Genomic DNA, 238666 nt, shown 5'->3' with positions numbered 1-238666 from the left:
TTTACCCCTCAATTTTCATGTTTGTCCTTATATTTTTGTAGATGCGTGCATAAACTATCAAATTTGTAGTAGATCGCCAAAAAAAACAATGCTAACCAATAAAAAAAATGACACATGATATAGTCTTTTTGGGTGTTGTACACTTTTTAGCCAAAACGAGACAAAAATTGATAGTTTAAATACGACATTTAACTAAAAAAAGATAGAAGGACTAATTTGAAAACCAGGGATACTTTTCTGATAAATTTACTAATAGACCTGTATATGTAATTAGAACCAACATAAACATTGAACTCTTTGGACTTAACCATTCAGCTATTTTAAGAGGAGGGTAGTTTAAGCTATTTAAGTAAAAAATAAAATTATTGGAAGATATAAATATGCTTATAATAAATTTATAATTGATTGATGTTCGATTAACTCATAATATAAACTCTATCAGATTATTAAATATAAGATTAGCTATATACAAGAGCAAAGAGAGAAAAAAGAAAAACTTTAAAAAGGCCAAAATGAATGATGAATTTTTGGAAGAAGGCAAAATTTTTCAAGGAAATTAAAAACAAATTTACTATTTTGAGGTCCAAAATGGTTACTTGCTTGCGTTCTCTCCTGGATATATATAGATTTTTAAATATAAATTTGAGTTTTTTTTTTCAAAACATATGAGTAATTAAATTTGTTTCAATCCATCCAATCCAAATTGAATCAGACTTGGAATATATTTGAGTAATTTGATCTAAATTATTATTTAATGAATAAAATATTTAAAATTAAATACTATAAATAAATTTTAAAAGGATAGTAAATAAAGTTTTTAACCTACCAAAAAAAAGTAAAAAAATGTAAGGGAGCATTCTTTAAAACCACTTGTTAGACATCTAAGATCTGAGAGTTCAACATTATTAAATAGGCATTCCCTTTTCCAATTTGTAATTTGATTTTATAATAATAATAATAATAATAAAGCACCGACCAAACTAATGGTCAGTTTTGTGTTTCTTATATATGGAGAAAATTTGTAGTTGTAAGAAGAGAATTCGAGAAAATGATTGAAGTAGGAACAAAGAGAATCTGTCAAAGAGTACCAAACAATCAAAGAAGCGTTAGAGGTTGGAATCGTAACGTATTAAGATTTAGTCACTTTTGCTTACTTCATATTATATTTTAGTCACTTATGTTTAAAATGTTGCGTTTTAGTCACTTACGTATGTTGTAACATTTTAGTCACTAAGCCGTTAACAATGTAACGGTAAGCTGACATAGTACGTTAAATAATCATTTCAAACAAAAATTTTAAGTTAAATTATACAATTAGTCTCAATAGTTTTTTATTTTGAATTTTTTTTCTTTTATGTTCTTTTAACTTATTCTTTTTTATTCTTTTTTGTAGCGACCTAAAAATTTTAGCACGGGCGCTAGTCAAAGTAATTATTGAAAATTTGAAAACAGAATCTCGATTTTATTTCAAAAGGAGTCGCCACTGATCTTTTTTTCTAGGTGTGATCGGACACCTAATAAATTTTCTTTTTAGAAGAAAAATTTATTTTTAAATTTTTCTAAAAAAGAAGTAATTTTAGGTCTACGTGAAAATCCAGAGAAAATTAGAGTTTGGGAATCAGTTATGCGCGAGGAAGGTATTAGCACCCTCGCGACGCCCAAAATTGGTATCTCGTTAAACGCACGTTGTCTTAATTTTCAAAAATACAAGTTCAATTTAATATTTAATCGTGATCCGATTGAAACACAAGAATTTTTTTTGAAAACACGAAAATTTTTTTTAGAAATACAAGAATCTTAGAAATACGAAATTTTTTTAAAACACGAAAATCTATAAAATACGATAAATTTTTTTTGAAAACACGAAAATTGTTTTTTGAAAACATTAAAATTTTTGAAACACGAGAATTTTTATTTTTTTAAACACAAAGATTTTTGAAACAATTATTAATTTTTTTGAAAACACGAAAAAAAATTTAAAACATGAGAATTTTTAAGTTTTTCAATTTTTTAAAAGGGCGTCCCTAATTTAACACGAGCCAAATATATTCACCCAACATAGCGATGAAAATATACGGCTTAATGTTAAATTCGTTCGTCGCCTTATTTGTGAAAATTAAAATTAATGAAATTAAATAAAATTAAATACGACTATAAAAAAATGCTTTAAAAAACCTAATACAAAATAAAAAAATGCTTAAAAACAAAACAAGAATATTAAATATGAAATGTCATAAAAATGTGTAAATTAAATTAAAAGTGCGTAAAAAAGAAATTACCGAAAAGCCCGAAAATACGAGCTTTATTGACCGGGTTACATAATTCGGACTTCTTTTTTCTTTTTTTCCTTTTCTTTTTTCTCTTTTTTCTTTTTTCTCTTTTTTTCCTAGACTGGGCTGGGTGGGCTGGCCTGACTGCTGTTGGGCCTGGGGCTGCTGTTTGTTGGGCATAATCTGTAGGCCTGCTGCTGTGATGGGCCTGCTGGCCTGCCAAGCTGTTGGGCTGTTGGCCTGCTAGGCTGTTGGGCCTGTTGGTTTTTTTTCCTGCTTTCCTTCCTTTTTTTTTGTTTGTTTTTTTTTTCTTTTTTTCGGCCTGGGGGCTGCTGGTGGGCTGCTAAGCTGCTCGGGTCGGGTTGGTCAGTCGGGCCGGGTCGGGTCGGGTCGGCCCGACCATTAAAAATTTATTTTTCTTTTTTCTTTTTTTTTTCTTTTTCTTCTTCCTTCTTTTTTTTTTTCTCTTTTTTTCTTCTTTTTTTCCTCTTCTTCTCTCGGATCTAGCCTCCTTCGTTGCCGTCGACGCCGCTGCTGCTGCCCGGTGATGTGCTCCCGACGCTTCCCTTCTCTTACTCTCCTTTCTCTCTCCTTTTCTCTTATTATCAAAGCTTTTTTTCTCTCTTTTTTTTTTGAGATTTTTTTGTCATCCCCCCTTGATTTTAGGGTTTAAACCCCTTTTTATAGCTGATTTCTTGCTTCTTTTTTGCAGGGATTAGGTGGCTAGGGGGAGGGAGGCCATGCCTTAGGCGGGTGGCCGGAAATCACGGGGGTAGATGTGCAAGTTGCTGCCAGAAGGACCATATTGCAAATGCAGCAAAACTTCTGGGGCCAAAGTGTAATTTTGAGAAAATTTAAGGATTAAAATATAATTTTAGGAATTTTAGGGGTCAAAACATAATTTTAGGAAACTTTAGGGTTAAGATGCAATTTCAAAAAACTTAGGGGCCAAAATGTAATTTAAAAAAAATGCAAATTCATCTCGGACAATATTCAGTGATTACATTTTTTGTTTCTCCCTTTGTTTTCCTCCCTTCATATCTTTTAACGTAATTTTTTTTATATTTTCTATTTGTTAAAACTAGTCCTTGTGCTTTTATTTTTTTAAACAATTTTATTTTTTTTATTTTTTTTCTTCTTCCCCTTTAGTTTTAACAAATGGAACACATAGAAGGAAAAAATATGGAGAATGAAGGAAAATAGAGGGAGAAGCAAAAGAGAATGAAAAAATAAAGTTAAAAGAACATAAAAGGAAAAAATTAAATTGCTCAAAACGAAAAAATATGGGAACCAATTGTATAATATAACCTAAAATTTTTGTTTAAAATGATGATTTAACATGCTACGTCAGCTTACCGTTACACTATTAAGAACAATTAATGGCTCAATGACTAAAATGTTATAACATGTTAATGTAAGTGACTAAAACGTACTATTTTAAACATAAGGGACTAATGTATAAACTGTTTGCTTACGTTAATATTTTAAGTAGAAGGAAGAAATTATCCTAGATTTTATTTCAAAAATATCTAAATTTACAAATCCTTTAGAAAGCTGTTAAAGAAAGACCCTCCTCCATGGAGTACAGCTCAAAAAGTTGAAAAGAGCTGCAGGAAGAGGATTAATAATAGAGATGATAGCAAGTATGCTATGCCAAAACGAGGTCTTCCCGGGCCATAAACGGGCACTGCCTCTTAGCTACCAAATCTCTACTCAAAATACTTCCTGAGTCTTTTAACATTTAATATCATTTTATCTAAGCTTAATTTTTGATGTGCAGGATCCGTAGTTTGACAAGCACAGAGTATACTCATAAACTCATGAGAGATTCATTCTCAAATTGCCTTAAGGCTTTGCTCAGAAAAGAAAGAAGGAAAGAGTTTCAGTGAGATATGAGTCTTAGGAAAATACTCTGAAATTTTTATTGATAGATTTCGATCTACCTACAACTAAGTATATTTCTCTCTTTTATAGGAAAACTTGGATAAGATTTTTCTACAACTGATAAGAGAGAAATCAACTTTCTAACTACTATGGAGATAAGGAGGAATATCCTTTTACAACCTTTTTATAAAAGATAAAGTAAAATGATACAAACTTTTAATAATGACCATTACTTTATAGATAGACGAAATCTACTTTTAATCACTGTATTCAGTACTGACATCTGATGTGAGGTTTTACTCTTCAATCCTTATTTCTTTTTCTAGCTTTGCCTTGTAGAGTTTTTCTACTCATTTGCTATCATTTGGTGAGCTGTCAAGGTCCATTAGTGTTGATTTGTCCTTATCCCAGGTTGGTGTGTCTTTCCATGCATTGCTACAAAACCATAGGTAATATTGTAACCACTTTTTTAGATCTGGAATATTTTTTTAATATTCTTTGAGTGCCTTTTTTAACTCTATTTGATAGGGTGTCGGTAGCTCTGTATTAAAGTCCCAATGTGCTAGTACATCTCCTGGTGGTCATATCTCTGTGGGAATGGTTCTGTTAAGTTGGCAGAGATATTTTTGCAGTGCTTTGTAGTTATAAGTAGGGGTGTTCATTCGGTTAACCGACTTGAAATTGTTATAATCGAATTAATCGACCTTCTAAAATTTTTAACCGTTGATCGAACCGAATTTTTTAAAAAAAAATTAACCGAACCGAATTTTTTTCGGTTAATAAGGTCGATTAACCGAATTAACCGAAAATTATGTGTTTTTTATTTTTGGTTAAAAATTACCCGAATTACCCGATTAACCGAATTACCCGAAAATTACCCGAAAATTACCCAAAAAGTTCGGTGTTGAGCTTGAGAAAAAATTGGGCCGAGTTTAATTTGACCTATTTTAGGCCCTACACTGCAAAATTCGGTTTACCTGATTTTTTTCAGTTAACCGACCGGTTTCGAACCGATTTAACCGTTAACCGAAAAAATCAAAAAAATTAACAGACCCCCGACCGAATTTTTTCGGTTAACCGACCGATTAACCGAACTCGGTCGGTTAACCAAAAAAAATCGGGTTAACCGAATTATGCACGGCCCTAGTTATAAGGATTTGTATCAACCTCTGAGCTGTATGTCTTGTGAATCCAAGCCGTTGGAAATGCTCCTAATTGGGTTGATGCACCATGTTGCATAAAATATTGTGGTTCATAAAAAATAATTACTACACTTGAATGAGGTGTTCTTTTGGGTTGTTCAAGTGTCAAGGTAATCATATCCAACCACTGATTTAAAAGATAAAACCATTTAAGAAAGGTAGCCCAATTGTGGAGTTCTGGGTTCTCTTGTCCTTGATAAGCAACAGTTAGAAAATATTGGAGATCCAATATATCAAACTGTATCCCAATGTGATATAAGTGGGTAAGATACCATAACATCCATTTTAATTCATCAGGGAATTCGGTAAATTGAAGTTTAATCGGATGAATAAATGGATATTCTAAATGTAGTCCTAAAGGTTTTAGGTATAACCCCCCACAGTTTTTGAAAACATCAAGTTGATGAGAAAACATCATGTTCAGAGCTTCTTTGTGAAATCTTTTTTCAAGGATTAGACTCAATACTTCAAGTGAGTGTTCAGGATGTGAATTAGGTGGCACATATTGAGTACTGAAAGGAAGTGGGGGGTTTGATAAGATGGCTTTTTTCGTTTGAGAAGATGAGGATGAATGTGCTATCACTAAGATTTTTTCAGGTGGTTTGGTTAAGAAGTTAGCTAAAACATTGATTTTTCCCCTAATGTGTTTAACATCAAATGAGTATTTAAAAAACCATTCTGACCATCTTAACAGCTGAGGATGAGGGCCATCCTTTTGTTTGAACATTAGTATTTTTGGGAAGGAAGACATGTCCATCTCTATAAGGAAATGATATCCTATGAGATGAAAATCAAACTTTGAAATACTTTTTTTTACTGCAAGGACTTCTTTGAAGGTTGAATGGTAATGCATTTCTGCATTAGAGAACCTTCCACTCTTATATCCGTAAATATATATTTTTCCTTCTTTTTCTTCAATGAGTATGGCCCCCCAAATATTTGTCACTGGCATCTGTCTTGAGAATTCTTTTTCCTTCTGATGGAATATGTAATGGTGGCAGTTGCTAAAGTTATTCTTTAAGTATTTTTACTTGGTTTGAGCTGTACTCTATGGAGGAGGGTCTTTCTTTAACATCATTCTCAAAGGATTTGTAAATTTAGAGAGAGATTTTTAAGAATTCCTAAGAATTGTTAAACTTGTTTTTTTGATAAATTACTTTCTGGAAATTAGAGCAATACTTATGCAATATGCTTGTCTGGCTGGTACTTTCCATCTTTGAGCTGCATGCCTAGGAACTCAATTAAATCTTTATTGATCTGCATTTTTCTTTCATCAACATAATCCCATATTTCAGTGTGAACTATTTGAATTATTATAATAGTTCTGCATGAGCTTTTTGGTTTGTACTATAAAAAAGTATATCATCAATATAGACCTAAGCATGGTCAATAATGGGCTAGAAAATCTTTATCATAGCCTTCTGAAATAATGATAGAGTAGTCTTGAGCCCAAAGGGCATTACTGTCCATTGGAAATACTTATTTGGGATACAAAATCTTGTCTTAGGCCTGTCTTCTGAGTTAATTTCTAATTGCCAAAATTCTGCCTTCAAGTCAAACTTAGAGAAAACCTTTGCTTGGGCAAGACTTGAGAATAATGAATTCCAATTTGGCAAATGAAATTTATCATCTTGGAGAAAATGGTTTAAAAGCTGGTAATTGATAAACAACCTCAATTTTCCCTAGCTTCTTCAGCTCTTTTATTGACATAAAAGGCTTCATAAGCCCATTGAAAATTTAAACCTTCTATCAACCCTTGTTGCTGTAGCTGTCGACATTCTTCTTCAGCTAACTTCTGAATGTGAATCAGCACATGCTTTGCTCTTTAATTCTTCAATTATCTTCTGAATCTTTCCTTTATGAATCATAAATAATCTGGGAATCCGGACAAAAGGTTTGAACATTTTTTGTAACAGACTCCATCTGGCAGTATCCTCATATGTCGGGCCTTAGTGTATAAGTCAAATCCAACCACAAGGTCTTTTCTAGGGAGGTCAGATCCCAATACTGTAGTATTTACAAAACATCCTGAGAAAAATTGGATGTTAATGGGCTTACTAATCCAGTGGGTCGCAAAGACTTGATCTGCTGCTGAATTGAAATAACAGACCTGCGGCCTCTAGAATTCTATGGGCAGTATCTTTGGATTCATGATAGTCTCAACTGCTCCAGTATCTATAAAGGCGATAAGAGTTATGGGCTTACTGTATTTATCCAAATAGATTGAAACTGGAATATGAATAACAGAAACTTTTGTGGTAGTAGAGAGGATTTGGGCTTTTTGGGCTTTGATCATATAGATTTGACGACAAATATGACTCTAAGGCCATTCCTTGAATAGTGGTTGTTCTGTTGTTTCATCATCAATGGAAATGAAGGATTCGAGGTCATCTTCTTCTCTGATCCTAATTCCTGATTCTTGCTGGATTTGTTGGATTATTTTAAACCCCTTTTTGTTATTTGGGCAATTTTTTTGCAAAATGATCCTTTTGATTAAAAATGTAACACCTATTTGATTTCGTTCCCCTTTGGAGATCTTTTTTTCTTCAAATATCTCCAATTTGTTTTCCTTCTGAAGGATCTTGGAAGACTAGGGTTTTTTAATTTCCTGAAATTTCTTTTCTTCTTTGTCCTGCAATAGCAATATTTTTCATGTCCACACTTCATTCGTAGGTAAGAATCATCACAGGCTTTGTCCAACCGTTTTTCACCATGGAGATAGTCTTTGAAAACTTTTTTCTATTGCATAAGTCTTCAAGAGCAACATAAATTTCTTGTTGGATTTCTCCAATTGTCAGGTTGATGATGTTTCTATTTTACCTGTGGAGACTTTGATTGATAGCAACTTGAAGAGGCTCTAGTATGGATACGAGAACTGCAAGTTTAAGACTTTGCTCTAGACCGAGTGAACAAAAAAGTTTGGTCATAGCATGAAAATGCCTGGATAAGTCTTTTTTATTGTAAGAGTAACATTTTCGTTTGAAGAATTTTCTTCTTTTCAAGGTTAGGAGATCTTCAAGATTTCCAATAAAATGATTATGGATAATCCTAATGGCTTGGGATAAATCTGTTAAGACCAAAAATTGTATCTGATCTACTTGACTGATCGAATTCCACAAATCTCTTAACATTCCTGTAAATTTGGAAACAAATTCTAACAGGATACTGTAATGACTTTCTTCTGTCAATTTTCTGGTGTCAAGCCATGAGTGAAACTTCTGAAGTCTTCCTGGCCATTTGGAAGTTGGAATATTATCGAGGGTGAAAGTTGTTTTTCCTCTTGATATAGATTTTGGAGGTCTAACATATGATGTTTCATCGATATTTCCCATTTCTTCATCTGACATTTCCACTGTAACTTCTGGTTGGGTGGTTGCTATCACTTGACTTTTTTCTCTTTCTGAGATATCATCAGAAGATTCTGAGACATCTTCACTGGATTCTTCAGAGGAGTTGGATTTCTCTGTGGCTTCTTATAAAGCAGTTATTTTGGGAAGTATTTGCTGGTTATAATCCTTTAAGAATGTTGACAAAGGATTTGAATGATATTTATTCTCCTAATTATCAGGGACTTAGACACTTGCTTTGGTGTAGGAGAATCCTCTTATTCTTCATTTATAGGCGTTTCCCCAAGGATTTATCTTCTTTTTGCTCTTCGCTTCCTCTTGTTTCTTCTTTTTTTTTTGCTCCTCTTTTTTCGTTTTCTTTTGAGCTTTGATTTGTAAAAACAAATAAAATGTGTTAGGTTTCTTCTTTTTATTTGGTGGCGGAAAAGTTAATCTCAATTCTTTTGGAGGTGGTAGAGCGTCTATCTGCCTTATTGAAAGGAACAATTCAATTCCATTCCATTCCATTCCTAGACGGTTTAGGAGGTGGAATTTGTCCTATTTCTTTTAGCATCTTGATCTGCTCCTTGAGATTTTGGATTTCTTTCTCTCTTTGAGCAAGATGAGAGAAGAAATATTGTCCTGGTGCTGCTGGCTCTCTGGCTAGTCCTTCCAAACTATTCTGCATTAACCGGATAAGATCATTGTCGAAACCATTTTTATTTTTGGAAAAAACAAAAATTAGTTGTCGATGAAAAATTGGGAGTCGCCACCAATCTTTTATTAAGGTGTGATTGGATCACCTAAAAAATGGCTTTGGTCTACGAGTTTTAAAAAATGGGTTCGGGAGTAAATTACGTACGAAGAAGGATTAGCACCCTCGTAACGCCCAAAATTGGTACCAAATTGATTAATTAATGTCTTGAAGTCGAGAGTTTGAAAATATATAATCCTTAGCAAAAAAACTTTAAAAAACGTTACGTATTAAGACCCTTATCATTTCAGAGAAGGAAAATGTCACACCCAATGCGTTAGGGCACAACATTCTAATTTCCCTAAAAATGAATTAGGCCAGAATACATGCAATAAAAATTTAAAAGAATATCCATTTATTCAAGATTTCAGAAATTGCGGCCCAATACGTTAGGGCACAATTCCTTCAAAGTCTTCATTTCAAGAAATCAATGCGTCACATCCAATGCGTTAGGACACAACGTGTTGAATTCCCAATAATGATTTCTTATTTTTTTTTGATTAAAGAGAAATGCACGATTGTTAGATTTAACGAAGAAAATCGGAACCCAATACGTTAGGGCTCAATTTCCTTGAAAATCCTAAATACAAGCATTCGCTCAATTTTGAAAAGTTTGAAATCGAGTAAAAAAAATGATGTGATATTAGGTTGAATGCATGTATAAATGTCCCAATAACAAATACAACAATAATTATAACAATGAGGTAATAACATGAAGTTTAAACAAACTAAATTAAGACAAAAGGAAAAATAACGAATGACATGTAAAATATCAAATAAATGAGCAAAATAAGTAAAATAAATGAAATCATGAAGAATTAGAGGCATACAAATGAATTTTCATGTAAAACTTTGATTTATAAAATTTATAATGTATTTATGAAAACATAAAATATATTAATAATGTCAACATTATCAAAATTCAAAAAAATATGTATACATGAAAAAAACGTTAGTTTAAAAATATAAATGCGCATAAAAAATAAATAAATATATTTTGAAAAATAATTACAAAAATAAAAAAATAACAATTACATTATTAAAATTAATTAGGAAAATATTAAAAAAACTAAATTGAACAGTAATTGAAAAATTTTGGGGCAAATCCACAAATAAATGAAACCCAAAGGACTAATTTGAACACGCGAATTACATAGAGGGGCTAGAAGGGAAATTTTCCCCTCTCCTCTAAAACGGCGCTGTTCGAAGAGGACTAAATTGAAATTAAATACAAATTAAAGGCGAATTTTTTTTTAAAAAAACTTAATTGTAAAAGTATTAAAAGGCGAAGGGGCTAAAAACGTAATTTTCCCCTCCGCATCAAAACGCGCGGATCTTGGGTCCGGATCGGGTCGACGCGCGGATCCCACCTCCTTCAAAACGGCGTCGTTTTGATGGGCTTATTTAAGCCAAATTTAAACCAAAAAAATTTCATTTCCCATTCTTTTTCAAAAAAAAAAAAACTTTTTAAGAAACTCTCCCCCCTCTTCAGTCATCCGGCCTAAGTCCGGCGTCGGCCGGTCATCGGCCACCGCACCGGCCACCGGTGGCGCCGCCGCCATATGCGGTGGTCGGAGAGCCGAAAATTTTAGATCTGACCCTTCTAAAGCCTTTAAACTCGAATCTAACCCCGAAATTGCCAAAATATTGATGGAGAGGGCCCAAATCTCGAGAAAACCTTTCGGTTTTCGGCCGTCAATCCTCGGTGACGACTTCCTCGGCTATCCGCGGCGGTTAGGACTCGAATACAGGTTATTTCCTTCCTTTTGTATTTATATTATTTATATAAATGATAAAAATAAATAGACATAATGAAAATAAAATAAAATAGAAATACAAGTATCAACCTTTAATAGACTATGATCTCTGTATTGCGAAAGTAAAAGCCTCCGTTTTTATTTAATTTTTCGACCACTATTACAGTATGTTTAATGGCTTTTTATAGCCATTCTCAAAATATATAAAGAAACTAATCTACTTATATTGATTTGATTTGCAAATCTTCGATCTTGTTTTCCATATACTGTTTATTTCCTTTTTTGTGCACAGATGAAGATTCGGGGGCTGAAATTCGGAGGGCGAGGCTAGGTGGCTGCGGCGTGAGACTCATCACAGAAACCCTAAGATTTCTGATATTGTGTTGGGCCATTGTTTAGGGCCTCTGCTTATTTTAGGTTTTGGGCTATATAGGCCCGTTGTAATTTGGGCCCTTTTAAGCCCGGGCAAAATCTGTTATTACAATCATTTATCATTTTTGAATTCTAATTAGCTTTAGCTTCAACTCTAGAAACTTTAGAGTCAATCTGATCAACTTTTGAATTGATGCTTTTGAGAATCGAGTTTTGGGCTAAAGCATTCTCTATCTGCCAGTTGATAGTTGCTTCTGCAGCAGTAATTTTGGTTGTCCTCCCTTCTTGGTTAGCTTGCATTTTTGTCGGGATTTTAGGAACATGAGTATATCCCTGAGTGGAAAATTCTTCAAGATGAGAAAAATCCTTGTCAAATGATGTAGTAGACTGGAACATGCATACAGCTGGTACTGGTGGCTGTACAACTTTTGAGGTAGTCTTTCTGGCTCCTGGAAAACATCCTTGCTTTTGTACTCATTTATTGATCCTACACATCAGAAATTAACCTTAGATCAAATGATATTAAATAAAAGACTCAGTAAGTATTTTGAGTAGAGATTTGGTAGCTAAAAGGCAGTGTCCGTTTATGGCCATGGAAGGCTTCGTTTTGACATAGCATACTTGCTATCATCTCTATTCTTAATTTTTTTCCTGCAACTTTTTTCAACTTTTGCTATCAGAGTTAGCTAATTTATATGGCGCCATTTTTTGGTCGCTAAATAATCAATTCAATCTCAAGTACAAATAACAACAAAAATAATAATATATATTTCAAATCCATAGCGAAATTTTTCAACAAATTCAAGACATAGTTAATACTGCAAAAAGAGAAATCAACAGAAAAATCGAGAAAAGAGAGTAGAGAAATGGTAGGATAATTTAAAAACTAATTAAAGACTCAAGCTGCAAATAAAGAGAGGGAAATTGGAAAGGTCAAGCAAATCTAGATTCTATTTCGAAATCAATCACTGGACATTGCGACAACAGAAAATACAATAAGGAAGTTTAAAGTTTTGAAAGGGGAGATTTAAAGGAAAACCTGATCAGAGGAGGTTGAAAAGAAAGAAACATTGTGGAATTCGGGGGAAGAAGATGATAAGAAAGCCACCATGGAAGCAGCGAGCACAGTCGCTAGAAGCGGTCCAGATCAATTCATGTTCCCGATTCCTTTCTATTTCCACAATCCAAATCAGGGAACTGAGTGTGGATACTTTCGAAGCTCCGATGAAAAACAAGGACGACCTGCTTTCCCCTTTTTCTCCCTCGCTTTCGCCAAATTGATTTTTTCTTCCCTTGTGTCTGGACCTTTTTTTATATTTTCTGGATCTACCTCTTAATTAACGAGATATTAATTTTCGTTTAGCCAGTAGGACAATGCCACGTGTATACAAGCAGGCCAGTTTCTATTAAAAATCAATAGAAAATATTTTATTAATTGCAATTAAATTTCAAACCAAAAAAATTTCAATTTATAAGACCATAAAATTTTTAAAAATATTAAATCCGTACAGTAAATGATAATTATATTTCAATTTAACCTTATTGGCTCAGGACTAAATTAAATAATAGCTTCCTCTTAAGTTGTATGAACAGGTATGCAAAGTTCATTATCAAGCAGCAATTCACCTTTGTATTCCATGCTTTTTCCAGAAAATATTTATGAGGACTACAATCAAGCAAGAAAAATAAATAAATTTAAGATGGATTAGCAATTGAACAGAGGCTTTTATAATCCAACTATCTGATCTTTATCTCCCCGGTTCCAAACTTCGCAGCCCGGAAGTTCAAAAAGAGTTTACGATCTTTGATCCTTTAAAAAAAGCAGGCAAGCAAAAAGATTTCGGCCCTTGGTGGTAACATCTCTCACTTTCATTTGCAGCAGCAATTAGCTCCGCTGGCATTCTCGGAATCACGACAGTAAATATACCCGAGTTACAATCTCTTTCCGATGTTTGCAAACCTTCGAGCTACTCCAAATATAACAGCTTTGGTCAAGAGGCCTCGATCAAAACTACAAGCAAGGGCGATAGCCCCACCAACGACTAAAAGTTTGGGAATGTTTTTCCCTGACGGTTTCTCAGATGAATTATGTGTTTCGAGCTCTGATGAATCGTTACTTTTGCTTTCAAAGGATCTCAGATAGTCTGCACTTATTTTACTGTTTATCTGAGCCATGAAAGCGCAATGGGATAGCGTATTTCCGGATGTTCTTTCCTTTTGATATGCACGTAGGCCGGGGTCGATCTTCTTGACGGTTCCCCACATGCCTTGCCGGACTCCAACCTTTGCAATTTTCCATGGTATACCCATATCTTCGTGATGGAAAAGTAACACCTCGCATGCAGTTAGCTGACCGTCTCCTTTCCTTGATTCAACTGTTTGAAACGAATAACAAACAGATTACGGGCCAAGAATTTATATTATGGTATATGTATTCGGTACTTAAATGGACATAGCAGGCAGGGAAAAAATGATGTCGAGTCCAATACCTGCACGGATTAACCAACTCGAATAGTATAAATCGACACGCCTGGGTTTGTTTTTCCTCGGTACAGAACCATATGGTACTCCCTGAAATGTGAAGTAAACATGCTATGAGTAGAGAGTTGGTTAACATGATGATGCCTACTACTATCTGATAACCATCTTGAGATATCGAATTCGTAAAAGAATGTCCATTCACTCAAGTAGTTATCGGATTACTGCAACTCAAAAGCCTACGAAACAGTAAACATACCAAAGCTGAAAATTACCTTAGTAACACAATAATATGCACGCCCGGACTCCCAAATCCGACGACCGAACACGTATTCTCTATCACTGCAGAAGAAAGGAAACTGCAAAACACAAGACATATTAGAACATAATACTCCGATACAACGAAAATGAACCGAAAAAGAAAAGTTCTACAAACCTTGCGAACCCAATGAACCACCATGGTCCCAGTGGTGGGACACTCCTCCATAGTTGCAGCACTAACAAGCATGTTATCCCACTTGGGTCGAAACTCATCGTCCCAAAAGAAATCCCTCACCATCTCGGGAGTGGTGTCTTCGAAAACGGTTCGGCTACGATATTCCGTAGGACCAGCCTGATTGAACAGCCAAGACATAAACATAATTCAATAATCAACCAAATGAAATTATAAGAGGACATAAATTGAATATATATATATATATATACCTCAAGATCTCTTTGCCAAGCTTGATAAAACATAGTTGGAGTAGAACAATCCATCATATGAATCCAAGCAGGTCCTCCATCTTTTTCTTCAACTAAATTAACAAAATGCTCTAAATCCTCATTTGTCACAAAACTAGTTTTCCCCTTTGGAATCTGTGATGAACTGTACCCAAATTACAAGAAAATATTAGGGATTAGCAAAATCAAAGATAAATCCAATTTTCATTGCACTTCAAACCCCAAACTAACATTAAAAGGAGAAATCAAATGATGAAATTGCGAACCTGCAATTGGAATCAACTGTGGGTGGCAAAGAAAAAGGATCGCTTTGAGCTTCATCATCTGTAATCCAAGAGATGCAACTAGGCAATAAAAATTTGATCGAATTCAAGCTTGAAATGAGATTGAAACTTGTAGATGAAGAATCTGAAGATGAAGGTGTTGAATCTTTAGAGACTGAGCAATCAATCATCATTTCTCTGCCTATATTTGCCCACTTCGGCTTCCAAGCCCATCCGACTAAAACACCAACAATTACAGCAATCCATAAAGGAGCTATGAAAATCATTAGCTCCTTCAAAACATCTCCAATTGTGGGTTTCCTTAAAATCTCCAAAAAAACCGACACCAAAACCATCCTTTAGAACAACCCCCCTTCGATGAAATCCAAAGAGTTAGCTTCAGACACAGCGATTCCTCAAGGGTTTGTTTTTCTATAATAATAATAAAAAACTCTAAACCCAGACCAAAAAAACAAACACCCAATCTTTTTTTAATCTGGAAAGGGGATTAAAAGAAGAAAAAGGAGAAGGAGCTGGGGTAAATAAAAAGAGAAGAAGAAACGACCTCGAATAAAAAGAAAAGATAAACAAAGACGATAAGTGCTGAATAGATTATGGATAAGGATTCCCAGAATATCAGAAGAAGAAAAAAAAGATTTTTTTCTTAAAAACCTTAATAAAACGTTTTATCTATTTTTCTACCATTATTAATAATTTTTCTAGCAGAAAAAGGGCTTCTAAAATTTAGATAAAGTCTGGAATAAATGCCAAATGTTGGATCTTAAATGGGCAAAAATGGATAAAAAGTCGATTAAAAATAGGCTTTTATTTCGTTATTTTAATCGAAAATGGCTTCTGGTTGGTAAAATGGGTAGGTTGGGAAGAGTATTTAGTTGCCGCCTGGTGCTGATGCTCTGTTGGTGAAGACGCTGGCACATGCTCCGCTTTCTTTGTCTATATGTAAACTGAGAGGCATTTCTCTTATTTATATAGCGACGAAATTTATTTTTCATTTTCGTCGCCGCGTTTCCTCGTTTTTCACGTTTACTGACTTTTTTTTTAAACTTATTTTAATTTTGAACATTTTTTAAAGAGGTCCATACTCGTTTTTTACTTTACTTTTTCAACATTATAATACTACATTTGTATTATTATAGGTTTATTGATAAATTTAACACTCAATGTTTATATTTTTTATCAATTTAATCCTTATTCTTTTTTGAGCTAAATTTGACCTAAAACTTTTAAAAAGAATCAATTTATTTTTTTAACGTAAATGCTTACTAAAACTTTAAACTTTTGACAATGTTAGTGTGACAACCTATACAGCAGTTTACGTGCACTTCATACTAAAATGGCATCATTTATTATATACGCCACATCCACAATAATTTAAATTTTATAAAACATTCAAATATTAAAAAATAATATATATATACATATAGTCATAAAAAAAGCATGATGCACATGTAAGTAAAAAAATGCACCTCACATCTACACTTTTTTTTGTTAAATTAGTTGGTGTTGACATTTTGAAATTAAAAAAGTATTTATTTAATACAATGTAACTAAAAATGACATTATAATAAATATGAATTTAATAAAAAAAATCATAATATTAATAGGCCCTAAATTTTGAAACCTTAAAAATACAGAGACTAAATTTTTAAAAATTAAATTTATGAAAATATACATTATTGAAAACATTTGTTTAAGTCTCAATCATAAAAATTTTAGCATATTATAAAATATATTCAAAAAAATATTTAAATGGGATATTTGGTAGAAAGTTATAAATTAAATTATTATAATTTTATTTTAACTGTGGTATGAACTGAATTAACTTTCATCAATCTGTCAATAATGGTGAGCAATTAATGGGAATTTGTTGTGGGTTTCGCCTTTGAAATTTAATTGTCAAAAATTTATTTATTTTAAAACTTATTTATTTATAAATAAATAATATTATAATTTTCTTGTTCAATTTAAAGATTTGACAATGAGTTTGGACGAGGTTATTAGGATATTTTAAAATTAATGGCAACATAACATTCTTTGACCACATAAAATCTTAAACATAAATATTAATTCAAATAAAAAAATTTCATCTCGAATCATTTGGTTATTTGTGATATTTAATTCGAGTTTTTATTTTATTTTAAAATATTTCTTAATTATATTCTTTTTAATAGGGACTCTTATTAATTTCAATACCATGTTGGTGTTATTTTTCGTTGATTATAAAAATATGAAATAGATTATGTTGTATTTTTTATATTATAATGTTTTTATTTAAATAGAAAAATAAATACATGATGTTGTATTTTTTTATATTATAATGTTTTTAATTAAATAGAAAATATTTTTAAAAAAAGAAAATAAAATTAATGCTTGAACTACCCAGAAGGACGCAAAATAATGTTTAGCTTGGTCAGTATGACTTTATTTTTGGTCAATTAATTTAGTGTTGAAAGCTAAATGAAAGTTTGAACTTTCAACAAAATTGACTTCAAACTTTCTAATAAATTAATTAGGTTAAATTGTTTGAGAGGTCTTTGTATTATAAAGACTAATTCAAATTAGTCATTCTATTCTTAAATTAATCAATTTAGTCCCTATACTATTAAAAATAATCAAATAAATCAAAGTTGTAACAAAGTTAGCATTTACCACGTTACTGGAGGCTAAAAGAAAAGCAATTAGAAGAGCTGAGAATGGTAGTTCCCATTGTTCAGCTCAACAAACTCGAAAGGCCTAGTTCGTCGCTACCACCAGAGTTTGAGATGGCTACAAAAAAAGTCAATAATAAAGATGTCATGGAAGAGACGGTATCGGATCATTAGATGGAAGATGTTGCCAAGCCGGGGAAGGTCTCCTTTAAGGAGATGCTAATGAAGGATAGCAATGTTAATAATGGGAAGGATGTTAGTTTAGATGATATTGAGATATCTCTCCTTAAGGGTGACGTTTATGTGTCCATGGAAGGCCTTTATCTTGAAACGGGTACATAAGATGATAGACTAAAGCATGAAGCAAACGATCATTGCAAGGTTGCTTGCTCGATCCATTGGGTACAAGGCTCTAGTCAACAGGATAAAAATCATGTGGGAGTTAGTGGGTGACTTTTGTTGACCTTGATAATAATTATTTTTTAGTTAAGTTTGCATGTTTGGAGGATTATGAATGGGTGTTGTCAAGAAGGCCATGGATGATATATGGCCACTACTTGGTTGTTCAACCATGAAGCCGTGATTTCACCATCAAGGAAACTTTGTCATCGAAGATTGTGGCATGGATTCGGTTTTTAGGGTTGCTCTATCAGTGTTATACGAAATAACTAACGAGGGTTATCACAACAGTTGTGGGTAGTCATAAAGGTCTATTACAATAATACGATTAGAAATAGGGGACGATTTGCTCGGGTAGCGGTGGTTGTTGGTTTGAAAAAGCCATTAATACCCTATGTTAGCATTGATGGTTTGCTACAACAAATTAAGTGTGAAAGGCTACCAATGATTTGTTATGGTTGTGGGTGTTTTGGCCATGCTTAGGGAAGATGTTCCATTGCCAAAACAAGTAAGCAAGCCGTGGTTCATAATGGTCAAAAGCAAAAGGAGTCGAGTGTAAAAGATGGTAGTAACGTGCAATTGGTGCACAAGCCTGTTGGATCTGCTGCCCTAAGTGTAGTATATTCATTTGCATACTTGTATTTTTTGAACATATTAGTTTAATAAAATTATTCATTAATTGCATTAATACATTTTGTATGTTGTCCTCAATGGTGTTTACACACAACAAAATGAAAGAAAATACTAGTTCACTGGTTATCTAATATTAACTAATACAAACGAGTATTACGTGGTTGGATCGTAATACAAAAATACAACTTGTATTAGTAGATGAACCTGAATATGTCATTAGTCTAGTAAAAAAAGAGCAAACTGATTGAAAGACAAAAATAACGTCTATCAAGTCCAATTGGGGAGATGCTTTGTCTTAAAGATCAGAACAGATGATACCTAAAAGATAGAGACATAGATGTGACAAATTGGACTAACAGTACATCGGACAAGATCCAAGTAGAATAGATCCTAAATCCTTTTATGAATTTATTCACTTGTGATCTTCATAGTGTGTCACACCTTAATCTTGAATGGATGATGGACTATGTATACGTGACTCTTATACTTTGATACAAGTAAAAGCCTGAGTTGAAATAGATTGGGAATCGAAAGCTAGTGTATTGGGTATACAGTTTTTGTAGTATGTAGCATCATTCCCAATAATGAAATTTATAGCCTAAGGAATGGGTAAATGATATCCTCTCATCGACATTACATAATAAATGAAAAGTAAACATGGTCACGTGTCATTTGTCTTTGTGATGGATGACTTAATTTTGTAGTAATTGACTTATCATGAAGTAAAATATAATAGTTATCATGAGATAAAATAGGAACATATTGAGAAAATAGATTTATCCCAATAAGAATAAGGATATCTTACGAGGGCAACACACCTATGACAAGGTCATTGCACAAGCACTGATCGAGTAGAGAATAAAGATAAAGGGATTCGTATGTCGGATTGTAATTCTAATTTTTTTAAAATTGTGCATTTAAACGAGAGATAAGTACACAATTTTTTATAAAATATTTCGTATGTTTAAAAAATTATATTTTATATAATAAAATTTACCAAATAATAAATTAATCATAAGAAATCCGAAAGTCGCGTCATTATTGGGAGACAAGACCTTGGTCTGAAAATAACAAATATTGTATTTAGATTTATTTAAAAAAATGAAATTACAAATTAATATAATAATAAAATTAAATTTCATTTTCTAAAAATTCATAATTTAGTTTTGACTTAAGTATTTTAATAAGACTGTCTATCTTTTGAGTGACAAGTCAGCGTTCCTTATGCAAAACTTGTTCACACTTTAAGCAAACAATCTCGAAAATAATAATTAAATAAAGATCTCCAAAAACACTAATTTAGATTAGGTATTTGTGTCAATTCCAATTTCCAAACGTTCAAAACCATGTAATATATATGGTTAATGTTGCAATTTTCGAAAATTTAGAATTTAATCTATTTATTTTATTTTTAAAAATTATTTTTTCTGTTTTTTATATTTTAAAATTCAATTCGACCCTTAATATTGTTAAATTCTTAAATTTTAACAAATTTAATAATACTAACAATTGCCCTGGATTTAAAATAAAAATTTAAGAAATAACTTCTAAAATTTTGAAGATTCTTTTAACATATATATATATATACCGACCACCACGCATCTACCTAATTAGCATAATAGCATTGCTTGGCAAATGCCAATTCACCAAATGCATTTGCATGTGATTTATGCTTTTATGTTAGGCGTTGGTTTGGCCTAGAACGTGGGAATCTTCTCTTTGATTTTACCATTCATTATCCTATTATATTATTACTCGAATATGTATCAAATATAAATGTAAAAAAAAAAATTGATAAGAAAATATGAGAAAAAGATTATTTTTATTACTAGCGATGTTAAAAGTAGTAGATGATAGATTCTTTTCGAGCAACAATTAATGTTTGATTTATTGAGTAGGTTATATATCCGATTAACAAATCCAATTTAATTGATAGAATCCAATGTTACGCAAATAGAGAATCATGCTCCATGGCATCTATGAGAACCATGGGTAAGCTGCCGGTCACAAGCGATAATCACTTTGAGGTAATCTACGGCATTGTAAGATAGGCTCAACAATGTTTGCTCCTTTTGTGTTTGCTCAATCCTCTTAATTTCATCTGTTTTTATTAACATTGATTTCTACCCTTTGTTTAGGCTTTAAATATTATACAACATTTAGACCTGGTTTGCATTGTTAAAAGTATCGTAGAGACTTTTGTATCGGGAATCATGTTGCATTTTGTTTATTTATTTTAAAAATAAATAAATTAATCCTTTTACGTTGGATAAATAATAATTAATCATTCTGTTAAAAATTTCATCGTTTTTTATTGTTAAAATTCAATCTTTTTTTTCAATTAGTCATGTCAATTTTTATTTCCTTAAACAAATATAATGTTAACCCACTTTACTTATGGGACTTTTGATGACACTATTCCTTTTGTAACATAATGTGACGTTGGGTATGAACAGCCGCAAAGCCTCAATTTAGAAGTTTGACCCACCAACGTTATTTTTATTTCCCCCACAAATAATTTTTTGTTTTCTTTTTTAGACTTTGTGGAAGTACAATTTTAGCTTTAGGACGGAGAAAAAGGTTGTCCGAGCGTGACTACATAAAATTGGAAACGTGAAAATAATGGTATTATTAAAAGATGATGGCCCATTAGGTTTAAAATTTCAATGGGAGAAGTTAGTTGAATTTTTAGGGAAGATGGTATGTGTCGCTATTTCTTCAAATTCAAAATAATATAATGCTAAACTTAATATTGAATGGTTATTGTTGACACCATTTTTTTGACAAAACGGGGTCGACTTGGATTTTAAAAACAAAAACGAAAAAATCGGGAGCCCCCACCAATCTTTTTTTTGATAAGGTGTGATCGGGTCACCGAAAAGTGGTTGTTTTTAATAAACGATTTAATTTTTATTAAAACAACGATTTTGGTCTACGAAATTCAGAAAAAATGGGTCCGGGAGTCGGTTTCGCATGAGGAAGGATTAGCACCCTCGATACGCCCAAAATTGGTACCTAGTTGATTACTTAATGTCTTGGTGTCGAAAATTGAGAACTTTAAAGAATTTAAAAAAACGATCCTTCTTTACGTGTGTTATTTTAAAATTACTCGAATAAATCAAAATGGAAAAATGCCTTCTTATCTCGAAGTAACAAGATGTCACACCCAGTTAGTTAGGACCCAACATCTCATATTTTGAGAGTAAGTTTGCATTTCACTTTTTATTTAAACTTCATTTATTTTAATTTTAAAAGGATATTCAATTACTTAGAAACAACGAGACAAATCGAAGCTCAGTAAGTTAGGACACGATTTCTCGAATTTCTAAAATACAAAATATTGCCTTATTTATTGAGATTTGTTACGAATTTAAGTAAAAGAATAGTTTTTTAGTTTTTTAGAAATCATTTTAAAAAATGCATTTAATTTATTAGTTTTTTAGAGAAATCATTGAATACGCAAAAGGAATTGTACATAGCTATTAATAATAATACAACATGCATTTGAAACAAAGGCCTAACATACATCGTAAAATACAAATGTTTTAATATTTAAAAGTTCTAGTATAACGTGCATGAATAATAATAATAATGCAAATAACAACCTAACAATAGCAAGAATAGCAGCAAAAGTGAACTAATGTATCCACATTTTAGAAACATTTTAAAATTAAAAAATATAATATTAGTGAGATGACAATAATAATAGCGAAAGCAAAACAAATAATCATAAGTATACATAAAAAGGGATAATAAATAAAACAAATAAAAGTATGAAATTAATCAAAATTAAGAAAAGTATGAGTAAGCAAACAGTAATTGAAAACTTTATTGAAGCCTTCTCTCTTTTTTTTTAATATAAATAGAAATAATAAAAAAAATAACAAAATGAAAAGAGATAAAAATAAAAAATAAAAACAGGTCATGGACCGAATTGAAATCAGACCAAAAATTAGAGTTTAAATTGCAAACAAATAAAACAGGTTACTAGGGGACTGAAACGAAATGCGCTGAAAGCATGGGGGACCGACTGCGCAAAATGCCCATTCACCGCAAAAACACACGGATCCTGTGGGCTGCTGGGTCGGGCCACGGTTCTTAAGGCAAAACGACGCCGTTTTGCCACTGGTGACTTTGGCTCAAAATGACATCGTTTGATGTTCCTATAAAGCCCAATTTTTTTTATTTTTTTTTAATTTTTCCTTCTTTCTCAAAAAAATAAAAAGTTGAGATTCTCTCAAACTCTCAACCCCCTCCGCACTTCTAGGCAAATATCCGGCCGTTGGCCACCGTCGTGGCCGCCGGTCACCGCCGTTGGCACTGCTGTACACGGTGGCCGGAGAATCAAATTTTTTATTTTTAGCCCGTTTTAAGCCTAGGTTTTAGATCTACAAGGCAAATGCCTGAAAAGTAAAAAAAAATTGAAAAAGATTCGACCTTTGCCTCCTTTTTTGCCGATTCCAACTCCGGGAAAAAACCACTGAAGGCGGGGCTACAGGCCGATTCTGGTTTGTTTCTTTCTATTTTTCTTTTTATTCGTTTTTAAAAAAATAATAACAATAATAATAGAAATAAAAGAAACAGAGAGATCGAAATAAAAAAAAAGAAATAGCCTTGAATATTTTTTCTGTTTCTATTTTCTCAAATATTCGTAAAAAAGGAAAAATTACAAGTATCAGATCCAGGCTTTTATAGCCTATTTACACCACTTTTGATATCTATTTTTTTTTGTTTTTTTGTGATTTATTTTTCTGCTTCTTTTTGTTGCGTGTGATGCTTTCTTCTGCAGGTGTCAGAGCATGCGGATGAGGCGATAGGCGAGCGAGTAGGCGGGCGTGCGCTGGAGGCGTGGCAGACGGCGGCAGAGGCTAGGGGCAGGCATGCGGCGCATGGAGGCTTAGGGGCTAGGGTTTGGTACTGCTGAATGGGGTTAATTTTTGGGCTAAGGTTTCTTAATTTGGGCCTGTTGGGTATTTTGGGCTACTGTTTATTTTGGACTGTGTATTTTTTTGCTGGTATTGGGCTTTAGTGTTTTGGGCCCCGGGCAAAATTTGGGTCCTATAGTTATTATATTATCATTTAGTTTTAACTTTCTTTTATTATTTTGGTTTTGTTTTTAATGGTACTAATTTCATGAGCAATAGAGCACAAGTGGGTTGCTACATTTTGTTATATTAATGTCGTTAAAATTTTAACAATTCAATCAATTTTTTATTAAAAAATAATTTTACTGAATTTTAAATTTGGAGGATCAAAATGATAAAAGAATAAATATTAACAATTAAATTTTGGTTTTAGTGGTGGAGTCAGGGAGGCTGGCAGGGGCCCCGAGCCTCTTAAAATAGAAAAATTTTCATTTAGGCCATTTATAATTTATAAAATTTTAAATTTGTAATGGTAAAATTGCACTTTGGTTCACAACAATGATAAAAATTTGATTCAATCCTTTAAAAATTATAAATATATAGGCTATTAAAATGATGAAATTATATTTTTACTATCATAAAAATATACAATTTAATTTTACCCCCTAAAATTTTTTCTCTAACATCAGCATTGTTTGGTCTAATGTGTAATATTATATTTAAATAAATTATGTCTAGATTTTAGTTGGAGTAATTTTATTGCAAACAATATCTTTTAAAGAAAATCAAATTTTCTTTTCAAAATTTTCTACAAATATATTTATAAATATTTTATATTTATTAAAAAATTAATTATAATATGTCATATTATTATTCCACATATAAAACGTTATTTAAGAAAAATCATTTGAATCTAACAACATCGGCCACAAAAATCACACTTCACTTTCACGTGTGCAAGACACGAGCTGCACGTTTAATGGGTTTTTCAGACTTAATACCCGTGCACTTTACAAATCAATATTTAGGACATGGCTTTTTTCCAGCCCAAGTTTTTTAAAATAAATATATAAGAATAATTATTGAGTGTAATTATAATTAGAACCGTCATTATAATTGTAATGGGTCAAATTTGCCCGGTCTTCGTGAAGAAAAACAGTCCAAATACAACAGTTTTTTGGGCCCAAAATCCAAACCAAAACACAACAACGATTGGCCCAAAATTAACCCCCAGGCCCAAGAACAATTTCAGAAACTTTAGAGTTCTAGGGTAAACTTTGGCCGCCGCAACCATGCCCCCGAATCTCCGTAGATCTTCACCTGCGCATCAAGGAAAAACAAAAATGGAAAGTGAATCAAAAGATTTGTAAATTAAATAAAGAAACAGATTTGTTTCTTCTTTAGATTGATTACATACGGCTATAAAATAGCCATTGTAATGCTGTAAAACAAGGAGGGAATTCGCAATCAATAAAAACATCCATATTCCACAGTCGAAAACAACAAACACCAAGAGCAATACAATCGATTCAAAGGTTGATATTTACTATTTTTATATTTTTTTATTTACTTTTATACGAATAAGAAGACAAATAAAAGGAAAGAAATAACCTGGATCTGCATTTGAGGGCTTCGGAGGGACCAGATCCGAGATTTTTTTCTTTTACGGCCACCGCATACGACGGTGCCGGCGCTGGAGATCGGCGGCCGGCGCGGTGGCCGATGACTGGACCGGAGGCCGGATATCGGGGGAGGGGAGAGCTTTTCAGAGCTTTTTTTTTGTTAAAAAAAAATGGTTTTAAAATGATTTTTGAAGGATAATTTGGCTTAAATAGCCTTTTCAAAACGACGACGTTTTGAACCTGGGTTGACCCGAATCCGACCCGACCAGGCCTAGGATCCGCGTGTTTTAAGTGGAGGACGCGTGTTTTTAAGTGGAGGGATAAATTGCGCTTTTAGCCCTTCCAGCCCCTCTATGTAATTCGCGTATTCAATTTCGTCCCCAGGCTTCAATTATTTGCAGATTGGCCTCATAATTTTTTACTTACAGTTCAAATGGGTCCCTTTTTCTTTATTTTTTTATTAATTTTATTATTATTATTTATATATTTTTCGTATTTATTTATTTTTTAAATATATGTATATCTTTTATTTTTTGTACATATATACATACGCGCATTTATTTATTTATTTTTTAAATAATGTTTTTATTTATATGTAATGAAATATTTTATAATTTATATGTATTTTTGTATATATATGTATACATATTAATATTTTAACCAATTTTTTTCTTTTTTGGTATTTATATGTATATATGAATATATTTATTTTAAAAAAAATGCAAACGTATGTATTTTTTTCATATACTTTATAATCCTTTTTTTCCTTTTATTTTCATAAACGCATCATGTATTATATATGTATAAGTTTCATAGTCAAAAAATTCATATGTAAATTATGTGTATGTCTTTAAATTTTAATGTATATATTATGTGCCCTTTATTCTTTATATTTTGTTTTTTTTCATTTGATTATTAATTCATGTTTTCGTTCATATGTTAAAAAAGAATGTTTTTATTTGTTTGATATGTTGCATGAGATTATTTTTATTATGTATATTACTTTCGCTTATTGATTTATTTATATTATTGTTATGCCATTGTAATATTTATTATTGCATTGTATATTTAATGTAGCATCACATCATTTTTTTTACTCGATTTCAAATTTTTCAAAATTGAGATAATGCTTGTATTTAGGATTTCCAAGGAAATTGAGCCCTAACGTGTTAGGTTCCGATTTTCTTCGTTAAATCTAACAATCGAGCATTTCTCTTTAATCAAAAAGTAAGAACTCATTATTGGGAATTCAACACGTTGTGTCCTAACATATTGGATGTGACGCATTGATTTCTCGAAATGAATATTTTAAAATATATATATAATAAAGGAAATATTCCGAGTTTGGGATTTTGGAGGAATTGTGCCCTAACGTATTGGGCCGCGATTTATTAAATATTGAATAAATGGATATTCTTTTAAATTTTTATTATACGAGTATTTTGGCTTAATTTATTTTTTAGGAAATTAGAATGTCGTGCCCTAACGCATTTGGTGTAGCATTTTCTTTCTCTGAAATGATAAGAGTCTTAATACGTAACGTTTTTTTTAAGTTTTTGCTAAGGATTATATTTTTCAAATTTTCGACATTAAGACATTAATTAATTAACTAGGTACCAATTTTTGGGCGTAATGAGGGTGCTAATCCTTCCTCATACGTAACCGACCCCCGGACCTGTTTTTCTAAAATTCGTAGACCAAAGTCGTTTTTAGGTGACCAAATTACAGCTTAATAAAAGATTGGTGGCGACTCTCAATTTTTCTAATTTTTATCGAAAACTAATTTTTATTTAAAAAAATAATTTCGACAATAATATAGAATCAGATTATAATGGAAATATACTTAAATAATTATAATCAAAATCAATTGCAATACATGATCAGAACGATAATCAAAACATATTTGAAATAAAATCAAAATAAATCTATAAAGGTCACACAAATGATGTAGAATAATAAATCTGTTGATGATAGAAATCAACAAAGGAGGAAGGACGGTAAGAGAAGTGACAGTTCACCTTTGTGGGGGCGGAAAGCCGTGTTATTATGATGGATGAATGGTAAAGAATGAAGAGTGAATTTTCAAGAAAAATGCGTAGTTAGAGAAGCGAGAAGACTTATGTGCATGAGGTGGAGGGGATGGCAGGTGTTGAAATTTCACTATATTTTCTCATTGTAGAGACGATGATGTGACAATATAGGGCAGTTTTGTAATTATGGATTTGAGGTTCCATGTGCTCTTGACGAGGGTGGTTTGCGTCGAAGATTCGCTCAAAGATGACAACCAATCAAAAATTTACTTAGCATAAAGTTCATTCAATAATGATATGTACAAAATCTAAAAATAACTTGTGCATAATAAAATTCAAACTTAAACATCAACTTTACAATTAAACAAAAGGAGGGTATCTTTACCAATTTAGGCAATATTTTGGAGGTGTAAAGTTTGCATTAAATTTTCTACTGAAAAATAAAAAATTCATCACCATGTTAGTACAATATTATTTATTTTCTACTAAAAAATCAATATACTATTAATTGAAAATTTCACTAAATTAATGTAACAAATTAATCTAACATCAACAAATATATATATATATATAAATAAGATATAAAAAAGTGTATATTACTATAGATATGTAAGTAATTTATTTTAAAAAAAATCCTTCCTATTTTTTTTATCTTCACATGCAATTTTTAATATATATTTTTAAATATTTATATCTTGATATAAATTATTAATTTATTATATTTTAATTACTCTTTCATTGTAAGTTTATATTTTTAATTATATATATTTTTCATATTAATATGTGTTATTGTTGGCATAAAAATGATATACCTTTTAAGGGTTTATATAAAATTAATTGATTAGATATACTTGATTTTCAAATAATATGTAAAAGGCAAAAGTTAAAAATATCTCAAATGTGGATTTTAATATATACTTAATCTAAAAATCTAATACCCCTCGTCCAACTCAATCGCTAGATCCGAGCTCTAATATGTTACATTCGTAGTCAGAGAAACTACAATCAATTCACGGTAAAATAATCATTCGCGCATGTAATTCAATGCCAAACACATTCATTTGTGGATAAACAATCAAAATCGAGTATTAATCGAGCTTGCAAAAGTTTTTTTATAAATCCAAACTCGAAATATGACCAAATTACAAAATTTTAAAAAATCAGGATCGACGTTGTGACATGACATGCCAGATGATGTCACGACGTCAAGCCACCTGACGTCGCGATGTCACATACTGTCGGCCGACGTTGTGACTAGAAAAAATGATCATTGGGATGAAAACCCTGTTTTTAGTAAACATGAACCATTTGATGTCTGTTTCAAAATTCGAATTAAACCATCCAACATAATCACTTAAAAACATACCCAAACACAACATTTCATATCAAAATAAATCATTTAATCATTTCCAATAAACTAATTCAATATAAGTTGAACGTATTACAAAACTATCCATTCTATAAATTTCATTGAATACCGTTCAAACAAACCAACCAAACCATTAAAATGTGAATATTTTACTCTAAGCCAACTCATATAAAATCATGTCATTTTATTTTCATTTCAAGCACTTAAGATGCAAAAAGAATAGGGAAATGAGCCCAAAAAGAGAATTGTTTGCAGAGTGAAACCCAGCTCCAATTGAAAAATGGAAGCCCAATCGAAAATTAGGATGAAAATTTTGAAGATAGAAATTCTGGGTTTTATCCAAAAAGATTTAGTAGCTCTTCTTGTTCATTTTCTGAAACTTTTGCTCTCTTTCATTTAGCCTCATCAATGGCATCTTCTTTATCCACTTTCCATCACCTCAGCTCTTCATTTTCACCCCGAACTATCGACAATGCCAAACTTTCATCTTCTCTTTGTCCTTCACCCACCACCTTATCTTCAAACCCCAACATTTCTATCCAATTCCTCAACAGAAAACAACCCCCATTCGTCTCTTCAACTCCAAGGTTCTTAACTGTTATCGCCATGGCTCCTCCTAAACCGGGTGGCAAAGCCAAGAAAGGTTTTTAGATTTGTTCATGTCTTTCCTTATTATTCGATACCCAATTTTGAATTTCCTTAAATTTATTGTAATTTTGTGTGTTTTTGCAGTGGTTGGGCTGATAAAATTAGCTCTGGAGGCAGGCAAGGCGACACCGGCGCCGCCTGTCGGACCGGCGCTTGGGGCAAAGGGTGTAAATATAATGGCCTTTTGTAAGGATTACAATGCTAGAACTGCTGATAAAGCTGGTTATGTTATCCCTGTCGAAATTACTGTCTACGATGTGGGTTTTCTTTATTTATTTATAATCATTTCTTCAGTTTTTGAACCTTTTTTTTGCTAAAATCAATAATGGTGATGATTTCCTTTCGTTTAATTACTTTCCAGGACCGAAGCTTTACTTTCATTTTGAAGACACCCCCTGCTTCTGTTTTGTTACTGAAGGCAGCAGGTATATTTCTTTGTTAAGTCACTCATCAATGAACATTCAAAGTTGTTAGCATCTTTCTTTAAACATGGTGCGATTTTATGTTTGGTGTAAGGGATAATTCAGTGTTTTCTTCCATATGTTACTGCTTGTATTTATGTTTGTTGAGGGGAGGTCGCTCTCTGGGCCGGTCTTGGACCCTCAACGGAGGAATTGTTTCTGAGGTGTCTATACTTGGTATTAGCCCCAGGTTTTGTCTCCCTACTCCGAGGAGAGCCCATAGGGGTTCATGGAATTGTGCCTAGTCCACCAAGGAAATGTTTAGCATTTGGTCTTGGTGGGGTTCGCTTGGGCTCTCCCCGGAGTAGGGAGACAAAATCCGGGGCTAAAACTGAGCATAGACAACTCGGAAGTAATATCTCCGTTGAGGGTCCGAGACCGGACCATAGAGCGACCTCCCCTCAACAATGTTCTTGTTCAAGGTAAACAAAAATGGCTTCTATGTTTATGACATGCAATTGAAATCTCTAGCTTCAGACAAAATGGTTTCTTTTAAGTACCTGTGTTGGATACTTATGTTCGATATATTGGGACATGAGTAGGGAGATATGCTCCCTCCAAGGACTCTCGAAACACATGAAGAAACTTAGAAAATTGAACTTGCCTACCTATGTTAGGCATATACCCGTATACAACATTCCCACTTGAGTCCGAGTAAGATGGTTGTTTATGTGAAGCTAGATTTATTTGCATGTTGGTATAAAGATTTTCACAGTGTGACTGATGCTTCGATATCACCGATCTTTTCTCTTTACATAAACCTTGTTCCCTTTCTCATTGTATATGGATTAACCAATGTCGGTCTAATGGATACATCTTCTACGGGCCATTAATTAATGACTAATTTACTAGTTATTAGTCATATGAACATGGTAGGTTGTGGTTGATCTTCTTAGGCATGCAGCATTTGATCAAGATGATTGAAAGTTTTAACCATCTTGTCCCGGAATAGTCACCGTAGTAGCAGATTCCTTGCATGAGTAACTTGCGCATAAGAGAACAATTTTTGGCTATCGTTTCTTACTTTCTTCGAATTATAATGCAAATTGGTTATTATTACATTTTATGGTGTTTTAGGAGTGGAGAAAGGTGCCAAGGACCCGAAACAAGAGAAAGTGGGGAAGATCACGATCGATCAATTACGTGCAATTGCTACTGAAAAGCTACCTGATCTGAATTGTACAACCATTGAATCGGCTATGAGAATTATAGCCGGGACAGCTGCTAATATGGGAATTGACATTGATCCACCGGTTCTCGAACCGAAAAAGAAAGAATTGGTTCTGTAGTTGCTTACTTTTTGTCATTTGTATCAATATTTGCTAGTACTATGTTTGCCCCATATTGCCATTTTACAATATAAGTGTAAGTTCATTAGAAAATCCTCTAGATTTTGATACATGTTTGTATTGTATTTTAATTATTTTTTCGTATAGTCTCTTGATCGATTAGTATGCTTTGTCGGTAAATCTCTTCCCTTTCTTCGAGCTCGATGTTGCAGGCGAGTGAGTTAGGATTCCATCTAGAGGTTTGGTTTGAAACTGTTTGATGTTCTAACCTTAGCCATTGCCGGCCGTCGTAAATGGGTTAATTGTATCCTTATTCTAACTTGATCTTGAACCTAAAAATGTTTTAATTTTAATTAGGCATTAAAGTACCTTTATTATATCAACTAAGTTCATTTTGAATTGCTCGGATATTAGATAAGGAATTTGTGTGTACAAATCATAGAGCAACATTGGCGTTTATAATTTGATTCTTGTAAATTTAAACATGCTCCATGTTTAATTGCAGTGTATTTGAGGTTTTAACATGCTCCACAAATTTCAAATTTGAATCAAATTGGTTGGTGGATTGAGAATCAGTTGGTTTGAAATAAGGGTTTAGTGGTTGGATTGGTCGAACTAGTTGAATCGGTTTTCTCTATTTTTAATAATTTATTTCTCGAGGTTCTTTCTTGTTCTCTTTTCTTAGGAGCATCCTTTTTCATATTTATAAGGCACGGTTCCTCAATGTCACGTATTAGAGGACCGTGAGGTGCCATGCGCAAGACACGTTCACCCCCTCAGGCTGGATACGTACCTTGAAACGTGTCGTCTCCCACGAGGAGGTGAGATGACACTTCACATGGTGTTAGTCACAGTCGGTTTGTGACCTTGTGAGATGGTGAGGCAAGGTGATCATCTGCGAAGTGGCGAGATGGTGGTGGAGAAATGATCGTTTGCGAGAGCTTTCATTTTCATGTGATCAGGTCGAATTTCGGGTTTTTAAAATGTTCAATAACATTATTCAATCAAATTGGAAAATTTTGTTGCTTCGAAAATTGATTGTGTGACTAGTTTGATCACAGGTTTAGCTTTGAAAACTTTGTAATTTTCATTATCTAATTGATTTGACCAGTGATGTAAGATTATTTATAGATCAAATTATTTATAAATCGATAAAAATTGAAAATCAAATTATTTATAAATTATAATTATTTATAAATTTATTTAATCGAATCATGGATCAATTTAACAAATTTATTTTTAGACATAGTAACAGCCAAGTAAATATTACGACCCAACAAAGCCGAAAAACGCTACGCTGCGAAATGAAAAACTATCCATCCGGACTTAAAAACAACGCTACGTGAATCACCCGACCCTACGAACCCCCTCCCCTTCGTCGCTCTATTCGGGGTTCTTCTTCTCTCTCGTTCTCTCGCCCCACCCTTTCTATTCCGGGGCTCTTTATCTCTCCGACACAATAATCTTCTAATCTCCCCCGATTTAGATCGGTCCCAATATAGCCCTTCCCTTCCTTTCTCTGCAAAACCTAATTTTCCTTCTTTCACCTTTTTCTCTCCCACTCCCCACTGTTTCACTGCTCATTCCCACGCGCTACCTATCACATTCCCCCCCCTTTTTTTATTAATCATACGCACATAATAGGTCTCGCAATTGCAAAGTACATTCTATAGCTAAGCCTTTTTCGTTGAAGCATTGATCACATTGGTATATTCTTCTCTCTCTAATGCTTCGATGGATCCGAAGTTTGGTTTCATTGCTTAATGTTTTACTGCGTTTTGATTTATTTTTATCGCAATGTTGATTCAAATTTCGCATGGAGTTTATTGATTTATTACTTATTATATAGTTTTTTCGTGTTTGTTTGACTTTGATGTGATCAAGGACGAGCTATGAAGTGAAGAGCTATATATAAACGAAGATGTTTGGTTCAACTAGCCGTAAGTGTTTATTGTAGTTTTATTTATTAAATCCGGTAGAAAATGTACTGGAGATCTTATTTTGATTTGATTCGTTGAGCTGATTTTTTCGATGGATGTATGATTTAGCTTCTGTTCTTTATTAAAACTTGGAGCTTGTGGCTAGTTAGTAATTTTGGAATTCCGAGTCTAGGATTCTTTGTTGCATTTTGCTTGCGGTGATATCCATAAATTATTGTTACCTTTTGCTTTTACGTGTTTACAAGTATCTTGCGGGTTAACTATTGAGTAGGGTGTTTAGCTTCTTGATCTGTTGTTAGTCATAATATTTTAATGATTAGTCGAATCATTGTGCTTGTTATTTGCCAACTATTTGTGCTTTGTTTGTGATATTTATGCTTGTAATTTTCCGTTTGTGTTTAAATTTTGTTGTTATCTTTTATCTATATGTTACATGTTATCCTTTTTGAGAATGAATTTGTTTTTACTTGTGAACTTTCTGTTTTTGGGAAATTAATTAATTGTTAGAAACATATTAAACAGCTTTTGGGCAATCATCAAGTAGCCCATTTGCTTCCCAATCTGTTTTTGGCCAGACCAACAATGCAAATAGCAATCCATTTGCTCCAAAACCTTCCTTTGGTAGCATTACCCCTTTTGGATCACAAACAGGTGGTTCAATATTTGGGGGTACTTCTACTGGAGTGTTTGGCTCCGCCCAATCTTCTTCTCCCTTTTCCTCAACAACTGCCTTTGGTGCTTCATCATCTCCAGCTTTTGGAAGTTCCATGCCTGCTTTTGGATCTTCTTCTACTCCTGCATTTGGCAGTTCATCATCATCTTTTGGTGGTAAGTGTTTCTGTATTTTTCTTTTCTTTTCTGGTGTTATAATTCAGTTCATCTTCATTTCATATTCCTTCTGTTGTAGATAAATATGTTAAGAGAATATGATTTGAAAGTTTAATGCCTTTTAGTCTTTTGATTTTCTGTGATGCTTTATTCCTAGTGTTCCAACGCCACACATGCATAGATCATTGAGTTGTTATACTTATGTTTAAGCATGTGTACATGCATAAATATATTCATGTTACCATTTAGTTACACTTTTTATTTTTCAGAGATGGAAGAATTTGCTGTTTCATCTATGGGAGACTTGCTTGTTTGTTTCATTCTTCATTTTGCACCTAAATATGATCTTGAATGAGATCATCCTTTTAATTGGGGGCTCTTGTTGTTTCTAATATACATTTAATTTGCTAGATTTTTGTAATTTGCCTTTAGTTATTCGTATATGATGACTTTTTATTCTTTAGCTCTTGGGTGAGTTGGTTAATTTTCCTCAGTTTTGAAATGATGACCTTTCTTGTGGATAGGGTCTTCTGTTTTCGGTCAGAAGCCTGCATTTGGCTTTGGGTCTACTACTACTCAATCAAGTCCTTTTGGAAGCACAATGCAACAATCACAACCTGCATTTGGTAGTGGTATATTTGGTTCCTCTGTACCTTTTGGTTCCAGTACTCCTGCCTTCGGTGCCACAAGCACCTCTGCTTTTGGTGCCACAAGTACCCCTGCCTTTGGTGCCACGAGTGCCCTTGCTTTTGGTGCCACGAGTGCCCCTGCTTTTGGTGGCACAAGTACCCCTGCCTTTGGTTCCATGAGTACTCCAGCCTTTGGTGCCACAAGCACCCCTGCCTTTGGTTCAACTGGAAGTCCAGCATTTGGGAGCACTGGAACTGCATTTGGTGTGTCCAATGCCCCAGTCTTTGGAACAGGTGGCACATTTGGAGCATCAAGCACACCTGCTTTTGGCACTTCCAGCACTCCTGCATTTGGGGGTTCGAGCACTCCTGCTTTTGGAGCATCTTCAAGTCCATCATTCAGCTTTGGGTCAGCATTTGGGCAGTCAACACCAGCATTTGGTAGCTTTGGTGCCACGAGCACTCCTGCCTTTGGTTCCACAAGCACCCCTGCCTTTGGTGCTACCAGCACTCCGGCCTTTGGTTCAACTGGAAGTCCAGCATTCGGGAGCAGTGGAACTACATTTGGCATGTCTAATGCCTCTGTCTTTGGCACAGAAGGCACATTTGGAGCATCAAGCACACCTGCTTTTGGCACTTCAAGCAGTCCTGCTTTTGGAGCATCTTCTACTCCTTCCTTCAGCTTTGGGTCTAGCCCAACTTTTGGCCAGTCCACACCAGCATTCGGTAGTAGTCCATTTGGAACCACTGCATTTGGAGCCCAGAGTTCTCCTTTTGGTGAGTAGCAAGGTCTGAATGATCAGTTATGAACTTCAAAAACAGTTTGGGTGAAGTATATATTTTCACTGGCCTTCCATATTTTGAGCACTGTGAAGTTCATGTATATAATTAAAATTCTTTTAAACTCTCATGTAGGAAGTCAATCTTCTACACCAGCATTTGGAAGCACTAGCTTTGGCCAGTCACCTTTTGGGGGTCAACGTGGGGGAAGTAGAGTAGCTCCGTACTCTTCTACTACTGAAGCAGATGGAGGGAGTGGTACACAGCCAGCTGGAAAATTGGAGTCAATATCAGCAATGCCTGTTTACAAAGATAAAAGTCACGAGGAGTTGAGATGGGAGGATTATCAGTTAGGAGATAAAGGTATCTTTGTAAAACTTGTCCAGTTAAAATTTCTTCTTTTCTTTGCTTGACATTGAGTACCTTGATGTATGAATTTGAAATTTCAGGTGGACCGAATCCAGCTTCTCAGCCTTCTGCAGGGATTGGCTTTGGTGTGTCAACTTCACCTTCAAATCCTTTCAGCACCTCTTCAACATTTGGTCAGACATCTGCAAATCCTTTTTCCAGCACAAGTACCAATCCATTTAGTCTAAAACCTCCATCCTTTAATAGTACAGGTTTTACAACCTCAGCAACTACATCAAATCCTTTTCAATCGACTTCATCAAGCCTTTTTGGGCAAACTTCATCAATGACAACTTCAATATTTAGTTCATCTTCCACTCCTACATTTGGAACTGGGTCTTCTCTTTTTAGTTCATCTGTCACTCCTTCCTTTTCAACTTCGTTATCCATTTTTGGCACTAGTGTAACTCCGGCAACAACGCCTACATTTGCTACTGGTTTAAATTTTAGCAGCAGTCAGACATCCCCCCTGTTCAGTTCTACCCCTGCAATTGGGCAGACAGGCAATGCTTTTGGGCAGGTGACCTCTACATTTGGACAGAATACTACTAATTTTGGTCAAACAAGCATTTTCAACACACCTTCCGCTGGGTTTGGTGGGAATATGTTTTCAAGCTCACTATCTTTCGCTCCTTCTAGCAGCCCAGCTGCCTTTGGCTCAACAACTGTAAGTAGCTTGTGAAATCTTTACAATCATTCTTCTTTTCATCATATTTATGTTCCTTTGTTCTTGTGATTTGGTTTATAGAATGAGGCTTTAATTTTGGTTGTTTTAGTCTTCCTAGATGTCTGATTTAGTTGGCAGTAGGACCCAGTTTTTTGCTTTTGTATTGCGTAAATTATATAGAACCAAATAAGAGTTTCTCTGTTCTTGCCAGATTTAGATGCCTTTGTTTTGTTGAATGAAGAAGCACAATTGCTAATTCCTGAGGATAGTTTCTATATGCATCTAAAGATCAGGGTTCATGGGGACTGATTTGATTAAATGTCATGACTATTTGTTGAAATGTGTTTTAACCATTTTATGAAAAAAATGCTTAGCTATATGTTTGAGCAGTTTTGCTATGTTTAATTTGTTTTAATACTCTTAAGTTTATGCTTAAGTCTTTTCGTAAAACATGCTTCCTTCTCCACTGTTTGTGCAGCCCCCTTTTTCTTCTCCTTTTCAGCCAGCTCAGACTAGTGGTGCTTTCAGTTTCAGCAATTTTGGTCAGTCACAACCAGGTAGTAGATGTCTTATCATTCAATGTTTAAGCTTTCTTTGATAGTGCTGACTTTAATGATGTTGCCGGCTTTATAGGTGGTGGTTCAAGCATTTTTGGTCAGAGTAACATTGGCTTGTCGTATGTGTAATTTCCTTTGGGTTTTTCTTTCTACTTTCAGTTGCTCTTATACATATCCTTATATATGCCTACAAACATATGCATATTCGTTACTGGTATATAATTTTTCTTGTACCTTTGTACTCGTAAATGCAAAAGTATGCCAGAATACGTTGTCCTTGGTTAACCAAATAATTGAATGATTACATTTTGGAGCTTATCCTGCGTGCTCTTCTGTTTGACAGGTCTTCTACACAGAGTGCAGCTGTAGCACAACCCTCGACTATTGCAAACCCCTATGGAACACTCCCTGCTATGCCACAAATCTCAATTGGTCGGACTGGGGCTGCCCCATCTGTTCAATATGGAATTTCTAGCATGCCTGTAACTTGACTTTGCTTTAGTTATCGAGGCTTCAAGTTTGAGTCTGCTGTTTTTTTACTTTTAGATGTTTCTCTGATTTTTTCTGTCTTCATGCTAGTAATTACTATTGGCATTGATTTTTGTGTGAAATAAAATATAATGGTATTAATTGGTTGACTGGTAATGAATTTATCAGGTTGTGGACAAACCTGCTCCTGTTAGAATATTGCCCTTATTGACTTCTCGATACTTGTCGCAAAGGCGGATTAGGTTGCCTACAAGGAAATATCATCCTAATAATGATAGTCCAAAGGTGAGGATGCTGCATCTCATGAAAGTAGTAACTCTGATCTGATTTAAAATGCTATTACATTGCTCGTGATATGAGGTTAGAGTTCTAACATGTGATTATTTCATTTGTTAATCAATATCTGCAGATTCCATTTTTCAGTGATGATGAAGAGACACCCTGCGTGCCTAAGGCCGGTGCTGTTTTTATTCCTAGGGAAAACCCAAGGTCTCTGGTCATTCGCCCCACAAAAAGTTGGCCGTCCAGAGCTTCTGCAGAGAAGGCATCACCATTGAAGGATGCATCCACTCCGCCGCATGAGAATGGTAAGGTGCTTTGAAGCTCATCTGCGATCCTTTTTTCATACCATGTGAGATTAGAAGAAAGGCTTATAGATAGGGACAAAAGTTTATTGCTTTGAATCTTATTATTGCTTTGAATCATATAAGATTCTTAGTGATATTCTTAAAATGCTATTGCTAAAGTCCTTTTGAATAATATATAATCTTTGGGAAGTCGGTAGCGAGAGTTCATTTTTATGCTACCCGTATCTCTCTCAAACGCACCCACATACGAACACCCATGGATTTCAGTCAATTAATGAAGATAATCATGCGATACAAATTGGCCTACGGAGAAAATTGTATTGTCATCTGTTGCAAGAAGTCGTTTCTAGTACCATACAGTATTCTCATTGCACTGAGAAAATGCAGTATAATTTGTATGTGATTCTTTTTTATGGTTTGATTACATTAATTTTTGAGTCCTTGTGGCTGACTCTTCGGAGCAACATTTTAATTTAGGCAAATTTTCTAATGATGGCTCCAACGCTGAGGATAAAGACGGTAAGTAGTGTCTTTTACCTGGAATTATAATCACCTTTAATTTCCTATTGTGCCATTTTATCTTTTACCTGAAATTGCAATGGTATGATCATTGTAGAAAATCCTGCTGAAAATGGCCTTGTGAAGGAGCGAATTCATATCATCAGAAGTAACCAAAAGGCTAATGGAGTCCATGATGATTATTCTACTGAGAAAGAGGACTTGTACATGACGATCAGTGGTCACAGAGCTGGTGAAGCAGCTATTGTCTATGAGCATGGGGCTGACATCGAGGCTCTAATGCCAAAGCTCCGCCGTTTTGACTACTTTACAGAACCTCGAATCCAAGAACTAGCAGCGAAGGAAAGGGCTGAACCAGGGTACTGTCGCCGTGTAAAGGATTTTGTGGTTGGGCGGCATGGTTACGGAAGCATCAAATTCTCGGGTGAGACCGATGTGAGACGTCTTGATCTGGAGTCCCTTGTCCAATTCAACAACCGTGAGGTGATTGTTTACTTGGATGACAGCAAGAAACCTCCTGTCGGACAAGGTCTTAATAAACCTGCTGAGGTAACACTTCTCAACATTAAATGCTTCGATAAAAAGACCAGGCAGCAGTATACAGAAGGGCCACGAGTCGAGAAATACAAGAACATGCTTAAGAGGAAGGCAGAGGAGCAAGGAGCTGAGTTTCTCTCCTATGATCCCATCAAAGGAGAATGGAGGTTCAAGGTCAATCACTTCAGTACATACAAGTTGGAAGATGGAGACGATGATGGTGAAGATAAAAAGCACTTGTAAATGTAGGCTGTTCCGGATTAAGAAGATGGGATCACTTGTATTTGAAGGAAGAGCTTTACAGAAAGCCATGGCCACCGTGAAGGGTTGATTTGAATTGTACAGGAATTGCCAAATCGTTCAGAGTAATACCTGAACCGTGTTGTGTTTCGAGTATTGGTTTTTGTATGCGTGTTTGTATTTGTATTGTTGTAATTTTCTTTCTCGTTTTAAACTTTCAATATGTTACTTCTGGATTGGCATTTTATCATTTTGTAATGGGGAAGTGTTGGTCAGGAGGGAGATCCGATTTTTGTGTCTTAATAATTGTTTTCTTGGCTTTGAATTTTTAATTAACAAAGTTGACGTGTATTAGAATTTAGAAAGAACAAAAAAAAATAGGCTATGGTTTTGAGCACGAAATGAAATATATATATGTATAAGCTTTACTTTTTCAAGAAAACTAATATATTAATTCATCTTATTTTTTTTTAAAATAATATATAATAAATTGCATATTGATCGAAAATTTCAAATTTATTGTTAAATTGTATTTAAACTTTTTTACTTGTATGTTCATTAAAATTTTGGATTAATATACCATTTAATATCTATATTTGGTTTTAATGTTGAATTTGATATCTAAGCTTTTTTGTCTTTATTTAGTACTTAAATTTGGCTTCAATGTTCAATTTAGTGCCCAAATTGAACAACATTGTGTGATCCAATAAATATTTGACCTCTACTCTAGTGAAAAGAAACATGGGTACTTAATTGGGACAAAAGAAAAACTCATGTATCAAATTAAACATTAAAGTCACACTTAGGTACTTGTATGAGGCAAATAAAAACTTAAGTATCAATTTAAAAAAACTTAGGTATCAAACTAAACATTGAAGACAAACTCAGGTATTAAATTGGACAAAATAAAACCTCAAGTTCAAATTGAACATTCAAGCCAAATATTGTACCAAATAGTATATTAACCCTAAAATGTATACTATATCAATTAAAAATCTATATTATTATTTGAACTCCTTACTGAGTTAGTGGCACGAGTCAACCAGACATAAACTCGATTAGGAAATTACGGAATGCTCATTCGTAATTAAAATAGGTGATATTATTCGAGGATATTTTAGTTTTTTTTACTTTAAAAATCATTAAAATATATACATAGTGAGATTTTAATCCACACTAATTGCATTAGTAAACCTTTAATTTACCACTCAACTAAAAATTTAATTTAATATTTTCATACGATTTAATTTCATTATGCACACTCTATTATCTCCGTTAATTGTACATCTATATTATTACTTAAACTCCTTACTGAGTTAGTGTTATGAGTCAACTGGGCACCAAATTAGTTAGAAAATTATGAGAATGTCCTTCTGTAATTAAAATAAATAATATTATTTGAGGGTATTTTAGTCTTTTCACTTTAAAATCATTTAAAATATGTATATGGTGGGATTCAAGCCCATCTCAATTGCATTGGTAAAAACCTTTAATTTACTGTTCGACTAAAATTTTATTTTGATATTTTTTAATTTTATTATATACATTCTATTACCTCCATTAGTTGTATATCTTAATAATGTATTTGATTGAGTTGATATTAAAAGTTAATTCAACACCAGCTCAATATTGATTATAACATCATGATAAACAATTTAATCTAATTTTTTTTCATTCTAATAACATACATATTTCATGTGTTATTATTAGTTAGTTCAAACCATAATTTTTATTTATTTATTATATGTTATTTATAAACATGTATTTATGTTCTAAATTTATGATTTTTACACAAATACACTTGTAATAAATTTTCTAATATATTATAATTTTATTTTAAATATATATTTGAAAATGTTGTTCACATTTTTACTCGAAGGTCTGTTTAGATGATTATGTAACCTACCCTAAAAACATGAGTATAATTTTTGAATGAAGCTAAAAAAAAACTTGATCTACAGACCATTATACCAATAAAGGCCCATTTCCAACTTTATTTACGAAATGGCCCAATTTTTTCATTATTTATCAGAAAGGGCCAATTTTAGCAAAACATATCCACGTAGGAGTCTTTTTGGGGGAATTTTCAGCAAAACATGTCCCTGGGGAGCGATTTTGCCATGTCAGCACAAAACGCGCCCACATGGACGTGCTTTGCTGACATGGCAAAATCGCTCTCCCAGGGACGTGTTTTAGCTCGTGTTTTTCTAGAGTTAGGGCTTTCTGCATGTTGGAGCCATCATTAGAAAATGGTGTCAAAAACGCTTCAAGCAGGATGCACTGTCAGTAAAATTGATGAAAAAAGTTCCCACGTGGATGCTCTTTTTCTACAGTAGTTCCTGTTTGGCCTTAGACTATAAATGAGCCAAATTTCATTCTCAGGTTGCATAAGTTACAGCAAGAAAATTTAAGGAGGCTAAGTATAATAGAAATTAAAGATGAGTGAACGTATTAGTGTTGTTATTTACTATGATGGTGAGGTTCGTGACACCGAGAACGGCGTTGTTTTTTTATCGGAGAACATAACGCGACTAGTTTTTAACCAGAACTTCGTAAAAGAATTAGGCGTAAAATCTTCAGAACGACGCCAACGAGAGTTTCGTCTATTAAGTATCAATTTTGTGCTTCGGTTGATCCCGTGACATATGAATCATTTGATATCAAAGGTGGTCGTAGCTTAGAGGCGATGGTGCAGACTCATCTCGCTAGTGGATCACCCTATCTTGAGTTATATTTACAATTTTCATCGCCAAATAAAGCATTTGCGACTTCAACATCTACTGCTGTTCGAGAGGTATACACGACCCCTGCTCGACACTCCGTCAGTGGGAGGTAGAACACGAAAGCGCCTGTGTTTGGTAGCAGTATGGAATACACAACCCCTGCACGACACTCGATTAGTGGATGGGACATGCACCTCGGTGGGTCGATGTTCGATGCTAGAAATATGTACTGGAGAATGACATCAACCTCTAGTGGTTGGCAATCCACATCTGATTGGGGACGTTAAGAAACGTCCACAAGAAGGGATGATGTACTCATTACGACGTCCACCAGCAAGGGGACCTCATACATTGCAGATGATGGTGGGTTGGATGATGAGTCTGATATGGATCCACCTCGAGAGCTTCGCCCCGATGGTGCAGAAGTTGTATTATTTTCTGAACCGAAGCCTGTTCCAACCGAACCTGAAGATGTTGAAGGAGGTTCAGATGAAGAATAAGAAGATCTGCGATCTAGGGCGTACTCGCCTCCAGCCTACATGCATAATGTCGATTTATCAGAAGATGATGCGTTGGAGTTTCTAGATCTACCACACAGAAGGCATGACCGTACAAGTTCATCATTGGATTCGAGTGAATTGGAAGTTGGTAAGGAGTTTTCCAGTAAGAATAGTTTTCTTGGTACATTGAAACAACATAGCATCGTGAACGGGGTTAACTACAACGTGGTTAAATCCAAATCCGATAAATTCGAGGCTAAGTGTGCAGTGCAAGACGGTACATATTCATAGAAAATTATGGCTTCGGTTAGGAAAAAGACAGACTCGTGGGAGATAAAAAAGTACAAATGTCCACATACATGTGTTGTCGATACAATATCACTGGGTGTTTAGGGTTTTTGAATAATACTATTATTACGTAATGTTGTATTATTTAACGTACTTCGTTGAAAAGTGTTTCACTAAATCATCCCAAAATGGATTCAAATATGTTAGCTAGCATAATACTACCGATTTTTCTACATTTCGATATATTTCGACCAGAATATCGGCCAATTCGTATTCGATTGCTGTAAGTTAATTTTGTGCTCATCATCGAGCACCTCAGGTGCCACGAGAACCGGTTGTTGAAATCCAAATTGCCGCAACACTCTATCCGTCTGATGCATCTCCACGGTAGCATAGTTGATCAATGAGACATTCACATGCCAAATGTTTGGATTTTGAAAGAATTCATCCGAAATTACTGCCCGAATTTCCGAATCCTTGTATGGTGTCCATTGAAACTATATGAACGTGATAAAAATATTAGTTATATACATTATACTAAATGCTAAATATGAAACGACTATTTTATGTATATATATTATTTAATACTTACTTGCGCTTTCGACCGTCGGTCTAATAGAAGCCGTATATCTTTAAGAGCGGTAGATATTCCAGCATAACTCGCCAAATGGTTCCACCTAATTAAATAAATTTTTAGCATACAATTATATTTTAAATCTATGTAATCATTGTAAAATCTAATATAAATTTTAATTCGTTATGAGTGGGAATGTATATGGGTGGTCCACTCGAAGACGTAAAAATAGAAAGTGAAATTGAGCCAATGATTGTAGTAGTGATAGGCAACCTCCGATTTTGGCTTTAGTTGGTGGCATCGCCCCGCACATCTCCCGGTACAATGTTATCAACGCGACAAACCCCCAACTAAATTTGCCAGTTGCTTTAAAATCAATGAGTTTCAGCAACCACCTCAGATGTGTGAGGTTTTGTGACAAGTCCGGCATCAAATAATCTCCAATTATCTCAAGAATGTATGCCCGAGCATATCGTATTCTTTCTAATTCAGTAGATATTATTCAGAATCGCACCCAAAAGATCGTAGCATACAACTCCCCAATCAGCAGATTGAACGAACATGGTGAGTGCAGACCCATCCACCGGTAATCCCAATTGTAACTGCACGTCCTCCAAAGTGATGGTACACTCTCCGCATGGAAGATGGAGTGTGTGCGTCTCGGGGCTCCACCTCTCTATCAACGCGCTAATGAGTTTCGGGTCTAACTTGTACCCCTGGCTTATAGTGGCCACGTGCCAAAAACCCGCTTCCCGCAAGTAATTCTCTATCAACGGTGATGGAGAACCAGGCATATTACGAATATAACATTGTAACACCTGATCTACAGACTGTTATAAAAAATTATAAAATAAAATTTAATTAAAATTACGTAAATGAAAAAAATATTAAATAATATTAAAAAATTAAAATTAACCCTTACCATTCTCATTTGTTCGACGAAGATATGTTTATGATCGAGACGAATTAATTCCCCGGCCATTTCTAACACGATCAAATATTTTTGAAATTATAAAAAAAACTAATTCAGAAAAAAAAATTAAACAGAGCTTCTTTGCCAAAATTAAAGAGAGCTTTGAGAAAATTAAAAAAAAATTGAAGAAATAATGTGTGAAAAAATAGGAGGGGGTTTTATAGGGTTTTTTTTGCCGTTAGACCTCCAACGGTCAAAAAATCAAATAGCCATTGGGGGAAAAAACACGGACTAAAACGTGTCCCTAGGGGAGCGATTTTGCCACATCAGCAAAGCACGTCCACGTGGGTGTGTTTTGTGTTGACATGGCAAAATTACTCCCTCAGGGATGCGTTTTGCTAAAATTTCCCCTAAAAATGTTCCTACGTGGACGCGTTTTATTAAAATCGGCTCTTTCCGGTAAATAATAAAAACATTGAGCCATTTCCGTAAATAAAGTTGGAAATGAGATTTTAATGGTAAAATGGTCTGCTCTACATATTAACTCGTAAATAATTATTTAATTAAAAATTTCTTAAAACGTGAAATAATTATACCTTGTATATAAAAGGGCGCTAGGGTTAGGGTTTTTCCAACCATTTCTCGAAGCCGCCTAAAAGAGAGCCGGGAAAGGAAGCTAGAAGAGCAAAGCGAAAATGAAGACTATACTTTCCTCCGAGACAATGGACATCCCCGATGGGGTTAGCATTAAGGTCAAGGCTAAGGTGATCGAGGTTGAAGGTCCAAGGGGTAAGCTTACCCGCAACTTCAAGCACCTCAACCTTGATTTCCATCTCATCAAGGACGAAGAGACCGGCAAGCGTAAGCTCAGGATCGAGGCTTGGTTTGGCTCCAGGAAGACCAGCGCCGCCATCCGTACAGCTCTTAGCCACGTTGAGAACCTCATCACCGGTGTCACTAAAGGATACCGTTACAAGATGAGGTTCGTCTACGCTCACTTTCCGATTAACGCCTCCATCACTAATGGCAACAAGTCGATCGAGATCCGTAACTTCCTTGGCGAGAAGAAGGTCTACTCTCGCATTCCTTCCTTTTTTATGCTTGAATTTATGTGGAACTGGAATCTGCTTAAGTTTATGCTTTAGCTTGTTTATGGATTTTGATTTCAGATAATTTTATGTTGAATGTTTGGCCATTTAAGTATACAAAAATGGTGAAATCATGTATTCGTATCAATTTTATGTTGGTACTCTTTGGATGATTCTTCATTTTGCTTTTGATTTCAAATAATTTTATGCTGAATGTTTGCCTGTTCTCATGTTCAAGTACGTCGAAATCATACATTCCTATCAATTTCAGTAAGAGTTTGTGATTTTTTATGCCTAATGATTTAACTGAACTTCTTTATGCAGTCTTTTCTATTCACAACTCTAAATTTGCTAAGAATTATTTTCTGTTAATCCATTATAATATCAACCAGTAAACCCTAAATCCTAAAGCCTTTTTTCCGTTGTTAAGCAAGATTGGTTGGATTAGCTTATTTTCTGTAGGTTATATATTTACATATGCGCCTTTATGTTTTACTTTAAGTTGGTTAGTTCCAATAATGTTTGAACTGGGAAGTAGCCAGCGTACCGGTCTGGAGAATGGCTTTGAACTGGTTAGACCGGGAATTGGTATGGACTGGTTGAACCGGTGGTTGAATTGGGTTTTTAAATATTTTTTAATTTTAATGATTTTTTAATCAAACTGGTCAGACTGGTTCAACCACCCCTGAGTTGTCATGCTCTTGTTGTTTAAAGAGTTACAGATGTTCTTTTTTAAATTTTATATGTTGTTGTATTAGTATGGCTCATTCTCTGTTGGTAAACGTCAGGTCCGTAAGGTGGATATGTTGGAAGGTGTTTCCATTGTTCGATCCGAGAAGGTTAAGGATGAGATTGTTTTGGATGGTAATGACATCGAACTTGTATCCCGATCTGCAGCTTTGATAAACCAGGTACTTTCTCATTGAGTGCTTGCCTTATGCAAGTGTTTCAAATTTATGTTTCATTTATAGATTTCAACTTTGCTTTAACAATCTTATCATCTGTTCCTTTTTGAACAGAAATGCCATGTGAAGAACAAGGATATTAGAAAGTTCCTTGATGGTATCTATGTTAGTGAGAAGGGACGGGTCGCTGAAGAAGAATGATTACCATCTCCTTGAATCATAGTTATAGTGCTGCTTTATTTTTTTGTCGTGGTAATATCTTGGGACTCCGTTTTTTGTCTCGTCTTTCCTGTTTCCCTGGATTGCAACTGTTACAGAGGACAAGGATGTTATCTTTATTTGTTTGCAGAATTTTGGATATCTGTTTAATCTTTAGTACTCTAATTATTCCCCCATTTTAAGCTGTGTGTTGATTTATAGAACTGTTCCTTAATGAATCTCATTTTTCTGCAATTTGCTTACGTGCTGAGTATGTTACTGGAAATCCGGACTTGGATATTTTGAAGTTTAATCAGTAAGTTGATCTTATTCTTACTAATGATCTATGATGGTTTATTTTTCGTAATTTGTTCAATGTATATCTATATCCATGTTGACACTTGATTCCGTTGATTTGATATTTCTGCCATGCCTTAGTGTTAACTGTGTGATGACATGGTTGTTCTAGCTACCTTTTTTGCTCTGTTGTTGATTGGACATATATATAGCCCTTGGATGGCACGGTTGTTCTCAGTACTTGTTTGCTTTGTTGTTGGCCGGCTATGTATTTGTACCTATGTGGACATTAGATTCCATTGATTTGATATTTCTGCCATGCCTTAGCGTATACTCTGTGATGACACGGTTGTTCTCCATACTTGTTTGCTCACATCCATTAATCTTGGATCCCATCCCATTCCTGTCAAAATTCAATAATGAATCAAAGCTTACAAATGATGAATGAATTATTGAAAATTATGTATTGGAATCCCCTTCTTACACTCTCATTTCTTCTGGATTCCATTTTCATTGTCACTTCCATTTTTTCCCAGTTTTGACCGGTTGGATTTGGTGCAGTGAGGGGTTAGATTGGTTGAATTTTTTGGAATCGGTTGTGGATTAGTTTAAAAAATCAATTGAATTGTCTTTTTAATATTTTTATGAATTTTTAATTAATTGTTTAATTTAATTATACAAAATTAACTGAATTAATGATTTGATCATCATCTGATTTTAAAAATTTTATTTTTATTGGCTTGTATTAATTTCCAACCGAACCACGGCTCAATTAACTCCTTCCTCTCTCCCACTTGCTCTACAAAGTTAATTCATGAAAATCAGATATTTTTGTTCATTTTTGTAATTACATTGAATTAAATGATATGGACTAGGTGTAGAGACATATGGCATACATGCAATGTTGGCTAATATGCTTGTCATGTCACCATTTGTCTAGAGAATATCATCAAAAACTAAAATGTATAACGAAGCTGATACCGGTCTAAACAAAAAGCCGAATTTAAACGCCAGAAAGATAAAATTCATAACAGTAAGGAAAAGCTTCTGATACATACTTGTTCTATGTAATCTTATCGTAAGCATGAACTCGAAATTTTGATATTGTTGGTAAAATTGGAAAATTAATGAATAAACAACAATGAAAATGATCTTATCTCCGTTGTCCAGCACATTCATTTAATCATCATCATCTTCTCTCTCGAGCTTTCAGTTTCAGAGTCCATCAACTTCGTATCCTCCCCGATTGCAAGTATAATATTTTCAAACTGTTTAGCATGTATAATCTGTTGTGTTCCATTATATTTATCTTCTGCTATTGCCTGTGTGTTTTTCACTCTAAGATTGTGGAACCAACCCTCACTTCGTTATCCTCAAACAGGCTGGTTTTACCGGTGAAGGAACTCCTAGGACTGTCTTCCCATGCGTCGTTGCACGGCCACCGCACGCCGGAATGGAACACAAAGCTGTCTTTTTCGGTGTGAAGCTCTGGCTTGGAGTGGTATTTGCACATTGAATTACCTTGTTGATCAACATGATTTCATTACCAATTGGGATGACATCGAACAAATCTGGTATCACACTTGCCATAACGAGTTTCATGTCGATCCCCAAAAACATCCCGTGCTCCTCACCGAAGCACCGCACAATTCCAAGTCCAAAAGGCAGAAAATGGCCGAGATAATGTTCGAAGATTCCGGCCATGTATATTCCCGTTCCGGCGGTGATATCGCTTCATGCTGCCAAGCGTACTACAGGTTAGTAGTAGCAACAAGATATAATTAATTCACCCACGGATAAAAAGTATATTTATTCACGAGTTAGTTAGGTTATTCATTCAAGCTCGTTTCTTCAATTTTTAAGAGAATTTAATAAAAATATTAAATTTGAAAAATAGACTTAATTAAAAATTAGACTCAGTTTAAAATATAGGTTAAGCATAGACTTCAACATTCAAGGTCAAGTCCGTCTGATCTTTTTTTTAATTTGTAATATTTTATCTCATATAATTTATAACATATAAAAATCAATTTTATAGTTATAGATTATAGATTAAAAATTAAGATGAATATATATAAAAGGTTAAAACATGATGTTTAATCTAAAAAGGACTTGTTTGGTAACATAATCCTTTCCAGTGACTCCACCATACTTGCCCCCGGCGTGGGTGATGGAATCATTAAGGAACTTTCAGCTCTTATGCCGAGTGATATTGAGATTAAGGTTGTCCCACCACCGGAAAAACATTATCGGTGCATCAGTTTTGGCTTCTCATAAAACATTACCTCAGGTATTATATATATAGTTTAAGGGTAAATTCTTCAAAGGTCACTAAATTATTAGGAAGTTTACGTTTTAGTCACTCAATTTTAAAAAGTTACAAAATGATCATCGGATTATTCAAAAATTTTTATTTAAGTTACCGGATTGTTAAAATTGCTACTATATGTCATATGACCTTCTATGTTCGCATTGCTTATACCAATCAAAAGCTTTTCTTCTACAACCCAAAATCCAAAACAATTTTCTTCTTTAATCTTTGACACTGATCATCTAATCGACTTGGTTTTTTTACTCATCGGTGATTGCTTGGAGCTCGCCAGGCGGGCTTTTTTTATAAAAAAAACTTAACAGTCTAATGACTTAAATAAAAGCTTACAAAATGTCACTAGTTGTTAAGGTTTTTTTTTTTTACTAATGAGCTCCAAGTAACAATTCAACAATCAATACAGTGGATTAGTACCCATCAATGAGTAAAAAAAACATACCTTAGATCCAAGTTGATTTGATGGTCAATGTCGGAGATTGGAGAAGAAAACTGTTTGGATTTTTATTTCGTAGATTCGTGATGTTTAAAGCTATTTTATGAAGAAAAAAATTGAATTGCAAAAGAGTAGGGAAAAAAAGCTTTCAATTGGTGGTGCGAATAGAGAAAGCCATACAACAATGATTTTAACAGTCTAGTGACTTAAATGAAAATTTTCAAATAAATTAGTGACCATTTTTCTAACGTTTTGAAGTTAAGTGACTAACATATAAACTTACTAATAATTTAGTAACTTTAGGTACAATTTACCCTTATTTTTTTAATACTAGTTTTGGCTTTGGAATAGTGAAAATTTCACTTTGGTCATACGGTAGCCCCTTCATTTTTGTTAAAACAATTGACTTAATACTTATTTTGGTCCTTTTAGTACAGTGAAATTTTCACTTCAACCTTTTTATTATTATCTACGTGGGGAATTTTTTTTAACGGAAATGGTCAAGGAATTAACGCAATAGACGAAATTAAAAAAAAAGGATAAATTAATCTAAAAAATAGTAAAATTACTGAAGTGAAAATTTTATTATAATACAAGGGCCAAAACAAGTATTAAACCATATATATTATATTGCTTTCATCATGCTTTTCTTTCTTTTTTTTAGTAAATCATGCTTTTCTTAATCCATTTGAGAATCTACTCTAAACATGATAATTATGTTAGCATTGAATGTAGATGTGCATATCCAAGGTAGAATATGATGAATCAACTTCGATCGTTGTTAAAAATTGAGTCTTAATTTAATTGATATCAAGTATAAAGTTACGTGTTTTCGAATACACTAAAACGTATTTATTCTTTTATTTAAAAGTTGATAACAAATTTATCACGTTTGAAATAATTAATATAGAAAATAAAATTTATGTTAAAAAAATGTAAATTTTAAAATAATGGAGGAAAGATTGAAGTTATTATATCAAAGTATTTGATTGTTGATATTGTAATATATTTTACTTTTCTTATTTTATATTTACTATGAATTAAAACATAAATGTTATTTACTAATAACCTACCATCCTAGATATTTCATACTTTTCCCTAAATATGATTTAAAAATTAAAAATTATCATAAATATATATTTAATATTTTTATATTTTAAAAATAAATATTATAATATTAAAGTAATAAATATAATCAAAAAAATTTAGAAAGACACATAATTAAATCAATCTAAACGTATTGCATCTAATTAAGACGGTGCAAAATAGGAGTGTTGCGTCATTCTATATTTTTCAATTATTTAATAATATTTTAATAAATTTTTTTATGTCATTAATATATAATTTTGATTATTTTTTTAACTTGAATCTCGAATCTTAAATCTAAAACCCAGAACGATATTGCTACTACAGGATTATCTAGTATGTTTTGAGTATTCTGTTTTTTGTTCTAAATTTCACATATTTTTGTTTAACATAAACCATTTTAATTTTATTATTATGTTTATTCAATAAAAATTAATAGAATATGTTAATTGATTGCACTCTTATCATAATCGTTGAGGGGACTTTCTCAAAAAGATTTGCAAGTGTAGTATGTCTAAAGTCAACAAATCTCGTAACAGTCAAGTATTATTGTTGAGTCAAGCCGAGGTTCAACCTGTTGAGAGAGAACATCCTATGAGATCGGACCGTGAATTCCTACCAAAAGACGTGAGTACTGCTTGACCAAGTGGGTAGTATAAACAAAATAATTGAAGTTAATTTTTAAGTCTTACTATTTTATTTTAAGATTCATATAATTTGGTGTTAATCAATCATGATACTGGGTAATTTACGACATGATTGCAACAGTTTATGTTCTTCAATTCTTAAAGTAAAGTTTTGAATATGTTAAATACAGAGAAATAATCTTTGAAAGAAAAAACAAATTAACCAAAAAAAAGAAGAAGAAAAGGTTAAAGCTTTTGAACATGTTAAATACATACAGTATAAAGAAGAGCAACCAAAGCTGCTACGGTTCCGGGTCCGGCACCACCGGTTGGGAACCGTCTCCAACGCATTCGCGGGTAGTTTCTTCCGGTGACGGCGACGGAGGAAGACAAATAGAACGGCAAGTGGGACAAGAAGAGTGTGAAGCCAACCACCGTTGAATACATTGTACATGGAAACCATGTTTACACTTAGCCAACACTTGAATTCCGTCGCCTTCCACGAATTCCGACAAGCAAATAGCACATTCCGGTACACCCTCCGCTCCAGCAAGCTTCATCCCATGCGAATAAACCACCGTGGGAGCCACCGACATGCGTGCTACACCCGCCTCCGTTACAGGCTTCCTCTGCTCAAGCTCTTGTTGGGTTTGAGGAAGGTGACTGCCATTGTTTGAACGCCGAGAGCGGCGGCTTCCACTGTAATTCCCGCGTAAGAAGCAGCGGATGACGGCGTTAAGAACCACAGAGCAGATTAAAGCGCAAAAAAGAATGATTAAGACCATGGCAACGTTATCTTGAAAATCACTCGAGTCCGAGTATGGTTGCCACCTGCAAATGTTGGGACTACAGGTTGAGTTTGAAGTGGAAGACATTCGCGGCGGTTCGCCGGAAGAAACTGGTGGCGCCGGCGGTTGTCGCATTTGGTAATTTAGAGAGAATATTGGGTGGGAGAAGTAAGGAGGGATGTTTTTTATAGGCATATATTATTAAGCAAGCAAGCATCAAGAAATGCATACTTGCTTTTAAGGGTTAACAATTTCTTGTCACCGTTATTAATTGATGTAAGTACATGAAGAATCACATAATTGTTCTAATTATTTATTTATTGATTTTATTTAATTTTTTTAAAAAAATAAAGAAGGACAATTTAACCCATTCAATATTATTTCTCGGATTAATATTTTATTTAATTCAAGTATTATTATTTAAAAGTGTGAATAAAGTTTTCAAAAAATTAATGTTGTTTGTCAATTGAGTCTTAACACGATTGGTATGTAGGAGGACACGCGTTAAACAGTATTATCTCCATATTTATAGGTTGAAAAGTGTATTTATTCTAATTTAAATATGATCATATATAGTCTTTATATTTAGGTTAAATGTGGTTTAAATCATTGTATTCTTTATACATTTAAAATTTAGTCCTTCTAATTTCAACTTTATTACAACATCATCCTTTTAATTACATAGCTATCAAATACATTTTAAAATTTTAAAACACCATGTTAATAAATTTAACAAAAAACAGTAATGATAATAAGTAATTAAATCTAAATTTTAAAATATAAAAATAAAGAAAAAACTAAAATTTTAAATTTTTTAAAAAATACAACTACTTATAATATATTTTAACATTACATTTTATTAACACATTTTGGTTTCACATATCCCAAAAATGTTTAAAACTACAAAGTAAATAGATGATTCTACGAGTTTCGAGAAATTACTAACATTCATCAATTGGGCTCCATTAATTAATGCATTTATGCATGAATCTCTTCTCTCTCTCTTAATCATACGAGCATTGATGGCATTGAAACAAAAATGTCGCTTTTGCAAAATTACCCACATATTTTTGCTTCTTTCATAGCCACTGCCAAATATGAAATCAATTCTAATTTTCAATACCCAAAAGTACGAGGTTGACATACAAATTATGTTATATAATTCTAATTTCATGTACCAAGTATGGCCTTTGCCCAAATAAGGAGAAACCCATTGCTGCTAAGGTACCAATTATGGTTTGAAGCAACTCGGTAATGGCAGACTCATTGGTTTAACTCATTGGCCATTGTTGTTTCTCACTTTTTGCTTTTGACCAAATGACGACGATGTTTGAGATAAGCTACGTAAAAAAAAAAGTTGATAGGATAAGTTTGCATTTGCAATCATGCACCTTTTAGAAAGAGGTAGACCCCATGAAATAAACACCCCAGTCACCTTTAAAAAAGATTATTTTGATTATTGAACACCACCAAGCTTGTTTTTAGATTTTTTTTCATGGGTTTATATAATTTTTAGTCATGTAGTTACGTTTATTTTGATACTTTAATATTTTTGATTTATTTTGTTATTTAAATTTGATAACTAGAGTCATTTGGTCTCTGAAATTAATATATGTAAAAGTTTAATCATGTGTCACTCTAAGATTGTACCATGTCATCATTTTAAAATAAAAAAATATTTTTTTTAAATTTCAAGCATGTACCAAATTCAGAATCAAAATAGACTTAGAGTGAGTTTGAACGGGCGGTGCGTTTATCTGTGGTTAGTGTAACAACAACAATGGCGATAAGATTAGATATTATAGCGATACTGTAGCGTGAGACAAAAAGTAAGCTAAACGCATCGCACCGCACCCAATCATCCATCTAAACCCACCCTTAGTTAGCGTATCAAAAGGGGCCTAATTACTAAAATTCAGGACTAAAAGTTATATTAACCCTTTTTTCATTATCACAATTAACTATAGGGTTAATATACAGTTTGCTCTTGAACTTGTTCAAAAATATTTAGTTAGTATTTGAATTTGTATTCTGTCACTTAAGTTGGTATATTCACTCTACTACTATTAATTTGTGCTAACATGACACTAATGATCATAACAAAATATCAATTAAATACTTTTAAACAAATTTAAGAGCAAAATACATATTAACCCCTAAATATACACTAGCATAACATAAAAAGATGAGGTTTTTTACGAGTAAAACCAAAGGGAAGGAAAAGGGTGATTGGGTTGTATTTTGGAGTTATTGGGGAACAGTGAGAGATGTGTTTACTTAAGGACACGTAGATAGTAATATATTATGCTACTTCCAAAAAAAAAAAAAAGACACGCAGACAGGGTTTATGGTTTTTGTGGGAGAGAGGGTAATGGTCGGCACTCAACCTGGTCCACTCAAATATCTAATAATAATAATAATTTAGATGAAGCAATTTTATATATTTTGAATAATTTTACGTAAAAAAATATAAAGATCACGGAACTTGATTAAATTATATGTTTTACAAAATTATTAAAAAATTTAAGTTTTGATCATTAAATTTTAAAAAATTATAAAATAATTATTGAATTATTCAAATTTTTTTATCTAAGTTATTAAATTGTTAAAATCACGGTTGCTTTGTTGTGGTACCTATACTAATCAAAAGCTATCATTCTCGATCTCTTTCACAATTCATTTTTTTCCCATAAAACAACTTTAAACGTCACGAATCTGCAAACTAAAATTCAAACAATTTTCTTCCTTGATATCAGACATAAACCGTTAGATCAACTTGGATTTAAAGTATGTTCTTTTACATAAATACTGATCTGTCTTACTAATCGTCGAATCATTGTTTGGAGCTCGCTAATTCAGTAACTTAAATGAAAACTTTTACATAGTTTAATAACTAAAATATAAACTTACTAATAGTTTAAAAAAATATTAATTTTATGCCCGGATCACCGGATATTTTATATTATAGTTTAGGGGATATTATGGTTTAGTTAAGCATATTCGTTGACTGCAGGTGGAGGAAGAAACATTGAGAATATACGTTTCTTTTTCGCATTAACCGTAATGGATTCCATCACCGCGCTTTTCTTGGATTTTTTTTTAATATCAGAATGCATTGAATTAAATAAATATTTAGAAAAGTATATAGATGTTTTTGTGATATTATCGTGTCAAATGAATATTTTATTATATGTTTGTCGTGCCCTCTACCTATATATTTTAAAAATGGGTTAAATGAATTTTAGTTTGATTGATGTTGATATTGTTATCAGTGTAGAAAGACACGGGTTTGGGAGTATTCAAATGTGTTTTTATCATTTTTTAAGGGAAGAGTTACGAATAATTTTAGGCATTATATAAAAAAAGAACTATCTATTTACTTTTTTTGAATGCGAGACATCTTTTTTTAGAAAAAAATTAAGTGTGTTATGTGTCACACTTGGGGGCAAATTTAGGAATTCCTTTTAAGGGGATTGAAATTGAATTGTAGTTTTTTAATAGGTTAAAACATAATTTTATCATGTATTAATTTATGCTTTCATCGTTTTTAAGAGACTAAACAAATACTTTATACATTTTAGGGGCTAAAGTACAAATTTATTATATATTAACTTATAATTTCATCACTTATAATGAAACTAAACTACAATTTTTCCATGATTTTCTATCTGCTTGTTTAGATTCACATCTAATCACGTGCATGATAAACCCACCATATAATATAGCAAGATCACTCTTGAAGAGAGAAAAACGAACATTTCTTTTCTAAATAATTATTTAACTTATAAGGCTTAATAGAATAAGCAACGCTCAAACTATATCATAATTCCGTAATCATTATGATATTGTTATCTTCGGTTATAAAAAACTTCAATCAACAAAAACTTGTCATGTGCCATTTTTATCTATATTATTATTTACATGAAATTAAATATATGTGTATTTAAATTATTATTTAATATTAACTAAAAATTTTATATTATTTAAAAATGACACGTGTTAAATCTGGATTGAATGAAGGTTTTTTTTAACCGAAATAATGGTAGGAATCCATAACAATTATGGAATTATAATTTAATTACATGATTTAAGTTGTAAGTGCTTATTGCATTAAGCTTATCAACATGGAACCTGTTTGAAATGGCCTCTAAAGCCTGGTGTGGTGTAATTATGGGGTTCTCATTGCTTCCATTCAGCAATAGAATCAGAATCTGGGAAAGGACACATAAATGAAGACTTAAAACAACAACTACATGCCAATTCCATTGAAGATATTGCCGAATGACTATGCTTTTAAGAAAGTGATTCAACATAAATGATCTATCAATTCGGGGGGAAAAGTAGGACCTTTTAAAACAACCACATATGTGCATGTCAAATGATCCATATGCTGTATCCCTCCCTATTCTAAATCTCACCTCGACAAACTTTGAAATTTAAAACCTGGAATCTTTTAAAATTAATTAGAATTTCATAATCTCGAGTTGAGTGCGAGTCACTATTAGATTTTTTTAGATAGTTTTATCATCGAGTGTATTGGGGATCGATCGATATAAACAACAAAAGAGAAAAGATAGAGAAAATCGAACACAACTCCTCCGAATAAGAGGATAAAAACCATGGGCAAAGGCAAGGGTGAAGTCAGAAATTTTTTTAGGGGAGCCGAAATTAAATTGTAATTTTTACAATAGTAAAAATACAATTTTTAAAGGATTAAATCAAAATTTTATTATTTTTAGGGGGGCCAAAGTATAATTTTTATCGTTACTAATTTAAAATTATAAAAGTTTTAAAGGGCCAAAATGGAAAATTTTCCATTTTTAGGAGGGGTCGGGGCCCCTGCCAGCCCCTAGGCAAATGAGACTTCGACTTTTCACTAAATGAGTAAACAAACGAAAATACAAGATGGAGAAAATAAATCTAAATGTATTAAACATACAAGGCCAAAACCCATAAAACAAAACCTTAACTCTCACAGAGTTCTCTCGAAATTAGTACAAAATTCTCTCCATAATTACTATAAAAATTCTCACCAAAACTTATTTGCAACTACATCTTATCGTCCTTAAAAGAAAAGTCTTGTAGTATTACATCTTTAATTGACTTATCAAAACAAGGATACAAAGCCCTTTAAATAAGCTAAGTTTAAAAGGTTAAAACAACTAAAATATCCCTAAAGTAATTAGAATTCGACTGGAAAAAAGATAGCAGAGTTTAACTAGGTGAAGAAACTTGATTTTTGTGGGAAACACGTCGTTCATGGTTGCAACGTCGGGAAATTTCTTATCATAACATCGCCGGTTGACTTTGCTATTGCGATACTGAAATTTTTGTGTCACGATACAAGTTGTATTAAATATCTACAAACTATCTGATAAATACACACCCACGGAGTGCATGTAGTATAAATCTTCATTCTTAAAGTTATAATGGTGGTAGAAGTTAGTTTCCACTTACCCATTTTGGATATGAAATGTTGAACTATTCATTAAATGATTGAAAACTTATGTTAGTTTTCCAATTGCAAATAAGTCATCCTCACAAGTCAAAAGCAAGCCAACAACCCTTTTCACTTTACCCTTCAACTAACCTAAACCCAAAAATTTGGTCTCATTATTTCCAAACAGATTCAACTCAAACCCGAATTAATTCCAACTTAAAATTAAGTATACTTTTTAGAAAAATAAAATAAATAAGTTGTTACAATATTTTGATTCTGTTTTATTTAAAAATTCTAAAAATATTTTCCGCTCATTTTTATTTTTATTTTTTCATTATTTTAAATCCTAAAAATCTAACTAATTTCTAGTTATCCCACAAATTTTAAATTAGATAAGGTTATTTTAACAATAAAAAATTTATAATGACAATTTAAAAATAAACTAAATAATAATTTTTTTTCAACTTTTTTAATGGTTTTTATATATTGGATTATAGGTTAATTAATTTAAATTTATTATATTTTTATAATTATTAATTTTATAATAAATTTAAACCAATTAATAATTCATGTACTTCTATTTTTAAAATATAAATACAAATAACTTGAATTTAAAATAATCGGATTCAAAATAATCCGAGTATTAAATTAAACCCAAATTACCAAACATTAAATGACAATAATTTGAAATGGTTTGAACCCAAAGTGACCAGAACTTGAGATGACCCAAACTCAAAATGATCCGATTTCAAAACTAATTTTACTAGGAAGAACTCTCGAATTAACCATATCCAGATTCATCCAACCTACCCAACTCGGAGGTCTAGCATAGTCTATATTTCGTATTGGTTCAACTGTTCCTAAGTACTGAAGACAAGTTTAGTAAAGATATCCAACAAAGTGGTAGGAATAACAGCGAGCAACCATGTATTGACTAAGAGATTCAGGTTATTTGACTAAGCTATCCACGCTATTGTTTAGTTGGATTACTTTGAATAGAGGAAAGGTTTTAAAAATCTTGAAATTTGTTGTATTAGAATAGTAATTACGACTACTATGTTAACCAAACATGGGGTTTTTTTTCCCTTCATACGTATTTATTTATTAATAAATAAAGTATTCGAAGTAATGGGCTAATTAGTAGCTTACTCTCGTACTTACACTATGGATTCAAGTCGCAAGAATTACATGTTAAAAGTGTTTGTGTGCGAGACATTAATTTGCTCCTAATGGTGTGTGAGTCATAAAAAAAAATTAGGGTAAACCATACCCAAGGTTACTAAACTATTAATAAGTTTATGTTTTGGTCACACTTAACTTCAAAAGTTATAAAATTGTCACCGAACATTTCAAAAGCTTTCATTTAAGTCACTAGGCCATTAAAATCGTTGTTGTATGACCTTCTCCATTCACACAGCTTACACCAATGGAAAACTCTTCTTCCCATTCTCTTCTACAGTTCATTTATTTTCATGAACCAATTTTGAACATCACGAATATGTAAACCAAAATCCGAACAACTTCTTCGTTCTCTAACACTAATCGTTAGATCGAATTGAATCTAAAGTATGTTATTCTACTCGTTGATGGTATTGATCCACCACACCGATCATCACTTGGAGCTTGATGACTAGACTTTAAAGAAAAATTAACAACATATGACTTAAATAAAAACTTTTGAATAGTTTGGTGATCATTTTGTAACTTTTTGAAGTTAAATGATCAAAATATAAATTTACTAATAATTTTATAATCTTAAATGAGGGTGAGGTTTTTGACTTAGTGGGATACATGGGCTTGGGTTGTTGGATTATATAGATTCAACCAATGTAGAGCTTGGCCAAACTCCACTAAACAATTCATTTTTCTATATTAGGGGGCGCTCTAGGTTTCAAGACTTGTACGGCGCCGTGCTTGCTTGGACAAACGGATGAAACAAAGCTTATCACCACCAATTTATTTTTATTATTATAAGGATAAACTTCGATTTTCTTTTTCCAATTGAGTCTTAGCTCGATCAGTACGAGTATTGTTGTCAATGTAGGATAATATGAGTTCGAATACGATATTGTGTCAAAAAGAGCAGATATGATCAGGACTTATAATAAGATTGTTAAAAAAAATACTTAAACATTTTTTTTAACTTTGATTTCTAGTTTTTTTTTTAATCCATGGCAGTTTTAGAATTAGGTGGTTTTTTAAATTTGGTCCTTGAATTTAAATTTTATTAAAATATGATGATATGATATTTCAAAATTGTGTCATGTTATTATGAGAAAAAAAATTATTTTATGTATATTTAGTTTTTTTAGATTTTATATAAATTTGGAATTTTTAAGTGATGAAGTAATATAATTTCTAATCAAGAAAAGTTGTCAAGTTCCAGACTAATTTGAGCAAAAAGTTTCAAGGATCAAATTATTTTTTTACCAAATTTAAAAACTAAATATTACTTTATCTTTTTTATATTACTATTTTATAAATGCAATTAATCTTTTAGTGATAAATGTTTTATAATTATATCGAACATATTTATTCACTTAGATAAGGTATGCCAAGTGCGGAGTAAATTAATAAATTTTAGCTATTTATTGTAGGTAAAATACAACTTTAATATTATATTAGAGTAAATAGATCATTTCTCTATAATATCTATGATATTCCAACAGAAGCTTGTAAGAGCTTAACAGAAGCTTGAAAGCTGAACAATTAATACCCTTTTATTTTTTAAATTTGCCCAATTACCCTAAATTTTACAATTTTTGTAATTTAATCCCTTAATTAGTTAATATATTAAATTAACTAATTTTCTCAATCAGTAATCTATCCAAATATTCTAGGCCTTCATACAGCCCCTAATAAACCCAAAATTTACTATCAAACCCTAATATTTGAACCTTTTCACAATTTAATCCTAAAATCAATATTTAACAAAATCACTTTATAAAATCATCATACAACAAAATCAAGGCTCTAAATCCATGTTATTCATCAAAAAAATCCAATATTCATCAATGGAAACTTTCAAAATTTTTAATAAAATAAAAAAATAAGGTAAGGTTTAGTTGGACCTAATTGTAACAATCTCAAAAACATAAAAATTACAAAAAAAAGAGAGTAAGAATTGAAGTCACATGAAGCCAAAATATGAATAATCAACTTAAAATCTTTCTCCCATGGCTATTTTGGCCGAATTTGAAGAGGAATTGTCTAGAAAACTATCCAAATTTAATTTGTTTTATTTTTAATTTAACCAAAATTACAATTTTACCATTGAATGGCTTTATTTTTTTTCTCTTATGTCGCCTCATCCATTTAATTTAGGTTTATTTATTTCTTAAGATATTCCCTATTTATTAATTAAACCATTTAATCACTTAATTCTTATAATTAGCAAGTTTTACACTTTTTTAATTTAGTCCTTTTTAATTAATTAGCTATCGAAACGTTAAAATTTTTTAACGAAACTTTATTACTACCTTAATGATATTCTATAAATATTTATAAAAATATTTATGACTCGTTTATAGAAACGAGGTCTCGATACCTCACTTCTTAAAACCACTTGACCTAATAAATCATTATAAAACACAAACTACCAATTCAAAGACCCCTTTTTTTTAAAAACCATATTTAATTCGTAAATGTTAGATAATAATATTTACGAACTTACTCGTTGGATTTGATAGCCTCGAAATCACTGTTTCCTACACTACTGAAGAATTAAGTTGTTATAAAATACATTTTTTTAATATTTTTAAAACCAATAAAATTTTAAACACGATAAACTAACTTAGATATGTCTTAATATGTGAATTAACAATAATCTAACTTTACATGTAATATTTTGAGAAAAAAAATAAAAGGATTTTTTTAACTTGTTTTAAAGAGATGTTATTTTTTACTAAAATTTCTAATTTTAAGTCTAATTTATAACCATTATTCTTTATATTGTGACCAGATATTTTAATAATTATGTAATAATTTTTTTTTCTTACACACTTTATACAACCAAACGGGCTTTTATTTTGAAAAGGTATAAAGATAAAATTAACATTTAATGTTTATATTTTTGTCAATTTGGTCATTATCTTTTTTTTTTTAAGTTAAAAAGGTCAAATTTGACTATTAACCATTCAAAACGAGTCGAATTGTTTTTCTAATGAGAATATTGACTAAAATATTAAATTTTTAAACATGATAAACTGCACGGCAATTCATGTATACTTCATACTAGTTTTGTTTTTGAAATTTTATTAAATTTTTAAATATTTTTTGAATGTCATTTTTTATTTTTAAATTATTTGCTGACATGGTATATAAGAAAAATAATATCATGTTATCATGAAGTATATGTGGATTGCCACATAGGTTTCCACATTAACATCATTAAAAAAGTTAATGTTTTAGCCAACATTTAGTTAAAAAATAATTTGACACTTTTTTGAGAAATTAATGACCAAATTTAACTAAAAAAAATGACTAAATTAGCAAAAGGTATAAAAGTTGAGAGCTAAATTCATTAGTATGCCTTTCCAAAATTAATACTAATTTAAAAGCTAATTTTTAATTTCAAAATTAAAAAAAAGTTGCATTTAAAATGTTGGTTGAGAAAGTTTGCTAGTGTAGTTTTTTAATTCTTCAAGCAGGTTTGAATAAATAACAAATATTTATTTTAATTTATTTTAATATTTTTTAAGGATAGATGATATCATTTCATCCTTGATTATGTAGTTTTTAATTTCATTAGCAATATTTAAAATAAAATCTAAAATATAATTATTTAATTGTAAAAATAATTACACTCAAAAACATGATTTATCAATACCAAAAACATGTTTTTTTTTAGCAGCTTGTGTTGTTTTTTATTTTTTAAGATTGTTTTGGCCACTAAAAATTAACTATTTTGGCGGCCGGAAGCAACCCTACACATAATCTATTTTATTTAGCCTTAATAAGAAGAATGTAATAGAGGGAAGAAGCAGCCGTCAAGTCAACAACATAAGCTGTTCAGCTATTTTGCCGTGCGGTGCGGTTATGAAGTTTAGGTCCGGTCCCGGCTGCCCTCGTGTTTATAATTAATTGGGCAGACATTTTTTGTAAGGGGGGATTGCGGCTATTTGCCTATGTTGTTTACCAATGTGGAAATCAATCTTTTCATATAGGTGGTTGAATGGATCCGATAAATTTAATTTAGCATTTTATTAATTTTTTTATAAAAATAAAAAATATTAAATTAATTTTTATTCAATTTAATTGGTTCGTATCAGTTCTCGAGTCAATAAGTTTAATATCCTTCTCCAAATCGATATTTCGATCGATTCTCAATTCAGTTGATTCGACCAAATAGTCTAGTTCGATTTAAACAACATTAGTGAAAATTACACTTTGATACTCGCAAGCTATTTTAGGTCGATTTAAAAAAAAATCGAATCTAGTTCAGTAAATATTGAATAGAGCTCGAGCTAAATTCAAAATAAGTAATCTCAACTCAAATTGCTTGTTAAAAATTTTTATTTCTAATATATATTTAAAATATTATTATTAAATTGTATTGTTGTCTTTAAAATATATTATTAATTTTAAACTTAATTATCGAATTAAACTTAAATTTAAAAACATTCAAGTTTAACTGAAATTTTGTTCCAACTTAATTATGAAAATCGATAAAAACGAGTTAAATAAATATTAAACTTTAAATCAATTGTACCCTAACTTTTTGTACTAATCCACCAGATGTGATTTTTCTATTTAGGTCATTTGTGGCATCTTGTTTTAGGTTGGATGTGGCTTTGTTTATGATCAATTCAACCGTCCTATTAGCCTCATCTCACTAGATATAAATTTTTAATAAAATAATTAAGGTTTTGTTTGTTTTCTGAAAAATATTTTTTTATTTCCTAATTTTTTGAAATTTGAAAATTATGTATAGTAAGTAAAAAAACAATTTTTTTCATCCACTGCCTAAAAAATGGTAAAAAAAACATCTTCAATCCTTCTCAAATTTGAAATTGAGCAAATTAGTCCTTCTAAAAAATTTGAAGCAATGTAATCTTTTTCAATTTCGAAAGTGAGCAACTAAAGATAATTAATCATAATATTAATGTATTCCGTCAATTGTTCATAATTTTGATTGGTATAGCAACAAATTTAGCCTACAATGTTTACATATTTGGTATTATTTCTAAAAAAATTAACAAATTCAGCCTTAATATTTACATATTTACACAATGTTGCGGGATAACTTTACTAAATTAGAATCAAATTGATAGAACGTGTAAACTTTAGGAGCTAAATTTATTATACCAATCAAATAATGTACAAATGACGAAAAACATTAACGTTATGATTATTCGTCCTTTGCTCACATTCGAAATTGACAGAGATTAAATTCCTTTGATTTTTTTAAAGAAATTAATTTACTTAATTTTGAAATCGAGAGACAGTAGAGAAGTTTTTTACCAAAAAAATTACTTTTTAAATAGTTGATGTATTTTCATTTTTATTTCTAAAAAATCAATTTTAAAATAATCAACCAAACATGTTTTGTAATGATTTCTTTTTTTAAGAAATAGCGTTAAGGGATCATTTTAGTTATAAATTTAAGAAAAAAATTATTTTTACAAAACAACAAATATTATTTTGAAAGTATTTTTATTTTTTATATAATATTATATTTATAATATTTTTATTTATTATATTTTATATTGATAAAATTCAAACTCAAAAGATGAATATTTTTAAATTTTAATTTTACCAATTTAGTCAAAATCACATTTAATTTTCATATTTTTTTTACAATTTTTTTTCATCTAATGTTGTAATACAAATTATTAAATTGTTATTTTTTTTTGACAAAAAAGAGAGAGAGTACATTATGTATAAACTAGAGATGCTATTTTTTCATTTTATTCATGCAAGCATATACGAAGAAAAGAAGCATTTTCCGATCCCCTTTGCCTTTCCTAAAAGGTTACGTTTTCCAATTGAACAACGAAAACGAACCCTCTCTTCATTTAAATGCAACCTTTGACCTTACACTATAAATAAACATTATACTATATAATTCCAAGAATACTAAACCATACCCATTCATTGTTTGATTTTATTGGGAACCAAAAGAAACAAATTTTACTTAAAAAATCTAAAGACGAGAGAAAATGGAGAGGGTAAAGGAATCGGAATCGGAGCCGGCGTCGTCGTCGTCGTCGTCGGCGGGTAAATTGGAAGAAGAAGTAGGGAGGGTGATGGATCAAGCCAGGGAGTTGCACGAATCTGGAGCTTCGCTTTTATGGAAGATTTCAAACGAGGAGCAATCTCTTCGCCAAAAAGCCATTTCTCTTGAATCTTCTATTCGCCGTGTTCGTTCTTCAATCAATTCGCTTATATCTAAAAAGCTTTTGGATCCTGAGTTCGCTCGCAAGGTAAAACTCCTTAACCTGTTTTGCATGTTCCTTTTTCTTATCATTTCTGTCTTTTAATTGTTTCTTTATTTCTTTATTTTTTTGGATCTGAGAAACAGCTCGAAGAGGATTTACAGAGAGCCAGCTCCATCCTAACTGATGGAGAAGCCGCTGCTTTTCTTCCTGCCGAAGCTCAGGGTATACTTTGATACTTGCTTGTTCTCTGTCTCTTTCTTTTTAAGTGATTTGATTTCCTGTAGTTAGGTGTAGCGATTAATTATTTGTAATTGGTATGGCAGGAAGGTTTCTGAGGATGTTTCTGGGACCAATCAATGTGCGAGCATCTCGTAAAGAAGTCCAGTTGAAAGTTAAGGAGGAATATAACAGCTACAGAGTAAGCATCACTTCTCTTTTACTCTTTTCTAATTTTTATTCGTTGATTGTCTTTTGGTTTGCATATGAATATATTCTTTAATTTAACGGTAGCATGCCATTTCCCTCGTATAGAAATTCACCAAATTAATAGTAGGATTTATCAAATTCATGAGCTGTTTGTGAATTTTTATTAGACAGAAAATTGGGAATTTTTGAAAATTGAAGTATTTATGTATGCTTACTCTGTACTATCTTCCTTCAACAGGATAGGACTGCCTTTCTGTTTCTTCTTTTCCCGTTAACTTTGCTTATTTTAAAATCTTGGATTTGGGAAGGATGCTTACCTGCATTTCCAGTTCAATTGTACGAGGTATTATAAAGGTTACTTAGATTTGGTTTATTTGTTTCTGATTTAAGGCAGAGTTATATTTCTGTGAATTAATGCTGAGTGTATGATATGTAATTGTCAGGCATGGTTGTTGTTCCTTTACACTGGTTTGGCTATGCGAGAGAACATATTGCGAGCAAATGGAAGTGATATTCGTCCATGGTAATTCGCATCCTTTTTTTTTCTCAAATGTTTTCTGAAAGCAAACTTGTACGTGTTTATTTTGTTGTGTTGTTCCCTGAAAGCAGACGTGTAACTGGAGAGTTAGTTAGAGGGAGGTAGATTTTCAGTATGGTAATGTGATAATGTGAAGTTGATGTTTCTTTAAGTTTTGATGGGTGGAATCGATCCTTTTGGTTGTTTCTCAGAGGACATTGAAAGGAAATGGTGCCTATGTTAAATTCTCCTTTGGTTACCCCATCATCACAACTGAGTTTATGTATTGCTTGTAACTTGTAACCATTTTCTTATGTTGTAGATGGCTTATCTGTATGTTATCCCTAACTTAGTTGAAAATAAAAGAACACTCTCTTATTGCACATTTCTTATGTTGGCTATGTTGCCGGATTTGCATGAGAGACCATGGAGATTTGGCTTGCTTGTGATTACATGCTAGCATTTTACTGCAATGGCATCTTATTTATCCATGAAAGCTTTATGTGGATCATCTGAAATTGTTCAAATCCATTTAATCTTGTGGATCTCCTTTTGCGGCTTACAACAGCCTGTGAGAACAATTATTGCCCAGGTTATGGAATGTGTATATGTTAGTTGATTATCAATTCTAGAACGTATAGATTTTCATTCTTGATGTTCGTCTGTAATTTGTTTTTGTGCATAGTATTTTCCTGGTATTGATGACCACTATACTTTCGCAGGTGGATATACCATCACTATTGCGCTATGCTTATGGCCCTAGTTAGTCTCACTTGGGAGATCAAAAGACAGCCTAATTGTGCTCAGAAGCAGGTCACTGCTGTGCCATTGTACACTAATTAATTTTATTATTTTTTTATAACTTATTGCTGATTAACCATGTGTTAAATCCCTGTGCAGAGAGGTGTAGAACTTTTCCTTCAATGGGCTATGATGCAAGGAGTTGCCATGCTTCTTCAAAATAGATATCAGCGTCAGAGACTTTATACTCGTATTGCCCTTGGAAAGGTGCTATCTTCTTCCCGCATAAGCAATGGCTATTATGCCTCCATGTCAGATCCTTAAAATTATAGAGAATCAGTTCTAAATGCAAATCTTTTATTGTTGTTTCCAGGCTAATAGAATGGATGTTGTGTGGGGAGAAACGTCTGGTGTAGACGGCCAACTGTGGGTTTTATGTCCAATTCTTTTTGCTATGCAGGTAATGCAAGCTAACTTTTGATTAATTGCTGAGAATATGTAGACGGGACGAAATGCGTTTTATGATATTCTTTTTACCACTAAAAGGGTGTAAAACCTTCAGTTGTTGTGAACATGGTTATAGGGGTTTGAGGCATATGTTGGACTCCTATTGCTCAAGACAGCATTCGTTGGAGTTGTTACCGAATGGCAGGTAGGTTTTCTCTTAGTAAACAACATATGGTTGTATGTGAACTTGAAAAATGGTACCAATAATGTAAAACTGGGTTTTGGCAGGTAATTTGTTGTGGGATACTTTTGGTTTTGATGGCTGTTGGGAACTTTATAAACACAATACAGACACTCATGACAAAATCAAGGTTTAAAGCAAAGATGAAAAGATCAAAGAGCAAGCCGGAGTTGGATTAGAATGTCCTTGATTGTTAGGTAAATCTTACATAAGCAACGCCTAGATATTCTTTCTCCATTTTGAACTCTTTAAGAAAATGGCAAGTCCAAGACTAGGCTTCTTTTTTTTTTTCTTTGAAATGTATTTTTGTAAGGTATTTTTATTTATATAAATTTTGATTTGTTAACGAGTCTGAGATATTAAATTCGTGTTATTGTTCGCATTGCTTTATTGTCAAGTACATTTAGTTGTAATCTTACTGAAAGTTGGTCCCCTAGTTTTCTGATATTCAAATTTATGGCCATCTCCAGGCCACTGTGGACAGTCCACAGCTCGGCCACAACACTGATTGCTTTTGGGATATGCTGATGGCCTAGTTTCAATCGTGATCGCTAATAACAGCTTTAGCTTTTGCAATAACTTTAAGATTTAAGGGTTAAGGATTCGTAGAACCATCCCTCGCAATGTCCTGAACTTTTTGTCCAGAAATTGCCGAGGAATGTCAAAATGCCTGTCTTATCCCTAAAATCACATTCAAGACTTGATACGGATACTACGAGTGACTTTTTTATTTTTATTTTCAGTTTCGTAACTGTATTTATTGATATATCTTTGTATATTTCAAAACTGAGGATGATCACGATGCACACCTTCGAATCATGTTGCAGATTTTAAGAGAATGAGAAGCAAATTAATTCGAAATTGAACAAGTGTGAGTTTTGAGAGAACATTTCGTTATATTTAAGTGACTTTTACTTGGATGAGACTTTAATATCAAGAAGAGGATTAAGCAATTTTAAGAAAATTTACTTAAAGACTTTTTATAATTATTTTTTTATAAAAAAATAAATTACATTATAAAGAATTAAATTATAAAAAAGATATAAAGAGTAATTATGGAAATTAACTTTAAAAATTTATCTAAAATAATGATATAATGTGTTATGTTAACTTGACGTTAGCAGTCCTAAAATATTACAAATCGACCATGTGACCATGTTACCTATACTATATATCCAGGGAATGCTAAATCGTACCCATTCATTGTTCGATTTTATTAGGATAACCCCCCCCCCCAAAAAACGATTTTACTCGAAAATTCTAAAGACGAGGAAATGCAGAGGGCGAATGAATCGGCGTCTGCGTCTGCGTCTGCGTCTGCGGATAAATTTGAAGAAGAAGTAGGGAGGGTGATGGAGCAAGCCAGGGAGTTGCACGAATCTGGAGCTTCGCTTTTATGGAAGATTTCAAACGAGGAGCAGTCTCTTCGCCAAAAAGCCATTTCTCTTGAATCCTCTATTCGCCGTGTTCGTTCTTCGATCAACTCGCTTGTATCTAAAAAGCTTTTGGATCCTAAGTTCGCAAGCAAGGCAAAACTCCTTAACCTTTGCATGTTCCTTTTTCTTATCATTTCTCTCTTCTAATTATTTTATTTTGTTTTGGATCTGAGAAACAGCTCGAAGAGGATTTACAGAGAGCCAGCTCCATCTTAACAGATGGAGAAGCCGCTGCTTTTCTTCCTGCCAAAGCTCAGGGTATACTTTGATACTTACATGTTCTCTGTTTGTCTCTTTTTTTAAGTGATCTGATTTCTTGTAATTAGAGGTAGCGATTAATTATTTGTAATTGGTATGCAGGAAGGTTTCTGAGGATGTTTCTGGGACCAATCAATGTGCGGGCATCTCGTAAAGAAGTCCAGTTGAAAGTTAAGGAGGAATATAACAGCTATAGAGTAAGCATCACTTCTCTTTTACCCTTTTCTAATTTTTATTCGTTGATTGTCTTTTGATTTGCATATGAATAAATTCTTTAATTCAACAGTTGCATGTCATTTCCCTCGTATAGAAATTCACCAAATTAATAGTAGGATTTATCAAATTCATGAGTTGTTTGTGAATTTTTATTAGATAGAAAATTGGGAATTTTTGAAATTTTAAGTATTTATGCTTACTCTGAACTGGTTTTCCTTCAACAGGATAGGACTGCCTTTCTGTTTCTTCTTTTCCCGTTAACCTTGCTTATTTTAAAATCTTGGATTTGGGAAGGCTGCTTGCCTGCATTTCCAGTTCAATTGTACGAGGTATTATAAAGGTTACTCCTTAGGGTTTTTGTTTAGATTTGGTTCACTTGTTGCTGATTTAAGGCGGAGTTATATTTCTGTGAATTGATGCTGAGTGTATGATATGTAATTGTCAGGCATGGTTGTTGTTCCTTTACACTGGTTTGGCTATGCGAGAGAACATATTGCGAGCAAATGGAAGTGACATCCGTCCATGGTAACTGTATCCCTTTTTCTTTTCCTCAAATGTTTTCTGAAAGCAAACATGTACATGTTTATCTTGTTGTGTTATTCCCTGAAAGCAGGCATGTAACTGGAGAGTTAGTGTTAGAGGGATGTAGATTTTTTACCAGTATGATAATGTGAAGTTGATGTTTCTTTAAGCTTTGAAGGGTGGAATCATCCTTTTGGCTGTTTCTCTGAGGACATTGAAAGGAAATAGTGTCTATGTTAAATTCTCCTTTGGTTACCCCATCATCACAACTGAGTTTATGTACTGTTTGTAACTTGTAACCATTTCTTAGGTTGTAGATGGCTTATATGTATTTGAAGAAGACAAATATTGGATAACTTTTGTATACATATTAATGCCTAGAACAGTCTCTTATTGCACTTTGATTAATTGTCTTGATTGCTTATGTTGGCTATGCTGTCGGATTTGCATGAGAGACCATAGAGATTTGCTTGCTTGTATTGAAGACCATTATACTTCTGCAGGTGGATATACCATCACTATTGTGCTATGCTTATGGCCCTAGTTAGTCTCACTTGGGAGATCAAAAGACAGCCTAATTGTGCTCAAAGCAGGTCACTGTTGTGCCATTGTATGCTAATTATTTATAACTTATTGCTGATTAACAATCTGTTAAATCCTGTGCAGAGAGGTGTAGAACTTTTCCTTCAATGGGCTATGATGCAAGGAGTTGCCATGCTTCTTCAAAATAGATATCAGCGTCAGAGACTTTATACTCGTATTGCCCTTGGAAAGGTGTTGTCTTCTTCCTGCAACCTGCATAAAAAAAAGTTGTTTCCTTTAAACGTTAATTATTTTTGCATAGTAGCTATAAGCAGTGGCTATTATGCCTCCTTTTCAGATTCTTAAAATTATAGAGAATCAGTTCTAAATGCAAATCTTTTATTGTTGTTTCCAGGCTAATAGAATGGATGTTGTGTGGGGTGAAACGTCTGGTGTAGATGGCCAACTGTGGGTTTTATGTCCAATACTTTTCGTTATGCAGGTAATGCAAAGCTAACTTTTGATTAATTGCTGAGAATATGTAGACGGGTCGAAATTGGTTTTATGATGTTTTTCTTAACCACTAAAAGGGACTAAAACCTTCAGTTGTTTTGAACATTGTTATAGGGTTTTGAGGCATATGTTGGACTGCTATTGCTCAAGACAGCATTTGTTGGAGTTGTTACTGAATGGCAGGTAGGTTTTCACATCTCATGATTTCTCTCTTTGATCATATATGCCTGAAAGTATAAAGAATTAGTAAACAACATATGGTTGTATGTAAACTTGAAAATTTTGGATTTTGGCAGGTAATTTGTTGTGGGATACTCTTGGTTTTGATGGCTGTTGGAAACTTTATAAACACAATACAGACACTCATGACGAAATCAAGGTTTAAAGCAAAGATGAAAAGATCAAAGAGCAAGGCGGAGTTGGATTAGAATGTCCTTAATTGTTAGGTAAATCTTACATCTAGTTTTTTAGTGTCATGTTTTTTTAATGTTTCCAGTGTCTCATATATGTTTGTTTTAGATGAGGCAATGTGTGTGTTTTTGAAGTATTTTCATTTTTACAGGCAGTTTTACTTTATATGAAAATACACTCTTTTTTTGGTGTGTGTTTAACCAAAATGTAAAGTTGAGTGGAATCAAGCAACGCCTGGACGTTCTTTCACCATTTTGTAAACTCTTTAAGAAAATGGCAAGCCCAATACTAGGCTTTTTTGTTTTTCTTTTTAATTTATGTAATTTTGTAAGATAGTTCTATATTTATATAAATTTTGATGATTCTGAGATATTTGTTTATTAATTCATGTTGTTTTTCGCATTTTTGTCTAGTGTTATATTCCAAACATACATTTAGTTGTAAGCTTACTGGAAATTGGTTCCCTAGTGTATCGGCATACATCTGCTTGAGAGTCCTATGCGAGAAAGCTTACTGATTGCTTCGATGACCGAGTTTCCATTGTGATCGCAGATAACAGCTTCACCACCTGCATTTGTCACAGGCAGTTGAATTCTAGCCCCTTGATACATTGCCCGGGTTTTGCTCCATGAAGTGCTGTCCGTGTTAAGTTTCACCCAACCACTACTCGGGCTTGCCAAGAGACCAAGATAAAGGACTGTAGTGGTCTGCTGCTTATAGATGAACTGAGAGGGCAAAAAGAACGCCCACCGGCTCCTGCAGTAGTTTTTACCGTAACAGTGTTCTGTTGGGGGACTTTTCCCCAAAACAAGTGTGAATTACGTTGCAATATTTCCCAAAAGCATCATAAACCAAGGGATTGTGGGACTAAGGCACCAAGTTTTGGATATTAGGTTCACATAAAACAAGCCCTCGCAAATGGTGTCCATGGGTCAATAGTTTCCTAAAAGCCCATTACCTTTCATGTGAAGGCCTGCAAATTCAAGCCCAAATCTCAAGTGAAAAAACAAATTAAAAGGTTAAAGTACATGAGAGGTTCCTGTATTATTAGTCTCTGGATCAATTTAGTCTTTATGATATTAAAAAAGAATCAACTAAGTTCATCTTAATTTTTTTAAATAATTTCTTTCAATTTAGTATTATTTTATATTTTTAATAGTATAAGTATTAAATTGATTTGTTTAATAATAGAAACACACATTCACCAAAATAAAAGTTAGCTATGATTTGTAGAAGCCACCGGCCCCAGAGTTTCTGCTTTTCAGTTGAAACTTCTTTTGGTTGGCATGACAAATTGTTAAATTTATTATTATATGTAAATATTTTTATAAATAAAATGAATAACTAAATAATTAGATACGTGAGAAGGCAATCTTTCATAGCGATTTGGTTGGTAAATGATACTCTTCATGCTATTAGGGAGTCGCCTTTTAAGTGTATGGTCACCATCCAACTACTTAATTTTATCTTTTTTTAAGTTTTAAGTAGAGTTTTGGGGGTTTTATTGAAAGTTCCAAAACTTTTGAGAGCTCAATTAAAATTTTCAAAAAATTTGAAAGGTTTAATTTTTTTATTTATTTTTAAGATGGTTAATGAGAATTTTTGAAAATGTTAGAGGGTTTAATTAAAATTTTCATAAGACTTAATTAGAAAAAAAAATGGAGTCCGATTAAAAATTAAATTTATTTTAAGATTTAATGATAATTTTTCAATTGGGGCATTTTTTTTTGGTACTATGTTTACAATACACATTAAATCACAGTTAAGGGCGTGATTTCAACATAATATCTTAAAATTTTAATAACTTCAAACTCACCATTGGAGTTATTTTTTGGTAATACATTAAGTTAAGATTTCAATTACATCATTAATGTAACTATTACATTGACGATGATGATAGGAATCAAAGTAATATATGAAAAATTAGATCTCGTAATTTCTTTTTTTAATAAATAAGAGTTTAGCCATAGGCTAAAACTACAGCAGTATTATTGTCCGTCAACCATTGTATGAATAGCGCGTTGGACATCTTCCACCAATAAAACTCTCACATATGTCGGTAGATCCATATGAATAATCAACTGTTCTATTTCACCTCTAGTCTTTTTGGTAATGCGATCTGTCACATTGTCATTTTGTCCCTCAAAATATGTCGGAATTTCAAGTTCCAATCTTTAGAACACCAATTGTGTATTGACCTAAATTCGTTGTACTTACTGCCCACTACCCATTCTATATAACGTCAATTAGCAAAGCATTATCACTTTCTAGATCTCATAATTTTAATTATAATATAATTATAGTTTGACATGACATAAAGATATAGGGATAGTGAAATGAAAATGAGGATTCAGAAAATTATATGGCACCAAATTAGCTATTTAACATCTAATCTAAAATCAAGTGCAGCGAATCAATGCTCATAGTCAGCAATAGCAAGCAATTGGTTTGTGACTATTTCTCAAATCAACAATTTGGTTGATATTTAGCAATCAATCTAGTCATATGGAACCATAGCTATAATATAATATATGATGAAGGTATTTGATGGATATTAAGTGCTTGGCTAGCATTATTGTCGTAATTTTATTAATCACAATGATTATATCAAGTTGAATCTCATTTAATGATCTTAACTTTTTAAACTAATCAATTCTCGTATAATTCATACTTGACTCACACCTCAAAACTCATCAACTCCGAAAGAGTCAAATCCAACCACACTCTAAAATCGAACCTAATATTTTTATGCAATAAGAAGACTATATCATAAGAGGAGGGCACACATCAAGCTTTTTTCCATCTATAAAAATAAATAAGCTAATGCCTATTACTATAAAAACTTCCCTATGTGAACAATTTTCATTTAGACTATGAACCATCAAGTTATAGTAATTAAAATTTAGACTAATCTATATTAACGGTCATCCAACTATAAAAAATTATAAAATAATCATCTAATTTTATTTTTCTGCCACTAACTAGTTGACAGTTTTAAAATTGGTATAACAGTAATTTTAACCCTCAACACTTATAAATTATATCAATTTAATCTTAATCCAAAAAACAATAAACCATCAACTTTTGCAAATTTTTTATTTACTCCCCAAACCCATTGTATTATAACAAATTATAGTAATTAAAAATTAAATGATATTGTAATTAGAACGTGGTGAAGAGGATTAAAATAATTTTTATATTAATAAAATTAAATTTAAAACCACCTAAAAAGTATTATATTGTAGAAGGAAGGGGAACACGTGTACCGACCATTGTCGTAACTGTAGCGCATGACATGACAAATAAGGCGTGCAAAATGATTTAAATTTGAAGTTTATTAAATAAAAAATAAATTATATGAATAATTAATTGATTTCTAAACTAATTACTGCTATCAATCAAGATTTTTTTATATACATATCAAATTATATTTATTTATAAATAAAAATTATACTATTTAATTGAAATAGTAAAATAAAATTTTTAAAATTTATGGTTATTTTTATAGTTATTATAGTCTTTTAATTGTTTATTAATTGAATTGGTTTGAATAAAAATATTAAAAGTAGTGTTCTTTTCGTTATTTTCCCAATTTTAAAATCAAGCAAAAAAAAATCTCAAATTTGTAATTTAATTCAAATCCCAATAATTTAAATGAAATTAGTCCTTTCTTTATATATAAGCGCTTTAAATTATTAAAAAAAAAAGAAAAAGGAAATCTAAAAAGTTAATTCAAAGGGCTGCAATTATTGAATATTTTTAGCGGGCCACCTTAAATTGGCCGAGTAGAACAAAAAAATCAGCACGTGCAATATATGTATAAATAGGATATTTGATATTGTGAAATTTTATAACTCAGAAAAAAATAAATGTATATTCTAGAATATTGTGATAAATATTATTTTTAATTACGTTTTATATGGTTGTTCCTCTCAATAATATCGTGTCTAAAGTTTGAACTTATATATTAAAAAAACTATTTAATACTCAATATAAATAGTATATTATGTTTTGGATTATTAAAATGGAAATCCAATAATAATTATTTCTGTACATTTCCATTAAAAAGCATACTATAGATATAATCTCAATTAAACTTTTATGCAAAATGAACTCCATTAAAGATAATTCCAATATGATTTCTATTTCATTTAATCATCCAAATATCAAAAATTATTAAAATATCCAATTTTTTGAAATTATCATCTTTTGTTATCCAAATTCATTTTTATGCCATAATTTCCTATATTTTTTCATAATTTTGAAATTTAATTTTATATTTTAATTTCTAGAAATTAAGTCTCTCTATTTTTTAGATTTTAAAATTCGGATCCAACTGTTGACACTGTTAAAATTATTTTGTTAAATTCAAGACGTTATATTTTCAGTTACATTGGTACTGGGTATTTCTTTTTTCATCTCAAAATGTCACACCAACAAATTTAACAAATAAAAATTAACGTGTTAAAAATTGTAACTTAATTTTGAAATTTGAGATATAAATGGACTAAATTGTTATAAATAAAATCAGAAGGACTAAATTTCGAATTTTAAAAGAGTATAAAACCCTTTAAAAAATTGCTTACGTATGTTTCTATTTAAATTACTTTTACACATAAATCACGCGAAAAATAGAAAAAAGAAAAAGAAAGAACCGCACTGGCTTTCCCTAGGAAGCTATTTCCATGGCTTCTTCTTTTTTCTCTACTTTTTAAATTGATTTTTTTGTCAGATTATGTTAACCATCACCATGGCTACTAGAGTGTTGACTACCGACAGATCTAAGGTTTAAAAAAATGGTTGTTGGATTATGGATGTCATAAAGTTTGTCTGCTGGTGCCAATGTTGTTGGAACATCCCATCCATTTCTTCCTTTTTATTACTACCAACACTCTTCTTTTCATCTTCTTCATTCACCACTTTCGTCGTCGCTTCCACCGTTTCTCCGCCAACAGCGCTGACAGTTTCTTTAAAAGCAACTCAATCGCCGCTGTTTTATCCTCAACTCGCTGTTATCGTCGCTGTTTCTCTTCTTTTGTTTGCTATGGGATTCTTGTTGGAATTCCTTAAACGCCGGAAACACACGGCGGCGACTAGTCGGGCCGATGAAGAGAAGGGAAAAGATGGGGAACAAAGGGGTGTTAGGAAATTTAAATGGGATGAGATTAAGGATTTGACTAAAGGATTTTCGCGGTTGATCGGACAAGGTGGGTTCAGTAATGTGTACTTGGCTAACTTGTCGGGTTCTAATCTCGGAGCAGTTAAGATCCTTGTCGGAAATGATAGATTAAATCAAGTGTTTAAACAGGAACTGGACATTTTAACCCGAATCCGACATGAAAACATCGTTAAATTCCTCGGTTACTGCGACGATCAAGGTGCGTTATGCATTAGTCTTCGCTTTTTTTCTCTCTTTAAAATGAAAAGGTTTATATCTGTTTTGGCCCCTGTATTATAGTAAAATTCTCATTTTGGTCGTTTTGCCTTCTACTTTCATTCTATCCATCACTTTAGCTCATTGAGCATTTTTTTTTTTTTTAAATCGAGTGGTTGTTTAAGTCAATCAAATCTAAACACGTGGAAGGCGAAAGTGAAATTCCCAAATTGAAAATTTTACGAATTTCATTATAAGGGATGAACACGTGAGGGTAAAAATAAAATAAAGAAAATAGTTGAAAACTCTTGTTTTAGCCCCTACACTATGGTAAAATTCTCATTTTAGCTCTTTTATTGTTTTGCCAATCACTTGCCTCATTTACTTCCATTTGAGCCAATTAAATGTGAACGTGAGAATTAAATTATAAAACAAGGCAGAATGAGAATTTCATTATTGAATAAGGGATAAAGTGAAAGTCACTACAAAGTTAAGGGGCAAACCCCTGAGATTTCTTTTAACAGAAATGGTTGGGGGGCTAACGTGATGGATGAAATGAAAGTAGAGGAAGAAAACCACACGAAAATATAGTCAAGGGGCTAAAGTGAAAGTCACTGCAAAGTAAAGAGGCTGTTAAGCCAAATGAGATCATTAGTCTTTTTGACATTTTTTGGTTTTTTGTTTACAGAGGAAGGTGCCATTGTGTTTGAATACATTTCAAATGGAAATTTACAAGAAAAACTCCATGGAAATGAAAAGAATTTTCTTCCGTGGAAAACCCGAACCGCCATAGCTTTTCAGCTTACTGCAGCAATTGAATACTTGCACGAAAAATGCAGCCTGCAAATAGTTCACGGCGATATCAAAGCTTCAAACATCTTATTAGACGAGCGTTTCAACTGTAACCTCTGCGATTTCGGGTCGGCGAAGATGGGTTTCTCGTCGGCGGTAATGCCTCCGTCGTCGAGGACGAAGCAAATAATGGTAGGCTCACCGGGTTACACCGACCCTCATTACTTGAGGACCGGTATCGCTTCAAAGAAGAACGATGTTTACAGTTTGGGTGTTATTATTTTGGAGCTTGTGACTGGTATGGAAGCTTTTTGTCCCGAAAGGGGACAACTATTGACGACAATGGTGGCGCCGAAATTAAGGGATATTGCGAAGTGTGGTAGGGCGGAGGAGACGGTGGCGGAAATGGTTGATCGGCGTTTAGGTGGTGAGTTTGATTTGGAAGAAGCTAAAGCTTTGCTTTTGATCGTTGAACTTTGTCTTCACCGGTCACCTACTGTTAGGCCTTCAGCTTCACAAATCATGGAAATGATGAAGGATAAAATCGGTGCCGTTGATTCTCTGTTTTCGCCGGCTAAAGGTTGCCGGTTTTGATTAATTACAGTTTTTTTGCAAAGGCAAGAAACAGGTCGTTTGAACAAGAAAAAAAAAAAGGGGTATTGCCTGGTTTGTTTTGTCTTTAGATTGGATGATTATTTTTGTGGAGATTTTAGTACTTTGTAAATGGTAAACATTAAAATTTTAGAACAAATGGTTTTTACTGAAAATTCAACAATGAATTGGAATTTTCGATGTTTTGCTGTACATGACTAATATTCGATTTTTTTCTCGAACCTTGATTATTGGTGTCAGACGAACAACAATCTTGTTTCGACCATTGAAGTATTTTTCAGACAGACATCGTTCTCCTAAAATGGTAAGTTAACAGCTTAAGTTTACTCTGTTAACAGCTTAAGTTTACCCTGTTAACTTACCATGTTTTGGAAATTTAGGCTTGGTTTGCCCCTGCAAGGGTTTGAGAGTATGACTAGGCTCGTTTTTTCTTTTTTAATTTCTTGAAAAGAAAACTCTCCGAATTATTCTTAAAGACAGTGTTCTATACGTAACAAGCATTACTTTCCATTATTTCAATCCATTTTTCAACAAACAAGATACCAGATGTCCTGACCCCAAGATGACATAGTATCATATAGTTTGAATATACATGTCAAAATATAATGTGCCAGCTCAAGTACATTGGATCGAGGAGAATGTGAATGGAGCCCATAGCGTAGCTGGTTCGGGTGTTGAGTGGGGAACTATGTTCAGGACTTTGATAAGGTACATATGGAAGCTGTGGAATGAATACATCTTTGAGAATGTTACAAGACCCGCTGCTCAAGTAGTTAGGCACTGTTGGGTTGAAGCGAGCAGGTATAAGAAGGCTTTTAGTACAGAGTTGGAGCATGCAGGTTGGTGAGGGAGGCTTCGGGCGGCGGTTGCTGTCAAATGACTGGGTAACGGAGAATACGGGATGCTCAAGGGATGAGGGATGTGGCTATGCAGTATTGGGAGGAGGATTAGTATGGCCACTGTACTTTTTGCTGAGCTGCAAGCTGTTCTCGAGGGTTTAAGCTCAGCTAAGGCAATGGCCAAACCGATGGGAGTTTTTTCAATCCATGAGTATCTTACGAGCACAAATATCTTTTTTACATTTTAATGCTACCTAATGGCAGCAAAGCTATCATTGTTGTTATAGTTAAACTTGGTCATCGTTAATGCTTTGCCTAGAGAAAAAAAAAACAGATGCAAATACCAAAACTACTGCATTCGAGTTCACAAAAATTAGAATGTTTTTCCGATGTTTCACTAAATCAAAGCTAGAGCAAACATGTTAATCCAAAGGAAAAAAAAACAAACTACCTCGCTCCTCCGGTTTTCAGATATGCCAGAAATAGCCCCTTTGTTGTGAACTGGCTCGATAATAAAAATTCAACCACGGTGCCCTTGCTTCTCTTTTAATACTGGATCCCTGAAAAATATTATTGAAACCCGAAGGTGAGATAGGATTCAATGGTCTCAAGGGCAATAATTATAATTATCCTACATGAAAGATTCGAGTTTAACCTTTGAATATGATCAAGAATAAGGAGCCTTGGTCCAGGAGGTATTTTCACATCTCTAAGAGCACTGAAACAAATCATATGCAATTTAAAGGCCATCAGAATATTTTATATTAATTAAAAAAGTTAAACTAAAGGTGAAAATAATCCAACTGCTTGCCTATCAGTGAGCAAAGGCAATGTGCTATCTGTTAACAAGCCTTTTTTGAAATTCTTCTCGTAGTTCTGCAGGCCGAGACTGTTTAACATGGATCTTGTTCTGTAATAATTCACATCCTCAACAGGTGGCTGAGAAAACTTTTTCCCCAACTGTATAATCACAAAAAAGATGCTGTTAAACAATGTTATTTGGATTTGGGTGAGTGTCAGATACAGGTTTGCACTGGACACGAGCATGTTCAACTTTTTCCACATATTGAGAGAGTCCTTGACGAGTCATATCTGCCATGCTCATGTCCAGATAAGCATCCGTAGCTATTAGATATGAAGCTACAAACTGGCAGAGCAATATTTCAAAGTTCATGGAGGTAGACACTCTTGACAACAAATGATTCTGAAATTTTAGCAAGCCATGTTCTCGGTTTTTTGGTTTATGTATGTTCCTTCATGTTCACAGCTAGCAGAGCATATAATAACGTGGGTTGACAATAAAATAATGAGACACATGAGGCTAATGAGATAACGCATCACCTGGAAAAGCCCGCCTTGCACAAGTGCAAAAAATAGACCAGAAGTGACTGCATTTGCAGCCTGATTTGGTCCACCCATGCCACTGACTAAAGAAAACATGGCCCCAGAACCAAAAGCTGCCGCCATGCTGCAAGATACAATAGTTATGTTAAAAGGAAGTGTAAACATTAAGTACGATAGTCTAGCCATACAAAACAAACCGGTAAAGTCTACATTTATTTATTCAAACAACAAGCTTTGATCATCAATGCAATCTTCAGAATACCGCACACAAATATTGAACAATAACGGGACCACAATCTTAATTCTTAACATAGCTTGACATGAGCTATTTTCCCAGATAAGCCAGAAGGGAAATCGAGATTGGTTCCAAAAAGGCAAAAACCTTTAGAGTTTCCAGGTAAATTCAAGAAAACATTGCTTCGAAATTATGACCCGATGACAGACTAGAGGTATACATATTAACATCATCCCTTCTCAAATTCTCTGTTGATGAATCTAACCGTGCTACTTTTAGACCAAAGCAACAGAGAAAACTCTTTCCAACTGACCAAATTCAGAAACAAGCAAGCAAAGATACCCTACCATGAACAATTTGTTAGATTGTAAAATTAGGAAAGCTAAGATTGTTTTGACCTTAAAGACTGACATCAAGTTTTTCTCTGCTTCTCAACAGGGATCACATTGATTTGCGATTTGCGATTTGCGATTTTGACTAGTAGTGATTTCCTCTAGCTATAAACCAAAGTAAATGAGAAAAGATAAATAAACCGTGATTATAAAAGGACCTACCTAGATTGCACATCCTCTTTCCCTCTCAATCTTTTCATAACACAAGATATGCCGGCATTAACACCGGTCATCACCGCAAAGTTGCGAGCTTGTACCAAAGGACCCCCTGATAGAGCCTATAATCAAAGCAAACATCTATCACATATATACATATATAACTAAAATTCATTTATCTACTAATAATACAGTGCTGTTTAGAAAAACCCTTCAATGGTTTCAAGTAGAAACTAATGCTTTTTTTCTAAACAACAAGAAATTCAATTAGCTTGCACCATTTAAGAACCTAATTAAACCCAAAATAAGACTATCAGCATAAACCCAACACGAAGCATAGACCGTGACTTTGGGTTTTCAACCAAATTTGAAAAAGGACACGACCTGGGCTTGTTTGAAAGAAGCCATAGCTTGAGGATTTAGGGAAGCTTGAGGAGGAGTTTGAAGAGAGGACGAAATATCATTGGTGAGGGTACCCATTAAAGCACCGATAGCAGCGCCCTGAGCTGCGCCGGTGGTGGTTACAACAGTCGCCTCGACTGGCAAGGGTTGCTTGGATAACCAAGCCCTGAAACCGTTCTCCACTTCCTTGAACTTAGCTTGCAATTGCTGCAGAGGGTTTTGTTGCTGGGGCATCGAACTAGGCACTATCGTGCCTTGCTTTTCTTCTATACGCACCATTTTCGTTAAGCTTTTTTCAGTGTACGATTTGATTTGATTTGATTTGAGAATGTATAACTGAAGAAGAAGGTCTGGGAATTGGCGCTGGTAGTGGTGCCTCTCCGATGTTGCCGCCGAAAATGGATATGGGATTGTATTAGCTGGGTATGCTATAACATCTTTTCAGCCCATAGTTTGTACTAAACCTGTAAGCCTAGAAGTGTTCCGCCGTGAACCGTCTCGAAATAATATTAATTGAATTAATTGATTTTTTAAAATTTTTAATTATTAACTGAATTGAAATTTTTTCAAAAAAATTAATCGAACTGAATTTTTTTGGTTTAATTCGGCCGGTTCACTGAATTAACCGAAAATTATATGTTTTTATTTTTGGTTAAAAATTAACCGAATTAAATCACTACATAATTAAAAAAAATTACATAAGTCTTTGAATCACTAACATTACATAAGTATTGAAATTAACACATAATTAAAATGTAACACATAATTAAAATATAAGTCTTTAGTATTCTCCATTTATATCTATTTTTTTCTCTCCAAAAGATCTCCATTTGCATTAAACCTACAAAAAAAATATGTGCAAAAATTTTGCATATAATATAAATATACGCATTTAAAAAAAATCAAATAATATAAACAAACGAATAGATTATAAGTTAACAAGAATAAAAATTTTATTTTTATTTATTAAATTATTTCTAATTTTTATGATTGGGTTGGGTTGGATACTTGGGTTTGGATTGAGTTTAAGTGAATAGTAGACCTATTTATATATTATAATTTTATTTATTAATTTTTTGGTTAAACCGAAAAAATTCGGTTAACCGACCAGTTTCGAATCAAATTAACCATTAACAGAAAAATCAAAAAATAATTAACTGACCCCCGACTGAAAAAATTCAGTTAACTGATCGATTAACCGAATTCAGTCGGTTAACCGAATTTTTTCGGTTTTACCCGAATTTTGCACACCCCTATGTATGCATGCCGTGTCGGCCTGTCCGAAAAGTAGTAGGGTTTGGATAAAAATATAAATTCGAAAAATAAGTTTGGGTAAAAAAATAAGGCCAATTTTCTAAAGGGGCTGGACCTCTAGTAAAGCTTTTATACCTCCCCAACTCGGCCTGAATATGCAAAAAAAATCGTTGCTTTTTTTTACTGTTTTTTTGTTATTTTCTTGTTGTTTTTTCATTGTTGCTACTATTTTGTTGTTATTGTTTGGATATTGTACAATTTGAGACGCATTTACTTGTTAAATTGCACCTATATTAGTGTTATTTAAGTATACATATTTTTTAAATTTTATTTTCAATTTATTAGGAAACATTTATTTGAATATTTTAGTATTCTTGATCTATTATATATATATATTTAAATATATATAAAAATTAATATGGGTGGGCTGAGCCCGGGTTTTAACATTTTTATCTGGACTGTGCTTGGGTCAAATCTTAGGCACATTTTTTGGGTCGGGCCTAAAATCTTGGTTGGGTTCGATTCGAACCCAGCCCATGGACACCTCTAGTTTGAACGTATTTGGGTCAGATTGGGTCGTTATTTAAAAAAATATTTTTCAAAGGTTAAAATATGTCATAAGTGCTCGTACTCTTTGAATTTCTGGAATTTAGTCTCTTTATTTTTATTTATAAAAATTTAGCCTCTCTACTTTCTAGATTATAAAATCCAGATCCAATTGGCTATGTTGTTACAATTTTTTTTGTTAAATTCAAGTTAATTGCAACATCATTTTTTTTAATTACATAGTTACCAAGTGATTTTTTTTAATTTCAAAATATCAAATCAACAAGTTTAACAAAAAATTAACAGTGTTAACTGTTGGACCTGAATTTTGAAATCTGAAATATAAAGGGACTAAATTCTTACAAAAAAAAGTACAAAGACTAAATTCTAAAATTGTGAAAAGTATAAAAACTTATGACATATTTTAACCTTTTTTTAGCTAACTTATTGTAAATTTTATTTTTGAGTTAGTGTACTATTTAGGGCCTCAACTTGATAAGTCTTTCCACATTAGGACTTCGATTTTTTTTTGGGTATAAGTTAGCTCTTGAATTTTGGGTTTAACATTTTTTTCTTATTCAATTTGATTTTTGAACTTGACAATTGTTTTCACATTGGGCTTGAACTAGAGTTGTCCATGGGTCAAGTCGGGTAGGGTCAATTAAAAAATTAATCCCATTTTCTAGGCCTGGGCCCAAACCAAAAATGGGCTTAAAATTTTACCAAAGCTTGGCTCGGATAAAAAATGCTAAAAACCCAAGCCCTACTCGATCCACCCGTATTAAAATTTTTATATTATTTTTATATAAAAATAAATTTTAAAAAATAATACATCAAATAACACAAAAAACATTAAAATAAATGTTTCGCAACAAATGGAAAAAAAATAAAAAATATATACTTAAATGACACTAAGACAAATGCAACTTAGCAAACAAATACCTCTAAAATAGTAGCAAATTTAATAATAAAATAATAGTTATACAATATCCAAATAATAACAATAAAATATTAGCAATATAATAACGAAATGATAACAAATAAGAGTTATAAAATCATTTGTTTTATACGCACATTGTTCCATAAAAAGGTAGCGAATGCCACATATTTGGGTTTTTTACAAAATTATTATAAAAAATAAAAAATAACCAAAATATTATAACTTTTTTTATTTATCAAAATATTATAAATTTTTTTATTTACCAAAATATACAAAAAAAACAAAAAACAGGAAAAAAAAACTTGACAACAGCCTGATCAGGCCAATCACATTGGCGACACCAAAGGTGCCAAAGAGATTGGCGGCACCAATGGTGCCAAAGGACTAAAATGTTAGTTAAGGGTAGTTTCAAGGACCTGACATGCAAATTTACCATTTTAAATTTTAAAAGTGAATTGATGCTGCTGTGCGTGTGGGCGCACTAAAATTGAAATGTGGCTAATTGCCTTCTAAGCCTTCTTATTTATTATTTTCTTTTTATTCCCCTTCAACTCACTTTTTTATTTAATAAACAAGCCCTCAACTTATTTTTGTAGTTAAATAAGCTCTTAATCTATGATTTTTACTCATAAAAGCCCTTTATTTTATTATTAAAATAAATATATTTTACCTAAAATAAAGCTATTTAAAAAAGTATAAACTAATTCGCATTTTATGTATTATTTTGATAATTTGATGAGAATAGTTTATTTTAAAAAATTTACTAAATAGAGTTATTAAGAGTATATAATATAATTATAATTTATTTTTTCTATTTGGGTTACATTTATGGGTGATCAGTTTTATTATTACTTCTGGTTTTTCAATAAGGCATGCCTGATATTTCTATTAATTTTTTTAATTAAATCTAATATTAGTTAAGTGATAATTAAGATGCTTAGAATTCTAATTAAGTAATAACTCTATTTTAATTTAATAAACTATTCTCATTTAATAACTCTATTTTAATTTAATAAACTATTCTCATTTAACAACTCTATTTTCATTTAAAATATAAAATTTACTGAAATATAAAATTTGTAGCTTCATAATATCTTAATAGACTATTTTAATTAAAATAGTCTAACATGTTTATGTTATAAGTCTATTAAGAATATATTAAATTTATAAATAGATAAAATAGTTTATGTTTCCATTATTTTTTTCCTTTTGATTTAATATTAGTTAAGGGAATATATTAAATTTATAAAATTAAAATAGTTTAATTTAATTTTTTAAAATTAAAATAGAGTTATTAAATGAGAATAGTTTATTACATTAAAATAGAGTTATTAAATTAAACTATTTTAATTTTATAAATTTAATATATTCCCTTAACTAATATTAAATTAAAAGGAAAAAAATAATGGAAACATAAACTATTTTATCTATAAACATAAACTATTAAATTTAATAAATTAAAATAGAGTTATTAAATAAAAAAAGTGAGTTAAAGGGGAATAAAAAGAAAATAATAAATAATGAGGGCTTAGAAGGCAATTAGCCACATTTCAATTTTAGTGCGCCCCACACGCACAGCATTAATTCACTTTTAAAATTTAAAATGGTAAATTTGCATGTCAGGTCCTTGAAACTACCCTTAACTAACATTTTAGTCCTTTGGCACCATTGGTGCCGCCAATCACATTGGCACCATTGGTGCCGCCAATCTCTTTGGCACATTTGGTGCCACCAATCTCTTTGGCACCTTTGGTGCCGCCAATGTGATTGGCCTGATCAGACTGTTGTCAGGTTTTTTTTTTTCTGTTTTTTGTTTTTTTTTATATTTTGGTAAATAAAAATTTTTATAATATTTTGGTAAATAAAAAAAAGATTATAATATTTTGGTTATTTTTTATTTTTTATAATAATTTTGTAAAAAACCCCACATATTTCTTTATCATTGAGAAAGTTTGCAAGCGATTCAATAGATAGAACGCTAAACTCTTATCCCTAGTTGGAAGAGTAACTCTTGCCAAGTTGGTGTTATCTACAATCCCATATTACTTAATGTAGTTCGCTCTTCTTCAAAAGGTGTGAGTATGGAGATTGAAAGGATTGTTAGGAAATTTGTTTGGAGATTCTCGGGTGGTAATCTTAATATTTCCTTGATTGGATGGTATGATTGTCGTTTACTTCTTGATAAATGGGAACGAAACTCGGATTTAGGCATATCCATAGTCAAAACAAGGTGTTTCTTTTGAAATTGAGGATCAATTTTATTAACAAGATGGATGCGCTATGGGTGAAAGTTTTACGTGCTAAATACAAGGTTACTGAAAGATTTCTCAATAGTATATCATTGAACCAATGTAGCCATGTGTACAGAGTAATGATGAGTACTTAGGAGGATTTAAAAAAGAATGTGGCTTGAAGGATTGGTAACGTCATGGTGTAAAATTCTGGATAGACTCTTGGTTTAGGGACTTTGGTTCGTTGATCGATTATTGCACTCAAACGGCGCATTCGTTCTCGGAAGCCACAGTCTTTGGGATGATAACAACCGAAAGGGGATTGGAACTGGTATTGTTTTATTGATGAACTTCCATTGGAGATTGTACATTACTTTGTTGTATCCAGTCCATCTCTAGAAGCAAAAGGCAATGATATTTGTGTGAGGAAGGCCTTGGAATCAAGCAATTATACTGTGTTAAGGGGTTATAAATCCATCTAGCAAGATATGTGGCCTGATGCGAACGAGAAATGGAAAGCTATTTGGAGAATTAAGGTACCACAACAGATAAGGCAGTTCCTCTTGTTGTGTTTACATGGTCGGCTGTTAACTAATGAGGAAAGATATCGTCATCATTTAACAGACGATAGCTCGTGTCGAATATGTGGTAATGTGTTGGAATCAATTGAGCATGTTTCAAGAGAGTGTCCAATGGTGCAAGCTATCTGGAAGTGGTACTTCAATAGAATTTTTTACTGATAATTTTGAGTTATGGCCACATAACGGGAATATCCACAAGTGAAATTATTTAAACTTAACACGGATGGTGGAGTTGATGTGAATTTTAAAAACGCAACGGTAGGTAGCTTAACAAAGTGCTTGAATGACAATTGAGTTTTAAGATATGGTCGGAACATGGGAGTTAATTCAATTTTAGATGATGAACTACAAATGTTATTGATGAGATGAACAAACGGTTAATTCAATAATGGGATCCGGAAGCATGAGGTTACCATTGCTTGGAATAGAGGCCCAAGGTTAAAATCAGTCATGTGCCATATCGGGATTTCATCTTTTTTCTCAACCGCTGTTGCAGGTGCAAGCTGTTCTAGACCATGTGGTTGAGCTTGTTACTCAACTTCCTTATGTAAACTAAATATATATATATTAATCGTTTATCCATTCAGACACTTTTGTCGGAAAAGGGAAAAACAAAATTCTCCCCAACGGTTTCATCGTTGATTTAATTGGAAAGTCCAAAATTGACCTTCCATTGATACAAACTTCACAACTTCATCCTTATTTTCTTCACTCATCAACCAAAAGAAATTCGAATTACTTTCCACGTGGCATTTTATAAAATAAACTTAAGAATTAAGAAAACCTTTGGCAATAATAATCATCGATCAAAATACCTGTAAAATGTATTGAAACAGCTAAGAACACAACCAAAAATTTTCATTAACACCAAATATAAATCATACTAAATTAATTACCTTTTAATTTATAGCCATAAAATAAAACCAAACCATTTATCATTGGTCAACGAAGTTTGACGACAAAGATTTGAATCTTCAACCCCTTTATATACTTTTCCTCATTCACATACCATGTAAACGTAAATTCGTTGTTTTCAAGGCCAAGGTATTAAGCCTGGAATTTTTCATGAATTTTTCTCTTCTTTTTTCTCTTTAATTTCGCTTTTTTTTTTAAAAAATTTTAATTTTTTTTTCAAATCTGAGTTGGGAAAGGAAGGGAGGAACATCAACGCGAGCTTTCCATTTTTCATTCAAGAAAAGGAAAGCTCGCTTCTTTGTTTTTTTTTTTTTTGAATTTTTAAAAGAAAATTCAAATCAAAAGATGGTGACGTTGTTTTCGATCCAATTCCATGAACCTTCATTAACGCTGTTGTTGTTGTTGTTGCTCCTCGTTGTTCCTTTCTCTTCGTCTTTAACCGTCGGGTCGCAACGGAATTTCACGACGACGGCCATCCTATTACCTTCCGAGTCGGCCGACGCATGTGGCAGTTCGCCCCGTCCTTATGCATGTCCAGTCAATTGCTTTAGAACCGATCCCGTTTGCGGTGACGACGGAGTCACCTATTGGTGTGGATGCGCCGATGCTCATTGCTCCGGTGCCAAGGTTGCCAAGATAGGATTCTGCAATGTCGGTAATAATGGCGGAACTGGATCTTTCCCTGGTCAGGCTTTACTTTTGTTGCATATAGTTTGGCTCATTGTTCTAGGCTTCTCTGTTTTCTTTGGCCTAATCTGATTCTCTCCTCCTCTTTTTTGTTTTTCTTTATAAGAACGAAGATTTTAATTCAACTTTTTTTAGTCACAATTGATCTCAGTGAAAATGTATCCTTCCATTTCCAGCCTTTCACGTCTCTAGCCGTTTCAATTTTCTTTTTATCAATTATTTCGAATTTAACATTTTTAAAACCTATAAACAATCAATTTATTCATTCCGTATATGATATAACAACTATAATACAGATTTAATCCAATTTTTAAGTTTAATTTGAAATCGAGGATGGGAATCAAACCTCATTGAAGATTTCGGGCGGCTCGATACTTTTCCCTCCAACAAAGCTTTTGCTTTAAAAGTAAAATTTGATTGCATTTGAACGAATTTTAAGGCTAATATTTGAAATTGAGCAGTTTGAGCGCTTGATTTGATTGCATTCAAAAAGTTAATAAATTTGTGTGCAACTTACTTTATAGTTGAAAACTGATAGGTGTAAAATAATAAATAAAGATGGCACAATTAAGAATATGTGACAAAGAGAGTAATTTTTTAACTGGCATTATTAGATATGTCATTCAATATATTTCATTCTCAAACAGAAAAATGTTACTCTTATTTTAATTTTGGAGGGTTTAGCTCAATAAACTGTTACAAATTCTCATTCACCAAATATTATAATTAGAGGATTTGACTATCCAATCTTCCGTTTGTGCTCAAATTAGCTAAAAAAACCCAGAACTCTGTATCAAATTCTTGTTAGATGCAGTGTTTAGAACCATAAGCAAAAGAAATGGAATCAAATTGCTTTTATCAATCCTAACATCACCCAAAACCTAACCTTTTACTTTCAAAATGTTCGAAATAATCATCTTTGTACTAAGTAGATACAATGACCCAGAAATACAGTTCTACTCTTTCTTCTAGGAGCCTGTTTTATAGCTCGGTGGAGAGACGTTTAGACGAGAACGTTGGCAGAAACATCACTAAAACTGGGCTTTTGTACATGGTGAGAGCTTGAGAAATACAGTTCTACTCTTTCTTCTAGGAGCCTGTTTTATAGCTCGGTGGAGAGACGTTTAGACGAGAACCGTTGGCAGAAACATCACTAAAACTGGGCTTTTGTACATGGTGAGAGCTTGAGCAACCGTGTTGTAGAACTAGGAAGCAACATTGTTGTTACCCTATCAATGAGCATAAAGGACAAATTCAATAAGCATCGATATGTCCCCAGATATATCCCTTTCATGTCCTTGACAATGTTACTGAAAGCTTGAATGTACTGCTCTACGATCCTCGAACTTGTTGCCTGTAAAATAAGCCATAATTTTGAGATCTCATTTTTCTACTCGGCAATGAGCAGGACATTGGTACCTCTCGTCTCGTCTACAAATGATTTTGGCCTTAAAACAGTTTATGATTCATTTAAATGACAAATGCTATATATTACAGCATATAACAATACATAGAACAGATCAATATGTCCTACAATTGAACCGAGCTTTAAATGGTAAGTCATCAGTATGTTCCCTCTATCTGCAAAATCCAGAGAACTAATGAGGCATTAAATCTTTATACTAGTGCAAACACCGGGAACGGAGATCTCCTCAGCAATACCTATTTGACATTTACAAGTATCGAAACGAGGCCAACATGTTTACGGAGCTTCTATATGCAACCAGATAAAAGTAATCACCTATATCCATGCCAATTATGATTAATAAAAAGCCCAATCATTTGTTTTAACATAAGGACCAGTTACAAGTTGATATCACTTACCTTGTGCTCAGTTAACCTGATCCATTCTCGTAGCCTCAGAGGCTAAGATCACAGCGTTTTTCATACCATCAGAAATGTTGATGTTGGACTGTCTTTCTCATGTTGTCTAAATCAACCGTAAAAGAAGTTGATACGGTGCCACTAGACACTACTGCATTACCTTTGGATTCAAGAACCTGAGCTCTCTTTTTATGTTCTGCTTCTGCTTGCATTTCCGTAGCTGCCTTCACTCCACGAGACAAAGATATATCCCCTGGGATGGCAGGGAAGTTGAGTATATATGAACCATGCATGGTGAACACGGAGAATGACCTGAGCTGAAAATATTGGCTAAACCATACTCGCTTATCTAATAACAGAGACAATGAACGCCGAGTCTTTTGCAGCCACATTGATGGCCTCTTGCAACAGTCGTGCGCTGCAATTCGAGTATGATATGAGATTGATGCAGTATCGTTCCAACCACTTTGGCACTTTCCCAATTACTTGTTGGTGGAAAATTGCCGCGTACATTTAACAAACATTAGGCATAAATTTGTCGACATGTCATACGGGACAAAACAAGCTCTGACGCAGAGATTAATCATGGAACCTGTAGTCAACACATCAAATAAGCTACTATATATTATACAGTTTTCAACTTGACACCAAAGGCAGGCACCATTGAAGACATACCTTAGCCTTCCTTAGATATAAGTTAATCAATGGTGAATGAAAAAACAATCATAATACATTCCACACAAAGTGAAAACAACATCGTTATAACCAAGAGAAAGTCACAAAGACTCACATTTACAGCTTATCTAAAGAGAAAAAGGATTCACAGAGAGGCTTGACCTATGTCGTCGTCTGATTTACAGTTTAAGACTAATCCTATTCGGACCGAGATGGTATTCAGGTAAAATTCTCCCCTCTATTGGGGACCACTACAAGATTCCAACTCTGTCTAAATGCCCGGAGAAGAATTGCCAACAATCTATTGATACTTGACCAATATTGATAGAGTCAGACTTGCAATATAAACTCAATTCATTTCTACGGTGGGTTGATTCATGAAAGTTAAATATGTTAAATTTCAATAATCATAATAATAATAAAGCATGGGAGAAACAAAGAAGGAAAACGAACCACAATTTTTTCATTGAGAGTATCCCTCTCTTCGATCCACTAGAATTGATGAACGGTAAAGCCCTTTTAAAACCCATTGAACTGGGGGGAAAACCCAGAATCTTTTCTGCATGTTCTAGCAGTACAATGAAATGACTATTCAGATTTGATTAAAAACTAAATTTATTTTTATTCTTTTAGTATGGGTGAGTGATATTCAGGGGTGGGCAGAGTTGAGATTCCAATCTCCAGTTGCTTAGGTTTAAAAATAATAATTATTTAAATTTAATTGTAAATTTATATTAATATTGAATATAGAATTATTTTTATTAATTGAGCCAATAAATATTGAAATTATAAATGCAAGTTCAACCCAGAGTCTCACAAGCTCATCATCACCTCCACTCTTATATTAAAATTAAACATAAATATTAAACTTATTTTTATTACATAAATAAATTTAATTAATGATCATATAAGTGGTCATACCACTATAATATAAATTTTTAATTCATCCGATGAAAATTTTATAAAAAAATTAAAAAAATAACTTCTATTCAATCAAATTTTACCTTGTTTCAAACCGATTTTTGATCTCGTTGGTCCGGTCGACTGGTCTAAATCAATTATGAAAACACCAATAAAACAGACTCTCTGGTTTGATTGATGAATTTACTTTGTTCAATATTTTAGAATTAAATCAATAATCAAATTGATCAAATCATTAAAATTTTCAATTTAATTAATTCAAAATAAATAAAATTATAAAAAACCAATTCAATTAATTTGTATCCACTTACAAACTAATAGATTTTTAAAAAAAATTTTTAACTAATACTAATTCTCAATTCAATCATTGATTGAGCCCTAGTCTTGCATTCTATAATTTTGCATGCAAAAGTTTTTACTTGTAGATTAAGCAATGAAATGGTAGGATATTTGATTGATTGTTTGGGAACTCAAAAAACCTGAACACGACAGCTTTGTTGACCGCCGCGCTTAGGACTATGTTCTACTTTATTTATTTACTACAATTAAACTGATGACAATAGTGGGCAACTTTTTCAATAAATAATCTAAAATGCAAAATTCGACTTTTCGACATTAAATTTAAAGTCAAGTTGTATTAAATTTTTAAATAAAACAATTTTAATTGATAAATATATACTTATTTATTTACCTATCATTTCCAATTTTTTAATAAAAAATTATGAGTTATATAAAAATTAAATCACTGAAAATATTAGGAATATATAAATATATTTAATAAATTTAAAATAAAGTTTTATTAATAATATGGTAGACATAATTATGATATAAAATAAAAATTGTGATTGTCTTGTCCCCTTAATTATTTACCATAAGAAACAAAAAAATATTCTTCCTTTCAAATCTAACCAGAAAAATGGTTCAGTAATTACCCTTTTCATACTTATTTTGATCAGTGTGGAATGAATCATTTTCCAGTTACAGTTTTGTGGGTGAAAATTATAATTCACTTCTTTTCACGATCTTCAATTTCAAGTTTCTTAATAAATATTCAACAAATTAATTGATATTATATTTATATATTGTTTTATTCATTATTAGTCTAATTTTTAAAGTATACACTTTTCTATGGGTTTTTATTATTTGTCAATACGTAAGTCAGGTCAAGCGGAATTCGGGTTGGATTTAAGTATGATATTAATACATTTTATGTTTGTTTAAGTTCGACCTGATCTAAAATATGAGCTTAAAATTTTGTTCAAATTCGCCTATATTTGTATATAGTTAACCCAAAGTAATTTTTATTTGTTCATATTATTTAAAAAAATTAATATTATATATATTAATATTATTTTTTATATAATATTTAATGATTTTAGATTTTTATTTATTAAAATTTTATATTTAGTTATCTTAAAATTTTTTGTAGTACTTGTATTACAATAGATTTGATTTTTATGTTTATAAATTACATAATATATTAAAAATAACAAGAATATAAAATATTATAAACTTAAAAACAAGTCAAGTTCGGACCTTTAATATTCAAGTCTAAGTCTAACTCATATTTTAAATTAGTTTATTTTTTTTGCTTAAACCCTCTCAAATTTCGGATAGATCTTTGGACTTAGACAGATAATCTCACTCGTGAATAAGTTTAGGTTAAATAAAAATAATAAAAATTTACGACTTTCATTCAAAAAAATCAAATTAAGGAACCAAAAGGAAAAAAGAAATATCCGAAGCATTTTCATATGTTGCCACGTAGCTCATATATACCCGGTTACAGTAGGACTCTTTTCTGAGTGTTCTCCACGTAGGAAAAGAAAAAGCTTATTCGCTACCTTACTCAAGACTTCACTTGGCTTCAATGCTACCTTTAAAATTTCACCAAAATTACGTCCTTGGACAGAAATAAAAGAAAAATAAGATAAAGGGACTCTCGGGCTAATTTTATTGATAATCAAATAAATTTTTAATTTTGATAATAATAAAAAAGCATGAGTGAAAGTTTTTATAAAAAATTGTGTTCGGACGATGGACTGTACATGCAGGCTTGGTCCTCGGATTATTTGAGAGTACAGTTATTTAGGGTCTAAAGTTGAAAGGGATCTAGAAAATATTTGTTTTTTAATTTTTAATGTGATAAAAAAATTCAGACTAAAATAAATTAATTAAACGTTTAAAACTTTTAATTTTTCATTATAAATACTTCATGAGTCGAATAACTTTTCAACTTTTATTATATTATTTTCTATAATTTTTTTAAAAAGGTGTAATTTATTATTTAGTCAGAACAGATTTATGTACACACCATACAATCTTTCTCGCTTTCATCTTTAAATTTGGATTTCGTTAAAATATAATGATTTGAAAATTATTTGAAATTAAAAAAATAAATATTTAAAAGAACGGTAATAAAAACATAAGGGGGGGGGGGAACACAGCATAAGGGCAAAAAAATAGATTAGCTGACAAGTAAGTACGCGGAATATCCGAGTTGAAACGCGGGCACTAACTGAAATTGAAGAAAATAAAATAATCGGTAACTTTCTAAGTGGTTTCCTTTATAATATATGCCCAATAAAAATGGCCTATGGGGACATCTTCCTTTTCCCTTAAACTCTTTCAAATCCAAATACTAATTCGCCCTGAATCTTCTTCCTTTTAGGGTTTCAAACGATCCTTTATGCTTTGAATCTCCTCCTCCTTTTTGGGTTTCAAACGATCCTTTATTTGGGGGATTAACAGCAGTTTACCATGGCTGTTATCTCACTGAATTCACTGCCAATCGGAATCAGATTCCGACCAACGGACGAGGAGTTAATCGATTTTTACTTGCGAGCTAAAGTGAACGGGAAAAGGAAAGATGAGATTGGGATTATACGGGAAGTTGATGTTTGTAAATGTGAACCGTGGGATTTGCCTCATTTGTCTGCTGTAAAGGGTCGTGACCCGGAATGGTTTTTCTTTTGCCCACTGGACCGGAAGTATCCGAACGGAAACCGGCTTAATAGGGCTACCGAGGCGGGTTATTGGAAGGCTACGGGTAAGGATAGAAAGATAAAGTCTGGGTCTTGCTTGATTGGCATGAAGAGAACTTTGGTGTTTTATACGGGTCGAGCTCCTAAAGGGAAGCGAACTAATTGGGTTATGCATGAGTACCGTACTACTCTTGATGAACTTGATGGGACCAAGCCTGGACAGGTTCGATCACTGGGTCTTTCTTAATTCGTTTGATTGTTTTTTTTTTAAATTCAGAATTTGATGGGTTAATTTGTTTTGTTGTGTAGAATCCTTTTGTAATTTGTCGTTTGTTCAAGAAACAAGATGAGACTATTGAAGATATTAATGGTGATGATGTTGATCCTGGGGCCTCTTCTCATACGGAAGAGGTGCAATCGGAGTTCGATGGGCCTTCGGTGGAACGAGGAGCCGGAAAAGTTCCGGATGAAACTCGGCCTGTGGGTTTATGTAATGAAGCCGTTGCACCTATATTTGACTGCAACAACGATGGGTTTAATGCTTGTGAACTGGAAGAAATGGCACCTGCACAGGTGAGAAAATGGAACTGGATTTGGATTTGGGTTTTGCAATCATTGCTGTAGTGCTTATGTTGTTTGATGTGGTTTTCAGGTGGATCTACTTGGAGAAGCTTTGGTTCAATTTTGTGATCCAATGATGGAGCCATTGGATTGGAAGCTCTTTTCACCATTACATTCGCAGATCGAAGCCGAGGGGGCACCTTGGATGTTTGATCATGTCGGGAACAGTTTTGGTGGGGTGAAGTTCGAGCATGGCACAAACGAGAATGATGCTGAATTCATGAACTCTATCCTGAATAATTTGGATGACTATTACAGCGATGACTCAAGCAGTCGAAGGAATTCAGTTATTGAAACCGAGACCCCAAAGTCAATGGCCTTTGGTACAAATGGTGGATTGTATTGCAAACCTGATGCTGAACCGGCTCGAGTATTGGTGAGTAGTAGAACCAAGCTTGTTACATATTTGTTTACTGTCTCAATATTCATTGAAATCATGAAATGCCTCATTGAACTCCTATTCAAAATTCATACAGCTTGGGACCGGAACTGCCAACGGAGGAGCATTCTATAATGTGCTAAATAGCAATGGAGAACCAAGCAACCATGTAAACACAGCTTGTAACGTCGACACTGCACCTACCATCAGGATTCAATCTCGTGCTCATCGGATTCAGCCAGACACAGAGAACTTTGACACACAGGGTATCGCATCGAGAAGATGTAAACTTGTCCATTCACCTCGCTTCGAAGCGAAAGAACATGACTCGAAACCCATCCTTCCGAAGGTGAGAAATTTGTAAACTATGACATAGTGTTAAGCCATTGCCAAATCCAGATATTTGGGCATTAATAGAGTTGTCTTTTACAGGGTGTAAAAGCCATGGAAGAGTGTATCAGTGTTGACAGCGATGCTGCTCGAAGGACCATGGACGAACCCCGGATTTTCGAGACAAGCAAAAGAGATGTTTCGAGGTTGAAGAGCAAGATTCCAGTCTCTGAAGCGGTTTCATATCGATGTTTGAAGAGGTTTTCAGCTCGTCGCCAGCATAAGCCGTTCAGTGTTACTATGTTTCGGGTCGTTGCTGTAATGTTAATCTTGTTTGTAGCTTTGGTTAGCACATTGAATGTTTTGTAATTTGATGCTGTTTTTGTGTTGAATTTTTGTTAGTAATTAAACTATTAATCATATTTGCAATATTGATATATGCAAATTAATTAATTCGAGTTAAAACAAAATAAAGATAAAAATGCAATTTATTAATTGATTTGAAATCATCTAAACTGATTTAGTTTTCTATTTTTGTAGATTTTGGTACATTTTCAAATTGCTACCTAATTTTTTTTTATCCAGTTAGTTACTTGAAGTTTGCTTCTTTTTTTTTTTTAAATTGATACTTAAATTTGACTTCGTTTTAAATTAGCTCAAATATCAATTTAAACTATTTGGATACCAAATTAAATATTAAAGTCAAATTTAAATCCCTAATTGAATAAAAAATTAATATATTTATATTTTACAAATAAAACATCGATGGAATTAATTTAATAAAATCAAAAATTTCTCGCAACTTTATTTCATAATTAATACGCTATCAAATAATATACCTAATAATTATAATTATTTTAAAGTAATTTTCTTTGGCTTTCTTTTTCAATTTTCTATTGACTAGGATCGGAGACGATCATAGGCAGGCCGTAATTTCAAGCCGGTTTGATAGGTTTGGGTTTGGCTGTCTCGGAAAATGAGTTTAAAATTTTGTCTAAGATCGACTTGGTATTAATTTTTTTTTATATTGTTTTTATATAAAAATAAATTTAAAAATATAATACATCAAACGCACTAAAAACATTAAAATAAATATTTCCCAACAAATTAAAAATAAATTTAAAAAAGTCTATACTTAACAAGTAAATGCCTCTAAAATAGTAACAAAATTAACAAATATCTAAACAATAACAACAAAATAGTATCAATATAATAGTGCAATGGTAGCAAAAAAGAAAAAAGTGCCTATATTTTTGTCTAAGCCTATTTTTCAGAGCTATATTTTTGTCCAAACCCTCCCACTTTTCGAGCAGACTTTTAGGTGACCAGACGCATGATCAGGTCTAAATATGATATACTCTATCAAGAATTCTTTTAATAATATATATATATAGACTACAAATATAATATAAAAAGAATCAAATCGAGATAAAAATTGGATAAAACACATATATATTAATATAATAAAGGGTAAAATAAAAATTTGGTACTTGATCTTATTCACTCTTCTCAAATTAGTATTTAAAGGTTTTTTTTTCTAGATTAACACTTAAACTTTTTTCCGCCTAACTAATTTGGTACTTTTTTAAACACCGTTTAAGTTTGAAACAGGTGATAATACCATACAACAACACGTCTCGTTTCATCTCCTGCTTATTTATATATATTTATAGATCAAATACTAATTCTACTCCATGTTAAAGACTGAATTGAATTAATAATTAATGTAAACTCTATTATTTTAAAATCATATTTATTCTGTCTAAAAAATTCAATAAATACCTAATGCAAATTAACTTTACCCTTCTATGAAATCACATTGGAAAATTTTTCTTTTTTGTTATTGATTTCTCTTTTGCTTTTCGTTTTTTTTTTCTGCATTAAGGTAAGAAGGAATTTGATCCTTACGGTATAAACAGTTATGAAACAGGGTCTTCAAGTTCATCGAATTTACCACCGCTGTCGTTCACTGTCAATAACCGGCCGTCAATTCCGTTTATTGATTTGAATCAATCCATGAATTCGCTGCGGATTGATGATGCTTACCAACCTTTTGAATTCCCTCCTATGGGTTTTCACCCAATTTCCACTCCATTTCGTATTTTTCAACCCAAAACCCATTGTTATCCTTCTTATGGCTTACCAACGCCAACCAGCCTGGACCATATTCCTCTACGGGATAGTGGTGGTGGTGACCGTGGCGGCTTTTTTGATTGGGAGAAAACAAAGCCGGTTTATAATAATTGCATGGATCCTTACATGTAACGTGCGTGGATTATCTCATTATAGTATTTTGTGGATGCTTTTAAATTAACACTAATCCATCATTAATCATGTCATATAAATCATAAACCATGTCTATTGATTTAAAAAAGTTTCATAAATTTAATTATAATAAGTTCTAACCTTAAATATTATCATATATGTATATATATCATATTAAAGTAAATTTATTTGTTGAAATTTTGTTTTTACTTAATAATTTATTTTGAGGATTTTGATATTTTGAATCATAAATTCCTAAATAAGTTATATTATCTTGAGTTGAGTTAGATTTTTATTGATGAAGCACTTAAATTTTGTTTAACTTGGTTTAGACACTTAAACTTTTCCCAAACCTAAGAGATAAAATATCAACCTGACCCACAATATCAATTTGTTGAGAAATTCAACCATCTTAAATATTTATTGATTCAAATTTTCATTGACCATTGTCTTTAAATGCACTTAAAGCTTGAATTTCCATAATGTTTTGTTTTTGGTATCAAATTGCAGTGCCCCATTCCCTTGAATCTGATTTTCTGCTACCTAGAAATTACAATACGAATCAAGTTCCATTCAGCAACCCATATGAGAATCCACTAAGTTGGCATGGCATTACTCCAAGTGACCCTATACCTTCCATAAAAACTTCACCTGGGATTGCTTTTAGACCACCACCACCATCACCTGTTGATGCATTTTCTTCGGCATACGATACCCTCTCGTTCAAAAATCTTAACATCGGCATCAAAACTCGACTGGCAAACCATCAGTAGCCGAAAAGCTTTCAAAACCACCAAATATGTCCTCTAAAGGAGCTTCAACTTTTTATGATGAATCTCCATTTCGAACTTCCAAGCCTGTTTTCGTGCCGGATGCAAAGAAACACGACATACTTGATCGTGATCGTGGTCGAGCACATAATTATCTGCCTATGAAGTTTTCAGACGTAGTTAAACTTCCTCCACGGAAACCATCGGGTAGTATCAGAATGAGTGTTGAAAATGGGAAAGTAAAAGATGGTTCAAACTCTTCGAAATTCAATTTGTTCCCTACTTTACCAACTAGAAAACGATCCAATCTTCGAAAAACGGATCTGAACAAAGATTATTCTTTATTCAGTCAGTCATTGGATGAGTTTGATAAGGAGACTTCCCTTCAACAAGGTTTTGCTGAAGGTAAATTCGAGGCCGGTGTTGCTGATTTTTATATGAAGATGAATTGTGATTCTACTAAGCATTCTAATTTCTTAAGCAAGAGATCATTTTCTAGTTACGGTGATAATATTTTGTTAGAAAGAATGCTTGTATTATCTGATATGCTTCTGTCTTGGTGTTCGGATCATACGTATGAATTATAGGAAAAAGATCAGAAATCCTTGGAGAAAATAATCAACAATCTTCATACATGCATGTCGAAAAGTATCAGACAAGAACCATCATTTTTTAGCGGTCTTTCCGAGGCAGGTGTAGCCGATTTTCATACGAAGGCGAATATTATCCACCGCAGTGATTTTAATTTCTTAAGTAGATCATTTTGGAGGGTTAACCATAAGATTATGATATATAGAATGCTTAGCTAATCAGATTTTCTTCTGTCTCTTTGTTCCAATTATACGTATGAATTAGAGGAAGACGAGCACAAATCGTAAGAGGAAATAATCAACAATCTTCATACGTGCATTTCGATAAATATCGTACAAGATTCAGCATTGGTTAGAGAGCTTTCTGATTCTATTCCGAGTCAGAAACTAGAAGAGAAGGGCAATCATTCTGTTTCTATCGATAGTGTCTTGAAGCTGAAAATTGATAAGACCGCTGAGGTAAATACTTATTTGATTCAATATCATTTGAATGTACATTTAGATTCTAATCTCTTGCTTGTTTGGTAATTTACAGAATATAAAGAAGATTCTTATGGAGGACACAAGTTCTTGTTTTACAAGACTTTATGGCTCGAAGCAGAAGCTGCTTTATGTTCCGTTAATTGCATGACTCGCTTTATTAACACCAAGACTGAAATCGAAAAATCTAAATTGGACGATGAAAAGGGTTAAAATTTTAGATTTTCTTCATTGTTTTTGTTGGAAGATCTTTCATTTTATTTATCTTGTTTTAGATTTGTCAAAAGGTTCATCCAATGAGGACGAAACGTCGAGTTTCGAGCTTAACGAGAACGATGAGTCATCTAAGACCATTGAACCACTAGCAACAGCTTGTGATGACGAGGTTGATAAATCATTTAAGCTCGAAAGCGGATTGACCCAACTGGTTTCTGGTTTCGTTAGTGACTCGAGTTTCAAGCTTAACGAGAAGGATAAGTTATCTTGTGATGATGAGGTTGATAACTCCACTGAAACAGCTTGCGATACTGATGATGAAGTTTCACAGCATCAAGACTTTAACTTTGGTCATGCCGGAGAACAATCGGAGGTGGGGGGACTTTAATGTCCAGTACGGTTGCACGGTACGGCCTGGTAGTAGTTCCGGAATCGGTGATCAACCCACTACAAATTGGTATGACGACTCGTCTACTGACTGGGAACATGTCTCGAACGAGGCTATTAGTCTTTATAGTTTTTGAAATTTGATTACTTTTAATCGATTAAATCAATTTTATTTTTATACTTTTCAAATTTTAAAATTTCGATCTTAATGCAAATGATAATTGTTATTTCATTAATTAGATTTTTAGTAAGTAATATATTTATTGCATTAAATTTTTGGAAATAGTAGAACTTAAAGAATTTAATCCTTACTAAAAATGATTAAATTAAAATACAGAGATTAAATTTATAATTTTCAGAACAAGAACTAATAGAAGAATTTAGCCATTATTTTGCTTTTCAATCTTTTAATTTCCGTCAATTTTTTTCTTGTGATTGAGAGTTCATAATATTATTTTTGCTTTCTCAACATTCTAAATGCATTTTTTTTACATAAATTTTTAAATTTTGAATATTTATGTCAATTTTTTAAAGCAGAAATCAGTAACAGAGATGGTGATAATGTAATTAGAGAAAATTCTCTAAATGCCATCTAAAATTCACATTAGATGGTAAACTAACTCAACTGGGACAACTAAAATGTCGATACTAATTCCGATAACTCATCGACGACAGCCAACAAGACCGACCGGCTGTCCAGCAAGACGAGAATACCTTAAGTGATAAGGTCCACAATAGCACTCATAATGTCTCTTTAAACAGATAATTCGATCCATGAACAAGTATAAATGTACGTTAATTTAAAGCGATGGACAAAATAATCCAGAAATTACACATGACCCACATTTTCCTCATATCAACGGCAGTTTGCTCTATGATCTAATTTACTCAATTTTTTAATAAAGAGACCAAAATATAATATAACAACCCTCACAAAGAAAAGAGAGAGAAAGTTGACAATTGATCGTCTTTACACGTATTTGATTATTGACGACTTTCGCCTATGAAAAGAACATCAAGTTCTAGCTGTTATAAGATTTTGAAATAGCGCTTCATTGCAAAATAGCGCTTCATTTCACTCTCAAAGAGAGAATTCAAGGTTATTCGAGTTAAAACCTGATATTAAGACAGATACCAATGCATACTCTGCAAGTAACACTAAGCATAGACATGTTTCAAGCTTTAAAGAAACAAAGCCTGTGATCTTCGATCTTCATTCAAAATCACTTGAAAATAAGAGTACCTTGTACCCAAACTTTAGCAAAAGCAGGAGCTTATAGACACAAAATGGAGAGAGTTTCTTCAAAATCTAGAAGGCTGACCCTTAGGAATCCTCACTTGCCTTTGAGATTTCCAAGTCTCAACATGCTCTGAAGCATCACAATGTAACACCCAAAACTCACATGGTGCAGCTGAATCACAAACATAGCAGTAACACTGCATTCAAACACAGAACCCCAAATTACAAAATTTCTCAAAAATCAAGATAAATCCGCCATTAAAGTAAAAAAAAGAAAAAGGATTGTTCTTTTGCATAATATTACCAGGTGACAATGTCTGTCATGTGGTGTAGTATCAAATGGAAATTGCAAACATAGATGCCTTGAATGTGGATAATCTCTACAAGCCACCTAAACAAACAAACAAAAAAAAACCATTTTAGGGTTTATTTTCTAGGGGAAATAATAATACCCAGAGCACAAAATTGAACTGGTTCGAAGTTTTTATTCCAATCAACTGTACGACCATGTTAACAAGAAATTGAATTTAAATAACAAAAACAGAGAAAAAGAACCTGGCCCTTCTCGGCGACGACGGAGAGATCAGCTTCATCGCCATCGTTGACGGCGGAAAGCTTAGCAATGTCGATGGAATTAAAAGGATTAAAATCAAGAATAAAGCAATCCTCAGTCTCTTCAACCCGTTTCATATCAACGATCTTCTTCAAACAAAATATAGATCTCAACGGACTTTGATGATCCTCTGGGTCTTCATTATTCTCATTATTCCTTTGCTTTTTGTACGTGGGGTTCTTTAATGTCATACCTTTCTCCGCCGATGAAGGTACTATTACTACATTTTTCGCCATTGCCGTTCCCTTTTTGCTTGATTTTCTTCGTTTTCCCATTCGTTTTCCCATTGATCCTTGCGTGCTTCCCTGATTTAACTGTCGATTTAAACCCTTTTTTATTTTATTTATGATAGTAAGGGTAAAATTTGAACGTATTTGAAATCTTGAATTGAATAAAGAATTTGAAAGACAACCGTTGGCTGGGAGGGGTGGGGGGCGCTTTACATCCCTCTAAAGTCTAAAACCCATACAAGCATTTGAATTAACTCCCCGTAATAAAAGCCTAAAATCTAGTGGATCGTTTGTTTTGAAAAGGGATAAAGTAATATTTAATCCTTCAATTTGACAGTTTTTCCAGTTTGATCCTTAAATTTGAATTCCATTAAGAATTTTCCATATCATCACTTGATTTTCTTTTTAACTTTTTCAAAAATGTATATTTTCTTATATATTGTATTTTAGATTTCAGATAATATTTTTTAAATTTTAGAATATTGATAAAACAATTGTCGTTTATCAAATAACTTTCTTAATATTTTATTTTCTTAAAACTCAAATTATTATGTGGGAATGATTTTTAAAATTTATTTCACTTTAATTTATTAAGTAAATTATACTTGTAATCGATCAACTATGATAAGTATTTTTTTAGTCATTTAACTATTAAAAGTTAAAAAATATCACTTAATTATTTGATTTTTTCTTATTTGATTAACGGTATTAAGTGGCCGCATAAAATATGACATGACGACTTTTAAAATTATCATAATAATAACTTTAACCCTTAATATTTGTAGATTATGTCAATTTAGTATTGATTCTAAAAAAAATAATCCTTAATGCTTACTCATTGTTTGATTTGGTATTTTCTTTTTAATTTTACTTTTTTTTTGTCACCCCTTCACCTAAAAAGCTAAAAAAATAAATTTATCAACTAAATTTGATAAAAAATATACAAAAAAATACAATATGTAAATGTTAAGAGTTAATTTTTTTAAAAAAATTAATACTAAATTGACCCAATTTATAAACATCGAAGGTTAAAATTGTTATTAAACAAATTTTAAAAATTATCAAGTTATCTTCATTACTTTCCTAATGTAATTGGTAAATAGTTGAATAATAATTTTGTAACTTAATTGTCAATTGTACGATTACCTCAGTAACCTTAGAAAATACATAATTAATGGGCTTGGGCCTAACCAACCCTTCATACCAGTACTAGTTCCCCTTCTTTGCGCATAAGTACAAGCCGAACACCACTTCTGCAACAAGGAAGTGACGCCATCAACATGTCATGGCCGCCACAATCAATAAACAAATCCCTACCCGACGCCAAATCCATTTTCTTCAACCTTCCAAAGCCAACACCTTGTCTTCCCCACGTATTTCTCACTGCAATTTCTCTTCTTTTCTTCATCTCCTCCACTAAACGCAATCCTTCCTTTGTCAAGTTCCTTCCTTTCGTTTCTTCAGACCGACGTCGTTTTCTCAAAATCCCATCCATGTCTCACTCTGGACCCCCCTTCGCAACCCCACAAGCCCTCTCCGATTGGCTCAAACCACGGTTACCTTCCGACTCGTTAGCTTCGTGGGGGGTCAAGCCTGGAACCAAAAACGTTCACAACCTCTGGCTAGAACTCTCCGAAGGCGAAACTACGATCGTTGATTCTTCCCCTCCGCTCCGTACGGTTAACGTCGTTACGGTTCGTGTGATGGGGAAAGACGACCTCATCCTCGTTGAATCTCGACAACAATTGTCTGACGGTAGTTTCAGGGATCGCTTTAGACCTCTGTCGGAAAAAATGAAGCCCAATGAAACCGTTGAAGAAGCCGTGGCTCGTGCCGTGAAAGAAGAGCTTGGTTCGGTAATTGATCCTGGGTCGGTCAGAATCGTGCCGGGTTCTTATATAAAGAAACTAGAGGAGCGTAATTCGGCGTCGTATCCGGGTTTGCCGGTGCGCTACGTTTTGCATTCGGTAGACGCGTGGGTTGAAGGTGTGCCGGAGGAAGATTTTTGTACTGATGAACAAGAGGAGTACCAGGATTTGAATGGGACCATGGAATTGGAGAAAGCAGTGTCTGTAAGAAAGCATTTTTGGAAATGGGTTAGTTCTGATTCACTTCGTTCTTGAATTTCCACTTATGGAATGAGGAATTTGGTTTAATTATTTCCAAGTTTTTATGGGTTTTTAGTTTTTGCTGCTTGTTTAATCATGGAATTAAAGTACCCATTTTTTTGTGTAGTAAAAAAGGAATATTTTAACTTATATATGTAGCAATATGCATCAAAACAACAGAGTTTCATATACTGTTACAATTTTGTATGTATATACTATATACCATTGTTTCTGTATCACTGAATTTTTGCCATCATCAGTTTTGATTGCTTACAATAAGCTATTGTTTCAATTGTGGAGCCATTGTAGTTAGATTGTGGAGCTTAGGGACTCGTTTGATAAAATGCTAGAAGTATTAGCTTCTAATTTGATAATCTATGATGGCTGCTAAATCTCTAGTTAGAGTAATGATTTATAGGACTAAAATGTCGACAATCAGCACTCTGTATTGCTCGTATTTCATCGAATATACTATCTATGATCTTATGGTCAAATGTCGAGTTAGAGACAAGTTAATTGTACACTATGAATCCTTTCTTCCCATAACGGCTTGAGAGGAGCTCAGCTTCTAGGTCCTTATGTTTAAAGGGTTTATTGAATATGTTCTTTTGAAGTTTCTTACGAGAACTTGGAGTATTTTCTCTGTACTTTGGAATTGATATTTTTAGTTTACAAGAAGCAAGTTGATTTGGTGAACTTTTCTCACTCCTATGGAGCATAGATTAGATGGAAGCACTTTTGGTATCATTTTGAGTAGGGTATAGGAACTTAGAGAATGACCCTTTCGGGTTTTTGCCTGTTGGAGCTGGTACCATTATGGGAACTAATTCTAAAGTTTTAATAAGCATGTATCAACTATATATGGTGCACTGTAGGGGTGGCTTGTTATACTTTTAGTGGTTTGCACTGTAAGGGTGCAGAGAGCCGCTACTATGAAGGCGATTCACTCCTCATTTCATGATGGTCTCCTTGGAGAGTCTGGTTCTAAGCCTGGTTTAGTATGTGGACTGGATTTGACTCTTTACCTTAAGGAGTGGGCCGAATTGGATTTTGTTATATAGGAGGTTGGGATCATGAAGTGAGATTAGACTTGATGTGACTATTGTCCTTGATGGGGCCGTGGTGATGGTGCTATGGCATTGCCTGCTAAGCCATGCATTGTTCGCTAAGCTCTTTGTAACAGCATGTGACATTCTGGCATAGGGATATAACAAATATATTCAGAGTATCTTTGAGGGTCATATCTATATGCATCTGAAAGATGTGCAACATAGATTGAAGTACTAGACTTTTTCCTTTGCCCTTTCGGGGGAGATTAAAGGTGAAAAGCATAAGTTTTATGAAGTTCCGTAGCCTAGTTCATCGTTCACATTATTAGAACAGATCATCAGGTGACACAAATCACTAGCTTTTTTGATATATCCTTAAAAGTTTGGTCACTTTAGAAAACAGTCCCTCTTTCTCTCTTTTTTTTCTTCTGCTTTTTTCTGAGAATAATGTATTTTGTCTGTATTATACATTTTCTTACTGTACAAATCAATTATTAGTTGCAAAATAATTGCAACAAGCAACTAAGATTTAGTCCCAATATCGCTTGATCTCTCTTCCCTTTACAAAAAAGATGAGTTTCTTTTAATAAAGGGCTGGCACTTTCTTTCTCCTATCTCTTTTCTCTCTCTATTTATTTAGCAAATGACTCGAGTCATTTCGCAATAATTCGTACCTTCATGCCGTGTTTATATATTTTCATGCGACATAATAGTGTTTTAAGCTATTACATGTTTATGTATTCGTATTAAGAATCAAGCAAGAGATCTAAGATGCGGATGTGTTATTCGTTATCATAATCTTCGGGTTTTTATTTAATCTTTATAAACCATTTAATAGTTTGTATCTATAAACGTCGGTAATGAAGTGAACATTGTCAAATCTATCATGGATGAAGTCAGAAAATCTTTTTGGTGGGGTTACTATGGTAACAATATAATTTTACCACTTTAATGGTCGCTATCTTTATAATATTTAAAGGATTAAATCAAAATTTTATTATTTTGTGGGGTCAAAGTATAATTTTACTTTTGTTAATTTAAAATTTTAAAAGTCTTAAATGAAAAAATTTTCATTTTAGGAGGGTTGGGACATTGCCACCCCGGTTTCACCCCTGAAATCTATAATTGTTTTAGAGTTGGATACCATGCTTCACCACTCGTTTTGCTTCGTTATAAAGTTATAATATTTAAAATCAGTATTACTTTTATAGATGTTAGATATATTCACCCTTAACTTGATTCGTTCTGTTTTAATTTAATTTTTATTAATTTCAAAATTTCAAGGCAAGTGAATAATTAAATATAATTCTTAAAAAATACTTAAACATAAAACATATAGATTTTTATAACACAATGATGTATTTTTATTTTTATTTTAATAGTTACATATGGATAAAAGTAAATTGATAATTTTATATAGTGAGGTAGGATAGAATAAGGAATTATCGTAATTTGAAATCTATTTCACCTTCCCTCATTTAATGCGAATCAATCAATCAGAATCTATTGCATGGTTTGGATTTTGTCATGATTAATTATAATTATGGGTGTAAATGGATGGTTCAAATTTTGTCATGACTAATAATAATTATTTTGTTCGATAATTATTGAATTAAGCTTGAATTTTAGCATGATTAATAAAAGTAGGGTATAAATAGATGGTTCAGATTTTGCCATGACTAATAACGTTTGATAATTATTAAGTTGAGCTCGAATTATTCTTATTGATCGAGTTGAATTCGAGCTTAGTAATACTAGGCTTGAACAGCTCACGAGTTTTATCGGATTTTTATATTTTTACATTATTAAACTATGTTATTGCCATTTATATATATTATTAATCTTAAGTTTAATTATCAAGCCGAATAAAACTTAATAAATAAACTTAATTGAGCTCAAATAATTCGCTTAAAAATAAATAATTCATCGTAAGCACACTCGATTTTTACATCCTAATAACAGCCGAGAATTGTCCATAAATTATTTAAGATGAAGGGTTGATATGGAATTTGATAATTCCTTAACCACCAAAGTTATCGTATTACAGCCTTTCTTTTGCCCTTTTCGATTAGAATCTCATCCACCATTAAAACTCTTTTTAAGCTCAGTGAACGAGGAACGAGCAAAGTAGCAAAGGTGACACAATCCCTCATCTTTCCACGAATAAAAAGCAAAGCTAGTGCCTCATCTTCTTTTTTAAAATCTTCCACCATGCATGTGAAAAAGCTAAAAACCAGACCACAATAATCAACATATAAAGATAAGATAAATGGTGAATCATTCTAAACAAAGCTTTTTTCTTTGAATACATCACATTACAGTATTGCAATCCTTAAAAAAAGTGAAGAAAAATCAATAGGGGAAAACATATCTATATATATATATATTTACGTAACTTACTATCTCACACGGTAGTGGAACACTGAGTCCCTCGATTTGAACTCAATGGACTCGTTGGGGCAGTATTAGGTCCAAACGCTATAATAGACACACAGTTAACGTTGAATCGATAACGGCCGGAAACCCAACTCCCGACTTTCCACCGGAGTTTCCCATTAACTTTCAAGCTCAAAACTATCTTACCAGCGATCTGATCACGTCCAACTTCGTATCCAAAAGACGGAGCCACCGGTAAGGCCGTTCCTTGTAAAAACGCAGTCAACAAGTTGGCTTCTTCATGGTCTTGATAAAACGGAGGAAGAGTGGTATCAGCAGTTATTTGTTGACCTTTATATGAAGCGTAAGCTTGTAACTGGTTGTAGTAAATGGCGACTCTTTTGTTTGGGTTTTTAGAGAGGAAAGTGAGTTGGATGGATGAGTTAAGAAGGGAAGGGCGAGTTAAGCTGAGTTGATAGATATCGGCTTGAGTGAGAGAGAACTGTGGTTTGGAAGGGTGAAGGGTTAGCCAGATGAGGAAGATGAAGGCTAAAAGGAGGGTCAAAAAGGAAGAGAAAGCGAAGAAGAGCTTCTTGTGGGATTTGGAAATGGTGAAACGTCGTCGTTCGGCGCAGTGTTTGGGGGATTTTGAGAAGACTTGAGACATTTGGGAGAGGGTAGAATGGAAGGAAAAGAGATCGAGAAGGTGGGTTTTACAGAGGGAGAAGGTGGCAATGGGCTTTTAATAAATGGAGGAATACAAAAGGGTTAAAATTTGATATAGGTTGCTGTACTATTCATAAATTTAGAATTTAGTCCTTATATTTTTATTTCCAAGAATTTAGTCTCTCTACTTATCCCGATTTCAAAATTCAAGTCCAATTGCTAATATTGTTAATTTTTTTTGTTAAATTGATTGGTGTGACATTTTGAAATTAAAAAAAAAATACTCACTTGGTAGGTGTAACATAAAAAAATGATATTGTAATGAACCTAAATTTAACAAAAATAAATTTAATAGTATCGTTAATCATTTGACCTAAATTTTAAATTTTGAAAAGTAGAGAGATTAAATACCAAATTTACTAAGAGTACAAGTACTTATGACATATCTTAACCAATACAAAATCTTTGGGATAAAGCAAAATTTAGTCCTTGAATTTGCAAATTTTATTCAATTAGGTTCTTAAACTCTTTTGGTTCATGTTTAATTCCAAAATTTGACAATTTTTCTCAACATGGTCCATGAACATGGATTCACCTAAAAATTTAAAAATAATTATACAAAATACTCTTAAAAAATAACTTTTAATTTTTCTTTAAAGAGTTTCAAGTGACGGAGTGTCACGCCATAATACCTTAATAGAACTCATGTTCATAGACCAAATTAGAAAATTTTGTCGATTTCTAGAACTAATGTGGATAAAAAAAATAGTAATCAATATTAAAAAGCTTACCAAACTAGGGACTAAATGTTAGTTTATCCTTTTGAGTGGCAGGTCCACTTGGTGGTGGGATTTGGTTAAACCTCTCTTTTAACTTCTGGAATGTACCTTTTATTAAGTTGATGATTAAGAATAATTTGGAGTTGAATATAATTATGAATTAGTTCTAACATCACCTTAATAAGCAGAAAAGTAAGATAGGGAGGATCTTAACATGTTTAAGGTCGCATAAGTAGTCCAAAAAATGAAAACAAATTGAGGGCGGTAGTAATTGAAAGGGTTATTTATTTATTTATAATTTCTGATTATATCTGTTGTTTATTATATCTAAAATTATTCATAATTCCTCTACAGTCTATAAATAAGAGAATAATACGCTTTACAACATTTAAATCTACCTTCTCTTACTGAAATTAAAGAGCTATTATTAATAAGAAAAGCTAAAACATGATTACAAATGGTACTCATGGGCCCTCCACATGCGACAAGCTTGAATTACAAGTTTTATACTTTTTTTCCAAAAGTAAATGGCTTTTAAGTATATACATTACAAACTCGATGATTGAGGAGCAGGATATACATACAGCTATATCTTTCTTTTTATTTAATTTTAAAATAATCAGAATCTGCAATGGAAACTCCTTTTAAAAGAGCTTTTATGGAAAGGGTAGAAACAAATCATGAATCCCATGAAGCTCATTAGTCGGTCAGGTTTGTTAGAAAAATCAGCTAAAGGTACCCCTCAATTTAGACCAGAAAGGGTTTGCTTTTAATACAAAGCAATTCCAGTTTTTGAGTCCTTCAATCAAATACAAAAGCTGCCTGACCCCATTACTATTGACTCTTCATTCAACTTTTTTTTTTTTTGCTTTTGTGGGGGTGTCGAGGGAGAGGTAGCAGCAGTAAATTTCCATTAAAAACTTGATACCATTTTGAAAAAAAAAAAACCTATAAGCAACCAGATTCAGATAATGAGCAAGTGGCAAAACACCGAGGAATGTGTAAGAAAACGGCAACCCTTGGATCAATCGCATATATCATCTCCTTGTAGAGCGTGCCCATGTAATAAAAAATATTTTTTTCGATTTACTTAGTGATTAGGTTATTTTAAAACTTTAAAAAGTGAATCGATTTTTGTCAATAATTTTGATCCATTCAAGCTGTCTTTTTCTAATAACACTAATTACGTTATCAAATTTTGACAAAATTTAACTTAAAAACTAAAATGAATCTAATTACTCTGTTTAAGGATCAAAATGGACAAAAAAAAAAAGGCCAGATTCAAGAACAAAAATTATATTAGGGAAGATTGCGTCTATTTTTGGTATGATCATATGTCCCACTAACTCCTACATGATTGTCTGTATTTGTTTACAAAATAAAGATGGGATTATTTACATTGAATTTTCAAGCAATTAGCCATGGCAGCTCCAACAAGCAACACTCAACTAGGAACTTGCTACTGGTATGAAATCTACAAACAGAGATGGCCTATTTCTAAAATTTATCAATGTTAATGTCGGGTTTTTCTAACAAAAGATGCCGTTCGAGAAAAAAATTTTGCAGATATTGAGATTTAAACTCGGATTTCTACGTTACCTATTACCTCTTTAAGATGAATGTATAAAACCGAGTTAAAAGCCCTAAGTAAATCTTTCTAGTTACAAATCTACCAGGTAAACCAATAAAGAATGACCAAAGGCAATCAATCCCCTAATGCGAAAACAAGCTCAAAATATTATGTTACAATAAGTATATATAGCAACCTCTTTTAGATAACCAAATAGTATACTTACCAAGCTATAGATATGTACAATGGCATCTCCTCGGTTTAAAAAACTCTTAGCTACCCATCGGATGAATTGCCGTAATGGGACAGATCAGCTTGTGGTTGACGAACAAACTGACCTTTAACCCTTGGACGCTGTTCAGCGAGTTTCTTTCGGCTCTCGTAACGGACCTGTAAAAAGTATCCAGCGGAAAACATTAGCTGTTTTATAAGACACCGGGATGATGGCATTTGATGGTATTTTTGTACCTTTTTCTCAAAGCATCTATCTTTCCGCTTCAAGCGGAACTTCGTTAGAGCTGCCTCTCTTTGGATAGAACGATGTGAATTTCCAGTAGGACTGGGGAAAACGTCGTCGTTCTTGCTGTCTGCAGAAGCTCGGACAACAGCTTCCTGGTCAATATTGCTGTTATTACTTGCAGCAGTGCTTCCATATGCAATACCATTAAGTTGACTTAAGGAGCCGTTACAGAAACTGCTGGTTGCACTCTGGTCGGTGGTAGGGGAAATGTGTCCTCTATCCTCGGTTGAATTCATCTTTTGGTCCAACTTCTGCAAAGGTTGGTTGGTTAACTGGTTTGTGTTAGAGGCAAGTCGATCGTAAAACTGTCCAGATGAGTTGCTTTCAAAACTGGGATGGTGAAATGGGTTCACACAACAGGCAAGTTCCTTTTGGTTGGCTAAGCTCGGACTTGGTACTAGAACAGGCAATACTACCTGTTGTGTGCATGATGCCGCTACTTCAGTTTGCCTCAATTGACCAGTAGTTCCGGTAGTCAAAGGGTTCGTGTTTCTCTGAGGAGTTAGTTTCGGACTAGGAGTGTCAGAGTTATACTCGTCAATACTATTGGGCAACATCTTCTCAGAATCAGTTCCGGACTCTTTCTTTTGATCACTCACACTTGTCAGCGTTGACTGCAGGGGCTGTGATGGCCTGCTAGAGTACCTGCATTAAGCAAAATGTGATTACATCATCTTGTTCCGAAAAACGCTTCGAAAGTTTTTGAGCTAAGCTCTTGAGAGGGTATCGAGAAATACAACAGAAACCAACCTTGTAAAGGCTGATGAATTAGGATGCCAAAGGGTAGGCTTTTCTCGAGTAGCATGATTCTCGAATGCATTAGGAGAACATCGTCCCAACGAAAAATCCAAGTGTGTCGAAGATCCAACCTTACTTGTGCTATTCATCGAAGAAGAATTGCAATTTCTATCGAATGTTCCCATGAAATCAATAGCTTTTCTTGGTGAATCACCAACGGCATCACCGGTCTCAACCGAGATCTTGGTATCCTTGCAAGCACCAACAACTGCTCACAAATTTAATTCGAGTTTAGAGAAAGGTTATATATGCTCTTCAAACTGAACAGATAAGACAATGCCAAAATTCAAAATTTAGCATCTTACTTACCCCCAGTTTTCTTCTCATGCACGAGCAGTCTCTGATTGAAATTCATCTGAACTTCGTGCTTCTGAGAATTACTCGGCAAGAGCAAAAATTCCTGCATATTTTCCATGTTTGCATCCTCAGCTTCCATGTCTGGCTTTGTACATGTGCTCTGCAAGGGACAGAAAACATGCAATCTGTAAAAAACTTCATGCAGACAACATAAACCAAACGAAATGCACTTATCTATGACCTTAGGAGGCTCCGTTAAGTAGATTGTTTTTAAAAGGGCACAATACTAATTATATAGTAAACGCACTAATCTATTACCAAATAAAGACGACAAATGAAGAACACTGACCAGAGCTTCACTCCCTTTCTCGGTTTGTTCCTTATTTCTTTCACCACCAACCAAACAACCACTCGAACGATTGCTTGCAGCATTATTGTCAGATATAGCTTCAATCTTTTTCTGCCCAACGCTCTCGTCCTGAGGGGTGTTTCCATTGGCTATCAACTGACTCGAACAAGAAACATAAACCGGGATCAGAAAAAATGTAAATTATAACATTGAAGGAACCGTTAAAAGAAGGAAAATGAAATGAAGTGTAGAAGTAAGCATACTGATTGTCTTCTCCATACATGCTGCCATAAATTTCTCAGCTCATTTCTTCTTAATGGCTTAACAAGATAGTCAGCAGCCCCTCTCAACATGCATTTGTATACCGTGCTAATCGAATGTTGTGAGGACATCACTGCACAATCATGCCGAAAGGGAAAAAAAAAATTACTTGTTTTGCCAGACATATAGTAGAAATGCCTAGAAAATATTATAGTATCCTCCATAACGTACTTATAACAGGGATGCTTTTACAAATCTCGTGTTCCATAATCAACGTGAGAAGAGCGAATCCCGATATAGATGGCAAATCCACTTCAGTCAAAATGAGATCAATGTTATGGGGTTTTGCTTTTAGCATCTCCCATGCCTGCAAGCCATCAGAAACAGCAGAAACTGCACGCAAAAAATGGGGGGGAAAGCCATCTTCAGTTCTGAATGTAGCGTATTATGATTCTAAACGACTTCTTATTTCGAAGCAAGAATTGATGTACAGTTTTGCAGGCTAGGAAAAAGTTAAAAAAAAAAAAGGAACAGCTTGATCCACCATATGTAACCATGTTTTATTGCCAAAATGTTAAAAAAGCAGAGGATCTTGCATATGAAGTGGAATCATTTCAATACAAAACTAGTTGGGGTGGGACTCAAACAACCCAAAAGGATAATACTAATGCAAATTGAATTTTACAGAAACATATTTACAAGCTGAAATCAACATGTTTTGAGATGAAACAAAGTTGTAATGCCCGTATCCGACACTCACACTCAAGTCAAACTAATATTGCTATAAATTATGAGATTTTGTTTTTACTTTCTTTTCTTTTTTTTTAAATGCATTGATCCAATTTCACAAAATACGAAATTGTTGATAGGAGGAAGAACATGTGGCGGTTTAAGACGCTTTACCCGAATGATCGGAATATGGGTACAGGGATAGGATCGGAGAGGAGACCAGAGTAGAAAAGAGTTGAGAGCCTCTTTTAGAAAAGGTGTCATGATCACTTTTCATGGTACCCTTAAAACCTATAAGGGTTCTCTCTACTAATTCCCGAGGTGCCACCTGTCGCCTTAGGAACTATCAAAGAGAACGCTTACGAGCACCGGAAAAAGGGACCAAGACACCTTCTCTTTTAAAAAAAGGTTCTCAACTCTCTTTTACTCTGATCTCCTCTCCGGTCCTCCCCCGGTATCCATACTCCGATCATCCAATCCCACCAACGGCTCTCCAAACCGCCACGATCTCCTCCTTATATCAACAGAAAATGAATTTAAGCACGTGGATCCTATCTCCCAAGGAAATTTACTAACAAAGAACCAAATCTATCAGATTTATTCATAAGCCAAAAAAAAAATTATGTTATTCATATAAACCATTTGAGCTAAGAAGAACAACTGCTAAGAAAACATTTAAATAAAGAGAGAAGGTAAGCTGAATTATGGATTGGCTCTAACACCTTAAAGTACCCATTAAAACTAAAACAACTAAAAACAGTGAAATTGAAAAACAGAAGTAGTAATGGATCAAATTCTCGGGCAGCCATGAAACAGAGACGATTCACAAATAAGTACCCATAAAAGCTGACAGCAATTGAAAAACCACTAAACATTTTCATCTGATAACAGTAATTCAAATAAACCCTCAAAAAAATGGAAACTAACCTCTGTAATTGCACTTCCTAAGAAGAGCAGTAACAATCTGTCTAGTTGAATCATCAGCTTCAACCAATAAAACCCTTAACGCCATTGTTGGTAAAAAGCTTTCCCAATTCACAGCTTCACCAGAAACAAAACTCCCACCACTCATCTTCTTCCTTCTCTTATTCCCTTCAAATTCCCCATTTTCTCTATCGATTTCGCTCTCTGTTTTCACTTCATCGCTGCTCATCAAAACCTCACCCATATGTTCTCTTCTTCTTTTTTTATGAATTTTACCACTAAAATCTAACACCAAACACAGTACAATTTTACCCTTGATTTTGAACTCCAAGCTTTAGCAATGGGAGAAAACAATGTCAAAAGCAAAGCAAAAATAAGTAGGAAAAAGAAAAATCTAACCCATTGCTGCTAAAAATATCTTAAAACAGGTCGCTTAGATCTAACGGCTATAAAACGAAATTGAATTGCCGAACCGACTTTGATCTAACGGTTGAGAAAATCTCATAGCTATGAAGAACAGAAAAATATCTAAAAGTTTGATTTGTATGGCCTACGGAAGCCACGTCAGCTATATGATCTAAAGGCTCACAAGGATTTGGCTTTTGAGGCTGTCGTTTAATCTTTGCATATAAAATAATAAAAAATTTAATTATTTGATTTAATTAATTAATTAATTAAGGGTCAAGTGTCAATAAAATAATGCGGACCTTAAGCTTCGGTCTCTTTTTTTTTTTTTAGATTTGAGATATTTTTGTGTGTATGGGGCCTACCGTTAATATCTGGAGATTTTTTTTTTTTGGAGTTTCTGAGGTGAAATTTCTTGGACAGAAACCGGACACGTGGAGGAGTATGACAAGAGGAACGTCTTGTTTTGTTTTGTCAGCGATGCTTTTTGCCGAAGGTGGATTTCACTCGCGTTTTTATTGATCGGATTTAGATGGGCATTGAAGCAAGTGGCTCTCTATTTCTCTACTTTTGTGTTTGTTGTACAACTAGTCGGCAGGCGCGTGGTGTATTTTTTTTAGGACAATTTCAAATTACAGACGTGCGTTTTATACGTGGCTGCTCGATTCTGGAATATGTCAAATAAATCCTATAGTATAATGATGGTCGGTACAGTTCAGATTCCAATCCTACCACTGTACTTATTCTTATATGTTACACTGATATTAAATGGTAAAAATATTGATTTTTATTTATTTTATTAAAAAAAAGTAGTTCTTATACGTTAAATTAAAGTATAAAATAGTTCTTTTTATTAAAAATTTCATCTTTTTTTATTGTTGAAAACTAACATGATTGGCTAGGTAATAAAATTGACATACTAACAAGGTAATTACGCGTGATTTGTTATGTATACCTCGTTTTGATGTGCAGTGACTAGTTTTTAAGAGTAGGAATTGATAGAACTTTTAATAAAATGAGCAATTTACTTTTTCAACTAATATAGAGGACCTAATTTATCCTTTTTTTTTAGTAGAGTGGAAAAATGTGATCCAACTCTTAGTATAAAATTTCCATGATACTTTTATCAATATTAAATAATTTAAATTTCATTTCAGTCAGAATTTTGATGTACTTTAATTATTTTAGTATTTTTTTCCATCTATATTGATTGATACTTTTTTTGTACATCTTGAGAAGTAAAATTCCTAACAATACTTGTAAGTAAAAGCTAGTGCAGTTGGATCGAAACTGGTTGAGTATATTGATCCAAACAAAGAATTAAATCGACCTTTGATTGAATTAATCAAAGTCAGTAAAAAATAAAAGGTTGAGATAAAAAAGAAATAACGATTGTATTGACTAAAATGTTTTTTTATTTATAATATTTGTGATTTCTGTTGTTTATTTAATTATTTTTGCACCGAAATTCAAGTAAATCAAATTGGTACTTTTGATTTGATTTTTAAAACATCAGTAAAAACTATATATTCATTGCAAAAGGCATAGCTTTAGAGGAAGAAAAAAAGCTCAGAGATGACAATGGGATAGGACTGTTTTCAGGGTATTTAACCCCAGTTCGATACATCGTTGATTCGATCTTAAATTAAATACTCAAAAATTATATTTAAAAATAAAGTTATAATTAACATGCTACAATTATTTTTATTATAAAACATATAATATTTTTTAACATATAGAACAATATTATTTTTAACGATACTATTAATTGTTTTTTTAGTATAAAATTTTATTGTTGTACATTCTATAAAGCTATTTTGGTAATTATTTGGAGTAATTTTAGAATTAAATCTACCCAAAAATTGACGAGAGGAAATCCAATCATATGGAATCGGATGGAAACACATCGTCGAATTCAGATTTTTTTTCTAATTATCCCTACAAAAGTTTCATAAGTAGCTCAAAGAAGGGGAAAAGGCCAATAAAAGCAATTGTAATGTTTTATCATAATTTCACAAAACCAAAATCAAATCATTTGCTTCCTTAAAATATCTTATTCTTTTCACTCAATTTGCGCACCAATAATGTTTTATTATTAGTAGGGAGTTTTTTTATATTAAGAATGGGATTATATTTTATTTTTTATTTAAAAAATGGGTAAATTAATTTATATACATTAAATCAAAGAGTAAGTTAATTTTTTGAATAAAAAATTCATCAATTTTTACTGTTAAAAAATTGTTCTCTAAATATTAGTATAAATTACACATGACATGTCATGTATAAAGATCCAATTATTTCACCAACAATGTCAATTTTTAATAATAAAAATGACTGAACATTCAAATAGAAAGATCCTAATTTTTTGAATAAAAGAGACATATAATTTATCTCCTAATATAAAAACATTCACAGTACTTTTACCCCAAATAAACTCAACAAAATAATGCTAGAAGCGCACTAAACAAACAATATTATTATTGAAGTTGGTGTTTTCAACACGTAACATTGTTTAGATTTTTTTTTAAAATATCATTTATATGATGCTTGATTGTCATTGAAAGTTCTATAATTGCTAAAATTTAATTCCCTGAATAATAATTTCAGAAAATAAAAGCAATAGCGGTTGATTTGACATAGTTTTCTATGTTATCCCATATTTGCATTGTATTTCATGGTGGGGTAAAGTTTTTACCGTCTTTTTCTTTTACCGAAGGGTGAACAATATACGTTTAGATTAATCCGCGGTTAATTGAGATTTCTTTTTTAAAAAACTTGAGTACCACAGTTTTAAGGGTGAAAGTACTTATAAAACTCCTAATCCTCTGAATTAATTTACTCTAGAATTAAATAATACTTCAGTATATACATGAAACATGCCGCGTGCCTTTGTATCAAATAACCCATTCATAGTAGTTATTTCCCATGTTTTGTATGTGGAGAAAAAAGTAAGTAACAAATCTAATTACCCCCAAAACAGTAACATAATTTAATAACCAATAAAGGATCGTTGAAGGATTCACATATCAAGCAAGATTAGAGCAATATTTAAAAGAAAACACCGTTAATATCAAATTGAGATAAAAAGGACCAAACTTAGTTTCATCCACCTGCGTTCAGAAATAGTTGCTTCATCTCCAAGAAAAACCATTAATTCCTAACCTCACTTGTCCTCATAGACACTATCCATTTATACTCTCCTTAAGACCATTCAACATATCTTACCCCTAAATCTTTCCTTCAATGCAAGCAACGCTGGACTTTCTGTCTCTTTTGAATATGAACATCAATGGCTAACTGATCCGGCCTGAAAATATAATCAGTCATATGTATAAGATTCACAAGAGTGAAGTTCAGACTTGCCATTTGAAAAAAAAGGTCTAGTTTCAATTTCATGTTTCATATGAATGGGACAGGTATTAGAATATATGTGACGGTAAAACCACATTAATGCATAACATATCATGTCCTGTTATACATGTATACTGGATTAATAGGAAGTTTACCCCCAACATTACTCGCAAGTTTGACACATAACCTACTGAGCCTAACAAAAGCAGCCACGAACGAGGGGCTACTATTTGCATTGAATATCAGAAATCAGAATTTACCTACCTTGTCAGGTGATCCTGACCTTGACCTTGACCTCGATCTTGCTCTGGATCAATGAATATAAGGAAAAGAAAGTTTTCATAAATTGTACGGTAACAGCTAGACCGAATAACAAAGCAAAGAAGCTGAGAGGAAGATGAGACCCAATTACCTAGATGACTTAACAGGAGAGACAGATCTTGCTTTAACTGGTGAGTTGGATGCAGGTCTTTCCCGTGATTTACTGCGTGCATGGAAGAAAATAGCTGGAGTTTTGGCGCACGTTTGAACTAAAAAGGTTAAAAATGACTGAAAGAGAAGGGGAAAGGGTCTATACCTCCGGTCTCTTTTAACGCTGAGGCTTCTGCTACGGTTTCTGCTTCCGCTTCTACTTCTACTCCTGGAGGGGCTGCTCTCGTATCTCCTCACCTATCCATATTGAAGAACAAATAAACACCAAGGACTTAAAAGAAACTGAAAGTTGATTTTGAAAATTCTATATGGCCTAACATAACAAAGGAAAAATATATATACATTTGCCATGAAAGAAGTTGCTGGATCCACATAAGGCCACAATGCCAGAAATCTTTTGCAATTATAACCAGTGAGAGGTTCTGGGGAGAAATGAAGGGTATGGAATAATTAGGGAAAAGCGAAGGATAGAGGGATGGTCAGACCATATCGATTCACGTGTTTACTTGGTCAAAAGTACAAGCACTAGTCTCAGATTGTGTGAACTCATGGATAGTAATAAATAATAATTTTGCACATTAAAACAACTCAATGGACTAATGCATAGCAAGGTTACCTGAATATAAGCTCTTGCCCAAGGATTTCTAAACTCAGTATCATCAAGTTTACTGATCTGCAAGGTGTTAAAACATGTCAGCTGAATTACAAGCACTGAAGAAGCACAACTTCAGGGCAAGGAGGTATAAAATTCTATCTAAACAACTTACAGCATATTTCATGTCATCATAATTGGTAAAATCAACTATACCAAAGGTCCCTGAACGAACAGAGAGATAGTAAATAAAAACTCATTTGAAAACATTAAGGCATAAAAACTAAGCTGATCTAGTTGAAAAATCAAGAAGAGATGATAAGTATTAGAATTTCAACCCATTGCAACATAAAGGGAACAACTCATAAAACAATCAGAATTTGAAGATAAAGTACAAGCATATTAAAGAGAAGTAGCAGAAACAACAGATCTTAAATTATACACATCACCAAGTTGGAGCATCCAAAACATCCATTTAAGTATGCCCCACATAAGATGGTAAGAATAACAAACTGCATCATTTTAGATCTAATAGAGTTTGAACAAATAAAGATAGATCTGTATATAAAATGAAAAGAGAAAAGAATAAGCAGAGAGCATCAAAGGGATAAGGTAAACAATGAACTGTAAATGCTTATCAACACATCCCATCTGGTCATACCATCACTGTCACGTGAAATTTCCGCAAAACACACATCACCAGCTTTTCGCATGTGATCCTGAATAATTTACGAATAGGTAAGTGATACAGCTGAAATAACAAATCCCAAATTTCTTTTGAGTTCACTAAACCTTCAAATCTTGCCAGGAAGCAGAAGAAGGGAGCCCACGAACGATAACTGCAGGGAAACAGATATGTATATTAGAACCATTTGTTAGTGCAGATAAACGCTAAATAGACAACAACAGGAATTGCACAGTTGAACTACTAGGCAGACCTCGATAATCAGAATGACGTGATACACCAAACTTAGCCGCAGCGCCACCATACCCGCCTCGACGATCACTTGAGGATTGTCCTCTACCACCATGTGCAAGCTCAACCTACATCAATTACAATGAAAAGCCAGTTATGTGGGGAAAATTAAAAAAAAAATGAAAACAACAAGAGCCTCTTATTACCCTCAAACGACAACCATCAAAGTTATAACCATCTCGACCTCTGATTGCATCTTCAGCATCCCGGGGATCCTCAAACTACAAGACAAACACAACTTATTTAGAAATCGTTACCATTGATTTATGCATTCTAGATAAAACATCAGATGAGAAATGTACCTCAACAAAACAAAAACATGGAGGGCGGAGCGGAATCTTCAATTCAATATCCAAAATACGACCATACTACATAAGAAAACAAACAGTTATCAACCAAAGGGAAAGACATTCTTTGATAGAAGAAAAAAGGCATTGGCAGAATATTAAATTCAACACATACCTTGTAGAATAGATCTTCAACCTCCCATTCTCTAATATCAGAGGGTAGGTTGCCGACATAGATAGTGCGAGAGAAGCGACCACTCATTCCACTACCAGCAAACAAATAATAGAAATATTTCACTGCATGCACCAAAAAGCAAAGCCAAGTTAACAAAAAAACAATTTTCCATTCCATATTTATAAAAAACAACGTAACAATAACCACACACATATATCCCATTATCATCAGCATCAACTCTGACGACAATGGAAAAAGATTATTTCATAAACAAAACAATGAAGCAAACCAAGTCAGCAACTCCTCCAAACTGTGAGCGGTGCTCCACAAGCTCCATTGCTCATTTGCTCCAACATTTTAAACTTAACATGATCTCATCATCCTCAATAATAAATATATATATGAATATGTATATGTATATGCATGCAAAACCAAGAAACAGGCAGCAAACCAAATTAACAAATCCTACAAATAGTCATACAGAATCTCCATTGCTCTCCAAAATTACAACCATTAACATGGTCTCCTCATCCTCTCAATAACGTTTTTTTTTTCCAGAGCTTCAGAAGGTAGCAACAAGCTCCAATTATTAAAACCAATAACAACCAACTCTCCCACTCCATTTCTATACCCCCTATGTATCATTGCGAAAGCTCTTATTTGTCCAAGCGCTTGTCATCTATCATAAACAAGGCATGCTTGTCACCAGATGAGGTGAGATTTTCACACACATAGTTAATTTATTCCATTTTACCTCACTCGTCTCATTTTTAACTACATTGAAGAAAAATAAACCCTAACAAATACATTTTTTAAAAAATCCCAGATTTCTTCCCCTTTTAAACACAATCTCGAATTACCGGCGATTACTTTCAAGAGACAGAGAATAAAGCAAAAGGAATCGACAATTTAAAAAGAAAAAAAAATCAAGTACGAAAGTGAGCATGGAAAGGTAATGTCATTGTACCGGCGAATTAATAGCTTGGGGAGAGTGGAGTGGAGACGATGAGAATCAATTAGCGAACTGTTGGCTCTAGGCGGAGTAAAACCTGAGCTTGACGGGGCCTCGTGGTGGAGCCTGTCCTGCCTGGTCAAATCTGACTTAGCTTAACTAGCTAGTGGCTAGGGTTCGCTGCTCTTCGTCTTGCCAAGCTTCTCATGGGTTTACCCAAAGCCCATTCGAATTGATTATATGTTGAAGAGCCTTGAACCGGACCCGGCCCTAACCTCGCCTAATCACGTTATCTTTTATAGGCTTTAGCTATAGTCCAAATAACTTGTAGTTACACATTTAATAAATATTAGATTATATCAAACGCGAATATATACGCAGATCATAAATTTAGAATAAAAATATGTATTTAGAAATAACATATGATATTAAAATAAAAAATTTAGATTTAATTATTTATCAATCTTGAGTCAATGTCGAATTATCTTGTGACATCAATTCAATCAAGTTAAAATATACAATTGATGAAATTAATAAAGCATGCATAACGTTTTAAAATAAAGTTTTAGTTAAGTGATAAATTAATTATTTTACTAATACAATTGGTTCGGATTCAAATCTCACCATGTGTATATTTTATTGAAAAATATTAAAGTACCCTTCAATAATATAACTTATTTTAATTATGAAAACGACTTCCGTAATTTAACAACTGAGTTGGTGACCCGGTTGAGGGTAACATCTACTTAATAAAATACTTAAATAGAATTATTATAATGTGATAAATTGATAATGTTAAGTGACTATATAACAATTTGGTTAAAATAAGTCATAACTATTTGTATTCTTTGTGAATTTAGAATTTAGTCACTGTACTTTTATTTCTAAAAATTTAGCTCCTCTAATTTTTAAATCTCAAAATTCAGGTCCAACTGTTAACATTGTTAAAATTATCATGTTAAATTCAAGTTCATCACAACTCTATTATTTTTAGTTACATGGCTATTAATTGAGTATTTTGTTTATTTCAAAATGTCATATTGACAAATTTAACAAAATACAATTAACACTGTTAATAATTGGACTTGTATTTTAAAATCTAAAAAGTAAAAAGACTAAATTTCTAAAAATTAAATTATAAAAATTAAACTTCAAATTTACAAAGAATACAAGACATAATTTAACTTAATATTTTTTTAGAATTAAGTAATAAACTTATGCGAACTTCACATATATATTAAAAATAAATAGAAAAAAAAAATCCAAACAGCAAAGCATAGACCTTTGTATTTTTTCTTTAGTAGTAATTTTATTATAAATTCTTATTATATCTGTTTTTTGAGATACAACATTTAAAATTATTCATAACCTCTTATCAACTTTAAATAAAAGGATAATATATTTCAATATACTTAAATACACGTATTTTTATATTGATAATAGTACTGATACTAATAAAATTAAGACTCAGTAGGCACAAATATCTTTCTTTTAAGTTGTAGTATATTTTTGTTTTATTTTGTTATTAGCTTCATATGACTTTAATTTCTAGAGGTTCAATCCTTTGGAGCCAAATGGTCTTTGATTTTAGAAGATTGATTGATCGAACAATCTAGTAGTTCAGGACGACATCGTTTAACAAATCAGTCTCAAGCACCCAGTTTTCCTTATCAAACCGAAAACACACGTGGGACATCCATTTAAATGACTTTTTTTTATCTCATTTTTGGAATATTAGCTCGAGTGGGCCTTAGCTATATGATTGGTGGCTTTTTTTTTTTGTTAATTTTTATAATATAAATGATACGAGAAAATTAAAAATAGTAGAACTCATATTTTATGGAATTCGTAAATATATATTTCCTTTCCTGACCTTTTAAACCGATAAGATTTAAATTCTTTATAATTTTACATTAAATATATTTCATTAAGACTAATTGAATGCATGTTTTCAATTTATTTAATTACATTAATACTTTCATAAAATATTACATTAATACTAATTAAATGCATGTTTTCAATTCATTTAAATATTTTTTATATAAACTATTAAACCATGAAAATATTTTTTTATTATCGTAAATATATATAATTAAATTTCAACTCTTCAAATAATTTTTTTAACTTCGTCCTGATTAACTCGATATGTTTAAATGTAATTTTATGTTAAAAATAAAAGAAATAATAAAAACGAATAAAATGATTTATTACAATGATTTTTTTTTTCAATTACATTGTAAAATTATTGGTGTAAAAGAGGTAAAATTATCTCATTACAATTTGTAGAATTTTTAAACTTCACGAGCGAGCTGAAGCTGAAGGTGTAACATGTATCATTTAAATACAAAGTTATTTCGGATTATTTTGATTCTTTTTTCATGCGTGAATTTAGGATTTTATTTTGACGGAATGAACTTTTTTTTATAGTTTCTAGATATTAATTGATAAAATTTCAATATATTTTTTCATGAATATTTTTGAAAAATAAAGTAAATAAAAATAATTAAAAAACTCCTAAATAATATTTTAAAATAGTTTTTATGTAGTATTTTATTAATTTAAAATTGATTTAATTATTTTTAACAATAAATATAATTAATTATAAATTGAATAAAGAATAATACAATCCAATTCCTATAGCTATAATTTTTAACTTGTGTACTAACAATTATCCAAGTCCCATGGTTTGAATAGATTTTCGAATTCTTTTTTTCTTAGTGCCAATGCAAACCGAAGTAGTTGTTTTATTAAAAAATACTTAGGGTGAGTTTGGATGGGCAATATAGTGCATTTAGTTTACTTTTTGTGTCACGTTACAGTATTGTAACAATATCTAATTTCATTGCCACAGCTATTGTTACATTAACCACGGGTAAACGCACCGCCCATCCAAACTCACTCAATAAATTTAAGCAAATAATTTAATCACTTTTTTTTTCAAAAAGTAAGTTATTTAATTTATTGTAACAAAAATATTGGTAAACTACACTTAGTATCACTAAACTATTAGTAAGTTTATGTGTTGGTGACTCAACTTCAAAATGTTACAAATTGATCGTCAAATCAATTTGGATATAATATATGTTTTTTTATTCATTGATGGGTATTGATTCATCATATGAATCAACGAATTGTCGCTTGGAGGTCACTAGCCAAACTTTTTAAAGAAAAATTTAACAGATTGGTAACTTAAATAAAAACTTCCGAATAGTTCAGTGACCATTTTATAACTTTTCGAAGTCAAGTGACTAAAGAATAAATTTACTAATAGTTTAATGACCTTGAATGTAGTTTACCCTAAAATTTTAGTACAAGGAAATGGAAGAAAACTGATGTCTGTCACGGAAGTCGATAAAGACGACTACGGGCGCTGGAACTCTATCCAGATACTTCATACACGTGTCAGTACTAAAGTGGTATTTATCACAGAGAAAAGAATAAATGTGTCCGCGTTTCAACGCATCCTACTCAGCATTATTTATGCCTTTGATTTCCCTTTTCCTTCCTTATTTACCATGAGTTTTGAAATGGCTTCCAAATATCGTTCAAAAAAGAGTTTAATTTCAAATTTTTAGAGCATAATATTAATAAATACAACGTCAAGTTAGTTTACCTAAAATTTCCTAAAATTGATAAATAAATAAAAAAAAGTCTTCTTTCTCGTCTTTTCCCCTTCGTTTCGAAGCAACTAGCTTCACAGAAAAGCTTTTTATTTATTTATTTATTTATTTACGTTACGTACCATAGAGTGTCATAAACCATCGGATAATGGTACATGCATGCATGAATTTGCATTTTAGAACATTTGGAAGATAAAATACTAACAAGATAATAGGGCAGTGGAAGGAAAATTACAAGCTACTTAGAATTAGCTTTTCATATATGATAGTTTAATTTGTGTATTACGAGTTTTGTAATAATTTATATGTTTTTAGCATATAATTAACAAATTTGTACAATTGGGTAAAAGAAATTGTAACAATTCGTGTAATTAGATATTATTTTTTGCATAACTGGATAATGTTTACGAGATTTGTAATAACATGTGTTGTTTACAAAAATAAAATAAAATCACCAATATTGTAATAAATTGTGTAATTAAATAATGTTTGTTGTATAATTACAAAAGTAAATAATCTTTTATGTAATCACACGAGATTTATTACAATTCGTGTACGTACCCTTCATCACCATTTTTTTATATTTTGTTTGTTAGGTTAGGAAAACGAATATATAATATATATTTAAGGATGAAAAAAAAAAGAGAAAAAAATTACTTTTATTGTTGTATATTTGGTCAAGAAAGTAAAGAAGTAGAAAATTCCTGTAATTGATAAATTAAAAATAAAAAATAATTTTAATTATGTTCTTATAGATACTCTTACACGATTTACAATTAAGTACCATAAGATTTAAAAGACAGAAGATGGTATACCATTTTTACTTTTTTTTTTTATTTTTAATTTCCTCCATGCGTAATTAATTATTATTAAGGGGTTGGCTCTTTTTTCGAGATAAGTTTTCGAAGCATTATTTGTTAAATAGTCTATTGAACCGTTAAACAATGGAGATATTATGCTTATAGTGTTTATGCTCGGTTTTAACTTAATGTTGAACTCTTCTCATAGTGAAGAGATAAAACCCGAAGCTAAAATCGGGTATAGACACATCAAATACAATACTTCTTTTCAAGAGTTCAATCAGTTACTCAGCAAACAACTCCTCAAACACTTCTCTTGAAAAAGAGCCAAACCCTCGACAACTATTACAATTAAAATTATAAGGTTGGAACTCGGATTGGATTTCTTTATAGGAGTGAAGGAAAAGGTTGTAATAGTAGGGGTAAGGGTTGTCTATAGATCTAACCCCGTATTGATTTAAATTGAAAATTTAAGCAAAATTTTATCATTTTATTTGTGATTCAATCAATTTAAAATAAACATTTTAGTCATTTTTTTTCATAATTTTGTTAAAATTAACCAACTAAAAAATTGCACTAAAAATTATTTAGGTTTAAGGGTGTAAAAAGTCTTCAAACTTAAAAAAAGAAATAAAATAATTAAGCCCATCTTTTTTTTTTGCACTCAATTGAGCACTTAAACTTTTAAAATACATCAAAAAGGCCCTCAAACTTAAAAAAAAGAAAAAGCAATTAAGCCCCTCATTTTTTTTATACTCAATTAAGCACTTAAACTTTCAAAATCCATCAAAAAGACCCTCAAACTTCTCAAAAAATCAATTAAGCCTCTTCTTTCTTTTTCCACTCAATTGGGTACTTGAACTTTCAAAATGCATCAAAAAGATCCTCAAAAATTTTCAAAAAAACAATTAAGCCCTTGCTCTTATTAAAAATTAGAAAAAAAATTATAAAAATAATAAATAATAAATTTCAGAATAATTATTAAATTTTAATAAAAATTTAAAAATTTATTAAAAATAGATTTTTTATAAAAATCGTAAAAAAATAAAAAATTGTAAATTTTTATAAAAATCATAAAAAAATTAATGACTCATAGTATTTTTTTTCAATTAGAGTATTACATGTCGCAACATAACGTAACATGTGATAAAAAATGATAAAAAATAAAATTCAATAAAAGTTATAGAAAAATTATAAAATATTTCTTTTGGTACAATGATTTTTATTATTTTTTTACAAAATTTATATTTCTTTACATTTTATATAATTTTCTTACGACTTTATAAAATTTTATACTTTTTTATATTTCTATATATTTTATATTTTTTACGATTTTTATAAAATTTTACAAAATTTTATATTTTTTATGATTTTTATTTTTTTCTAATTTTTAATAAAATTTTAATATTTGAAATTTTTATTAAAATTTAATAATATTTATAATTTTATTGATTTAAATTTTTTGTAATTTTTAATAAAAGCAGGGTTTTAATTATTTTTTTGAAAAAATTTAAAATTCTTTTTGATGCATTTTAAAAATTTATGTACTCAATTGAGTACAAAAAAAAACTTAATTATTTTTTTAAGAAAAAGTTTAAGAGTTTTTTTATACATTTAAAAAAAATTAAAAAAATTTTGATATCTTTTTACACTCTTAAGGTAATTATTAAATTTTACACTTTTAGATATCCACGTAAGCATCTCCTCATTTTTCACTCCATTTAAAACACACCCAAACCCCTCATTGTCAATTTACAGGATCATAGCTTTAACCAATGCATAAGAAAATATTTTCTTTCAAAAAACAAAAAAAACATATTATAAGAAAACACACACAAAGAGAAACCAAGCAAAAAGGTTGTCCTCTTTGTTAGCCGTTTTCTCTATCGATTTGCGGAGTCTCTCTCTTTTTCTTTTTTTTCCTTTTTCTTTCTTGTATTTCTCAGTGTATGAAGTGACGATCTTTAAGGTTTTCTTTTGGATTTTACATCAATGGAAGCCATTTAGATAAGGCGGGTACGTTGTTCTTCTAACAACTTCAACTACAAAAACAACTTTAATCTTCGGTTTTTTTTTTCTCTCCAGGGTTTTTTTTAATCATTGAATGAAGCAGAAATAATAAAGATGGGTTTTTTTTCTTGTTTACAGGAAAATCTGAACCAGACCATTCTTTCATAAAAGGGGAATTTCTTTTCCCATTCGATCATGGCGGTTGCTGAGAATGACGGGTCGAAAATCGGGTCATCGGGTCAAAATTTGGTGCCGGTTGACACCAATACGGTGAACGATTCCGGTAAACCGAAAACCAAATCCGATTCCGTGACTGTTACTAAGACTACCGAGGAACCACCAGCAGCAGCAGGAGAAGCCATCAACGGCGATGGGTTCAACGAAAACAACCACCACCACCACCAGCAGATGGCTACAATGACCGATAAGCTTAATGGGTTTACCAGTGTTCAAAATGGGGGTAATAATGGTGAAATTCTCAAGAAAAACATCTCTGATTTGGTTGAAATTTTGTCTAAGCTTAACCCCATGGCTGAAGAATTTATACCCCCCTCCCTTATCAATCATCATCAGCAACAACATAATCTTAATGATAACCAGTTTCTGGAAAATGGGTTTGGATTTAGGGCTGAAAATACTAATAGAAGGGTATGCTTTTTTCGCTTTGGCATTTTTGGTTTTTGATTTTTATATTGGTACCTATTTTGTCTGATAATTTGTTCTTTTTTCTTTTAACACAGAAAAGGACTTACTTTAGCCAAGGGAAGAGAAGGTTGAATAATCGAACCAGCATTGCGCAACGAGAGGATGCGATTCGAAAAACTGTATACGTATCCGATATCGATCTACAGGTAACATATTTTCAGTTTTTTACTTTGTTTATGTACTGATATATAGTGATGTATTGATGTATTGATTATGTTTTATATGGTATATAGGTTACTGAGGAGCTTCTTGCTGGTCTTTTTCTAAGTTGCGGACCGGTATTTACGTTTTGTTTCTTTCTGTATTTAGTACCGAATTTATTCGGTTATTTCCGTTAAAAGAACTTTCTGTTATAGGTTGTTGATTGTCGTATATGCGGTGATCCTAATTCTGTTCTCCGCTTTGCGTTTGTCGAGTTCTATAAAGAAGGTAGTAATAATAATATGAATGTTTTATGCATTTGGTAAGCATTGGTGTCCGCTTTCGTTTTTACAATATTGGTGATTCGGTGTTGTTGTAGAGGATGCAAAGGCTGCTTTGAATTTGTCCGGCACCATCCTTGGTTATTACCCTCTAAAAGTGATGCCTTCCAAGACTGCCATTGCGCCTGTTAACCCAACTTTTTTACCTAGGGTAAAGCATATATACTATAATAGTTTGTGTCATGTTGATATGCATTTTCGTTTTTAATGCCTCTGAATAATTTACGTTCTTCAGTCTGAGGACGAGCGGGAAATGTGCACGAGGACCATTTACTGTACAAACATCGACAAGAAGGTAGTTTCTCATATCCCATTATTTTCCTCGAATGCTAGTGTGATCGATAACCTGAGTGGTATTACTTGTTCTGACTGATACAGATTACTCAAGCTGATGTCAAGCTCTTCTTCGAATCAGTTTGCGGGGAGGTGTGTAGTTTCTCTCATGTAACGTGCCATATAAATGATTTGTTACTGAACACTTTTCTTTTCTTGTAGGTTCAACGATTGAGGCTATTGGGAGACTATCATCATTCAACTCGAATTGCTTTTGTTGAGTTCACATTGGTAGTTACTCTCTTGCAATCTTTATTTACCGAAAGTTGGTATGACGTTGAATTTTTAGGCATTGTACTTTCTTGAGGAGAGAATAATCTATCTTTACCGGTTTTTAAATCTTTTAGTTCACATAGTTTAATGATGCTTTTGGCATCATTTGCCCTTTTAGCCAGAATCATTTTGTCCCAGAATGGAACCGCCAAAATGTATATTTTGCTGCAGAAATATGGTCATAATCAGGGGTGAAGCCAAAAAATTGCTTTAGGAGGGACCAGAGATGAATCATAAATTACTGAGGACCAAAGTGCAAATTTACTATTATACTAACATGCAAATTCATAAAAAATTATGGAGTTAAATGGCAAATCTACCATTTCTGGGTGGCCAAGGCCACTGCCTGCACTCTTTTGTCTTTGCCATTTAACTAGTAAATTTACTTGAATGCCATTCATGCAGGCTGATAGTGCGATCGCAGCCCTCAACTGCAGTGGTGCAGTTTTGGGATCACTGCCCATAAGGTCGGTTTTAGTTCATATCTCAAGTCTTTTTTGGTTGTAAAATTCATCCCTTTTTTATTTTTCACCCAAAATTTATCGGATTATTTGCCTTTTGCATATGCAGGGTAAGTCCATCAAAGACACCTGTTCGTCCCCGTGCTCCTCGTCCCACCCTGGGCTGAACCACCCTCGCCGGTTTCTTTCTCCTGGAACTGATCAACTGCCAATATATATACATATTTACTCATACATGCATACATACAGCAGTACATTTGAGGTACTTTCGGCGTTAATGTAATCATCTTGTCCTTGCATCATTGTTACTTATATATGGGGTTAATCATGGTCGGTTTCTTGAGCTCGTAGATGAGGTTTTTGATAGACATGGATGTTAATTTTATGTTGCTTGTTACAATGCACCCCTCTTTAAGGATGATCCCTAAAGACAGATTGCTCGGACATAGCTAACATCTGGTAATGTTAAACTAGACTATCTTATGTTCTTCATGATTTGCTGTCTGCTTTATCATTACTGTATAGCTAAGTTACTCAGTCTCGGTGCCGGACACCCGAGTATATATACATTATAAGCAAAAGTATCGTTAGGGAATACTAAGTATATATGCTCTGACTACTTAGTCGGATATTTCTTAACGTTGAGCTACTCGACTTTAGCCAACGAAACAGCTATGCTGTGCATTTTTTTGGTGCTGTCTAAAGGCAAATAACAGTGGTGTTTAAGCTATCATGTCGAAATTGAGTTTTAAACATTTTATAACTTTTTTGCATTATATAAAATTTGAAACATTGGTATGTTCATGTGATGTTATGTTCTATCGAAAACAATAAACATCCAGAAAAGGATAGAATCTAAGCACAGCTCAACCAATGTGTTGTTACCAAGAGATGTTGAATGTAATAATAACATTGGGATAAACATGTCTATTAATACCCAGAACATTCTCGATTTTGGGCTAATCATGCTATTTGAACCCAATAACCTTACTGCTTCATTCGGCTGATTTAGCACCTTCTGTTCTAAAAAATTATTAAAATTTAATTTTATAATTAATGCTATATGTTTAATTAATTTTTTTAATAAAAAAGTATAATAAGATGTTATAACTTTTCAATTATTATTTTTATATATTTTACTCGGATGTTTTAACTTTTATAAGATTTTATAATGCTTTATTTTAATTAATATTGCAGAAATTAATATGATATAAAAATTATTTAATATTCACAAAATGAATATTTAATATTTCAGGTTGTGGATTTAGGGGGGGTGTGGAGATCAATTTTTGGTTAAATTCGACTAAAAATATATGGAGCACTTTTTAATGTCGTGTTTTGTCTGTTGTTTTTATCTTTATCTATAAATGATAGTGGTGTTAAATTTTTTAGTGCTTAAGATTTGACGATAGTTGATTGTTAATATTAGTTTTAAATCTTGAAAAAAAAATTATTAACAATTAATACTAAAATTTTTATTACGAGAATCACAAATATTCAAATCGAATAATATTAGCAATTAAATTTTGTTTTATTGTTGTCTGTCAATGACCGAAGAACCCCTCGACAAGTTTGGTAGTGAATTTGATGTGTTTGTGTTCAGTTTTATACTAGGTTTCACCTCTCACTTTCGTCGAGAGTCGTGGGGGGTGTTCATAGAGGGAGAATACCTTCACCCACTAAATAAATCTCAACGTTAGTTCAAAGACATAGCCGAACACAAACAATTCGGATTCAATACCAAACTTGTTCAAGGGATCCATCGGTCTTCAATGGACGACATTTCATAGATTTCTCCTCAAATGGTCAAATTTTCCTCGACAATTTTTACGATATTAACCCTGAATTCCGAATTGAACACTAAAAAGATTAACACCGTCAAATTAAAATGTAAAAATATACAACACTTACCAAACATAAATACGATATTATACAAAAAAAAATGAATATCAAATAATATATTAAACGTATATGATTTTAAAAAAATACTGATTTAGAGTATAACAAAACACCAGAATTGAATAAAGGTAATTATGAAGTGTAATGAAGTAAAGCCTTTTAGGAGAGGACACATGTGTACTTAGTTAATGTGACAGTTGAACAACCCATGAAACATCCACTTTCATATCTGTTTCATGTCATTAAAAAAAGACAATGCAAATGGTGGACACATTGTTGACACCCATTGGAGTTTTGTCACTTAAAATTCTTCCCTCTGAAAACTACGCATCAAGTATATTATTATCAATTTAGTCCTTATGTTATTCAAAAATTTAAAATTATAGTTTTTACTAAATAATAAGCGTTAAATTCATTAAGTTTTATTATTTTTATTAAATTCAGTACATCTAACATAATATCATCATATGCCACGTTAGCTTGTAATTTCCATATTCACTAAAAGTTCAGTTCATGGATTAACAATTATCATTTTACGTTAAGATTAACGTTTCAAGATTCGAAAAGAATAATGACTTAGAATAATCTAATCGAAGAATATAGACTAAACCTATAATTGTACGTGTAGTATGATATAATTTAACCAAATGGATTTAATTGTTACTATCTAGGTTAGGACTAAAATATCAAAATTCGAAAAGTATATGGATTAAAATTGATCAAGTTATAGGGACTAAAGTTACAATTCTCACAAAATTATAGGGACTAATAACAAAATATAACCTAAACAGAAGCCAAACATATTGTGTTAGCTAATTTGTCTTAGAGCCAATTTGGTTGCTTGTGTGTGATTTTAACGTTTTGAAAATAATGGAACACCTTGTTGTTGATGTTTTGTCGATATCAGGCGAAATCCTACTATTTTGATCCTCTTTTATCTTCACAGAATTTTCTTTAATCTTTTAACTTCACTATTTTACTTAACCTATTTTTGTTTAACAAAATCTAGCGTTTGATTTTTCTAATTTTAGAATTGAAATTGAAATATTTACTAGACTTTTTCTGTATTTTCAAAAAAATAGAAAATATTGGATTAAAAACTCATAAAAAGTCGATTATTTAATGAAAAAAAAATCATGCACGTGGAAGAAACATGTACATTGAAACATAGGGAGCAATGATCAACTTCAAAGGTACCTGACAAAAACCAATAAAAATAAAAAGTATTTTCTCACAGTTATTAAAAATAAATTATATTTAATATTTTCAAGCTGACAATTTATGAAATCAACACTACATGTTTTATTATTAATATAATTCTAACATTTTCTTTGCAAAACCCTAAATTTCACATCTTAAAATATAAACCATAAATTTTAAATTTATTTCTTTAAAAAAAATTAAATAAAATGGATGGTGGAAATTTGTCCGATTAACGGACTGTGACCCATCTTTCTTTTATTCAGATCAAGGGTAGTGCCAAAAGCTCGTAAAACAGTAAAATTTTATTTTAGTCGTTTTAAAAATTCTTTAATTATATAATATGAAATCATATTTTGCACTCTCTTAAAAAAAATTATAAATTTTAAATAAATTTGTGGTTTGGTCCTTGCATTATCTATCTAGGACAAATATAACTCCCCTCCAAACCTTGTGGGCACCAGGAGGATTTGTCAGCCGTACAAGTATATTTATATTGTATTTATATATTTTATAGGAAAAATTACATTAATAGTTATTCAACTATTAGTATTTTTTTTATCATCAAATTATGAAAAGTTACAAAGTGGTCACTCAACTATTTAATTTTGTCTTTTTCGGTCACTCAATTGTCTTGAATTTTTTTAGATGTGATCATTGTTCTTAAAACATGACTGGATTGATCGATTGGATCGAGAATCAATCGGTATACTGGTCCAAAAGGGGTTGAACCGATTGAACGAAAACTGCTCAAAACCAATAAAAATAAAAAAAAACTGGGACAAGAATCAGTAATTGAACAAATTGAGCTGGTTTAATAAAATTTTTTATATTTTTTAATTTTTATAAAATTTTAATTAATTAATTAATTATTGGTCTAACAATTAACTGATCGAAGTGATTGAATCGAGAACAAATGATTTGATCGGTTCAACCACTGGTTTGGTTATTAGAACAATGTATGTGACACATTAAGATTGTGCTACGTCATCACCTAAAAAAATATGTAAATTAATTTTTTTACCCGACGACGCCTGGGTTTGATCGTATGTATTAATTAAAATATAATAAAGTTATTTTATAATCTTGTATAAGTTTAATTTAATTATTGATATTATAAATAAATTCAAATCATTTTATTGTAAGTAAAATTATAAAAGAAAAAAACATTACTAATAAAAAAAATTCTTTTTCTAAGTAAAAATAATATAGATAAATGTATTGATAATATTTAATATATTTAAAATAGATAATAAATAAATATTTAAGATTTAATACATTTTATCGATAAAAATTATGATTTATTCGAACATTTTTATTGATACAAAATAATTAAAATTTACCAAATCAAAGAATTATTTATTATTTTTTAAATCAATTAAATATTAATTTATATTCTCTTTGGTTAAATTTAATTAAATATTTAAATAAAGATAGAGTTGTCCACGTGTCATTCAAATAAGTTGTCCACATCAACGAAACTTGAAAACTTTGTAATATAATATATATGATTTTTTTTAATTTTCAAGTACATTTTCAAAGTTTCAGGTCGTTTATGTTTTTCTAAACCTAGAAACTAAAATGAATGTAATTACCTGATACAAATATTAAAAGGGATATACTTACAAAATTATATTATGCCCCTTTAAAATCCAGTGGAACAAAGGAGAAAGAAGGACATGGATGTGTACAACGCATAGGAAAGAGAATAATGTCATACGATCAGTACTGTGTAGCCTTGATTGTAATTTCAGAATCCATTAATTAAAAGTCTCAATCACTTTGAAAGCAGCCAAATGTAGTACTCTATATCAAAGTTCCCTATAATTTTCTAAAGACCCTCAGCACATATACCTTGAAAACAGAACCTCCATTAATGGAGACCAGAGATCATCATCATCCATCATCAAACGAACTAATATTACAACAGTACAGTCAGGCACCACCACCAGGGAAGAACAACAGCAACAACAGCAGCAGCAACAAGAGGAGGTTCACCGACGATCAAATCAGGTTATTGGAGTCGATTTTCGAGTCAGAGACAAAGCTGGAACCGAGGAAAAAATTGCAGGTGGCGAGAGAGTTGGGTCTTCAGCCTCGACAAGTATCCATTTGGTTTCAAAACAGAAGGGCGAGGTTAAAGTCGAAACAAATGGAAAAAGATTACGTAACGTTGAGAGACAATTACGACAAGTTGGTGTCGAGATTTGAGATGTTGAAGGAAGAGAAACAGTGTTTGATTTCGCAGGTACGAGGTATCTCCCATCCCTTCCACCATTGTTTGTTCTTACTGATAATTACTTTTGTGTGTGTGTGTGTTTTGTAACAGATGGAGAAGCTAAGTGAAATGCTAGCTGAAAGTGAAACCAATGGTGTAAATAATAAGGTCAGCAAGGTGGGTAGTACTGAGCATGAAGCTGAACCACGGTCTAGTTTCAAACAGGAAGACGATGGGGTTTTGGGTTTAGAAACCGAGAAAGGTCATAGAGAAATTGAAGATGCAGTGAAGCATGGAGATGAACTCATGAGCATGGATGAATATAGGGATTATGACGATCAGTTTGATCATTTGTGCAGCCGTTGGCAGCACTGGTTAAACTTCTGGACTTGAACAGCTGCATCTTCACGAGGAAACTCGATTTTGCCTGTAGCTCCATTGTATCTATTGATTTAGAGTTAGAGATGTTTCCACTACCACAGAAGGAAGGAGAGTGTCGATGGCTGAGAAAGCCATGATACCGTGTTGGGGTTTCTTTTTTTCTGTTTTTTTTTTCATAAAGTTTCTAGTACAGGACGAAGACCCTTTGCCACTTCTATTCAATGTAATTAGGGATATAAATCTGACTTTTGTTCCGATTTTACTTGTACCTTTTCTATATTTTGCATGCCAAGATGATTATCATACCACAAAGCATGCAAAAGTTGCCTGCAGTAGCAAAGAGATGTTTCTAGTTGTAAACAAATAGATTTTTCCTTTTTGATTATAGTAAATAGATGAACAAATGGTACCTTAAAATATAAGCTATGGGTTTTGTCCAAAATCCAGTATATACTTGATGATCCTATAGAGAGGAAAAAACAAAGATCAAAGACCATCTTTTTCCCCCAATTGTAGTCTTCCAGTAATTTGGGTTTTGGGCACTTATGAAAATGTACTGATTGATTGGATGAAATAATCATGGAATCGAATTCCATTTTCATTCATGTGTTAAAAAAGAAGAAGTAAATTAGTATTTATATGATAGTTTAAAAAGTAAATTAATTATCCTATTAAAAATTTTATCTATTTATATTGTTAAAAATTCGTCTATATACATCAACATGAGGTACACGTATCGCTGTTTAATTATTTCATCATTCAGGTCAATTTTTAACAATACAAATAAATAATTTTTTTAGCAAAAACTTCCAATTTACTCTACATTTATCTATATTTTAAATAAAAATAAAATATAATTTAATTCCAACCCATCAAACTTCATACTACTTTTTCCTATATATCATTGTCGAAACATGGGGTGATAAAAGTTTTTTGCTTAAACAAATGAAAGAAGCTACTCTAAAGCAAAGGTTCACTACAACACGTTTTTCTTTTCCCATTTTCCCACCTAACCCTCAATGATTAGTAGTAATAGGAATAAAGAGAACCATGGACACCCTAATGAAAAACGTACACTTGTTTTTCTTCTTTTCATACATTGAAGAAGAATAAGTTACTTGTTGGGTACAAAAACAGCTAACAAAGTGCTTACTCCACAACCATGAAGCCGCGGAGTGGGAAAATTTTGTTTTGAGAGTCGGAATTAAATTGTATATTTTTATAATAATAAAAATATAATTTCATCATTTTAATAGTCTATAGTTTTATTATTTTTAAAAGATTAAAGTTTTTATCTTTTTTTTGGAGGACTAGAGTGCAAATTTATCAGTATTAATTTAAAATTTTATAAATTAATAAATGGAAATTTTTTTATTTTAAGAATAAAATTGTTTCATGGGAAAATCAAGGGTTGCCGGTCACGTGAGACACATTGTGGAACTCAGTCACTGAACTGGTTTTTACAAAAGAAAGAAAGTGTAATGAGGAAATACTTTCAATATGACAGTTTGGCCGAGTGGTCTAAGGCGCCAGATTTAGGCTCTGGTCCGAAAGGGCGTGGGTTCAAATCCCACAGCTGTCATTATAAATTTTTAGTCAAGGTTGGTATTCAGGCGAGCCCAGTTTGTTTTTTGTTTCTTTAAAATTAAAAGTTGGGCTTAAAAGGTAGGGTTGGTATTTGGGAAGGCCCAATTTGGTAAGTAGAGTCGTTAATTTTGGAGTCAAAAGTCAATCCCATATATCAATACACATGCATCCTCGCATAATCACGTTACATGTTTGAGAAAAGCTTATATTTACATAAATTTTAATAAAGAATATAAAGTTCCTGTTATATTTAATTCTTGTATAAATTGTATCAAAACTTTGGGTTTTCGAGTTTTGACACCAAAGTTAAAATGAGTTGCTTGCAGTTAAAAGATTATGCAGCTCAGAAGTCACCATGGTGGACGATCCAAAACATTTTCCAGACAATGTAAAAAGCATGACCGCCATCGCGGAGTTGCAAAGTTTGTTAAATATTGCCATCATCATTTCAAAAACGAAGAACTTGCATTCAAGTACAAATGGAAGAACATAAACTACAAGAGAGTTTCAAGCTAAACGAAATTAAAGATGTCTGTTATTAGAACAATAGTTTCCAACCAGAAATCTGATAATAAAAGTATAATCCTCCGTCGAGATATGTAATCTACTTGATCTTCTTCTTTGGCCTCAACTGTCAACACAAATAAAGTATCGATTAGTTTCACTGAAAAAGTAGTAGCTAATAGCTATATCACGTATCTAATGTAATGATAAAATCAGCATGGATTACCTGATTGCTGTGTCCACACTTCTTTTTCCTGCAGTTCACGGCACGGGGGTGCAGACGAGCATAACACCTAGGGCAGAGACATAAATGGTATGATTTTTTGCATCGAAATAGAGAACAGAAAGATTTTTAAGTTCTAAGCGCAAGCCCATTTTACAAAAGGGAAAGAATTAAGAAAGTAATTTCCTATACAACCATATGGTATCCTTCGGGGGTTCTTAGGAGAAATCAGATACTCCAAAAGGGAATGGAATAAAATGCTTATTTCAACAATATATATCGAAAATGGGAGGATCTAGGTCTAACCAATGCAGGCACAAAATACACAGCTATATATTACCGGACTCAAGGGGTAAGTATCAGAATATGATATACATGTATATAGCAATATCCGTTATCCGTGTGAAATCTGAAAAGCATATTTTATATTTTGTATGTATGCATATTATATATGTATATATATATCGAAAAAGGGAGGATCTAAATCTAACTAGATGCATGCATCTAACAGAGGTATATTCAAATATCCCATACTTAAGCCAAAATATTCGTTATATACATATGTCAAATAAGAGTACTTTAGAAAAAGTGAAATACGGATCACAAAGCATTTAATAGTGCTTTCAAGAACAACTCATTTCAAATGAACATGTAAACTAAAATTATTAAGCAAGCAAATATATAGACAATAAGAAAGTGCAGACATACTTGCGGCAGATCATCTTGTCCTGGTTGTATTTCCTAGCCAATGCCATCAAAGAAGGCTCGATAATGCCACCACGAAGTCTCAGAACCAGATGCAAGGTTGATTCTGCAGAATTACACACAAACAAACAATCAAATCAAATCAAACTAATGAAGAACATATACACCTAGGCTTTCTGAGTATTGTTCGATGAAATTGAAAAAGCAATACTTGAACAGTTATAAATTCCAACGAAGCTACTTTACATTTTTCCTAACAAGAAGACATTACTTAAACACGCTCATGGCTTTAATTCACAGTTCAATTGGGAATAAAGTAAATTAATGTGCTTTCGAATTTAGATATGTATCGTGAATCGTCTAAAAATAAGGCAAATTTTTTCGAGAACAAAACAGGGCCTAAGATCACCAATGATTACCTTTCTGAATATTGTAGTCAGCAAGAGTACGGCCATCTTCGAGCTGCTTTCCAGCGAAGATCAATCTCTGCTGGTCCGGTGGAATACCTGAAAACATTTACACCGGCAAAATCTAAGCCATCAAATCCTCATACCGATATCAACATTAAAACATGTAGGAGGGCGGGAAAAAAAAAGCGAGATATAAACCTTCCTTGTCCTGGATCTTGGCCTTAACATTGTCGATAGTGTCGCTGGATTCGACCTCTAGGGTTATGGTCTTCCCTGTTAGGGTTTTCACGAAGATCTGCATTTTTTTCAAACCCTGATTCTGATTCTGCTTCTGTATCTGAATCTAACAAAGTATACTGACAACCTGATTAGGGTTTGTAGTGAATTCTTTCTTAGCCTTGGGTTTTGGCCTTTTGGGCTTTTCTCTGTGACACTGTCTAAATGAAATTTTCAAAATAGATCAATCATCCTTTTGTAAATTTTTTAATTAAATGATTAATATATAAATTTATTTTATTTAATTTTAAAAAGTTATAAAATGATAATTAAAATATTTAAAATTTTTATGTAAGTTATTAAATTATTAAAATTTTTTGTTTATATAGTCTAAAATGATAATTATTATATGAGATTTTTTTCTTTTTCAATCTATAAATAGGAAGATAATACTCATACCAAGATTCAATCACTTTCTTCATTAAATAACTTTAAATACTATAAAATTACAAATAACTTTTTTAAACTTCGAAATTCAAGCAGCATGCCATAATTGTCGCTGCCAGATGGAAGAAGAGAACCTACTTTTGTATCCTTAAAACTTTATTCCCTTAAATCAAATCCACTTCCATTATTGTGTAACGTAAATTGAAAAAAAGTTGAGCACGCAAACGGCATATGAGCAGGCTGGGACCAGAATCTTTTCTATAAATATCTCGGCTGTATTTGGTTCACGTTTTTTTACTTATATCTTGTATTTTTATATTTTAATTATTTAAGGATTTAAAATGTCTTCAGTAAAAAGGTAAAAATATGATTACACCTTTAGATAAAAAATTTATTCTATTCAACCATTAATAATTTTTAAAAATTTAATTAAGTCTTTTCGTTAATGAAAATCACTATTTAATTAATTTAACGTGGATAGATGGTGGTGATGATGTAATATGTCGACAGTCCATTAAATATTCTCTTTAAAATTAATTTACTAGTAATATAAAATACTATAATCTTAAATTATTTACACAATTTAATAAAATACATTCTTTAAGTAATCTTATATTTCCTAAATCAAACAACTAAATCCTATATTGTAATTAAATAAATCATAATTAGACTTGTTTATGGGTTGTGTCATCTAGTTCGAAAACTAGCCCAAAAAGTTAGAGGGTTTGAGTAAAAATATAGGCCGAAAATATGTTCGAACAAAAAAAAAAGGTTTGTTTAGAAAATGGATCGAGCCTCAAGTAAGGCTTTTTTTGGCCCGAACCTAACATGGTTTGAAATTGTAAGTAAAAAAATTATTGTTTTTTTCTGTTTTGCTGCTATTTTCTTGTTGTTTGCTCACTGTTTTGCTACTATTTTACTATTATATTGTTAGTATTTTGTTATTATTGTTTGAATATTATATAACTCTTGCTTTTATTAATTTTGTTACTATTTAGAGACATTTACTTGTTAATTTACTTATATTTTAGTGTTATTTAGTATAAATATATCTTTTTAATTTATTTTCAATTTGCTGAGATACATATATTTTAATTTTTTTAATTTTTTCGATTTATTATATATTTTAAATATATATAAATAATATAAAAAATTAATATGAAAAAATAGACTAGTTCAAATTTTGATATTTTTATTTAAGTTAAAATTAGACAAAATTTTAAAATTATTTCTCAAGCCGAGCCGAATCTAATCATAACAAATAAATCTAAACTTTTAATTGAATCAGACACAAATCCAACCCGATCCATATATACCTCTAATCATAATATACCTCCTATGAACTAAATTAAGACAAATGTTTTTTTTTAACAATTAAAATTGCGGTAATACCACTTTGTTTGATGGATCAAAAGTATTTCTTTTTCCTTTTTCCTTTAAAATTTTAATCATGTGGATTGACACCCACGATTAGGACAAAATCATGATCAATGTCTAAATCAGATTGATTTAGACTAGAAATTTGACCAATTTCATATCCATAAAAAAAGGGGGTGACTTTTACTTTCCTCAATCTTGACGACTTTATTTTTCTTTAAACTAAAGTATTTTTTTATATATAAACATTTTCTATAATAATATTAATTTCCAAGTTTGACCTTCAATGTGTCTTTGATATTACTGTCAACAGTGTGTAGAATATAATTACCTTCAGCCTCTACTAACTTCAATTCTACGCCAATTTCTTTTTTAACAAATCAAAAGCTAACCCAACACTTCATTCATTGGAGGGTGTCTAAAATTTGTGTAGAAAATATCTACGAAAAAATGTTTTTTTTATTTTATATTTTTTTAATATTTGTTATATAAAAAATAATTTAAGGGGAAATAATTTTTTTATAAATTGATTTTTTCATTTGAAAAGCATGAATTATCTCTATAAAATTAAATTTATTTACGAATAATTTTATTTTTATATAAGAACATTTTTACAAAATGATTTTAAATTTTTTTATCAATGATACAAAATCATTCAAACGCAGTAAAACATCAATTTTTTTCAAAATACCAATCCATTTTTTGAAAATTATATTCAGCGAAATAAACATAATTCAAATAATAATAAAAACTTTAAAAATTTGATGCATGTAAATGCGTAGAAAATTAAATTTGTAGATTATATTGCACATTAAATTTAGGTTTATGTGCAATTTTAAATTTTTTCATAAAAGTTTACACATATATGTTTATGCCATTTTAATTATACCCTTAATTAATTTGTATACTATTTATATTATATAACTATTTGTCTTTTTCTCTTAAAAAATTTCCCTGCTTTTCAAATTTGCCACATACATTAGGTTACAGATTAAATATTTATTTGTCAAAATTTCCTTCAGTGTTTTTTATTTATTTCATTGCCTAAAATTAATTTTATTTGAGGTAGATGATATTTAGGTAAAATTTTCCAAATATTAATAACTTTGATATTTGAATGTACTACAAATGTTTAGAAAAAGAAGTTCACTGTCAATTTTTTCCAACCACCTTGACAGTATTTTTATTTATTTTTTAAATTATATGTATTTGTATGTTTTTTTTTATAATTGTGTTTAACATATTTATTTTTACAAAAAAGCTTCATATTTTATATTTTATAATTAATAATTAATAATATTTATGTTAATTAGGACTTAATATTCTTTATTCATAATTATTAGTGTTTATTTTTTATTTTTCTGTCACTAATTTTTATTATTATCTTGTATTATATGTTCCAAATTTATTTGAAAGTTTCATCGTTATAAAGATAATACAATTACAAGTTCACATTCAACCAATAAATAATGTAGAATCGAATTAGAAATGAAGTTAGAAATTTTATTTGGAGGTCGAGATAAGATTATAAATTTCCTCGTGCCAAAGATAAAAAAAATACTAAAAATAAATTATTTATATTTTAGATAAGCCAAAATTTCATTTTTTCTTTAAAAATACTTAAATTTAATGTTTTGCTTTGCAGAGTACCCAAACCATTACATTTAATGTGTTTCAAATATAAAACGTGTGACTTATGATTGTAATTAATAAACATTTCTATTAAAAATATTTCACACCTAATTTTGTTTATTATTCACATACATACATGTAATGTGAACAGTTAAAAAAGGATAAAAAAATCAATTAGGTAAAAAGCACTCTTTTGTTGACTGTTGGATGGAAGGTTGTGAATGTAATTATTTGCATTGATAATTTGCTTTTATGGCTAAATTAGCTCAATATATCGAAAAAAAAGTATTTTTTTAATTTATAAAAATAGGTTATTTTTAGAGAGTGTGTAAAAATATGTCTAATTGGACAAATTTTGTAAACAATAGTGTAAAAGCGCATTTTTTACTTATTGAAAAACGTGTTCAGTTAGGTATGTTTTAACACTTCCTTAGAAAACGACCTATTTCCTTAAATTTTAAAAAACGACCTATTTGACCAATTAACTTTTATTTTCAACATATTTTGCTAATTTAGCTTGCTTTTAATATATAAATATATTTTTTTAAATTTTAAACAATTTAAAAAATATCATATATTTTATTTTTATTTTGAATTTTAATAAAATCATTATGAATAAATATGATTTTTTTTAAACTACGTTGTTAAATGTTATGTTTTGTGTATGTGTATGTGTTTAAAAAGCTTTAAAATTATAATTATTTAGGAATCATATTTGATTCATTGTGTGCGGATATAAATATCATGTATCATATTAAATAATATAATATATTGTCATTAAATAAAACTAAAATATTGTAGAATATTTATAAATAAGTACTAATAATATTATTTAAATATCAATTAATTATTACTATTAGAATAAATATCAATAACTATTGAATTTAGGAATTAAGATATTTGGTTTAGGATGTTAACATTAAAGTTAGGGTTTAAGGTGCGAAGCTTAAACTTTTGAGTGTTTATTTATAATTAGTTAATTTAATTATATTCAAATAAAATTATTAATATTTATTTATAAGTCTTTCCTTATTTTCATTTTTTCAATGAAATATCATTATTAATTGATAATGTATAAAACTTATGCACTAACAACAAATCAAATATCTTTAAAATTCTTTTAAATTGGAAGGAAAATGCACTCAAAATCATGTCCTATTCATTGTTACAATAACAAATGTACCAATTGAGTAAGACTAAATTGGCTCTATTCTTTTTACTAAAAGAGTAAGTAATAAATGTGTAAAAGTACCATAAGAATCTCTCTATTATGAGTCAGTTTGCAATTGATTATTTTTACTAAAAAATAGACAAATTAATCTTTATGCGTCAAAGAAATAAATGAATATGTAACTATTAATTTACTTATTTAAAAAGTAAAAAACACAAAATGCAAGTGATTATGTGGTAATAAAGGGAGAATTAATTGTTATTTGTTACATATGTTTGTAATTTAAGTTCTGATTTGTTGTTGAAATTAATGTCAATAGAAAAACACTAAAATAAAGAAATAATGGAGCAGAGAGAGTCTAGAGGGAGAGACTGAAGGAAAGGGGGGCAGCTTAAGCTTCTCTCTTTGTTTTGGGCTTTCCTTTACCTTAAAACTTCCATGGTACCTTCAAGCAACAACAACGGTCAGACCGTAATCCACCACTTCGGCGGCGGTGGAGACGGCGGATTCTGGTTGGATTTGGCGAAACCTCCTTCTAAAACTGATTTCTCCGTCACTGCCATTGCCGGTAACGCTTTCTTCGCTACCGTTTTTTACACCGGTACTAGGTGAGAAAAAAAAGGAAATGAAAAACTGATCCATCGTTGAATGCTAAAGAAAAATTAAAATAAAATCTCAGAAAACCCTAGTAAGGACACGTAGTGAGAGTAGTTGATTAAATAGGAAAAAAATAAAATCAAATCGTAATAGATGAAAGCTCTTAGACGAAGTCAGACTTCGTCTTCATCTTCGAACTCGCCTTCATCGTCATCTTCTTCGTCGTCTTCGTCATCGTCGTGGACTTATTTACGTTCGGTTCTTTTCGTTGTTACTTCTTCTTCACCGGCTGCCTGTTCTTCCGCTGATAGGTAAGTCCTCTTCCTCTCTTTTTTTCGTTAAACGCTTGATCTCTCGTTAGATTCTCGTTTCAGATCTCGATCTCCACTTGTTTGCTTTGCGTACATTTAGATTCTTTGCTTGTTTATTTCGAAATACTAGCATTTACTTTGCTTTACTTATTTGATGGATCAGTGTTAATGTTCCTTGCCAAATTTGTTCGTCGACTATTTCTACTTTTAGATTTGCTTCAATCTGGTAGTATATTTTTGAATATGAAGACTCAAAATCATATGGAACAGAGACATTTTTTTGAGAAAATATTTATTTTATGATAACTCAGATTCTCTTAATAGAGAAAATCAAATTAACATTTTTAAATTGAAAATTTGGAATAATAGAGAATCTATTTGTTGGTAAGTGCTAAGATATTTGCTCTTGGGATTTTGATTTTTCGCCCTCTATGTTGATATGTCACAGTTGTTTTCACATTATCAGTAGCTTCTCATTTCCCATTTGTAAATTTAACCTTTATTTTCAGTGGTAGACTCAAATCACCTTGGTCTCGCCGGAGAAAGAAACATGCCCTTTCACCTCAGCAGTGGAGAAGTTTGTTTACCCCCGATGGTAGACTCCGGGATGGCGGGATCAAGTTCTTGAAAAAAGTTCGCAGTAGGGTGAGTTACGGGGACCTCTAACCTATTCATTTTTCTAGCAATTTTAATGCTTAATCTTGTAAACCACTGATGCAGGGTGTTGATCCCGGAATTAGGGCTGAGGTCTGGCCATTTCTTCTGGGAGTGTAAGTATACTGAACCTGTGTGTTTACGATTGTATCTTATTGTTGTTGCTGCTGGTTCTATGGTTGTTCTTTTACTCCATCACGCCAAGACATCATGAAAAGTTTCTACTTTTCCATGGATAACAGTTGTCTTGGGGCATGTGGACAGTTAATCATGTTAGCTACCTTTTATGATGACATTGTTTCCTTTTTGTCTACTACAGTTATGACTTAAACAGTTCTGAAGAAGAACGAGATGCTGTTAGAACTCAGAAAAGGTAACAAAAAAATTTACCTCTAAACCCTTTTAGCTGTAAAAGTTGATTGTTACTGAGAATTTACTTCTTTGATTCATTTCTTCACTTTTTGTCAATCTATTAATGCAGGAAGGAATATGAAAAACTTCGAAGAGAGTGCTCCCAACTCCCAAAACCCAGCACCAGGAGTTTTAATTTGCCTGAAATTTGTGGAACTTGTCAAAATGGAGACAGTGAAAGTCTTAATCAGGAGACAGACACATCTAGCTCTGAAGATGGGGTTAGTGCCCGAGAATCTCTGTCTAGCGAGGAAAGGAACCCAAATGCTGACTACTCAGATGAACCATCCAATACTTTAATGGAAGGAGATGATAGTTCAAGAAGAACAACAAATGCTGATGTGTCGGCACTGAACAGCGAGTCATCAGATTCCGACTCATCTGAAGACCCTGAAGTGATTCAGGGTTCTACATTTCTGGATGGCGAGGAGGAGAATGATACTGATGTGCCTTTGAAAAGGAAATTTTCTCCCTCTACCAATGAATGGCTATCAAAACTACATGCAACTGAAGATTTTTCCACCTGGCAGCGAATCATTCGTTTAGACGCCATTCGTGCCAATACTGAATGGATGCCATACTCTGTTTCTCAGGCTGCAGTATCAGATCGGAGGGCACGCCGTTTAGCTAAGGCTGTTGGATTAAAGGATTATGATCACCTGGAGCCTTACGTAATTTTCCATGCTGCACGTTTGGTTACTATCCTTGAAGCTTATGCGCTTTACGATCCCGAAATTGGCTACTGCCAGGGCATGAGTGATCTTCTTTCTCCAATAATTTCAGTCATCCCAGATGATTATGAAGCTTTTTGGTGCTTTGTAGGTTTCATGAAGAAAGCTCGACATAATTTTAGGCTTGATGAGGTGGGGATCAGAAGGCAACTTAATATTGTTTCCAAGATAATCAAATGTAAGGACTCTCACCTCTACCGGCATCTGGAGAAGCTCAAAGCCGAGGATTGCTTTTTTGTTTATAGAATGGTGGTGGTACTGTTTAGAAGGGAATTGACATTCGAACAGACAAATTGCCTCTGGGAGGTGATGTGGGCAGATCAGGCAGCCATTAGGGCTGGGATCGGGAAGTCCGCCTGGAGTAGGATAAGACAAAGAGCCCCCCCTACAGACGATCTATTACTTTATGCCATTGCAGCTTCGGTGTTGCAGAAGAGGAAATTGATCATTGAGAATTATGGCAGCACAGATGACATTATAACAGAGTGCAATAGCATGTCGGGCCAACTCGATGTATGGAAACTCCTAAACGATGCACACGATTTGGTGGTAACTCTTCACGACAAGATAGAATCAACCTTTTGACTGTTACCGATAAATTTATGTGCTTCGAGTTCTTTTTTGGACCTCAGTGCTGTTAGTATTTCAATCCTCCTGCTGAGATTTTTTTTTTTTTTTGCTTCAAAGCCAGTTGCAATTGCTTATTTAACAGACAATATGAAGACCATTATTACCTACACGAGATGTTACGTGAACCCCATGCTTTTTAGCGGTAGATTTGGATTTCATTCTGTGTTGATTTATATTAACGGTGAACTCCAGTGTTTTATCGGGATCGCAAGGTATTTGCCATGGCGGAATGTAGGTTTGTTTAGTCGAAACAGTGTTTGAATCGATCTTTGCCTATGTATTTCTCTTGTGGAATCACTGTGCCCCACCTCTTCGACGTTGCTGATGGCATTCTTCCCATGATTCGGTAGCGGAAAACACCACAATCTAACTTACCGAATTCCGGGTTGAAACCTAGCTAAGGAATCAAAACTTAGTTAAAGAATCAGACATGAAAACTATCGTAGAAGCAGCAAAACTCTATCGCCACGGGATGATCATCCATGACTATATTATCTATAAAACAAACCTATGAAATACTAAAAAAAATCGATAAAATGTTTTAAGAAACTTCGGTTCCAGATTTTTAATTCTTTTAAGATATTAAACTGTTTTCATAAGAATTTCGAAGCTATTCTAACCAATGAAAAGCTTCAGTCGAACCATGATTTATGCATATCACTATCAGATAGTCGACTAATTCAAGCACGAAAAAGTCGCATTTTACACGGATTTATGCCTATATATATATATATAAAACATCCACTTCATCAAAATAGCTGCGGTTTTCACTCTAAAAAGACAGTATGATATAATTTGAAATTTATTTAATATGAAATGTTTATATATTTATACCAATGTAAAATTAAAATGGTTTTAACAATTCAATTGTTCACTTTATTAAGATATTTATGTTCATTAGAATCGATCCAGTATGTCATTCTATTGATATAAAATATTATCTAAATTTATCTTTATATCTTTATAATTTTATAATTAAAATTTAAACAAATTTTTATTTCTTTTGAATATTAAAACGAATTATTTGAATAAACTTAAACAAATCAAACTCAAACTTTAAAATCTAATCTCCAACCTACCCGACATATGAACACTTGAAAGCAAATCAAATGGTGTATATTTGACTGGCAAACATATAAATTCTTTATCTTTTTAGAATTTTCCAAAACCGGCTATTCGGTACAATATTGGGGGCACCTCCCACCCACCAATATGTTACCATCATTATTGGAACCCAATGGAAGTGTAATAATTGTAAATATGCGATAAGTTTTTTTTTTTATATTTTTTATAAATTTAGAATTTAGTTTTTATATTTTTATTTTTAAAAATTTAATTCTCTTATTTTTTAGATTTCAAAATTTAGATCCAATTCTTAAAGTTGTTATTTTCTTTTGTTAAATTTGTTAGTGCGATATTTTAAAAAATATATAAAAAAGTACTCATTTGGTAGCCATATAACTAAAAAACGATATTATAATTAACCTAAATTTAACAAAATAAATTTATTATTTATTGAATATGATTGATGGATTTTCATATGATTTTAATATAGTGATTGGACGTTAGTAAAAATAAAATTAACCTAATTGCTTGGAGGGGTAAAATAACATCTAGTCCTTGATTTGAAAACTTTTTTTATATTTATTTTTGATTTTTTTTCAGTCCACATTAATTTTAGAATTTGACAACTTTTTTCAATTTGGTCCATAAACTTTAATTTTGTCAAGGTATGATGATGTGGCACCTTGAGACTATGCCCCATCATCATCTATTTCTAAAAAAAATATAAATTTTAATAATTTTCAGATAATGTGATACAATTTTAGAATATTATATCATCACTCTAGAACAGAATTCAAGTTTTAGAACTAAATTAAAAGAAATGCAAAACTTCGAAACTAGTACGGACATAAAACAAGTTTAGGGATCAATATGATTGTTGAATTCAGAAACTAAATGTTGCTGTTATCTCTTACTTTAATGACAACAACTTGGGACCTAATAATAATGTTGTTAAAATGAATATATAAATTTAGATTAAATTTAAAATTTCAGTATAATATAGGGACTAAAGACACAATTAGAGCCAGTTTCATGCCAAATGCGTTCACCATATGAACCACCGACACCTCGGCTATAGTACTGGTCACACCGGGCAACCTAGGTCCCGCCACGTGTACAGTTCAGAAAAAAACCTTCCACCAAATGGATCCAATTGTAGAAAAAACCGCGTCCTTCACGGTTTCCGTCGTCTGTTACTCGTCCCCACCATATCTCCAACACCCCTCCGCTATTACCCTATCGTACCCCGTGAAACTGACCCCAGTGTTCTTCTCGATTAAGTCAAAGGTACAACTATTTAACTGAAAGTGATAATATAATTTTTAGCCCTGAACTTTTGATACTTGTATTTTTTTTGTCCATTTTAACCCTTGAACTTGACAATTAGTCAATTAAGTCTATTTTGGTTCTGAACTTAAAAAATATAAAAAATTTGATGATGTGACACTACTTGAAAATTTAAAATTTTATATAAATTTCCAAGTGATATGTGATACAATCTTATTATGCCTCATTCAATGTTTTAATAATCGAATCGGTGGTTGAATAGGCCAGATCACTGATTCTTGGTTCGATCGGTTTGATTGCTGAAACAATAATAATTAATTAATTAATTAAAATTTTATCAAATTCTAAAAAAATAGAATGTAATTAAACCGGTTCAACCTATTCAACGATCTATTTTTGTTTCGGTTTTCAATTTTTATCAATTTTAAGCAGTTTTTGAGTTTTTTAGTTCAATTCCTTTGTTCTGACCGTTATATTGATCAGTTCTCGATCTGTTCAATTTAGTCCTGTTCCAATAACACTAATTATATCATCAAATATTACCAAAAACCAAGTTGAGGAATCAAAATAAATCTAGTTATCACCTTTATGACAAAAAAAATATAAATATTAAAATAAACCTAATGGTCAGGGATCAAGAATTATATTATCCTAAATGAAAATGCACCAAATACTAAAAAGCAAAGGGTCTGGCAGGGGATTAAAACCCAATTTAATGCACTAAAATATGAACCCACACTGTGCAGAAAGGACTTATATATGGCTTCACACTTCGCAGCTTTACATTAAGTCTCCCATCGTCTCTCCCGAGAAGTAAACAGAAAAGGGAAGAATTTTGGTGACCGGTGATTCGTGAGTATTGTAAACAGCAGCAGCAGCAATGGAGCTGTTCTACTTCGTGGTGTTCGGGGCATTGGGAGCGGTGGTGGCAGCATTAGAGCTAAGCAAGAACAGCAAAGATCGAATCAACACATCCTCTGCTTTCAATTCCTTCAAGAACAATTATCTTGTCGTTTATTCTCTCATGATGGGTAACTAAGTTAACTCCCTTAACTTTATTATACCCAGATCTGATTTTCCGTTTCTATCGTTTTAGATCTTTTTTTATATTAACTTGGATCTGGTCTAATGCTGTCGATCTGGGTTTCGTAGTCTGATTCTGGGTTTTTTTTGGGGGGGGGGAGTGTGATATGATAATGTTTTTGTTTAAATGAGAATTTTGAAAAAAAATATAGAACTTAATTAAGATTTTCAAAAAACTAGGGGGACCAAATTAAAAATTTCAAGGGAAAAATGAAAAGTTTCAAAATTGGGGGGCAAGGCCCCCTCTGTCTCCATTACGGTCTGCCACTGGTTCTTTTGTTGTGTTGGAGATAAGTCGCTATTGCTTGGTTTCGTGGTTCTATTTGGTTGATGATGGTTTGTCCAATTTTGGTTTGAGTTTAGTACCCACACGGCACCTTATATAATCTAACCCCGAGTCACAAATTCGATGAATCGTATTCATAATTAGCGGTTAATCTAGCTCTAAGTACTAGTCCTCAATGACATTGTTGTTCGATCCATGTAATTTGCGATCTTAAACGCGTTACTTCTTCTGATTCTGTTTTGATAAATGGTTGTTTATGTGTAAATAGCTGGAGACTGGCTGCAGGGTCCGTATGTTTACTATCTTTACAGTACATATGGGTTCGGAAAAGGTGAAATTGGACAACTTTTTATTGCCGGTTTTGGGTCCTCTATGTTGTTCGGGACAATTGTCGGATCTTTAGCAGACAAACAGTAAGTTTTTTTTAGTTTGCATTCTGTAGAAGACATATATTTGTCTTAAGCTGACAATTCTTACATTTGTTCCATTCAGGGGCCGAAGGAGGGCGTGTGTTACTTACTGCATAACTTACATACTTAGTTGCATAACGAAACATTCTCCTCAATACAAAATTTTGATGGTAGGTCGGGTTTTGGGAGGTATCGCCACTTCTCTTCTCTTTTCGGCATTCGAGTCATGGCTTGTTGCAGAACATAATAAAGTGAGTCGTCACTTTCTTGCTCTTTACTCTTCGATGCATATCAAGCTAGATTTACGGTTTATGTTATTCTTGACGAGTCTGTTTTTGCTTTGAATCTTTGCAGAGGGGCTTCGAGCAACAATGGTTATCTTTAACATTTTCGAAGGCAATATTTCTTGGTAATGGTCTTGTTGCCATTTTGGCTGGGTTGTTTGGAAACGTGCTTGTCGATTCATTATCCCTTGGACCTGTGGCTCCTTTTGATGCTGCTGCGATCTTTCTTGCCATTGGGATGGCCATTATTTTATCATCATGGACTGAAAATTTCGGAGATCCTTCAGAAAATAAGGACTTGCTGACCCAGTTCAGGGGCGCTGCTGTAGCAATAGCTTCGGGTAGAGTTCAATATTTACTTTAAAACTCGATCATTGATCGATTACCATCTCTGATGCCTCGTGACTTTTTAACGGTCATCCTTATTTGTTTTCTTCCGTGCGTTGCAGATGAAAAAATTGCTTTGCTGGGTGCCATACAGTCTCTGTTTGAAGGTTCAATGTACACATTCGTGTTCCTTTGGACACCTGCTTTGAGCCCCAACGACGAAGAGATCCCTCACGGTTTCATATTCGCCACTTTCATGTTGGCTTCGATGTTGGGAAGCTCCCTTGCATCTCGTTTGATGGCTCGATCATCACCTAGGGTAGAAAGCTACATGCAAATCGTTTTTGTGATTTCCTCAGCCTCTCTCACGCTTCCGATTATAACCAATGTACGTTCCAACATCTCATACTCTCTCTTACTCGTTCTTTGACCGGGCTCCTAACTAGATGAATTTACAACAGTTCTTGGTAGCACCTTCGAAAGTGAAAGGCGAAAGCATCTCATTCGCAGGTTGTCTTCAACTTCTTGGTTTCTGTACTTTTGAGGCTTGCGTAGGGATATTCTGGCCATCAATTATGAAAATGAGATCCCAATACATCCCGGAGGAGGCTCGGAGCACCATCATGAACTTTTTCCGCATTCCTCTCAACATCTTCGTCTGCATTGTGCTATACAATGTATGTTAAATACTCGAATCACATACCATAAGACACATTATTAACTCCGTTATTAATCCTGTTTTTGCCTCTGAAGGTCGACGCATTCCCCATCACCGTTATGTTTGGTATGTGCTCGATTTTCCTCCTTGTTGCATCCATCTTGCAAAGACGGCTGATGGCAATTTCAGACAAACCAAGTAACATACATTCTACCAAATCAAACATCTATCATTTTTCTGGTCGCTCGATCCATCTCCGGTTTTCTAACAACATCTTTTCTGGTTTTTTTTCTTTCTTTATCAGAGATGGAAAATTGGACAGCAATGAAGGAAAGGGACCCTGAAGCTGAAGCATTAAATGATTGAAAAAGGCAACCAAGGATTGAATTGAAAGCAACAGCATAATTCATTGGGGTTATATTTTATGTTTGATTCTTACAGTAGTGAAAGTAAATGTGGGTTAAAATAGGTTACTTTGAGTATTTATGATTTGTTTATGGTGCTGTCTGTTAATCAGCACCAATAGTTAACCCTTTCTTTTTTCTCCCTCTGTTAAAGTAGGGACACTATTATGAAATATCCCACTTTTTCTTTTTCCTTTTTTTTATGAGAATTATTATTATTCTTTTCCAAAAACTGGGCTATAATTTGTTTTAGTGTTTCCTCTATATAATATATTTCTCTTTAGTGAATGGAATTGCTCAGATATATATATTATGAAAATTTTAATATTAAATTTAAATTTATAAAAGATTTTATTTGTTTCTTAAAATCTTTTAAATAATTTTATTAAATAAATGGATATGATTTAAATAATCAAGATATTGTAAACATCTGTTTAGAACTTTTTTTAAATAAAGAAAAAGTGTCTTGAGCTTTGGGTAGCTATGTACTTTTGTTTTATATTTAAATTATTATTTTTTATAATAGATCAAAATTTTCTGAGTTTTCAATTTTAAATATAAATTGTAAATAATATATTTTCAATGCAAACCATTTTTAAAAAAAACTTCAAAGCGCTAATCTGAACCTCGCCTTGACTTTTTTCATTAAATAACTTTGAATATCACAAATTTATAAATTGAAATGTGAATTGAAATGTAAATAGTTGATTTCTATGATTTTCACACTAATTGTCAGATTGGCTTATATCTAATTTAAAATATATTCTTTTACTCGTCGATGGATATTGATTCACCGTACCAATTGTCGAATTGCCGCTCGCAGCTCATTAGTTGAACTTTTTATCTACAAATAGTTCAATGACTACTTTATAGCTTTTTGAAGTTAGGTGCCTAAAAATTAAATTTACTAATAATTTAGTGAATTTAAATACAATTTACACAAAAAATCATTTTAATAAATTAGCTAAATTTTTTAAAAAAGAAACAAAAATGGCCCCAACTATAAACATCCAAAAAAAAAAAAAATCTGTATCTTTCTCTTTCAAACAAAGCAAAGCCTTAGCTTGAAGATCAACCCTTTGCTCTCTGTTAGCTGATAAGCCTAAAATTTCAAGCCTTTCAATATTTTTTTTTGAATTAAATTTTCTTAAAAAAAAAAGCAATGCTGGAACCATCCTCACAAACCCCTGATTACCTAATATCACCCATAACAACGCCGGTACCACCATCACCGCCGCCGCCGCCCACAAAACCCAATCAGTTTCTGTCCTTGATATCCAACAGACCATCCCTTAGAGTGACTTCAGAGTTCGACAGTGATAGCCGTGTGTTCTTTCACAAGGTGTCTTGTAAGTTGTTCGATGACCTTGCTAAGCTTAAACTATCCTTCGTTAATAACGTTAAACGTGAGATCTCGGGTTCTCTTTTGGCGTTAACTTCGAAGCATTTGTCTATTCACTATGATCCTGAGGAACAAAATGCTCTTATCAAGACATCTTTTGATGTGGGTCCTAAATTGCAGTTCAAAGCTGCTCATGATGTTAAGGTTTGCCCCCTTATTTTGCTTAGTTGCAGTGGTTGAAGTTTTTAGTGTTAATGAAAATATATGAACCCTAATTTGAGAGATTGTTTTGTTTGGTGATAGTCATTAGGATGTAGATTCTTTTCAAAGGGAGTTTCAATTTTTTGTGTTACAAAGAGGAAATTTTGAAAATCAGATTTGTTCTTGGGTGGGTAAAACTACCATGGAGGCCTAGGAGTCGATTACATTTTGTCCTTCTACTAAAAATGGGTAAATTCCATCTATTTCTGGTCCTTTTATTAAAAATTACATCTAAGGTACATATTGCCTGCCACGCTAGTTTAACAGTACAAACGGGATGAAATTTTTAACAAAAATGAACATTTTACTTTTTAATCTAACATGCAGAACTAATTTGCCCAATTTTTTAGTAGAGGGAGTAAAATGCAATCTAACTACCAGTACAAGGGACTCCATGATGCTTTTACCTTCTCGGGTGTTTTTTTAATGAAATTGAAGACCCTTTTGAATATTCTTTTTTGCTTATGGAATTAGTATAAAAACCTAAAGAGATGCTTTTGGGAATGGGAAAATTTTATAGTTGCTATTGAAGCCAAGCACTTTTATTCACAATGTTAAGTGAAGTGCTAAATGAATATTTCATTGATGCCATACATATGGTGTATCTCTTTTAATCTCTTTCATATATTCTTTTTCAGGCAAAACGAGGCGAGGTGGCAATGGTTGCGAATGTTGCTGATCCCGGTTATGCCGTTGAAGTGTCGTCTCCTGTTCCATATATTGGTTTGGTGAGTACTATTTATCCATAGTGTCTTATTATTTCAGGAAAATTCTGATCTTTGCTGTTTCTGGGTGATAGTATGGCTGCGATTTTAGCTGTTTTTTGAGGTTGAAGAAGTATTTGGCAAATTTCGGGTTCTCGATTGTAGGATGCATGTGGCATCATATTGTTGTAATTATCTGCATGCATTAGTCAACTGATCCTACGCTTCTTTGCTTCGCTTGAGACTGGACTGTCGATGGTGCTCTTGCGTTTTTATGCTTATATGTTATCACCTTCTCATATGCTTCTTTTTCCGATTTAATATACTTAAAACAGTTCCTAGCTCTTTTTTCTCTCTAATTGCCTCTGTTTCTATCATGTTGCTTAAGCCGAAAGCAACAATTAGATTCCCTACCGGTGAAGTTACACTTGAGGAGAGAGAGGATGAAGAAGTGCCAAGGAAGTTGTTGATAAATGGGATTCTTAAAGGTCCGATTTTGAATGGGGTTGGTGCAGCCCATTACACAGATGAAGAACTGAGACTAAGATACTCATATAAGGTGATTCTTTTTGTCAGTTTTATGTTCATTTACTTATTGATTGATAAGCTATTGTGGCTTGTACGTGAGTTACTCCTGGCATATTTCTCGTTGTTCAACATTTAAACTATAGGTGATTGATCACCTCCTATGTAGGAAAATGCTGGGTTGTGGGTAATGCTATGGATATGTGAGTTTTCACTGCTTTTGAGTGTTTCATTTTCGTAATGGTTTTTGAATTGTAGGATGAATCACTGTCATTTATTCCTAGCATTTCACTGCCATCGAATGCTGTTTCATTTGCATTCAAGCGACGTTTCAGTCCATCTGATAAGTTGAGGTTAGAACTCCTCCTTGTATCTCTATGTCAAATATCGAAATCTCTTTTGGAATTAAAGGTCCATACTGGCTATCAATACTACTGCATGAGACATAGAGCTATTCCTGCAATATCTAATTTATTTATCTGCAGCTACTGGTACAATTTTGACTCGAACGGTTGGAGTGCTGTTTACAAGCACACATATGACAAAGACTTCAAATTCAAAGCTGGCTATGATTCAGAGGTTCGTCTCGGCTGGGCTTCTCTATGGGTAAGTTCTTGCATTTGTTTTAACTTGGTTGAGGCCATCATTGTAAGTTGAGGTTCTAATGACAATAATTTCAGGTCGGAGAAGAAAACGGAAAGGCAAAGACGGCCCCGATGAAGATGAAAGTCCAGTTTATGCTCCAGGTACCACAAGATGACATTAAATCATCGGCGTTAATGTTTCGTGTTAAAAAGAGGTGGGATATATTGTAGTTTCATACATACTCTTTTAAATGACATGGTTTTTAGAACACTTTGTAACGATGATGCTAATTGCTATATAATGACGATATTGCATCACTGGGTTAATCAAGTTACTCTTTGAATAATTTCTTCTTATCCATGTTACTATTAACCCTTTATTATTTTTTGAATCTATGTATTTAGACATGGGCCCATATCTGTCTATTTGATGGATCAAATTAATTTGAATTTGGTCATTTCGGGTTTCATAATGGGGACCAAACAATGCTTGGTTTCCATCAGTTGTCATCTGTGAACCTAGCCTTGTTGAATACACATACTATTTGATATTCACACTCGAGTCTGAATAAAAAGAAACTCGAATTTGGGTGCTTGAACACACCCTTTTCCTCTGCCGTTTTGGCCTTTTTTTTCGTCTCCCTTTTGGCAAAATAATCTTTGGGTGGCACTTTTTTTGCCGTCGGCTTTCCCACCTCTCTTCACTTGAGGGATGGTTGAGCTTTCTCAAAGCGTTAAAGACTCGTGTGTTCAAGTCTGAGACTGCTTGTTTTTCTCGAGCAAATGCGAGCTCGCTCTCTCGAGTTTATAGTGACTCATTTTGTCTACACCAGATTCAATGGGGTCAGGTGTTGTTTCTGGTGGTTGTTTTCCACGATACGTATAGCTTAGAGCGCTTAAGTTCCATTTCGGTCTCTGATTGTAAAGCTTGAATGTTCGAAAAAAGAAACTCGAATTTAACATAAAGAGCAAAGTTTATATTATAAACAAGTATTTAAACATAGGGTAATGAATGTGGAAAACTAAGAAATTGATAAACAGTTGTAGGGATTCAATAGTAACACAAATATTAAGTAACAGGGCAACCATCAGCAATAACACCTTTAGCAGTTGGACAAACAGCAAGAGGACACCCTTCTCCATTATTTCCCCACCAGCTGACGCCGATTTCCTTTGACTGCAGTGTAAGAAACAATAAGACTGTCATAAAAGCGGTTCCAGCATCAAGACCGCCTGAGAGGACGTAATTGTAACGTTTCCACCATTCTGGTCTGTATTTGAAAACAACAAATCCGGAAAGGAAGCCAACTAGAAGCCAACTCGTGAAGTTTACTGCACTAGCCGGAGGCATCATAGATGTTGCGCCTAAGAGAACCGGCATGTGGATGAGGCGAATCCATTCTTTATCTGGGAATGCTTTGTGTGCCAGCCATACTAGGAAAGGAGCTAGAGCTCCACCGAGAAAGAACCAATTGACATTCCCGTACTCACCTTCTGTTCCAAATATTCTACGAGGTCCGACAAGTCCCCATATAACGGATGCGTCAAAAAACACGCGGTCCATTGGACAAGTCCATGGACTGTCATGTGGTAACAAGGAAGTATCACAAAGATTGGGAATCTCTTCCATTAGCCACCATGCTGTTATGGTGTATACAAAGACTGCAACAAGTGTTCCAACCATCTGCAAATACCAAATTTGTTAGATATTCAACGATATGTCGGTGATTTTCAGGATTGTAGATGGAGAACTGACCTGTGCTGTGAACATCGATCGAGGTGGAATCTTCATGTAATGGCCAAGTTTGAAGTCTGAAACGAAGGTTAGAGCTTGAACCATGCTTATATATCCATACACCTTGAAGCACATATTAGCAACAGGGTGCTCCGGATACATATATCCGATCACATATTCGGTAATAATGTTCAAACCTGGAGCCTACGGATGCCAAGAAAAAACAAACCGAAGAGTCAATTTCAGATACAATCAAAGTAACATATCGATGCAGAGAGAAAAATAGCTTTCCTCTTACCTGATTTGTGGTAGCGGCAATGATACCAATAGGAAGGGTGAAGAATAAAGCAATGGCACAAGCTAATAATACACCCCACCAAGGCAATTGAAGTGACTCATTATAGTACTCACAAGTGAATAGTATAAGGGCGAGATTCAACACAAGGATCATGGCAAACCACCACGTTGGGACGGATTTGTACTTCTTCATAAGCCTTGTGTGAATATCGATCTTCTTATTACCTCCGAAAGCGCTTTTGGTTTGTTGCCATAGCTCTCTGCATATTGAAACAGGGGAAAAATGAGAAGAGATAAGGTATATATATTATTTTGCTATATGTTACTTTTTAAAGCCAAGAGCTTACCTTCCATCAAATAGCAGGACATGGAAAAGTGTTGCAGTTAGGGTAGCAAAACCGAGACCGTAAGTCATAGCAAAGAAAGTACTGAGATGCACTCGACCATTTTGTCTGTAAACCTCCTTGTCTAGGTGAAAGGATGGATTAACGATGCTCAATATGTCATACGATTCTCCGTTCGACTTGAAAAGTTCACTAGAATAAATAGGGAAGGTTTTGGCTTTGTAGACATCAAACCAGTATGTGAGTGGCGTCATGACGTACATCACAAGGAAGAAACCGACAGCAATATTGGCAGTAGCAAACCAGGGACTAGCGAGAGGACTCCCTAGGTATGAGGAAATTGTAGCCCAATCTATGCCGAAAGAACCGATTCCAAGGCCATTCAAGCCCGAGCCGAGTTGTTGGACTAAAACTGACTTGGGAGCCAACCAACAAACCCAGGAGAAAGATGTCAATGTAGTGAAAAGATAACCAGGGAGGACATAGTATGCAAAGCTGCAAATCAAGACTAGCAGAAAGAATTGGTTCAGAGTAGTCCCGCCTTTCGGCCTTTCTTCTTTTTCGTGCAAAGCCCTGCGGTTATGATGGATACACGAAATACATAAGCAAACATCGGCCGACAGATACAATATTACACGAAAACAAATACCTGAACAAGGAAACCATGACCAAATTAGATGGCCACCACATTTCCCCTGGTTCAACCAGATATTTCCTGAAAATCCCAGCCCAACCAAACCCCAAAACCTGTAATGAAACACAACAAGAGCAACACTTTATCGTATAAGATACCATGTAAGTACACATATTCAGACATAGGTACGGGGATATGAACACGACCCTTCGAATTACCACTACACAAGCATATGAACATGTACAATATGAATCATATAAGATGCATATTCCGACATAGGTACAGGATATGAGCATGACACTTGGAATTACTTGCCACACGCATATAAAAGAACGCATACAAAACCAATCATTACAAGGTTTCTAAGCTGAAATTAATGGGAAAAAAAGCCAAGAAAAAAAAACCTGGGTTGTGATCATAACAAGTAAAGCGGGTAGAAATGTGAGCTTCCTCTTATAATAAAGCTTAACAGCACTCAAAATATGAGTAGCATAAACAGATCCAGCACCAGAATTTGCAAAAATAGTAATCAAAACATGCTCCTTCATATTGAATGGACCAGGGTTCATTGAAAACTCCAATCTAGTATTCTCGAAGAACACACGATGCGGCAACGTTTTGGCCATGAGATGGCCGAGTGGCACGACGGCAATCATGGCTGAAATGGAGGAAATAGTCAACGGCATCTTTCTATACCAAAAGAACTGGTTAACAAATGAAAGAACAATACATGAACTAAGACCCAAAACCCACATCCTAAATGTCACTGCAGGCAAAGTGGGATCATCAGTTTTGGGCACTGTTATTTCAACTTGTTTAACAGGGCATTCTTCTTCTTCTTCGACCTTGTGCTGTAACTCCATGGCTTCCATTTCAGATATTTCCCCCTTTTCTTCACTTTTTCACCAGAAAAAACTGATGGCAACGTTTAAGAATATTCAAAAGATTCTTAGGGGCAAAAACATGTACACACAGACGTAATGTGAAAGCAATAAAAGAAAGGGGAGATTGTTAAAGAAAAATGGGAACAGTGATACAGTTGGGTAGGGTATGATTAATAAACATTTTTGGTTTGGGTTTTATTTCATAAAGGCATTGAGCATTCTCCATTGAAGCTAATGGAAGAGCTAATATATAGTAAGTCAAGTAGGCCACGTTCCTTGGTTTTAGCAAGTTGAAAGAGAGTGTCAGCGGGGAAGGTATGTACTAGGTGTACGATGGTTAAAATTTTTTCACAGTCCCTGTATTTTTTCTACATTTAAAATTTAATCCTCCTACAGTTTAAAATTCAAATTTCAGATTTGGATTGTTAATATATTTGTTGGTGTAACTTTCTGAAATATTTAAAAAGGGTTAAAATGTGGTATAAATCCCTGTATTCTTCAAATTTTTGAAATTTAGTCATTGTACTTTTATTTCCAAGATTTTAGTCTTTTACTTTTCAAATTCCAAAACTTAGGTTCAATTGTTATTACTATTAATATTTGTTGTTAAATTTATTTCAAAATATCACACCAATAAATTAAACAAAAAAATTTAATAGTATTAACAGTTAGACTTGAATTTTAAAATTTAAAAAGTAAAAAGATTAAACCCTAGAAATAAAAGTATAAGGACTAAATTTCAAAATTTTAAAATGTACAAGAACTTATGATATATTTAAACCTAAAAATATTCATTTGGTAACCATATAATAAAAAACCATAAATTTAACAGAAAAATTTTAACGGTGTTAATAATTGAATTTATAGTTTTAAATTTAAAAACTAGAGGGTTTAAATTTTAAATGTAGAAAGAATACAGGGGCTTAAAGCATATTTTAACCATATATATATGATAAGATTGAAAAAGAAAATCCAGGGAAATTTAATCTAATAAGGAAAAAAAACAAAAAAAAAAGCCTGAAAAGCTGTTAATAAAAGAGAATCAATTGGAATCTTATGATTTAAAAAGTCAAAAAATAAGAATAAATTTCCGCGACTCTTTACTACTGTCCAACAAATTGTACCGCAATTAAATGCTAATTTTTTTTAATATTATTCTCTTTTTATAAAAAGAAAATTTAAATAGGAACATTGTTGGATCATGGTCATCTGTTGAAATATTTGAAAAAAGATATATTGTTTGATATACATAATCTTTTTTTTTTAATTTTTGATTTTTGTTATGAGATTATCATAAAACTAGGAAATAAAATTTAAACAATATCCAAAAAAAAAATCTTGTCTGGTAAATTTTGAATTGATTTGCAATTTAAATAATAATTTTATTGTATACATGGAATATTGAACTTTTATTAACGAGATTTATTATTATTATTATTTTCATTTGGTAACTTTTTAATTTAATTTTACGTTTTTATTTGACTTGGATTTTAGAATCACAATAATAATAATAATTGTTTTTAGGATTTATAATTAATTTGAGCCGTTAATATCAAATCCATTAGAGGAAATAATTGATTGTGTAAAATTAAATAGAATAAAAATTTCCTTTTGGCAATAACAGGTTGGCAAACTTTCATGTACAGTAACTCAAAACTGGAAACAATCTCCACTAAGAAATGACAGAAAACAAAATCCCAAAATTAGAAATTTGAATGTCAAAAAAAGGGGTTTGGATAACAAGATTGATTCCTCATGTCCCTTTACCAGGAAATGAAATCATTTTCAAAAAAAGGAAAGGCACTTACTAACAAATTAATCATGTGAACCCCAATGTTAGAGTTTAGCATTGCTTTTAGGGGCGTTCAAACTTCAATTAAAAGCGAATTAACTGATCGAATCGATCTAATTCGGTTAATTGGTCTGTTAATCAATCTAGTTCGGTCAAAGGTCGATTAAAAGTTTTTTAAAATTTCAATTAACGGTTAATTCGGTTCGAAATCAGATAATTAACCGAATTAACCAAACTTAATAAATAATATTACATATAATTTGTATTAGGCTATTACTAGTTCAGTTAATTTGGTTAATCCGATCAAATGAACATTATAAATTTATTTTCTATTTGTTTTATACTTGTTTTAATAAAAAAACAAAACATATAAATTTCGGTTAATTCGGTTAACCAACCGAGTTAATCGAAATATTTCGATTCGGTTAAATTTTTTTGAAAAAATTTCAATTTAATTAATTCGATTAATACTTATTTAGTTCGGTTAACTGTTTGAACACCCCTGATTGCTTCTCTCATAAGCACTTTTGAGATAAAAAGTGTTTTTGGGACAAAAAATGCTTTAAAAAAAAACACTTTTTTAGCCAAAAGCAAAAATAGAAAAATTTTAACTTTACTCAAAAGTGAATTTTGGTGTAAAAATACTTTTGAAAAGCATTGTTAAATTAGCTCATGCTGCACATCATGAGTTCGAGTCGCAATGATATGATTATGTTAATTATATATATTATTAACTCCTTGATTGATTAGAGAAATTATAAAAAAAAATATTATTTCATAATCAAATATATATTACTATAATTATTTTTGAATCATATATATCATTATTTATCATATGTTATTTTTAAATATAAATTTATGTTCTAAATATATGATTTCACACATTTATGCATGATAAAATTTTTAATATATATTTATATTAATATAATTTTAAATATAAAATGTTAAAATAGATAGGAAATAGTTTTATAGAATATAAATGATGATTTGACACTAAAAATTATTGAATTTATTTATATGATTTGTAGAATTGAGTGTTTGTACATACGATGGAACAAATATAGTATAAATATGAGTGCAAAATAAATACAAATATATATAATTAATTAATTAATATAATGTAGAATTTAATTAATACAATAAATCTATACAAAGCGCGTAAACATTGTAACTGTAAAAATGATGAGACTGTAACTCCAACCATTACACTATGTTTGGTTGGGTGTATTGGCTATGGGCCCCACTTAATCCTCTTTAATCCTTTATTTGGTTTAGGGTATTGCTATTACGAGTCTAATACATTACTGACCTAATCCCAAAATCCACCGATTTCTATCTCTCCCTTTTGCTCAGTTTAGGTGCTGTTTCAATTTACCCTCCCTGTGTTACCCTCTCAGTCTTCTTCTTTTCAGCTCCCTCTCTGAACAAGTCTCACAACTCTCAACTACCACCAAACTCTCAACGACGCCAAATTTTATTTATTTATTTATTTCATTAAAGCCGATCAGAGATCTCCTCCGCCTCTAATTTCTCCTCCATTTGTCTTTTGCATTTACGGTTCTTTAATTTTATGTAACAAATGGAACCTTCGTCTTCATCTTCTGGTTCAATGAAAGTTTCGCCGCTCGATCTGATTTCGGCGATAATCAAGGCGAAAATGGACCCTTCTAACGCCTCCGTCGACTCGACTGCCGAGATGGCCACCATGCTTCTAGAGAACAAGGAGTTCGTTATGATTTTAACTACCTCCATCGCGGTGCTCGTTGGCCGCGTCGTCATTTGGGTATGGCGTAGATCCGGTTCTCAAAAACCTAAGCAAATCACTCCTCCTAAGCCTCTGATTATTAAAGATCGTGAAGATGAAGTTGACGATGGAAAGAAAAAAGTCACTATCTTCTTCGGTACTCAAACCGACACCTCCGAAGGCTTCGCCAAGGTTCCATTACATTTATATATATTAATGTTCTGAACCAAATGACAAGAGAGCCTTCCCCAATTGTTGCCGGTATTGCCATTTGAGATTTGACACTGACGCTTTCACCTTTTGTTGCTTTTCTTCTTCTTAACTTATGCTCTAACGGCAACGTCTTAATCTCAACCAGACCTAATACATATCTTCCAATCAGCAGCATTCATCACTGTACCATCCTCTTCCATGAGAAATTATTTATGACCTATTCTCGTCTCATTATTTAACGATATTTTAATAATTTTTTATATTATTGATATATAATGTTAATAATTTTTTTTTAAACCCGAAATTTAAATCCTAAACCCTATTTTTAAGCCTCGAAAAGACACAAAAATCTGGATTTATATCTTATCCATTCAATTAAATGGTCCCTCCAATTTATTTTAATGTTCCACGTTTTTATAATCCTTCTAGTCTCTCTAATATAAGCAACTAGGCTTTACCACTTCCTATAATTCTGTGCACTTTTAAAAATTGGACCGTATGTATCCAAAAAGAAATTAAAATATTTAATAAAAACAGATCGTTGACTTAAAATTAGACTTTTAATATAATTTTTAAAAATAATTCATAAATCCACATCCTCTGTTTCAAATGAACGTAATTAAAGATCTCCAAGAAATATGATGGGTTTAGATAACACAAGGTCCCAAAAATAAATTTATAAATTAAACTCATTTAAAGTGTAAATCAGCTTGAACCTCACAAGTAAGGCTCCAACCTAGATTGACCCCACCCTTTTTTTTGTAATATATTTTTATTTTACTCACATATTACGTAATTAATATTACATAATAAAATTAAATATATAATGATATAATACTAAGTAAATATGAAAAATATGTTAGCTATATTTAAAATTTTAATAAAAATCTAAAATATTAATACTAAACTAAAAATATATTTCATCATAAATATGAGCAAGTCTAAAACGAGATTGAATTAATCATTTAAAAATATAAAATAGACAAAAATAAAAAATACTACTATCGTATATAAACTCAACCTAAACCTGACTCAACCCAAACTCTAGTTTCAACCTCATACATCGCAAGTCATTTACCAATACACCAGTGACTGATTGAGACAGCTGATTATCGATTCATTGGTAGAGATATTGTTTTTTCAATACTAACTAAACGGGATGTTGAAAGCTATAGTCTTCATCACCACATGTTACCAAATGATGATATAGAAGACCAATGAGAGTCTTCATGACTTGCACATGCTAATAATGCAACGTTGTTTGTTGGCAACATTAAAGAAACAAGAGGGCCTTTTTCTTCTTGTTTCCAGAAGCATGCATATTTTTCTAATGGGGTAGATCAACATCCTCCTTGACTAGAGGATCAAAGTCAAATAATTGTCGGCTACCTTAGCTTTTTTTTTTTCTTTTTCTAGATTGCTGATAAAATTCCTGAGTGTTTAAAGTCTAAGACTTCACTGGAACTAAGCTGAAGACTAAGCCTTTTAATGTAAAGGGATAATCTCATGGATTAAAAGTAAATATCCCATGTGAAAAAAATGTACGTAGTCAGGGAAAATAAGATTTGTATGATCATTCCAAGAATCTCATCAATTTCAGTTCAGTTGATTATATCAGCCAACACTCGTGAAACCAAAGAAAAACATCAGATAAAAAACTATGCCACTTGGGCTCCAGCTTAAGTGTTCTATGCAGATATGTTCTATTTTTTTTGGAAGATCTTGGAGGGGTTATAGTCAACGTCTATATATGCATCAAACATGGATGAGCACTTCGAGAAAAATGAATAGTCAAAAAACATAAAATTCGGAACGCTATTGATATAGAAAGCTGGGTTTACAAACTACCAAGTAAATAATAGCTATGAATAGAGTCTAAGCCGATTGAATATTAACTTGGTTGCCATTGACATTGTTGCCGGCGCAAGAGGACGTAGATTCAAGCGCACTCAAGTGTCTTATCCCCTATTTACAGGTTAAGGAGAGGTCATGAATAATTCTAAACATTGTATAAAAAAATTTATTGGCTCGTTAATCTAAGGTAGCTCCACAAAAGTAAAAAAAGACACCATCAGTCAGTGTGAGTGCATTAAATTCTATACCACTTCACATGCAGACAACCCAGCATTAAACTCCATCTAGTTACTCTTAAACCCTATTCTCGTGTTTTCTCAACTGCCTATGAAGCCTCTGTAGCTGAAACTTTAAAAAAACAACATTCACAGTGGGAGAACTTCAGTAGATATAGTACCTGAATACAGTCAACATCAATGCATCATCACCTTTGCAAGCATCCTAAGTCATATATGCCACCAAGACCATCAACAGGTTAAAAGGAAGGAACATATATTGCCATAAAACACATTGGCAACTACAAACAGTCCTAATTTCTGTATAGAAGAACTAGCCTTAGTACTTAACCGACTCTTTAAAAGATAAGCATACGGTACTATTCTATCAATACAACTAAACAGCTTCATATTGCTATCCAAAAACAAAAATCATCATATCAACGAAATCTGCTCAGCCATGCCAACACGCTTGAAATACAGCAAAAGTATATCTTGTGCTACTTACTAACTACAGCCTACAGGAAAGGACTATTATTAAGTTTTTTTGGTGGGTGGTAAAAGCAAATGCAAATGCACATGGCACATCACAATCCCTTCTAAAGAGGCTTCTTTTATTTTATTCATCCATTCTTTTTATTCAAACTTCATAGAGGGAGAGATGGGGAACTGAACTGCAGAATAATTTCAAGAAAAATGATTACACACGAAGTTATTTCACCGCACGCCCATTGTTAATCAAATATTTCCAGATCATGACTCCTCATTGCAAACCTAAACAAGCATGGAAGAATTCCGTGAAATGCATACGAAGTCGTTTCAAATAATTAAACCAAATACAGTTCGTTGTTTTCTAGCAGAAAAGAAACACACTCAAATATCTAGCGATTATCCTGGAATTATCGGAAACTACACAACTCGAGTTCATCCTAATGAAATTGATCATTCAAAGACTGGTGTAAGGTGTAATTCTTGAAATCACAACGTCGTCGTACCATCCCTCATTATCATAACCTCCCAAATTTGAGCAAATCCTACAGATAAGTGTCGTTCCATGATTAAATGTCATCAATCGCTTTATACTGAAATTTCTTATGATACCCATGACCATGAATAGTAAAAGGTCGACTGGATAAAATAAGTATCAATCACCTGCAAATCGTACAATTCAGCGCTTGCCACGATGCCCGCCACCTGACCTTGCACCAGGATAGCGAGCAAATTGCAACCTTAGTTTTACCAAGTCATGGTCATGCTCATCGAATATATAACCTGCAAAATCGAACTTAACTATTTATATCGCACAACTTACCGCGCTTTGAAAGTGTAAGAGGGCTTCATGACCCACATGCGATAGGACGTGAACCGTTCAATGAAAAAATTCCATCGATAAAGGTTTACTTTCTCAGAATCCTAACGATGACACAGTGTTCCAGCACATCCCTGTATCAACGAATGGAAACAATGGAACAGGATTTGGGAAACACAAGCTAGGTTTCAGAAGGCTAACTGCCAGGCTCTTATTTCTCCCTAAAATAGATGGCAAAACTGTGAAGTATCTGCCTCAAACAGCTTTCTTTTTCCTGATTAATTTTATGAGATGACATCAACATGGCAATGGAAATGGGAAAGGATGAGAAGAGGCCCAGGATAAATGAATATAGAATTGCAATGTTAGCAAGACCAGTTGAGAATCTAACTAACGCAGCCAGTACAAGAAAGACGATCAGTTAAGCTTTTGACTGATGAAGTGAAACTCTTAGTAAGTTGCAGAATTTTGGAGGATCTAACTAATGCAGGAGACTGGTCTACTCAATTTTCTTGCAAATTTCGACCACCATATTTGCTAGTATCAAATAACATGAAGAAATTCAATATCAATGCAGAATGAACTGAAAGGTCCCAACAAAAATCCATGAACAAATTGCAGAGCAGAATGCAAAGATATTATCTCTCTTGTTAACCTCTTTAATTGCTGATATAAAGTACATATCGAAAATTTCCCTGAAATCACAGGCTGTCAAACATACATGCTGATGAATTATAACTAATTTGACCAGAGAAAAATCCAAGAACCCCTAAAAAATGAATGAAAAAAGAAGGGAAACCTAAGCTTGTAATGGAACAATGATGGCTGAGATTCTCTGTTTGAACTGTCCCTTCATAGCATTTATATCATTGATTTTATATTTTTAACCAGTCATTCATTGCGAATGAAAGTTAAGAAACAAGACATAAACTAGTTAACAAAACCGGAACAAGTGAACCAAATGACTCCTTGGTTTTGAACTTAACCATCTAATTAAATCCCCAAGCACTCAAGGAGCCATTCCTTTGAAAAGAAATCTGGCTACAATCTTCTCTATTCCTATCTCCACTCTCATATCTGATACCCTTACAATTGGATCTTTCTCTAAAACTCACTTGGAAGAAAAAAATTGGACAAAGGAAAAGGGGAAAGAAAAAGGAGGAGGAGTCGGAATAAAACAGGGACTGATTACATAAGCCCCTAGTCTGTGCTTCACTTCACTAGTGCATGCATGGGTGATTGGGTATGTCAGTACCTTCATTTATGGCATAACAAATAACATCCATGAAATTTAACCATTTTGATCGGCAAAATACTGGAGACTGAAAAATCCTTGTCAGGCTAACCTTGTAAAGCATCCATTGAAGTAGCAGCATGAGATGGGCTTAAAAAATCAACAAAGCAAAGTTTTATTGGATCTCCTCCAGGCTGCAGAAATCATGAATTATCAATGTACTTTTTTTTTTTTTGAGCAAACAATGTACTTAATATTTACTCTGAAGTCAAGGCAAAAATAAATAAATTAACTTACATATCTTGGTTCCTTGGTTACAAGTCTCACTTCCTTGTACCCAACAAATGGGCGAAAAATATCTGTCAACTGAGTGAAGGAATAAAACTAAAGGGGAAAATTGAAGAAAAAAGAAAAGAATAGAAGAAGCTGAAGCTAAAATTATAGCCAATGACAGGATACGAGAAACTTCTCGGCATGTACAATCAGGAGGCAAACCCTCAACAAAAAGAGTACTGGATGCATCAGGAGGAAGGCGAGGTTCGGGCCTTCCACTACCAAATCCTATAGTCCTATCTTTTATTGTTTGTCCAGGATCAAGACCACCAATACCCACCATTCGAGGATCATCAACAGCACAGCCGGGCATTCCACCACTCATTGGTCTACCAGACTGACTCCTACTATATGATGACAGTTGCTGGAAGGGTGCTTTTATTTATTAGCTCTATTGATATAATCATAAAGAGTATAGAACTTTGGACCTTTATCAGACACAAACATTAAAAAATATATTATATTTTAATACCGTGCTGCGAAGGTAACGATCATAAGATTCTCCGATGGAGTCACTATCTCTGGTTGCCCGCATTGTTCTTTTATCATCGTCCCGTGAATAATAACCAGAGAGCTCATGGCCACCAGAGACAACTACAAGATTAAGCACACATTTCAGCCAGCAAACCACCGAGGAAAGAAGAAGCGAAGAGATGGGATGGGAAGGAGCAACATACTAATCCTATCCAGAGGTCAAAGTACATTAAGGAAGGAACATAAAGCTGCAGCATATATAGATATGAATATGTGAATGCAAGATCTCTTTCTTCATCACCAACACCAGAGTGCTGATCTCCTCAAACTTTTGAGGGTTACAATAAGAACAAACTAGCGAATCCGCTAAAAGGGTACCAAGAATCATACAAGACACAATAAAGTTGCTAAAATTGCCAACATGAATGAATTAAGTACAAAGCATACCAATTAAGCAAGATAGTCACCAAATAGTTTACCAGCATTAAATCTTTTCTCTTTCTGACCAATTTAAGAAACTGATTCTCACCATCATTAGAGTGACAGTAATTGGTCAAAAGTTCAGATAGTAAACTGGTTAAGGCTGCATGAATACTTAAATCCTTAACCACACAAAGCAACATGTTCATTCGGTCATTCAGTATAGAACAGACAAGGGAGTCATCGAGCATTCAGATAGCCAACAATTAATAAATACCAAAGCTTGCTCTATTCCCAAAGTACTGGCAAAAGAGACAACCATTAGTAATCAAGATCGGTGGTGTGTCAGACACACATGACACAATGGAAAAACACGACCAACCAGTGGTTTTCCAATATTCTCTCTAGCTTCTAAATCCATGATTACAAATAATCACCCGTGCCAAAAAATGAACCTAATGAAAACGCAATCATGGAAGTGCAACCCAATTATGCTAATGTCCAGATATTACAAGCAAGCAATTAGCAATTACACACTGAAAAGACCAATTAAACAGCAAACATTGACATTAACACTGGGAATCAATGAAATTTTAGTTCATCAATGCATTAGAAAGTTGAAATTTCAACTAGGATTTTCAAAAAATCAATCAGCTTAGAGAAAAACAAGAGCATATCAATTATCAACACAAGAAGGATTTCCCTTTTGTTCACCTATCCGTGTTTCTCTATCAAGGAGCGAAGGTTAAATTTGCAACATGAAAAAACATATGAAACCCTAAATTGAGAATAGATTAAAAACAAATGGAAGGAAAACAAAAACAAAAAAGAATAGAAGAAGTCGAATCTACCGTAATCGGAGCGAGGGCGTTTTCCGACGAGAGGAGGGATAGAGGAAGGCGGAGGTTGGCGAGGGTCACTGTACCTCCAATAAGAATCGGACATGCTTCTTATCTCTTAGCTTAAGATATATAGTGCAAGAGATGGGAGAGGAAAAAAAAAAAAGAACAAAAATACTTCGATAAAATTAAGCAAGAAACAAAATTTGGAGAAGATGAATTAAACGACGACGTAATAGGGAGAATGGAGAAACGTGTGTCTATAGTGGAGTGAGAAAGTTCGTATAAATGATGCTTCTACTCTACTCCATTTCGGTTCTTGTATTTTATTATTTATTATTTATTATAAATTGAATAATATTTTGAATGCCAAAATTGAATAATACTTGAAAATATTAGAAAAATGAAAAATTATTAAATAAATGAGAAAACGGAAAATATTTTAAAAATAAAAATGTAAAAAAAAGTTAAACACTTTGTGATATTTAGTAATTCTATAAATATCAATATAATTTCTAGTAATTTTATCTATTAAAAATTTATATTCAGTCGTAATAACAGAAATAATAGTTTAATTTATAATTAAGTATAATTCAAAATGAATATAAAGTATAATTCAATATTTTGTCGAATTTTATCTATTCATATTTTTATTTATGTTTAATAAAATAGTAAAAATATTTTTCTTATATTCAAGTAATACACTCTTATTTATAAACTTGGTGAATTTAAATTATAGTAAAAAGTGTAATTTAAGATAATTATAAAGTATAGTTAAATATTTTATTGAATTTTATGTATTAAAAATTGTTTTTGTCTTTTTATAATATAAATGCATTTTTAATTTAAAATAAGTAAAAAAATTATTTAAAAAAGTAAATTAAAATTCAATAAATTGGGATGAGATATACTCAATAGGATGTTAAATATATTTTTTCTTATAATTTTTTATAACTTCAATGACTATCGTGATCAGTTCTAATTGTATTATAATAAAAAATACCTAATAAAGGAAAGACAAATTTAAATAAATTTAGATTCTTGAAAATAATTAAAATTCAATTATATCTAAACAAAATAAAAAGGAAACAAACTAAAATATAATCTAATTAAAAAGTAATTACTAATAATATTATTAAAATATCTAAAAGTAAATTACATTATTAGTCACCCAACTATTTAATTTTGTGTTAATTTCACCAATTAGCTAATAGTGGTAACTTTTAAAATTGGCATAATAGCAACTTTAACCTTCAACATTTATAAATTATCTTAATTTAGTTTTGATCCAAAAAAATCTAACCCTGTAATTTGATTTTTTTTTCAATTTTGTTTTTCTTTATAACCCTTTCACTTAGAAAGCTAAAAAATAAATTTATCAGCTAAATTTCATTGAAAATATACAAAAAAAATGGAAACACAACAAAATCTAAGATAATAACTTTCATTTTTCTCATTATTTTAAAATTAACCTTAAAGTCACAAAGAAAAATAAAATTATAAAAAAAATTAAATTGAACAATGTGTAAACATTGAGGGTTAGTTTTTTTAGAATCAAGAGTAAATTGACATAGTTTATAAATGTTGAGGGTTAAAATTACTATTGTGTCAATTTTACTGATGACAAATAAAAAACCAAGTTGAATAGTTAGGTGGTTATTTTATAACTTTTTATAGTCGGATGGCCAAAAAAATTACTAATAATTGAGTGATCATTTTATAACTTTTCATAATTAGAATAATAGTTAGGTACTGACAGTGATATTTACCCAATATTTATTTATTTGTTTCTCCGTTAGAATTTTAGATTCATACATAACTTAGCCCCGAAGGGCGATGATAATTGACCCTAAACCCTACCTTTTTGTATTATTTAAGCATCCCCACACCCACCATGATTCTTCATCTCTCAGCATAGCTTAACTGTGAAACCCAACATCACAAATCTTCTTCATGTATATTTCTCTTTTTTCAATGCTCTTTTATTAATCTCTATCTTTCTATTTCACTTAAAAAAATTTATATTTATTCTGCTTTCTTATATAGCTTTAGCTTCAGTGGACATTAATGGAGTACAGTGGTAATCCCTTGTACAGATGCAGAAACTGCAAAAATCCACTTGCTCTTATCGACGATCTTCTTTCTAAAAACTTCATAGTAATCAATCTACTTATACGACTTATTTTTTAAAAAATAAGAATTTTAAGTTTGATTTTGATTTGGTCTTTTTTTTTTTTTATGACAGGCGAAATCAGGGAAAGCATATATGTTCGAACATGCAATGAACATCGTGTTGGGTCCCAAATACGACAAGCAGTTGATAACTGGTCGGTTCAGCATTGCTGATGTATTCTGCAGTAAGTGTGGTGAAGAACTGGGTTGGAAATATGTTCAGTCTTATGATTTGAAGAACAGGTACAAGGAAGGCAAGTTTATTCTCGAAGAACTTAAGATGTTCCAAGAATATTAATTAATAAATAATCAAATATATAGTTTGAATAATGTTATAGGTATATAGTTGGATAAATTAATAAACTATATAATAATGAAATTTGTATGATTTCAGATTTTAATTTATATATACAAATCTATGTTTTAATTGAAAGTTTATATTAATCTCTAGTGTTTAATTTTCCAGTTTCATTGATTTTGTAGCTAATTGTTAAGTGGTTGAATTTGGCCAATTTTTCTTGTGTGATTTAGACCACTCCTGACCCACCATTATCTTTAATTTCCAAATTCGGATATCATTTTTTAGTTTGTGTTGAATTTTCAAATGTATTATTTTTGGATCATTAAACATGGAAGTCAACCTATTTTAGTGGAAGGACCCGCTATTTGTTTACATCCATTAGTTTGTAAGGGATTCAATGCAGACTTTGATGGGGATCAAATGGCAGTTCATGTACCTTTATCTTTAGAGGCGCGAGCGGAGGCTCGTTTACTTATGTTTTCTCATATGAATCTCTCCCATTTTCGTACCTACTCAAGATATGCTTATTGGGCTCTATGTATTAACGAGTGGGAATCGTCGAGGTATTTGTGCGAATAGGTATAATCCATGGAATCGAAAAAGCTATCAAAATGAAAGAATTGACGATAATAACTATAAGTCTATAAATGGGGCAATACAAGAGCTTTCACTGGAACCTTAACTGGAAAATCACTCTGAAAACTTGCCCCCTGGCTTGGCTTTCTAACCGGACACGGGCTTACTACTGTTTTTTGCTTAGGAGCTTAAGCTGGCTTACTTTTTTAAGGCACTCGCTTGAGGGTTATCCAAAAATAAGGAAAGGATAAAATATCTTTCTTTACGGGTATTGGAACTGGCGGGACAAGAAAGGCACAGGGTTCTGGGCTAATGACAGGCCCTTGCTTTTTATAACTGTTTCTTTCCTGTCAGACAGGACTCTCGCACCTTTACTTGTGGATTTCTTGATGACTTTCGCTGGGGACATAAAAAAGGGCACATGAAAAGAGGGCTACCCTCGCTGGCACTAGATTCTCGAAACGAAAGCTATTAGACCGGGTTTCCCCTAGGTTTATATTGGTTACGGAAGGGAACGATATATATTATGTTAAAGACTAGCTACTACTTTCTCATAGCATCTTACCTTGTAGTACGTGAATTAGGCTAGGCCCTTGCTCGGAGTGGGGCAGCATCCGCAGCTTGTTTTAAACTAACTTCCTCCCTTTCGTAGTTCTAAGCTAGTCAATCAACTATATCCACTATTGAGATTAGCTTTCGCACTTCAGCGACGAGAAATTCCGTGTTCTTTGATTCATTCCGTGGAGACTGCTCCTTGAGCTGATTTACCATCATCTTCTCACTATCCTTTTCTATTACGAATAGGGGTCTGGGGAATAAAATAATTGTATTTCTCAGTAGCTCAGTATCGATATATGATGAAGACTCCAGTCGTCGGTTAAATCGAACCTAGGTTTCGGGGAGCTGGGCAGAAGGAAAAAGATGCCGTCTAGCTACCAAGCGGATCATAGTGACCGCTAAATATCTATTGGATAAAATCATTCATTAAAAAAACAAGTAAACTATAAAAATAGTAACTTTTATTTGTTTCAGATTATATTTTAGTCACTATGTTTGAAATGTTACGTTTTAGTCACATATGTTATCGTTTTGTTACGAAGTGGTCACTCTATCATTAAGCTCATTTACCTCCCTAACGACAGTCCTACGTGGTAGTCTAAATGAGTTTTAAATGTCAACTTAGATATCCTGTATGGCAGACCAGATTAAATTTATTTAATTAAAAATCTATTTTCATCCTAAAGTAATCATTTCATAACAAAACGATAACGTAAGTGACTAAAATGTAATATGAGACAAGCAAAAGGGATTATTTTTATAGTTTACTCTAAAAAAAACTTAAATCCAATAAGAATATCGAAATCAAATTTAAATATCAAATTTTAACAAAAAAAACATAAATATCAAATTGAATATTAAAATTAAATTCAAATATAAATTAATAACTCAATTATAAAATTTAAAAAACACATTTATTTTACAAATAATATTATCACGGGGTGTTTATGTTTTTTTTTTTACATAAATCTAAAAAATATATTCATAATCTTATTTTAATATATATTTTTCATATGACGAAGATTCCATCTAAGACCACGACAAGGTATTCAAGCAACATAATTTTTTATATATCAACATTATTATTTTAATTAAAATCTCATGTAATTATTTTTATAAAAAAATACATTTTTGGATTGTTGCTATTGTCACGTTTATTATAATTAGACCATATGTTATTCGTATTTGTAACGATGACATACATCATTATCCATAAAATAATTAAAAAAGACAAATTATAAAAAAAAAGTAAATACAAAAAAAAAAAACCATACAAGTATAGCCTTAGAGATTGACTTAAAAGGCAGAAAGATTTCAGGGAAATGTAAATTTCCCCGAAACAAACAGGTTTTAACTTCACGCGCCTCTTTCGCGTTTCAATATCACGAATATCGTTTAAGCTTGAAGGAACAAAAAGTGGAAGACTGTACTTAGTATTTTTTATAAATTTAAATTTTAGTTTTTTATATTTTTACCTTAAGATATTCTCTATTTTTATCTTTCAGATTTTAAAATTCAACTTGAATTATATATATATTTAAAATTATTAATGTGATATTTTAAAATAAAAAATACACATTTGATAATAAAATAATTAAAAAATTTATATCCATTTGTTTAAGGTTAAAATATACCTATAGTCCTTATATTTTTCGAAAATTAGAAATTTAATCTCATATTTATATTTTTAGGAATTTAGTGTATGTACTTTTTAGATTTTCCAACTATTAATACTGCTAATTTTTTTTGTTAAATTAAAGTTAAATTTTTTTAATTACATGACTACCTAATAGTTATTTTTTATTTTAAAATGTCAAAACAACGAATTTAACAAAAAAGTTAAACGTGTTAATAATTGAACTTAAATTTTAAAATTTTAAAAATAAAGAGAATAAATTTCTAAAAATATAAAGACTAACTTTTTAATTTTTAAAAATATAAGAACTATAGACATATTTTAAATCATTAAAAAATAATCTTTAACAATAAAAATATATAAACTAAATTTTAAATTTACTAAGAGTGATTTATTACGTATTTTAAGCAAAGCGAGAACCACTTCAAACAACGCTATTGACAATGAATTCCCCATTAGCTAGTTCGATGCGACCGTCACGCTCCACATCAGGCGCGTGTTTAACCTACTATCGCCACCACTTTTGTCCCTCATTTTCTTCAACAATAAACTACAGTAAAGAACTCTAAAAAAATTTTAAAAATTGCAGAAAAACAAGAAAATCTCTCAAAATCCTCTCTTTTTTAAAGACCTTTCTTCTCTTTCATTAAATGAAAAACCCTCACTCTCAAAGATCAGGTTAGTGATGTTAAAAGAAAAAAAATATTTATTTATTATCCAAATATAAATGTAATTTAATAATTTGTTTTTAATCCCTCCCTCAAATGATTCTCATGTTGTTCTTTGTCAATTAGCCACTGAAAATTATTTTTTCCATATATTATTAACCATCCTGTCTTTATCACACCCATTTGTTTAATCAAAATTTACGGAATCTTTGTAAATCCACTTTGGTTTAATCTTGCACGCAATTACTAAACAAATTTTATTTCATCTTTTCTCAAATCTATTATTATTGCAGTGTTGTAGGTGAAGAGTTTTCCTTTTTCTTTTTTTCTTTTGGCTCTTTTATCGGTTCACGTTTTCATGAAATTGACTGCATCTATAAACTGGGTTTTTCTTTTCCTTTTTTGGGTTTAAATTGGCTTAGTTTCTTTATTTTTTTTAATTTTAATTTTGGGTTTTTTGAAGCCTGGAAGTTGTTGATCATCAATGGCTGAATCCTTGGGTCCACGATTGTATAGCTGCTCTAATTGTCGAAATCGTGTTTCTCTCCACGATGATATAATTTCCAAGTGTTTTCAGGTATAGAACTCAAAAAAGAAAAAAGAAGCAGCTAAATTTGTGTTTAATTCTGTTAGATTTTTCTGCATGTGATCATTTAGATTATAAAGAAATAAATTTTCTGCATATGATGTTCAAAACTATATATATAAATCATTCATTAAATTCCAAAGCTTTGAAGTACTTGCCATCTAAGAGATAAGTGCCAATAGCTAAACGAACAGCCCACACATCTTTGGGTTTTCTGGAAACAATTCTGCAATCACACACAACAAAACAAAACTCAGACACAGGGACTAAATTGTAATGATTTGTTTAAAAAACAGGTTTTAAATATGTTTTTAGAGTTAAGGCTTAAACCTTCCAACATCACCGGGCTTGACGAGGCCGGAGTTAGCTCTGAGACATGGAACCGATGCTGCTGTCTTTATCATCTTTGGTGCTTCAACCACAATTATGGGAGACCCGATTTCAAGCCTCGAGCTTTTGTTTGAGTTAGCCGAGGGCGATTCACACCTTATTCGACTGGTTGAGTTGCCAGGTTGTAAGAAATGGTTGTTGTGAGAGCATGGAAATATTGAAGTATAAGAAAGTGAGTGTGCCATGAATGAGAATTGAGATACGAGACAGGATAATGTTTTTGTGGCTCTAGCGAGAAAGGGCTATGTGTTTTTCATGCATAACTTTTATAGCCATTTTGCCCCCTAGTTGCTAAGATAATACGAGCCACAAAAACATTATCCGTCTCGTATCTCACAGGACAACCATTTCTTACAATCCAGCAGCTTGGCCGGTTGAATTCGAAATCTATCCTTGTTGCTCATAAGGTGTGAATTGCCCTCTGTTGACTCAAACAGAAGCTCAAGGCTTGAAATCTGGTCTCCCATAGTCGTATAAGGACTGCAGCATTGGTTCCATGGCTCAGAGTTAACTCAGGCCTTGTCAAGCTTAGTGATGTTGGAAGGTTTAAGCCTTTAGAAACCTGTTTTTTAACAGATAATTGCAACTCAGTCCCTGTGTTCGAGTTTTGTTTCATGTGTGTTGTAGAATTTTCAAGAAAGCCTAAAGATGTGTGGGTTGTTCATGTATATGTTGTGAAATGTAGAGTACTTTAAGGAAAATGAAGAGTCTGAGTAGCATAGCTCGTGTATATGTTGTGAATAGAATTAGGAGAAATTGTCTCAAGTCTGTATGTGTTGAATATGGATAAAATCGGTGAGATTGAGAAACACTTAAAAGTGATGATCAAGTGGTCGTGCTTTGTTATAATGTGTTTATATTATAATACTCGAATTTGGGTTTGTGTTTGGATGATTTTTGGAGGATAGTGTCATTGTTCCCGTCAAACATGGGTACTTTAAGGAAAATGAGGAGTCTGAGTAGCATAGCTCGTGTATATGTTGTGAAATGTGAATAGAATTTGGAGAAATTGTCTCGAGTCCGAATATGTGTTGAATTAGGAGAAACATTTTGTTATCATGTGACATGGTACCTTGAGGAAAATGAAGAGTCCGAGTAGCATAGCTTGTGTATATGTTGTGAAATGTGAATATGAATTGAATCAAAACATTGCAGAAATTTAAATTAGTCTCGTGTTTGATCAATAAAATGATCTCAAGGAACCTTTCCAACGTTCGTTTTTCCATAATTTTGTTCTTACAGGGAAGAAATGGCCGTGCATTTTTGTTCTCCCACGCAATGAACATTACATTAGGACCAAAAGAAGACAGGCATCTCTTATCCGGTCTCCATACCGTGGCTGATATTTACTGTGCTGACTGCCACCAGGTTTTAGGCTGGAAATACGAGCGAGCTTACGAGGTGTCACAGAAGTACAAGGAAGGGAAATTTATACTCGAGAAGGCGAAGATTGTTAAGGAGGATTGGTAACAAGCAAGCCTCATCGTTTTTTTAAGGTTTTCTTATTCCATTTATTCCCCGTGTTTGATGTAATTGTTATCGGTGCCCGATGTTCGTCTTGTTCAGAAAAAGACGTCGCCCTCATTTCGGAAAAAAATTGTCATTGTTTCGAACCTTGCATTCTTAACGATGATGCACGACGGATTGGCAATTCTCTGTGTTAATAAATTATGGTATTCTTAACCATCGTTCATGACATTGTTCTATTGTGTAGTATATGGATTCAGCATTGTGTAAAAATACCTGTGATTGAAATGCTATTTACACCAAAAAAAAAAAAAAGCCCTTAGTTTCGGTCGGAAAAATAATTGGTTTCTCAATGAAAAGATTGGTAGAGATGTGTATTCGGAGTAAATTAGTATTTATATATTAGATTAAAGAGTAATCTGGTTCTTTTATTAAAAATTAGTCCATATATATGTTAGCATGAGCTACAAGTATAACTCTCTAGTTATTTCTTTAGCCACTCTAATTTTTAACAGAAATAAATTTGTTCTTTGATCTAACATATAAGAATTAATTTACTATTTTTTTAAATAAAAGAGATACTTTTATCAATATTTTGCCAAGGACTTCCCTAACCATTCAAAACAACATCTCAAAAGCTTCCCCATTTGTAAGTTAAAATTAAAACCATTCTTGTGAGGAAATCCCAAATACAAGCGCTCTAAAAAACAAGTTTTCCTTTAAAGAGAACAGGTACATTATATTAACAGTCATCTAATATTTTATATATATATTTGTCCCCCAAAATAAAAAGTTAAAAAATAGTAACTTTCAAACATAAGTAGGTAACACCAATAAAAAGAATGTCCAAAACTTGAAACACACACCCAGTGGGACTCGAACCCACAATCGCTTGATTAGAAGTCAAGCGCCTTATCCATTAGGCCATGGGTGCTCATTAAACGCCATATTACAAATAAAGCTTAAATATAAAAAGTTCATTCAACAAAAGCTTTTTAATACGCACTTAGTGAATATATTATGTTTTCAAATTGATAAAAACAATTGAGCAAATTGAGAAAATTCATTATGGATGTTTTCAAGTCGATAAAAACACCTCTCCTATCGTAATTTTAAAATTGAGCAAATTAGTTCTTCTAAAAACAATCGAATTAATTTAATCTCTTTTAATTTTGAAAGTGAACAATTAAAAACAATTAATCATGGTGTTAATATCTTTTGCTTATTTGTACATATTTTTTATTGGTATAACAACGAATTTAACCCTACATAAATTGTCAACTTATTATTGAATCTAAAAAATTTACTAAATTTAACCTCAACATTTATACATTTTTCACAAATGTTGTAAGCTAAAATTTTTAATTCAAGACCACATTAATAAAATGTTTGAACTTTAAGAATTAAATTTGTTATTATACTGATTAACATGAAGTACAATTGATGAAAGAGATTATCATAGTGATTAAATATCCTTAATTGTTAATTTTTGAATTTAACATGGATTAAATTACTCTAAATTCTTTGTGAGAGCATTTCAACCATGGTGTTGAATTTTTGTTTTATAATTTCAATCGCAATTGATCGGGAACAGTCAATCACGAGTCGACGGAAATGCGTTAACGGCGGTGGAATTAGGCGCCGGTAACGGAACCGATCAAATCAAAAGAAAACGAAAACGAGTGAACAACTCTTAATTCTGATTACTAAAAATAAAACGAGCACACTTATTATTGAAACCGACGTTACATTCACAACATTAAATCCCCCAGAATTACAATCCCTTTTCGAAATGAACCATTAGATCTTCAAATTAAAATTTTCACAAATCTCATCTACTATTAAAACATTCCACACATTCTGATTCACCACCGATGAACTATTTCAAAGAAATAACTTGTAAATTTCATAGACACCCAAGAGAAAAGAAAAACCCAGAAACAGTAATAACAAGGTGGCCGCCGGTCACCCCAGATCAGGGACGAAGACAAAAGAGACAGGCAGTAGCTTTGGCCCCAAAAAGCGTACATTTATTGTTTAGTCCCTTAAATTTTTATAAAATTACATGTTAGTATAATGGTCAAATAATACTTTAACCCAATAGATTATGATTCGTCTCTAACCGAAGCGAGATTTGGACGGGGAGATTAACGACGTCGTTTGGAGGACGATTGTTAATGTCAAACCTAGAGGAAACAGAAGAAGAGGAGATCGAGGAACAACCGGTGAACATGAGAGGTCGGTCATGTGCCTGGGAATCTTTGACGTCGTCGGAAGTGGAAAGGTTTATGCAAGAACAACGTTGGAGCGACGAGAAAAAAGCTTGGGCTACGCTGGTTCCAAACCAAGACAAACAATTCCCTTTATTATCTTCCATTATTATTATTCCAGTATTTTTTATGTAATATGGAAATTGAAATGTGTAGCGAAATTCAGAGCGCTAAGCTTGAAGACGAAGCGATGATGGGTGAAAGGCTCGTAGATAAAAATAAAAGCTGATGAATTTGTTTTTACAGTACTTCTTTTTGTCATTTTAAAATGATTTCTGTAACTACGACACGGAAAATGTTAAAACTAATTTGGGTTGAGACTGTTACGATAACGGCCCAAGCATAAATATAATACAATTATGGCTTATATCAAAAATAAGTACTCAATTTATGCAACTTTTTTCATTTAGGTACTTAATTTTTTTTTAGTTAAAGTAGATACCTAAAGTTTTATATCATTACCATTTTAGACATCCATTGTAAACTCCGGCTTAAGAAAAATTGAACCAATCAAATTATGACACTTGTCATTTTTAATTATATAAAATATTTACTTTAAACGAATACAATATTTAAAATAATTATTTTAAATCAAATTATGGCATGTGATATTTTTAAATAAGGAAAATTATTAGGTACGTTACTGATGGAGTTTTTAAACTCTACAAAGAGGGTCAGAGGGTTGATAAGTGTCCTTTAGAATATAGTAAATTATTAAAAATATATAAATTTGAATATATTTTATTTAATTGAAATTATTACATGTCATAATTTGATTGCTTCATATGCTTTTTAAATTGGAGTTAATAGTTTATACATAAAGTGGCAACAGAATAAAACTTTAGGCATCTACTTTGACCCAAAAAATCTATAAATACCTAAATGAGAATTTTGCATAGTTTGACGTACTTATTTTTCATATAAGCCTACAATTATAAATACACTTTTGAGGTCAAATTCACACATACCAATTATAAATACATGAATTATTAGTGAGATCATGAACAATTTGTGTTTAAGCCTTTTAGTCATACTGGTTTTAAGTTTGTTCTTCAAAGGACTCCTTATCTCTTACAAATATTTGTAAAGTGGTTTTCGACTTTTTTCGAGTGAATTCATTAAAGTATTGTTAGCTTGGAGCAAACCGACCTCTCAACACATCTGGTATTATTATCGATTAGAGTTTTATCTTTTAACTTTGACAAAACACTAACACTCAATGTAGTGAGTTCAACAAAGTGGGAACTCTTCGTTGGAAGATTAAAGAAGTGGATTGAGAGTTTTGTTTGACCACCTACCAAGGAAATATGAACATTTGTGTTTAGTAGCTTTGAACACATGCCCTATAAGTTATAGGCCATAAGTTCAAACTCTACAAATTACAAATGTTCACCGTCCATTAATAAGCGACGTAAAAGCACTATGGTGGCCACTATATTGGGAATCAAATTGCATTTAGTCCTCTCCACTCAAAAAATGAGCAAATTGATCCCTACACATTAGATCAATGAGTAAATTGTTTCTTTTTTTGTTAAAAATTTCATTCATTTGTATTGTTAAAGACTAACATGGCTAGCGAAAGAACTAGACACGTCACGTGTACCTCGTGCTAATGTACAATGACTAGTTTTAACTGTATAAATTGATGAAATTTTTAACAGAAAGACCAACTTGCTCTTTGATCTAATGTAAAATAACTACTTACTTATTTTTTGAGTAAATGAGCAAAATGCAATCCAACTACTAATATAGAGGCCTCCACAGTAATAAATGGCTGTGCATCATGTTCAGTTCGTCAATGTGTGAGCCACCTCCAACCCTGTTGAATATGCTGCCTCTTCAAGTAACTTAAAACACTCAATTATTATCAAAATCGAAAGATAAAACTTCAACCAAAAACAATATTAAATGTGTTAAAAAATCTATTGAGAACTTCAGTCGAAACTAACAACAAATCCCTTAACAAAACTAAAGCTAAATAATTAAAAAACCTCCCTAAAATTTTAACCAATCTAATTCTATCCACTCCCATTCAATACTACACCAATGGCCATAATCATATTATTATTATTATTATTATTATTTATAATTTATCAATCACATCATTTTATAAAATATATTCAAATGGACAACATATTTAAATGTTAACATTATCAAATAAATGAAAAAAATTAAGAAAATTATCTTGTACCAATTAATTAGTTTTTGTGGAAATTAATTTAGACGGTTACAATCACTATTATTCGAGATTAAAATCGTATAACAGAGAATTTCGTGCATTGATTTAATCGTTACGATGTTTATTATTTCAGATGTGGTCTTGGTCAAGCCGTGTTAACCACAAGACTATTAGAATTTTACTCTCCTATTGTAATTCAAAAAAAAAAAAGAAAAGAAAAATTGTATGATATAGTTATTATTTTAGTTTTTGGAATTAATATCTCTTTTGACCCTTAATTATCACTTTATTTATTATTATTTTTATTGATTTGACCCCTATACTTTTATTTGTATACCAATTACCCAACTTATAATTTATGTTAAAAACAAATCTTCTCATCCAATCAAATGCTGCCACGTATAAAAAAAATCAAAATTCATTTAAAATATTATAAAATTCATAAAAATTTCAATAAAATTGTAAAATAAATTCATATTTTTTAAAAATAAAAAATTCTAAACAAACAAAATCTTTTAAAAATTTTATGATTTTTAATTTTTTTGAAGTTTCACATATTCATAATTTTTAAAATACTTGTTTAATTTTCAAAAATAGATTATAATTTTTAAAGTTTTTTAGGGTTTCTTTTGAATTTTTTTATGATTTTTAAAATTTTTTGATATATTTTAAAACATATTAAGTATTTTTTAATTTCTTCTTGACACATGGCAATATACCATTGGTTGGCTTAGTATTCTTTTTAAAAGAAATTTGGATTTGGGTAACTAATTATAGAATGAAATTACATGAGCTAGACTGAACCCTAAATTGATAAAAATAGTATGGATACCAAAATGATAATTTAGATATATTAGGAGGAGGAAAAGAGGTATTAAGACTTTTTTTTTCCCTTAAAATGCGAATTAAGGCCCATTATCTACTTTTACCTAAAACCATGTACGAAAACTCCATGCACGAGGAGTCCATTAAAGTCCACTAAGGACGATTCGTTTCGTTTTCCTATTTTGCATCAGCATCGCATAGAATCTCACAGTTGCTGCCTTTTCTTTTATAGCATATATAGAAACACAACAAGTTCCTTCCAAGACTATTCTCTTCATTTTTTTTATATATAACAACACTGTTTGTCTGCTTAAACCAGGATCATGGAAAACAAGGACCATTTTAAGGGTCTAAAGAGGCGTTTGGCTTTTGACGATGAAGATTCCGGCGAAGTTCGCCGTTTCAAAGTTTTGTTACCCAATGGGACTAGTGTTGGACTAGCGTTGAAAGACTCTGAGTCTGAAATCTCATTTCAAGGTTTCATTGACTTGATTAAGGACGCTTATGACATGGTTAAACGTCAATCTGGGTCGTTTAAAAGGAAACGAATGATAGATTGGAAGAATGAAAAGTTATGTCTTGAGGATATAAATGGGGTTAAAACTAGGAGCAGAATTGATTTGCGGCGTTTTAAACCGCACAAGTGTCATATTTTAAAACTTCATGTGAGTCCTGTTTAGATGTATTTAAAGACATGATAGAAGTAAAAGCATGTGTTTTTTATGACTTACTACTTCTTGTTTGTTTTGATAATCAGGATGGCTCTGGAAAGTTCGCCAATAATTTTGAGGTAGTGTCTTTTTTTCTTTCAATTTTGGGGGTCATTGTCGTTTTAAAATTGTTGGTTTATTTTATTTATTGTTTATGAGGTGCAAGTAACTTTGTTATGGCTATTTGTATGTTACATAACTAGATATGAGCATGTGATGGCCTTTGAAGATCATATATACACCTGAGTATAAGTGAATAACTTAGTAAAACTGGCATGTATTTTACTGAGAAACCATAACTAGTTCTTGGATGAATTTGTTGGTTTTCAGAATATGTGGGATTTGACCCCGGATACAGATTTGTTAATGGAGTTACCAGAAGAATACACTTTTGAAACTGCTCTTGCAGATTTGATTGTAAGTTTAATCGGGCTTATGAGATTCTGGATTTTCTTTTTATGTTTCATTTGTTGTTAAAATTGGTGCTTACACTTTCCTTCCGGTTTAACAGGACAATTCCTTGCAGGCAGTGTGGTTGAATGATGTAAACCATAGGAGATTGATAAGGTTTGAAATTATTTGTAAAATTGATGGTTTATTTAATGATGGCTATATCTGAACTAGTGTATGGCTGTATTTTGTTCTTAGCTTGAACTTATTCTGTTGTGGAATAAATTAATTTCAGATAGTGAACTGAAGGTGTAATGAATGATTTGATTGTATATGTGACTGGTTGAGATTATTGATTATGGCCAATGACTTGAGCTTTAGAAGTATGATTTATTCTCACTTAGATTATTCCAACAATTTCGTTAATATATGATGTGGTTAAGAATTTGTTTGTTATCTGTCTTTTTCATACACATTGATTTGTTTTCTTAAATTTACGCCAGAGTTTCCTAAAGGCCTATATATATTTATATGGAGTCTTAAATATTCTAGCCTCTTAATGTATTGTGTGTTTTTAATGATGTGTTGCTTTTTCTCATAATAAAAAACAAATTGTTTTCATCATACTTTATATGGCTAATGGCTATTTTAATGTTTTTGAAGTGTGGATGTTCTTGAGAGTGGAATCTCAATTTTTGACACTGGACCTGGAATGGACAACAGTGATGAAAACTCTATTGTGAAGTGGTATGTTTATATGAAGTCCTTTTTCTCTTCTTTTATATTTATGTTTTTTTTTGTTACGACTTCTTGGTTTGGCACTTTGGGTTACTTTTCTTCTGTAGTCAGGTAAGACAGAAGTTAAGTTATGGTTGATGTATTCAACTGCTACACTTTTCAAGCAGCCTTTTAGATTTTCTCTCATCCATCCACACCGGTTTGTTCATGGTTCAAAGTTTCGAACTTAAGTGGGATATATTTTGGAAGGAAATATGCACTATAGACTTCTACTGGTTGTGTTTCTTAATTATAGTTTTTCTTTTGAGTTTTGCTAATGAATTCAAGTTTATTCCACTTATTCTATTCAGGGGAAAGATGGGTGCCTCGCTAAACAGGTTATATAAACAACAGGCAATAGGGTGCAAGCCACCATTCTTAGTGGTACAAAATCTGTGAAACTCATGTATTTCTTTGGTTAGACACATTAGTATCTCTGTCTGAGATTTGACATAATTGAAGCTTGCCTTTTATGTTTGCACACAAAGATTCTAATGTTAGTTAGAAGCTCTCACTTTGGCTTTCATAACAATGCAGCCCTTTTTTGGCATGTTTGGATATGGAGGACCTATTGCATCTATGAATCTAGGGAGGTATGACCTATTTGACAAACCACATGTCCTTTCCTCTGTTTTATGCTGATAGAATCATTTCCTAGAGACTTAATAGATTTTTGTAGTTATATATTTTCTTGTCTTCATATAGCTGTGTTGAAGTCTCTTCCAAGACAAAACAATCCAAGAAAGTTTACAAGTTACGTCTTGCACGAGAGGCTTTACTTGGCAATTCTGGCTCTGAATGTAGTTGGAGTGTAAGATAGTCTTATTATTAATTTCCCTAAAGAATAAGTTTTTATAGAAATTATTTTTGTTATGAAATTTTCTCAGAAGTTTGTTGCATTATGTCATCAAAATCTTTTTACATTAGACTGATGGAGGCATTAGGGATCCTCTTGATGAAGAAATCAAGGAGTCACCCCATGGGAGCTTTACAAAGGTTTACTCTTCTGTATGTTCCCTTTAATTTTCATATATTGTTGTTTTTGAGGTTAGATCCTGCATTCTATTTGTGCATAAGAATCATTTTAGCTAGGTGAGCTGTTTGCGTTTTATTTGTCTCAGTTCATGTATTTATAGTATGATTCTTCACAGGTGGTGATATTAAATCCTGTAGTGAGAAACTTGGACATATCTAAGCTCCAATGTAAGCTGAAAGACATATACTTCCCATATATTCAGGTGTGAGTTTATCCTTTGACTTCATGTATTGTGATTTAATTAAGATTTGCCAATGAAACGTGGCAACATGTTTCTCATTTAGTTGAGTTTCTTTTTTCTGAATTTTGGGTTCTGTTGAAACTAAAAATGGGCATCATCCTTTCTCCTTTTGGCATTTTTTTCCAATTACATTTAGACCTGCCAAATTGGCTTTTGTATGCACATATATTTATGTGCTTTTCTGTTATATTTTTATGTTGGAATCTGTTCTAGCTTTCAACTAATAACTGTAAGCATTTTGAATTTCGTTGTCATCTATTCTAACCTACTATTTAGTAGTAACATTTTCAGTTTCAACTTTTAATCATAATCCTAATTGCCTTCATGTAACAATTTGTTGACCTGCAGTGTGATGAGTTGTCCAAGGTTGGCAGGACTATTACACCTGTTGAGTTCCAGGTTTAGTAATCTTGCAGTAACTTATTAATTTTGACATGGCTTTTGTTGTTACTCCTAATTGTCAAGTTGTGGACTGTGTGGGAAAATATTTTGGGAGTAATAAAAGATATTATTGCTGTTTAGGTTAATGGTCTTGATTTAACTGAAATTCAAGGCGGTGAAATTGCAACCACCAACTTGCATTCTTGCAATGGTCCTGAGTTTACTCTATTAATGCGCTTTTACCTTAAGAAGGAGAAAATTTCAACCAGTGCTTCAGGTAGTTATCATTCTTACTGTTTTACTGCTTTTATTGATGCCATTCTTGCTGCTTATGGAACAACCATATTTTTCCTGGTTTTATGTTGCCGAGTTTTTTATTTTCCAGGTTCAAAGGCTCCTCAAATAGCAAATGCACGCCTCAAATGTATTTATTTTCCTATCCGTCAGGTATTTGGATGATTTGTTTCCTTTTTGTAGCTAGGCTCTGCAGAAGTACTATAAATAATGTTTTACAGGGGAAGGAGAATATTGAGAGGATTTTGGAGAGTTTGGATGCTGAAGGATGTGGAGTTGGAGAAAACTTTGAGAATTATAGTCGTGTCTCAATTCGTCGACTTGGTCGTCTACTTCCAGATGCTCGTTGGGTTAGTTTCCTATCAAGCTTGCGAATGCCAAGTTGTTTTTCATATACCTTACATTGTAATTGTGGTATCTCCGTTTTTAAGAATCCTCCCCGAGGAGATACTATTTATTCGTCTATAATCATTTAAATTCATATGAATTAGTGCTTCTTTGTGGTAATGCCGTTTGGTTTAAAACTCCAATAATTAATTCATAATGTATTTGCTTTACGACAGACAATACTTCCTTTTATGGATTTCAGGCAGAGAAAGGGAGATCAGTCTCACTTGTTGAAACGATGTTGCTTGAGAGTTAAATGCTTTGTTGGTAGAGTGCATTAAATTTAAGAGAAAGTCCTTTATATGCTTTCTTGCAATGTTCCTTTTCTTTCTCTATTATCATTATGCTTCAAGCAAGCACTTTTTTGGTTGCAGAGACTGATGCTGGATTTAATCCAATGCCTTCAAAAGTAAGCAACTTTGTGTCTCCTACATATATGTTTCACCAGCGTGGCTTCTGAATTTTTCATAGCATGCTGTTACGCCAATTTCTATGGTTCTATTGTCAGTTTTGTTACCAGTTAACTTGCTTAGTGATTCCTGGCTTGCTGCTCTACATGACGGTTATCATTCTTAGTGTGTGCATTTACGGTGCATTTTAGTTAACAATCAGGTGATGGATTAAACTAGTTTAATTAACAATATTTTTATCTTGTGTATTTTTTCCAGACTGATTTGGCACACCATAGTCCTTTCTCCATTGCTCTAAGGAACTTTGGCAATAGGCCTCAGGACAAAGAAAAAGGTGAACTTTTTCCTTTTTTTTTCTTTTTTTGGTTTTGCTCCATGCTGAATTTGTTAATTTTACTTTGCTTATGATCCTTGTTAATCGAATATTCTTGAATCTATAGATGTTGATATTGAAATTCATAGAGATGGAAAACAGTTAACACCTTTGCAACTGGAAAGGGAGTACCGGGAATGGCTTCTTCTAATGCATCATAGGTATGATGAAGAAATCGACTCTGGTGAGGATCCGCCTGTTCTTATTGTCAATCCCTTGAACAAGAAGGCACTAGGAATATCATCTGATGGTATGTATTATCTCTTAAGCAGTTTGACATATAAATGCATGTTTGATTGATCTGCTATTGTTTTCCTTACGTCTTGTCTTTGTAGTTGACATGTTTCTTTCCATCCCGTTTTAGTATATATTACTTACATGTACTATTGCCTCTTTTCAACTTGCAGTTATAAGGGTTCATCAAGCTCTAAAGAGAAAGGAATTATTGTGGAAAAGTGGGCAGAAAATCAAAGTTCTCAAGGGTGCATATGCAGGGTGTTATAAGAACAACGTCTATGCTACAATAGAATATTTCTTGATTGAAGGATTTGAGGGGGATTCTGGTGGTAAGCATTTATTAAAGCAAAGAAGCTCAATCTCCCATTTTCTAATGTCTTATAATTCATTATTGAATTTTGTACATCTAAGTGGCTTTTTATTGATTGATGCATCATTTATTTGTTTCTATAGGAGAAGCTCGGATTATATGCAGGTAACCTTATAGTTTTCCTTTTTAAGTTTCTTGTATTTCTTTTAATCTTGTTTAGTAATGACTAATGTGTATGTCCATTTCTGTATGGAAGGCCACTAGGTACAGAAAATGGTTGTGAACTTTCTGTAAAGGGTGGAACACCCAGTTTAAATATTCAGGATTCATTGTCTCTTCCAATTAGCGTGATTGATTCGGGAAAGGTTAACTTTTACCGCAAATTCTTCTACTACTGTGAAACCTGTTAGCAACTGCGTCATATGGTTGAGTAACATGCTCAATTCTGAGCCATTTGCAGTGCATAGCCATTAATGATTCTGATTGGGAGCGTCAACTTGAGAAACACAACCAGAAGACTCCCTCAAGAATTGATCTGCTCAATGTGAAACAATGTCATTGGTTGGAGATCGATGGGGTCAGTTGATATTCAATTGTGATAGCCTCCTATTCCTTTGTTTTATCTGTTGGCCTATGGTTTTTGGCATTTTCATAACAGAATGTTTGCCTGTTCATGTATTAGGCTTTTCCAACCAGTCTAACGATACCTGCTGGACGAACCCCTCCAGAGGACATTGTTGCTGTTTTTCGCCCGAGTAGTTTCGAGGTTTCTAAGGTTTCAAATTACTTGGACCAGAAGGACATTGTGAAGACTAATTTAGAGATGTTAATGAAAGTACAATATAGAACTGAGAACCATCGAGATGCTAAACATATTAACTCGCTTCGCATAGCACCTTCATCTTTCAAAGGGTTTCATGGCTTATATAAATTTCCACTTGGGGTTAAGCTCCCTCACTTGTTTCAGAAAGCAGGTGCATATACATTTTCATTCTCCACTGTGAGTAATTCAAGAGACCTCTTTTTCCTGCTTTTGAGTTTATACAATACCATATGTTTTGAAGCTTCTTCTGGTCATGCAATCTAACGGAAGCTTCACATTTATTAGGAACATTCTCGTTGTCAGAATTACAATTTAACAATAACGGTGGTTCCTTCAGAAGAGGTTGGAAGGTGGCAGCTACTGGGTGATACATGGTTTCCATCTTATAGTGTAAGGTAGGGAATCTTAAGGATCTGATATCTGGATTTGGGTGCTTAGCAACTTCCTTGACAAATGAAGTTAATGTATATATCAACAAATATTCTCATTTAGAACTACATTGTAGAAGTTTAAAATGAGATCATTTTTTCCACCCTTCTCTTACTCTATGGACATTGGACAGGGTCGGTTCATGTTTTCCACCCCTCTCTATTGCATGCTATGACATATATGACAACCGAATGTCATTTACCTCCATTCCTAACTTAAAGATCACTCTCGGTATGAATGAATATTTGAATGTTGATGTGGTCAAGATGAAGCCATCCCTTTCGTCTGATAAGTTGGCCATTGTTATCGAGGTATGTTCTTTCATAAATCTTTTTGCCACTTGAAAGGAATTACATTTATATGCCTAAAACTGTGCAAATAATTTTCTATAGGATGTCATGGTTGAAACTAATGGGTTAGACTCAATCCGGCCAAATTATGCAGCCACCTTGATGATATATATTCAAGATGAGTCGACATCAATTCCTTTGGAATGTCAAGGTATTCTGCTCTACATTAATTATTCTGCAAGCAAAAGCTTTAGTTTAGAAACAAGTCTAATTATTTATTTTGTACTGTTTTTTTTGCGCATATTAGTTACTCCTGGAGCTTTACACCGTATCGAAGTCAGTTCACGACTTCCTGGAAAGCAATTACTCCCAGGTTTTGTAATTGAGCAGTTTGTGCTAGAGGTGAGACTTTGTTATCATTTTAATGCCAATTGTTTGGTTCTACACACAGGAGAGCCTCTTTCTATTTTTCTCTCTTTCTTATAACCTTTTTCTGTGGTTGTGAGTGGAAACAGTAGCACATAGGCCATAAGATTGTAATCTGAAATTATACACTGGACATGTGGTCTTCATATTACTAACACGATAATGTGCTTTTGTAGATGTTCGATGTGCATGGAAATCATGTTGAAGAAGGATTAGAAGTTCAATTCCAATTGGATGGTTTTAGCATCCCAGGTCTAATAGGCTCAAAGCATAAGGTTGGTTCTTTAAACTGCTCTTTGTCGGCTCTCAAAGGGGGAATAAAAGTGTCATACTAATTTATACTGCATGTTCAATATTTGTCATGAATTTGATGCTAAAACTTGTAGTCAAAATTACACTTTTTGAGATATGAGCATGATGGTGTTCTTAGGTGGATAACCTTGGACGTATTGACCTTGGGGGCCTACTGAAAGTAACTGCAGGTTATGGAAAACAAGGTATGTACCTTCATTCTTTAGATAGTTGGTGTTTCTTGGAAAAGTTGTCCCATTGAAAAGACTGTGAATTTCCTTTCAATATAAATCATATGTTGTTAGTTTCAAATTCTATTAATTGTTCCAGATCAGTTGTAACTATAATTTTAGCCGATTTTTTTCCTGCATGCCTTGCTCCTGCAGTGTCTCTATCTATTTTACATGGTGATAAAGTAAATTTCAAGCAAGCATTTCAAACCGAGAAAAGGGAGCTACGAATATCATCAAGTGTCAGTAATTATTCACTCTTGTTTCATTTTCATCATTGCTAATATTTCCATAAACTTTTCTGTTTACTATAATGTTTCCTCAGATACCTGAGCACTGCCTTGCTGGTTCTACACTGGAAAATATAAGTTTTGAAGTTATAGACTCGAAGGGGGATGTTGATGGAACTTTCCATGATGATGAAAAGTGTGGCCAGTTCCATACACTCGTAGTTAAGTCGGAATCACATCAAATAGATGATTCCATTCGCTATGCATTCAAGCATGGCTGCTGCAACATAGCTTCTTTACCCCTTCCTCAAATTGAAGGGCCCCTTTGCTTCAAAGCTTTTCATTCTCGATACACTGAGCTATATTGCGATGTTGAGGTTGGAAAAAAATCTTGTGTCTATATTGTGATTACCATTTCATAAGCAAACTTGCTGATTTCTTTCTGCAGATTTCTCTTGTTCATGCTCCAAATGTTGACACCGATGAGAATGAGGTCCAGTCTTCAGATGGAAAGCTGATGCTCCTGCAGAATTCACCGTTTTTCAAGAATGGCAATGTAGGAAACCTACTGGCCCTAGTGAAATATGACGAGGTAAGGTAACCTGTCCAAAGGGTGCATATTTTATCGATGTAACTGCAATTAAAATTTTAAAATGGACTGTTTCTTGAACAGGGACTAAAGAGTGAATTATGCAAACATGGTGAGCGTGTTGGAAAATTGGAAAATTGTCTGAAGACTCTTAATTGCTGGAAGACGGACATCGAGCTCTATATGTCTGAGTTGCAAGGTTGTTTTTCTAGCATGTTTTATTTTATTGTTTTCTAAACCAATCATTTTTATAATGAATATGGTTTGTTTATAAGATGTCTCAAGCTTTAAATTATTGTTTTCTCGTTTCTCCTTGTAAACTTATCATATTAGAAAATACGATGTAGTTGTTTATCAGCAACTTTTTGCAGATTCTCTGGAACCTGATTTAGTGAACGATCTGGACTGTTTGTCCACGAAAGAAGAAATAACAAAGCTGATCGAGGGAAGAGGTCATTCTGCAGCTTCTACTCTTCTCTGCAGTATTGCTCAAGGACATTGGATGGATGTCATGCAAGATGTAGTAGGTGTTGTAGCCCTACTCGGAACAGTTGGCTCCATTAAGCTAAGCAGGTTGTCTTTGCTTTATTTTTAAATAAATCTCTTGTGAAACAAAATGAAATATCATAAAATCCTTTTCTAACTCCAACTCCATGGATTACCTTGTTTTTCTCCATTGTAGGATTTTAGCTGAGCACTTGGGTGAAGATCAAATGGTTGCTGTTGTGTGCAAATCCTATGAAGTAGCACGTGCCCTCGAGCAGTATGACCATAACGGAGAAATTGATTCTCGGCTTGGTCTGCACGCAGAAGCTACTGCACTTAGTAAATCTATAAGTGGCAGATTTCTTGTAGTATGCCTTGAAGATATAAGGTATGGCATGCATGATAGCTATTGGTTTCAAGATTATTAAAACTTTATGTAACGATCAATGAATTTCGACTCTATGTAACGATCATGCAGGCCTTATCTAGGAGGGGTTGAAGTCAATGACCCTCAAAGGAAGCTAATCTTACCGGCTCCTCGGTTACTAAGTGGAAACTACCCTCCAGGTTTTATTGGCTATGCGGTTAATTTGGTTAACTTAGAGCACCCTCATATAGATTACAGGACCGAATCTGGCCACGGTCTGCGTGAGACTCTGTTCTACAGACTTTTCAGCAAGGTTCAAGTGTATGAAACAAGAGAAGAGATGGAAAATGCTCGTAATTGCATAACACATGGCGCTGTGTCTCTGGACGGAGGGATTCTGAGAAAGAATGGCATTATGTCTCTCGGATTCAGGTACTCAAAACTCTTTCTCACACCATACGAGCATGTATGCATTTTTGTAAATATATAAGTTTCTTATGTTATACATGTCTAATTCATTGAGTCATCATCTTCTAGGAACCCCGAAATATATTTCCCTGTTCAGATCACGAACGTCTCTCCAGAAAGAAAGAAAATCATGGAACAAATCAAGGAAAAACAATTGGAGCTAAGAACAACTTTGCAAGGCATCAATGTAGCAAGCGAAAAACTTGATCGAGCTCGCCATAAGTTCAACAGGAAACAAAAGCAATTTCAGAAGTACTTGGATAACATCGATGATGCAATCAACGATACCGTAACTCCGAGTACAACCCCATCGCAATGCACCCAACGGCTCGGAACTCCCTCCAAGGTGATTATATAAATCCTAAAACATGTTTTTAAGTTCATATACAGATTTTTCTTTTGGTAAGTTCTAATTTCATATATGGTTTTAGCTATATGGTAATTTCACAACAGCTGAAACATTATAAAAGATCATAGGAGCTTTTGCATTATCTTTGCAGTGCCCACATTTTGACTTTTTAACCTTTTTTTTTAAATCTTCTTTATTTGCTTTTTAGTATCAAAAATGGATTTTTTATCATATTAAATAAATGGAGCTTTCTTAGTTGTATGCCAGCATTCGGCCATGGATGATATATATATGGAAGATAGTTTTATAATTGCCGGTATTAAAATGTAAGCATAAAGTGCAAGACTTTGATTGCACCCTTCACCGGCTCATAATTTGTGCCACATTGTTGTGATTTGTGATTAAGCTTTTTATGATTATTCTTTCCGTTTTTTTTTAAAATATCAATGTTAAATACTCAGTTTTTACTTTTTGGGTTGTAGAGTCAAGATTTTGTCTCTGAATTTTGTGAAGAAGAATTAATAAGTTAAGGTCCGATCGCTATAAATGTTAAATGATTATAATTTCCTTAATAAGTGATACACCACGAATGGTTCATTTCTACGAGACATTTTTATTCAATGAAAGTCATCGCCTATCAATGCTCTTGAGCTCTTTTAAAAATCTGAGAGACAACCTCAGCTTGACTTTCGATAAAATAAAACCCCTTAGCAAATACTTGTTTCCTACATATATCAATATAGATCGATTTACGGGTCTTATTTTAAACTCAAAAAAATTTTATTATTATATTATATTACATGTGATGATATATTTATTGCATCACTTGATGAATTGTAAATTTTTATATGGAAATTAAATTCAGGATTAAATTTATAAATTACACAAAATACAAGACTAATATTAAAATTTAACCAAAATAAATATAGGAAAAAGCTAACGAAACCGAAGGAGGAGAGTATTTTTAAAAGGAGAGAGAAGAAGGGGCTGTTTGGTTCTTTTGAATCCATTATTATTTTTCTACCAAATCTCCACACTTTTCTTCATCCCTCTCACTTCACCCCAAATTCTTCCTCTTCAAACTTCTATATTTTTTTTAAGAAAAAAGAGAATTTTATAGAGAAGAAGAGGATCAAGAAAAGAATTTTTTTTGGGGGTGATAGTGGTGACGGGGATTGTTTTGTAATTTTCATTGGAGTTTTTGGGTGTATTTCAAAAAAAAATTTATAAGAAATCTGAGATTTGGGGGTGGCGCTGTACAAAAATGGAGTCGGATAGTATCGAGTGCGTGTCATCTATAGATGAAATTGTTGAAGATCATGAGATCCTTCACCATAATATACAGCACCACCCACACCCTCGTCATGCCCCCCATCATCAATTCTCATCGTCAAAGCCTCATCACAACGGCACTAATAATGTTAATAGTATTAGCAATATCGTGGGTCCAACGGCGATTGCTCCGGCTGCTAGTGTCCATGAATTGTTAGAATGTCCTGTTTGTACCAATTCTATGTATCCACCAATTCATCAGGTATTTTCATGTCTCTCTTGCAATTATGGGGTTTTTTTCTGCCTCTTTGTTGTTGATTTTGTTGAATTTTGATTGGGTCGTTGTGTATTTGGGTGGGATTTTTTGTTATGTTTTGTTGCAATGAAAGATGTTATATCTGGGATTTGAATGTTTAGATTTTTCTTAAGCCTGATTATTAATTAGGGAAGAACTTTTTTTCTTACGGTTTCTTTTAAATTGTAACATGATTGTATGTGCTTGCAAGGCTTCGTCGGGTCTCCACTTCTCTTAGAAAGTATCATGGACTTCTTTGTAATAAAAATTAAATTATATTCGTCTCTTCTACTAAAAAAAAATAGTAGATTAATTCTTATTCATTAGATAAAATAGTAAATTATTTTTTATGTTAAAAATAAATTTTTATCCTTAAAAATTGATATTTGTATGTTAGAACAAGGTATAAATAATATGTCACTTGTAATTATCTGAGTATTCTATCAATAACATTAATTTTTAACAGTAAAATTGGATGAATATAACTTACTCTTAATAGTACTTTTACCAAAAATCACCTCATAGGGAATTCCTTTGACCTCCGAGCAAATCCGTCATCAACCACAAAACCCATATTTGTTCATCAACATGTATATTCTTTTACATAATTTTCTTCATTAACAATGGCTAAAGTCCATAACTGAAACCGTGCTTGTCAATTGCTTCTCTCTAGCAAATAGAGAGAAGAAACATTGGAATAGTTTGAGATGTTCCTATCTCATATGTTATGTTGGACACTGAGATCTGTAAATATTAGATATAAATTTCTTTAACACTAGAGCTTTTTTTGCAGTGCCACAATGGACATACACTTTGTTCTACCTGTAAAATACGAGTACACAACCGGTGCCCGACTTGTCGGCAGGAACTCAGTGATATTAGATGTTTAGCATTGGAGAAAGTCGCCGAGTCCCTCGAGTTACCTTGCAAATACTACAAGTTGGGGTGCCCGGAAATATTCCCCTATTACAGCAAACTCAAACACGAGGGGATTTGCATCTACAGACCATACAATTGTCCATATGCTGGTTCGGAGTGTTCTGTTGTTGGGGATATCCCTTTCCTTGTTGCCCATTTGAGGGATGATCATAAGGTCGACATGCACACCGGCTGCACATTTAATCATCGATACGTGAAATCCAACCCTCGGGAAGTCGAAAATGCTACATGGATGCTAACAGTAAGTTCTATTATCTTTTATAGCTAGTGGTCTGTAATAGTCTCCTAGCATGAACCCTATCTGCTGCTATTTGTCAGGTTTTCCATTGTTTTGGTCAGTATTTCTGCCTACACTTTGAAGCCTTCCAGTTGGGAATGGCTCCAGTTTACATGGCATTTATCCGTTTCATGGGTGACGAGACGGAAGCTAGGAACTATAGCTACAGCCTTGAAGTCGGAGCAAACGGCCGGAAACTTATATGGGAAGGCACCCCACGTAGCATCCGTGATAGTCACCGGAAAGTCAGGGACAGCCACGATGGTCTAATTATCCAACGAAACATGGCACTTTTCTTCTCCGGTGGGGATAGAAAGGAGCTGAAACTGAGGGTTACTGGACGAATATGGAAGGAACAACAAAATCCAGATGCCAACATGTGCATACCAAACTAATGTTGTTGAGTGGATTGATTTTGATAACCTTTTTTCCTTTTCACCTGTTCCGATCTGTTTCTGCGGTGTGTTCAACCTCTACGAACCCTTTTCCGGCATGTTGTAATGGATGAAAGTTTTCAGCTTATATCAAATGTGCAAAATAAGAATTATCTTCTTCTCCAAGCTTTAGTTTTGCAATAATATGACCACAAAAGTTAATGCGATATTCAGATTTGAACCTGTGCCAAACCTTAAACATTCTCAGTGGATATAGTAATTTTTCATTGGGTTAAATCACTATTTTGAGGTCTGAATTTGGCAACTTTTACACATTGAGACCTGAATTTTTTTTGTCCAAGTTAAATACTAAACTAGGCAATTATTCCCACATCGAGACTTTGAACTTTTTTTTTTCAAGTTAGTCCTTCAAAACCTTAAAATTCAAACTCTAATGTGACAACAATTGTCAAGTTCAAGCCTCAAATAGTGATTTAACCTTTTTTCGTTTAATTAATTGCCTTGGCTGGGAAGAAAATTGATCTGCAAATCCCTCATAATCATTCATTACATTCATATCATCATATAATTTTGAATGACAAGTCTCAATTGCTTCTCTCTGATCTTTCTAACAATAATTATTGAACCAGTATTGCCATCAATATTTAGAAATCAGAGTGACTCTAGAACCCAATTTTCTTTAATCCCCTAATTACAGATAGACAAGCTGATAAAATTGAGTCCGTAAATGAACATATAAGATCTTACCTTATCCTTCAAAACAACAGAGCTACTTCCTGCTATCAGAATGGTTGCTTTGCATCCACAGGATTTGAATCTGAAACTGACTCCATAACGGTAGCTTCCTCAATAGACCCTTCACTCTCATCTTCATCCGGCACTTTACCGCTTTCATTTGCCACGGTTGAGTCAGATTCATCTTCTTTCTTCCCAAATAACTTAGATGGAAGAATAGATGAGACAGCCGCTTTTGCACTTCTCTTGGCTGCTTCTGCAGCTTCAATTTCTCGAGCTTTAGCTTCGGCTTTAATTCTCTCTTTCTCCTCCATAAGCTTTGTTAACTCATCTTCTCTCCCCACATTTCTTAACAACTCTTTAACATATTCTTGCAACTCCTCAGTGAAATCAGAGCTTTCCTCATCCAACATCTCATCAACCATTTTCAGCACATCATCGAACTTCCCCACATCACTAAGTGCTTTCATTATAAACTTATAGCTCGAATCATCCATCTTAAGCTTCTTCACCATAGTATCGTAAAACGTTTTTGCCTCGTCTACTTTCCCAACTTTAACCAATTTATCAACCAATCGATTATAAACAGCCAAGTTCGGCCTCAAACCTGCCTCCACCATCTTCCTAAAATATGAAGCCCCATCATCGATTCTACCCATTTTAAAACAAGCATCCATCAGCAAAACATAAGTATACTCATCAGGGCTAATCCCTTCATCTCCCATTCCACCATATAGTTCCTCAGCTTCACACAACAATCCATTTCGACACAATTGATCAATCAAATTGTTAAACGACAAAGTATCCGGACTACACCTATAATCGCGCATTGACTTGAAAACATCAATGGCTTCCTTAAACTTACCTTCAGCGCAATATCCATCGACAATCACATTAAAGCTCCCCAAATTCACAGCTAACCTCCTAGGAGGGCTATGCTCATTTTTCATCCTATCAAACAACCTTAAAGCCTCATCGAATTTACCATTCTTACTTAATGCATCCAGAACATAATTATAAGCAACAGCACTCATTTTAACCTTTGAATTCTCTCCACAAGCTTGTTCATAACACTCCATAGCTTCTTTCTCCATTCCCTTCATGAAATACCCGTTCATTAAACTCCCATAAACGACCCCATCTTCCAAAACCCCATCTTTTTTCTCTTTTAATTCCTCAAAAAGCTTAAAAATCCCATCTGAATCACCGTTCTTGGCAGAACCAAACATTAAAAAACTATAAACGATAGGGTCAGGAGCCAAACCTTTCTCCGCCATTTCCTCCTTCATTTCCAAAGCCTTCTCGAATTTCCCATTATCCACAAGCCCTTTCACTAAAATCCTGTAAGTAGTAGGAGAAGGATTCACAGGGGACTCATTGATGAACTGCTTGTAATGTTCGAGGGCAGTATCGGGTTTTTTGCAGTCGAGGTAAGTTTGGAAGATAAGATTGTGTGTGATCACATTTGGGGCAATTCCAGCTAGGGTTATGAACCGATGCAGGGAGAGGAGATCGGCGTATTTCGATTGGCGTAGCTGGGCGTTTAATACGGCGTTGACAGTGTAAATCGTGGGGCGGCAATTGGAATAAACGGAGTGGCGCGTGTATAGAGCGGCCTCATCGAGGTCGTTTTCACGGATGAGCTTCAAGATCTTGTTGTGGAGGTTGAGGCGGTTGCCGGTTAGCGCAGTGACGGGTTCGGGAACTTTAGGGGCGTTCGGGTTTTGGATCGGTTTCGGTGGAGCCACCTGCTGAGCCTGTTGTTGAGAGCGCTGGGCAAACGAGAGTGGCGGTTCGACTCGGAGTCGACGCTTGCGGCGGCGGCGTTCGGCGGCGGCTTCTTCTGGGGTGCTAAATGAGAGGCAGCGGAGAGCAATGAAAGAGGGCGGAGAACGGTGGCGGGGATGGGCGAGGATTTTGAGGTGATTGAGGAAGGCCGGTTTGAAAAGGGCCATCTTTTGCGATGTAACGAAGGAAAAAGGTAGGGTCTTGGGTTCTGATTTGTTAGGGTTTTGATGAGGGTTTAAGGGACGGCTAAATGGTAAATGCCCCGAAAGATTTGGTAAAAGATATGATCGGGTCGGGTCTAAACATTATGGTTCGGCTTGTCTTAAGGAAGTATTTGGGCCAGTCTTTTAGCCCATCAACTTCATCTGAAAATGACCCAAATTTGCAACATTCCTTTTTTTTCTATTATTACATAATAGCAAGACAATAATAAAAATATATACCACATAAACTATCAACGAGGCGTGGCATTGTTGAGATATTCAGATTCGAGTCTCTTTACGTACGCGCAACTCGATCTTATTCAATTTCTTTTTAGTTCTTTGTTCATTATATTAAAAATTAGTTTGATTTAGCGTTGTTATTATTTGGACATATATTCATACTCGTAAATGAACGGTAAAACTTTAAAAAACAAAAACTCAAAATATTTTCAAATTCGACCATGTCAGCTCATTTTCACTGCTAAAACATTGAAGCTATATTTTTATAATTAAATTAAATTTTAAAAATATTTTATTATTCAATTTGAATTTGAACGGACTCGAGACAAAAAAAAATTTACCCAAACTTAACTGTCCAGATTAATACGAACGTAAAAATGTGAGTTTAAAATGTAATTGCTTATACTTTACGTATAAATAGCATGCTCAAGTAACCATTGTAATTAATTTCAAAAAAGAAAAAAGTAACCATTATAATTATTGGATTCTTATGAGTAGAACGTAATAGGGAAGAGGGTGAAAATTGAAATAATTGCACATAAATATATTTTATTTTTTAAAATATAATTATATATTATTTTATTAAGAATAATTTTTTATACATTTTTTCCTACTAAATTAAATTACATTTATTGTAATTCATTTATATTATTTTTAACTATCTATTATGAATCAATAACAAATAATATATATTTAATATTAAATAAAAAGAAATCCAGCAAATATGAAATGTTAAAAGTAAGTAAATAAAATTCTACCTACAGATATACACGAAAATGACGCAAATACAAAAACTTATCAAAATTTATATGATATAAAATAACACAAGCACAGCTATATATACAACCATAACATCAATGCATGAATTGCCAATTCTAATTGTATACTACAAGTTGACACACTCGTCATAATTTGGAAAAAGAAAAATAAGTTGTGGTCTATTCTTTATATATATAATTTAATTGTTTATAATCAGGTTGACACTTGTTTTAGTTTAACATTATTTATTTAACACTTAAATTCTTTATTTGCATAATTTAAGCGATTTGAATAATCAAAAGTCCAAACTAATTTAATCAATCAATTTTTTAAACAACGCTTTGTGACGTGCAACTTGTCATATTATTAGAATATACTTTAAGCCATTTCAGTTCTATGGTCCAAATTAATCACACAGGGTAGTAGGGTTAGGGGCCTCGAAAAAATTATATTTAATATTCCTACACGTAATGCAAAAACATTAGATAAACTTATAAAATATGAATACCCTATAGTATATTTAAGGGTTAAGATGTTTATCTTTTTAAGTAAAGTTTGGGTTCGAATCATGTTAACTGCGTTATTGTTAGGATTTTATCCTTTCGGAAAAAAAACATAGAAAGGAGCACAATCATAGATATAAACTTTTATTTCTCTAAAATGGTAAAATTGTTTTTGAAATTTTCTTATATTCAAGTTCCTCTAAAAAATTGTAAAACTATAATTTAATGTAATAGTTTCACATAAATTTTTTGCTTCGTTCCTTCATGTTAGATGTGTTCGTGAGTCAAGTCGAGTTCGAGCATGATATTACTATAGTTTATGTTCGTTCAAGTTTAGTTTGGCTCAAAACATGAGTTTAAAATTTTGTTCAAGCCCACCGATATTTACAAATAACTAACTCAAGCTTATTTTAAGTTAATCCATATTTTTAACTTTTCAATAATATATATTAATTTTTACAAAAAAAATATTTAATAATTTTGTATTATTTCATTTATTAAATGTATATAGGCAACTTAACAATTTTCAAATGTTTATGTTATGAGAGAATATTTTATGCATTGTCGGTACATAAGTCTTATGCACTTCATTATTATATAAAAAACATATAGCGGAGGACTTAATATTTAATTATATTTAAATAAGTTATTAGTATTATTTACAAGTCCTCCATGTTTTTGGTTTAATTTAACGATGTTATTCATTGATGGCGCATCAAAATATTACTCCTTACATTATAGCATTATATATTACTATAGATTCAATTTTTTTTTTCTGTTATAAATTACATAATATAATACATTGCAAACATAAAAAATAGGTTGGGTTGAACAGACTCGAGCTTGAGTCAAATTCATATTTAAATTAACTTAATTTTTTTGTTCAAATCTAATTCTTGCGTTTAATATTTTTATCCACGTTCTCAAATTTCAAACCAATTTTCAAACATAAACAAATAATTTAACCCTTAAATAAGTTTAGATTTCCAAAAATCGCAGATAATTACGATAATAAATAATTAAGTATTTAAGTATAAGATAAACCCATAACAAGTTTTGTGATAGGAAGAAAGAGATATAGCCAGAGTTTAATACTTAATTCATATAATATTATTATTTTAAAAGAAGCCATGAAAGGCCAACACTCAACAACTTTATATAAAATCCGACAAAGAAAAAAATTTCCAAGTTTCGTCATTTTCCCTGTGGAAAATAAGAGCGAAAGAATTGACAAACGATTTTCAATCATAAAAATATATAAATAATATATAAAGAGAGAAATGGGCCGCCAAAAGATAGACGGAGACACCGAATCAGATTATGTGAGCATTTTTAATGGGAAAAACCAAAATAAAAATTTATTAAAAATAGAATATAAACAAAAGCAAGTTGAAACATTGATATTAATTTAATTTTGGATATAAATTTAATCAAATTAAGTGAAGGGGATTTTGTCATTTGAACAGGAAACAAAGCTGGTTTATTATAAGAATTAACAAGTGGGAGAATTATTTTAATATATGGTTGACAAATTTTGTGCCATTTAATATGACAAAATATGAAACGTTATTGTTTTTTCAATCACCTATTTGTCACATGGCAAGCGTTAATGACCCAATTAGCTACCCAAATGGGAGAATGCATAATTTTGCCCCTTTACATCTTCATTTATTTTTGTTATATACCAACTCCCCTCACATTCTATTAAAATTTCATTACCGGATTATAATTTTATAAATTTTTATCACGGATCACATCATTGACATGGGCAGAATATTTATCAATTATAAGCTTATATATATTCATTAACTTGATATGATAAGAATAAAAATGTCGAAGAGTTGAATATTGAACTCTATGAAGTAAAAAATTAATACAAAAAATTATATGTGTTGTCGACTAAAAAATCCCTTCTAAGACTAGTAGATATCAGAACAAAACAACTCTCTATTATTCCGCTTATCTTTAGAAATCTCCAACATTCTAATAATAATAAAAATCCCTCTAAAATTAAATTTGCGGAAGCCCTACAGATTCGTATTTTCTTTTTTTACCACCTCTACTGCTGTATTAATCCAGTCGTAGTATTAGGTTATATTAATTTCTTTTTTGGGGTACAAGGTTGTATTAGTACCAAATTTGGATTAAGTTTAATTTTTATATATTATTATTATTTTATAAATTACTGTTTTTAATTTATTATTGCTAAAACGAAAAAAATTGAAAAATATATATTATTTAAACGATTGGATATATATATATATATAATATTAAACTGCCATTCACCATCATCTTCACTTCCTCCACCATTCCATCATTGTGACTATCATTAACCTTCATTTATTACACCAAGCTTCATCACCTTCAAACCAACTCAGTTCATCAAACCGGGGGCGGATCTTAATGCTAAGTTTTGAGGGTGTGATTAAAATTTTTAAAACTTTCAGAGGGTTTAATAAGAACTTTTTAAAAAAATTGAAGGGATTAATTAAAAATTTGCAACAAATTTTAAGAGATTTAATGGTAATTTGTAAAATTTTGGGAGGCTTAATTAAAATTTTTATGAATTTGAAGGGCCTAACAATAATTTTCCAAAGTAGGCAGTAGTCAAAGGAAAGATATAACCTTAGATGTGTGTTTGATAGAAGTCTTTTAAGATTTTTTTTTTAATAATTCGTACAATATTCTCTTAAAATCATTAAACCGAAGGAAGGGAAAAATTAGAAGAAAAAAAATCTGACGGTGGGAATTAAGTTATAAAATTTAATAAAAGTTAAAATGTAATTTCATCATTGTATTAATTCATATATTTATAATTTTTAAATGACTAAATTAAAATATTATTAATTTTTTGAGAGAATCGAAGTACCATTACTCATAATAATTTATAATTTTATATATCTTAAAAGGTAAAATGTAATTTTTCAAATTTTGAGAGGTAAGGGTCACTGTCGCCCCCGAATCAGAGTATAATGCATGCTTAAGCATATTTAAATTTATATTCTCTTGATTATTATAAAATCAATAATGCCATCTGAATTAAAATTACATTCGCAAGCCTTTCAAAATAAATGAACGTTGATTATTGTTTCATTAAAATATATATATGGAGGGAAAAATCACTTGAGAGCTTTCACTATGTTTTTTTTTTCTTATGGTATATATACGAGATGAGTTTTTCTAAAATTGTTTTATGTTCAATTTAGTCCCATTTACTCCTCGATAATCTTGGTCTGTGCATTTTAGATCCTTTGCTCATTTCTAATATTTATTTACTCCTTGTTGTTTACGACAGGGTATAGGATGAAATTAATATAAAATTTATTATATTTATATTGTTGGACCGTTGTTATAATTCTAATTAATTTCTTGTGCGTGTATGAACTTTGATCATGAATAATTTATTATGCTCAAATATTGTATTATTTTTATTTTATGTTCAACATATAATAATCATCTCAATATAAGAGAAATTAACGAGATGATTGCCAAACTTATTTAAATGCAATTTCGATTCGAGTGCATAAAATTATTTTGGTTTTATATTTTTAAAAAAACAACATTTTTGCGTTTTGAAACTTTTAATTTCACTTATTTATAAAAAAAATGTATATCTAAAATTTACGGGATAATGATTAAATATCGAATTCAAATTTATAATCTTCGAAATTTAATTATAATTTAATGAAATAAATATTTTTATATTTTTATAATTAAATTTGTAGCCTAATTAAAGATTACACTAATTGAATAAAATGTTTAAATATAAATAAATATTAAATTAAATAATACCACAAGTCACGAAAAAATAAATCGGGCTTCAAATATGACGGACTTGCTTCTTAATATAAAATATTATCACATGTGACATGTTCAATAAACTCCTTATGAGTTTACCTTTAAAATTTTTATCTACTTTTATAAATAGTTTTCAAAATTTAAATTATTTAAATATATTTTTAGAGAAGCCCCTCAACTTTTTTATAAAAATATCTAAAATTTTTAATTATTTATAAAAATGATTCATTTTAAAAAATATGTACGTAAATAACCTGTCTTGAACAGTAAATGTCGGTGACACCATTGCCGTTGGCGTTAGTGCCTCTAGTTAAAAAAAATAACTTTTTTGGGTGTCGCCATTGCCATTGACAACACTGGATTGAAGTATAATTATATAAAATGTTCAGGGACTTAATGAAGTAATTACCTTTTTTTAGATTAGATGAAGAAAAGGTGATGCCATTCGGCACCAACTACATACTTTTAAACATTTGGTTTATTTGCATGTTAAGTCTGCTTTCTTTTGAAATTAAATTTAAATAACATTTAAAAAACATAAAAATAACACAAATAAACCATTTTCAAATTTCATTTTTTTAAAATACAAAACTTAAAAAAATATAAAATTTTTATTTAAATTATCGAAATATATTCCTTAAAAAATTTTCTCAAGTTTTAAATAAAAAATTTTGACTTGAGGAAATTTCTTTTAAAAATTCTTTAAAAAATTTAGAGGTGATGACACTAATGACAATAGTATCACCGATATTACTATTCAAAATGAATAAGTTACGTACATAATTTTTAAAGTAGATTATATTTATAAACAATCAAAAGTTTTAGGTATTTTTATAATAAGAAAAAATGAAATCCCTCTCGTTACTCATTAGAGACTAATTTAAGTATTGTCTTGTCGAATATCATATCCACATTTTCCATCGAATTAAAGCCTAAATAGAGTTTTTGCTTATTGCTCATAAAGGAACGGCAATAATGATTCTTTACTTTTAAATAATCTCTTTTTTTCATTAACATTTCTTTTAGATAAATGGATCCCATAATTGCTTTTATTTTTCGGACAAAACAGATTTTGGGGATCTCATGTTATTATTATTTTTTATAAGATGAAAAAATATTTTTAATTGTAATTAAGTTATTCAGGATTGACAATAGTGATTAATCTTATCGTCACGGGTGCTTTCTAAAAAAGTAAATGGCTAGTTGAAATGTGCTCCATTTTCATAAGTAGAAATTAAAATCCCAACCACATGTTTAAGGGATGAAATAAGCATCCACCACACTACACCTCATTGTTAAAATTGATTTTTTTAAACCTATCTTATTCGAAGTTTTGACACATTAATAATTTATTAGGATGGGTTTAATAATTTTATTTATATTAAATTTAGGTCCATAGAGATGGCAACGAATTGGACAGGTTGCAGTAGTTGTTATACCCTCTTAAAGGATATGGGATTGAACGCATTTAAGAGCATAATATTATCAACTTTCAATATTTAGGATGATCATGAGTAGTGGCGAAGTTATAAAGTTTTTTTTGGGAGGTGGAATCAAGTTGTATGTTTTTATGAAAGCTAGAATGTAATTTCATAATTTTAATAACTTGTATCTTTATAATTTTAAAGGATTAAATCAAATTTTTATCATTTTGGAGAGCTAGTATGTTTTTTTTTTTGGACAAGTAAGTTGTATTATCCAAGCAAAAAAAAAAACTTGCTACATCCAACAATCCACAACAACCAAATTGAAATTATAAAGTAAGAAACTATACAAAACCAAAAAACACAACAGATTACAACAATCAAAACCAAAAACCTAACTTATACATTTCTCAAACTCCATTGCTAACATAATCGGTTATTGACAAGGTCTAAAGGGACATCTACCACCAAGATAAAGATGCACAACATCTTTAACTTTCTTCAATAGAAGTAGAAGAATTTCCAAAAAGCCTACTATTCCTTTCACACTAAATAAGGTACACAACTGCATACCATGCAAGCTTGAGCAAGTAGACAAGAAATGACTTGCCTTTCAAACAAGAAATTGCCCAGTTAAATTATTGAAGCCACGTACCACCAGACCTCCTAATACCACATAAACTCGAAACAAGTCGCCACAAACCTCGAGAATAAGAAAATATGATTTCGAGATTCAAAAGCTTTAGAACATAATAGACAACAACGACCAGAAACCATACCATGACTAAATAATCTGACGCGAATAAAAAAATTATTTAAGATAGCCATCCAATTAATTATAGAGTATTTAGGCACGTGAAAAGGGAACCGAAGGAGCTTATGCCAAGAGACCTTAGCAGCTTTATCCCGAAGGACTTTCCAAAACTTATGAGTCGACACAATTGTTCCAATCGGAAAGTTTCTCGAAGAACTAACAACAACATCCTCAAGCCACAAAAATCTCCTCCAATTCCAACTACTAGCTGAGTTGGCAGCAGCAGCTAGTGTGTAAAAGTAAAATTTTACATTTTTTCTTCAAATTACAATCGTGGTGTGTGAATTTTATATATTTTTTCCTTTGAAATTATTATATTTATATGTCAAACAAGGAAACAAAATCAAAGGGCCATGCAGACTGTGCTCTTTTTTCGAAAGGGGCCATGCAAACTGTTCTAGTTTGGGGGCAGAACCGCGGTGTCAAATCGGTTGTCACGTTTATCACGTGTGACATGTCTGTGAGGAACTTGAGATTTTATAATTAAAAAAATGATTTTATGAATTTTTAATTAGGTTTTCACAATCAATTTGAGTTTATCTATTTTAATTAAATAATTTATCAAAAATCATAAAAATTTAAATTTAAATTTAATCTGTTCGTATGTCAATGGGTTCAATTTCTTATTTTAAATCGATACCTAATTCAAATTAGTTTTGAATTGTATTTTAATTTAGGGTAAACTATAAAAATAGTCATTTTTGTTTGCCTCAAATTACATTTTAGTCACTTATGTTATCGTTTTGTTGTGAAGAGGTTACACTACTGTTAAAATCCGTTACCTCCTTAACGGAAGTCCTATGTGGCAATTCAAATGGGTTTTAAATGTCAACTTGGATGTCTAGTTGTTGGGATGAAAATAGATTTTTAATTAAATAAAATTCAATTTGGACTGTTACGTAGGACATCCAAGTTGACAATTAAAATCCATTTGTACTGCCACGTAGGACCGCCGTTAGGGAGGTAACGGAGCTTAACGATAGAGTGATCACTTCGTAACAAAACAATAACGTAAGTGACTAAAACGTAACATTTCAAACATAAGTGACTAAAATGCAATTTAAGACAAACAAAAGTGACTATTTTTGTAGTTTACCCTTTAATTTATTGAATTCATACAAATTTTAAATAGTATTTGCTAGGCGGATTGGAGTTTAAATTATTGCTTATAAAGGAGTGGCGATGCTTTATTTCCTTTAGATCATCTTTATTTTATTTCATTTATTTTTATTTTTATTGAATTATTTTGGATAGTACACTGCTTCTTAAACATGGCCAAAGATGGTGAAAGGTCGTCGTTTAGGTTCAATGTATTATCTTCTTTAAAAAAAATCATAAATATAATTTTTGAGATTAAATCTTAAATTTTATAAAAATATAAGGACTAACATCGTATTTTAACCTAAATTTCTTCACATATTACAGTGTCATAATATAATAAATATAGATACGTGGCAAACAATAAAAGGGCCATGTTGCAAACAGTTATTACAACAATAATGTGAGTTTAGGGAGGCAGACAGGGTATCAAATCAGTTATCACGTTTAGTACGTGTTGGTGATCTTCTCCACCAGCAATTGATTCGAATACTTTATTAAAAGATGCTTTAAAAATAAAGTTTTTATAGTGATTAATAATTAAAATTATAAAATCTCTCACTCGATTTTCCAATTATTTTTTTAGTCACCAACTGTTATTAACGAAAAACTAACTTGTTATTATGTTTTTTGGTATAATTCTTATTATTTTTTGTTATTAGTTTGGTTATTATTGTTAGTTATTAAGATTAATAAAAACTCAAATTGATGGTTTTAGTTAGTATTATTATTGTTAGTTTTTAGGGTTTAGTTATTAATAACTATTGTTACTTAGTATTATTATTAGTAAAAAACTAATATTATATTATGGTTAGTTATTAGGATTAGTAAAAACCCTAATTATTATTTTAGTCAGTATGATTGTTAATTTTTACATTATATTATTGTTAGTTATTATTTTTAGTAAAACCCTAATTATTATTGTAGTTAGTATTATTTTGAGTAAAAAACTATTATTATTATTATTATTATTATTATTAGTTTTGTATTATTTTTGTAAAATACCCTAGTTTTAAGGTATAAATGTTTTGTCAAGAATGGCAAGATTAACACAATTAATTTATTTATGTTTTTTTGCCGTAAAACCATTGAACTTTTCCTTCCAATAAGTCAAATGGGTTAAATTGCAATTTCATACCTTCACTATATAAAAATTAAAAAAATAGTAGGTCTTTTACTTTTAATACCAGCATATAAAAACACTTGAAAATTTCAATCAAACTTTTTTTTTTGTTGTGTTTTTCATTTTTTTCTAAAAACGAGTCTTAGATTTTTATAATTATAATAAGCGTTAATGCATTTTTTATATTCTAAATTTGACAAATTATATTCATTTTAGTCCTTAAAGTTAAATTTTGTAAAGATTTGAAATTCGCCATATTACTAAATTCAAGTATCAAAATAAAAAATATATATAATTATGGGTAATTTACCAATAAAAGCCGTTTTTTAAATTTACCAATAAAAAATATATATAATTATGGGTAATTTATAGAAATATTGTTATTATCTTAATTATATTACTTACGTTCTAACGATTTATCAGACCTATTCCATACACGTGATAAATCAAAAAAATAATACAACAATTCCGTAAAAAAAGATCCGGTGTTTACTTCAAATAAATGAGGAAAATGACGATTTGAATGTTTGAAAATTTAATTTTAAACCGAAAAAATCGAAATTGAGGGGCAAAAAAGGATCTTTTTCGACGAAAACTGCGGCAAACTTTCGGATGTTTGCCAGCGCGTAGATCTCGAAAAGTTATTCGAAATAAAAAAAATTGTCTCAATCGGACAACCGAGCCAAAAGTTATGGCCTTTCAAAGTTTTCCAAGCTAAAAAATATAAACTGTTCATGTCACGTCAGCAAATTGCGTCCTCGTAGGCGCGATTTGTGTCCACGTAAGCAAATCGCGCTGACGTGGACGCGATGTCCTGTACCCTGACATCGCGCTGACGTGGATGCGATTTCGCGGAAAATGACCCATTCCGGTAAATAATCAAAAAATCGGCCCATTTCGATAAATTTTGAAAAAAAACGTTTTTTATTGATAATTTGCCTTATAATTATAGACAGCAATATAATAAGTACCAAATTAAAAGGAAAAAATTACATTACCCCTAGCGTGTGCTCGGTCCGTGCCCCTCGTATGAAATTAAGCCACCTGTTCTTCTTTCATTGAGATATTTAAACAAAAAAATGAAAAAAATCACGTGGCTTAATTTAGAGAAAAGATGATGCAATTTTCGCTAAGTAAAGCAAAAGGGACGAAATTATTTTTAAAAAATAAAAAAAAATCGAAATGATTAAAATGAAAGGTGACAAAATGACAGACAACATGTCCAATTATAAATTTTGTAATTTTGTATCTATTTTGGCAAAAACGAAGGCCAAAGCAAGAAATTCTGAAATTAGAAGTAGAAAAAAAACTGGAAAAACTTCAATCTCTTCTTATATATATAGAATCGAAACGCATTAGCTAAGTGTTAGCCATATCCAGTATTGGTTTCAAGTTCGCATCAATGAAATAAGGTCAGTTATTTTCTCTGTTCCCTTTTTTCTCTCTCTCTCGAGTATTGGTTTCCACTTTATTGTTTCATGCTTCTTTTTTAAGGTTTCTGGATTTTAAATTTTCTGTTTGTTTGCTGAGAAATTATAAAAAATAAAGCTGCAGGCATCTCCATTGTTCTTTTTTTTTTTATGTTCTTGTTTATAAATTAAAAGTTTCTAAGGAATTAAAGCTTTTTATTGAATAATTCATGGTTTTTTTCAGGAGGAAATCCAAAATTTCTAGGTTAAAAGCTGGGAATAAAATATTTTGGTAGTTAGTAGAAATCTAGAAATTACGATTATAAATGAATTGAATACAGGATCTGTCTGGTTGCTGAGAAAAATAAAAAAGGAAAAAAGAAAAGTCAGACATTTTTTTTTTGAATTCTATATGACAAAAATTGTGAACGAAATTTTGATGAATGAAAAAAATTATGAAAAAATAAAATGAAAATTTTCTTGAAATGCTTTTTTTTTCGTGTTTCCATTGGTTCGCATATTAGTTTTAATGCAGTAGGTTACTGTATCTATTTTTGTTAAAAACTAGTATAGCTAATGGAATAAGTTGACATTTACACTTAACCAATTTTTGACAATAAAAATAGATAAATTTTTAATAAAAAGAATAGTTCACTCTTTGATCTAACGAATTAATTTATCCAACTATTAAATGAAATGAATAAAATATAATCTAATTTTTAATACAAAAATTTCAATAATATTTTTACCATTTTAACCTGATTGCCTATTTTTCTGAAACTTCAATTACTCTTTATTTAATCTTTAATTACATGTTTTAACAAAACTTGTTAGTCAAATCTCAAAATTCAAAATTAATTAAAATTAGATGAAAAATATCACAACACAACCATATATTATATGGGACAAAACATCATGACAATAAAATCAAATCTATGAAAAAGTTTCTTGTAGATTATTCAAGAAAGTTCAGATTAATATTCAATTGATGGATGCTAAGTTAATCGAAGCCTTATAAATACACATTATATGTGTACGTGACAAAAAAAGCAAAGAAAATCAAAAGGCTATGCAAACCTTTTTGTTTAAGGGTAGGGGCCATGCAAACTTTTATTTACAACAAAAATGTGAGTTTAGGGGGCAGATCTGAGATGTCAAATCGTTGTCACCTTTAGCACGTGCCGGTGATTAAGATAAAAAATATAAATTTAAAATTTTTAATAAATCGATATTAGATAAATGGTTTTGAAGGGGATGATAATTGATAAGTAAGAAATTAAAATATTTTTCTTTTATTTTTCTTCCGGAGGCGCATCAAAGTCAAAAGTAGGGTAGCGGTCAAGGATTAGCGTTGTATTTTTTTTAAAATTAAAATAATTATGCGCTGGAATTGAACTGTAAGGCGGCTGCCGAAAAAGTTTAGATTTAATATATATTTGATTAAAAATAATATATTTTAATATATAAAAAACTTTTACCCGAGGCCTGACCTGTTTTCTAAACGGGTCTTATTTTTTTTTGCTCAAATTCATGTTTCGAGCCTATATTTTTACCCAAATCCTCTCATTTTTCGGGCGGGTAGTCGGGCCGGGTTGGGTAGCCCAACCCATGGTCACCCCTAGTTGAATATAGAAAAAAAAATAATTGGTCAAATAGGTGGTTTTTGGAGAGAGCGTGTGAAAGTGTGTCCAGTTAGATGCATTTTCTGTACAGTTGATAGGAAAACTCTTCCAATTAGATAAGCTTTCTGGTGACATGTCACGGAAAGTATGTCCAGTTAGTTGTGTTTTCTTTGGAATTTTCAAAAAAACTCCCAATTTGGCACACTTTTTCGACATGTCAATAGAAAACTTGCTCAGCTAAACAAACTTTCACACTCTATCATAAAAAACGACTTATTTCCCTAAATTTAAAAAAAAACAACCTATTTAATTAATTAATAAATTTTGTTGACATATATGACCTATTTAACTCGATTATAAATTAAGTAAAAAGATAATTATCTCAAAATACACATACTCGTATGGTTTATAAATATAAGTTTAAGAATATTCATAAATTTGTTTAAAAGTTATTAAAAGTTATACATACTCGATTATATTTAATTCATAAATAACTTATTTTTATTTAGCTTCTTCATTTATCTATTTTTAATTAGTAAATAATGAAAAATTAGTTAAAATTAAATATTTTAAATTTATATTTAATTCAATTATATATTAAACTTAAAGATTAAATTATTAAATTGAAAAGTTAATTATTTGTCTTTGTTTAGAAAGCTTTATTAAAAACAGAAATTGATTAAATATTAAATATTATTTATCATAGGGATTGATGATTTCTTTTATTTATCAAAATGGGTGATTTTCAAAGGGATTTTTTTTATTCAAGTGCTCCTATATATTTGCATATTTGCCAGGCGAAAACAGTATCTCTTTTAAGAAAAAGGGAGCTCTAAATTTAATTCAAGTGGCTCAAACAAACTTCAATCCCATCTTCTATATATAATCTAAACGTAAGCTAACTGTTAGCCATCTCCGAGATTTAAGAAAGCAAAAATAGATTAAAGAAGAAGAAGCTTAAGAACAAACCTCAAAAACTCTCAAGTGTTTTTCAAGCTCGCATCAATCTAGTAAGGTTAGCTGGTTTTTTTTTTTTGTTTACATTGCTTTCTTTTTAGCTTCTAGGTATTGGGTTTATCTTTGTTTTATATTTCGAGTCTTGGGTTGATTTTTTTTTAGATTTTTGTATTCATTTTTTTTCTCTTCCTTCAGTTTCTGGGTAGTTGGATTTTTTCTGTTTGTTTTCTGAGAAAATACGAGAAAGAACAAAAAAATGGTAGATGCAGGCAGCTTCATTAGATTTTTATCTTCTTACTTTATAAGTTTCTAAGGATTTAAAGCTTTTTATCTAAGAATTTAATGTTATGTTTCGCATTAAAATCCCAATTTATAGCTTTATAAGCAATAACGATAATAAAAAGCTCAAATGGCAGGCTTTAAAGAAACACCCGAGGATTTTTATGGCTCGTTCTTCATATAGTTAGAAGACAATAAAAATCTAGTAATCACATAAACAAATTGAATACAGCATCTCTGTTTGGTTTCTAAGAAAAACAGAACGGAAAAAAAAAAGGTCGGTGAAAAATTTTCCTTTTGGGATTTTATATTCAGTAAACTGGGCCATGCTGATGTGTTTATGTCGATGGTCCCAATTGTAGTATTCGAATTTGTTTTCTGCTTGTGATTCTTATTACAAGTTCAAATCTCTTGCTTAGAAATTTCTCATTAATTTCAATGATTAGATGTTTCTTTAGCTCAGAAAATACCATAGCGTAACTCAATTTGTTCATATGTGGCAAAAGAAAAAAAAAAGTTTAAGGCTTTACGAAAGTGGTGATGTGGATGATAAATTATGTGGTAAAAGTATCATGAGTTCTTTATACTAAGAGTTTGATTACATTTTAACTATTCTATTTTAAAAAATGGGTAAATTAGTCCCTATACGTTAGATCAAAGACCAAACTGGTACTTTTGTTATTCTAGCCATTTTTATTAATAAAAATTGGTCTATAAGGTGCACATGTTACACTATGTGTAACTAATTTGCCTTTTTTTAGTAGAGGAGATAAAATGTAATCTGTCTCCTAATAGAAGGGTCTCCAATATAATTTTACCAAATTATGGTATTAAAAGATGTTATAGCATCCTAGTTTAGATTATGTATTGAGTGTGCTCTTTATATTCAAATTGGGTTTTTTCTCCACTTACCAAGTTACCGCCGGTATCAAAGTTCAAGGTCTATTTTTGTTGTTATTGTTTTGTCATATAGTAAACTTTTTATCAAAGTCCATTTACTATTTTAGTCAAATATTTAAAAGAAGGGATTGATTTGTTTAATAAAAAATCTTTTAGTGATGTAATCTTTTGGACTTTCCAACCAATTTTATTGGTGGGGTCTTTGAATAGGATGAAATGGTGTTTTCAAACTGGTAATTGATGTATATTTTTTTTTGTTTGTTCATTGATGGTCCCATTAGATATATGCCATTTACTTGCTATAAAATGGTTATGTTGGGCTTAAGATATCTGTATTTGATGCATGTTTAGATATGGTTTGAGATATGAAAATGTAAGGATCTTCAGTCGCACTCATGTAAATCTCGAATAATGGTGCTTGTAATTGGTGATCATAGGTGAAGTTATTTAGGTATAGGTTTACTATAAGATATGAATCTCCAAATAGTGATTGTTGATAAATATATGTAAACTTTTGGTATTGGCAGGTGAACCTTTTGTAGCAAATGAGTGCACTGTCGACAATTTTCGGGATTGTATAAACGTTCGTTTGTTGTCATGGGCTGTGCAAGCTCGAAGAGAAGCAAACAATTACATGGTTATGAAGATCCAAGTGTTCTTGCTGCTGAAACACCTTGTGAGTAACGATTCTACTTCGTGTGGCTTGTAAATATGTCCTTTATGTTGCTTGAGTTCTTTGTTTTTTCTTAAAATACTTGTGTCATATATCAAACACATGTTTGGACGTTGGTACAGCCGTATGACTCTTTAAATATATGAAAGAACTTAAATTTGTCGAATGTATCTGTATCAATATTTAATTTTCAACGTGGAATAAGCTATCAAAATTTGCCTTTGTTTGCTTTTTTCTTTAGACACTTCCCCGAGTATGGATACAGGGAATAACTTTGAAAAAGTTGAACATATCCATGTCAAATACAGTGGCTGGCCTTGGCCCCCTCCCGAAGTGGTAGAATTGCTTTAGAGTCCCTTTAGAAACTGTAAGAATACAAATTAGTACAGTAGTAAATTTTCATTTTGGTCCCTCTAAATATTTATAATTTACTTCTTTCCCTCTAGGAGAAATTTTTGGCTTCACCTCTGGTCAGATATATACTCTGTACCTAACGCTCAAATCTGATGATAATTTCTGTTTGCAGTTACGGTTAATGAAGTAGAGTCCCTGGAGGAGCTTTATAAGAAACTAAGCAATTCGATAATTGCAGATGGACTTATTCACAAGGTACATTCATTCAACATATACGATTTGAATCAAGCCATAAGCAAACAGTAATTAATTTCTCTGATGTTTTGTTAAATTCTATGCCTTCTTATATAGGAAGAATTCCATTTAGCCCTCTTCAAGAACAGAAATCAGAGGAATCTTTTTGCAGACAGGGTGTGTAATGTTAGCTCGACATTGCTTGTATTCTGTATCAAAATTTATTTTTGTACCAAACCGTTAACTGTTTGGGATTCCAGATCACTAGAACACGAACGTTTTCTATTTCTGCAATGTTATTGTCCCCACTTTTTCTTATATCATCACCTATAAATTTGCAGGTTTTTGATTTGTTCGATCTCAAACGTAATGGGGTCATCGAGTTCGGTGAGTTCGTTAGATCATTGGGCATCTTTCATCCCAATGCACCTGCGGCTGACAAGATCGCATGTAAGGGCAACTCTTTTGATGGCAAAAGTATCATAGAAGCCCCTGTACTACGAATAGAATTGCATTTTGCTCTGTACGTTAAATCAAAGAGCAAATTTTTTTTTTGTTAAATTTAATCCATTTCTACTATAAAAAATTAGTCCTTGTACATCAAAATGAGTACACGTGGCAAATCAAGTGTAATTGTTTGGTTATTCCGTCAGTTTTTAGCAGTAGAAATAGATGAAAATCTTAATTGAAAGAACTGCTTTGCTCTTTAATTTAATGTATAGGGACCTATTTGCTCATTTTATGATTAAAAGGGGGCAAACTACAATCTGATTCCTACTACAGGTGCTTTCATAATACCCTTTTATGATTAGTTTTTTTCTTCATGAATTATGTTCTTAGTTGTGCAAATCCTTCTTGCAGTTGCATTCAAGCTTTACGACTTAAGACAAACCGGCTTTATCGAGCGTGAGGAGGTTCGTATCATAACGATAACCTACCAAGTTACTATTGTTTACACGTATATGGTCAATACTAACTAAAATATTTCATTGACTTGCAGTTGAAGGAAATGGTTTTGGCACTTTTGCATGAATCGGAACTGGTTCTTTCAGAAGACATCGTTGAAATGATTATCGATAAGGTGCAGATATCTCTGACCGATCAACTATCGGATATATTCGTATTCGATACCGACATTCTTAACTCTCATTTTATTTTTTTCTGCAGACATTTAGCGAAGCAGACACAAAAGGTGACGGCAAAATCAATCTAGAAGAGTGGAAAGCATTTGTATCAAAATATCCATCTCTCTTAAAGAACATGACTCTCCCATATTTGAAGTGAGTAAATCTATTTTGCTAAACTAATACCCAATGCATACCCAAACATACCCTAGTACTCGAGTCATGTACAAAGGAGGACCGTAATGGTGGCCAAGGGCCCCCTCAAAATATTGAAAACAAATTTCATTTCTTCCTTAAAGGTTTTAGAAAATTTTAAGTAGGCCCTCCAAAATTTTTAAATTTCTCATTATAATTTTTACTTCTTTTTTTTTTTTGAAAATTTTAATTAAGCTCACAAAATTTTAAAAGTTTTAATTAGACTCTCAAATTTTATTAAATTTTTTTTCATTAAACTCTTAAATTTTTTGAGAATTCCATTAGCCCCTCCCAACTTATTTCCTAGATTCGCTGCTGGCAATGTAGCTAGTTTAATTTCAAAATGTTTGTGGTGTCTTTTGCAGGGATATAAGCATTGCATTCCCCAGCTTCGTCGATCTGCCCGAAATCGAAGAGTCGGATGTTAGCGTCTCCGTCAATGGAGATTAAATATCTGATTTTGTCAAAACGTTTTGCACTAATCTGATTAAATTATGAAGCCGATGAATCCCGAGCATGAAGGACGACCAAAAGTTCATAAAAATCACAATCTGCAAATGGATCAGCAATTAAATGTTCTTCAAAATCTGGGGTTTGCACTCTTTTGTATGTACAGTGTTGTTTTATATGTTTTGGGAATGTTCATATTACTGTCGAGTATCAGAAAATATTGTGAAAAGAACAGTTCTCTCTTTTTTTCTTTTGATATATTTTGTGATAAAAGCTATGCTGATATGACCTCTTAGGTGGGTTTGGATGGGCGATTGGGTGCGGTGCGGTGCGTTTATCTTACTTTTTGTCTCATGCTACAATATCGTTACAGTAACTAATATCACCGCCACCGCTGTTTTTACACTCAAGTAAACGCACCGTCCATCCAAACTCACCTTTAGCTTGTTTTCAAGTTTTATTGACTGTAGTTGACACAATTTTGAATATAAATATTTATAGGGACCAAATTGAAATTACAATAATTTTTAGGAAGGGTTAAAAATATCTAGAAGAAAAGAGTTTTAAATTAATCTGAGAAAAAATTATCTAATAAATATATTTATTAAAGGTTTATATGAGAGGTTTCCTTATTATAAGAACTTGATTAATTTAATTTTTTTATTAATAAAAATTTAAATATGGTTAAATGAGAATTGAGTTAATATTTATTATTTAAAGAATATCATTTAGAGTTAATATTTTTAAAATTTTATTGTTTTATAAATAAATTATTTTGTATGAAATTGAACTGTAGTCAAAAAGATTAATTTTAAAAATATTTTTATACAATAATGTTAATTTTGTTACAATTTAGATTTATTTGATCTTTTTAAAAGTATTGCGATTACATTGATCTTGTTAATAATGGAGAGATTAATTCAATCCAGTTCTTATAGTTCAGGGATCTCTCAAGTACTTTAACCATTATAAAAATATAAAAAAGAGAAAATATTTCTCATAATAATATAACTTATTTTGTGAAAAGAGTGATTCTTTAATTTGGTATTCAGTCGGCTCGTGACATTAATTTGAACAAGAGTTTTAAGTATAATATAAATTATGAATATTTGAATGGGATTAAGTCCACTCCATTGAACCAAAGAGGCTAAAAATAAATATAATGATACTTAAAGGACTAGTAAGCAATAAGCACTTATTACTCAACTCAAGTCACCACACCGACATTGAGTTTGATTATAAACCAAGACTCCCACATGCCCAACACAGTTGCAGCCACAAGTACAGGGAAACCAATGGGACGACACATAATGTCAGAACTGAAACAAATTGGGTTAATTGCACAGAATATCCTCGAATTAGGATCCAAATTTTGAATTGAATTCAAACTTTATAAAATATTTTGATTGAGTCCTTAAAATAAATTAGTATTATATCAATTGAGTCATTTTGTCAGCTTAACAGACAATTATGAGATTATATGCTAGTCTGGATATGAAGTGGACTGTATTTAAAATACATGTATCAAATTATAAACTCGTGTGTACTTAGATTTGAGGTATTAAAAAGTTTAATGATATTGTTTTCTTTCTTTAATAAGTCAATTCCAAGCTGTCTACGTAATAAGTACACACATATTTACAATTTAATCAAAAATGCTTTAAACATTGTTATCTAAATTGGCATTTAACATTTGAATTAATAGATAGGTAGACCGAATGACTTGATTTGATACAATGAGCGGTGGTGGGAGGAGGACAAGCAAGGGCCTTGATCTCTTTAAATTGGAAAATTGGTTTTTTAATTACCTTTTAGGATGTATAAAACTATAAATTGGTAAAGACAAAATTATACTTTGATCCTCTAAAATGATGAGATTTTAATTTAGTCCTTTAAAAAATTATAAAGATTTGACTTATAGGTGTAATTACATTTCCCCTATGTACAACATTTATACTTTGAGGATTTATATTAAAATATTTTAAAGTTTTAGAAATCAATTTAAAATCAGAACAATAATTTAAAGACGTTTGGTGGAATCAACTCAGTGAAACATAAGTGACAGTTGTATACAATACAACATATGCATGCGGGTATCGATATTTGACATTTGTATATATTTTTATTTTTATTTAGAATTTAGAATTATTAAATTGATTAAAAAATATAAAAAAAATAGTTGTGGATAGATGGACCAAACTAAAATAAATACAAAATGTGAAACAACATTCAAGCTTTAAACTTGTAAACCAGCCAAGAAAGCAACTCCAGTTGATGGTAACCATGATGATCCGTAGATAAATTGTTGGACTGTAAATTTACTTGCTTCAATCTCGGAAGTAATAACCCTATATCCCGGCCACCTGATTCGTTGCCCGATCGCCGCTCCTGGCCCGTAATTCATGTATTCACCATAATATAGTGTATCCAGGGCGAATGTGGTGTTCCACTCGAGCCATCCCTTGGGGTGTACGTGATTATTCATGTATGATAACATGAACACAACCCTAGAGTACAATTTCCACGGACGGCCCAAGTACGTCTCAAAGCTACCATTGGATGCGACGAGATCCGATGCTGGTAGAATCCGACATGCATGGATCGAGATGCCCGTATTTTGATTCGGGTCTTTTCGGTTTTGAGCAGTGATGGTGTTTTTCTGTAAGGCCATCGGTTTCCGAGCATAAATGCTACAGTTTTGGAATACCACGGCGGCGTTACCGAAAATGAAATCAACCGTCCCATAAATGTCACATTCACGGTAGAATTGCCGGTTGGAGTGAACATAGAGAGTGTCTTGGTATCCGATGATGTTACAACGGTAAACCACGGCATGATCTGCCCCGACACGAAGAGCCACCGCTTGGTGCTTAGCTGGTCCGGCCCAGTTCTCGAATGTCATGTCTCTTGCAATAAAACCGGCCCCGGTTGCAGCTGAAACAATCAATGAAATCCATACAAGTTGCAAACATTAGTATATGGTCATTCAATGATCCTTAAAATACATAATAAATTTTTTAAAGAAGTTTCAAACATATCCATATTGGAGATAGGGAAATGTCATTAGAGCTGATTATTCGACAATAACACATGCACAACCAATAATGGTAGATAACACCGTGACCCACTTTCAATAATGTCACTATTTTAGCTTCAAATTGTACCCATAAACATAACATTTCCAATCATTTCAGCACTTTCCTATTGAAAAAAACATTGCATGTATTTATTACATTTTTGGCACCTTGCAAGTTAATTTTCATCAATTCAACTTGTAATTATATATATTACAATTTTTTATGTATTATGGATCCATTAAAAGTTCATTTTCATCCCAATTTGACTTTAAAAAAATAAAACAACATTTTTGTCCAAAAATTTCAAGTATCACACCTTAAAAATTGAAAATTTTGAAAAAAAAAATAGAGAGGATAAGGTGCAAATCTCTAGTGCTTTTGTCCCTCTAGAATAACTTCCCATGTGCATGGTTTAAAAGGTTTTTTGGTCCCATTTTCCTTTTTTGAATGAGGATTTAAAGAAAAATACTAAAAATAAAAGGTAAATTTTTTAGATTTTATAAATGAATTAAAAGCGTGACAAATGTTTTATAAATATAAAAAAATTAAATTAATAAATAAATACCTAAATTTGTTGATAAAATTCATGTATATGAAATAATTTTTTATAAATAAGAAAAAGGTAAAAGGAATTTACCAAAGGCAGCCGTGTGGAAAGTGGTGATGTTGTCAAAAATACTTTTTCCACCTGAAATTATTGTTTTACCCTTCCCGTCCCCTATGAACATCAAGTTTATTTTCTTTCTCCCCACCTTCAAATCTTTCTCTTCGTACCTGTCAATAAAATCCATTACTCAATTTACTGATTTATCCTTACACCAAACTTCTAATTAAACTTATTATTATAAAAGTGTTTTTTATATTTTAATACAAACTTAATAAAAACAAAAATTAAACTTATCACACAATGCATTTTAAATAATTTAATCTAATATAAAATATACTTAATAATGCATTAAATATTATTTTTTAAAATAATATGGTGAAAAAAAATTATAGAAAACACATATTTATTAGAAAATTATATAAGAATCTAAAGTTCAAATTTAAATGTTAAAACTGAAATTTTTAAAAAAATATGTTAATTTTATATTTAAAAAATGGAAAAAAAACCATTATAATAATACAATTTAATTTTATCAAAACATAAAATTTTCATTTTTCAATTTAATTAACACCAACTTTTAAAATTAAATTCGCTTTTAAACTTTAAAAGGCCGAAATGAAAAAAAGGCTATGGTATTATATTCCTTATAACCATAAATTTACCTTCCTGCCCTCACGTAAATGATGATCCGCCGAGTACTATTCTCCGGCGCCTTTTTAATTGCCTCGCTGATCGTCTTAACGGTACCGTTTTTCGAGACGATTATATCAGCCTGGATCGCCGACACGGGGGTGTTCAACAGTACCCTCTCCTTCCTCCCTAGCCACTTCGGGAATTTGTCCTCGTCGACATTTTCTCCCGATAAATCGTCACCCGACGCCAGCAACCTCCTGTTCTGCACCGGCACTCCGCCGAAATCGTCTCCGCCGCTCGCAGCGAAAATCGACAAGCAATTACTCACGAGCTCCGCCAAGTCGTTCAGTTTCGCCGCCACTTGGTCCTTCACCGTCCCGCTCACTCCTCGAACCCCTCCGTACACGTGTCGTGGTTCGTCAAGGCCGCGCTCAGCCAAGTCATCACGTCTTGGGACGAGCTGCCTTTATAACCGCCGTCTTGCGAAGGCACGACGGAGGAGAGAGAACGGGAGAGTGCGTCGACGGAATCTTCTAGAAGCTCGAGGCAGTCATCGAACGCTGACCGTACTCGTGGATCCATTTGAACGTAGGAGATCGACGCTGTCGTATAAAGAGCTTGACTAAAGTGCCGTAACGTCATATTGAACGAAATGTGGACAAGGTCTTGCTCACTAGCAGCGAGTGAGCCAGGGAACTCGAGGAGTGAGGTAACACAGAGACTCGGGAACCGAGCTTTACTACACGTCTTGGAAATAGCTCGAGTGGGTTTCCGGTGGACCAATACGCCTCCTCCACCGCCGCCGCCAACACGGTCGGCAGCTCCTTCACGGAGCACGATTGCAAGCCCAGCACAAACAGCTGACACAACGATCATACCCAAAGCAATAACCGAAACGATAACAAGCCTGTTCTTCTTGTTTTCAGGTCTGGGTTCTTCTCCTTCTTCTTCACGTTGTTGCCGGTGACCACCGGAACTTTCGAATTCCGGTCGTCGGAGTAAGTCGTATCCCATTGATCTTTTCTTTTTTTCAATTTGGGTCAGTAATGAGAGGAAGATAAAAGCTATAAATACTACTACAACTACTTACATGATCATATATGAATGTTCATAAACAATGAGTAAAGTGTGTGGGGTTATATAAGAAGAAAAAATGGTGGAAAATTAGAGAGAAGAAGGTCGGTGTTGAAGGCTTATGTGGGCAACCATGAGCTGTCCTCTACTTTCAGCACTGTTTGGTTTTTGCCCATTGAAATTAGACTCCCATTGAAAAAAGTACGGATAAATTTCACTTCAGGTAATAAATTATTAGTAAATTTATATGTTGACTATCGTACTTTAAAAAGTTACAAAATAGTCACTAAATAATTCGAAAGTTTTCATTTAAATTATCGAACTATTCAAAAGTTTTTAAAGTCACAAAGCTGTAAAGTTTTTTAAAAGAATTAAGTTTAGCTAATAAGCGTCAAACGACGATTCAACAATTTGTACAGTGGATTAGAATCAATATGCTTCAACGAATACAAGAACATATCTTAGATCTAAGTCGATTTGATATTTAGTGTTAGAGATTGAAGATGAAGGTTATTTAGATTTTGATTTGTAAATCAGTGACGCTCAAAGCTATTTTGAGAAAAAAATAACCGTAGAAGAGAAGGAAAATGATAGCTTTCGATGCAGGCGGTGTGAATTGAGAAGGCTATACAACAATGATTTTAACAGCCTAATGATTTAAATAAAAACTTTCAAATAATTCAATAATATTTTATATTAAAAAAAGTTAAATGTTACTAACAATTCAATAATTTTGGGTGTAGTTTAGTTAGATTTCTCACTTTGTTTTACTTTTATCATCTTTTTGGATTTTAAAAGTAGAAGTTAAAAAATATATAAATAATGATAAGATGCATTAAGTATAAACGATTGAGATATGATTAAGGAATTAAGAAAGTTCATAGAACTTTTTTGATTAAAATTTTAGTGGAGTTGTGGGGTTTTCTTTTCTTTCTCTTTTTCTTCTTTTTACTCTTTCAAATGGATTTTTTTTATTAACTTTTTTTATGGTGATTGATGAGGGATTTTATAGAGTGAAGACCTTGATGTGGACTTTTTTTGATGAATACCTTATATAAAGTAAATTTGTTAATGAGTTGGGTTATTTGTTCAGGTTTAAATGTTGGTTCGAAATTTGAAAAGATTTAAGAAAAATATTAGGTCTGAAAAATAAGCTTGGGCAAAAAAATTAAACCTGTTTAAAATATGGGTTGAACTCGGGCTTAAACATTCAATGCCCGAGCTTGGCATGACCCGATCCGTTTTTAAGTTTATAATACTTTATATTATGTTATTTTTATATGTTATGTAATTTATAACCCATTAAAAAATAAATTTATACTCTAATGTAAACATTAAAATAATGTTAAGATGACTATATAGAAAATTTCAATACATAAAAAAATAAAAATATTAATATTAAAATAAAATAAATATTTTTAAAAAATATTTAAAATATAATATGGGCGGGCCTAAAATAAATATGGATTAATCTTTTGCAAATATGAGCGAGTTTGGACAAAATTTTAAGTCAATATTTCAGGGTGGGTTAGGCTTGGGCGAGTATAAATTATGTTAATATCATGTTTAGACCCAACCCGACCTATAAACACCTCTAGGTCAGAGACTATAACAGTCTGTTTTCAGTGAAATCGAAACAGTGATTTCGGGACCACAAATTCGAGGTCGAAAGAAAATTTATTTTAATATTATTTCATGGTCTATGGTATGATAGAAATGTTGTATAAAAATCTCGTTAAGAAATTTTACCGATTACATGTCTAATTTGTTAAAAAGGACTAAATTGAAAAAGGTACAAAACTTGTTAATTATAATAGTTAAGTGATTAAATAGCTTAACCAATAAATAAGGGAGGACTTAAGGCATAAATATGCCTAAAGTAAATGGCTAGGCGGCATAACATATGAAATTAATAAACTAAAACCAATAAATGGCAAAATTGTAAATTTTGCCAAATTAAAATGAAATAAAATTGGAATTAAAGATTTTCTAGACATTTCCTCATAAAATTCGGCCAAGAACAGCCATGGGAGAGAGAGGGTTTAAGCTGGTTCTTCAATTTTTGCTTGATGTGAGTGAAATTCTTACCCGTTTCTTAATTTTTTTATGTTTTTGAGATTATTATAATTAGGTCCAAGTAACATTTACCTTAGTTTTTTTTTATTGAAAGTTACCATTGATGATTTTATATGATTTTAGTTATTAGATGATGAATTTGAGATGTTGTTGTGTACTTAGAAGTATTTTGTTAAAGAATTTTGGTGAAATCATGATTTAGGGATTAAATTGAAAAGATGTTGAATTCATGGAAAATTCTGAAATTTTATGGAATTAATGGGCTGCTATTGATATATATAAATTTTCTAGGCTTGGAATAAGGATTAAATTGTATGAATTTCATTTTTCGAGCCTAGGGATAAAATTGTAATTAATTAAAATATAGGGGTAAAATGGTAATTTTTCCAAAGATGTGTATTGGTTGAATTGAATATTAATTGTAATAAATTGATGTTAAATTCATTCATATAGATCTAGATAGACCAAATACAGAGTTAGATCGAGGAAAATAAAAAAGTCAGATTAGTAGATTTTGCGTACACGAACACTTGTTGAGGTAAGTTCGTATAATTAAATTGTATGTTTAAATGTTAAATTGAATTGTATGTATGTGATTGTATTATTGTTCTGTATATAAAAGTAAACACATATCCGGCGATGATCGACAAGCATTAAGTCCCGTTTGAATAAATGAAATTCAATGGATAGAGGGTTCCCGTATTGGTTGTGGTCTTGCATGTGTTGCGGACACACCACAGCTTGAAAGAGTGTCCCGTTAAATGGTTCTTGCGAGCTTCCCGTTAATAGCTCTTCGGAGCATCCCGATTGGTTGTGATACTGCATGTGTTGTGGACACACCACAGCTCTTATGAGCGTCTTGATATATGGCTCTTCGGAGCGTCCCGATATTGGCGCGCTTGAATTTCCCAATTATGGCTCGAAAGAGCTTCCTATTTACATGTTTGCATGAGCATTCATGTATATGAATTGATGGATTATAGTTTTGTACACCTTGTGTGTACTACCCGTGTATCCATCGATATTTTAAATGATTCAACGAGCAAAATCCTAACATGAGAAAATATATGAATTCAAAATGAATCATTATCCGTATATACACGAAATAAATGGAAAATTGATATTCGATGAGCTCATACATGTTTTTTTTTTTTATATTCATGTGAAATAAACGACTAACATGTTTGATGAAGTATGTGTTTAGGCTATTAGCCAAATTGCTTTGGATGTATTTTGTATGCTTACATTAGATGTAAAAGAGTGGTAAGTTAATTTCCCATTATACGAACTTACTAAGTTAAAAGCTTACTCTGTTTTATTTTTCTTGTTTTATAGTAATTCGGAGGCTCAAATTGGTTGGAAGCTAGTCGGAGCATCATTACACTATCATTCGGCTCATTTCGGTATAAATATTAAATTACTTTTGGTTATAATGGCATGTATAGACTAAATTTGGCCAATCATGGCATGTATATATGTATGTGTTTGGTTGAAAACTAGCCATTGGTATGGCTTGTAAATGGTATGTTTTGATATGTAAAAATGACCTTAATATGTTTTATGTGTATTTGAAATGGATGAATGTAGAAAATCATATAGACATGTTAGTGATTGGTTTGTGATGGTATAAATGGTAAAATATGCCAATATGTATCTATGGTTATTTTAGTAAATTGGATTGTTAAACATATGCATTGATAATTGGTATGTCATGCATATGACTTAGTTTTGGCTTGATTTGAATGTTTTGTATTGGCTTGTGAACGTGTTAAAGTGTTAATGTAGGTGGAAGACAAATTGGGTGAGAAATGTGACCTTAGAAATGACCTAATTTCATCCACACGGGCGTGTGTTTCAGTCGTGTGTGACACACGGTCTATCCCACGGGCGTGTCCCCTGTACCTTGGAAAATTTTTGAAATTTTCTGAAAAATTTTTCGAGTTTTTGGTTTGGTCTTGATTTAATCATAATGTGTATTTTGGGCCTCGAGGGCTAATATAAGGGACGATATGAGTGATTATGATTGTTTTCTGATATGAATGTAAAATGATATGAAATGTCTATATTTGAGTTTGTAAATTTCGGTAATGCTTTGTAACCCTGTTCTGGCGACGGATATGGGTTATGGGTGTTACAGAGATAAAGTTGTAGAGAACCTTGATAAAATGCTACCATATATGACGTGATGGAACCTAGCGTGGTTGTGTTTAAGCTTAGGGAGTTGGTCATTGGACTTTTGGAAGTGATAGGAGTTAACACAAACCTATACAATGCGAATTTTCTCGGGATTTTGTAGTGGCCATGTGGTTCCTAAGTTGGGCGAGATTTTAGAATGGCAAGTCATCATTTCGACACTCCTTTTGAGTGATATGGTGATTAATAAAAAAAATACTATTCAATCAATTAATATTGATTATTGACTCAATCAGTTTAATATAATTTTTTGAATTAATACTCAATTTAACTGATCCGACTGACACGGTTCAAATATGATAGTGAATTTGGGGAAATGCATTTTTAGATGAAGCGAGCTTTATTTTGTATAACATGTATGGTAATCGGGCATGTGAAATGCTTCAAATAGTATAGAGATATTAGTTACTTTACTTTAATGCTTCACAGGGAAGAAAGTTAGGCTATATTTTCATTTTTCGTGATTAAAATTCTAAATTTATATTAAATTTGACCATTTTCTTTCTTAATAATGTGTATTAATAGATTTTGACATGTGATAAAAGTAAAAACTAAAAGGAAATATTTAAAAGATTTTGCCACATGTCAAGATGTAAAGTTATTACGTGTCACCATGCTATCGGTTGTTAATGCATGTCAACTTTTTTTAACAGTGGCAATCAAGTATTTAAAAAAAATTCCAAATCGACTTGCGGTTTTCAAATTTAAATACCAATTAAATAAAAAAATTCAAATTCCAAATAAATACTATATTAACCTAATAAAAAAAAATAAAGTTAGAAAACTTTTGGTGAATATTGGAACTGAAAAAGGGTAGATGAGGCAGACTGAAGAAACAATAATTATGCAATTGCTTAGCCAACAAGATATAGTAAAACACTTTCTTTCATGGCTTTGTCACTCGTACCATGTAAATTTTATAAAGTATGTCCTTATGCTCTTTGCTTTATGCCGCCCTCTTTTTAAGTAAAGTAATCAAAGCAATACTATAATTTAGTGCTTCATGAAGTTTACATATATAATGCCAAAATGAGTAAAAATATAATGGAGTTCTTTATATCGAGAATTAAGGGTAACTGTTCAATCGAATTAAGTTAAATTGAATAAAAAATTTCGAGTTAATCGAGTTGATGAGTCATATTTTATCATCCTAACTCGATTTGATTTTTTTTTCGAATCGAATCAAGTGAAATTTTTCGAGTTAAATTTAAAAAATTAAAATGCTAAATAAAAATCTTGTTACAGTATAACTACTTCTATGTTAGAGCATATAAATTTGAAATTATATATATTTGAAATTTTTTTCAAAGCAAAATAAAAAAAATATTTCAGTATGACAAACTTGAATCATTAATCAACTTATTTAGGTCCCAAAATTATTAATCTAATTTTTTTAATTTTTTAACTTTCTTTATATATATTTTTATTTTTTTTTTGAAATTTTATAATTTTTTAAAAAATATAGATTTTGGAATTTTTATAAATATTTTTAATTTTAAAAATTATTTTGATTTTTTTTGTAATTTTTGTTGAGAGAGACCAAAAGAGTATTTACACCAATCTGTTATTCAAATTATTTGAGTTATTCGAATTGGAAAATTTAACTCGATTCAAATTCGAAACTTGAATTACTTATTCGAGTTGACTCGTATAATTCAAATAACACGAATAACTAGATTCGATTAACTCAAAATTAAAAAAAAAATTAATTTTTTCGAATCGAATTGAGTTTTGCTCACCCCTATCGAGAATTAGATTGCATTTTGTTCATTTTATTCAAAAAAAAAAATTAGTTCTTGTATATTAGATAAAAATTAAATTTGCCCTATTCTTTTCTTTTTTTCATTTCTATTGTCAAAATCTAGTCCATGTACAACAGAATGAGGTACACATGGTTATTATGTCAATCACGTTAGTTTTTAACAATAAATTTGGATGAAATTTTTAACTGAAATGATCATTTTGCTCTTTGATCTAACTTACAATGACTAATTTATCCCTTTTTCTGAGTAAACAAGACAAATACAGTCTAACTCTTTGTTTCCATAGTACTTTTACCTATCAAAATGCTTTAGGAATAAAAAAATTATAGGCTAATATATATATATATATTTAAAAACCCCTTAAACCACTACTCTTTATTTAAAAAAACACTTGTGCTATTAATTTATATATTATTATTTGATACATAATTGGTGGAATTTCTTTTAATTCTACAAACGAGATTAAAAAATCTGTCATTTATCTCATTTATTTTTTAAAAATATAAATTAAGAACACTAACTACCTTTTTAACCCTATTTGTTATATAATAAAAAAACCCCACAACTTGAAATAATTATCTTAATTTAGTTCTTAATTATTTGTAATATAATGTTTTAGATTATGCCTTCTCCAACATTCTATGCATGCATTGTCAACTATTTTAATTATTATCCTTTCCACATCTTTCAATTTCATCCATTTCTTTTTCTCCACCTTTACAATATGTATGTAATTTAATTTTTTTTCATTACATTAGTTTAAAAAACGAGTTTTTTTTTAATTTTATTTTACGATTCAACTTATTTTAATTAAATTATATTAAATAAATTACATATTTTTTAATTTAAGCGAAACAAGCATCTTGGATCCTATGGGTAAAAAGCAATTTGCTTTTTCTTAGGTACTAATATATTTGCTTAGGGTGAGTTTAGATGAGCGGTGCGTTTACCTGTGGTTAGTGTAAAAACAGTGGTGGCGGTGAGATTAGATACTGTAGCAACACTGTAGTGTGAGACAAAAAGTAGGCTAAACGCACCGCACCGCACCCAATCGCCCATCCAAACCCACCCTTAGTGGCGATCTTTAGACAAAAAAGATTATGCTTATAAACAGACAAAATAAGATTTGAATAGTTTATCTGGTAAAGAGAAAAAAAAGGAAATGGCACGCAACCCTAAGGGAATTATTCATGTTTTTAAAATGAAATTGATGGTCAAATCGATCAAACTATTAATTTTTTAGTTTGATTTATATGATCGATCTAATTAAAAAATTATTAAAAAATTAATCCAATCAGTTCAATCTCATTCTCCTAATTAATATTCTAATTGATTCTTAATCCAATCAATTGGTTCCATGACTAATACCAAGTCATGTATAAATATATATTAAATACATGAAATGGAGATTCAACATACCTAAATCCTAACAATTAAAATAGTGGAAGCACTAATTCTAGAAATTAAAAATAACACATAAGGATAATTTTAGTTTTTTAATGTTTTTTTTATTACGTTGGTCTTATTTTTTTTTTATATTTTCGTCTTTAATCTTTAAAATTTAGTTAGTTTATTTTTTTAATAAAATAGTTGATTGAATAATTAAAATTGATAACTCACATCACAATTTATGCGTATTTCATTGTTAATGTAAATATATTTTTTTAAAAGCTTAACGAACCTTTTAAAATTTTAAATTATTTTTATAAATACACATAGACCATCACGTGAGCACATCAACACAATTAAAATTATAATTATTCTGTCAATTTTTTCGTTAAAAAAAAACAAATTCACCAAGATTATCTTTGATTTTGCCAATGGATCATTTAGAAAAAAAAAAGAACCAATAGGGTTTTATGGGCTTTTGAGCCCATCAATTAAGCCTCAGCAGAAGCCTAGAATTATAAGTGCTTGGCCCAGGCCTTCAAGGAGGTCCACTTTTGTAAGCGACCCACCCATATCTAGCCACTATGTTTAAGGTCATATTTTGCTATCAGTCCCTATATTATGCATAAGTTATAGATTTAACCTCTTTATTCTAATTAGGTCAGTTTTAGTCTTATTTCTTTTTGAACTCAGTTCTAACCAAAACTGTAGTAGTTAAATTCATTTAGCCAAATTCTGTTTTTAATTTTGTACTATGCGTAAGATTTGGATTTAAACTCTGTTCTTCAATTTAATCATTTTTTTTATACTTTTGTACTTTCGAAATTTCAGCCATGTTCTTGACATTATTATCCAATACATATACGAAAATAAGTATAAAGAAATCTCTCTCAATTAAGGTACTTGGGAGAATTCTATATTATAAAGATTGGATCAAATTAGTCTTTCTATTATTATATGTATCAATTTAGTCCCTACACCATTAAAATGAATCAAATAATTTCAAATCGTAACATAGTTAACATTTACTATAAAAAATTACTTGAAACTTATCTTTTTCAATTGTAGCTCAATTCCAAACAAAAGATTGCATACAGAACCATAAAAATTTTAAAAATATTAATCCTTTCAAAAAATAATTGATATTTTTTAAAATAATAAATATTAATTCCATTCCAATTAAAAATAATCATAAACTAAATTTATCCATTTAATATTAGAGACTATCCTATGAATAATGCGGACAGAACACAGTACTTCATGTCCTTTTAGTGTGTGCACACTGAAAGTAAAAAAAAAAGAAGAAGAAGCCGTAATCAGACGTAATCTTTTATGTATTTTTATTTTTTTATTGCACAACATTCAATCAAGGTTTAGCAGAAGCCCAGAAATCTTAAAGGGTCTTTATTACAACGGGGATGTATATTTTCTATGTTCCAAGAAAATTATGAATACTCAGCCCAGGCCTTCAAGCTGTTTGTAAGCTATCAATCCATATTTAGCTACTCTCTTCTTATGCAAAGAACCGACAATTTTATCGGATACATACACGGTGGTTGGTACCGATCTTACCGATCAATATTTACCGGTTTTAAGATAAAACGGAATAGTATGATACCAGTTTGTAGTTCACGATACATAATGTGTATTATAGATATCGATTTTATTTAAGATTTAGGATTAAAGATTTCATACATTTCGATGACATTTTTTGAGGCCTTTTGACAACATGACCTACTATAGTAGGAAGCACGTATGTTAATTTGCCTCGATTAGTTTTGGTTCTTTTTATTTTCGTGAAAAATATGTAGTATATTATTAGTGAAGTTTTTAAATTCTACAAGTAAAATCAAATCAATTGATTTGTTGATTCAATTGATCTAATCGACCAATTATTCAAGGACAAGCGAGCCCACTTGTAATCTAACGCTCTAAAGGATGGCAATGTTAAAACAGAATAACCTACAACACAAACAGGTCCACGCAACACAAACCATAACGACAATTAACTTGCAACAATAGTGCTTGTTTGGCACCTAACCTCTGACTTGTCTGCACAACCATACAATTTACCATGTGACACTATGAAGGGCAATTCCCTATATAAGACCAAACGCACGAGGGAACAAATATTCTTTTCCAAATCATTTTCTCCCTCTTCTTCCTTTCCTTTTTCTTTTTCTTTGTCGACTCTCCACCTTATACCAGTGAATCAGACCTTATCCCCTCCGCCTTCTCGCCTATCAACAAGTTAAAATGATATTAATAATGGTGATTTATTAAATTAAATTGAGTCAACTACAACCGAAATATTAACGGTAAAATATATTTAATTTCAAATTTGATTAAATTTTATTTTTAAAACTCGAATTTCATAGAAATAAAACATCAAATTCTTCAAATTTAAGTTTACATTAAAAATATTTAAACTCAACTTGCGAGCTGTACGAGCGTCATCAAATAAGACCCCCAACTAAATTCTATTTTCCTTTTTCAATCAAATAATTAATGAGAGAACAAGTCTTAGTGAATCACTACTTGCACCCATTTGACCACAAAATTATCAACTATGCCTTGTAATTTGTATCGAGTTCTTTGAATCGTAGTGTTTTTTAAAATTAAATTAAGTTATATTTTAATTAAAATAATTATACAAAGTAATGCGAATGTATCATTGATTAAACCCAAACTTTTATGCTACACAATACAATAATTTTGTCATTAGTTTAAAAGATTGTTGATAAACTACATTTAAACACCATTGGGTTTCACCATTAATCTTTAAAAAGAGCTAAAAGCTGGGGCTGAAGTCTTGTATTCAAGCTTAACTCATATTTTAAAGGGTAAATTGTATTTAATGTCATTAAATTATTAATAATTTTATATTTTGGTTGCATAATTTTAAAAAATTATAAAATCATCACTAAACTATTCGAAAGTTTTCATTTAAGTCGGTAAATTATTCAAAAGTTTTTTTTATTTAAGTCATTGGGTTGTTAAGTTTTTTTTTAGAGTTTGGATAGCGAGCTCCAAGCCACAATTTGACAATCATTTCGGTGAATCAGTACCCATTGACGAATAGAAGAAAATACCTTAAATTCAAGACGATCTGATGATAAGTGTTGAAAATTAAAGAAGAAAGTTGTTTGGATTTTGATTTGTAGAATCGTGACGTTCAAAGCAATTTTACGAAGAAAAAAATGAAATGTAGAAAAAAAGGAAAATGAGAGCTTTCGATTGGTGCAGGAAATGAGAACAAAGAAGGTTATATAACAACAATTTTAACATCCCAGTGATTTAAATGAAAACTTTCGAATAATTCAGTAACAATTTTATAACTTTTTAAAATTGAGTGATCAAAACGTAAACTTACTAATAGTTTAATGACTTTGAGCGAAATTTACCCAATTTAAACATGTCTTTAGAACGGCAAACCCAGTTTAATTCTCAAAAAATTAAATCAATTTCGAGCTAAAATTCATCTTAGCTCTCCATCGACCGTGTTCTGAAAATCTAAAAGCCAAGAAACGTCTCGTCATGATCGTGAGTCATGAGCACTCCTACACTAAAACTTGTCTCCCATTGAGGAATTTCGTCGAACACGATAATATAAAATAGCACAAGCAGACAAAAAATGCTAGAATACGACAAACATCCACTTCAATATTCAACCAAGCAACAACACGTGCCCCATAAAAGCCCATATCGATCACCCTTTCACAAGCCCTTTTCGATAAAAAGTTAGTCGGGACCCTCACTCCATTGTCCGATTTCGGGGCAGGTTTTTATCAGATGAGCTGCTCTGGTCCTTCCCCCCTCCCCCTTTCGAAGAGAATATTGCCATTACCATTCCCATCGCCATTGCCCTAAGCTAATGGTCTCAATATTTCAGCAGCCAACACCTGTAATGGTCCCATCTTTTTTTGTCTGTTCTGTATTTACTAATTCCTTCGCTTAAAACAATAAATTATTGTCTTTTTACAAAGGGAATATGAGAAATAATTTCATCGAACACCTTACCTTCATTATTGAATCCTTCGTTAAAAAAAAAGGGTTTTCAATTACGGATAGGATTCAACCATGGATAAAAAAAAGAAGAAGAAGACATTCTACAGTCTTCTGGTGTTTTTCGATTTGGATATTTTTACGAATTAGATTAACGTGTCGTTTCCCGTTTGATGTAAAATTTTTGGGTAAATTATATTATTAGTCACTCAATTAATTGATAAATTTTTGTTTTGATCACTTAATTAAAAAAAGTTAGACTTAATCATTAAGGGTGACATATTTTAATTGGTGTAATAATAATTTTAGTCGTTAGTTTTTATATTTTTTTATTAATTTAACTCTATTTCTATATAAAACTATTAAAAATTTTTAAAAAATTCTATATAAAAACTCTAAATCTCAAATGTGTTGTTGTTAAAAAACTAATATGTATAAAAAATAAATAAAATATGATTTGGGTGATGAAGAATAATCCCTAAACTCCAAAAAGACGATGATGATGCACCGGAAGCAGCCAGGTAATTGCAACAACAAATCTCCACCATTGCCATACATCAGTAACATGGATTTTGATTTTGTTTTTAATAATTTTTAGTTTTTTATTATTTAATACAGAATCAAGGTTAAATGTAAGTATAAAAGTAGAGGATTAAAATTGTCGCTATACCAACTAAAAAAACCGACCCAATTAATTACTTGATGAAGAGTGACTAAATTGTAACTTTTTTAATTAAATAATCGAAATTAAAACTTAACTATAATTGAATGATTAATGATGTAATTTACCCATTCTTTCCCTCCTCCTTAGGCCCCAATTGTCAGTGCATGGAGCAATAGGGTTAATTACAAAGGAAACTGATAAATCTAAATTCATATAAAAAAATTGGGTATAAAATTCATTCAATTATTGAACTTTGTTTGATACAATAATTTTTGTCATTATTGCAAACGATGATAATGGACATGACTTTGATATTGGAAACTAAAGTACAAAAAAGAATTTATTACATCACTAATAGCAAAAAAACTAGATTTAAGGCTTATGTAATAATGTTGCTAGCTTGAAGTAAAAATTCGTTTTTTAAACAAGGTTAGGAGAAAAATAAAATAAAAACCCTAGTTTAATGTTTATATAAAAGCATAATATTTACTCATTTATCATTTTACTTGATTCACAACCTTCAATATTTAGATAAATTGCCTCTTTTTTCCTTTAATGAGAGATTTTTTTTCAAAATACGAAAAATCAAGAGGATAAATCTCTTTTTGGTGAAAGAAACGGATAAATTAAACATAATTATTTAGTAATATCCATCGGATTCTCTGCGAACAACTGCAAACCCTCATTCATGTTAAAAGTCATCTTGATGATGTAGTTAGCTTCCAAGTTCTCTTCTTTGGGAATATGATCTCGATCTCATTGACCTATTTCCAACAAAATTTGTTAAATGCGTCTGATAAGTGCTGAATTAGATGTCGATAAAAATACTTCTTGAATGACCTAAATAACTTCCATACTATTCGTCTGAATCAATATTTTGTCACATTGCCTAAATTTCAATTCTTTAACTCTAAAATAATTGATACAATTCGAGAATCCCACCATGAGAACTGACAAAAAAAAACTAAGAAAATGGGTGGGTAGGAACTCAAAACAAGAGCCTTTAAAGTCAATATCAAGTGGTTTTGTTCAGAAGAACTCCCATGAAATAGAGGCTTGCATCCAAAAGGCAAAAAAAGAATCCAAAAAAAAAAAGAAAAAAAGTGGCATGGTGCATTGGGCCATGTAAGAGAGGGTTGAAATGCAAAAGGGTCCCATTTTACCTAAAAAAAAAACAAATTCTACAATTCCATTTCACATTATAATGACAA

The 238666-nt window shown here is 32.1% G+C and overlaps 31 protein-coding genes, 4 long non-coding RNA genes and 2 other non-coding genes across 63 annotated transcripts; 22 read left to right on the top strand and 15 right to left on the bottom strand.

Annotated features, from left to right (window-relative positions):
• The first annotated feature begins 10868 nt into the window (after window positions 1–10868).
• On the top strand, window positions 10869–12042 carry LOC121223606 (uncharacterized). Its single transcript, XR_005920914.1, has 2 exons — window positions 10869–11187; window positions 11486–12042. It is a non-coding gene; the product is annotated as an uncharacterized lncRNA (long non-coding RNA).
• A 1130-nt stretch (window positions 12043–13172) lies between these two features.
• On the bottom strand, window positions 13173–15992 carry LOC107904531 (uncharacterized). Its single transcript, XM_016830934.2, has 6 exons — window positions 15033–15992; window positions 14749–14911; window positions 14480–14656; window positions 14319–14402; window positions 14055–14136; window positions 13173–13940 (listed from the first exon to the last, which is right to left on the bottom strand). Exons 1-6 carry the CDS (start codon window positions 15383–15385, stop codon window positions 13498–13500), a joined length of 1302 nt encoding a protein of 433 aa, XP_016686423.1. The 5' UTR covers window positions 15386–15992; the 3' UTR covers window positions 13173–13497.
• Window positions 15993–22949: 6957 nt separating this feature from the next.
• Window positions 22950–23832, top strand: LOC121223605 (uncharacterized). The gene is made up of 2 exons (XR_005920913.1): window positions 22950–23238; window positions 23520–23832. It is a non-coding gene; the product is annotated as an uncharacterized lncRNA (long non-coding RNA).
• Window positions 23833–24690: 858 nt separating this feature from the next.
• On the bottom strand, window positions 24691–25388 carry LOC107903062 (uncharacterized). The gene is made up of 2 exons (XR_001685692.2): window positions 25207–25388; window positions 24691–24915 (listed from the first exon to the last, which is right to left on the bottom strand). It is a non-coding gene; the product is annotated as an uncharacterized lncRNA (long non-coding RNA).
• A 3351-nt stretch (window positions 25389–28739) lies between these two features.
• Window positions 28740–31160, top strand: LOC107904533 (50S ribosomal protein L11, chloroplastic). Its single transcript, XM_016830935.2, has 4 exons — window positions 28740–29259; window positions 29349–29521; window positions 29626–29689; window positions 30803–31160. Exons 1-4 carry the CDS (start codon window positions 29025–29027, stop codon window positions 31012–31014), a joined length of 684 nt encoding a protein of 227 aa, XP_016686424.1. The 5' UTR covers window positions 28740–29024; the 3' UTR covers window positions 31015–31160.
• A 1149-nt stretch (window positions 31161–32309) lies between these two features.
• LOC107904534 (nuclear pore complex protein NUP98A) lies at window positions 32310–39498 on the top strand. 10 transcript variants are annotated; one of them, XM_041105427.1, is made up of 14 exons: window positions 32314–32721; window positions 32899–32954; window positions 33477–33782; window positions 34307–35188; window positions 35327–35554; window positions 35641–35733; window positions 35812–36266; window positions 36745–36823; window positions 36900–36942; window positions 37167–37305; window positions 37481–37597; window positions 37722–37899; window positions 38377–38418; window positions 38516–39498. In XM_041105427.1, the coding sequence occupies exons 2-14, from the start codon at window positions 32936–32938 to the stop codon at window positions 39196–39198; spliced, it is 3264 nt and encodes a 1087-aa protein (XP_040961361.1). In that variant the 5' UTR covers window positions 32314–32721; window positions 32899–32935; the 3' UTR covers window positions 39199–39498. The 10 variants fall into 10 exon arrangements, with proteins under 10 accessions (XP_040961363.1, XP_040961361.1, XP_040961362.1 ...); XM_041105426.1 differs by having other exon boundaries at window positions 32315–32721; window positions 38359–38418; XM_041105425.1 differs by having other exon boundaries at window positions 32315–32721; window positions 36900–36948; window positions 38359–38418.
• Window positions 39499–44759: 5261 nt separating this feature from the next.
• Window positions 44760–46581, top strand: LOC107904536 (60S ribosomal protein L9). The gene is made up of 3 exons (XM_016830942.2): window positions 44760–45263; window positions 46070–46192; window positions 46301–46581. Exons 1-3 carry the CDS (start codon window positions 44889–44891, stop codon window positions 46385–46387), a joined length of 585 nt encoding a protein of 194 aa, XP_016686431.1. The 5' UTR covers window positions 44760–44888; the 3' UTR covers window positions 46388–46581.
• Window positions 46582–47683: 1102 nt separating this feature from the next.
• Window positions 47684–52222, bottom strand: LOC107904535 (RING-H2 finger protein ATL79). Of its 2 annotated transcripts, none has more exons than XM_016830940.2 (2): window positions 51432–52222; window positions 47684–48420 (listed from the first exon to the last, which is right to left on the bottom strand). In XM_016830940.2, exon 1 carries the CDS (start codon window positions 52136–52138, stop codon window positions 51458–51460), a length of 681 nt encoding a protein of 226 aa, XP_016686429.2. In that variant the 5' UTR covers window positions 52139–52222; the 3' UTR covers window positions 47684–48420; window positions 51432–51457. The 2 variants fall into 2 exon arrangements, with proteins under 2 accessions (XP_016686429.2, XP_016686430.2); XM_016830941.2 differs by having other exon boundaries at window positions 47684–48432; window positions 51432–52221.
• Window positions 52223–64245: 12023 nt separating this feature from the next.
• On the top strand, window positions 64246–67480 carry LOC107904538 (transmembrane protein 120 homolog). Of its 2 annotated transcripts, XM_016830943.2 has the most exons (10): window positions 64246–64807; window positions 64906–64984; window positions 65086–65180; window positions 65427–65531; window positions 65632–65711; window positions 66428–66518; window positions 66606–66713; window positions 66820–66906; window positions 67030–67098; window positions 67182–67480. In XM_016830943.2, the coding sequence occupies exons 1-10, from the start codon at window positions 64544–64546 to the stop codon at window positions 67311–67313; spliced, it is 1110 nt and encodes a 369-aa protein (XP_016686432.2). In that variant the 5' UTR covers window positions 64246–64543; the 3' UTR covers window positions 67314–67480. The 2 variants fall into 2 exon arrangements, with proteins under 2 accessions (XP_016686432.2, XP_016686433.2); XM_016830944.2 differs by lacking the exon at window positions 67182–67480 and having other exon boundaries at window positions 64297–64807; window positions 67009–67093.
• Window positions 67481–68332: 852 nt separating this feature from the next.
• On the top strand, window positions 68333–72115 carry LOC107904539 (transmembrane protein 120 homolog). Of its 3 annotated transcripts, none has more exons than XM_041105421.1 (10): window positions 68333–68663; window positions 68750–68828; window positions 68931–69025; window positions 69269–69373; window positions 69490–69569; window positions 70070–70340; window positions 70504–70590; window positions 70716–70784; window positions 70898–71047; window positions 71565–72115. In XM_041105421.1, exons 1-9 carry the CDS (start codon window positions 68409–68411, stop codon window positions 71027–71029), a joined length of 1173 nt encoding a protein of 390 aa, XP_040961355.1. In that variant the 5' UTR covers window positions 68333–68408; the 3' UTR covers window positions 71030–71047; window positions 71565–72115. The 3 variants fall into 3 exon arrangements, with proteins under 3 accessions (XP_040961355.1, XP_040961354.1, XP_040961356.1); XM_041105422.1 differs by lacking the exon at window positions 71565–72115 and adding an exon at window positions 71164–71326 and having other exon boundaries at window positions 68339–68663; XM_041105420.1 differs by lacking the exon at window positions 71565–72115 and having other exon boundaries at window positions 70898–71326.
• A 3537-nt stretch (window positions 72116–75652) lies between these two features.
• LOC107904541 (probable receptor-like protein kinase At1g33260) lies at window positions 75653–77982 on the top strand. The gene is made up of 2 exons (XM_016830948.2): window positions 75653–76390; window positions 77075–77982. Exons 1-2 carry the CDS (start codon window positions 75823–75825, stop codon window positions 77770–77772), a joined length of 1266 nt encoding a protein of 421 aa, XP_016686437.2. The 5' UTR covers window positions 75653–75822; the 3' UTR covers window positions 77773–77982.
• A 988-nt stretch (window positions 77983–78970) lies between these two features.
• On the bottom strand, window positions 78971–81643 carry LOC107904542 (chloroplastic import inner membrane translocase subunit HP30-2). Its single transcript, XM_016830949.2, has 6 exons — window positions 81141–81643; window positions 80763–80878; window positions 79971–80097; window positions 79441–79589; window positions 79285–79347; window positions 78971–79189 (listed from the first exon to the last, which is right to left on the bottom strand). The coding sequence occupies exons 1-6, from the start codon at window positions 81435–81437 to the stop codon at window positions 79150–79152; spliced, it is 792 nt and encodes a 263-aa protein (XP_016686438.2). The 5' UTR covers window positions 81438–81643; the 3' UTR covers window positions 78971–79149.
• A 5992-nt stretch (window positions 81644–87635) lies between these two features.
• Window positions 87636–88480, top strand: LOC107903063 (uncharacterized). The gene has a single exon (XM_016829120.2). It carries the CDS (start codon window positions 87971–87973, stop codon window positions 88382–88384), a length of 414 nt encoding a protein of 137 aa, XP_016684609.2. The 5' UTR covers window positions 87636–87970; the 3' UTR covers window positions 88385–88480.
• Window positions 88481–89015: 535 nt separating this feature from the next.
• LOC107904543 (uncharacterized) lies at window positions 89016–91487 on the bottom strand. Its single transcript, XR_001686248.2, has 3 exons — window positions 91265–91487; window positions 90137–90728; window positions 89016–89666 (listed from the first exon to the last, which is right to left on the bottom strand). It is a non-coding gene; the product is annotated as an uncharacterized lncRNA (long non-coding RNA).
• Window positions 91488–94365: 2878 nt separating this feature from the next.
• LOC107904544 (NAC domain-containing protein 91-like) lies at window positions 94366–96541 on the top strand. The gene is made up of 5 exons (NM_001398555.1): window positions 94366–94939; window positions 95026–95289; window positions 95369–95713; window positions 95814–96065; window positions 96149–96541. Exons 1-5 carry the CDS (start codon window positions 94493–94495, stop codon window positions 96413–96415), a joined length of 1575 nt encoding a protein of 524 aa, NP_001385484.1. The 5' UTR covers window positions 94366–94492; the 3' UTR covers window positions 96416–96541.
• A 5166-nt stretch (window positions 96542–101707) lies between these two features.
• LOC107904545 (uncharacterized) lies at window positions 101708–103080 on the bottom strand. Its single transcript, XM_016830952.2, has 3 exons — window positions 102550–103080; window positions 102299–102385; window positions 101708–102191 (listed from the first exon to the last, which is right to left on the bottom strand). Exons 1-3 carry the CDS (start codon window positions 102892–102894, stop codon window positions 102057–102059), a joined length of 567 nt encoding a protein of 188 aa, XP_016686441.1. The 5' UTR covers window positions 102895–103080; the 3' UTR covers window positions 101708–102056.
• A 990-nt stretch (window positions 103081–104070) lies between these two features.
• LOC107904546 (uncharacterized) lies at window positions 104071–105184 on the top strand. Its single transcript, XM_016830953.2, has one exon. It carries the CDS (start codon window positions 104118–104120, stop codon window positions 104958–104960), a length of 843 nt encoding a protein of 280 aa, XP_016686442.2. The 5' UTR covers window positions 104071–104117; the 3' UTR covers window positions 104961–105184.
• Window positions 105185–107890: 2706 nt separating this feature from the next.
• On the bottom strand, window positions 107891–109144 carry LOC107904547 (NDR1/HIN1-like protein 26). Its single transcript, XM_016830954.2, has 2 exons — window positions 108395–109144; window positions 107891–108220 (listed from the first exon to the last, which is right to left on the bottom strand). Exon 1 carries the CDS (start codon window positions 109035–109037, stop codon window positions 108399–108401), a length of 639 nt encoding a protein of 212 aa, XP_016686443.1. The 5' UTR covers window positions 109038–109144; the 3' UTR covers window positions 107891–108220; window positions 108395–108398.
• Window positions 109145–111384: 2240 nt separating this feature from the next.
• LOC107904548 (two-component response regulator-like APRR5) lies at window positions 111385–115769 on the bottom strand. 2 transcript variants are annotated; one of them, XM_016830955.2, is made up of 8 exons: window positions 115267–115769; window positions 113842–114003; window positions 113613–113743; window positions 113350–113505; window positions 113013–113160; window positions 112656–112911; window positions 111854–112550; window positions 111385–111775 (listed from the first exon to the last, which is right to left on the bottom strand). In XM_016830955.2, exons 1-8 carry the CDS (start codon window positions 115505–115507, stop codon window positions 111662–111664), a joined length of 1905 nt encoding a protein of 634 aa, XP_016686444.1. In that variant the 5' UTR covers window positions 115508–115769; the 3' UTR covers window positions 111385–111661. The 2 variants fall into 2 exon arrangements, with proteins under 2 accessions (XP_016686444.1, XP_040961353.1); XM_041105419.1 differs by having other exon boundaries at window positions 113631–113743; window positions 115267–115654.
• Window positions 115770–118633: 2864 nt separating this feature from the next.
• LOC107904549 (serine/arginine-rich splicing factor SR34A) lies at window positions 118634–122699 on the bottom strand. 2 transcript variants are annotated; one of them, XM_016830959.2, is made up of 13 exons: window positions 122449–122699; window positions 121482–121603; window positions 121322–121387; window positions 121166–121240; window positions 120982–121087; window positions 120836–120882; window positions 120705–120762; window positions 120219–120268; window positions 120068–120124; window positions 119597–119688; window positions 119432–119503; window positions 119280–119326; window positions 118634–118975 (listed from the first exon to the last, which is right to left on the bottom strand). In XM_016830959.2, the coding sequence occupies exons 2-13, from the start codon at window positions 121566–121568 to the stop codon at window positions 118962–118964; spliced, it is 771 nt and encodes a 256-aa protein (XP_016686448.1). In that variant the 5' UTR covers window positions 121569–121603; window positions 122449–122699; the 3' UTR covers window positions 118634–118961. The 2 variants fall into 2 exon arrangements, with proteins under 2 accessions (XP_016686448.1, XP_016686446.1); XM_016830957.2 differs by having other exon boundaries at window positions 119284–119326.
• A 5903-nt stretch (window positions 122700–128602) lies between these two features.
• LOC107904550 (polyadenylate-binding protein-interacting protein 11) lies at window positions 128603–131609 on the top strand. 2 transcript variants are annotated; one of them, XM_016830960.2, is made up of 11 exons: window positions 128603–128869; window positions 129002–129511; window positions 129604–129714; window positions 129802–129846; window positions 129925–129997; window positions 130089–130201; window positions 130286–130345; window positions 130429–130476; window positions 130546–130614; window positions 131062–131123; window positions 131227–131609. In XM_016830960.2, the coding sequence occupies exons 2-11, from the start codon at window positions 129059–129061 to the stop codon at window positions 131282–131284; spliced, it is 1092 nt and encodes a 363-aa protein (XP_016686449.1). In that variant the 5' UTR covers window positions 128603–128869; window positions 129002–129058; the 3' UTR covers window positions 131285–131609. The 2 variants fall into 2 exon arrangements, with proteins under 2 accessions (XP_016686449.1, XP_016686450.1); XM_016830961.2 differs by having other exon boundaries at window positions 128614–128865.
• A 4303-nt stretch (window positions 131610–135912) lies between these two features.
• On the top strand, window positions 135913–137077 carry LOC107904551 (homeobox-leucine zipper protein ATHB-7). The gene is made up of 2 exons (XM_016830962.2): window positions 135913–136464; window positions 136546–137077. Exons 1-2 carry the CDS (start codon window positions 136093–136095, stop codon window positions 136825–136827), a joined length of 654 nt encoding a protein of 217 aa, XP_016686451.1. The 5' UTR covers window positions 135913–136092; the 3' UTR covers window positions 136828–137077.
• A 1240-nt stretch (window positions 137078–138317) lies between these two features.
• On the top strand, window positions 138318–138397 carry TRNAL-UAG (transfer RNA leucine (anticodon UAG)). The gene has a single exon. It is a non-coding gene; the product is annotated as a tRNA-Leu (tRNA).
• A 451-nt stretch (window positions 138398–138848) lies between these two features.
• On the bottom strand, window positions 138849–140869 carry LOC107904552 (ubiquitin-60S ribosomal protein L40). Its single transcript, XM_016830963.2, has 5 exons — window positions 140443–140869; window positions 140254–140340; window positions 139838–139940; window positions 139133–139199; window positions 138849–139033 (listed from the first exon to the last, which is right to left on the bottom strand). Exons 1-5 carry the CDS (start codon window positions 140543–140545, stop codon window positions 139007–139009), a joined length of 387 nt encoding a protein of 128 aa, XP_016686452.2. The 5' UTR covers window positions 140546–140869; the 3' UTR covers window positions 138849–139006.
• Window positions 140870–145363: 4494 nt separating this feature from the next.
• On the top strand, window positions 145364–148528 carry LOC107904553 (rab GTPase-activating protein 22). Its single transcript, XM_016830964.2, has 5 exons — window positions 145364–145995; window positions 146505–146640; window positions 146716–146765; window positions 146969–147022; window positions 147131–148528. The coding sequence occupies exons 1-5, from the start codon at window positions 145838–145840 to the stop codon at window positions 148374–148376; spliced, it is 1644 nt and encodes a 547-aa protein (XP_016686453.1). The 5' UTR covers window positions 145364–145837; the 3' UTR covers window positions 148377–148528.
• Window positions 148529–151413: 2885 nt separating this feature from the next.
• On the top strand, window positions 151414–154457 carry LOC107904555 (molybdate-anion transporter). Its single transcript, XM_016830965.2, has 8 exons — window positions 151414–151804; window positions 152411–152555; window positions 152635–152803; window positions 152907–153177; window positions 153286–153551; window positions 153625–153840; window positions 153917–154019; window positions 154126–154457. Exons 1-8 carry the CDS (start codon window positions 151654–151656, stop codon window positions 154185–154187), a joined length of 1383 nt encoding a protein of 460 aa, XP_016686454.1. The 5' UTR covers window positions 151414–151653; the 3' UTR covers window positions 154188–154457.
• A 754-nt stretch (window positions 154458–155211) lies between these two features.
• LOC107904557 (outer envelope pore protein 37, chloroplastic) lies at window positions 155212–157988 on the top strand. Its single transcript, XM_016830967.2, has 6 exons — window positions 155212–155771; window positions 156467–156556; window positions 156921–157091; window positions 157316–157410; window positions 157543–157663; window positions 157738–157988. The coding sequence occupies exons 1-6, from the start codon at window positions 155388–155390 to the stop codon at window positions 157870–157872; spliced, it is 996 nt and encodes a 331-aa protein (XP_016686456.2). The 5' UTR covers window positions 155212–155387; the 3' UTR covers window positions 157873–157988.
• A 608-nt stretch (window positions 157989–158596) lies between these two features.
• Window positions 158597–161756, bottom strand: LOC107904556 (oligopeptide transporter 9). The gene is made up of 6 exons (XM_016830966.2): window positions 161056–161756; window positions 160667–160764; window positions 160021–160590; window positions 159675–159933; window positions 159398–159580; window positions 158597–159325 (listed from the first exon to the last, which is right to left on the bottom strand). Exons 1-6 carry the CDS (start codon window positions 161521–161523, stop codon window positions 158711–158713), a joined length of 2193 nt encoding a protein of 730 aa, XP_016686455.2. The 5' UTR covers window positions 161524–161756; the 3' UTR covers window positions 158597–158710.
• Window positions 161757–166869: 5113 nt separating this feature from the next.
• LOC107904558 (protein MATERNALLY EXPRESSED GENE 5) lies at window positions 166870–179388 on the bottom strand. Of its 6 annotated transcripts, XM_041105413.1 has the most exons (8): window positions 178790–179388; window positions 178618–178685; window positions 170702–170823; window positions 170356–170593; window positions 170194–170255; window positions 170009–170090; window positions 168506–168625; window positions 168157–168387 (listed from the first exon to the last, which is right to left on the bottom strand). In XM_041105413.1, exons 1-7 carry the CDS (start codon window positions 179032–179034, stop codon window positions 168522–168524), a joined length of 921 nt encoding a protein of 306 aa, XP_040961347.1. In that variant the 5' UTR covers window positions 179035–179388; the 3' UTR covers window positions 168157–168387; window positions 168506–168521. The 6 variants fall into 6 exon arrangements, with proteins under 6 accessions (XP_040961349.1, XP_040961350.1, XP_040961347.1 ...); XM_041105415.1 differs by lacking the exons at window positions 168157–168387; window positions 168506–168625 and adding an exon at window positions 166870–167535; XM_016830968.2 differs by lacking the exons at window positions 178618–178685; window positions 178790–179388 and adding an exon at window positions 171975–172271.
• Window positions 173774–174572, top strand: LOC107904560 (protein yippee-like At4g27740). Of its 2 annotated transcripts, XM_041105417.1 has the most exons (3): window positions 173774–173917; window positions 174009–174119; window positions 174208–174572. In XM_041105417.1, the coding sequence occupies exons 2-3, from the start codon at window positions 174030–174032 to the stop codon at window positions 174430–174432; spliced, it is 315 nt and encodes a 104-aa protein (XP_040961351.1). In that variant the 5' UTR covers window positions 173774–173917; window positions 174009–174029; the 3' UTR covers window positions 174433–174572. The 2 variants fall into 2 exon arrangements, with proteins under 2 accessions (XP_040961351.1, XP_040961352.1); XM_041105418.1 differs by having other exon boundaries at window positions 173870–174119.
• Window positions 177735–180545, top strand: LOC107904563 (protein yippee-like At4g27745). 2 transcript variants are annotated; one of them, XM_016830972.2, is made up of 3 exons: window positions 177735–177883; window positions 178337–178450; window positions 180092–180545. In XM_016830972.2, the coding sequence occupies exons 2-3, from the start codon at window positions 178358–178360 to the stop codon at window positions 180317–180319; spliced, it is 321 nt and encodes a 106-aa protein (XP_016686461.1). In that variant the 5' UTR covers window positions 177735–177883; window positions 178337–178357; the 3' UTR covers window positions 180320–180545. The 2 variants fall into 2 exon arrangements, with proteins under 2 accessions (XP_016686461.1, XP_016686462.1); XM_016830973.2 differs by lacking the exon at window positions 177735–177883 and adding an exon at window positions 177966–178174.
• A 632-nt stretch (window positions 180546–181177) lies between these two features.
• Window positions 181178–181250, bottom strand: TRNAR-UCU (transfer RNA arginine (anticodon UCU)). The gene has a single exon. It is a non-coding gene; the product is annotated as a tRNA-Arg (tRNA).
• Window positions 181251–185785: 4535 nt separating this feature from the next.
• On the top strand, window positions 185786–196256 carry LOC107904564 (structural maintenance of chromosomes flexible hinge domain-containing protein GMI1). 2 transcript variants are annotated; one of them, XM_016830974.2, is made up of 37 exons: window positions 185786–186255; window positions 186348–186380; window positions 186631–186717; window positions 186812–186867; window positions 187354–187437; window positions 187779–187851; window positions 188005–188060; window positions 188173–188278; window positions 188395–188475; window positions 188619–188705; window positions 189093–189143; window positions 189267–189402; window positions 189511–189572; window positions 189641–189769; window positions 189983–190073; window positions 190181–190215; window positions 190475–190550; window positions 190657–190839; window positions 190997–191155; window positions 191280–191301; window positions 191393–191501; window positions 191597–191713; window positions 191819–192136; window positions 192245–192354; window positions 192522–192699; window positions 192781–192889; window positions 192986–193080; window positions 193281–193379; window positions 193535–193601; window positions 193782–193867; window positions 193951–194232; window positions 194304–194447; window positions 194529–194643; window positions 194816–195017; window positions 195127–195318; window positions 195409–195729; window positions 195835–196256. In XM_016830974.2, exons 1-37 carry the CDS (start codon window positions 185914–185916, stop codon window positions 196121–196123), a joined length of 4782 nt encoding a protein of 1593 aa, XP_016686463.2. In that variant the 5' UTR covers window positions 185786–185913; the 3' UTR covers window positions 196124–196256. The 2 variants fall into 2 exon arrangements, with proteins under 2 accessions (XP_016686463.2, XP_016686464.2); XM_016830975.2 differs by having other exon boundaries at window positions 185787–186255; window positions 188395–188463.
• Window positions 196257–197068: 812 nt separating this feature from the next.
• Window positions 197069–199444, top strand: LOC107904566 (E3 ubiquitin-protein ligase SINAT5). Its single transcript, XM_016830977.2, has 3 exons — window positions 197069–197648; window positions 198475–198861; window positions 198939–199444. Exons 1-3 carry the CDS (start codon window positions 197379–197381, stop codon window positions 199290–199292), a joined length of 1011 nt encoding a protein of 336 aa, XP_016686466.1. The 5' UTR covers window positions 197069–197378; the 3' UTR covers window positions 199293–199444.
• Window positions 199445–199809: 365 nt separating this feature from the next.
• On the bottom strand, window positions 199810–202104 carry LOC107904565 (pentatricopeptide repeat-containing protein At3g49240, mitochondrial). The gene has a single exon (XM_016830976.2). It carries the CDS (start codon window positions 201980–201982, stop codon window positions 200075–200077), a length of 1908 nt encoding a protein of 635 aa, XP_016686465.2. The 5' UTR covers window positions 201983–202104; the 3' UTR covers window positions 199810–200074.
• A 10930-nt stretch (window positions 202105–213034) lies between these two features.
• LOC107904567 (calcineurin B-like protein 4) lies at window positions 213035–220230 on the top strand. 3 transcript variants are annotated; one of them, XM_016830979.2, is made up of 9 exons: window positions 213035–213189; window positions 217472–217620; window positions 218144–218226; window positions 218323–218382; window positions 218547–218655; window positions 219067–219119; window positions 219206–219286; window positions 219373–219485; window positions 219890–220230. In XM_016830979.2, exons 2-9 carry the CDS (start codon window positions 217542–217544, stop codon window positions 219972–219974), a joined length of 663 nt encoding a protein of 220 aa, XP_016686468.1. In that variant the 5' UTR covers window positions 213035–213189; window positions 217472–217541; the 3' UTR covers window positions 219975–220230. The 3 variants fall into 3 exon arrangements, with proteins under 3 accessions (XP_016686468.1, XP_016686469.1, XP_016686467.1); XM_016830980.2 differs by lacking the exon at window positions 213035–213189 and adding an exon at window positions 215576–215818; XM_016830978.1 differs by lacking the exon at window positions 213035–213189 and adding an exon at window positions 215604–215823.
• A 1911-nt stretch (window positions 220231–222141) lies between these two features.
• On the bottom strand, window positions 222142–225504 carry LOC107904569 (probable pectinesterase/pectinesterase inhibitor 34). Its single transcript, XM_016830982.2, is given in 4 exon segments — window positions 222142–222908; window positions 223689–223825; window positions 224321–224675; window positions 224678–225504. Coding segments are annotated over 4 exon segments (1818 nt in total). The 5' UTR covers window positions 225306–225504; the 3' UTR covers window positions 222142–222210.
• Window positions 225505–238666: the final 13162 nt, after the last annotated feature.

The sequence above is a fragment of the Gossypium hirsutum genome, chromosome D11 (genome assembly GCF_007990345.1).
Source record: "Gossypium hirsutum isolate 1008001.06 chromosome D11, Gossypium_hirsutum_v2.1, whole genome shotgun sequence".
In the NCBI taxonomy this organism is placed as follows: Eukaryota; Viridiplantae; Streptophyta; class Magnoliopsida; order Malvales; family Malvaceae; genus Gossypium; species Gossypium hirsutum.
This window is presented reverse-complemented; position numbering and strand designations above follow the sequence as displayed.

What these genes read in the sequence shown, in the direction of transcription:
- LOC107904531 (XM_016830934.2), bottom strand. Translation starts at nt 15,385, where the DNA reads ATGGTTTTGGTGTCGGTTTTTTTGGAGATTTTAAGGAAACCCACAATT. An exon ending in ACAGTTGATTCCAATTGCAG is followed by an intron (nt 14,912 to 15,032) that starts GTTCGCAATTTC and finishes ATTTGGGTACAG; the next exon opens with TTCATCACAGATTCCAAAGG. An exon ending in CATATTATTGTGTTACTAAG is followed by an intron (nt 14,137 to 14,318) that starts GTAATTTTCAGC and finishes TTCACATTTCAG; the next exon opens with GGAGTACCATATGGTTCTGT.
- LOC107904533 (XM_016830935.2), top strand. Translation starts at nt 29,025, where the DNA reads ATGGCATCTTCTTTATCCACTTTCCATCACCTCAGCTCTTCATTTTCA. An exon ending in GGGTGGCAAAGCCAAGAAAG is followed by an intron (nt 29,260 to 29,348) that starts GTTTTTAGATTT and finishes GTGTTTTTGCAG; the next exon opens with TGGTTGGGCTGATAAAATTA. An exon ending in TCGAAATTACTGTCTACGAT is followed by an intron (nt 29,522 to 29,625) that starts GTGGGTTTTCTT and finishes ATTACTTTCCAG; the next exon opens with GACCGAAGCTTTACTTTCAT.
- LOC107904534 (XM_041105423.1), top strand. An exon ending in TTCATCATCATCTTTTGGTG is followed by an intron (nt 33,783 to 34,306) that starts GTAAGTGTTTCT and finishes TCTTGTGGATAG; the next exon opens with GGTCTTCTGTTTTCGGTCAG. An exon ending in AGCCCAGAGTTCTCCTTTTG is followed by an intron (nt 35,189 to 35,326) that starts GTGAGTAGCAAG and finishes ACTCTCATGTAG; the next exon opens with GAAGTCAATCTTCTACACCA.
- LOC107904536 (XM_016830942.2), top strand. Translation starts at nt 44,889, where the DNA reads ATGAAGACTATACTTTCCTCCGAGACAATGGACATCCCCGATGGGGTT. An exon ending in ACTTCCTTGGCGAGAAGAAG is followed by an intron (nt 45,264 to 46,069) that starts GTCTACTCTCGC and finishes GGTAAACGTCAG; the next exon opens with GTCCGTAAGGTGGATATGTT. An exon ending in CTGCAGCTTTGATAAACCAG is followed by an intron (nt 46,193 to 46,300) that starts GTACTTTCTCAT and finishes CTTTTTGAACAG; the next exon opens with AAATGCCATGTGAAGAACAA.
- LOC107904535 (XM_016830940.2), bottom strand. Translation starts at nt 52,138, where the DNA reads ATGCCTATAAAAAACATCCCTCCTTACTTCTCCCACCCAATATTCTCT.
- LOC107904538 (XM_016830943.2), top strand. Translation starts at nt 64,544, where the DNA reads ATGGAGAGGGTAAAGGAATCGGAATCGGAGCCGGCGTCGTCGTCGTCG. An exon ending in AGGAATATAACAGCTACAGA is followed by an intron (nt 65,181 to 65,426) that starts GTAAGCATCACT and finishes TTCCTTCAACAG; the next exon opens with GATAGGACTGCCTTTCTGTT. An exon ending in CTAATTGTGCTCAGAAGCAG is followed by an intron (nt 66,519 to 66,605) that starts GTCACTGCTGTG and finishes ATCCCTGTGCAG; the next exon opens with AGAGGTGTAGAACTTTTCCT.
- LOC107904539 (XM_041105421.1), top strand. Translation starts at nt 68,409, where the DNA reads ATGCAGAGGGCGAATGAATCGGCGTCTGCGTCTGCGTCTGCGTCTGCG. An exon ending in AGGAATATAACAGCTATAGA is followed by an intron (nt 69,026 to 69,268) that starts GTAAGCATCACT and finishes TTCCTTCAACAG; the next exon opens with GATAGGACTGCCTTTCTGTT. An exon ending in GAGTTGTTACTGAATGGCAG is followed by an intron (nt 70,785 to 70,897) that starts GTAGGTTTTCAC and finishes GGATTTTGGCAG; the next exon opens with GTAATTTGTTGTGGGATACT.
- LOC107904541 (XM_016830948.2), top strand. Translation starts at nt 75,823, where the DNA reads ATGGATGTCATAAAGTTTGTCTGCTGGTGCCAATGTTGTTGGAACATC. An exon ending in CGGTTACTGCGACGATCAAG is followed by an intron (nt 76,391 to 77,074) that starts GTGCGTTATGCA and finishes TTTTGTTTACAG; the next exon opens with AGGAAGGTGCCATTGTGTTT.
- LOC107904542 (XM_016830949.2), bottom strand. Translation starts at nt 81,437, where the DNA reads ATGGTGCGTATAGAAGAAAAGCAAGGCACGATAGTGCCTAGTTCGATG. An exon ending in TGCAAGGCGGGCTTTTCCAG is followed by an intron (nt 79,590 to 79,970) that starts GTGATGCGTTAT and finishes GTGATTATACAG; the next exon opens with TTGGGGAAAAAGTTTTCTCA. An exon ending in TTGCCTTTGCTCACTGATAG is followed by an intron (nt 79,348 to 79,440) that starts GCAAGCAGTTGG and finishes GATTTGTTTCAG; the next exon opens with TGCTCTTAGAGATGTGAAAA.
- LOC107903063 (XM_016829120.2), top strand. Translation starts at nt 87,971, where the DNA reads ATGGTGACGTTGTTTTCGATCCAATTCCATGAACCTTCATTAACGCTG.
- LOC107904544 (NM_001398555.1), top strand. Translation starts at nt 94,493, where the DNA reads ATGGCTGTTATCTCACTGAATTCACTGCCAATCGGAATCAGATTCCGA. An exon ending in AAGAAATGGCACCTGCACAG is followed by an intron (nt 95,290 to 95,368) that starts GTGAGAAAATGG and finishes TGTGGTTTTCAG; the next exon opens with GTGGATCTACTTGGAGAAGC. An exon ending in CGAAACCCATCCTTCCGAAG is followed by an intron (nt 96,066 to 96,148) that starts GTGAGAAATTTG and finishes TGTCTTTTACAG; the next exon opens with GGTGTAAAAGCCATGGAAGA.
- LOC107904545 (XM_016830952.2), bottom strand. Translation starts at nt 102,894, where the DNA reads ATGGGAAAACGAATGGGAAAACGAAGAAAATCAAGCAAAAAGGGAACG. An exon ending in TCGTCGCCGAGAAGGGCCAG is followed by an intron (nt 102,386 to 102,549) that starts GTTCTTTTTCTC and finishes TTGTTTGTTTAG; the next exon opens with GTGGCTTGTAGAGATTATCC. An exon ending in ATGACAGACATTGTCACCTG is followed by an intron (nt 102,192 to 102,298) that starts GTAATATTATGC and finishes GTTTGAATGCAG; the next exon opens with TGTTACTGCTATGTTTGTGA.
- LOC107904546 (XM_016830953.2), top strand. Translation starts at nt 104,118, where the DNA reads ATGTCATGGCCGCCACAATCAATAAACAAATCCCTACCCGACGCCAAA.
- LOC107904547 (XM_016830954.2), bottom strand. Translation starts at nt 109,037, where the DNA reads ATGTCTCAAGTCTTCTCAAAATCCCCCAAACACTGCGCCGAACGACGA.
- LOC107904548 (XM_016830955.2), bottom strand. Translation starts at nt 115,507, where the DNA reads ATGGGTGAGGTTTTGATGAGCAGCGATGAAGTGAAAACAGAGAGCGAA. An exon ending in TAGGAAGTGCAATTACAGAG is followed by an intron (nt 114,004 to 115,266) that starts GTTAGTTTCCAT and finishes TTTTGCGTGCAG; the next exon opens with TTTCTGCTGTTTCTGATGGC. An exon ending in ATAGATGCTTTGAGAAAAAG is followed by an intron (nt 111,776 to 111,853) that starts GTACAAAAATAC and finishes TACTTTTTACAG; the next exon opens with GTCCGTTACGAGAGCCGAAA.
- LOC107904549 (XM_016830957.2), bottom strand. Translation starts at nt 121,568, where the DNA reads ATGAGTGGTCGCTTCTCTCGCACTATCTATGTCGGCAACCTACCCTCT. An exon ending in TTGAAGATCTATTCTACAAG is followed by an intron (nt 121,388 to 121,481) that starts GTATGTGTTGAA and finishes TTTCTTATGTAG; the next exon opens with TATGGTCGTATTTTGGATAT. An exon ending in AGCGTTAAAAGAGACCGGAG is followed by an intron (nt 119,504 to 119,596) that starts GTATAGACCCTT and finishes CCATGCACGCAG; the next exon opens with TAAATCACGGGAAAGACCTG.
- LOC107904550 (XM_016830960.2), top strand. Translation starts at nt 129,059, where the DNA reads ATGGCGGTTGCTGAGAATGACGGGTCGAAAATCGGGTCATCGGGTCAA. An exon ending in ACCCAACTTTTTTACCTAGG is followed by an intron (nt 130,202 to 130,285) that starts GTAAAGCATATA and finishes TACGTTCTTCAG; the next exon opens with TCTGAGGACGAGCGGGAAAT. An exon ending in CTTTTGTTGAGTTCACATTG is followed by an intron (nt 130,615 to 131,061) that starts GTAGTTACTCTC and finishes CCATTCATGCAG; the next exon opens with GCTGATAGTGCGATCGCAGC.
- LOC107904551 (XM_016830962.2), top strand. Translation starts at nt 136,093, where the DNA reads ATGGAGACCAGAGATCATCATCATCCATCATCAAACGAACTAATATTA. An exon ending in AACAGTGTTTGATTTCGCAG is followed by an intron (nt 136,465 to 136,545) that starts GTACGAGGTATC and finishes GTTTTGTAACAG; the next exon opens with ATGGAGAAGCTAAGTGAAAT.
- LOC107904552 (XM_016830963.2), bottom strand. Translation starts at nt 140,545, where the DNA reads ATGCAGATCTTCGTGAAAACCCTAACAGGGAAGACCATAACCCTAGAG. An exon ending in TGACTACAATATTCAGAAAG is followed by an intron (nt 139,941 to 140,253) that starts GTAATCATTGGT and finishes GTAATTCTGCAG; the next exon opens with AATCAACCTTGCATCTGGTT. An exon ending in AGTGTGGACACAGCAATCAG is followed by an intron (nt 139,034 to 139,132) that starts GTAATCCATGCT and finishes TTGTGTTGACAG; the next exon opens with TTGAGGCCAAAGAAGAAGAT.
- LOC107904553 (XM_016830964.2), top strand. Translation starts at nt 145,838, where the DNA reads ATGAAAGCTCTTAGACGAAGTCAGACTTCGTCTTCATCTTCGAACTCG. An exon ending in GCCTGTTCTTCCGCTGATAG is followed by an intron (nt 145,996 to 146,504) that starts GTAAGTCCTCTT and finishes CTTTATTTTCAG; the next exon opens with TGGTAGACTCAAATCACCTT. An exon ending in TGAAAAAAGTTCGCAGTAGG is followed by an intron (nt 146,641 to 146,715) that starts GTGAGTTACGGG and finishes CCACTGATGCAG; the next exon opens with GGTGTTGATCCCGGAATTAG.
- LOC107904555 (XM_016830965.2), top strand. Translation starts at nt 151,654, where the DNA reads ATGGAGCTGTTCTACTTCGTGGTGTTCGGGGCATTGGGAGCGGTGGTG. An exon ending in TGCTGTAGCAATAGCTTCGG is followed by an intron (nt 153,178 to 153,285) that starts GTAGAGTTCAAT and finishes CGTGCGTTGCAG; the next exon opens with ATGAAAAAATTGCTTTGCTG. An exon ending in TCTGCATTGTGCTATACAAT is followed by an intron (nt 153,841 to 153,916) that starts GTATGTTAAATA and finishes TTGCCTCTGAAG; the next exon opens with GTCGACGCATTCCCCATCAC.
- LOC107904557 (XM_016830967.2), top strand. Translation starts at nt 155,388, where the DNA reads ATGCTGGAACCATCCTCACAAACCCCTGATTACCTAATATCACCCATA. An exon ending in AAGCTGCTCATGATGTTAAG is followed by an intron (nt 155,772 to 156,466) that starts GTTTGCCCCCTT and finishes ATTCTTTTTCAG; the next exon opens with GCAAAACGAGGCGAGGTGGC. An exon ending in AGTCCATCTGATAAGTTGAG is followed by an intron (nt 157,411 to 157,542) that starts GTTAGAACTCCT and finishes ATTTATCTGCAG; the next exon opens with CTACTGGTACAATTTTGACT.
- LOC107904556 (XM_016830966.2), bottom strand. Translation starts at nt 161,523, where the DNA reads ATGGAAGCCATGGAGTTACAGCACAAGGTCGAAGAAGAAGAAGAATGC. An exon ending in TTGCCGCTACCACAAATCAG is followed by an intron (nt 159,581 to 159,674) that starts GTAAGAGGAAAG and finishes TGGCATCCGTAG; the next exon opens with GCTCCAGGTTTGAACATTAT. An exon ending in GATCGATGTTCACAGCACAG is followed by an intron (nt 159,326 to 159,397) that starts GTCAGTTCTCCA and finishes TGGTATTTGCAG; the next exon opens with ATGGTTGGAACACTTGTTGC.
- LOC107904560 (XM_041105417.1), top strand. Translation starts at nt 174,030, where the DNA reads ATGGAGTACAGTGGTAATCCCTTGTACAGATGCAGAAACTGCAAAAAT. An exon ending in TTCTTTCTAAAAACTTCATA is followed by an intron (nt 174,120 to 174,207) that starts GTAATCAATCTA and finishes TTTTTATGACAG; the next exon opens with GCGAAATCAGGGAAAGCATA.
- LOC107904563 (XM_016830972.2), top strand. Translation starts at nt 178,358, where the DNA reads ATGGCTGAATCCTTGGGTCCACGATTGTATAGCTGCTCTAATTGTCGA. An exon ending in TAATTTCCAAGTGTTTTCAG is followed by an intron (nt 178,451 to 180,091) that starts GTATAGAACTCA and finishes TTGTTCTTACAG; the next exon opens with GGAAGAAATGGCCGTGCATT.
- LOC107904558 (XM_041105413.1), bottom strand. Translation starts at nt 179,034, where the DNA reads ATGGCACACTCACTTTCTTATACTTCAATATTTCCATGCTCTCACAAC. An exon ending in TGGCACTTATCTCTTAGATG is followed by an intron (nt 170,824 to 178,617) that starts GCAAGTACTTCA and finishes TTAATCTTGTAG; the next exon opens with TTGTCTCTGGTGGCCATGAG. An exon ending in TAACCAAGGAACCAAGATAT is followed by an intron (nt 170,091 to 170,193) that starts GTAAGTTAATTT and finishes TGATTTCTGCAG; the next exon opens with CCTGGAGGAGATCCAATAAA.
- LOC107904564 (XM_016830974.2), top strand. Translation starts at nt 185,914, where the DNA reads ATGGAAAACAAGGACCATTTTAAGGGTCTAAAGAGGCGTTTGGCTTTT. An exon ending in AGTTCGCCAATAATTTTGAG is followed by an intron (nt 186,381 to 186,630) that starts GTAGTGTCTTTT and finishes GTTGGTTTTCAG; the next exon opens with AATATGTGGGATTTGACCCC. An exon ending in ACTAGGAATATCATCTGATG is followed by an intron (nt 190,840 to 190,996) that starts GTATGTATTATC and finishes TTCAACTTGCAG; the next exon opens with TTATAAGGGTTCATCAAGCT.
- LOC107904566 (XM_016830977.2), top strand. Translation starts at nt 197,379, where the DNA reads ATGGAGTCGGATAGTATCGAGTGCGTGTCATCTATAGATGAAATTGTT. An exon ending in TGTATCCACCAATTCATCAG is followed by an intron (nt 197,649 to 198,474) that starts GTATTTTCATGT and finishes CTTTTTTTGCAG; the next exon opens with TGCCACAATGGACATACACT. An exon ending in ATGCTACATGGATGCTAACA is followed by an intron (nt 198,862 to 198,938) that starts GTAAGTTCTATT and finishes GCTATTTGTCAG; the next exon opens with GTTTTCCATTGTTTTGGTCA.
- LOC107904565 (XM_016830976.2), bottom strand. Translation starts at nt 201,982, where the DNA reads ATGGCCCTTTTCAAACCGGCCTTCCTCAATCACCTCAAAATCCTCGCC.
- LOC107904567 (XM_016830979.2), top strand. Translation starts at nt 217,542, where the DNA reads ATGGGCTGTGCAAGCTCGAAGAGAAGCAAACAATTACATGGTTATGAA. An exon ending in TCTTGCTGCTGAAACACCTT is followed by an intron (nt 217,621 to 218,143) that starts GTGAGTAACGAT and finishes TTCTGTTTGCAG; the next exon opens with TTACGGTTAATGAAGTAGAG. An exon ending in ATGACTCTCCCATATTTGAA is followed by an intron (nt 219,486 to 219,889) that starts GTGAGTAAATCT and finishes TGTCTTTTGCAG; the next exon opens with GGATATAAGCATTGCATTCC.